This window comes from Anomalospiza imberbis, chromosome 19 (assembly GCF_031753505.1).
Source record: "Anomalospiza imberbis isolate Cuckoo-Finch-1a 21T00152 chromosome 19, ASM3175350v1, whole genome shotgun sequence".
NCBI lineage: Eukaryota > Metazoa > Chordata > Aves > Passeriformes > Viduidae > Anomalospiza > Anomalospiza imberbis.
The window spans coordinates 9,493,152-9,765,583 of NC_089699.1; the positions used below are offsets into that span (position 1 = coordinate 9,493,152).

Genomic DNA, 272,432 nt, shown 5'->3' on the forward strand with positions numbered 1-272,432 from the left:
GAAGTGGGTGCTGAGTATTTTCTGATATCATTTCACATTGAAAATGAGGGAGAGAGAGTTTATATAAAGATGTTTTTCCATTTTCTTATGACATTTCTATGTTATCCTCAAATCCTGGCAGAGGATGTTAGAACAACCACCAGATTAATGACACTTAAATAGATCTTGCTTTGTAGACAAAATCTGATTTTTTTTAAAGCACTGACTACTTAGAGCTATCAACAGATGCTGAGCAAATCTTTGTGTGACTTATCCTTGTTTCCTGAGGCCGCAGAAAGACTTTGTAAAAGAGGATGAAAACTGGGGATTTTAGCATTCCTCTGCTGTCACTCCCAGCCCTAAAACCAATACCTTTTTCTCACTGCAGACTGTGGTAAACTTGCATTGGAATGAAAAACCTCATTGCTAGGAAAACCATGAATGCTTTGGTTTGCGTTTCTTCGCCTGTCTTTTTATAACTTGTGCAGTTTCAATCAAACTTTTGCACAGACCAAGGGGTAATAAAAGTTTTCCTGGGAGAGGCTGAACGGGAGCCACCAAGCACAAGCCTATTCTCTGCATTAAATTCCTTTGTATGTAGAACTTTATTCTGTCAAAGTACTCAGTGTTTTCCACTACTGCATTCATGGAAAACAAATCTTTTGGACTTTATGTGTCATGGTTGGGGAGACAGAGACAACACAACATCGGAGTTCATGCAGCAGAGAGAGTTTTAATGGTGTGCACAGCTCTTATATAGGCTATTCAAAAGACTCTGCATTTGAGCCAGATTGCCTATGATTTGGTTCCTACCCAGCTCACTGGCCAATATCTACCTGCTTACATTCTTGTCAGGGATTGGCTGGCTCACAGTCCAGCTGTTTGCCTGTCATATTTGTGTAGAAATCAAGCACATCATCATTTAGTCCACATTATAAGGGTCATCTGCTTAAAGGTAGGTGGTCACCTGCTTAAAGGTAAAATTACCTGAACTAACACATTACCAAGACACCTCCTGACTTGGAAGGTGATGATCATGGGATAAGAACGGAAGGTAGGAGGGGGCTATTAAAGTTATACAAATCTAAAAATCCATTTTCTCAAACTCACAGATCAACCCATCACTCCCAACTATCCTGCTATGTCTCCCACAGGAGGGAACCTCCAACTGCTCCAGACAGGATTTTGGATGCTCCTTACCTTCCCATCAGCTCGTGTGTGGATCATCCCTCAGGATCCCCTCACACCTTCAAGAGGGTCCCTGTAGCCTTGGCAGGCTTACTACCCTCACCCCAAATATAACTTTACTTCAAAAACAGAAACAAAAAGGGAAATTGGCATGCCAGAGACATCCCATACTGAATTTGATGAAAATTGCGATAGCCAAGTTTATAATTGGAACAAAGCAAAGAGAGTCCTGGTCTCACTTTTCTTACCTTGGGTGGCTGCAGCTAAGGCTCTCGGTGAGCTGTCTCACCTGGAGTGTTGGCTTAGTAAGCAGGCAAACGACCTGCACTGCACTCAGTGACCTGCTTAGTGACACTGAGGCTAGCAGGCACACATTGCAAAACCAAGCCACCACAGACTTTTTACTGCTTGCCCGTGGACATGGCGGCCAAGACTTTGAAGGGATGTGCTGCCTTAACATCTCTTGACACTCAGAATCCATCCTCATACGCATCCAGAAGCTGAGGGAGCAAATAAAGGACTTAAAGGTGGAAAATATCCAGACTGGATCAATGAACTTTTTGGACAATGGGATTTGACAGGATGGGCTGCATCTTTTGTTAAAGGAATTTTTTTGGATTGTAATAATTGTTTTTATTGTTTTAGTCATGTTTCCCTGTCTAGTTAAGTGTATGCAGAAGTCCATTGGGGAGGTCCTCATAGTAAGAAAAAACAGGGGAGATGTATTATCCCATGAACTATCTCCCCCCCAGCCAATTCCCAAGGGCATTGCCTTGGAAAGACTTCATTCCTCCTGTGGGACAGACAAGACTCCCTCATGGACCTCTGCTCATATTTCGCAACCCCCCCTGGTTTCTCCTTTCCCTGTTTCCTCACTGGCTGGGTACCCCTGGTGGCTGCCCCCTCTCCCCTGGAGAACATTCCTCTTTGCCCTGCCCTTAGCTCCACCCTCCCCATCCCTTCCCGTTCTTAAGCTGTCCACAGCGTATGCTGGTCCTCTTTTCGTCTGGGTTTCCCTTTAGCATGTGCACTGAATAAACCTTGCTGGAACTAACCCTTGCAAAAGAGCCTTCTGCCTCTCTTTGCTGAATCATCAGCTGTGGTGAGTGGGGTGTGTGGATCTGATTGCATTGTCTGAATGCTAGTCCAAGTGGCTTTTCCACAGGAGATGCTTGTTGGGAACAGATAATGGGTAGCAGCACCCACCATCCAACTCTTGGTTTTACACCTCTTCTGTTGAAATACCTTGAAGATTTTGTACTGGGAGAACAGGTTTTATCTGAGATGGAGTTACCAATTATTCCATTAAACATGCAGGAAATTATTATCTTAAATGCTGTTACCTCTGTGCTGACTTTATTAAGGCTAGACAACAAGTTATTACAGGGATTGATAGACACACAGGTACAGTAATTGCTTAAGCCTCATTTCATTCATGAATTAGGCCAAAAATAGAATGGAAAAGGCTCTGACTGGTGAGACTTGCAGAGCTGGAGTTTTAATTTTCCACAACAAGGCCCATTAGAAACAAATTGTGTATATCAGTGACTGCCCTTCCTTCCAGGCATACTGGTAAAATGCAGGTTTCTAACCCTGTTATCTTTGTACTTCCTAACTCTAAATATACAGGATTTATGAGCACCAGAGGATGTAATGAACTGGGTCTGAGCTGTTTTGCTGTGCTTCTCATTAAGGGCAATGCATAGGCAGGGACATTGGAACTGCCCACAGATATTCAGACCTGCATTATGCCCCTTCCTTTGTGAAGAGCTTTCCTGTAGTAATATGATAAACCTCCAGAAGGGCAAAACATATAGCATTAATTGCTTTGGAGATCAGCATCTCCAGTCTGCTTCCTCTCTCTCTTTTCATTAAAAATGGTAATAGTCAACGACTGTGCTTATCAAATATTCATGCAAAAAAAGATCACTTTAGGGAAATGCAGATGTTGTGTGGTTTTAGAGCATTCTTCACTCCAACTTTACACATGAATGAAGGTAAAAAATATCTTGTGATTGCTTTGCATCTGTGCTTTCTTTTGGAATGAGTTGCCAAAGCCATGGAGTTCCATTTAAAATGAAGTTATTTGCTTAAAATTCTCATGTGGATGTGAATGAGGGGATTGGAATCAGCAGCATGCTTCTATACAGACCATTCGTTTTGCACTGGACAGGTAGTTCATGGTGTTCTAATTCACATTATTATGTAAATGCTGGAAATGACAGATGAAGTAGAATAATGCTTTGTTTTAAAGGAAGTTGGGAAAGTTTAGAAACCTTCTGATTTAAAGTTTCCATTTACGGTTTCTGTTTTACCAAAATCTGTTTATTTCTCAATGTTCTGAGGGGGTGGAGTGACAAGGAAGGGTTTTTGGTCATAATTTTGCTTCTGAACCAGCTATGATAAATATGCTGAAATATTTGCTGTTTTTTTTCTGAAATTTCCAGCAATCCTTACTATTGAGTGAGTTGGAAACACCATGAAGATATTCTATTATTCCTAGTTTGCTTGAAGCTAAAGGGGTGTAGATGTGCCTAAACAAGGCAAAAGAGATGGGAAATTCAAAAGCAGTGAAAACAATGTAGGGATTTCTTCTGTCCAGGATGGTCTTTGTTGTTTATGGTCTTCTATTGTGAGGAAATAGCTGGTTAAATTGGTAAAATAATGTAAGGGCTTTGATTTAAAAATAAATATTTGTCATAACTTTCAGCAATAAGATGGCCAGTAGTAGAAAAGCATCACATAGAAATTGTCAAATTGTGGTAGAGATATCCTAACTCCTATTAGACTCTCTATGTTCCCTCATTGCTCCAAACACAATGAGCATTTTTTTTCCTCTCCTAAAATTAAAATCTTACCTTATATTTCTTTACCCTTTTTTTAATCAATACCAACGTATGGAGACTGTGACAACTTGAGTTCCACATATTTTCTTCTTCCCTGATTCCCTGCATACTTTTATTTCTCTAAAATAAATGAGGAAAAACATCTGGCACCAAAGCAAAATGATACAAGAAAAACAGATCATTAAACATCACATTTGAAAATGTCCTTTAGAGGGAATAGAATAATAATTTATAAGTAGCAGAGGTATAGAAGATATAAAGCCTTTTGAGTCCTCCTTCCTGATCCTGGCTCTAATGCATGTTCCTTGTGTTCAAGCTTGTCAGTGTATTGTGAGTTGTCGTAGCAGGGAACACCAAGAAAAGAAATGGATTTTTTTTTCCTATTTTTCCTATTTTTCTTTTTTTCTTTCTTTTCTGCATGTCACAAAGCACACTGCATATTGCTTCAAGGACACAATATTGAAAAGGTTTTGGGCCTTACATTCTGCAGGACTTGTCCATAGTAGAAATTTGTAGGTTTTACTCAAATTTCCTTCCAGAGATTCATGTTGGTGCAAAGTTTTACTTGTGATGAGGAAATCATCTGAGGGAAATAAGTGACTTTGCAGGCACATCACCTCTCCCTGTCACCAAAACCACACTCCCTTGTGTTTACTGAACAAATAAATTGTAAGCACTCCAGATTAATACTGCCCACTAAGCATTTATAAACTCTGCTGCTGTGTGGCACATGAGTGAAATTGTGGCACAACAGCTTGGACTGGCTGAAGAATGAGGGAACAGGGCCAGGAGTGCCCAGCCTCTGTTTGCCTTTGAAAGGCAGCAACTTAAACCTCAAGTTGTTTTGGCTAGTAAGTTTGACATTTTGTTTTGGATTAATTTTTTAAAAGTGTTTTCTGTTGCTTCTCACATAATTCACCTGCATTCCAATAAGTCACGAGGATACTGGGCTGAACCTCTTTGGGTGTCTGTGGATCCAGTGTAGCCTACAAGGATCCTTCATGGGATTTTTGTCCCCTCATGGCAGAACCAAACCTGTTCTTTGCCATCCCCCCAAAAAATTAGGAGGAGGACAGGCCTGTAAGGATGATGTGACCCTATTTTACAACAAACCAAAGTGTTTATTTGAGGGGAGAGGTTCCCAGGGCTTTCCCTGGGGGTCTAGGTTTTGCTTTCCTGTCCTGACCCAGCTCCCCGCTTGCCTGTGCCTGGAAGCTGTGTGTCTATACCTGTATCTGGTTACACAGACACAAAGCTGAAGTGAATTTCTTTGTTCCTTGTGTAATATATGGGACAAAGGAACGTGTGGCTGTTGCCTGCCAACTGGTGAAGCTCAGGTGGAAACTGGGAAGGGGTTCTGTGTGTGTGGATATTGAAAGCCCCTCTTGCTGCTCCTGCTGCAAGCCACCTCCTTGGAGAGGTGTATCCCTCCCCCAGCCCTTAAAGCTGGGGCTCCTAAAACTGGAAATGAAAAACCTTTGTGTACATTCTGACCCTCTTTGTCCTGGAGAGTGCTCATTATTCCCATCTTCTAAAGAAACAAAACACTGCTTTCGTGTCCTCTTTCATGTAGAAACGTGGCTCTGTGGAGGGCAGCCCTGTTTCTCAGTGCCAGTGAAAGTATTTGGCATTACAGATTATACTGATGTTTTGCACCAGCCCCTGCAGCTGGGCTTACTAAAAATAGCCTTGGAGAGAATTCAGTGAGGAAAAAGTCAAACTGTATAGAAGGATTTTATTTATTTTTAAGGGCTAAACTAAAGTTAAACTTCAGCCTCTCTCCCTCACTAATGTGTATTACTGAGTGCTCTGTGTAAATGGTGTCAAGCCTCTGGGTGCTATCAGCTAATGATTCCTACCCAGCTGTGTGTCAGTCTCTTCCAACTAGGTGGGATGGTGTATTTACTGAAGTGGAGGAAAAAAATTCCCAAGACAATAGAGAAAAATTGCCATGAAAGGATCATCGCTGCATCCTTAGGAGTTGTAGAGTCAGACCTCTCCCTACCTGAGGTTTCCTTTGCTGTTTCCAAGCAGTCTCCTTATCCCTCTCCACTGTACTGGTGAGAGTTCTGCTCCTTTGTCCATCCCTGCGGTGTAATCAGCAGCAACATCACCTTGGAAAGCCCTGCTGCTGTGTGGTGTAGAGAGAACTTCAGTGGATTCTGTTTTTCTTAAACAGAAGCCACCTGGACGATGTGTAGGTAGAATCTAAGCTTCTCCCTGAAATTTTTCTAGCTACTGTTAGACAGCTTTTTGTTAGCTGTTGGTGATGGGATTCAGGGAGGTTCAGCATCTAATAAGTTATTCTATTTGGTAAATGGGAGATTTCAACAGGAGCTCTGTGTTCGGGTTGTGAGTACTCACAGCCTCCTCTAACACGTTGCATCCAAGACAAATTATTTGGAGGAGTATGATTCTTGCATTCCACAATACTTGTAATATTTTAAGTGTGATGACCCTACTGCTTTTGTTATGTGGGGGATCCACATTCCAATCATAATGCTGAATAAAACAAGCTGTGGAAACAGCCCATGCTCTTTAATTCCAAGGAAATGCCTCAGAATCAGACTGCAAACAACATGATTGTGTTTTTAGTGTTAAATCCTCTCTGGATCAATTGCATTGATTTCATTAAAACACAAGTCTGGCTGTTCAGTACAATATCTATTTAATTATGTTTTGTTGTTGCTCTATAGAGTTATATCGAATATTCAGACATTTCCTCAAAAGATATCGTTACTCCTCATCTTCTGTTTGATACAAATCACTGTAGTAGGTGAATTCTAATTACATGAAACATTCGGGATGATTACTTTACCTGAAGATGTCTCATGAGTGGCCAGTAACTCTTTTCTTTTTGTCCTTTGATGAAATAGCAATTTATTTATTGGGGTATCTGAGGGATTGATTTAGAATTAGCATGCAGACAAGAAAGAGCATATATTTCCCTCTTGACTTTTGAGGAGAATTGGTGTAAACAAGTAAGCTGGGGAGGTCTCTTAGAGTTTGTTGTACTCGTGGAATGCAAAGACAGGGTTGTGCATTGAGCAGAAGGAAGGTTCTATGCTCATTATGTGGGAAATGTAGGATAAAGCTCAGGTTTGGGCCATAATGAAGTTCTTACTCTTGATTACATTGGACAGATACAGAGGCCAACAGGGCTCTTGCTTTCAGTGGGAGCAGAATTTGACATATGAATTACATTTTCAGCTCTAAGGACCTAATTCTTCAAAGAGTTTAAAAGCTGAGGTGAGAGCAGGCATATTCATTACAAAGGTCTGGTTTTGTGGAGTCCATTAACACAGTTGGAAGGCAATGATAATGCTATTAAATGAGTAGGTTTGAAAGTGCTTGGGAAAATTGTCTTGTTAACAGGAACCAATGAGCTGTTGATCTGAAATTAGACCAGTGGGACTTATTATACTTTAGAGATACTTGGAGCTAGAGGCAGAAGGCTCAAGATTTCAAGCACAGAAAATACATATTTTTAAATTCCAGGTGAAATTGAGAAAGCATGATTACATGTTGTCTTTTAACAGATCTCGACTTGCAAAAGTCCCTAGTTCTGTAAGACCAAAATGAAAATAACAATCTTGACCTCAAAGATTTCGTAGCCAAACATAAAGGAGCTTTGGCACTGGGTGATGTTTGAAAGAGATTATTGCAGGAGTTTCCTGATTTTTTTTTGTCTGTCAATTTAACTGTTGAAGGGTTTGCAGAAATTACACCTCCATAAATGCTTTTTCCAGAGAAGATCTGCTCTTTGCTGGTGGAATATTCTGCAAGTTTGTTGCTTTAAAAAAATAAATTCAGAATTATGTGAGATCTAGAAGTTGTCATTAATATACTCCACATTAGGGCAAGTTAATGCTTTTGAATTGTGCAGAAATAATGGGGAAATGTACTGATTTTATATGTGTTTCATGAAGAGAGAATATAAAAAAATCTGATTTAGCTGATTTATATTTTTTTATGAATGGCATTTCATAAATGAGTAAATTTGGCCAAGGACAAATGGGGAAAAAAACAGAAAGTCAGCAAAATAAATTATCATTTTTGTAGGGCTAAGGATGTTCAGCACTGGTTTTCCCAACAAAAATAAACAATTTTCTTAATTACAGAAAATTTAATTTAATTTGCTGTTAAATGAAAAATTAAAATAAAAGGGACATGGATAATCTGCATGATTCTATTGATAGAGTATTGTTATGACACACCTGAATAATGAACATATGATGCCGTATGCTCCTAGCTAATTAATATTCTTATTGGCTTAATGAGATTTGATCTTAAATAGATAAGAACTCAACATAGTTTAACAAGATTTTAATAATTTAAATATCATTTATTTAGATTTAAATGATTAGGATAGGGAAGTTATAAACAGTGATGCTTCAGGCATGAAGTAGGCAATGCAAGGTTTAAGGATGGGTGAGTGTTTTACATTCAGCTCTGACCTGGCTGCTCATCTGAACCACAAAGGAAATTCTGGCCTCCCAAAACCTCTTGTGAGATCTTGGCACAACATTGCACCTACAGGGATGTTGGCAAAACGAACTATTTTTGGACTTGTGGGAAGGAATTGCTACCTGGAAGGAAATAGGACTATAATTTCTTCTCATGGAGCTGCCTTGTACCCTTCTGCTACAGGAATTATTCTGTGTTTTTCCTAAATCTCACCAGATAAAGCTGTAAATCTTCTCAGTGCAATTTCAGACTTTCATTTAATAACACATGCAGCAAATCTATAATTTAATTTATGTACCTGTGGAGGTTGTTAAGCAAGATAAACCCTCACATATTAAAATCATAATAGAATTTATGCAAATCCCATTTCCTGCCTGAAATAGTGGGGACTATTTGTCAAATCAGTTTTTCTTTCCTTAACACAAGCTCTGTGTTGCTACTGTTTTTCATTTTGTTGTTTTAAACCAAAGTAGGAATCAAAAATAATTTCAAACTAATTTGATGCCTAATTTTTCATGTAAAAAACCCTCACAAAGCAACAACACCAACCCCTATGGTATGAAAACAGCAATTCTCAAAGCAACAGCCTGAGCCTCTACCTGAATTTTCAAACTTTAAATCTGAATGGTGCACTCAGGTCAAGTTCTGGTTTAGGATGTTATGTCTTTATTATACTAATGGAAGAATAATGATGTTTTGGCTGGGGAAATGCTACATGGCCTTATCCCAGGCTTTGCATCCTTCCCCTTCTCTTTGCTTATGCACATTTTAAGGCTGGGTTATTTTCCCCTTTTTGGGGAGAAGGAGAACTCTTGCTCTGATGTTTTTTCCCTTGGTCTATTAGTAGGAATGACTTGCCAATTATCTTTTTTCCCCTACCAAAGTGAAAATTCCAACAGTGAGCCCAGTGGTGTAAGGTCTGTGTCATCATGCTGAGGTCCTTCTCTCAGGGTCCCAGATCCTGGTAGTTTCTGACACATGGGGTTAAATATTTGGTGAGAAAGGTCTTTTATTAACAAGGAATGCATGGAAGTGCTTTATTTTCTGTTTCCTTACTGTGCTCCTGTAGTTCTGCTTTGTGATTATCAGTCATGGCTTGTGTGAATGCAATTTCTTACATCTGACTTGTGAGCTGTGGTCTCCTTAACCATGGCTAATGTTAAATACTCACTCTTTTGTAGCATGATCTCTAAAATAATAGGATTTTTTTTGCTCTAGAGATTATCTAATTCATTCTTTTTTCTGTGGCCAGGATGTTGTGGGAGCTTGCTTTGGGTATTGCTTTACAGTTCTGCACTAAATTGGCATGTGTTTATCTTTCTTCCCCCCTGCATTTATAACCTTTCAGTCTTTAACAACTGTTCTGTTATATTTAGCAAACTTTGAAGGGCTCAGTTTCCTGTGAAGGTAGAAGAGTTAAGTTCATCTTTGCTGTATGTAAAGAAGTTTTTAACCGGGAAATGCCCTCTGGAGTGCTGCTCTGCCCACTTTGTTCTTGAAAAACCGTTACTGCTTAAGGGATTCTATAAACTTCTGATTTAATCCCTGGATTTTCACTGTAAGTGAGGGATGAACAAAACAAAAACTGAGTCAAGCTTTGGAGAAATTCAAACCTAGATTTTTTGTAGAAAATTCTGCTTTGTTCTGTGCCTAGTTCCTGCTGCTCTGCCCCAGGATTTATGCCCATGTGAAGAATTGGGTGGAATTGGAATGCCAACATTTTTGAGTGTTTCCATAAGCATTTCTGGTGCTCAGCCCACCTTATTGCTGAAATGTCAGTGATTTTTTTTTAATTTTAATCACATTTTAAAAGGTGATTCATTGTGAATGCTTTTATTGTATGTTGGGCTAGGAAGGACAGATAATGGAGTTTTGATAACTAAATATCAGAAAATAGAAGAGATCTCATTATTGCAGGAGCTGAAAAGTTAAGATATTTATTAAAGTTCTGACAATTGTGGCAGTCATCCTTGCCTGCAAATGTCAGTGCATTGTAAACTTCCATGGCTTCCTCCTTGGTTCTCAGACTCTTGTCTATCACTGCAATTATCACATAAATCAAAAGTCACTACATAAACTTTTTTTACTTCCCTGCTGCATCATTTTTAGTCTTTACATATGATGGAAGCTGTGGGGTTTTTTTCCTAGAATATCTGGCAGCTGCTTGCTATTAACAGAATTTTTTTTTGAAAGCACTGCCTTTGAATTCTGCACATTGCTCTGAATGCCCAGCCACAGCAGGGGAAGCCTTGCCTGTGTTTATTGCTCTTACTGCATCTGGATTTTAATGAAATATTGCAAACAGGACTGTACACAATCTTACATAACTGACCCAAAAAGGGAGATGCAAAAAGGGAAAAATAACCACAAAGGGAAGAAGTTATATGATGAAAGCTTAGAGAAGGGGGAAAAAGTTAAATGTAAGGAAAAGCAAGTTGCCTTTTGGTAAAAGGTTGGACATCATGGAATTGGAGATGTTTATCTTTGTGCATCCTGGGTACCCCAGTCTGTTTTAAAGACAAATCTATTGTGCACCATGTTCTGGTTGCATTTTTCTATTCCATATGCAAAATGCTGAACAATGAGATGCTAAAGTCAAAACATGCTGGGGCTTCCCCAGCAGCTTCCAGCTGTGGCCAAAGATAGGGCTCCAGGTTCTCCATCAAAGTGTGTTTCCACTGAACAGACTACGAGTGTGGATTTTAATTTCTTCTCCCCCCTCACTTTTAAACTGCCTTTTATGTCTGCACTGAATAATGCATCTAGAAATCTGAAATAAATGGGTTACAATAGTTGAGTTATTAAATTCCTGATGGTGCACAACAGAAGTCAATGGGGACTCACTATTTATATCTGTGAATGCAAGCTCCAACACTAAAAGAGGCTACTGCTGCTGAAACAATTCCACGTGTTGTATCTGTTTTTCAAAAGTACATCTATATGTATATAAATATATATATATACACACACACATATATAGAGTAGCAGACACTCAGCTGAGTCATTAATGGCTTTTCTGTTGCTTCATACAATCTGATGTGTTTGCACAAATAGCTCTCAGATTCAATTATTTTCCATTCTTTGTTTATGATTTCTAAGCTTTAAAACAAAAATAAACGTTCAGGACAGTAATTAACAAGTCATTAAGTTACTGTTTCATTTTAGTGTTTGTTTAGGATATGGAAGGTTTTATGCTTTTCATAAATTGGTTTCCCAGGAAATTAGCCCTTCAGTGCTATTCTGCCAAAATCCAGCTGGCAAGGATGTCTTGAATTGGCACTGTATCCTTCTGTTCAGAGCTCTAGCTATATTTGTATCCAGAAAGGAAATGATAATCAGGCTAGTTACAAATTACCTGAATAAAGGCTTGACAAATCCCATCCACTGCTCGGGTCTCTCAGGTACTCAGTGGTGTGGAGTTCCTTAGAGCAATTTCCTCCTTTGTCTTCATGTAAAGTTTGTTTTTGTCTGGGCGCAAGTAAATAATGAAGTGATTGGAATTTTTGTTTGTGTTTGCTTGTTTTTTTTAAAATTTCAAACTCATGTATCTTATAATCTCCCAAATTTAAATGTATGTATTAAGGCCTAATTTTCATGTAACAGTCAAAGTGATTAATGATTTGATTAGGTACACAACTTGATTAAGGAAAGATGTTTATTTTCATCATGAACATGAATTATAAAACCTTTCTCCAAAGACTGAAATGCCTTTTCCAGAAATAGGTAGACTGAATAGCATATCTGTTGTTGTTTTGCTGGCTTTCCCCTTTTATAGTAATTGAATTATTTTTTGGGCAATATTCTGGAAGTCAGTCTTTTCCTGTTAGCAGGAAATTCTATGACAATATCTCAAATTTCTCATTATTTAGGCATCCAACATCTTGTTCAGGGCTACATGGATGCTTCCCTTATTTTTCACAGTATGGCAGCCTCTTAACTTCTGATTTTATTGTTTTGAATTTTCCCTGTTTTTTTGGCTTTAAGTGTAATGTACCACAAAATAAATTTGTGGGCACAATAAGTAGCTACCAAAATGCAGATAACTAAAATAATAAGTATATTTTTTGTCTAAAATAAATAAAATAATTACTGTAGCTAACATAAATAATAAACTTCCATAGGAAATTATAATTTTGTCAACATCTTGTACTCTTTGAAATGTAATCTGCAGTTAATTGTCCTTGTCAACGTACCCAGCAACCAGAGTTGCTACTTTGTCATTCACCTGCAAAATAAAATCAAAAAAGATTGACAGCTTTTCACATCCAGTCAGTGCCAATTAACTTAAATCTTTGACTGACAACTACTTGGTCCAAACCACTCTTTTAGTACCAGTTCAGTTTGTACAAATAAAGAAAATTGTGGGTGAAAGCTTTGACTTACATATGACAAAATTAGGCAATTTATACATGCAGTGAAAAAGCCTGAACTGTGCTGGTGTTACAGGTGACAGACATTGATATGCCATGGTCAGGATGTGACTGTGGTGAAACACGGTTTGATTACAATACAGTGTGGCTGATAAGGCTGTAATTAGTGCCACCTGAATACTGACACAGTATTGGAGCTAGGCAGGAGCATTCTCCTCCAAGAGCGTGTCTGCCTAACTCCTTGTGCCAAACTTCACTAATCCGCTTCACTGGCTCCCCAGAGCATCGTTTTCCTGGGCACTGTAATTTCCAGCAGTAGAACTGCACATCTGAGGCTGCTGTGCTGGAGTTTTGTTGGTGTTTTCCATACAAAGCCCATTCCTCTCAGCCTGCTCACTCCTTTGTGAGCAGGAACATCCCGTGGGCAAGTGCCCTGGCCATTGCTGTCCCCAGTGTGTCTGTTCTCAGCCAAAAATGTAAACAGAGCCTTTGGCCACCAGCGAGTTCACGCTGGCCTTTAAAGGATTGGCCTCTCTGTGTTTGATGGGAGACTTCTCTGATTTTGAGAATAAAAGTTAGAATCCACCCTTGCTTCAGACAGAATGCCTTTCCCTTAGGTAAATGCCAGTTTGTATTTTCTGGCTGTGGGGAGAAATACATGAAGTGAATTAAAACCATCAGTTAGTGGTGGATTAAAACCAGCCAGTTACAAGAAAGTGGATTTTCATGCTGCCATCCACATCCTCACAGGTTCTTCTGTTCTTGCATAGGCAAATCTACAGCTGATAGAAATAACTTCTTAGGAGGCCACATTATTTATAATTTTTGCTTAATAATCAACTACTGACACCTATGACAACAGTGTGCAAAATCAAGTTAGTCAACTTTGTATTATTTAATCAGACATTTCTGTCTTTTTCCTTGAAATTCTAAACCAGAGCAGTAATATCAGTGACTTGAAAGATCTAGGTTTGCTTTATCAGAGTCTTCTTGCTACCCTTAAGGCCCAGCTTTACGTGCTCTTCTTTTAGTCTTTCTACAAACCTAAGCACATCCATGGTGTCTGTGTTCTTGATGAACTATCTGAAACTGTGAAATTTGGAGAATCTGTGAGTGCGGGGAAAATTAATTATCTGTAATAAATAATTCTGCTAAACTTTATGCCACTGTACTGCTGATTATTTATACCTAAAATACCTAGAAACAAACTGATGTTTTCTGAGGCTGAAGTGATTTCCAGGAAGTAGCATCACCTGACTTACCAGAAATGTGGATGTTATTGATGCACCATATGGGACAAAGATTTTCTCAAATGCTACCAAAATAAAGACTTAAATATGTCTTTCTTGTTTTATCCACTCTTAATAATGAAGTTTTTAATTCTTTGCTTTCTGTGTCCAGCTGAATGAACCGAAGTCAGATTTCCTATTTTGAGAGTATTGAGCAATCCTGCTTACACTCAGGCTCTTCTAAACCAACACACAACATATTTTTTTTTCCTGCCTGGATTATTTTTTATCTTCTGTAAGTTAAACAAATGTTAAGTGCTTTGAGAGGATGATTAAACAGACCATTTTAGTAAATGACTCTGACCTTGTCATTTACTTTTAAAATCTGGTTTTACACCCAGACTGTGTTCTTGTACCATTTCACTGAGGATGTTCTCAATTTTCAGGCTGTGCAGATGTTTGTTTTAAGATTTTCCAGCAGTTTGAAAGCTGTGTGTAAATTGCTGCCTGTGGAGGAAAAAGATAAAAAAAAATAAAAAGAGGCAACGAATACTTTTGGGAAAGTGGATCATTGCCACAGTTGCATATTGGAACAGCAGTGGCAATTGTGTGACTCTTTCCCACGATTATTTAAAATTTAATTTTCTTATTTTTATTCTTAAATCAGAATTGCAGCTGTAAAGGTGAGGAAGAGGAAACGTGCCCACTTTCTGCAAAGCTGTCCATATAGGTTTCTACACATTCTGCAAGCTGTCCATACTCTGAATGTAGAGGTGTTTTTCTTTATAAAGAGCTGCAATATAACTTTGAACTTTACTAATTGTATTTTGGCTTGAGGTAGAATGACACACTTCCAAAATACACCGTTTCCATAAATGCACAATAAGTGCATTTTTTGTAGGATATTTCCAATGTGATTTACCATCCCATATGTCATCTGTTAATGTGGCAGTGGCAGCATTTAGTGAGGAATAGCAACAGCGTAAAAGTTTTAGGCTTTCCAGAATTGCTCAGTGTTACATCTTCTTTTTGGTGTGTTTGTTTGTGTTTTGTTTTCGTTTTTATTTTCCTCTTGGACTTACCACAAAACATTAGATCATTTTTTGCTGAAGGGTTTGCTTGCTCCTGTGAGCCCTCATCACTCTTGGTGTTGATCCAGCATGTTGTATTTATTTTTCTCAGACTTGGAGAAGTACTTTCTGTGCTACCCAATAGATCAGTAGGATCTGATTGATGAAGGAGGAGCTGCCTATGAGATCCTAGTCCTAAAGGTTGTCTTTGGTGGTTTAAAGGGCACTTGAAACTTGGAACAAGTCTTAAATATGTGTTTTGGCACCTTATGTAAGAGCAAGATAAGAGCAAGCAGTGGTGCCTGGACAAGATTTACCATTATTAAACTTTGTCATTTATGCCTTTTATTTTCAGTCCATATTCACCCTCATCTTGCATCTCAAAATTTGGATTTCACAGTAAAATAGATTGTCATCATAACCAAAACCATATGATATAACTGTTCATTTTTTCTTTCCTTTTTGTCTGTACTTGCTACTACTGCTGTATGAAAATGTAAATCAGCTGGAGCTGGAATGGAAATAGCTCCCCTTCTCTACAGCCATTGCAATAATCAAAAAATAAAAGATATCTATAAAAAATTAATAATTTTTTTTGAACAGCACTGTAATGCACGTAGCCTAAAATATTTGAAATCGTGATGGGCTCTATGTGTAGCCAAAGCCATGAGGAAGACTTTAAAATAATGACAAAAGGAGCACTATATCTTCATAAAGATCTTTTTTTTTTAATTTATATATTTAAAATATGCTTTTTGACATAGGTTTTTCTCTTGTTGATGTAGTCTTTATTAGTCTGGCAGCCTATTTTACCTTAAAATATGTACTTTAGATTAATACTGAACAAGGAACAAGTGTAAAGATAATTAATTACCTGTTTGTGAGTGCCCACAGGCTGAGCAGGAGTTTGGTGGCTTACCACGTGCAGAGCAGGGCCTGCAGGCAGCAGGTGATTTCCCAAAGTATTTTTACCTTGTACCTGTGCAGAGCCAGGAAGGTTTGAGAGGCTCCACTGAGGAACAACGTCCAAAGCTGTGTACAATGCTCTCCTTATCTCCTGCTGCTGGAAGCACTGTCAGTGTGGAGTAAAGCTTACACTTACTAAGGAGCTTAAAGCAGAGGCTTTCTGGCTCTTCAGCAGTGCACAGCAATGCTGGTGTTGCTGCCACTTGCAAACAAAATGGCAAATGTCCTGGAAGTGAGTTTCATTTAGGTGCTGCAGGACTTATCCTTTGTCCTGTCTGCATTTTTATTAATTTGTAAAGCTGACTGGAATTTTAAAGAGAGGAGAAGTCCTCATTTGAAAGAACAAGTGTACGTTTTAATTCACCCTTTATTTTTTGGAAAGCATTAGTTGCAATTAAGGATGGTCCAACCAACTCAATTAAATCATCTGGCTGGAACTCCAGAGGTAATCACTACCAGTGTTCATTATTTTTCAAACTTCCTTCATAAATTTCTTAAAATAAAAATTACTTATTTATTTTTCTGAGGGGCTCTGATTTCTTCAGTGAGTAAACACAATGGGGAAGGCTTTTGAATAAATAGTTTAATATTTTAAACTCCATGGCTGCTTTTCATGCTACTTGCTGACCACTTCAGTCAAAATTAATTAAAATTTCTTCCTGAGCCTAGAAATCTAAGTGTTTTTTTTGTATCCAGTTTTTGGTAACATCTTGTTCTACAGCTAAATTATAACTTAAGTTCTTATTATAATTAGCTTCATCTGATTTTAAGAATGTTGAACCATTAGAAATGCTCCAATAGCTTAGAAGATTATGTAGTGTACAAGCCAGCTGGCAAACACTAAAAATGGAGTATCTGTTGTGATGGTCTTAGAAACACCAGAGTCCCTGTCTTGTATTTGGGTGCATTTTTAGGATTCTGATTCCTCCACAATAAAGTGCAAAAGCCATTTTAATTGAAACACTTTTTAAATTTGGAAATGTTTTTATTTTTCCATCTTAGCATTTTGAACATTTGAGATGTGGAAAACTTCAAGCAATTGGGCTGTATTCCCCGTGTGTGTTTGTTTGTTTTTTTCCTGAAGATACCTCTGTAAGTCCTACACATAACTGACTGGTGTGCTGTTGCCTATTCAGGTTTTTCCTGTTGGATGAACCCGGCAGAGCCAGTGTGAATGAGACTCACCTGAATTTGTGAATGAAGGATATTTTAAATCACAAAACCCAAGCCAAGCTGGGTAGCCCTATTCAGCTCCATTAAGACACTTGACAGGTAGATTTTGCTCAGTGGTTCCCAGTGTTCTGGTTTGTTCATTGCCCCGGATTCTTATCCACAAATTCCTCTGAAATCAAAACCATTGCTTGTCCTGAGTGCTCCCTCATTGTGAGAAGAGGTAAATTCTCAGTCCAACCCACTGCAAGAATAAAACTGTTGCTTATTTATGTGGGAGGGCTGGCAACATTGACTGTGTATTTATTTTATCCACTTGAATTCCTCTGTGACTCATATGTGTGAGTCTGATTATTTGTCAGTTGTGATCCAGGCAGGTCATGAGCTGGTTTTGTCTTACAGTCGTGCACAATCAATAATGGAGCAAGCAGCTCCTGATAAATAGGAAAAAATGTTGGCATCTTTCTGTTGGCAAATTGCTTGTGAACAGATGGTAGAACTTTCAGATTTAGTCAAAGTTTTTCCTATTCTGCCACCTGAAACAATCAGATCTGAAGCCAGTTGAGTAAGTGTAAATTAACCGACAACGTGTGGTGGAATAATTTATGCTCTTCAGTCTTGTAGATGACTTGAATGCATAAAATTCAACTTTTCAGTGAAGGAAGATTTTCAGAGAGTCCTCTAGCAGTGTGGCTGTTGTGTTGGTTAGTTCAACTTGTGGTTTTGTGAACTTTGGTTCCTAGTTACAGTCTGATCTAACTCCCACTGAATTAAAAAGTCATTATCTTTAATGAAAAATGCATTTTTTAATGTGTTCTCTAGTGTGTTTACTATCTCTGTGATGACACACCCCAAATCTCTGAGGTGGGTTTCACAGGCTGAGTGTAATGGAGGAGTAAAGCACCCTGTGCCCTGAAAGTCCTGTCATGAGCTGAGATCTATGGTTTTAGTGGCAAAATATTTATTGAAGTGAAATATACATCAAATATATATATATATATATATATATATATATATATATATACATACATAAATGGTTTATGAATAGGATGTAAACAACCAAGATATTCATGTAAAGTTAAATAAACATTTTTACCCTGGTTCTTCTGTAAATAATAACATTTCGACCCTATTCTTTATCAGTGTATTTTGAGGGTTTCATTTCAGACCTTCATTTCCTCTTGCACCGTCCAAAGAGTGCTCAGGGATACAAAGGATGCAGATGGAGATCCACTGCTACATGATATTTTGATGAGAATTGTTGCTGTTTTGATGAAGATTTTGAATGAGAAGAGAAACAGTTCAGGTTGAGAAGCAAACAAAACATTGGCAGGGGTGGTGTGTTGCATGACAGCATGTGAAGGTGTTATGTAGAAATTGGCATCAGGACCTGGGTTCTGCCTGAGCTCTTTCACTCACAGTTTTGTCCAAGACAATATCCAGAAAACCTCTTCAGTGAGATGATGTGGATGTGACAGCCTGGTCAGAAAGCAAGAAAACGGAATTCATTTTCTCACAATGGACTTGTGAGACTTTTTAGGGAGCTGTAGAGAAACTATGATAACTTGTTAGTATAAACAACCTGCAGGTGGTGTTTTCCTACTCTGTTTTTCTGTTCTTCTCAAGGACTGTTTGTGAGAAAAATGTTTTTGTTAATTAGCCAGTCAAGTAGAATGTGTCGAACCTAGTTATAAAAGAAGAGAACTTTCGTATTAAGTGCTGTTGTGTGAACCAGCCTGCTTGTGGATCCTTGCGGATTTGTGTCATTTCTTCTCAACAGTGACAAGATGATTTTAATTGCTAAGCATCTTTGTGTGTTTTTTGTGTGTGGGATTTTTGTTGTTGTTTTTGTTTTTTTTTAATTAGTCAACAGAGTAGGAAACTTCCAAGAAATATATTATTGTATAGTTAGGAGAGAAACTGAATTTAAAATCAACCAGATTTTTGTACATTTTTGCATTTACAGGGGGTTCTGTCCAGGATTGTTGTCTCCATTTCTGATTTACCATTGAGTATGGACTAATTGCAAAATAAATGTAGTCACTGAGGCAAAAGTAATGCATATGACAGGTGGATTTAGATGAGACCAGACTTAAAGCTACAGACTGCCTTGGTAAACTAAGACACTTCTAGTGCTGAGGAGAAAACCAATGTGGAGATGTCAAGGGAGAGTTACACAAAGCAACTAATGATGTGCATTTCCATTCTCTCCTGTTCTTCTGCGGACTTTAAAGAATCTCAGTCTTTTAAAATTCTAAGATACATTTCTGACTCTGCATGATAAATTTGTGATTATCTAATCCAATTTATATGGTAAGAGGGTAATTTCTTTATTCTTTGCATTACAATTTGTGTCCCTGACTTGGTAATTCCCCGTTGAGAACAGGTTCTTTTATAGGGTGTTTAAATCTGATTCTAATTTACCATAAAATCTGAAAGAATGAGGAAGCTTTTAAAATAATGCTTGATCACTTGCAACAACCACATGGATTGCTTTAAAGGGAATTGTAAACAAATGTTTTTCTGGAACACCATAATGTAATGAATATATGGTAATGAACTAATGAAAAATTGTAATTTATCAAGCCTTGATGACTGTTCTACGTGATATGCACTGTGCACAGGAAGGTTGTGAGAGAATGGTGAGTTGTGTGTTTGTAGTGGGTTGACCCTGGCTGGGTGCCAGGTGACCATTCAGTTGCTCTATGACTCCCTTTCCCTGACTGGGAGAGGGGAGAGAATAAGATGGAGCGTAACCAGCAGGGTGAGATAAGGCAGTTTTATTACAGTAAAAGAAAGAAGTAGAGATCTGTGTGCACAAAAGCTGAAGAGGAAAAAAGTCAGTCTACTTTCCATCAACAGTGATATTCAGACTCTTCCTGGGAAGCAGGGCTTCAGATGCATAACAGTTCCTCCAGAAGGCAAATATTGAAAACTCATGAGTGCCCCCTCTTCCTCCTCCGTCACTTAGCTTAAATATCTGAGCCAACGTCATATGGTATGGACTATCCTTTTGGCTAATTTGGGTTAGCTGGCTTGGTGGTATCCCCTCCCAGGATCTTGGCCACTCCCATCCCCTTTGGTGGGGGAAGGAATGTCAGAGGGACAGCACTGCTCAACAGTAGCCAAAACACCGGTCTGTTATCAACACCCATCGAGCTACCAATGCAAAGCACAGCACAGTAAGGGCTGTGAACTTTACTTTGGTCAGACCCAATACAGTGTTCTGCAACACCCAGGAATGGACCTGGGATCTGTTTTTACAAGGAAGGTTGAGAAATAGAATAGGGCATTGGGAGGCTGAGGAAATGGAAACATATCCTGACTGAGTGGATCATCTGAAGATGGGGACTGTGTTTTCGGAGAGAAAAAGAGACAGTAAGGAGGAATAATGTGAGGTGAACATGGGGCCTGTGTTGACAAGACAAAGTGTTTGGGGAGGGGAGGAGGTTGTAGAGGTGGTCTCATAGAATTGAAGCTGGGTGATTTGGGGATTTTGATTTGGTGTGTGGGATGTTATTGGGGGGAGTTGTGTGGGTTGTTTTGCTGGGTTTTTTTTGTTTTGTTTTGTTTTGTTTTTTTCTTGGTTGGGTTTTTTGTGTTTTGTTGTTGTTTTTTAATTAACAGTTCTTAGGGCAATTCAGAGCTCTGTGTTCAAGCCTTGCTTGGAATGTGACTCTCTCTCAAGTCACAAGTACAGCCAGAAGCCAGTGTGTTTCCAGACTGGTGTTTGGAGCCTCTGCTGCCCACACCAACACTGTTTCTCTCTCTAGCACTGCTCGTTTTCCTTACCAGGGCATATTATTTAAGCTATCAACTCTAAATTTCCCCTTCCCTTGCCTCTCTTCCCTTGTGCACTGGCAGATTGTACAAGATTTATGAACAGGTTCCATACAGTAAAATAAGGGATCTTCAGGGAATAAAGTGATAAGACTGCTCTTTCTATGAACTCTAAAGGTGATAAGCATGGTCATAACCAAGTACATGTATCCGGTATATCTTGTGTGCAGGGAGTTTCATTAACTCCTATTATGTGGGTTTTAAAAATAATTACATAAAATAAATTAAGCCACAAAGTGAAAATTGAGGAAATAACACTATTCAGTTCTTAACACAAATTCAGAATCCACACTGAAAACTGCAATCATTTCCTGAAACTCCTAATCTGACTCTTAAAAACCACAAGGGCTTTCAAAGTGGGCACCACTCTTCCTGCTGTGATTCTGACCTGTGGAGGAAGAAAGAGCCACCCTAGCATTTAACTTTTTGGGCAAGATTGTGCTTCCAAATTGAAATTGACTTATGCAGTTTAAGGTATTTGACTTCCAAAATCATTGCCTTGACCAGAGGAGCTGGAAAGGGCCAGGTCTGTCCTGTAGCTACAGTGATGCTTGATAAAAGAGTAGAATGAAAAACATTTAAGTGAGAAAAAAAAAAAGAAAAAAGAGTGCTTTGTAAACAGCTCTACATGGATTCCTTGATCATTGACACTGGACATGAATTCCTCCTTCCTCAAACTTTTTTGCTGTGGTAAAAAAACGGAAGTTTCTTGCACTACTAAAGCATTGCTTATGTATACTGACTTGAAATCTAATCTGTGTGTTTTTTTGTAAAACAACACAGAAAATTCTTACTGCACACAACAGAAAACTAGACTTTCAATTATACCTAAACACTTAAATTTCCCCGTGCATCAACATATTTTAACTTCCCTTGTTGTATAATCTACTTTATAAATTAATTACCTTATTAAAGTGTGTAGATTTATATGAGTTTTTGGCTTGTACCTGGTTTTGCTCACAAACAACAGTAAGCACACTGATTTACAAGTGCTGTTGATAACTTATCAAGTACAAATGCAGATGTGTTTTTGTGGGACTCGTTAGGATGGAAGCAAGGAAATAGTTCATTTGAATACATTGCTACAGTGCTATCAAATTCATGCCATGGCTGTGGGGTTTTTTTTGCTGCTTATATATCTTTTAAAATGTTTTCTTTATGTGGTGCATGTAACCTCTGGCTGTTTAGGATGAGCTAGAAAGGTATAAACATATGTTCTTAGATGATGATTACAGACAATACTTTGGCAATCAATTGTTTTGGGGCCAGATGGCCATCAAAAATCCCAGCAAACCATAATACTTACTGGTTTGCAAGATTTATTTTCTAGAAACTGAACAAACTGCATGTGTCCTTCTGGGATTCCTTACCTCAGATGCTTTTACAGAGGGTTTGGCCATAAACCATGGCAGGCAGGGCACTGAGGGGACAGGACACTGACCAGGCCACAGTGGGAAAGAGTAGAGTGATGGGAATTAGTAGTATGCTAACAGAACCATCCTATATTTGGTCAAGTTTCAAGTTCTTGTTTCCAGTTGGCTCCATGCCTAGTTCAAATAAGATCATATCCTGAGTTCATGTTGTGATTGGACTTGTGTCCCTATACCTGGCTGCATTTGCCTTGCCCCTGGCGTCTTTGGAATCTAGTCTCTGTACCTGCACCACGCTTGTTATTTTCATTATTAAAGTTTTTATTTTCCGGGCTAGTTCCATCATTCCCATTTGTCTTTATTAGCCAGCTCCTCCTGGGTAAGCCAAGCAGGGGGACCCCAGTGGGCTTCTAAGCCCATATGTGGCGCCCGAACAGGGACCTCACATTGAGGTATCCTCTTTGGTTCGGTTTGGCTGGGTCTTGGCAAACCGGTTGGACTTTCTCTCTGCTGTAGATAATTTGGGTCTGGCCTGACATCTACAAGCCACCTTCAGAGAATGACCTGTTGTCTCAGGATGCCTGCACAAAATGCAGAGTAAGCAGAGAGTGGACAGTTTTCCCCTGTTGCTTCTCCCCAGTGGAGGGCGCATCGCCTACTCCAATGCAAGTTTCACTCCTCTGCAGGATGAGGTTAAAACTGTCCACACCAGAGATGGACTTACACAGACGTTATAAAATATTTTTAGCATACCACGGGAAACAGGGTGGAAAACACGAATTAAAAATAGTTTTAAAATGGGTGTTTTGCAATTTCCCAGCTGCTGTGGCGGGGTCCACAGTACCAGCTGGCACCACCCCAGGCAGCACCGTGCAAGACTACACAGACCATAAAATCTTTACCACAGCATTTTGGGACTCGGTAGGAATTAAGCTTTATGACCTATCTACTAGAAGAGACCCTCTAGCACTCCGCATGTTGCCTGCCTTTTGACGCGATTTTTGAGACCTTGAAAGCCAAAGAAAAACGGTGCAGCTCTGAGTCCAAACCCACCCCACCACCCCTCGCCCTGCTGGCGTGGCAGGACTCCGGGGAGTCTGAGACTATCCTGCCACTGGCGACCCCTTCCCAAACCAAGACTGCTTTTAACCCTTCTTACCCTCTCCCACCTCGTCCTTTGCTCTGCCCCAGAGCTGAACTTGGGGTCAATATTGCCAGCGTGCTCAAAGGAAACATTGGTCTGCCCTGTAACTTTGCCACCCTGAGTTCAGCTTTTTTCCCACCCCTTGGGGTCCAAGACTGCAATGGCCAGGCTGTCTTGGACTATCTCCCCTCCCCCATCCCCCTGGCACTTCCATCACCCCTCCTCCTCTTCATGTACAAATTATGCTAAATCGCGTAGTAACGACTCTGCTAATGTGTATTCAATGTGAGACAGTGTGTCACTTCAAGTTTCTCCCCTCAGCCCTGCCCCTGTGGCCCCACGTCCTGTCACTCCTGCTCCGGACTACAACTCTCAGCATGCCTTGGGCCACTCCCCTCCTGGGAAAAATGGAAACATGCCCACTGCAGTCTGGAAGCGCCGATCCCCAAAATGACAGCACCCATGCTGGCCATGTGGGCAGAGGTACTGGGGGACAAGCTTTGCTTTCACAATAACAACACTGTGCTTGCAAATTGCCACCCCGCCTTGGCTGAAGACCTCATTTTTCCTAGATCCAGCAATTCTCCTAGATCCAGCAATTCTGTTGATCCATGGCAGAAGACCAAGACAAGTACGGTAATAAACAGGAGGGGGAAGATTGGCCCTACATGGAAACCTCTAGCCTACAGGAATATAAAGCGACTGAGTAAGGCTGCCAAAAACTATGGAAGGAATTCTTCTTTCTTTAACAATCTAATGCAAGCTACTTTCTCTGTTTATCCTTTAACCCCTCATGACTTAAAACACGTGATGAATGTGCTTCTGTCTCCACTTGAATTCACACTGTGGGAGAGGGGTGGAAGAGACTGTTAAACTTTTGTTTGTCTATGCTGAGGACCAAGCACGGTCAGTGTCAACACTACAACACCTAGCTGGAGAAGAGCCATATTCTCAGCCCAATGAGCAGGCTGCAAACCTCCCAAAGGCAGTGCTTGATGATATTAAAAACACAGCAAGGAAAGCACTAATTCAGGTGCCTGATAATAATACACCTGCGCTAGACTTTATAGATATAAAGTGAAGGCCTATCAAACCACACATAAAGCTAAAGTCTTGGCTTCCCTTTGCCAGAAGCATTCACAGACAATTTTTAATCATCATATGGATAGTGTACTTATTGCAGCTGGAAATAATCCATCTTTAGATGCAACTTTAAAAGCTACCGTGACAGCCATCCAACAGACAGGACTGACCATCGCAGAGGAAAAGATACAACAAATATCACCCAGGAAATATTTGGGACTTAAAAAATTCTCTCTCAGACTGTACAGCATCAACCATGACAGCTAAATGAAAAACCAGAAACACTCCATGATTTGCAAAGACTGTTACAAACCATTAATTGAGTTAAGCCTCTGCTAAAGATAATTAATGAAGATTCAGTCCTGTTGTTGGTTTTCTTACAGGCTTTTTAATTTGGTAACTAATTCTGCTTATTTTACAGGTACCATTGAGAAAGCTGAAAATTCATTCCTGGAAACAGTTACTAATGATCAGTTATACCCTTTGCTTAAAACTTCAATTTTTATTCTTTCTCAGAAACAGCATCCCTATTACTGTCATGCATGTACGTTCTCATACTTCTTTACTAGGATTCCTAACAAAAGGTAATAAACAAGCTAACACCCCCTACACTAACAGACACTGTCACTACATGCCCTGACTGCCAGAAATATACTTTGCCATCTATCAGGGCAGGAATAAATCCTAGAGGGCTTCACAGTTTACAAATCTGGCAAAGCAATGTTAATATATACATGTCTCAATAGACACTTTCTCAAAGCAGTCTTCACCTCTGCTCACATAGGTGAAGTGGCAAGAGATGTTATTAAACATTTTGTACATGCATTTTCAACTCTAGGCATCCCACAAGAAATAAAAACAGATAATGGGCCTGCCTATGTCTCCCACAGAATACAGCATTTTTTAAAATATGTGGGAGATCAAAAATACTGCAGGCATTCCTCACTCTCCCATGGGCCAATCAATTATTGAAAAAACACATGGATCTCTTAAACACCTACTAGAACAAAAGACCCCCAAGTACTAATTAAGGATCTTAAAACAAATTATAAGACCCTTTCCTCTGATAACTTGGGGGGAAGAGCATGCTTGCATCTCTACAGGAAAAAGACCTGGGTTCCAGCAAAGAACATCAAGCCATATCTGCAGCCTCTGCAAGATCAGGAAGGTCTACGGGAGGAACCCCAAAAAGAACCTGCAGAAAAGACACCTTGAGGCTTGCAAATAGCCATCCCTAACCTCTTGTTCAAAAACTAGAACTTACCGGGTTGGGCTTTATCTTTGCTCAGGGTTTACTGATTTTTGTAGTTGTTGTTATTGTATTTATGTGGTTAGCATACTTTGTAAGTTGTCTATTTAGAGTTTTTCAGAAATCTTTACTCAGTATTTTTCTAAAAGGCAGGGGGAATTGTGGGATCTCGTCCTGCTGGGATTCCTTGCTTCATATGCTTTTACAGAGGGTTTTGGCCATAAAACATGGCAGGCAGGGCACTGTGAGGAGGGGACACCTGACCTGGCCATGGTGGGAAAGAGTAGAGTCATGGGAATAAGTAGTATGCTAATAGAACCATCCTCAAGTTTTCTCCCAAGCCCTTCCTTATAAAGGGCATTTGAAAGATCCGGTCTGGATAATTCCATTGGCTGTAACTCTAGGCCCCTTCAGGTTCTGGCCAGTGAGATGCTTGCAGCCTTGGGAGAGGTGCAGGAGACAAAGACCACTCACCCCCAAGTTCATATGGCAACAGAGAGCATTTATTCCCAAGCCCTCCCTTATGAAGGGCATTTGAAAGACCCGGTCTGGATAACTCCATTGGCCCCTTCAGGTTCTGGCCAGTGAGATGCCTGCAGCCTTGGGAGGGGTGTGATTGAGTCAATCACGGTAACACGGTAGCAGTTTCCAGTTCTTGTTTCCCGTTGGCTCCATGTCCAGTTCAAATAAGGTCATATCCTGATTTCATGTTCACCTCGATATGGGGAGTTCTGCAGGAAGTTGTGGTGCCCTGCTTGGTGTTCTCATCTCATTTAAGGTATCCCGGGGGCTCTAGAACCTCACTCAGACTGAGTTTGTACTGCTGAAAGGAGCTTTATGTGGATATTAGGACACACAAGTTTCATTCATCTGTTCTGTGATTCTGGGTTCAATCACACTTGTGAGGTACAATCACTTGTCAGGTAGTTGTTTCTTAATAGGAAGATTTCCCCTCTCTGGTAGTCAATTAAGTAATATTGCACAGTATGATACAGGGAATATCTCCAAAAATTACTTCTTTTGAATACTAAATACATCTGTTTTCTGCTTAGGTTGCCCTGAATTTGATCCTTCTGGCCAGTATAAGTTCTGTAAGACCAGTGTGATGCAAAGTGATGGTGCACACGAAATCTCAATTTCTGAGAACACTTGCTCAGTGACTCATTTCTTCTCTCTCTATAAATATGGTCAAATGCCACGATGCACTGACGAGAGTGATGACCTGTGCATTGGGCATGTTAATTCGAGGGCGTGTTTTCTTAATCCCTTGCCATGCTGAACCCTGTTATGGTTACTATTGGCTCTTGCAAAATTCAGAATTGTTAACAAATAACATTCAGTTTTGACTGCAGTAGGAAAAATATTTATGCTTGTTGTTTACACAGCAGACAGTGTTTTAACAGGTACCAAAACAGCAGCCACCTTCTGCCTCTTCCAGGTCACTGCTCTTCTAAACATTGTGTGAAAGTACTGTTGTTTTTCCTAGAGTTTTAACTCCTCAAAAAAACCCCCTGCTGGGTACTTTCCCATTACATTCTCCTCTAAGTAACTGATATACACTTATCTTGTAGTTACAAAAAGGTAAAGACTTTATCTTCAATGGAAGCTTTGAGGGGCTGATCCTCCCTGTTTGAACTCAAAGAAATAAGGATGGAAAGTTTTTGTTATTGTGTGGGCTCCAAGCCCTTAAAGCCTGAAAGAAACATGAAAGAAATGTGATGTGTATAGCTGAGCACCTTTACCCTCCCCAGCATAAATCTTAGGGATTGTGAGCACTGATGCAGCTCTGGGTACCTCAGCATTCCCAGCAGGATGATTGATGTTTTAGCATCATCCAGATGTGTGCAGAGGGACATAAAGAAGCTATTGAAAGGGTGGCTTGGTCCTTTCAGCTTTACTGGGGATTTTCTGGCTTGTTTAAATGAGGTGATAAACCATGCTGAGCAAGTGATTTATAGCAGGTGGGAGTCCAGCAGGGTGAGTATATCTAGCACTTGAGGGAAGCAGAGGGCATGGATATAAATGTGTCAGAAATATAATAAAATGTTTTGTGTTGCTGCTGATAGATGTATAATTACAAATGTCACCAGCATCACATTCCTACAGGAGGGAACTATGAACATTTGGGAACTTCTTGCTTTATAGAAATTCCCCAGATTTTCTCTTCCCTCATGATCCTACTGTTTTTATTTGTAATTAACGGGAATAATAAAAGGTTTTCTCTACCACAAATGCAAAGTAAATGCATTCAAACCTCTATGTATTTTTTTTTCCATAAAATAGTAAAAAGGTGAAAAGACCAGAAATTTGAAATCAAGCTGTCAGCTGTGGTGAAGATGTAACTCACTGTCTGTTATTAGCACTGGGATTATTTGCCATGACTGTAACCTGAGCAGTGAATTTGGATATTAAACTTGAAAAATTCTCCTTGCTGAATGCAGATAAGAAGTGATCCTGCCCTTTTGAACCCTGAGTTAGACATAAAGATGACCAATGACCCCAGAGTAAGTTGTGCCTGGACGCCCAGTCTTTTGGCTCACAAATCCTCTTTTTCCAAGGTCTTTGTATGAGAACAGATTGTAAGAGATTAGAGATAGTGCTGAAGGCAATCTTGCCCCAGATGAGTTGCGGCTGTACTAATTACTAAAGAGTGGACGCAGTCTTGCCCTTGATAGGTCGCAGCTATGTCCGATAAGGGTGGGTGTTATAAAAGAGTGAGTTAGCCAGTTGAAGTTTGCTAGCTGTGCTATGAGGAGGAAGGGTTAGGTGGTTGTGTAAGGGACAGGAGGGAGTTGGCTGGTCATGCAGTTAGGAGAAGGAGTCAGTGTTGCATGCTGCTGCCCGAGAGAGAAGGTATGAAGCTTTTATTGTAAGATAATAAGGGATTGATGCTTGCGTTAGTCATGAGTCCAATGTCAGGTCTTTGCCTGAGCCACAGAACTACCAAAAAAAGTTTTTATTCATAGCATAGCAGAGACCACTACAATCAATATTCCAAGTGAAGAAAGATTTAGGCTTTTGGGAATGTTAGTGTGTCTGCCTTTGTCTTCACTCTCCATCATCTATGCTTAAAATAAATCAGCAGCCACCCAAATCTCCTATTTCCAATTTTTTTATTTTCTGTTCTTGATTTGGGTTTTCCAACATGATGGAATGAAAGATACTCATCTGGAGTTCTGGCAAATTAAAATGCAGCCTTTGTGTAACCTAAGTTCATCTATACCCAGGATCCATCAGACTTTTTAAAAAAATCTTTTTGTGGTGACAACAGATAAGAAGAAACACCAGGGAGGAGCCTTTTCATGAATCTGAATTGAGATCCTGGGAAATCAGCCAGAGCCACTTTGCCTCTGATATTCCAATATCTGCCTGAATCTTCTGTGATCTGACTTTGCCATTGCCCTTGAAATCAAGGTGTTTGATTACATACTGCAAATGTTTGGCCAAAATGTATGATTTACACTTTTTTTTTTTCATTTTGCTGGATGAGGCCTTCAGTAAAATTGTATCTGATCAGTATTTATGAAGATTTTTCAAAGAAGTATTATTTTTGCTATTCATAATTGCTGAAGCAGTGACTACTTTAGGGAATGCTGGAAAAATCTTTCAATAGTTGTTTAATCCAAAACAAGAATGCTGCACACACAACCTTGATATTTAAATTACAGTTTATGCTTGGCATGGTACCTTGCGTTCTGCATGAACAGTGATTGATTATATTTGAGATTATGGTTAATTTAAGGCCTGAATTTAGAGGATGTGTATATATGGTGTTTTAATGCCATACAGCAGAAAGATTTAAATTGAGGATTGAAAATTGAGCTGGTCATGTGATCCTATGCTGGAATTTCTCAGTGCTTTGAGGTAGAACAGGAATGTTGGTGCTTATCTAGTGTGGGCTTTTTTTCTCAAAAGTGTTGCCACATTTTTCTGTCTGACAGTGAGAGCAAGTGGGATAAAGAAGGTGGTTTTAGGTAGCAGTACATTGTTCATGATATTTATGTTTTACCTGCTGGCTTACCTCTTAGGACACATAGTTATTTTACTTCTTGAAGAGTGCTTCTAAAAGGGTGAAGAGGCGCCCTAAATTCCCCTCCTCCATTATCTTCCTGTCGAAGAGAAGAATTAGATCCCAGCAAACTGTTTTATTTTCTCCAGTAATCATTTGTAGCAATACTTAGAGCTTTCAAAATATGGTTTTAAGGTGTCAGTTTTGCTGCAGCCCCTTTTGATTCACTCTCAGCTGTATTTACTGGTTCCTTCAGAGCCCAAGAAATGCTGCCTTCCCTATTAATTGTGTTATTGAGTATTAACCTGTACACTTACTGGTATCTTAAGCATAACAGCACTATACCATACAGTCAGACTTACTCTATTAATAAAACCAGTCCCTCCTTAAAAAGATGATACATCTTTTTGGTTTTTTTTTTATTTCTAAGTCCTTTCAAAACCTCATTGCTAATCCAGACTGGACATTTGCCTTGTCGACTCATCTTTCGGCACACAGGGACAGTCTGTTCTTGTGCCCTCGAGATCTCTGCTTTGAAGCACACCCATCTCTCCTGGACTCCTTTGTTTTTGAGGGCTATTTCCCAAGGAACTCTATAAATAAGTCTCTTAAATAGGCCAAAGTCTGCCCTCTGGAAGTCCAATGTAGAGATCTTACTGATATTCCTCCTTATTTCACCAATTATTGAGAATTCTATAATTTCATGATCACTCTGCCCCAGGTGGCCTCCAACCTCCACATCACCCACCAGCCCATCTCTATTTGTGAACAACAGGTCTAACATAGTTCCTCCCCTGGTGGGCTCACCCACCAGTTGTGACAAAAAGTTATCCTCCACACACTCTAAAAACTTTCTAGACTGCTGTTTTTCTGCTGTATTGAGTTCCCAGCAGATACCTGGTAGGTTGAAGTCACCTAGAAGAACAAGGGCTGATGATCCTGAAACATTGTTCAGTTGCTGCAAGGATTGTCAGACATGGACTCTGCTTATGCCAGCAAAGCAAAACCAGTTTATTACACAGTTTACCAGTATTTATAGGTCACTATGTTCGTACAAAATTTTCCACTCTGACTCCTTTGTCCCAGTCCCCTTTAGAAACACAGTCTTCTGATTATTCTTCTTACACTAGTAATGTACTTTATTTCCTTCACCAGTCAAATCCTTGTTGCATCTTCCTTCGTCAAAGTGGTCAGCGTGACCAGACATGATGTCTTCACTTCTGTTCTTGCCTTGAGTTTATCTCTCCTTTGGCTTTCACTGTAGCAGGGCCAAAAGGTCTGCAGTGCTACCCAGTTCAGCTTCTGTAGCTGTCTGATCTCAGACAGTGATCCACAATAATTACAACTTTTTTTAACAGAGAGAGATGGAGACTGTTGAAGTCACTAGGAGGTGATGAATGTTCTTTAGAGTTGGCATTTTTTAGTGGTCACTGGAAATAAAGATCAATTTTCAAGAAGCACTTTTTAGTGGGCTTATTCTGCAGCTGAAAAGAGGCTATTTCATAGCAATATTTCATATTGCTTCATGTCTGAAAAGCTCTACCCATTCCTTTGTAAATAAATGGAAGGGAAGCAGGAAGATTTGATTATATGTGAAGGCTTATCCTACAGGCCTTTAATATTGCTAAACAATCTGCTTGATTAGACATCAGGATTATTAACAAATTGTGAGTGTTTAGTGGTCGTTTTGACAAGTTTGGTTTCAATTAAATACCTAATTTGTTACTGAATAATTGCTTTTATTCTTGAGGACTTGCCTGACCTCTTCTCACTGATTATCTTGCACTAACAGCTCCTTCTACCTGCATATCCTGTTGATGTAGGTTTTACAGCTCTGGTAGATTTGATATTTGGACTGTGGTTACATTTTGTAGTCATTCTTAGTCTAAAGAGTTGGTTTGAGGAAATGTCATTTAATGTAGGAATATAAAAAGGTAAAAGACTTTAGAAAGTGCAAAAAGGCCCCAGAAAGTAGACATAAAGCTGAGAAAGGCTGGAAAATTTCAAAACCTTTTCATGGGAAGCTAGGAAGTTAAGAACCAAGTGAATACATTTATATTTATTACAAGGAACAAGAAAGAACAATAACTTATTGATAGTTCAAGATGTGAAAAGTCCTAGATAAATGCTTTGCAAAGATAGAAAAAGTTTCAATCTTAAATAATGAATTATTGTGTATTGTTTGAGGTTCATAGAAGTCCTTTTGTTAATGTTAAACCCATGTGGGTCCTTATTGGTTAGAGTGTAATGACTTTACACCTTTTCTTTTATGCTATTGGTTCAAAGAATATGTAGAAAAAGGCTTTGCATGGGCTGCCGTCTTGTCTTTGATCTGTGTTTGCATGGATGTTGTTGTTCATCTGTGTCTCTTGCTTTTTGCTTGTATGATACAGACAGATAATAAATCTTAAGTCTGCAACCAGTCAGGGTCCCGTCCCATTTGTGAGACACGGACCGATCCGGCAGAATTTAAGTTTCTGTTTATTTACTGCTCTTTTTCTAGAAATTCACCCATAGTATTTTTCATTATAGTGACATCTATGATGGAGAGTACTAAAGTACTAGTGCTAAGATACAATATTTATAGTACATAAATATGATTTTGCTATGTCATGGAACTGCGTATAAACTTTTAAAATAAAATAATCCATTGATTTCTAGGTCCTGGACTGAAAGGCTGGATATTAGTTAAAAGACAATAGGCCATATAAAAATAATGTTTTGTTGGACAGGAACGACTAATTGTACTGTAAGAGAAATAAATTTAAATGCATTGTCTCCATGGGATTTATTTACACCTTAAAGGCTAAAGTATCCTTCTTATAATTTGAAAATCTTTAAATTAACTGAGGGAGAGAAAATAAATGCATAAAAGGTGACTTCTTGACAGTCTTGTCAATACATGCTTGGAACTGACAACAAGAGAAATTATGGTATCAGCCTAAAAAATGGAACTCCTCAGGGCTCTGAAAGCATGAAGATGATAACATCAGTATGCCAGAGCTATGATATATGAATCCACCAACCGTTATAGAACAATCAATGACTGCCACATATATGACACTTTGTATGTGTGTATAGAAATGCATAAATAAGTGTTACAATGCTCTGAGCTGCAGGGGAGAGAAGAACTATATATTTATTAACACTGTTTCTTGGACAAGGAGCACAAAGTTAGGTACAAGAGACTCTCACAGAGTTAAGAGAATTCTGCAGTCAATTTAAACTTGCATAGGTACTTTAAGTGCAAGGCCATAATATAATGAGCTTTTTACAAACATGTTCATCTTGTACTTGAGAATAGTGGGGAGAATTTTGGAAAGGTGCTTTAGTTTGATGGAATAAAGAAACACATTGGAATATACAAGGGGAAGAAAATCTTCTACTAAAGATATGAGTAAGTGTAATTCTGCTTGCAGTGCCCAGATAAACTACAAATATACTGGCTCAAGGGTATTTATGGGAGGATACAACACTGGTCTGGCTCAGGTTTTTTTTCAACAGTGGGCTGTTTTTGGGTTTGTGTTCTGTAGTATAGACATATTGTGGTGGCTGATGTGGGAATCTTCTCTTCCACCAAGTCTCTCACAGATTATGCAAAGTTTTCAGGTGCTTGGGTTTTTCTGTTGACTAAAGCATCTTGAAATAAATTTTGGTTGACTCACTAAAGGTGGAGAAATAAAAATGTTTCTCTCTGACCTCTGTTTGTTTTTGGTTTCTGCCTTTAGGATTGAAGCTCCTGCTCATCTGTTTTGCATTACAAAGCGTCAGAAAGCTGAGGAGATTCTTCCTTGTGTCCAGACAATATGGACTGGGGATACCATGCTGATTCATCAAGATTCAGCTCCCTGCAGGTAACATTGCTCCTTTCAGCAGTTTTGGCATTGAGATTAATGAGACTCTGAGGTCAAATCAGGACCCTCTTGCTGGGGATTCCACAGTGCTCTATTGAATGGTGATGATTAGGTTATCATGTCTTTGCTCTTTGAGCCTTTCTAAAATAAAGGCCTGGCCTATGATTTTCCTGTACACGGATGAGACCACAGATATCCCATGAAAATCTGAGGGAAGAGAGTGGCATCAGGTTTGAGGCACTGCCTGTAACCTAGTCACTGGGAGCACTGGCTAGTCCTGGCTTGACAGGCTTTTTATGTTTTATTCCTATACTCAGCAAGCTCTTTCATCATCTGCCTACCTATTGCCGCCGTGCCCACCAGGCTTTGTCTGACCAGCCGGCATGGTTGGCTGTGGGGGACACTCCCCTGTTCCTCGGGGAGGTTCAGGGAGTGGCTAGGACGGTCACCCGCCCTGGGACGGAGAAGTGGCGACGTTCCGCGGAGGCAAGAGGCTGACTCTGTGCTGGGCTTATAGTCCGAGTTTATTACAGAGCTCCGAGGAGCTCTGCACCTCAGGGGAACGACCAACAAACAGCCCCGATCAGGGCTGTGCAACACATTATAAAGGGGGGTGTAAACTGGGGGAAGGGATCACCATTAACCAATAGGGGATCTTGTGGGAGTGGAAGGTGGCTAGATGGGCAGACATAGGATCCAATGGGGAAAACTTAAGGGAAGGGCCCCTGGCCCTCGCCCAGTCACTCGACGCCCAATGTGGAAGATTCTGGATGAGTGGGATGGGGAGCCGGGTGATGGACAAAACACCAGGAAGGGGACAGGGGAATGGCTCAGCAGGTTTAGGGGGAGTGACATCAGGGGAAGAGGGGATAACTTAGGCTAAAACCATTCTTGGAAAATGGGGGGTAGAGGGATAAACCATTACAGAATTTAAAAACACAACACAACAATCTATGATACTTTATAAATGAATAAAAGCATTGTGCTGGCTTTGGCTCCAGTCTCAAGTATTAAATGAGGGAACTTGAGTGAAGATCTTGCCTGACTTGTCTCCCTTGTGTTAGCAGAGAAGGTGAGTGCAGAACATCTGTGTCCTTTTCCAGGTCTATGGATGTTTATAAGGGAAGGGACGTGGCAGTGCAATGCCCAGGGATCAGCTGGTGAGGTATCAGTGATACAGGATGTCTCCATGATGAAATTCTGTGTTATTTTTCATTTAACAAGAGTGACAGCAGTGCATGAGATGAGATGCGTCAATTTTAGCTTGTTTCTCAAGCATCTGTAGGCACACAGGAGGTTTGTGTGTGGTGTCTGGGACCTTGCTGTCAATTTCTGTCATTGCCATTTCCAGGTGGGCTGGGAGGGTTCTCACGGCCCATCTCTCATGCCCAAGTCTTGCATTTCTGTATGACCTTCCATTTTGAAGAAGCACAAAATGGTTTCTAATTAGAAGGGGTCTATTCCCAATAGAATCAGTGCAGATATTCCTGGGGTGCTGGGATGCATCTGGGAGAAAGGGGCACTTCATCGACTACAAGAAGAATCAAAATGCGAGGACATTGCTTAAGCAGCAATAGTCATTGCACAGCTGCTGACAGAAAATAATCTCAAAAGCAATTATGACAGTTTGTGTGAGAGAAGTCTTTCTCAGTCTTGTCCAGGTGAAGGATGCAATAAATAAAAAAAAAAATCAAAATATTGCTTAGGGCTTTGGGGAGGGATGCTACTATACAGAGTATGATATCTCTGTTTTAGAACTACATTATGCACATGCTGGACATGCTGGAGAGCATTGGTTAAGCAATTGTTCATGCTGAGGCACTCTAATGAGTGTGATGCTTCACGCTTTGCTTTCACCAGTAAGTATTGCTCTGTAATTTGTTTTTGTGTTTGCATATTGTGTGATCTCTGAAGTCACCATCAAAAATCGATCATTGATGAACTTGGGCCTTCAAGTGCATGCAAAATAAAAAAATCTGGCAATATTTGTCTCATGGCAACGGCTCTTCAGGACAGTGAAGGATGATGCAGGGGGCTCAAGAAGAGATTTCTTTGTTTCACAATACACAGGTGTGGTGGTTTTAAATAGCTTGATTTTTGGTGAGGAGGGAAAAAGCCAGCCATGGAAGTGATTTTTCTATGAGGAGCTGATAGCAGCCTCCTCTGTACCTGGCAAAACCAATCTGGCTTGCTCTGAGAACAGGCACACTGCTAAACCAATTAGAAAAGCTGGTAACGCCTCTATGATAACATATTTAAGAAAAAAAGAAACTGTGGGAAGGTCTCTTTGGAGTGGTGAGAGGGCTGCCGAGCCCCTTCCCAGGGAGCCCACCGGTCCTTTTCCTGGTGATGGTGCTGGACCATCCCGCCAGGGGCCATCCCGGTGGTATGAACAACCATGTGGCCGGGACCAGCACAGGGAGCAGCCCTGCGGCCGACGCTGGGGAGGCCCTGAGGCTGGTAGTGGCCAGGGCCAAGAGCAGCTGAAACTGGTGTGACCGGGGTGCTGCTGTGCGGCTGTGCCTATCTCGGCATGGCTCGCAATGGACTTTATTTGCTTGGCCTCTTTTAGCCAGCCATGCTGCGGGCAGAAGGACAAAAGTGGCAGCAACAGCTTTTTTTTTTCAGTGCCCTGCATAAAGAAAAGGCATGGAGTGGAGCCGGCAGCCAGCATGGCTTGTGTGGTGCTGGTGGAGACCAGGTGACCAACACAGGGAGAAGCATGAGGAGCGATTCCCTGATTGCGGAGCCTGGACAAGATCAACCTTTTAGCTCTGCAGAACTCTATAAAATCTGTTTTAATTGATAGAACTTGACAACAAACGAACCTATGAACACCAATTCTCTCCTGAGTCAGAGAAAAGGAAAAAGTGAAGACGTGTTTGGAGAACAACATGGCGACAGTAAGGTCGGTGCAAGGGAGGGAGGGGGAGGAGAAGGTGGTCTGGTCATCAGAGCTGAGATTCTTCTGCAAGCCGTGGTGAGGACTATAATACAACAAACTGTTTCCCTGTAATTCATTAGGTGCGGGGGAGGATGCAGCATTCACCCACAGCCCGTGAGAAGAGGGTGTTCATGCTGGAACATATGGATGCTGAGAAACTTGAACAAAGAGAGAGAACGCTTGCTTTCAGAGACAGAGGAAGAGGACCCTTTCCTTCATACTAGAACAGCTCATCCTTAAAAATTTCACCCCATAAACTAAATGGCCCACAAAAAAAACAAAGGTAGTTGTGGAAAAACTGTTGTTGCCTGTGAGAGGGACTCATGTTAAAGCAGGTTTTGGACTTGTGAAAATTAAAACCATGCTGAAAAGGTCCACAGAACTGTGTCTGTGGGAAGGACTCCATGACATAGCAAAAGAGACTCCTCTCCCTAAGGGAACTGAAGAAAGATTTTTAGCAGTGACAAACTGACTAAAAATTCCATGTTTTGTCTTCCTGCGCTGTTGGTGGGAAGGAAATAAGGGCTGGGGGAGGGGAAAAGTTCTCTAAAGTTTTTTTTTAGTTCTCATTATCCTCTTTTAATTCTGTTAATAAATTTTTCTTTATACCTTTTTAAGTTTTGAGCCTGTTTGCCTCTTAAAGTGTCTTTTCCTGATCCTTATATCACCCATGAATTTTTAATTGTTCTTTCCCCCTCCTCCACTCAACTATAGCGGAGGAAAATGAGTGAATGATTTTTCATAGATGCATGGCATTTGGTCAGTGTCAAACACACTACAACAGGACATTCATATTTCTGTGTTCCAGTCCCCCTCAGATAAATCACCTCCAACCTCTAAAAATTATGTAGAGATTGAAGATTTTTAAAAAGTATTATAAATTAGCCTGAATCATATAATTTATAGTGGTCTTCTTGTTAAGCATTGAATTTGTGTTCATTTTCTATTTGCTGTCAGACATTGTTAGTTCTGCCCTCTCCGTACTTTGCCAGTATTCAATGTTGATAGAAACATTTGTTGCTGTTTCACTTCAGTTATCCTGATCCACAAGATAAAAAAAAATGTTCCTACTGTTTTTATTTTACAGTTGTTTCATTTCACTATTTTCTCTTTTTTTTTTTTTTTTATTCCTTAACCTTACATATTTGCTTTTAAAGTAGCATTTTTCTTTTCTCATAATATTTTGTTTATCTTGCTGTTTGTGGAGTTTATGCAAGTCTGTTCTGAGCACTGATGAAACAGGCCTTGGGTATCATCTTTTTTTCTTTAATATGTATATTTTTTACACAGTCTGATCCTGCTCAGCAAGGTTTTCAGTGTGCTTATCTTTGTGTTCACTGTGGGGAGTGGGAAGATGCAGAGAAAAATATGCAAGGAGTGAAATGGGCTGGGAATGGAAAATAGCAATTTGAAGGGGAAGCTTGGCCTCAGAACTTGGCATTTGGGTGGAATGACATTTTTTTGAGCAGCCCCTGTACCAGCCACTGAAGTCCGCCATGGTTACACATCTAGAAAGGGTGGTGTGTCATTTTGAAGGTATCTGGAAAATTCATATAATTATCTAAATGCTAAATGTTGTTATCTAAACATCACTGGCTTTAGTTTGATAGCTCAGTTCACTCTGGTTGGGCAGACTTAACAATTCCTCATGGCATGCGAAGGGGGTGGGGTTTCTCTCTCCCTGTGCTTGGAGGGATCATTAAATAAACCCCAAACCACCAGTAATGGGAAATATTGCACAGTTGTGGCTGTGCCTGTGCTGCAAATCCATCCCAAACTTTATAAGGGCTTCCATTGCTGCAGCATCTGAATTGTTTATGGGGTGGTTCCTACATCAGCCCTTCCCTATTGGGCCAAGGCTTTTTTGTGGTTTTTTAGGTGTGAACGGAGACCTAAGAGGGGCAGGGGTTTGTCACAGATTCCAAGAGCAGCCTCTGGTGGAACAAATATCTCCCAGGCCCCCAGGCTCTGGGGAAATCCCAGAAAGCTGATTAGTACTTCCCTTGAATGACCATATTTCCTACTGCAGTGCTTGTCAGCTTCTCATTTTGCAAAATTCACATTGTACATAATAGTGCAAAGGTGGAATTTTTTTTTTTGCATGGGTTCTTTTTCCCCTCTGGATTTTTATTTTATCAATATTTATTTTTCTAAAATATTAATCATATTTGATCTTTCTGTTGCTTGTAAGTTACTTTAAAGTTAAGAGGAAAATTGTGAATATTTTCATGAGTGAATGTCTTGAATTAATGTTCTTATCATTAAAAAGGGTAACAGAGTTTTAGGTTAATGTATTTATCTGTGCATTAATGTAGCCTCAGCACTTATTTTGTCTGCCAGTGTTTCGAAGTAGCAATTAGAAAATATATTCAAAGTGAACTTGATTTCTAGTGACTGTGCATAATAAATGTGCTAAACATAATTACATATTTAAATGCATTAAACTGCAAGAATGATTTGGGATATTTCAGCAAAGCTCAGTGAAGTATGGGAACTATATGCAGTAATTGCTCTAGATTTAATTGTACCATTAAAGGCATGAGTGTTTATATTGTAACAATATAATCTGATTTAGGAAGAACTTGCAAAAAACATGGCAAGTAATTGCAAGTTTTCTATAACCAGTATTATTTGTGTAGCAGCACAAATAATTGTAGCTATTATTGTAGCAAGAGGAGAAATTCCAGTAAGATATAATTTATAAATATAAAGAACTTATTTTCTGGAGGCATAACATGCTTGAGATAGAATGTATTTGATTTTTAGATCTTCACATACACAAAACATCCTAGGGGGCTTTTCTTAAAATCAGGTAGAGGAAGATGGTTGCAGAAGAAAAACTATCGGACAAAAATGTTGCCAAATAATCTTTGTGTAAAACTGGTGCTTTCAAAAGGTAAAATTTAGATGAAAAAGTTTATTTCTTCAGCTACCCTGGCAAAGGGCCTAAATCATCATTTAGGAACACTTCTAAGATTTCTGTTTTGTTTTTTTTTTTTCCCCATGGATTGGGCTGGAATGACTGATGTCCAGAGATGACCCAATGCAGTGACACGGCAGAAGCTGCGAAGGTCAGTGCCTTCCCAGGAGCGTCTCCCTTAGGGAAAGGCAGATAGCTCAGGACGAGCACCAGACACTCATGGAAAATGCAGGTCGAGGGAATGAAGAGGCAGAAGGGGCTCTTCGTATGAGGTTCCAGTGGCAGTTTATTAACTAGCACACCAAAGGGGTTCAGGGACACAAGGACCAAGAACAAAGGAGGGTCCAGGGTTTTATATGGGATGAGGGAGGTGAAGCATCGGGTCTGAGGGCCAATGGAGAGAGGGATTAGGGGTGGTGCAAAGGCGGGGTCAGAGGGAAACAACCGACAGGGATACAGGGGAGGAGTTGCAGGGAATGGAAACCAATAGGGAAAGTGGGAACGGGGAACATTCTAGAACTGGGGAGGAGAACAGGGGTGATTTAACTGGGACCATTAACATAAAGAAACAAGGAACTGTGGGAGAGTGTCTCACTGTGTTGCCCTGTCTCAAAAGTGAGTATTCTCCCGAGGCATCCCAGTTTCTACGTCTCCCTCACTGACCTGAGATGCAACAACCCAAGGCAGCAGATGCAGTGAGGAAATGCTGGTTGGTGAGAGGCTCTTGTACATCTGGGTTGGGAGGTTATCACAGCAGAGAGATGGCTTTCAGCTCCAGGCCATGCAGGATACAGAGAACTCCAATGTTAGCCCTCAGAATTACAGATACTTGAAACCCAGGCAAAGGCTGCTTGAAGTATTTCAAAATGTCCTTTTCTGTGTACACAGTGCTTTCAATGTGCAAACAGTCTCAGAAAGTAGATTATGCCACTACTTGTTTTTCTAAAACAAGCTTCCATCACTTTTTTTAGATTGGATACAAGACTGGGAAGCAGAACAAACAGAAGACATAATTCTGAATTTCAGTACTATGCCACTGAGCCATCAAATAAGCGATGTGAGCTTTTTCTTGGTGTTCTTTCTTGTTTTATAACCTATTCAGGGTCATGGTATGAATAGAAAAGTAATTGGATTTGAGACACCATATGTTGTGGGATGCTTATGAGATCCCTAATGAATCATATAAGGGTACTACTTCCAAAAAAGTGTTGACATTAGCATTGTAATGATTGTTGACATGAAAACTTTCATTAAGAGAAACATCTTTAAGTCAGTGTCATCTGATTATTTTTTTCTTTCTCTCTTCCACCCATCATGATAAAAAGTCCACCCCTGAGACACAAAGGGCTTTGCTTACCTTGCCAGGCTTCAGCCTGTCACAATCACTCACTAGACTTTACTACCTTTTCACAACACTTCCTGATTCACCGTGACAAATCCTGCACTATAAAAACAACCAGATTGCATTGCTGTGTGTCTCTTGTTAGTCATTTCACGGTATTTATGGTGCTGCTTGTACTGTCGTCACATGGGTACCCGTTGGGTAATAATTGCCATTGACTCCATGATTCCAGAAGGCTGATCAATCACTTTATTATACTATACTTATTAAGAAACCCATTGCCCTCACAGACAGTCTGATACAGTTTTTTCTACTTGGTCCTTGATTCCAAATACCATCACCACTGGCCAATTAAGAAATCACCCTCTGGTAAACAAATCTCCATAACGCATTCCACATGTTCACAGCAATAGGAGTAGCAAGTGAAGATAAAAATTGTTTATCATTCTTTTCTCTGATCTTCTCACAGTCTTCCCCAGGACAATGCCTGGGAAAGTTGTGCCTGTTGCTCTCTTTGGCTGCCACATTGCACAGAATGTTATTCCTGTGCTCTGTTTTGTAAATCCACTACAGGTAAATTCTGTTAAAAGAAAAAATATTTTTAAGGCAGTAAAGTTTGGAGAAGTTTCTTTTTTTGTGTTTATCTCTTTCAGTGTTTTTGTCTGAAAGCATGAAGGTTATCTCAAATTTGTTCCCTTCTTGCTCGGCAGTGTAACTTTGAAGAATCCTCTATGTAAGGAACCTTAATATCATTTGTGTAGGACCTGTTCTTCTCCTAAGTGTCCCAAACAAGCAAATTTCCCATTAATTTGTGAAAATTTGTCATAAAAATGCAAATAAAGAACAAATAAAGGAAAAATAATTTGATACTATTATTCTCAGGCACTAACATCAAAGACGTAATAAAACATAAAAAAAATTCAGAGTGACCATGCAAACAAACATCACAAAGAAGCAGGCTGTTACAGTCTAACTATCCAACCTCATTCCTGCTTTGAGATACTTACTTTCTCATCCATTTCATGTGGATATTAAGATCACAGTCCTTTCCAAATCACAGTGCAGCATCAAGGCATTGTAAGTAAAGCACACACACTTTAGTTATTGCTAATTGCAGTTTCTCTAAACTTGAACCTGGCCCCAAGTTTCTTGTTTTCATTGTTGCTTGCAATAACAATGATCCATGAAAATGGAATGCTGGAGTCTGTACTTCAGTAGAAACACTTATATGTTGGAAACCACAATTATTACGTGTGTTTGACACTGTGACAATGGTAGGGGAGGCCAGGCTGGTTGGCTTGTCCCTAATCCCTGTTTGATTGGGGCAGCAGGACACACCAGGCATAATCATCTTCTGCATTTTTGCTCTCTGCTCTGGCTGCTACTGAAATTCCTGCGATGAAAACAAACTCAGAGGCAGGGCAGCACAAGGCTTTCCATGTGTTCTGGCACTCTGCCCCAACAGCAGCAGTCGGTGTAGTCACTGCTGCTTCCCTTGATGTGCGGGGTGGGAAGGTGGTGAATCCCAGCAGCAGATGGATGTGTGTCTGGGGGCTGGCACTCAGCCTGCTGGGGACTCTCTCCAGGCTGGAAGCCCTAGGCTCTGGGCTGTGCAGATGACCCTCCAGTGAAGTGTAGCTCACACAGAAGCACAGCCACCCTGACTGACACTGGCACAGGGGGCTAATGGCTTCCCATACAATGTTATCAATCCCTGCTTTGAGAACAGAGCTGGCAGTTTGTCCTTTTGCTGTTTGCATGTGCATAGGAACCCAGACAATGCTGTAACTGTTTTATGAGCCAACCTCATTTGTCTAGTTTAGAATTTCTTTCTTTTTTTTTTTTTTGAATAGGACTAATTGCTACTTACAGGCTGAGAGAATGGTGCTCTAAATGGCTGGTGGCAAAATACACCTCTTCCCTGCTGGGAATTCTTTTGCTGTGCATAGGAAGTGTCTGTGAATAGGACAATCTGAAAGACACACCAGTAGTTAAACTAAAGATCTGCCTGACCTGACAGAATGACATAGGGAGGAAGGTAGTGGGTGCATTCTGAGATGAAATCCAGCACTAGGGCTGTGCGTCCTCAGTGAAGCCCCTCATGGCACTGAAATCCTTGTGCATTGTGGTGAAAAAGGACAGCATTGAATGATAGGTCTTTAATAGAAATAAGCTGTTTATTAGAATACTAGGTGAATTTCACCTGCTTAAGTATTTTTGTTCATTTGTCTGTTTTTTTGTTTTATTTCATTTGCTGTATCAGCCTTCCAAATGGCAGAGCTGTGATATTTCAGTTGAGATCGTTTAGACTCCCCACAGAAACTTTACCTGGGATAACAACCATGTCCTCTGACATATTCCATGCTGACAGGAAAGTCTGACCCTGTCCTCAGCTGGCTATAAAATGCTTGTATCCCCAATCCTCTGTTCTGTTGATACTAGGTAATAAGTTTTACACCTTTAAGACTTGTTCCAAGAGCGAAGGGGGGAGAAGAGAAGTGTGGAATTTCTTATCAGAAACTACACTTACTCCTCCACATCCTACTCCTAGACTGTGCTGTCTGCAGAAAGAGAGACAATGGAACAGAGCTCTCCTTTGCTTTTAGTTAATTTTTAGCTAGCTGAGGCAGAGAAATTCCCTGGACTGTAGGCTTTCTTTTTTCTTTAGACCTGTTTAAACCTGCTCTGGACTAAACACCCAGAAGAGCACCAGAAGCTCACACCTGTGGCCCACTGGGTCTGGCCTAGGACGTGACATTTCCAGCACCAAAGGAAATGATAAAAGACTGAGTGAGCCGAGCTACAGCCCACAAAGAGAACTTTTCTGGTTTGTCACCTCTTTTACAACAGCAAGACATTTTATTGTTTAATATTGTTCATTTTTTGTTCTGGTAAATACTTTTCCTGTTAAATAAACAGTTTTTTCCACTTTTCTCCAAGGAGATCTTTTTCCCCAACCAGTTAGGAGAGGGGCCACTTAATGTTTTTTTTCTAAAGGAAACCCCTTTACAAGTTTTTCTCCAAAAATTACCCTAAACCAAGACAGTCCCCTACGAAGAAGTTCTCTCTGTAAGACAAGCAATATATAAGGAGTGGAAAGAGTCAATTTCTGAAAGCTGAAACCTGGAATTATTCCACAATTCTTCCTCCTTTGTATTTGGAATTATGCAGGGATTCATCAAGACTTTTAAAAGCCAAACTCCTGTTGGTCTGTAGCTTGGGCTACATGATTTAACATCTCAAGAGGTGATGCTTGCCTTTGATAGTTCACATGCTTCCAGGAGAGGCCACTGCTTGCAGGAGGGAAGAGTCTCAATGATTTAAGTGTCTAAGCTTCCCATCTGTGTGGGAGGAACATGGGGAGCAGTTGGGTGAAATGTTTGTCAATGGAGTTCAATTTTTGTATCTTTTCTGCAGCTCGAGGAACACACATATAAATAAATAAATGTTTAATGAGAGAGGCCTCTGGTACTGTGCAACTTTGGCATGGATGTCTGAAAATGCCATTATTACTCCTAGTGCTGCCAAATTTAAATTATGTCTGAAAGGAGGCAGCAAGCTGAAATCAGCTTGCTGCCATATTGCTGCAACATTAAGGAGAAAATTCAGGGCAGAGGGAAAAGATTGATCTTTTCCCCTTGTGATTCTCCCAAATTCTGTTTTCTGCCATTGTGCTTATGACTTTCTGTTTTGTCTTAACATTCCTTCATACGATTTTAATAGCATATTTGAATGTTAATATGATATTTCCTCATAATGTTGAAATATTCCCATCTCTTTATCATGTGGGGTTTACAATTGTTTTCTCATCCACCACATTAAATCTTGCACTTATCCAGGAGTCCTCCAGGGCAGCTTTGCAGGGATAAACTTCCAGGGAATCTCATAAAGCTTAGGTGGCACAGCAGGACAGCAAGTGAAGCAAGCATGAGGCATTTATGGTGATTTCTTTGCAGAATTCTTGAGGAAGGTTCACAGAATCCTTGAGATGGGTTCACAAAATCCTTGAGGAGGCAGATCCAAAATGGCCCTTGAGCAATTGGGAAGGACATTCTGACCCTGACTTGGCATCACCTTCCCTTGACCAAGTCCAAACATGGTCCTGGTGCATTTGGACATGTGCCATGGGTGCAAATACCTGAATGCTTCAGAAAGTGGGGTGTGAGGTGTTGGCTGTCTCCTTATGCTGGGAATATGCACCCAAGTGTGAATTTCATAGCCTTGACCTTCCTTCTGGGGCAACTACACTATTTTCTGCTGTAACTTTGCTCCCCTTGGATTTACTTTTGGCTCCAGCTCTTTCTACCCTAATGGAGTGGGAGCATCTGCCTAAAATCATAAACTGTGTCAATATTTTTGCTGTTTTGCTAATACTTCCAAACTTCCCCCCCCCCCCCATTCAAAACCTAAGCATTATTTTCCTGTCCTTAGAAGATTTATTATCCTGTTTTTCATTTTCTGTTCTGGGTATGTGTTTGACACATCTTTAGTTATTAGAATAAAGCCTGACACTGTAGGAAATAGAAAATGTTTGCCTGCATTACATTTCATATTATAAATGGTGCTTGTTCTTTGCCATACAGAGAGGCTCCTTGAATAATTTTAGTGTGTTGTTAAGAACTGTGCTGAGCCATTTGCCAGTAAATCAGCATCTTGTACAGTAAACTCTCCAGGCTTTGTCAGCCACTACATCTGGGGAATAAAATCTAATAAAAAAATCCAAACATGGAGCAGTTATAGCTTATCTCCCTGAAAAACCTAGTGTTTTGTGTTTAGGAACCAAATATCTGGGGTTTTTTGAGGTGCAGTTGTTGTAAAGCTTTGAGATGTAAAGTAAAATGTGCAAAACATCTGCTTTTTCTGCAAATCTGATATTTGCAATAAAATACATTGGGCATTTACAGTTTTCCTTTTAGTTCCTGACTTTTGGGGAAGGTTCACCGCATGAAAGCTGTAAAACTTTCAGCTTTGTGTGTCAGTCTGGGACAAGTCCTGAAAGGAATGTCTCCTCTAAAGAAGCCAAGATCAGGTACTTCCTCCCCCACCAGCGATACAAAAGGAATTTCTTGGAGGAAAGTGGAAAAAAGAAAACAACTTGTTTATTTAACACACAGAGTGCATGCAGGCATGGGAAAAAAAAATAATAATGTTAGATATTAAAACCTCGCTGCGAGGAAAGCTGGTGGATTTGAGAGCTCTGCTTGGCTTCTCTCGGGGTCCGGAGCCGGGATGAGGAGTCCCGGGGCCTCTCTGCCGGCTCCTGGCTTATCTTCCTTCTGTTACAGAAAAACTTGGACCAACAGCTGCTGGATATTTGTCCAAAAATATAGATTGATGCATTGTGGATTTTATGCTCTCAGTAACTTTATTCTGCACCCTAAGTGAAGCTTAAAAGACACCAAACAAGTAGGAGAAACAAGTTTATAAGTTGACTCAAAAATATTGAAGGCATGTGACTTCCATTGTTTTTCAGTTTTTATTAGCTAGGTAAACTTTGAGGTGGAAATTTTGCTTTTTTCAATTACAGTATTAATGTGCAGTGTAATACTTGCTGTGTGACATTTCTGTGGTTGTGTTGTGGATTTTTCTGTCACTGTATGGTGTTGGATGCCATTTGAAATGCTTCAAATGACGTAACTTGAGAATCACATATTTTATGGATATGCAAACAGGATCCTGGAGATTAAACACCTGGATGATCAAGTAACTTACACATGTGCTGAGAGGATCCTTGGCCGGGGTCACCAGTCCAAGACCCAGTGCAGACAGGGCACCCTTGTGTCAGCCCATCTCACCCGAGCCTTCCCTGCACCTTGCACTGAGCAATTGAACTGTTGACAGTTTTGGGTTCCTCACAGTTTCCCATCTCCATCCTGAGGGTCCCCTGAAGGCCAGTCCTGGCCTCTTCTCACTTTAGAAGCTGCAGTCTTTCCAAACCACAGACTCTCAACCTTCCTGTCCAGTGCTCCTTGCACTGGTCTCTTCAGGCACAGATAAAATAACACTTCTGTCACATTAAAGCTCCCTGGCTCTTCCCTCACACTTCTTGTAGTGCCTGTTCTTACATTTGGTGTGAACAATTCCTTGGTGCCACAGCATTTTTTGGCTTCATCTTGCTTTCTGTGAACTTAAATGTGGTTCAACGTGAGCATTAGGGAGATCATGAGGCTTGACCCCTCTCCAGAGGGCAAAAAAAACCAACCTGAAAAATCCCTCAGTATTCAAGAAGGTCAAACATGTGCTGTGTGAACTTGTTAAACACATTTATTGAGTTCTCGACAGTAACCAAACACAGTGAATGACCATTATAAATAAGAAAAAAGGCATTTGCTTTTACTTGGCCAGCTCCTGCTTTATCTGTAAAGAAAAAAATATCCCTTTCACCACCAATTTACAGGATTGAATGTTTGTCCCAATAATGGCTTCAGCAAGGAAAATGACAATTTTAAACTGAGATATGTTTCATCTGCTTTCTGCTTCTGAGCCCAGTTCCTGTTAATGATGGACTATAAAGTGGAGTCAAAGTTATACCACCTTAAGTGCATTCCCAATTATCATTAACTCACTTGAATGGGCTGCCAACAAAGAAATTAAGTAAAAAAAGAAAGAACAAAAAAAAAAGGAAAAAAAAAAAGAAAAACACAAATAATACATCCACAAGTAGTAGAGGCTTGTTGTTTCAGAAAGGAAAAAAAGAAATCAAAGCAACTTAACTAAATTAATTTGTTAAACACATTTATTGAGTTGTTAATAGTAACCAACACAACGTATGATCTGTTGTAAAACAAGAAACAGAAAATGGATATATTCTGATTTTGCCAAATCCTACTACAGATATGTGACAGAGGGAAATATTTCAATTTCCTTTATATTCTGCAGTGATATATTTACAATACTTATCTCTCAAAGTCTGTCCCTTTTTAAATTAAATTAACAGAAAGATCATACCTAGAAATGTTTCCATTACAGTAGTCTTGTTCTGTCTTGTCAGTATCCATTAATGATAGTGAAATAATGAGAGCTTTCCAAGGATTACTTGGCACACAGAACACAACTCCACTTTGATGCTGTACTGAGCCACCTTTTTCCTTTTTTCAGTTGAGGGAGAGAGGGGGAGAAGAGGAAGAATTTCATATGTACAAAGGCTGAAAAGTCTTTCCTTGTGACTCCAAATTAGTTCAGGAAAATTGTAATCACATTTACTGTAATACTTTTGTTTTGTTTTGTTTTTAAATGGCCACCAATCACATGAATCAATTTTGAGGAGTTTTCCAGCGTGGTAGCTCTTTTCCCACAGCACAGGGTGCACGTGAGCCCAGAGAGGGAGGTTGGGTGCATTGTAGATGATGTCAATTCCCAGAAGGAGCATTCCACTGAGGATTTGGGTTCTGCCTGCTCTGTCTCATTTGAGAAGCCATTCATTTACTGGAAGAGAAACAAACAAAAGCAATTATGCTTCAATAAATGCCAAATATGAAACTGGTTTAACACTGTCAATCAACTTGATTTAATACTGTATTAGGCACTTAGACAAAATGTCTTTAAAAAACCAGGAGGTTCAGTTTCCTCCTTTTTCTAGAAAAGAATTAAGTCTGAATGACTGTTTATTTGAAGTATTGCAACACAGTCATCTGTCTTGCTGCTGAAAATGTCCTTTCTTTTCCTTTAGTGCTACTCCTTCATAATGATATTACTGCTGTGAGAGCACTTTAACATCATTATTTCAGGCAACACAGTTGTGGGCCTGGGCTCAAAGATGCATGAGGCACATTAAATCTCAGTTGTGAGCCATAGCTGTAGCAGTGTAAGACTCTAGCTGCAGGTGACTGAGCTGCTTCATTGTTGATATCCACAGCTTGACATAACACTTAGCAATTTAGGTGTTTGTTATGGTGGTGCACCTTCAAAGTGAAATTAAGTCTTATCAATTACTAATTTTGTTTGAGATCAGTTGTCATCAAGACTAGCTCATCCCCCTTTGTGGGTGAACAAACCAGAGCAAAACGCACTTTGTAAGGTGAGAAGGCTTTAAAATGAGGCTAGAAAACCAAGGGCCTGTCCTATTTACTTTTAAAAAACATATTCGATGTCCCAGGCTGTTTTTTTGTCATGCTTTTCCTGCACATTTACTCATCTATTTCAAATGTGTGGCATTTGACTGACACAGTTATTCCTCCAGATCTGGAGTCTTATGTGTTTTTATTTGTGTGCCTTGTTATGCCCTTGGATTTCTCAAAGAAAGGAGCTCAGTGAAAGCATAGAAAGGGTTATTCTGGAGGTGGAATGTACCTCTATACTGTAGTTTCTGTGCTCTATTGTTTGGACAATCTTTTCCCTGTAAACTAAAGTTGATATTGGTTCGGATACATCGATTGTTGAGAGGCTGGACTGGTCTGAAATTGTCGCTCATGCTCAGAAATATCTGTGATGGCTGATTCTGGCTTAGCAGTCGCAAAGAATGCATCTATAAAGACAAAACAAGGGGGTTTTAGTACTGGTCTTTCCTGTAAGTAAACAACATGCAACACTATTAAATAGATTAGTTAATAAATGGAAGTAAAGCAGAATTTCAGTGAAACAGAATTTCAGTAAAACAGAATTTAAGTTAACTGACAATTTGTAGTCAGAGTTAACTTAAAACCATTCCTTGTGTGTTCCTCTGTTTCTGAGCCCCATTTTAAATGAGAGTAACCAGTTTTGTGGGGAGTGAATGAAAATAGTATTGAGGTGTCCTTGGGTGAGCCGGAAAGTAATGGAATCCACAGTGCTGGATGACAGCAGCTGGTACAGAGCAAATGAACTTGATGAATGACAAGAGCTAATTTCCTCAATTTTGTAGCTATCAGTGTAGCTTTCAGTTGAGAAGCCACAGTTTTGGCTGGTGTTATTCAAGAACCAGGTAGGGGCAGGCTGGATGGGAAGGAAAACTGACAGTGATGCTGCTGAAGTTGTGAAATTAATGATGTTAAAAAGTGAGAGCCTCTTTTTGCTGACAGGTCTGTCATGATACTGTCAATGCTGTGACTGTGAGTGTTTCTACAGCAGACTTCAGCCTTCTTCTGAGCTGGTTTCACAGCACAGAGGGAAATACTGAATCATCCTCTGCATCCAGTGCTGGCTGGCAGAAATGGCTGTTACGGTGACTATGCAACTCTTAATTGAGTCAAGTCAACCAAAATCAGAGAGGGGACAAGAAAGTTTCAAGTTATAAACCAGAAACCCTCAACATTTTGGCTTAAAGATCTAAAAACAAAATATTTTCCACATCAGTGTACAATTTAAGAGGTTTGTTTATGGCCTTTAATGGGGAAATCCAGTAGCTGGGTTTTATGTACTGGAAGTCTTTAACAGCTTCTAGGGAAAACTTGAGCTGGGCATTGCTTTTTCAGTATGAGTACACAATATAATTAGCAAGTATTCCACAAAATCAATTTTCAGCATTAATAATGGAGGATATAACTAAGTGTTAATGGAGGATGTGATTAACCATTAAAGCATGACAAGCAGCAAGTATCATGAGCTTATAACCCATAGGTATCAGCACAGACTAGAAATATTCTAATCCTTATTTTGCACATTAATGTTGGACCTAAGAATGTTGCTTGTAGGAAAATATTCAGGTCCTGTGTTTGAGAAGTTCACAATAGTGAGTGTTTTTGCCTCTCCCAGATCACCCTTTCAGAAAAAAAACAAAGTGCTTTCACTGCCTCCAGACTAAACTGGACAGAAGGAATATCACAAAAATAAAACATCTCAGGCTTTTAAAAGTAATCTTATTTACAATGTTAATGTGATTTTAAATTCCAAAGTGATATTTAGGGTTGTTTTCTTGTTCTTCATTTCTCAGGCCATATTTCTTCTGCTGCCTGCTTGGGGCAGGCAGATGGTGGTTCAAGTATTCCTAGGTGTCCCAGTATACAAGAGAGGAGGTTTTAGTTCAGCTCACAGCTCTGTAGGCAACTCACTGATGGAAACTCTGGAGAAGAGGCCAACTGATGTTAAATTTGCTGTTTTCTGATGCCAGGCTTTGGACTGTAAGCAAGTTGTACAGAAATTTAGTTTTTGAGATTTTTCCACTGGTGTGTTTCCTGAACAGCTTCCTTTTGGATGTGAAGGTGTGTTTTCTCTTACATAATTTCTCTTGCTTCAATACATCAATCTGATTTTTCCGAAGGTATGTGTGGTGTGTATCCTGTAATTTTATTCTATACCAGAAAGCATTGGCTGATTTTATTTCCAGAAGGCTCCAGATACTGTATCTCTGTCACATTAATGTGCTATTGACATGTGTTTATTCAGACCTAGGAATGGCCTCTGTTACCCCTAATAACCTCAGCTATGTTTGTACAACACTGATGTACTTGTTTTAGAGTCTCCAAGTAACTGTTCACAGCATCACAGAATGATGCAGTTGTGGAGAGACTGTGAAAACCATCTGGTTCAAATCCTCACTGAAAACTGGGCCCCCTAAAGTTTATATGTGTAGATACTGATGGAGCTCTTAACAGTTAGTATTTTTATTTTGACAAAAAACCTCTTCAATGCTTTTGCAAACTGTATAAATTGCATGCAGAGATCCCTACAGCACAAGAGTTGAATCTAATGTAAAGCTATAAATACTATGTTTAAAATAATACTTTGTACCTATCCTAGATTGAGTAATTTGTAAATTGCTTTACCTGCATCCTTGTTATGTAGACAGGTTTGTTCATTATTATCCAGCTTGCTGTTTCATAGCAGGGTGGAATTGTCATTGACCCATCATACGTAATGAAACTAGATGTCTCTGGATAAAGTTCCTCAATATTAAGCCCCTGTAGTAAGTATGCATCATCTGGAGAACAAAGGAGGAAAACAACTCAGGTAGAACAGCAGCATCACAAAACAAACAACAAGAAAACGCCAAACAAAACAAAACAAACAAGCGCCACCACCTTTTTCATGTCTCCTAATTCCAGAACATGATGACATGATGTTCAGTTCTACCGAAGAACGAAGTCTAACAGATGCACATTTCTGGATGCTCCAGCAGTTTAGACAAGAACAAGTAACACAAGTAATATCCCTGATCCTGCTGGGTGTATCTGCACTGAGATTCCCGTTCACACACTGGGAGCTGAGCACAGGCACTCACAGGGCAACTCTGAATCACATTTAGGCAGAAGCCTTTGGAGAATGCTGACTTTCCAACTTTTGGGGTCATTAACAATCTTTGCTTGACAAAGCCTCTGGAAGGCCAAGAGAGTTAAAACTTAATTGCCCTTCTGGCACAAGAGGAAGTTGCAGTTAATGCATGATAATAAAGCTGCTCCATGAAGCCTCCTGGCCTTTCATGTGCACAGTGGTGTGGGTGCAGTGCCAGCTTCCTCTTAGCTTTCTAGAGTTTAGAAAGCTAAACTCTAGGAGGAAGGCTTGCTGGGAAGCAGTCCCAGGATTCCTGCCTTTATTGTAAGGCTCCCTGGGAATTAATGAAGTGTATTCCTCTGCAACAGAATTTATTCTGTGGGTATGTACCTAAATATAATGATATATATCTTTCAAACTTCATCAGAGTTCCTCGGTGTTTTCTGCACTATCTGCAGTATTTCTCTTGGGTAATGCTGGCAGTACTTTTGGCAGTGCTGTCAAAGCTAAAACTCAGATTTTCCTGCCAAATCTTAGGCTGCAGGAGTTCATCCACTCAGGGATAAACATATTTTATTACTGATACACTGCTACTTGTGTGTATCTCAGAGGAAGCTGGGGTGGTTTTGATTTGTAACACTGTGAGATCTCTTTGAACCCTTTCACTTGTGTGTGGTGTCTCCAACTGGTTCATTTGCAGAGGGAACATAAAAATGCAGGCAAGGAAAAGCACACACTGAGGTGTGTTCCCTCTTCCAGTGCTCCACAAGAGCTGACCTTGATTTGTAGAGAAATCCAAATGATCAAGGAAGTGTATAGGAGCTAAAAAAGAAAGGCGTAATTTAACTTGAATTTAACATGTTGTAGCTGAAGGACATAATTTAGATGAGCAAAAGACTTGTCTTGTACAATCTAATGGAAAAATAAGGACTGCAGACTATTGTCTTGGGGAAGAGAAAATCAAAGAACACAGGCAGAGAAAATGTGAACTTGTTTTTTTATTTTAACACAGCAGAGTCAACATGGTACAGGGTTTTGGGGCAACAATATTGACAGCTACAGCATCAGTTAAAATGCCACAGTGAGAGTGTAATGTTTCTGCCTCATTGACCAGGGCCTTACTGTTATTTAATATTTTAAATGTGTTTGTTGATTTACAAAACAAAGTCTTGGCAGGTCCTCTCATGTTTGTTAGAAAAAGAGCCCTCTGCCCTGTCCTTGCAGCTTGAGCTGGGTGATTGCAGTGCTGGATGGCTGGCTGGATTCTCAGGCAGAAGGGGAAGTGCCATTAGTGCCTGGGAGGTGGCTGACTGTCCCCTGTTTTAAAATGCCCAGGTTTCACTGGCCCATGGTCCATGACAGCCTCTTCCTAAACCCAAATCTTCCAGAGGATGCAAACACAGTCAAAATGCAGTTATATTTGAACAAGTAGAGACGGCTGTATACACCTGTGTCCTGGTCATTAAATCATTATTTGCTGTGCACTGATTATTTTGCTAGAATTGCATCAGAAGAGAACTGATGGACTTTTTTCATGCCAGTGCCTTTTTTGATGAGTCATCACACACTTTTCTCTTTCCCACATGAACATCCTGTTCATTATTTATGAGCCATGGAGAGTGGTGTGTTTTAACACCAAGTGGCACAGAGTCAGGCAGAAGAGATCCCTAAGGACCAAATCTGCTTTCTCACAGCCATACTGGCTTCAGCTGGGCTAAAATTATTTCAACCAGGTAGAATTTGCCCTGAAATTTTTACTAGGAGATGGAAAACTAACTGAAGATTCATATAGATGAGGGATATTGATATGAAAAACTGGAGGAAAATATCACTTCAGGAAAAGTCAAAGATAGGGGTGAATGAAATAAGGGTTTGTCCAAGAAAACACAGTACTTATTAATGCCTATATATGAGCTGTATTCCCATGGGAAGTCAGATGATTCCACGAGAGAAGACTACACAGTAAGAATTTGGTTACCAACATTTTTCCCATGAACAGGTCTGTCCTTTCCCCACATCTTGGTAAGGGTTTCTTGTTCTGGAGGTGAAGCAGACCTGGTGGGTTGATATTAATACCAGACTGCAGCACTTCAAAGTCTTGCTTATATTTACTGCAAATACATTAAAAATGCTCAAAATCACCCTGTATGATCTCTTGCCACTAACAAGCTCCCTTTCATAAACCCATCCAGCCTTTCCTGGATCCTCTGCATCATTCCTACCTGTAGCCCACAATGTGTTTCTCTTGATCTGCTGATGCCTTATGGTGATTTCCAAACCCAGGAATTTTTCTCTCTACAAATTAGATCTCATTAGATTTCACATTCGTTTACATAAAGGCCTTGACTCGGACAATTTACCTAGCAAATGATGGAAATCCTTTTATCCCTAGGATTGTAATAGATGCGTGGGGCTGGCTTTCACAGGAAAATCTGTGTATGTTCTCTTTATTATAATGCTTTTTATAGGGAATACAGTGTTTACTGATTGGAGGAAGGTATATTTCATTTTAAAGTTTATATCATGATAATCCAGAAGAGGATCTAGGTTAGATTTACAAGGTAAGGAATGTAGAGATCCTCAGTTTCTGTGCTTACCAGACAAAGACCAAATTTTTATGTGGAATTTTGGGACTATAAAAAGTTGATTTTTTTCCCTGATGTTAATCAAACACTGGATGAAAGCTCATATAGCATAATTGTTTTGAAAGAAAACTAACTTATCCCCTCAAATGGCACACTTAATGAGGAATAATAAAGCAGTTTTCTTTTGAGATATCCACACAGCTTTCTGACTAAAGCCTGCTTGAAAACCCCTTGTATCAGCTTGCTCACAGTAGATTCTTTGGGCTGCAATAACAAAACAAAAGAACCATTTAAAATCTCCTTAAAAATTCCTTGGGGTCCGCTTTACTTCACTGTAGCCATTAATATCTAAGAGTAGAAATTTCCCTTTTAATGCTCTTGGCACGTGGAAATTTCATGCAGCAGGAGAGATAGCACTTAATTTTGTTGCTGGTCTTTAAAAAAAGACAAAAAAAACCCTTTTATTTATGTTATGAACCGTCCTGACTCTGAACCAGTGCTCCTTTTATCATTACCTCCACGCTCCTCTTGAGAACATAGGGCCTGGGCATTTTGTCAGCACCGTGCTAAGTATTGACTTCAGGAGTGGAGCCCTGAAGCAGAAGCTGCAGAACTCCAGCTTGCTACTAAAGGCACACTAGAAATCCTTGCAGTGTAAGAGGTAAATTTAGTTTTCAGCAATGATGCTATAATCCATAATGCAAGACAACTGCAAAATTACTTTCGATAACACTTTCATGTTCCCAATTTACACTAAAAATTCGCAGTCAATACTTGTTACTACAGTAAGTAACCCAATGCCCTGTGGAATATTATGTGCATTGTGTCTACCAGTGGTTTAATTTTAATGGATAAACTTAGTGAAAACCGTGGTTAAAAATTAAAGCAATTCTGTTAATCACTGCTTTTGCAGCCTGTGTTTTATGTGTTCACCTTCATGAGAAATTTCATTTCGTATACTCACATTAGGTGTGATTGGAATTGTGACAAAACAAGCAATGAGAGGTTGTGGGATGCTGACAGCTCCAGAGAGGAGGAGTTTCCACTGTAAATGCAGCATACAAAGGAAATCTTTGGTATTGGGAGGGTGGGCCCCATGGGAGAGCTCCTGGCTGGTCCCAGTCAGAAGCTGGGACTGTGGAATTTGTGGGTGAAAGAGCTGGAAAAAGCACACACAGCCTTAACAATAATTCCCTGTTTCCAGGATACTGCAGCAGCACTGGTAGGCAGGAAGCTCTTGCAGAACAGCCTTGCTGTGTTTTTGCAAGGAATCAGGACAGGCAGTTTAAAAATGGGACTGATCTGCTTCTTCCATGCAGAGAAGATGACATTTGATACTGACAGAACAATCTGGAAAAAACATTCTGAGGAGAGCCCTCTGTTGCCTTCCTTTCCATAGGTATTGTAGAGAACTGTTTCATTATCATACAAGCCTCTTATTTGGACTAAAGATGTAACAAGATTTGTTAACTCTTAGGTAAAAGCAGAGGAACCTCAGTGGCATGAAAGGCGTGTGCGCTGCAGGAGAGGACAAGGGACTATTTGTGTTATCTGTTTGCTGTGTACTTTCTGAAAGTTAAATTCTGATATTGTTGAACTTACAAATTTCATAGCAGCTTAGGATATTTGACAAAGGAAACGAGGTTTTCAGGAGAAGAAGTTTAATTTGTTATATATATTTTTCATTATTTTCTCTAAAATATCTTAAGCTTTGGTTTTCCACAAGGTCAATATACGAACATGGAATTACTAAGGATCATCAGTTAAAGGCTTTTCAAATGTGAATACAACAAATATACAAGCTATGTTAATGACCTCTTTCTATATCTGTTAAATGTAGCAGTAGTTGAATAGGAGTGTTGTAACTTTTCTTTCAAAAAGAAAACACTGTTGAATGCTAAATCCAGTAAATGGTGTAGCATCTTGACATAACCAGATCCAATCTAATCCAGGCTGCTCCACATGTCCCTTTTACTGCTAACAGTAGACAGGTTGTCCTGAGCATTCTGTGTGAATACAGTGAATATGTGTCAAATATAATTTTATTAATCTGTTGTTGCACCTTCAGATATAAAACAGACTTTGAAGTTCGAAATGCATTTGATAAAGGGATGACCTAATGAGCTTTTTCACATTCCTGAGTGTATCATGCAGAGTTCCTGGCAATGCAAACCTGGAATTTCTGCCCATAATGAGATGCTTTTTGTTTCAGGATCACTAAATGTGTTATTTGATACTGAAAGAACACAGCTGTTACCAGAGGAAATGAAAAGAAACTTACTCTTATACGTTATTCTTGTTATGGTGTCTCTGTTAAGCATACGATTTAGAAATGGATTTGATGATTCAGATACCTACAGAAGAGAAAATGCACAATGTCAAAATCTTCTCACAGACATTTCCTTGCCACAACTGCAGCTCTTCCATGTGTGCACACAGACACTTACTCTCTGATACTCCTCCAGCTGAGTTCTGCCTTTTTTTCATTGTTGTGGAAGAAGGAAATAATCACTTACTTGTTTTTCTAATGAAGCTTGATAGAAAGTTGGTAAATAAATAAAACACAAGGAACAGGGCGAGCAGAAATTAATGCCTGAATAAAAGCGTGAGCACAGGTTTCTTCTCCAACAGCTTTGATGAAATTTGCAGGTGGTTGATTTATTAGGCAGGTTTTTCACTAGTATTTTATTATTTTATTTATTGATAAATATAATTTCCTTGTAGCAGGCTATTTTAATTGCAAATTAAACCTCTCTTCCTCTGATTTATGTATGTGTAATATGTAACACCTCATGTTCAGGTGGAACTTTCCATGTGTCAGATTTTGCCCCCTTGTTGCCTCTTTCCTGCTGCCCAGCAGCCCTGAGCAGAGTCTGGTCCATCCTCTGACACCTCCCTGCAGGTACTTCTAAATATTGACAAGATTTCCTCTGTCTTCTCTTTAATTTTCCCTTTTTCATGAATGCAGGTCAGATTGTTGGGTCATAATGCAATACATTCTGGATTAAAAAAAAAAAAGTAGTCTAAATATCTTTCTTAAATATTAGACCCGTGTGAAAATTGCCCTTTTATATCTAATTATTCAGTATACTCTGTGAAATGCATACTTTATATGGGAGCTTAATGCTTTTTTAGGACCTTTATGAAATGGGATTAGAGTACTGAGGGGAACTAATCCATATCCCATACCTAAGGTGTGATGAGGTGAACTTCAGCATTACTCAGAAATACACACTTTTTTAGACTGATGAAACAGAGATACATAATGACAAAATATTAACAATATTAGGAGGGAAGAAATTTTTTTTTTCTATAAAATGAGAGAAAAGGTTTCTCCAATGTAATTAAAGAGGTTTGGGAAAACCATGAAGTCTGGAGTTCAGTGTTAGATCACTATAAATTATAGACAAAATATTCACATGTCTTTGTGGTTCTGTGAAATGCAAGATATTAGAAGTTCTACTTTTAACGTTCTTTCAGTTTTCATAGTTTTAAGATATTTAAAATAACACAGAAAAAACCAGATTTTTCTGGCTTTGACACATCAGCATGATATGCCCTCTTTCCCAGGGCCTCAACCTATTAGAAGTGATTTGAATCAATAACATTTCATGAAGAAACACTAAATCTGCAAAGCTAGTGACTTCTGCCATAGCCATTAAAGTGTTATGAGTGATATTTATGATGTAAGGGGTTTTTTCCCCACCTCCCTTACCCCTTTTAATTTTCTTTATATTGTAAAAGCTTTGGAGCAGAGATGACGTGCTCAGTTCAGAAAGAAGCTGTCTCTGGATTCCAGATCAGAGCCTCTGGGCATTGCTGTAGCATACTGAGGAGTCTAACACCTACATTTACAGTTCAGGGAAAAGTTTACTGTCTATATAGTAGGAATCTGTAGTACAGAATACTTACTTTCATAAATATGGAAACTACCACCAACCCATTAGGACTCTTTGCAGCTTCTGTGACATTTGTGTACAGCTCATGGTTATAGTGGATCAGCTGAACCTAAAAAAGGGTGAAGGGAAGGATTACAATTAACCAGTGGCAAATAACCCCATGCAGTGTTTGCAAATACTACCCACACTGCTTGGTCTGTATCAGGGTCCCATCTCTGCTTTGGGTACTTTGTAGCAGGGTATTTTTTCAGGCATTTGCAGCACATACAATTTTAATAATTTCTGTCACCATCTGGCTCCAACTGGTACAGCATCAGCATGTTTTCCTCTGAATTGCCAGCCACTGCATTCACCCACATCCAGTTACAGATTGCACTGCAGGGGCTGACATCACTTCCCTGTTCCAGCAGCACTTGCCGTGGGCACCACGTAATCTGTACTCTGCAGCCTGAAGCCTAGCACAGGGGAATCAGGGGTTGAAATATTCGAGGAAACATATGGGGTATGAGTTTGGAACTGTGGAAACCGCCACTTGCAGAATTCAAAATACTGATACTTATTTGCCCTAGATTCTGCAAACTTGGTTACAGAGGCTCCTATAGTTAAGTGCTTACTGTATTACTGCTAACCAGGTTCTCCTTAGCATCTGCAGCTTTCCTTCTGCTTTTTAGTTTTATGATTTGCTGGAACTTTTAAATTACAAAGGCACAGTTCCCTTCTCTCACTACCTATGTAAATGTCTTACCCAGAATCTTGCTATTTGATTTGTCTGGGATCACCAGACACTGTTACAATTTACATTGCAAACTTTTTTTAAAAATAAAGATGAACAAATTTAATGAACTCTGGTAAGTACTTCTGAACAGATGAAAGGCTAGTCAGCTTTATTTAGCCTTAAGATCTTTCTTAGTTTTCAGATGTCAGTTAGAAAAGGAAGGTTCTTGTTCTGGCATTGTCAGAATTTTAGCGGCCTGATGTTCACATTTAAAAATCAGGTCTGTCTTTCATGTGCTGATACTTCTAAAGTCTGTTCAGAGAAATTTCTGGACTTACATGCTGTGAACAAGATCCGTATTAACTTGGTTTATATCTGGTAATCTTCATAACTGTCCAAGACTAAGACTGCCAGTAAAGAAATTTCCTTATAATGTACTGTCCAGGTTTATAATGAGGGAAAAAAACAACCCCTAATCACTGAAGCAGGGTTTAATGCCTGTATTGGTGAAATTGTCTTTTGGATGAATGTGAGGTCTGGTTATTCAGTACTGAAATGCAATTGTGAGGATTTTTCTGCAGGAATGATGTCCCTACAGGATCTGCAGTGCACAATCAAGTTACACAGACTAAACCTCACTTTGCCACCCAAAGGCCTGAGTCCAGCAATCCATGTGCTGATCTGATTATAGCAGTATCCCAAGTTATGTGTAACCCACACCATTATTATCTCAGTCCAAGACAGGGTAAGAAATAAATGATGCATTCCAACAGTTCTATTTCCCACATTTCTGCTCTGACTGCAAAAGGTATCATTATTTTAAGTAAATCTTATATGCTTTATATAAAAGGCCCTCAACCATTGTCCTCTCACCACCCCCCAAATCCCTTTGTGATGCTGTTTTAGTGCTTGGACATAGATGTAAAAAGAGACAGTGGAAACTCTGAAAGAGAAAATTTGCATTGGTAAGATCAGAAGAGTTTTGGTGCATAGCTTTGCTATTTACAGCCAGCAGTTCAGAGACCAAAAAAATAAGGTGAGGGTCAAAAGTACTGCTATGATGTATTAATTTCAATTACTTTTGTACTGTCTCAGTTGGGAACTATCTAAAAAAAATGTCAAAGGAGCCAGTGGAGTCCTCTACCAAATTCTGACAGCCAGAAAGCAGGCCAAGTGAAGGTCTCATACAGCACACAGAGGTTATAATGCTCATTTGTCTTCACTTTGTGGTACTACTGAACTTTGATAACATCGTTGTTCTGGGGACCGTGCACCCACTGACATTTTTAGGCTTAGTCAAATATTTGTCTTTTTATGTACAACTCTTTATCTTGGCAGCCAAAGTAACTTGTGAATTATCAAGGAAATAAGTGATGAAATCTTCTTTAGACTAGGCCTCCTTCTGTAAAAAGTCCCAGAATAACAATGAATTACATAAACTCATTTTAAATAACAAACCAAAAAGCTGGGTGCAGGAATGGCTAAAAGCAAGGGATGAATTCTCTTTCCACCCATGGGAACCCTGAGTCAACATCAAACACTTGTTTTGACTGATGGCATTTACAGAAGTAAAACCCCTCAAGTATATACAGCCACATGCAGGATATTTATCCCAAACAAAGGTCTCAGTGCCTAATGAAGAAACACTCTTTTTTTTTTCTTCTCAAACCTGTCACTTTCTCTGTGCTGGAGTTGTATCCTGTTGTATCCTTCCTCCCTGCACCCAAATTAATTTTGAAGCTTTTTCCATGGTACCATGGTTACATTCATTAGGTGTAACTTTTTTTAGAAAAAGGTTGACCATCTAAGGAGGCATAATTTTCAAAGTTTCTCACATGGAACAGGCTAATTTAGAAATATTCAAATGAACAAGTGTCTTAAACACAGAATATAACTGGATAAAAAACTGTAATTCCCTATTAAATTTCCTCTGAGAATAATTTCTTTAAGTTGCCTGAAATACCTGTAAGCATTTGGTCTGTATAAAATATTACTGGAGTCTTCCATGAAGGTGAAGCCACAAAAGTAAAATTGCTCATTTATGAAAATCTCACTTTTCAAATGATGACACTGTATTAGAAGCACATCACAACAAGAGCAGACTTACAATGCTGAAAGCACCCTTTGAGTTTAGTTTAGGTTTCAGGGCTCAAAGGCAATACTGGATCTTGTTTTAACCATTGATTTTCTTAGGAAGATTCCCCCTTTAAGACTAATTTGCCACAGAACAAGTGATACCTCTTTGTTTTCCTCCAGCTACAGAAGATCTATTTTGCAGGAAAAAGAAGAGAATTAAGATTAATTACTCTCTGATGAAAAACCAGAACGTGGCCTTGTTCCATCACCCAAGAATGTGCACTGGACCAAGACCAGAATCAGAAGCAGAGCTTTTTAGGCTCTCAAGACTGTCCATGTTCTGCTGCAGCCAAAAATGGAGCAATAGGAAACTGAGGGAATTTAGAATACTGTGGTAGTTCACATAGATTTTCATACAGTCCTCTTGGGAATAATAGAATACCCTTTTTTCTCAGAATTATAAGCATTTTTGATTTGTAAATGACAAGGGAAGTAAAGCATGAAGTAAATGGCAGCAGGAAACAGCTCATCTGTAACCATAATATTTATATTATGCTGCACTACCTGAGAAACTGTTGGGGTACCTCATTGAGAGCAAGCAGAAAGTATGTTTCCAGCACAGCAGGGAACAAAAGCAAATTAAATTGTTCAAGAAGACAGGTCAAATGTTTGCTTTGATTCAGAGTTCCTGTAAGAAGTGTCTAAGATATCTTTAAGGGAAATAATTACGCATTTTTGTTTATCCAAAGTTTAATAAAAACAGCAAAAGAAATGTAGTTTCTGCACGGTGGGTGCCCAGAGAGGAAAATAATTTTACTGAGTTAAAAGCTATTAATAACAACAGTTAAAATATAATTTAACACTGTTAAAATATAATTGCTCTTACAGTTCTTGTAAAACCCTTTGGAAAGAGTAGCAATGCTGCATGACCCAGGAGTTATTTATGGCACTAATTTTGTAGGTATAAACAGGTATGAGATCAATGCAATTTGTGTGACTGACAAAACTGTTTTAAAAGTTGTCCTAAATTAAATTAAATGCACCTCCTGCTTTGTGGAAAGGCATAGCACCAGCTGGGAGAACACGGGCCAGCTCTGTGTTCCTATCTGTCTTGTTTTCCTGGACCAATCCCTGGCAGTGATGCAGGGGAATTTTCTTATCTTTGAAGAACAAACCCATCTTTTCATGTCCAGGGTACCCAACCATGAAATGTCAGTGTTTGACAAGGTGGTTTTACCCACACCCTGATTAATTAATCCACAGATTTACCTGTTATTCTTTATGTATAAGCCCACAGCAGTGCAGTGCTCTTGCTTTGTTAATAAATTGATAACATGAATTGTAGATGATCACCTATACTTCCAGTAGTTTACTTTGCATTTAGGAAACTACTGCAGTTTTAAGATTAAAATCTGTTAAAAAGATTAACTTTGGTGTATTAAACTAAGGAGAAATGCAAAAAAACAGTTGCTTGAAATAATTTTTTATCTCTAACTCTCTTTGATGTTCTCTTTATTAAAATGGAGGTTATTTAGGCTTTTAGGTTTGTGCTTTGTTTTCCATTTTTTACTGATTTTGACAGTTATTTTTTGATTTAAAAGAAATGTATATAAACAACTGGTTTAATAGACAGGCTTGTCATTCACATTTATAGCTATATGCCGTCAGTTTTCTCCTAGATAAATAAACAATATTAGAATTACTTTTTACTTTAAAGAATAAGACTAGAATGCATGGAAGGAACTCATTTTTCTTCTGCTTCTGAGCAGACAGCTGTGTAGAGAAATGCAATAATCGTGCAGTAAACTGGAAATGCCGTTGGGTTAACTACTCTTGGCTGCAAAATCTACTTTATTAGAAATAATGGCATGCTTGGAATTAGCACTGAAGCTACAAATGGTGCCTGTTTCATCATAGCAGTTGGTAACAAGAACTAACTTGCATTGAAGGGTGTTCAGCAGTGAGCCTTTGCCAGTGTTCCTTGGTAGCATGTTAACATGGGGTGTTATTTTCAGCATGTATTATGGCTCCTAAAAATGAATATACAATAAATATATAAAAGGCTCTGCCATAAATATATAAAAGGCTCTTCAACCTGCTATATATATATATATATATATATAAATAAATATAAAAATATATAAATAAATATAAATATAAATATAAATATATAAAATAAATATAAATATAAATATATAAATATATATAAATAAATATATAAAAGGCTCTTCAACCTGCTTTAGGGTTGAAGTAGTTTTCTCTAGTTATTTCTAGACGCCATTTGGGCTGCTGACCTGGTATCTTAGAGCCTGATGAGGCTCTAACAGAGCCTTATTTCTTGTTTATATGCAACTACTGCAGCTAAAAAATATTATTAAAAAATAACCTTAATGAAATGTAGACAATTAAGTCTTTCTCCTTAATATTTATATATACTCTGAATACTTTCTTAAGTCTAATTTATTTGCAAGTAGGAATCAAGACTAGTTTAGGTAATATTTAAAACTTGACATTTTTCTTATGCATCCCCAGGACTACAGTAAAAAGTACAAATTACTGTCTGAAGAGACCAGTGCTGTGCATATCTCAGAATTTGCTCTCAGGACTTTCACCTTTGTGCCAGCAACAAAAAAAAAATTAAGTAAATAGGCTGAAAATTTAAAAGTGAGTAGTGATGGATTCCTGACATCCAAATGCTGCTGGAACTGTTGCAAGTGTTACAACCATTTGTACTCTCTTCTGCACAGCAGAAAATTCAATGAAAGAAAAATCCAAATTGAGCCCCAGAGGTACAGAGGAGTTCCTTGGCTGCTGGTTGCTGAGTGACTTGGGGAGGGTTTTTGACAGGGGAGTCATTGCTGAGCCAACTGCTCCAAACATGGGTATTTTTGGCTGACCTGCCACTCAACCACTCTTGTCACTTATCGTTAGCAGATGAGCAAGAGCTGGATAAACATAAATAAATGACACTTCTCTGCAATTTGTTTTGTGTGAGGATCAAATTGAGGTTTGAGGCTCAAATGCTTAATGTTGATTATGTCTTGGCTGATGCAGAATTTCACTGCAAGCTGTAATTTGGCACCGACCCAATCCATCATTTACAAAAGTTGTATCTTAAGAGAGAATAAGGGTAATGTAGGGGAAAAAACACTATTAGATGAGTCTATCATCATTTCTGGATTCATGCAGGATTTTCTGAGTAAACACTGCATTTAAATTGTTTTCTCATTTTAAATACAACAGATGCTCAGACACCATGATGATGAACTCAGTATAAATGCTCCATTTGGTTGATTCAGTTACATAATGGTGCTCTGTATTTCTTCTAGAATTCTGTTTCTTTAGCAATGAGGCCAGAAAGCAGCAGAAAATGGTTCCTGCATGTCAGGAATGTGGGGAGGTGGTGATTGATGCTATTTCTGTTGTTCACTGCATTGCCCTGAAACATTGAATATAAAGGATGCCAGAGCAGGTCACTGACAGAGGAATTAGAAGTTCAAGCCTTCTCCAAAATCCACCAGACCTCTCAGTCCACCTTGCTAAAGAACCATCTGTAGCTCATTTCTGTTCAGGGCCTGGGCATGATGGGCAAGGGCATACAGAGACACATCACAGACTGATGAATAAAAGGCTGAGTAAAAAAAAGGTAAGAGAATCTGGTCTAGTGAAAATCTAGATCTTGCCCCTTTTGTCCTCATTTCATCATGTAGTAAGGAAAAACTAAGTTTAATGTTAACTAACAAGTAAAGGTTAGTGTTAGGGTTCCAAACCACAAGCAGAAATAAGGCAATTGTCCGTTTTACCTGCTCTCTTGAGCAAAGAAGTGCATTGTAAATTCAGAATGTTATATTTCTATTTGTGCCAGAAATTAAGCATGGGATTTTATATTCTTAAGATGCCAGAAATGTGTGTACATGAGGAAAGCACAGAATAAAACTGAGGATGTATTTTAAGAAGCGTTTGGTACTGTCCATTGGAGAAGATATAACAGTCAGGTGAAGGCTGGTCTCTTCTCCCAGGTAACAAGCAACAGGATGAGAGAAAATTACCTCAAGTTGTGCCAGAGGAGATTTACATTTGATTTTAGGAAAAATTTCTTCCCCGAAAGGGCTGTCAAGCCATGGAAGAGGCTGCTAAGGGCAGTGTTGGAGTTACCATCCCACAAGGATGTGTGGATGTGGCACTTGGAGACGAGATTTAGTGGTGGCCTTGGCAAGTTATAGGATAACAGTTGAACTTGTTTAAATTAAAAGGTCTTTTCCAAAAATTCTATGATTTCTTTTTCTTGTGGTCTTCTCTCAAGAGTCTCCTTCCACTTCAGTGACTGAGTTGTTCACCTATGACTTAAGAACTTGTGTTCAAGTCCTACTCTGCCTTTGAGCACATCCCTTTCCCATCTCAGCCCAGTTTGTAAACTCTACCATGGGAATAGATGCATTTTTCTCCAATATCAATATTGTGAGAGGCTCAGATGTAACATTGCTGGTATTGGGAAAGCATCTCAATAATGAATGTCATGTTATGGAGTTCAATCTGTGTCATTGATCCATGACAATGACAATTTGTGACACATCACCCATAAATGGCACAAAAAAAGATCAGAATCCAAATAGTTCTGGCAGAAGACTGTGGGATTTCCACTCCATTTCCAGCACCTAAAAATACGGTAACAGGAAAACTTTTAAAGCCTGATAAAAGAGGAACAAAAATTGAAATGGACATAATTGCTAGTTAAGTTACTGTCTGAAAGTAAGTTGAGAGTTCAAACAGAGAAGAGTTTCAGAAAGTCCAGCCTGATTCAAAATAGCCAAAAGCATTTCTGAAATTATGCTTTATTGAATTGTCAGAGGTCCTTTAGGATATTAATGCTGTGTTAGGTGAGACAATAAATTAGAGTAAAATTTTTAGAAATGATTCTGAGAAATCTAACACCTGTCAGAGGTGCAGAGTCAAAGATTCAGCGAAAGCTGGCACAGATCTGCCCTGCAGGCAGAAGATAAGTAGGTTTTTTTCATTTTTGTTTAAGACTATCCTGGAAGCTTGTTTTAAAGCTAAGGGAAGTACAAGTGCCTTTTGCTGTTCATATGAACTGCATAAGAGCCCAGTTTCATGTTTGTAATTTAATAGGCAAATTTGAAGTTGAGAAATAGCATGCAAGAGAAAAACCACAAGAGGACAGGGATTATCTAAGAATGTGAGATAGTACAGCTTAAGGCAGACAAATATAAAATGATCTTATTTCTGAATGAGTTAAATGGTGTTAAACTCAGTAGGGAAGTGACACTCTGGAGCCAGAACGAAGCCAGTAAGCCCTTTAGCTTCCTCTGAAGGCTTTGGTGAAAGAAGCAGTGTGTTGGCAAACACTGCTGAACAAATGCAGGGCATGGATATGATGGTGATGGAAGGGGCAGCAGTAAAGTCACATCTGCAGTTTTTATCAACTGACTTTCTACATCAGACAACAGAAGTCAAAGTTTTTTTTCCCTATTAGAAAACACAGTCTGTATTCGTTTGCAGGTTAGTTTATACAGCTGAAATGCTGGAAATGCTGGATGGAAATACCTGAAATGCCAAAGAGATATTTTGCCTTAATGAAAGAAGATCAGGGAACATGCCATGCTCTAACATGCCGAGTTCCTGAAGAAGCAATCTTCGGTTTGTTGGACTTTCTGCAATTATAAAAGATGACTTTGGGCAGTAATTCAAATAGAAGCCTTTGAAATTAGTTTTGTCCATGTAGTAAACTCTGTCTACTGTCAGAAAGGCTGATCTCAGTCGGGCTGTGAAAGCAGCTCTTTACTCTGGCCGGCAAAGGGCCTGGCCTTAAGAATGTTCCTGACTGCCATGCAAACAACACCCACTGTTCACTTCTGGCTGCCACCAGCTCCCACTGGGAGAGCTACAGACTCCTGAAATACCAACTGAGTGGAGAAGTTGTGGCTTCCATGGGAGAATAATGTCTGAGTGGGGTGTGAAAGGTACAACCTGCTTCCATCTCTTAATGGAACACCGTGTCCTTTATGACAACACCTCAAGGTGGAGAGCAGTCAGAGGTTGGGCTCAGGAGTCTTTTCCAGCTTGAGTAACTCTGTGGTCAGTAAGGAGGGCAGGCAGAGAGCAGTAGGGGTGCCTGCCCCTCTCCCACCCCAACAGCAGCCACCTCCCCCTGCCAGGACACCCTGGGGAGGATGAATGGTTCAAAGAGTGGATGACAGTCCTGCTGTCCCCAGTTTGGGTGCTCCCAGTGGTAGCTGGAGCCGCGCGGTGGTAAATATTCTTGTTCCCTTTGAATTGATGCCAATCCCATAAAATCATGCCAATGTTTGGCTGTGGACAGTGATGGAAATGTGTTGTTCTTTTTTAGGTGTACAAGAAATGATGGCTTTATACAAGCAATGTCTCCTGTGGGCTTTCTCTTAGTCTTTCCCCCATGCAATTACTATTCACCAATTCTCCCAGATGTACCTTCTCCAGTGCTGTGCCTGACACCTCTTCCTTTATTTAATTTCTTTGTTATGTATCATGTCATCTGGTATGGCTTTTGCACAGTGAATTTAAAAAAAAAAACTACACACCCTTTCTCTTAGTGCACAGATGAAATGGAGCTGAAAATTACTGGAGATAAAAATCCAGCTCTTTGAACTGTAATCCTAAGAATTCTTCAACAAAAGTAGATACCTAATTGAAGATAATGTTGACTCTCTCTATAACTTTATTACTTTGTCAATTTTACATCATTAAGCATGCATTTAATTTCATTATCCTGCAGTAAACAGTTGAGGTGAGATAGGCTGGTTTGTGATGTCTGTAGGCAAAGCTGTGTTTTACTTTAAATGCAGGTAGTGCTGTCTTTGGCTTTTGAGTTATGGAGCAACAGTGTAATTATCCTATTACCTTGCTAAAACATCTGATTATTTGTCAATGATGTGAAAACATGAGAACTTAAATGTGAGAAATTCAAATAGGAATGTAGCTGTTATTTTCTGTCTGTGACACTTTAACAGTATCAATTTGCCAGGCTGTTGTGAGGAAAGGATTCCATATGAAACTGTCAGTGGGGGACTGTGTATCACTAAAAGGATTCATAATAAAAGATTTATTTCTGATTTTAGTAAGCTTAATATATATGCAAAGTAAGTGTTTAGCTTTATAAATAATTTAAATATATATATGATTTAGTTTTACTGCATAACAAATTATGTGTTCCTTTTCTCTACTTTTGCAAAGCCCATTATCTCAAGTTTAAAGGGAGACACATAGAAAGAAGGCAGAGAAAAAAAATCTAGTTCTTCCTTCTTTAAAAAAATATTGTAGAATTGTGAGCCCAGTATAAGTTCAGAATTCTGTCTCCAGAGTTCCCTGATCTCCTCAAGAAGTCCCTGAATCCTATTAAAAATTGCTGGTTTCTCAGCAAACAGCATGAAGAGTTTTTCCTGGGAGAAAGGTTTTAATAATTAAAATTAGTCAATACTGAAGTGCAGAAGGTTATTTGATCTTGCTCAGAAACTGACACTTTCCAGAAGGGGAAAAAATGCAATCTGTCTAGTAAATCACTTTGTGCAGAACTGGGAGTCAAGTAGAAGAAATTTGCTGCAGAAGAAAAGAGGGCAACTCACCAGGGAAATAGGTTTGCTGAAAACAATTGTGAGTTTGAACATCAAGGTTGAGATTTTTAGGACATTTCCTGAAAAAACCCCTAAGACTCTCAAGATGAGATGTAAAAATGCACTTGTTAGTACTTCAGGGCATTACATCTCCCAACCACATTATAGAAAGTTGCTGTTGGCTCTGGTGCTACAGTCCAAATTTCGGTTTGTCTACCTTCCCCCTGTAATTCCAATTAAACTCAGCTGTTTTATCAAGTCAGTCTATATTTCTGCACAGAACCGAGGCTTCCCACCTTCATTTAATGGACTGAAATTTTGCTGCCATCACCCTGGTCAGCTCTGGACAGTGTCAGCAGATGACAAGATGAAATCAAAGCCATGTCCATGGCTGTCTGTGCCCAGCAGAGCTGAATTCCCTTTGAGACCTGTTTTCCAGCCTTTCTTTTGATACTGCCTTGGTGTTTTCCTTGTGCATCTTCAGACCCAAATATTCCCATTTTTATAAACACCAAACCTCTCCTCTGTCCTTTTCTGATCCGTTTCTTTCTGTCACTTAAAATCTATCATTCTTCCAACATTATCACTGCCATCCAGCTGTTCCATCCCCCATTGTGCATTTCTTAGAAAGACAGAATGGTCGTTAAATACACCCTAGTTTCCTGGTTTTTCTTGGGGTTCAGGGGTTAGTGAATACAAGTCTGAGACCAGGTCACTGCTTTTCCAAGCGGTTGTCACAGTGGGAAAGGGCAGTGATGCTGCTCCACCACCTGCATCACTCTGGGGATGTCACAGGTGGCTACTGCAAGTGCTCCTGGAAGCACAGAAGAATCAATTCAAGTGCTCTGGCAGGCTGCAGTCTCTCACCTTTTCTTTGTACAGCTAAACTGTGTCTTTGCATTCTGAATTTTAGATCTGTTGTAGCATAATTAGAATCAACAAATTTTAGAAACAAAAAAAAGTATACCAAATGTTGCATTAACTGTGCTACAGAAATATTTTACTTTATCATACAAGGAGGGCAGCATTAATGTACAACCTAAATGTACAGTGATGCTGCAATTCAGCAGAATTGATCTTGTGGCTGAGAAAAGCCCCAGACTTCTGAATTACTTTAATTTATTTGATTCACCTTGTTTGACCTCTCTCTGTGGCAGATCAGATAAGACAGCAAAGAGGGAGGTACAAAAAGACTGTCAGGGCAAGCAAACTAAGAAAGGCACAACCAGCTTTTCTGCTCCCACTTCCCAACTCTGGAGCATTAAACTTGTGCATTCTGTAATTTTTTAGCTAAGTTTATTCTGTGTTATTTGAAGCACCACACAATACATGCATTGTTTTGGAAAAAAAATAAATTAAAAAGAAAACAGAAGAACTGCCTTTAACTCAGAAGATAGCAGGGAGAACAGACACAAGCTTAATCTGCTCATACTCTGAGCAGGGAGTAGAAAGTACTATATTTATACTCTGGATAAATGATTTAATGTTCTTATTATATTTTCTGGAATACAGATTTTTTTTTCTAATTTTTAAGTAAGGAAGACTAGAACAGAACATCTTTTTTAGCATCTTTCATGTTTATATCATACTTTACAAGTGAAGTACTCAAAATTCAGTAAGTAATAGAGGAACACCTTGGAGATGGGCATCTGGCAACTGTCACAAATCCTGGAATTGGGAATCTCATGGGTGGGACAGGCACAGATTATTCTGCAGGCTGAGGTGACTGGAGTAGTTTGCTCACAGATCTGTGCAGTTTTATATGCTCATCATATTTACACTGCTATTGGCCGACTAAAGGCCTGGTAAATAAACAATTTAATAATAAAAGTAGATCTAATTGGACAAGGCAATTGCTACTACTTGAAAAGACCCACATAAAACCATACAGTCCCTGGGGCTGAGGTTGCATACAGGTCACTGTTGCAGTTAGATGAGAAAATGTTCTGCGAGTGATGCTGCGGAACAGCTCAATTGCCAGGGACTTCTGCAGCATCTGCTTATACCTTCGAGGAACTGTCTCTCTGACCATGCAGGTCTATCTGTGCTATGAAAACAAGCTCTAATCTCAGTCCAGACAAGACATCAGAGAAAAGAAAAGCAGGAATGAAGATGGTGATGCCATGGCAAAGGACTCTGCAGGCAGGGGAACCGGCAGCTGGGGTTCTGCCAGCTCCCCAGACTCCCATTTCTTTCTGGTTCCTCTACTGCTAATAACAAATGGGGAGACAAGTAAACTGCCAGCAGCAATAAAGGCAAAAAGAATTCAGTGCAACCTGTCTAAAGCAGCAGCAGCTCACTTTGCTTCAGAACAGGAGGATCAGGAGGAGTAGGAGGGGGAGTAGGAGGAGGAAAATTTTTCATGAATCAAAACACCAAAGACAGCTTCGTAATAAACATAAGAAAATATTTTCACCTAACCTACTATTAAATAGTGGATTATTCATTCAAACCACCTCAGCACTCACCTGGTTTTATCTCGTGTTTATATATGCATGCACACACACGTATGGTTTTTAGTTCTCACTATGCTGATCATTTGAGAAATTTGGCCCAAAAACCTGAAGACTGATGCACCACAGCAGGTCACAGATTTCAGGTTACAAAGGCTGTGCTGTTTTTTTCTCAAGTTGTTGGCAATAGTTTTACTGTCTGTAGCTGGAGGTGTTCACCCAGCCATATGTGGCTCTTTTACATACAGTGTCACTGCTGTAAATAAGATTTCCAAAATGAATTAAAATTACAAGGGAAGCATGCTGTTGTTATCATGGCACAGTTTGCTCATCAGAAACTGGTGCAGCTTCACTTATCCACAGAGAGATGGTGTAAGAAAGGTGTACAGATGAAATGTGTGCATGCTAAGGATAATTTTATTTGCTTCATTAATAGCAGTTTGATAAAGAGTTGTTCAGTTACAGGTCTCCTGATTAGAATCAAAGTGTGAAGACTGTCAAAATAATTAAATGGTTCAATAAATCTGAAGCTATACATCCAAAGAAAAATTACTATACATTTAGAGACTTTTTAAGAGGTATTCACCCCATCAGCATTCCATGAACTTCAAAGACACATCTTGTAAATTATTTTTCAATGCTTCATTGATTTTTAATATTGTCAAATGCTTATGGCCCTGCAATCCAGAAGTACTTTGAGAGCTACTTAGCTTGGCATATTTATTATGCTACAATCTTCTCTATCTGGCATCTTTTTTATCTATCTCTTTTTCTACATTTACAAGTTTGGAAATTTAAAAAGTAGATGGTGAGAGGCAGGTTCAGGTATGGATGATAAAAGGCTTTCTGGGTGGCACAGTATTGTATATGTATGATGGGAGGTTCATGACTGTTCTTCGATGCAGTTGGATGTTGCAGCTTGCACAGTGCACTGTCTTGGGGTGATGAATTTGTTCTGCCTGCTTTAAGGTGCCCATTATTATTCTGTTCCATTTAAATGGAGCAGAATAACAACGGACTAAATTTTGAGAAATCAGGTGGCCAAAATTTCTGTGTCTTCGCAAACACCATGAGCTCTCATGTCTACACCCTGCCATGCCTGTTGTCCTGACTGCAGTTGACTCATCCTCTATCATTTGTAAACTCAGCACAGTAATTACCCTGTGAGGTAATTGGTAGTTAATGGGGAAATGTGCTAATGGCTGTGAAGCCGAAAGCATTCCAAGGGCTGTCATTAGTGTCTGCTGTGTGCAGCCATCAGCAGTTCCAAATTTCCAAGGGAACCATGACATGACAGCTTCCAGCACTGGACATCTCTGAATTAGGATTTTGGTTCAGGCCCAGCTTGAAACAAAACAACGAACCAAAAGGAGACAGATGGTCCCTTCCAGGTTCTCATTGCACTTTTATTTTCCTCTTCATAAACATTAAAGGACAGATTTTCAGCTGATATAGGATGATATAGCTCAGTAATCCTGTTGGTTTTCTAGAATTCTCATTTTTTAATATTATTTTAAATGATGTACATCTTCAGAATTAATAATAGTCATTCACTTTTTGTTATAAGCTACTACTTTCACAGCACAAAATAAGGAATACTGTCTAGCAGTACACAGATAAAAATTGATCTACTCCAAGCTGCCCAAAGATTGTTTGGTGATCACAACCAAAATATTAATGAGTTTAAAAGATCATTTGAAAGATGGATGACATCAAAAAACTGATGTGATATTCTTTGTTAGGAAAGAAGCCTGTGTCTTAAAAATTCTCTTTTCACCTTAATCTTTTGGTCATTTCTACAGTATTGGCAATTTCTAGATACTTTATAATTTGGTAATACCTTGTGTATATAAAATAAAAAAAAACCAAAGTTCATGTAAAAGCTCACAGTGGAGTTTGCATTTTAAATTTAGATGGATTTAAGTATTTTGGATCCTAGAGATTGCATCCTGATTTTTCTTGTATTGTGACACCCATAGTTTTTGTGCTTCTGACAGTTACAGCAAACATACATCCCAAATTACATCTGTCATTGTCCCCATGGTTTCACTTATTTCCAGGGTTTTTTTTTTTGTATATGAAGATTAGTGGGAATAAACCCTGAATATGCTGCCTGACAGCTAAAAATTCTAGCAAAAGATTTCCAACTCTCTTTGAAGTATTTATCTTCAATAGTGACTATATCTAAAAAATAGTGAGGTATTTTCAAAGAGGCCATGGGAAAAAGGCTTTTGGAACTGTTTTGTTGTTGTTGTTGTTGTTGATGTTGTTGCTTTTGTTTTTTCAGGTTTTTTTTTTTTTTTTTTGCCCTGCCATTTTTCCTTTCATCATTTTCCTGGATTTCTGAAAGAAAATCCTATGAGAATAAAATAGACTGACATTCATTAGAATCTGGAAGAATAAGGGTAATTTATTTTTCTTTCTAATTAACTGCCCCAGGGAATGGCTCTACCAGTCAGGAGGAAGGACAGTTCCTCTATTGTGCCTTTTGTGACTTAGGAACCGTACATGGGGAGGCTCTAAGCTATAAATCAGTGAAAATCCTCTTAACTGAACACACCCTTGGGCTTCACACAGAATAAGGGTTTGCACTAATCATAAGCAGAACTAGTACGGATTTTTTTTGCTGAAACAGGGTTTCGCTGGAAAATGCTTATGTGTCAAAAGCAAAGTACCTTGTGGAGGGAACTTGATTTCAAAGAGATTTTTTTCTGAAAGACAAGCAGAAACTATCAGAAATCTCCCTGATTTCCTGCCAGTTTGTCTTGTGATTCATCCAAAAGCCTGCAAACCAGATGCCTTCAGGAACTGGCTGGTTTTCCTGTGATGTCCCTCCCCAAGGAAGAGCTGGCTGAGTGTGAATAAGATTGTTTGTGGGTACAGACAGACTCTCAAAGGGACAACCTGGGTACACAAGAGCATGGCGGTTTTAAGGCTCCCACAGAGTACTCTGCCTTACACTAGAATTCCTGGGGTTAGGCTGTGATTTGCAGCCTTGGGTGCACATGGAAATATTCCTGCCTGATGCCTCTTTCATGGCACTAATTGTGCCCTGTCCCAGATTGAGAAGCAAGATGTATTCTATTACCATCTGTGTAGAAGTTGTCTTCTGTTAAGTGAGCAGTTTTCCTTATCTCTTCCACAACCAATCCTCTCTCAGGGGAGACACCTGCTGATAATGGGCTATTGAATGTCCCTGTGTGACTGATAAGAACTGTAACATCCCATTGGGAGATGCTCCGCCCAGAGGGAGGAGCCAAGCATTCCTACCTGGATATAATCTTGAGTTTCTGGAACACCAGCACGGCTTTTCCTGCACTGGATTTCCTAGAAGAACAGCTTCCTCTTCCACTGCAGGAAGACCACGCCCTCTTCTACAGGATCACTGCTCTAACAGAACCACACCTGCCACTCCAGGAGGACTGCAGCCACAATTCCCAATTGGACTCCTGTCAACACCCTGTCCAACAGGGTGTCAGGTTGTATTCTGACTCTGTCAGTGTTTGGTTCACTGCATTGCTTACTTTATCTTTTTTTTTTCCTTTTTAAAATTTTCTTCCCTAATAAAGAGCTGTTATTCCTGCTCCCATATTTTTGCCTGAGAGCCCCCCTTAATTTATAACAATTTGGAGGGAAGGTGTTTACATTTTTCCATTTCAGGGGAGGCTCCTGCCTTCCTTAGCAGATACCTGTCTTTCCAAACCAAGACATGCCCAAATCAGGAAGGGTCACGGCTGGGTTGTACTGCTGAAATAACAGCAGCACCACCCCCCAAGGCTTGTCCATGAGCCATCTCACTGGAAATACCTCACTGCCTCCACTGCTCTGAAGGAAAAAAATTAACAAAATTTGACAAAATATAAAATAACTGAAGCAGTCTTGATGTACTAATTCGTGAATTGAGTAAAACTGGCTCCACAGCTCAGTGTCACAATACTCTTCAGAACAGCCCATGAGCTCCAAAACCACAATACTCAGAACTGGGATGGGAGCCCTGTCTGGCCCTTTGATTATTAGTTTTTGTCTTTGAAATACAGGCATGTCCTGCTAAGGGAGTGTGTGGTAAAGAGTGCTTCACATTCTGCCCATGGTGTATTGTTCTGCAAATGCTTTACACATTTTTAATGATGTTTTTATTATCAGCATATTTTTGTGATATTTTATTGATCCTTACCTGTTTTTTTTAATGTGAAGAGAGCAAGCAATGAACGCTAACCTGTCTTCTAAAGCACTTGACAGTGGTACTCTTAGTAGTACTAAGAATTCTTTTATCCTTTTCTGAATCAGAACTCCTTATTTCAGGCAAGTATGCTAATTTATCATTTAAGCCCATTACCATAAGCTTTTCTGTTCTCCCAGAAAATAAAATATAAAAAAGGGTAAAAGTTTGCTTCTTCTGGAGAATCTTAGCAGAACCCCAATTTGAAAGCCATGCTCCTCTAATGCATTATTTAATGAACTTTAGTGCAGTGCAAGTGCTGCACTGAGAGTTTGGTGGATTGGAGCAGGAAGAAGAAGTTGGGTCTGCACAACCTCACCAGGATACTTCAGTCTTCAGGGAGGCAAAAGAGCAGCAGGTAATGAGAACTGGGTGGCTGAGCTCCTGTAGCCATGGATGCTGTCAGATTGATTCTTCTGTCAGCATGGGACCATCCCCCCATGCTGTGCTGTGAACATGGACTTCAAAGCATCAGGCTGGGCTGGAAGTGCTGTATGGGACTGATAGCTCAGGCCTTGATCACTCTGTGCTTTGATTGTCAGAGGAAATGGAAAAGAAATTGCTGAAGTGGAGAAGAGCAAAGATTCATATAACCAAATACACCAAATATATATTGTTCACATTGAACATGCCTTGGAAAAGAAATTTTAAAAAATCTATTTTCTTTATTAATAAGAATTTTGCATTTGAGAGCATGTGACAGCTGTTTCTGGCCAGTCTTACACTCAAGATTAAGCAGATGAAGGCTGTGTTGCCAACTGGTTCTGTTATTAGCAGAGTAGTATAGTAGTGGCATGTTCATACTTAGAGATAAGAAAAAGTAAATAAAGTTTTAGATGATGGAAGGAGATGGACAGTAATGGATTTGCCTTTTCTAGCTAAAATCCAGAACTCTCTTTGGCTTTGATAGAACTTTCAGAGTAATAGTGCTTTTGTATATGGTGCTTTTCTAATGTGCCTATGGCAAATCGTCAGTGACACAATGTTTTCATGGCAGGTACATTAAAAACCCCAAACAAAGCACTGAAAAGTAGCTGAACATAATTAATTCCTACTGAATTTTAAACCATCAAATTTTGGCAGGTGTATGGTGTAACATCCACTTAGTTTATACAAAGACAAGAATGCAGACAGATAAATGTGAGGTATTAAAGATAAATGGAAAGAAAACTGATTTGGAATAAATGTGGCTTAACCTTGTCAATTTTAATTCTTCAGAGTGTTAGCACTGATGCCATTGTGGCTGCTACCACTTGCATGCTGTTTTAAAAGTAGCTATGCCTGAAAAACTGTTACAATTTTAATAATTTTAGAAAGACATCCTTCTGAAATTATAACAAAACTGAATTTTCCTTCCTTTTATTGTTTGTAAAACATCCCAATCCATTATCTATCACAATTCTGTCTAAAGAAAACAAAATTTAGCAGTATTTCCTTCTCAGTCTTTATGGAAATTACAGAGATGGCTAAAATGAAATACCTCAAATTTAAAGTATTTTCACTTTCTGGGAGGCAGTGCCTGCCAGGAAAGGTCTACAGTGATGGAGGAAAGTCAAGTCAGTATTCTAAATGAAAAATCTCACTCTGCCACTCCCAGCAATCCCTGAAAATGTAATAAAAAGGCAGATAGAATTTATATGATTTAGTTGGCTTTTTGCTAAGATATTAAAGTGTCATAAGAAACTGTTAAACATAAAGTAAGGGACAAAGACCTATCAAAAGAGTTGCTGAAGCTACAGAAATAATCTGAAGGTCAGGGAGCCGTGTATCAGGAAACAGGGATTATTCCCGGAGAGGACAGAAAAGTGGGAGCTGGAACACCTCCTGGCCTCATTCCGTCCTAGATGGATGTGGTGCTCCCAATCCCCATTTGTGTCCCAGACCACAGTGACTAGCACATCTATTTGGGATGAGGAAAACCTGCTGTGGCTGCCTTCTGTGCCTGTCCTGGCTACAGGATTGAGCCAGGAATTCCCATCTCCCACAAGAGGACTATGCCAGCAAGTTCAGACTGTTTGGAATTAGGGTCACATTTGCTGTCTGAAGCTCTTCCATTTTTACGGAGTAAAATAAAAATTACTAAAGATAAATTTCCAAATTGACTCCCCACTGTCTGAGTGCAAGCGCTGGGCTTGCTCTCAGAATTAGCTGGGTTTGATCCCACTTAAGCATTTACTGAGACAAACTTGTGTGGGGTGTGAGTGCTCAGCACCAAACAGGCTCAGGAGCTTCACTGGATCCTCAGTGTTGTGGTTCATCTGTCATTAACCCTGGACTTTCCTATTTCTTATCTGATACCCAGCATCCCTCATCCATCTCAGGGGTGCTATCAGTGAGGACAGATGACGGTAACAGGGATTTTTCAGTCCACACTTAGTACAGAAATGCCAAATCATATTTTTACCCCAGACCAGTCTCTATGAGGGTTTTGTCCAAGGTAAGGTTTACAGTAACTGCTTGCTGGTTTTTATTGTTTTGCTAAATTATAAAATGCCTTTCATTGCTTTTTATTTTCTTTTGTAGTTGCCCATAGTAGCTGCAAGGGCTTTTGTACAGGTTGTTAGTAGGATTGCTCCTTTCTTTGGAACACTACATTAAATATATTTGGGGAAAAAGTTAAAAATTACAAAAGGTGTAATGGAAAACAGATTACCAAGTGACATAAAACAAAACCCATTTCAAAATGCACATTGTTTTTTGCCTACAGAGGTAAATTGTTCTTTAATTAAAGAAGAGTCATCCTGTAGGCAAGTGAAGTCACCCCAAGCAAATGATAATAATTTAGAATGAGGTAAAGTGAATACTCCAAAAGTGACACTGGAGGTTTAGAGTGCTGAATGTTTTCATGTTCCAGTGGTTTAAAAAAGCAAATCCTACAGCTGCTACTCTAAGCAGAAAAACTCCACCTTATTGCTTTATGAAGCTGGATTTTAAAATTGAGGCACCAGAGGGATTTAGATTACAGACAGTGACAGACTGTGCTCTCAGTACATGGACAATCTCTTCCACTTCACCCTCCCCCCAAAAGGATAACAGTTGGTAACCAAAAAGTAAACATGTGCAAAAATGTATTTATTTCTAAAGGAATCTGCTTCACTTGGTATCTAAGAAATTCAATATTTATTATTCCATGCAGATATTTTGCTGTCTCACATGCTACATTAATGAACTGACATTGTCACAACAAAGCTTGGCATTTGTTTGGATGCTTCCTGCAATTCTACTAATGGATGGAGAGTTCATAAAATTCAGAAAAGTAGTTTCCAACAAAGGAAAGTTTTCTGGCAAGAAATGCCCACGTATGTGTAGATAACGAAATACAACCCCTCTAAAAATATGCCTGTAGAGTTTCTTGAAATTCAGTGTAAAGCAGACAGTGTCCATAGGGCTTGTATCCCAAAATCCTCAGAAAGCAAAAGACAAAAAGAAAAAAATGTGACCCCCAGAAATGGAGTTCCTTATATCAAGCACCTGGAATTTGCTATGTAGAATCCAGGAATAATCATGTGCTTTAGTAAAACATGAAGAAATCTAGGGAACGTAGATGTTTTCAGGCTTCAGTGAGCAAAGAGAGAAACATTTCTGGTTCTTGCTAGAATTGATTTGGAAGTGAATGTCCTGTTGCATGTCAGTGGAAATGACAAGGAGATCATCAGTGTAGTAGCAGCTGGTACCCAAGTTCAACAGCCTGACATTCAGTGCTTGAAGGGAAACTCCCTTAAATACGATACACAAAATTTTCAAATATTTAAAGATGCGTTCTAGAAATCAGCTAATGATCTACAGAAATCAGGTGCCTCTGTATTGTTTTGTTGCCTGAAATTAATGTATTCAATTATTCCAAAAAAAGCTTAGTGCAATTTTAGCATGATTAAATAATCAGAATGATGATGTACTAAAAGACTGCTGTAAAGGTTCTTCATTTGATGTGAACTATAACTATTCAACTCCAGTGACCATGAAAATACCTCAGTAATCTGAGGAAATGAAAGCCTAAAGCAAAGATCAAAATCCTACTTGGACACCTAAAATTCAGTCTGATATTTTAGAAGGGGTTAAACACTTGTTCTGAACATCATTCAATCTCCAAATTGTTTCTAATGATTGTCTGGGATTATAAAATTAAATTACTGCTCCTTTCTATTATATGTTATTGTCAGTCTTTCTGCTAAAATACATAAATATGTAATTCTGCCCCTGTGTCTTTTTCTTAGTTTCTATCCATGAAGAGCTATAGCTGCATCAGGTTCAATCCTGATTTCTGTTGAGGCAATAACTTAATTTCTGGGATTTATCCACCAAGAGAAACACCCTTTTACAACTTGCCACAAATAAAACCATTTGACTGTTCCTGTTTTGCCTGAACTATCATAAAAGGCCTGTAGTATGCACTACACTTAGGCCTGTAGTATGCACTGTAGCTTCTTCCCTTGAAAAAAAAAAATCAAGACTTATTTGTATTTCCACTGCTAATCAAGTTTTGGAAAGGCGAAAAAAATAACAGGAATGCTATTTATTATAGGAGAAGCTGATTATACATGAAATAGAATTCTTTATTACTGTTATAAAATTTGGTCATCATATAACTTGATTTGCGTAATTAAAGGTTTTTCCTAAGGGAGGGATAAACCAGTCTATTTCTAAAATCTAATTTTCCTTTGAAAATGGCAGTGTGGCTACAGTGCCACTAAATGTAAACCTGTGACTGCGAGAGTATCCTGGTGCTGCCTGGCAATGTGGCCATTCCTATAGAAATGAGTTGTAGTTGCTGTGTATTTTTTCTATTTATATATTTATGATTAATGACTTATAGTTGCTACACCTTCAACTGATTATAGAACTTCTCATGGCTATTGAGGTTTGGGATTTTTTATTTAACAAGTGTATTTTACCTGTGGCTTGAAGATGACTGTCTAGCCAAAAAATTACAGGAACATAAGTTAAAATTCAACTACTCCAACAAAGTTAAACATGAAAAGTTAAAGCTTTTGAAGGTCAGTAAGGATTAAGATGCATTTTTAGCACTTAGTGTCTTTTGATGTAAAATATACCACAAAAGTTTCAGTTCTGTTTCTGGAAAGTAATCTTTCTTGTGGGCTCCAACCGAGTAGTTCAGAAGGAGAGTCTTTCATGGTAAGAAACACCAGCTGCATTTTGTTATATTAACAAGCAGTAAAAACCCATTTAACTTAAAACATAAAATTGAATTTGGTTTAGAAAAACACAATAACTCCGTACAGGCCATTCACGTAAGGGTTGCACTTGATGATCCTTGTGGGTTCCTTCAATGCAGAATATTCTGTAAATAAGTCTTTTTGGACTTCAACCCTGCTTTTTATTGATATTGTATAAAATTTGGGGTGAAGCCATCTGCAATATTTTGTGAGGACAGAGGTGCATTCTTACAACTGAAGCACATATTCATGTCCCAGTGATTTTGAATTACTTATGTGAGCAGTCTCCCTATACTTTAGTGATGACAATACTACCACCTCTCCCTGATTTATATTCTGTTCCTATAGCAATTTAAGTCTTTATCTACCAACTTTCTCCTTTGAAGCTCAACATTAATCTGAAGGTTATAGAGATCTTACTAAGTCTCCCTTCCTTTACACATGTTCCCTCAGCTGATGCTTTTTCCAGAGGCTGATTTTTCAACATTAATAAGCATTGGAATACTGTAAACTTATCTTCTGGCTGAAGTACTTAAAAACTACCTGCTCCACTTCCAATAGAGGCTCCAAAATGTAATACCAGTGGCCTGTGACAACTGAAAAATCAGAATTTTGAACTTCCTTCTTTGAGCTGTTGGCAGCAATGCTGGGGTGTAGCAGGGGCTGCTCACAGCTGGCTCTGTGAGCATCTGGAGGAGTGGGTTTAGGAAGAAGCAGTGATTCCTGTCCTCCCTCCTCAATGGCATCACTGATTTAATCCTCCTCCCTGAGGAAGAGGAAGGAGGATGCCCTAATACAATCTGATTTCAAGCTTTTCTTTTATAAATGACACCACCATGATGTGTTTTGGGGAGGTTGTTTGGAACTTCACAGGCAAGTCTGGGGTGTACAGAAGGTCCCAGTAACAGAGCCACTGTTTGTGATTTAACAATTCAGAGTACTCTAATTCTGGTGCAGGCTGGATTAAACTATCCCAGCTGGTTGGCTGGTGCTCATAGGCTGTCTATCTTACAATCCTGCTTCTAAAAATATCCCAAGTTGGATTTACAACACTGATTTCCCTATAAGTAATCCTTTACTATCACTAGAAGTCCCCTACTCCCACAGAACAGGCCTGCAGTGAAAGAAATGGCAGTAGCAAGAGGAGAGTGGTGTTTCAGAACTTCCAGTTTCTCCCTTTTATCTTCATTTTCTTGTATTTTTGTGTTGGTTTTCTCAGCAGCTTTTAGCAGCAGTAAATCTCAGCTCCAAAGTGTGTGTACAGCAATACTTGTCCATTTATTCAGATCCAGTTCTTGCTTTCATTTTAATAATTCCGTAATTAATTAAATAATTGTTTGTTTATAATTGATCCATGGGTTTTTGGAAGGGTGGGCAAAGAAGACTTTTTTTTTTCATGTATTGTGGACTATGGTCTCTCGTTTGAAAGTGTCCAGCCACTGAGTTTGTGAAAAGTGCATAACCCCAAATAATTAAGCTCCTTGACTTTCTGCCTTGGCAGTGATAGGGCTGTCACAATGCATACCAGCCAAGTGATTTGAGGTCTCCTGCAGCACATTTTTCATTTTGATGCTTAGGAAAAAAAATTGACCATAAAAGTTTTTTATGACTTTGCCACATGGTAAAGTTTAAGGGTCCTATTTTTACCGTGAACCTTTTGGAAACTGTTACCTTTTTATTTTAACAAGGCAGACAATGCCTGAGCTACAGCACTCAGGCCAATTCTGCTGATTAAATGGAAAATGGGCTTTTTCATTAAATGACAGAGACTCTGAAGCATTAAAACCTGTTTTGCATAGAGGCATTAGGCAGCAGACACAAATGACTGGTGTCTTAGTTGGAGACTTTGTTTAAGCCAAGATTTTCTTTTAATCATTATAATACAGTAGGATGCTCCTGCAAAGAACAGGGAATTAAACTCACTCGAGTCTATATCACAGGGACAAGTAAATACTCCATTTATTTATTTAAGCATTCCAAAGCCTGCCTGCCTTTCCACGTTACCAGTGCCAAACCTATTGATAATCTGCTACACAGTTTAAAGCCCTTAAACTTGAACTATTTAAACATTAGTTCAATTATTCTGTTGACTAAAGTGATAATTGGGGGCTAAAAAGTAACCAGATGATTGCAGAAATCTCTTTTGACAGTCTTTAACACCTAGTTATAAGCTAAATCCTGGAAATCACCAGCCTCTCGGTATCATTCTGTCCACAGCACATTCTGAAGCAATCTGCTATTTCTAGCCTGTTTTTCATCCCATGTTATTACTCCAGTGCTCTCCAACTTGCTCTGAGTTCCTGCTCACTTGCAGAACTAGGCAATAAAGGTCCCTAAAATAAACTACTTCCTTAGTGTGGACATCAGGTAGGATTTCCAGATGTATAAAGAACACTGCAGGTGGTTCAAGGTGAATTGGGGCTGTTTAAAGGCTTCTGCTTTGTCTGGACTCGGATTTAATTTAGGCCTGAGTGAATCTGAGTCTTGCAGCGCTAGGAGGGAGAGGTGCTGTCCTGTCCCCTGCCCTCTCCCCAGTGCCCCATCTCTCTGCAGTGTCTTGATTCTAGTATGACTTGGAGACCTCAGTGAAAGTGAGGGGAGAGACATGGATGGGAATGGAGGAAAGGAGCAGCAGGAATAAATGTGGTTGGATCTACTGGAATAGATTAATGTGGTGGGTCTAGCGCTGGCAAACGCTATGCACCCACTAGAATATACTTACTTATTTTCTGCTACGAGACAGGATTAGGAGAAAAGCAAAGCAGGCTTAAACTTTAAAGGGTATAAAGAAAAACTTTATTAACAGAACTAAAAGAATAATAAGAATCAGAGTAAACCCTTCAAAACACTTTTTATCCTCCCCCCCCCTTCCCACTGACAACATGCAAAAACAATTCAGTCAGTTTATCACTTCTAGAATAGTCTTTCTTCAGTTCACTTAGGGAGAGAAGTCTCTCTTGTCATGCTATGGAGACTTCTTCACAAGAAAGCAGTTCTCTCGTGGCTTTTAATTTCCACAAATAGCAGCCACACGGAAATCTGCAATCATGAAGTCTCTCCCATCTTTTGCAGCCTTCCCACAGCTGCGTTTATGGGCCATGTCAACTTATGGGGTACTATTTTAAGGATGAGCTGTTCAAAAGCGAAGATCTCTCTATCTCTGAGATCATCTTCATCTCTGGGAACAGAGGTCTTCTTCTTTCCCTGGGGCAAAGGGTCTTCATCACTCTTATTTCTCTCTGTTCAAACTTCTCATGGGATCACAGCTACTTCAACACCTGCTTGCGTTAGCATAAATGCCTTTGCTCGTATCTACAGTTTGAATGCTTCATCACCCTATGCTTTTCAATGAGTTACAGGGAAAAAGAGCCTGATATACCAATTATACCTTCTCCATAGCCTTACAAGAGGATTTCAGCCCAGGACTGAGGCATCTCCTCAATCCCTCCCATCTGGGACTTGACTTCTTTACTGACCTTCATGTCTTATGTTGTTCTCTATGTATCTTCACTCTTTTCTTTCATTCGAGAGAAAGATTTGATGTTTGTAGGTTTCATCTGTGCACTAAAAAGGTGAGTATCTCACCCGGGCAACGGCTGGAGCAGTTAAGGTGGAGAATTTTAGGCTTCGTGGTGGGGGCTAGGCCGGGATAGCAGGGGCCCGGGCCAGAACAAGGGCGGCTGCCCTGGGTGGGGGGGCTAGGATCTCGGCAGCCAGGCTAGAACTCAGAGGCAGCACCCGTGGGCCCACGGCTCCCCCCTGCCCAGTGGTTTCTGGCGAAACTCAGCAGCAGCAGAATTTCAGCCGAACTGAGCGGGACCCGGCTCAGGCAGCACTATATCGGAGCAGGCCCTGTCGGGCCGGGGCCTGGCGGGCTCCCTGCGAAGGGACCCGGCCGCGCGGAGGGGACCGGCCTGGCCTGTCACCTGTGCTCAGCGCGGAAGAAAAAAAAATAAAAATTCCTGGGGTTTGTTCATTTTAAAATGTGAAGCTCACAGGGGCGTGTTTTATTCTTTAATTGGCTTATTAGCATGCCAATTCTCAGAGCCAGCCAGCAATTGGTTTTTTCGAGGCACGTAGGAAGCTCTTAAGAGCTTCTCTTAGAACATCAATTCAGTGCCTGGGCTCATTCCCTCCTCACTACGCAATTAAAGCAAAACCAGCACAATCGCTCTTCTTGGTAACGAGGGAATTGTTTCCCCAGTGAAACAGAGGTTTCTGGAAAACCCAGAGAGGGTTTGTACGACACAGCTGAAACCAGCAGTAACAGGGCCAGCCCTGGCAGCTCAGTCTGCAATTAGCAGTCACACGGTGCAGTCATGGCTCCTGAAGCCTAAGCCAGCAAATATTCATTGCTATTCTTACCTGCACCAGCTAAATTAGACTAATGAACCTAGGCAGTTATTTTTCTTTATCCCATCTCCACTGACAGCATTATCTAAGGCAAGAGTGAATAGCAATTAGCATCAAGCCTTGAAAGCACCTGTGACATCACAAAGACTCTCCCAGGAAGTCAGCTGGCTTGTTTCCAGCATTCCCCCTCTCACTGCTGAGAGATGTAGATGTTACATCCCCCAGCGCTGAGAGCTTGTGGGAGAGCCCTCATTTATACAGACAGCACTTGCATGGGTGGATGGACACTCAAAGAACTCAATCAGCTGCTGCCCTTCCCTGGAAATATGCAGTCATTCAGCACCACTGATTTGCATCTGGGCTTGTACTTTGGAATAGTGTGTTCTAGAAAAAAGACTTAACTGTATGGGTATAGGCTCAAATTAGTAATTAATGCTTGACCTTGCTGGAGTTCACCTGTCCACCTACCCAAAACAGATTTTGAAACCTTGAAAAACACACCTTCAAAGGACAGAATTCATCTCAGTATCTGAAAGGGAGTCCTTGAATCTCAACTCCTCTGCCTGCTGTTTGTCTGTGCTCTGTTGTCAAGGGAAATGCATCTCCACAGAGTGATTTGTCCTGTCCTGAGAGAGCCAGCTCTGGCTGTCAGGACTGATTAATCCTTTGAAGGTGCTGAGCTCTTTCTATTCACTGCAGGAGGATTCAGAGAAGACGAATCCTGCACACACTGCAGATCCAGCTGTGCCTGACTGACAGAAGTTTCCACTAAGCTCAGTTTTCTGCTTTTATTACGAAATGTTGAGGTCTCTGTTAAAAAACACCAAATATTAATAGTACTTCAGAACTCCAACTTTCAAAAAACTAGAAGAGCCTAGCTAATAACAATAAGTATTGCCAAACAATGCTTTACATTTTTACACTGTTATAGTCTAGGGTTGATGAATTAAAAACTTAAAATCTCTTTTAAAAGCATCTGAAATGGTGGTGCTACATCACAAGTGCCATGGTATGTTTCAACCAGATTTTTACTTTCATGCTCAGTCCCCCTTTTTTTTTTTTTTTAATATTGCTCTCATGTGTCTGAACAGCAAAGCAAAGACCTTGTTTAGTACAGCATCCTTTACTTTCAGCGCTTATAGGAGCAATGCATGAGGGGTTCACTTATAGAATTGAACAAAGGCAACCAAAATCAGTTGTGTAAGACATTAGTAATTTCACAAAAAAAGCTGCCACAGGCTATATGTAGCTTATAAAACAAAGCCAATGAATACTATCAATTATAACATCATCATGTGACAATGCTACAATTAATTTCTTACTCTTAAATAACTGCTGTTGCTCAGTGCCAAAGAAAATGCCACACATTAAGTGACTCATCACCAGTCTGTGATGCATAATACAGATGTTAATTTGATTATTCATCTCTGAGAAAATAAGTGCTTTATGATGAAAAAGCTGTTCTTTTTTGGTATTCTGAAAGAATGGTAACAGAGTGGCTTTAAAAATAATCCCTAAAGTAACACACAATTATTGTGGAAGCATTATTTTGAGTTTTAGGAGTTGGACACTGCATAGTTCACAGCCACGGCCAAGCTGGAGGAGGATGGGGTACTGCAAACCTCATGCATCTCTTTTATGAGAAAATATTCCTATATAAGGAAAATGGAAGGATCCCATTTTTTTGTCCCAGAAAGTCTGCAAACATTATTGTAAATCTTGAAAAAGGGCTCCATCTAAGCCACTAAAATATTTATCCAGCAAGAATAATGAGCCATTCTGGAATAGGTAACAGGATCAAGAAATTATGGTCTTTCTTGGGACAGGAAATACATGTTATAGACATGTATTTAACATAAAGCATTACTATTCTGTCAGGGACTATGTGTGCAGTTAACTTTATTTATTGAGGAGAATTCTGTGGAGTCATCTCCAGAATCAAGTGTCGCCTTGTTTCTGCATGAATCAAAGGTAGGATGGTACTCAATCTGAAGTGTTACACACCAGTGAGAAGCAAAAGTAGCACTTCTGTGGGAATTTGAAGCACTTCCAGCATTACTTTGTAGTTAATCTCATACTTGCCTTTACAAGAGACATAAAGGCCCCATCCAAAGAGACCTGATTACTTTGTAAGCAGCACAGATGAGGATAGAGGGTGTCTCTATATACAGTAAACACAGCAGTGTCATTTGGAGATATAAGTCACAAAATTTGCAGTGCTTAGTTAAAAAAGAAATAAAACAATTCCCTGATTTTCAGAATGGCTACAGGAGAACCATTTTTACAGATTAACTTGCAAATACCCTCAGGCAGAAATAAGAGGTGGGTAATTCCTAGTGGTATCACCCCCCACGGTGACATACCTCTCCAGAAAAGGCCTGGCCATTGAGGAGGTGCTCTGATCCCTGGCTGTCCTCGCTGCCAAAGTGTAACCGGATTTCCTCCAGGCGGTGACTGTAGGTCATTGGGCCCCCAGAGATGTTCACCAGGTGCTCCTTGTCTAACCGCAGGGACACGTGTCTCCCTGTGTTGTACATCGTCCCACTGACCTAAACAAAGTGGAGAGGAGGGAAAAAGAAAGGATTTTTTCAAAATAATCTGCAGATTTTACAAACTGATTGGTGGTTCTGCTTTTTACACGCCTTCACTCAAATACAGCAATGCATCTTGTGGTTGTGAGATGAAACAACCAACCTCAGGTCACACTTCAATTTCTGCTTTGAACCTTACACTATGTGTTCAAATATTTTGCTAAAACCCTATGTACACATTTTAGCCTTGGGCTGACGCGGTAAATAGGACTGTTGCATTTCTAATTAAGTAGGTTTTTAGAGTACTTTTCTTGCCAGGTCTGAATAATGGCTTCATTTGAAAATTTCTGCACAGGAAATGGGAACATTTCAGCTGACATAAGTTATTAAAGTACACTTGAACAAATCTGAAATTTAATTTCCCCCCCTTCTTTTAATATTTATAACAAAGTTACCGAAAAGTAAAGGTGCTGCATAAAGCTGAGATGCAATTTTTCATTAATAGGGAACTCTATGCCTCCTGGAGCTGCAGAAAAAAACTTTCACTGCCTTCCCATGTAAGTCTCTTTGTTTTGTTATAAATATTTGATGTGTACAATTGTCAGGTCTTTTAGCCAGAGAAGTACAGCATTAATTCCAATTTGATTATATATGTCTAGTTCCTACTACACATCAAATAGCTCCTTGAGATTCATCTTTATTTTTTAAAAGGCTGAATGTTGTGCTTCATTTGCAAACTGATTTACAGCTGCTGTAAGGAAAAGAAAATGATTGCAGAAATTTTTCATATGGAATATAATTCTGTCATGATTTCCACTGTCTTAGAAAAAGTTTCTAGATCAAGAAGTTCTTTAATTTAAGCCAATAGAAAGTCAAATACACCAGTTTGAATTAGATTTTTATTTATTTTAAAATATTCTTCAGGGATACAATTGTACACTTAAATAACATTCATTTAATTTAGGAAGCAGAAGTGTAGCAACAATATGCTTTGTTGCACTTCAATGTAAAATTAAAGATATGACTATTATGTATTATATCCTATACTACATCAGTATTATGGTAATTAACATTGCTGCAGTGCCATTTTATCTATAATACTAATTACTGAGTTTAAATGACTTATTTTCTTTCACAGTACGTTGTAAAAAGTTACACGGAACAGATTGTGCACTTGAACTAAATGGAGGAGATCAAACAGCTTTTGATTGTTGTGGTTCTTTACACTTTGATACAGATGTTCTACTTTTTTTTGGTGTTTATTCCAACTTAAAATAAGTAGTAATAATTTTTTTTATGAAAAGTCATAAAGACAGATATTCCTGTTTGCTGCAAATAAGCCACAATGATTTTATTTATAAATGCTCCTTACTTTTTCTACTCGCCTTTGCATGCATGATAATTAAATACCAAGTTTAGCTTAATAAGTCAAAGAAGGTTAGTTTATTGAACTCAGTTTCAGTACACTGCATATAAATGAAACAAAATTGCTAATCATAAATAACAAATGCAGTTTAAAAACAAACAGAAGAAAATGGATAAGGCCTCTTATTCACATTTGGAAGCTCGTGCTTCACTGAACCCTCAGTTAAATTCAGCAGCTATGCAAAAATATTCAGAATCCATTTTCTTACTTAAATTGGCATAAATATCAAATGAGGTTACCATTATTTTCTCTCTCCAAGTAAAACTGACCCAAATAACCCCCAGTGTGAATCGAATCACTTTCCACACAGCAGAGAGGGGAAATTATAAGAGACAAATTCATGAACAGGAGTAACATTTGTCTTTCTTATTTCCCACTTCATAAAAATGCATGGTACTGACTTTTTGGAACCAGAATTTTCCTGTCTAGCTGCAGATCAGGAATACCAGTAAAGCAGTGGAGCGTCTGAGGTACCTCATTTCTGACCTGGTGGGAAGGTGAACACTAGAAGTGAGACTGTTAAATTCTCCTGCATGGGCACAGACTGGGTACCAGGCAGAACAAAGTCCAAGATCTTCAGTATGAATAAGCACAAGGCCTTGCCCTTTCATGTGCCTTCTTAGGTTTAAAGGAAGCACTGGTTTTGTTGTTGTGTGTGTGCCCAGAGAAAGAGGAGCTGCAGAGACCACTCGAGATTCAGCACCAAACTGCACTTTCAGGACATGCCCATTTATGAAGTAGGGTCTTATATTTTCCATGTACTGAGATTACAGCTGAATGAAAAGGCTGAAATATTGAGGAACTTTTTTTTTTTTTTTTTTTTTTTTTTTTTTTTTTGTGAGGGGACACTGTGACTTGCCTAGGCTCTATAATTGACTGTGCTTGATTATGGAAAGGACCATCATATGTGAATTTCTTTCTTGCAGTTCAGGATATTGTCTGGTTTATATACAACCCCAAAATACCATCTTTACAGGTGTACATTTCAAGTATAACCATTTACAGTTAGGACACAGAAACACCTGAATGTGTTCACACTCTGTTTGCAAGCTCAATACCCACAATTGCCTTTTGCAGAGCAAATATTACATTTTTTCCCCCTATGTGCAGTTTTAACTGCTACTGCAGGAAAATGAGGTTCAGATCTTGTTCACTACTGATAAGAGAAGGATTCTCCATATTTATAGTACTGAGCCTTTAAAGTGATGGTGACTCATTTTAGAACTGCAAACTAAGTTGGTTTTGGGGAAAACAAACTTGCATGTGGCCTTACAAAAGGTTGCAGGTGTAGAAGTTAACAAGGAAGTATTTTCTGCATTCTATACATTACAAAATAAATGGTATGGAGAATGAGCACCTTATGGAAAAGATGTTGCCTTTTCCTGTCACAGTGAACAGTCTCTGCTACTCCAAAAAGCACAGTACTTAATTTTTATATGTGGACTGAATAAAATGTTAGAGGGTAGTTTAAAAGGCTCATTAAAAAGACCTGTTAAGGTCTATATAACTATTTCCTTAATTGGTCAGATGGATCTCAGGTGCTTCACCATGGTGGCCTTTGTGCTGCTTCTTGCTCTGCTTTGTTGTCTGCATTTTTGGCCTGAAAGTTAAACAAAGATGAAGACTCAGGAAACAAACCTGGGGAAGAAATAAGCACTAAATCTTGACCTCTTCTTTTTAAAAAATATCAATATTCACATTTATCTTATGGGCTAGAAATGAGGCTTCAATAGAGAAAACATATTGAATCATCCATAAAGCTGGTCTGAGAAAACAGAAAAGTCTAAAATCATACAAATTAATGATCAGGCCACAATCTCAGTTGACCTAATTTTCCTCACAGATTTAGAAACATTTCCAAACAGGTAATATTATCTGTAGCAAAATCCCCAGGTAGAAGAGAGCACTCTCATGTGCTTCAGTCTTAATTATGGAACACTTCAACTTTGGTAGGCTTTAATTAATTAATTAACATGTTCCTGATGCAGTTATTTTCTATTTAATCTCATTACTTTAAATTCTTGCTTCATAGAGCTTTGTGCACATAATTTTCCAGCAGCATTTTTCTTTATCTTGATGCAAGACATCCACATGGGCATAGGCTGCTGATATATTCCATACTTCATTTCTCAATAAGATCTGGATATCCTGTGGTAGCTTTTTATAACTTGGCCCTGTGACCACAAAAAAAGTCCAAATCCTACTTTTTGAAAGGTGGAACATAAGCAAAGTCAGTAAAAATGCACACCCAAGAAACACAATCTCTCTGCTGCACATTTATCTTGAAATGCTACAGTCTTTATGACCATTAAGAAAAAACCCACAATGATAAAAAACCCCAGCAAAATCCCAAAAACCAAACCAAAATCCACATAAAAAATAACCCAGAAACATTCTTTCCTCCCCACCCCTCACCCCCCCACCCCAAAATGGTGGTTTTTAACCCAGCCTCTGTGGAAACATTTTTGTTTTGTCCCAGCTAACTCTGTATTTTGTTCCCTTCATCTTTTCTTTCACAAATAGTACAGAACAAAATACTTTTCAGAACTTCCTTTGTAGCCTACATCTTTACATTACAGCCTCGGTTGAAAGAGCCTTCAAAACCCCCAGCAGAAGAAAAAAAAAAAACCCTGTTTCAGGGTGAAGCCATGCTAGAAATGCAGGGAATGCGAGAGGAAAGTGGATGGATGCTTTACCTTTCAATTCCATGCTACATCTGCAGTTCATTGTCACCTTCAAGGGGTGGCACAGACCCTCTTCTTCCTGGGGCCTTTACAAATAGTGAAATATTACCTTTTGGATTTATTTAAGTTAAAAGTGGGCTGAAGATTAGTTCCAATAACATTTTTAAACTTGTATCAGTACCTGCCATTGGAGCAGCACTGAATGTAAGGGAGGAGGAAAATCAATTGTGTATGGCTGCCTGCTCTGGTGTCCTTGGATCTTATCTGCAATATTAGATGTTCCTTTCTTTAGGATAAAAACAGATTCAGTCCAAAGAAGGCTTAGTGCCATCACCAAGGTCTGAGTTGTGTTTTGAAGGAGTTATAGTGCCCTGGTTTTATGTGCTGCAATAACCACTTTTTGATCATCTGCTGCCTGGCTTTTCCATCCTTTCCTCCTGGAGTGCCATGTTTCAGCAGAATAGGAAAGCAGCCTTGCAGACTCTAGGAGGGGTGGGAATCATGGACTTTCCTCCTCTGTGAGCAGCACCTGAACCACTTTTACATTACCTTTGGTTTCTGCTCCTCAGCAATAGCCACAGTGCCATGAAGATCCCAAGGAATCTGATTCCTGGCACTGGATTTATGCTCAGCTCCTCTCCCTGAGCAGCTCCATGGAGGGACAAGTGCTCCATTAAAAACTAAAGCATTAACACTAACATTAAATTGGTCACAGCATCCCCCATCTATGCATCTTAAGGTGAAAAAATGCAAAAATAAGTATGCAATTGGTTTTTTGTTTCACTGGGATATGTAAACATGTTTGCCAGGTTGGTTCATTTTCCTCCTGACAGTTAAGAAGAATTGTTCTATGGAAAATTTCACTCTCTGACTGATGACTAATGTTATCTGAACTTGAGTTTCTATGTGCAGTAATAAACTGAATCATTCTTCTGAGTCCTTCAAGTAAATTCCTTTCATTTAATGGGGTTATTTTCGTGGTTGTTCACAGTATCTTGACCATGTCCTGTGATATAAAGTTTTGTCCTCCCTGATTTAAATTGACTGGACTGTAGAAAGTACCCTCACCTCCCTTGTGCAAAGCAGAGGATGCTTTTGCTTCAGGGTTTGAAAGTAAAGTTTACACAGACTTCAGGTCTGTGATCTGAAATCTGACTTCAGGGGCAGTGCAGAAGCACTGCATGAAACTAGAATTTCCCAGGTAACCTGCCAGAGTAACCTGCTTTGCTCTCTGCAGCAGAATTATATTCCTTTATTTTCACAGCAATGGCTACTACATGAGAACAATCGCTCTCTTAATATTATGCTTACGATATTTGGTTAGTTTTAGTAGTTTTATGGTGTTGATTCCTCATGCTGCTGCTAGAGGGGGCCCAAGCTGGAAAATAAAATGGTTTTATAGAGTTGTTATTTAACAGTTCCTTAAAGAAGAAGTATTTTGAAGTCTTCTCTTAAAAAGAGAAAAAGAGGAGATTGCCATATTCAAATAGGAGACAGCTGTTTTATAGATTTTCCAAACTTCTGATATCTTTATCCTGGTCCCGAGTAATTTTCTGTGTGTATGGAGATACATGTACAAAATAACTTTCAAAATTGTATTTAAGCAATTATTTTCTACAGAATATGTGGTTTTATTTAGCTGCTTTCAATGAGTATTTGTACATTTGAAGAGTTATTTTATCCTACTACCTTTCCCCTGCCTTTATGCTTAATCACTGTATGCAACATTATGTAAAGAAATTGTAGAAATGCTTTATTTTTGAAAGTAATTTTAGGGGAAATTCCCTGTTTCTTGCAAGCTTTCCTTGCTGCCAGCAGAGAGGAGCATCCACCCATTTCACACAGCCTTTACCTGTATCCCACAGGGACGGCCACAGCCAGACAGAAAAGGAAAACTCATCTAGTTTATATGGCTGTAGTCCATGGCTTTAATTCAGGAGTGGTGGATTCAGAAGGGTTTGGGGGATTCAGGATCTGTAGGTTTCTTGGTCATCAGATAAAATATCCGGAGTGGCTTTTCTGACAAGAATTCAATGGACCTTATGTTGTGTTTATTAAAAAAAAAAAAAAAATGGAGAGAAGGGAAATAAAGATAAGAAAACACCACTTACTGGGAGGGAGCTGCAATCTAATTGCTGGGCTTTGAAGAACAACAAGCACCATCATCAATATTTGATTAAAAAAGGCCCATGTGAAAAATGTAAAATGTAAGAGAGAAGTGTAAAGATTAACATAATCTTTTCATCTTCTCAGTTGAAAACTTTTAAAAAGAAAATGATGTTAATAAGCCTAATTAACCCATTTACCAGCCTAATGTAATGTGTCATCTGCCGGTATACAGCATGACACACTTTTTTTCTGCTTTTAAAGTACCATTTTCAGTAGGAACTTTTCCCATTCACCCCTCTGCAGTTTTCCAGTTTACTTCCCATAAGTGACTGGTCCGTAAAAAATGTGGAGTTCACCTCATAAATTAAATATTTAGGCTTAGTGGCTAATGAGCACAATATGTCAAATTGCAGTGATCAAAATAATGTGCTTCAAAAATGTATACCCCATTCTGTAACAAAATATAATTTTAATAGAGGACCCGTAGGGTCATGGTTAGTCTTGAGATAATTATATGCCATAGGATGTGAAGGAATGAAATTGCTCCAAGGACACTGCTAACACCCCACACAGCGCATGTGCCACATGCTGCATTTAGGCATAATAAAGTGCTTCAATGTGATGCCTTGTGAAGGCTGACCTAGAACAGAGACTAGACAAAGGTAAAGAAGAAAGTAGGTATTTATTAGGAGGCCTCAATGGATCCACCTTGGGCAGCACAAGAACCCAGCCAGGGCTACACCCAACATGAACCAAAACGGTCACAAAAATGGACAACTGGTCTCAAGGTCTCACACTTTTATAAGTTCTGGTCCATTAGCATATTGTAGCTAATTGTCCAATTACAGCTCCAGCCCATGCCCATCCTTCTTGTTTTTCTCTCTTCAGTCCACTGTATTTTGTGCTTTTGGGCCTGAGATCTGGGCTGGTTGTCTTGGGTCCCCAGCTAGAGAAGCAATTGTTTGGTCTCCCTGCTCTGTGAAGAGAGCTTACTGTCCCCTTGTATGAAGCCCAGACCCACACACTAAAGCAGCACAGAGTCTGAAAAAAATAAAAGCTAAAACCTGAGGCGTCAATTGTGTTTCCACTATCCCATTAATACAATGATTTCTGCTTGTAAGTAACTATGGAGCCTATAGCAAATGCAGCCAAATTTATGGTGTCTTGCACTAATAATTGCTGGGCATGCTGATACCAGCTTTGCAGTGATATCATCCTCTCCTTAATACAAAGCATTCCACTGTGAGTAAAAAAGATATTTTGGGGCATTCTAAGCCAGACTTTCACTGACTGCCAAGCTCAGCTGTTAACAATCCTGTGTGTCCACTGACACTTTTTTAACCACTAATAGCAACCCTCATCCTGTGCTGTGACAGTCACAAGCATTACATGAAGGAGGAAAAAATTGCATTTGCATGCTCCTCTTAGTTTATTAACCTTAGTTTATAAATAGGCTAAGTCAAAAAGTTATTAAAGGAATATTTGGGTTTTGGAGAACTCCTTACCCTAATGTAGTCTTGCAGTCTATAAAGAGATTTTAGTTTGGTTTTGTTTGAAGAATTTGTATTAAAAGTTGTATTAAGGATAATTTTTGTCTCTGCCAAAGGGATGTCAAAAGACCTGCCTTTTCAAAATCTGAAGGCTTACATAAATATTAAAAGGTTGTAAATGGCAGAGAAGCCAACAAATTTGTGAGAAATACAGATCAATGAAAAATGGCTGTTTCGTTTTTTATGTGGGTTCAAAAGGTAAAACTGAGTGTGTTAAAAAACAGAGGCCTGAGTTCCTTTTTAGTGAGTTGCACTGAGATGCACTGACCTTTTCAGCTGCCTGATTTCAGAGCTCTTCTTTCAGAGAGATCTTGGCTTGAAAAGCTGAAGGTTTTCCAAAGGAATCCAGATCAGACAGAAATTTATAGGATGTATATTGAAATTAATGTGTTTAAATTTCCTTATATTTACCATCAAGCAAGACAGAATTTCACATTTGATGCTTAAATCTCATTTGATCAACTGTATATTAATAAATATGTTCCAATTTTCTAAGATCTTGATTTTGCTTCTACATTTTCTTCAGTACTTTCATTCCTAACACATCCTTCCCTGCTGAGAGGATGAGATATAGCCAGTTGACTGATTGAAATTCTCTTTTAAACTGTTTGTGCATCTCCTACTTTATCGTTTGTGCATAGTATTAGCAAAAAGGCTGTGCTAAATTAATTTGAGAATTATCTTTCAGGTTAAGTAATTAACACTGTAGTGTTGTGTAGGTTACTGATGTACTCACTGCTTTATTTACCTGCATCTATATATCTTTACATGTATGTATCTGTATACATACATCTACAAAAACATTTTATTTTTTACTAACTTTATTAACAGAAAGGAGGAGAAGAATGTCCTCTCTCACAGGCCAAGATTAATAAAAAACCTTTCTTATTGTTGTGCATGCAGAGCAGCAGATCTGAGTGCCTGAGAATCACAGCGCTTCCTGCGCAGGGTAAAGGATGTGTCCTCAAAGCTCATCTGTTTTACACCACAGTCAAAACACACCATTATTAAAGTTAATGATTCAATTTTACAAGAGCCTGAAAACACCATTTGTAGTAGTTATTTATTTTTCTAGCTCCTTTGCTACCAGGATGTTCGAATTTCTAGGCCTAGTAAGTTTTCATAAACTCTCTAAAATAAGAGAGTTTATGAAAACTCTCTTATTATGCTGCTGTCTTTTGTGATCCTGTGCCTACTCCAGCCATGACTCTCCATGAACTGATCCTAAGGAAAACTGCAGCGTCTGAGCTGTGGTGTAGCCAAAGAAGCATGGTGATGCTTTAATGAAATTATAACTGAGTGCACATGTAGAGTTTATAAACTCAGCTTTTTAGCCATGAAAGGGGCAAAAGTTTTATTAGCTTTTTTAGAAAGTTTTTGAGAATAATGTTATTCACAATATTCACTGCTTCTCAAATCAGTGCCAAGAAAAAAAAATTCATAATTATTGCAGTATAATTTCCCGAGCCCTGTATCTCTGGAGGTAAACTAGCATTTAGATAACTTGAAATTTGACCTCAAAAAAATCATTATGTGTCAAGGTAAATCCTTTGTGGCATGCAAAAATTGTGATTTATTCTGCCTAGTAGCATATTTCACTGGGATTTTTTTTTGAGCAGAAGAGAGCTGTTTTGTCCTGGCCTGCTTTTTCTGTTTCTTTAAAGAAGGTGAATAAATTAGCCTATCCAGCTCAAATTATTACTGTTTCAGTTAAACAGAGAATTGTTTTACTGCTCTCATTTTGTCTGCCTCAAAAGCATCTGTGTACTTTTTATGTTAAGAAAACAGCAGAACTGCAGAAGAGGTAGAAATAAAAGAAAAACGAACAACCAATTCCTGTCCTGAACCTATCTTTGCTTTTTCTGACACTTCCCTCTCTGCCAAAACTCTTCCACTTTCCCCCTGACAATGCACAATGCAAGGTGGATAGATGAGTAGGAAACTTGGGATACAACATAAATTTGAGCTCCAGATTCACTTAGGAGCACTCCTCTGCTTAACTTGGTTAAGAAATTTTGTGTTAATTCTTTCCTCTTTTGTTTTTATTTTTGGTTGGCTTGGGTTTTTTTGTTTAGTTGGTTGGTTTTTTCCCCATTCCCTGCCGTGTTTATGGATTCCATGGCTACGGGGGAAGAGCCAGTCCTTTGTTCCACATACCAATCTCCTGTAAAGCTCCATGTATGCAGCAGTTACATAAATCAGTATTTTTACAAGTAACCAAAACTAAGGCTCTGGATACCAAGAACCTTTGCCCTCTTAGATCATTCCCACATATGCCTTATTCCATGTAGAGTGAAAGACACTTTTCCATTAGCTCAAATCCTAAAGAAATTGTGAGAAACTATTCTGGAAAAGGCTATTAGAAAACCAATTTTAGTACTGTGACGATTTGCCACCAATTCCCCTCTGTTTTCTTCATTGCTTTGCTTACAAAGCACAGAGTTATCTGGCTCTGCAAAAGAATCCCTAAAAAAAAGAGGGAAGGAGTTATGGGATAAAGTTAGCTAGGAATCAGCATATGAAAATGCTTTTTCAATAGAGATACCATTTAGACTAGAGAAAATATCAGCTTTCCACACAGAAAAGTTAATTTTTAAGAAGTGTTTTATCACCTACATTCTAAGAGTTTCAGGAATGTTTCATCTGTTTAAACCTGTTGACAAGTTCATCTCTATTATCTTCCCAGGAAGACTCAATAGTCCATATTCAGCTATGGATCCACAATCCTATTTACCAGCAATTGCTTTTCCTCCTTTTTTTTTTTACCTTTTTTCCTTCTTTGTGGTCAGCTGGGGCTGGATGCTCTCAAATGACTGTGTACGAGGATCTTCCCCAGCTCTGGGTGTTTGCACAAGCATTTCTGTGCTCACAGTCCTATTTGGGATTAATTAAAGATGAGGAGTTGCGAGGTGCTGAACATCTTACTGACAGTGTAAAGACAGCCTTCCTCTCTTTATCCCTAATGAAGATGAGTTTTAGAGCTCCTTCTCACACTCAGGTTTGCTGTTCTTGCCTGCAGAAGAGGAAAATACTTTAAATGTGCTTATGTTCATACTAATTAGACAGTGCTTAGGCTGAACTGGAGCTTTCAGAAATTAACTCTTGCAGATCAAAATAAATATTGCTTACAAGAGTCCAGTGGAAATTTCAGCACACTTGGTATTTTTAATTGTTTTAAGTGCACAGATTCCGCTGCCCCTGAGCCACTGGGAACAGTGCCAGGTTGTTGGTATGTAATTGGTGACTTATATAGGCTAAAGTAAAGATAGGAAATGCTCCCAGCCCTTCACTTAGAGAAAAATGTCCACTCCCTGATGTAATTTAAAGATTTGTACATCTAATATGGCTTATGTCTTATTATTTTCATACCAACTATTACTAAAGCCTAGATGATGCCTAATAAACAAAACCTTTGATCATCTTTAAAATGACAAACCTATTGATGAATTTAATTTTCTCCAACAAGATATTGCTATATTGATTTTAGCACTCTGTTTTTAATAAACAGAGAGTGTCCAGAATTGCTTGCTATGACAGTCTTGAAAGTAGGGCATCAAAAGACTTGGCAAAGGGCTGAATTTATAAGGGAAGTTTTTGCTGGAGCTCTAATCCATTATCCCTCCATTGCTGACATTCACTTGCAATGAGAACCCTGGGCCAAAATGGCCAATACTTCGAGATAACATTCTGGCTCGCAGAGGAAAGGCAGTGAGAACCTCAGGGCTGGGCCAACACTGGAACATTAAAAAAGCCGCCTCTAATTGCAGAAATATTTTTCATCACTGTTGGAATTTACTTTTCTCTGAGTATATGAAATGTCTGCACATGTTCAGGAGTGTCAGGGTGCCTTCAGTCAGTCTGCCTTACACAGCCGAGTGGCTGTGGGTTTCTCTGGGCAGAAGGTTCATGTGATGATGGCACAGCTGTTAAAAACCAAACAAATAAAATGGAAACAACAGAAAATTACTGCACATCTCAGACTATAACAACATTCATGTAAAGGCCAACATCCTCAAATGTGCCAGCTAGAATATCAAAAAGAATTTTTCATTCCAAAGTTTCACCTCAGGAGTGAGTGTAGCTTGTGTATTAAAACTGTGGGTTTGTATATATATGGATCCACTCAGGGACTCAAAGCATCTATATAATTATCCAAGTACATAGGTGGCTATTGGCATGCCAAGGCAGAGATATGTATTCAGGGTATAATTCCAGCTCTTTTAAAAAAGTTTGTGGTTTTTGTTTGTTTGTTTACTGATTTCTTGTTTGTTTTTTTTTTTTTTTTGTTAGTTTAGTTCAGTTTTGTTGGTTTTGTTGGTTTTGGTTTTGTTTTAGTTTTGGGTGTTTGTTTTTTCCCCTGTTTATTTTTTTTTTTCTGGGTCATTGTCTGTTGTGTGTCTCTGTTCTTGGTGTTTGCAGAAGTGTGGAAACCCAGGACAAGGGAAATACTTCTCTCTCTGCCCATTAGGGGTTCTGACTCCCAGGGAAGCACTGACTTTGACCCTCATTCATGGAGAAAGCCTCCAAAGCCTCAAGATAAACTACAGACCACAAAAGTGTGAAACAGATCATAGAGAGCAGTATAGTATGTCACTTGGTAAGAAATTTAGGTTTTAGGATTTTTAGTATGTTGTAGATGGGAATAAGATGGAGGGTATAGGGTGTTGTCTCATGTTTCTTTTTCTTCCTTCTTCTTCCTCCTTCTTCATGGGTTTGGGTGGTATCTTGTAATTGGGTAGAAAAATCTGCATTGCGGACCTTTAGGGGTCAGTTATTGGGTTAGGAAGGGAAAATAAGTGTCACTTCTTAATTGGGCAACTTAGTTTTTGATTAGGCTTAAAAGGCCTTGTAGCATGAGATTGTTAGGCATTTTTGTGCTGTTTTCCTGCATGCAAAGTCTGCTGCAGACAGCATGCTGAAGTTTTGATAAGATAACAATAAACAGAAGCTGAAGACTGAAAATATCCTGTGCATCTCCTTTTCCTGACACAGAACTGCTCCAGGAGGGTCTCCTCCATCAGGGGAGCCCCCAGGGAGAGGCCCAATGTGGGGCCAACAAAGCCATACAGAAGAACTGAGTATTTTCTGTAAGCCTGAAACTCACCTAAATCCTGACAAAAGTGTGCAGCACAGGGATGTGTGTGTTCCACCCAGCAGGAAATGCTCGGTGAACATCCAACCTTTCACTTCCACAGTACAGTGCTACCCAGTATCCCAGCTACTTGAACACATTTTTCTCCCCACCAAGGTAGTGGGACAGATTATAAATTCTTATCTAAATATGGATGTGGCAGTACTGCAAGAGCATCTGAGGCAGGAACGATTTAAAACACATTGTCAGCACTGACCTACCTTCATTCCTGAATTTGAAGGGATGAACATTCAGTTCTTTACTATGGTTACAGCCTAGAACTCTCCTATTGGAAGTGTCAGAAGCAAGATCAGGTGATAGTTGTCCAGATAGTTGTTAAATTTGACTAACTCCTTATTAAAATAAACACTATCTCGATGGAAGATTCCTGCTTAGCCATAGGGAAGTTTAGAAGCTTCTCTAGAAAGCATGGGAAAAAACACAATTATGGTCCTTCTTTAGGATCCTGAAAATACTTTGCTTCAGAATTTGATAGGGACAGAATTCTCTAACATATGTTTCAAATGTCCCAAACTGGGAGACTTCAGATTCTGCTTCAGGATAAGGGTGGAGGAGGGTGCTTGGTGGCTACCTTTCTTACATCTCTATTTGTTAGGGTCATAGAAGAGGCCTCTCCACTTATTTTATGTATTCACGAAATAAATTAAAAGACATTTTATCAATTTCTAGCAAGGAAAAAAAAAAAAAAAGCCCTACCTCTTGATTATACAATATGTACTCAAAATACCTGCAGAATAATTTACTCTATTCCTAGAAACAAGGTATTCACTTGGTACCCTCCTGCCCCCTATCCCAGCACTGCTATTTGTAAGTCTAATTATGGAATAAATGCACAAATAAAACAGCCCCAGCTGTGGCAAAGAGATTGAACAAACCCTTGTGAAACACAGAACAGAGCATGGATTAAAATCCTGAATGACTTCACATACTTTTAATGAATATTTTAGCTGAAGATATCAGCCCACAGAGAATAATCCCGGGCATTCCATCAGGAGGCTGCAGTAAGAGCTAACCTACCGACATGCTGCTTCCAGCAATTCAGGGATCTAAAACTTAATCTACATCATCTAGAAAGCATGTGTGCAGAAAATGTGTAATGCCAGATCTTACTATAAAAAAGAAGATTAAGGCTGAAAAAGGATTAGAAATTAATTAAGGAGCTTCTTCATGTTTCCTGATATCCTTCTGATCTGTGACCAGCCTATCTTCAGGGTCTCTGCTACTGATGCAGTTGTTAGTTATAGTTCAAATCACAAACACTACAAAGGATTATTATTAAGCTTTAGGAAGAGCTGCAGCTTGGTGGTTTGGGTTTATTTTCCAGTTCCACACTTGCAGATCTGTTGCAGGGATCAGGGGGAGAGCTGCAGGCTAGAAGCTCAGCTCTCCAGACCCACACTACCAGGAGCAGCAGCTCTTTGGTGGTGGCAGAGGTGAGATGATGTCTCACTGTAGGGCTACAGCAGGGAGCTGATACAGCCCCTTCCAGAGGAGCAGCAGAGCCCTGACCCAGCCCCAGCCAGGGAAAGGGGACAACAAAACGATGGCGAGGTCCGAGTTCCTCTCCGATCCATCTCCTCTGTTCTCCAAGGTTAAGCAAAATAATCTGGGCTCAGTTTTGTGAGGGGGGATGGCTGTGGGCTGGTTTTGCAGATGATGGTATAGACAGACCACACAACTTCAAAATCAAGTTAGACACTGACGAGAAAAGTTACATCTTAAGAATTTCAATTCAAGCTTTGCAGTGGGCTCACTGAAAGTTTTAAACTGCATGTACTCCACTTATAGGTTAAGAGTATGCACCAGGGAAGAATTAATTCTGATTGATATTAATTAATTCTAGTAATATTAATCAATTTTTAATGACAATATTTACTATGCAGTTAGTTTCTTACTTATGACATGGCATATTTCTATTTTCTGGAACCTGATTATACTCTCAAGATTCAACCTTCACCCCAGCTGGACAAAATTATTATTATTTTGTTTGGAATTCCCAGCTTAATTTCTATAATATGGAATTAATGTGACTGTAAGAGATATTTCATAAACAGGGCCCTCAATCTTGTTTCACTGAAAATCAAATGTATTTTACCACCTTTGGGAATAAACAGCCATAAGCAGGTTCTGAAGTAGAGAGGGTATCATGTGCACTGACAGCATTTTTGAAAGCAAGTGACAAAAAAGAGCAATAAACAATTTTTAGAGAAAGATTAGACAGTTTGGTTTCAAATGAAAACTCTAGAAGTGAGCAGGGAGGAGTTGGCTTGTCAAGCAAAAAGATTTTTCCTGACTGTATGTATTCCAGCAGAAGCAAAAATTACCCCTGAAGCCCTCCTAAACTCATGATACTGATAAATCAGACAAAAAAGAAGCTCTGAATATTAAACAGTTCCTTCAAAAAATGTTAATCGTATCTGAAAATTGCTGCTAATACTATAAGATACAACATGATTCAACATGAATTCAGACAAAAATCAAAAATCAATTTTGACTTTGTACAAAATGTTATTATTACATGAGTAATTCCACAGAGGTATCATGCTCAGCCCTGTGGAATTGACTGCATTCCCTTTTCCAGGATAAATTCACAGGTGGAGCCTCTCCTTTCTTGCAAACATCTCAGGGGTTGTTTAAGTTTCCATTTTCAGCTGCAGGTTCCCACATTTCCGTATTGCAGAGCTGAAATTTTTTGCTATTTTAACTCTTGTGGTGCAGTGCTTTGGGGGGATAAAGGAGGACACTTTTTTGAATCAATATTGACACATCCCTCAGACCCCAAAGCCCTCTGTCCCCTTTTCCCTGTGCTTGGCTTCCTGTCACCAAGATGTGCAGGACGTCTCCAGCTCAACCTTGGTGCTGAAACCTTTGTGTTTCCATCAGGTGCTGGTATCAAACCAGCTCTGCTTCCACTTAAACACATTCCAGGGAAACAAAATGAGATCAACAGTGAGCCTGTCCCCGCTGCCTGATGTTCCCAGCCAGAAAACCTGGAGCTGCTGCTGGCAGAGACAGCCCTGGAGCCACAAAGGACGTGATCCCACTGCTAGGTAATTGGCTAAATCTGTTTAGCTGGAGAGCTAAATCTAGAACGTTCTTTTAAAATTGTCTTTGCTGAAACCTGTGCAGCTGTGGGTTCACATTGTCCCTGATGTGCAAGGGAGCTGCTTCCAAACTACTGTCAAAGGGTGTTATTTTTGCCAAGAGCCCCAGTGTCTGAGGTCTTTGCAATCCCTGCAATATGGTGTATTGATAATTAGGGAATTGCCTCTTAATTGTTCTAAAGCAAAATCCTATTTACAGCAAAATCTGTCACTTCACAGAATCTACAGACTTCTAAAGAGAAAAACTTTTGCTTACTGCTAAAGAATATAGTAGGAAGTGTAACTTCAGGGAATATTTAACAATACCTGCAAAATACAGAATTCAAATCTGTGCCATATTTAAATTAATATGATTTTTTTATTATTATGAGAAATACAGCTAGCACCTGTTCCTCTCTTCTAACATTAAATTAGTAACTATTCTGTGGCATGTGTGTGTAAATATTTATTTATCATTAGCTTCATGAGTCTCTTTCTTTTTTTGACCACTACAGCTATTCAGCTCATCTAAGTATTCTAGCAATTATGTAAAGATGCTGTTTGAGAACCCTGAATTGTAAATTTTCTCCATATGTGGTACATCCAACCTCCTCACATATACATACAGATGACTGCACCAAAGTATGTTACATTTCATGCAGTAAACCAGTTTCTAAGCATTACCATATAAACATCAGGTGAGATGTAACACAGCCTAAACAGACCCCATTAAAAAAATATATATCAAATAACTTCTGTCAAGTGGAATGGACTCAAGGAAGCCTCTTGCTGTTGTGGAGAGTTTGAGGGGTGTCCCCGGGGTGTCCCCTAGGCTGTGAGTTCGCTGGTGGCAGCAAGGCAGGCAAGGAGGCTCCCCATGGCTTCTGAGGGTGCTCATTAGATGAGGGTTTATTGGGGTCCTACCCCCGGGAGCAGCATGGTTTCTAGGGCAAGGAGGGGGAAAGTGGAGGGGGAGAGAGGGGCTGAGAGCCGAGTTGGCTGAGAAAAAGAGCCTGGTCTCCCTGGCACACTTAAAAGGGAGATTCCAAGTGGGTGCAGAGTAAGATTTGGGCCGGTGGGATTACTGACACGATACCTCAGGGGAGGGTCACAGGCTTGGGATAAACTGTACATCTTCAAGGGGTGAGACAGAGCATACCATCTAACTAAAATGTAACACCACATCTTGACGTGTGTTTGTATGGAGCCTGGTGCTCTTTTTATTGATGCAGGACAGGAACTGAGAAGCCATGTTTATTATCATGCTGGAAATCAGGCTTGTACACTGAGGCAGTGATAAAAAACAACAGAATTCCTGTTTCTACTCCAGATATTAGTAGGAAAACTTCCCCATAAAAGAGGGCTTAACTTTAAAATAAAAATCTGAGAAAGGGTGTGAATAACCCCTTGAATTTAAAGCACAACTTCCATAACTATAATTGGTAAAGTGAGAGAAAAGCATTCAACCCTAAGCATAGATCTCTTCCCAAAAGCCAGCCAAGCTCAGCACAGCTGAATTAAATATCCATGAGAAGAAAGCAATAAAAAGAATGAAGGGAAAAGCAGTTATAAACTAAAAATATAGGATATATTTGAAGTGGAATATACGGAAACAAAATTATGCTTTGAAAGCATTCAATGAAAAAGCATGAGAAAGTATTCCAGTAAATCGGAAGGAAAGTAAGATCCTGATTAAGTAATGTTAATTAATAATAATGGGTATGTCTCTTCAGGAGGAAAACAACCTACAGTTAAAAAATGAAGTTCAATTAGTAATTACTATCTAGTGTTTCGAAGTATCATGCTGCCTTGGAAATGCAGAATCATAAATTCTGATTCCTGACACTGTGAGGTAAATACACAGAAAAATTATGTGGACTCAGCCAGCTGTAACTGGAAGCAGAATTTGGCTGTAATCTATGACTGGGAATTCCCACTGAGTTGATTATGCTATTTCAAGCTCAATCAATGATGTGCTAAAAGCAGAGCCCCTACAAAAATGTCAGTGCAAACAAAAGGGAAGATTAGGATGATTTCCCCAGCGCTGATGGAGTTCCTGGTGCTCCAGATGCTCCTCAGCTAAACAGCTAAAGGCTTTTCCCTGCTACCTATGAAGGCATTTCTGAAGAACCAATATTTTGCTGCAAACATCATTAAATTGGCCAGGATCACAGGCATTTTGAAGGCACTTTCCAGGGTGGTCTTTCACCCAGGCAAGTCATAATTTTCTACCTCTTTGTTATAAATGGCAAAACACCTAAGGGTAATAACAGGATTTGGACTAATGTCTCCAGAAGGTATGCAAACTGCATGCCAGGTCTCTGTGCTGCTGCCTGCTGCCTGCTGGAAGAGCTTCCCCAAACTCAAGAGGAAAGCAAATGAAATAACAGGAGATTGAAGCTGAGCCCATCTCTGTATTATAAACTCCAGAACATTGCCCAGACATCCCCAAAGATTGCTTCTGAAAACTGTCCAGCCACAGCAACATCTCCATAGGAGGGTTATTTTAAATGATTACATGTTGTTTTCCAGTTTATATTTTATCCTCAACACAAAGTTTAAATGCAAAGCCAGGTACTAACTTAACCAACCCAGATAAAATGTCAGCAATAGAATTCTGATGGCCAAAAAAGAGAAATCAGAATACTTCCAAAATGATTCTGCTCTCTTTCTCTGCCTCTGAAACTCCTCACTAGTGATAGGAAACCTTTTCCTAACTACAGGACCTTGGGTGAGATGACACTCTTCCAAATACCAGAAGTTTTGTGTTGCTGGATGAGGATGTTGCTGTGAGAAGTGTGTTTTTCAGGTGCCTTTGAAATCCCCTGCACACCCCTCCACATCCCCCTCCATGCTGCTGCCCACACACACAGTGATGTCAGGTTTTTCCACCTCTGCTCTCACATTATGTGGTCCCCCAGATATGAACTGAATCTCAGTGAGTGGGGATGAGGAATTTGCTCTGAAAGCATGCCTGGGAGCTGAACTGACATTCTGAAGTAGATGCACATTTTCAGAACTCCAGATGATTTTATAGGACTAGGTTGTGAACACGTGCATGTTTTTGCTGGAAATATTGACTTGCTGCTTTTAGCCATTAGAAAGTCTAACCAGTGCAATCATGGCAGCTGCAGGTGATTATACAGTTACCAATGGCTTATTAATTCTCCTCAAAATCAATGAGTGATCTCCTGGAAATAGATTTAAAAAGCTGGGGAGGTGCATGAACAGCCCGGGGAATCATACAGAAGCCATCTGATATTTTTTGAAAATCTAATTAATTTGACCCCAACAAGACCACAACAGCAGGGATGTCAGAGAAGGAACACTAATTTACCTTCCTTCCTATTGATGTCTAGAATGTAAATGGAAGAGATAGGTATTTTTAGTCCATCTTAAAAAAAACAGTTTATAAGTAAATCTTTATTGGTGCTCGGGGAGAAGAATCTAAACAACATTTTAATACCTTGTTTTCCTGCACACTCTGTTCACATGTTCAGCAGTAAGTAGATTACTAATAGCAGTAAAGATGGGCTGGTCTTTGCTGTTGCATTTTAACAGGCTGTGCTGAATTTTACACAAACCTGTCAATACAGCACACACCGTCACCATTCTGGAGCTCCTCAGAGACATAAATCAGCAAGACATCCCCTCATCATTTACTGCAGCAGTAATATTTTGCCTGGTATTAACTAAATTATGCTCCTGTTTATGCCTTGTTGGTTTTGCTTTCAGACCATTTCAGGCTCGTTGTTGTTGCTGCTCCTGGTTCTGCTCTCAGTAGTAGAGCAGCAGCATTAATTTAAACTGTGGTGTTCTGGCCTTCTCCATGTCTGAGGACATGCAGAAAGGCTGGAAGTTCAAAGGAAGGAATCCCAGCCTCCAAACAAATACAAAATCTGTATTGATGTTCTTCAGGAATTTTACAGCTGCAAAGAAGATGGGATAGTAAAACATAACATAAAAAATGGCTTCATTTTGCCTGATGCATGTTTTTAAAGACTTGAACCAGAAATATGTTGTAATTTTGATGTCTTTGTGAAGACAATGACAAAATGGGACCTGATCTAGTAAGAAGTGAGAAATTACTTGACTCAACTGCCAGGTTGGCTTTCAGACAAAGCCTTTAATGTTGTGAGGAATGCACTGTTTCTGAAACACCATGTAATGATGCAGGTAATTAATTGAAAATATATTTTGCAGAAACTAGGAAAATTACTTCCGATCTTACCTGAATCATGGTAAAACAACAATTAAATAGTAAGATTTCACCAGGTTTTACCTGTGTCTCTTTTGGGTTGTCCATATCTAGTAACATAGCAGATGAGCACTTTATCTTTGAACAAAATGAGCTTTCCAGCTCAATGTTACAGTACCCTTGGCTGTGCTCTAGCCCTCATTCCAGAAGAGAAATCTGGGTTTGGTGTTTTGAAAGTCACCTTCTCTCCATTGCATTAATCTGCCCAAGTTGGACAGCTGCAGTTAAACTGACTCCCACAACTGATCACACACACACACACACACAAACACAGAGTCTCTCTCTCTCTCTCCCTCACACTACTCTAGCTTATTTCTAATAGGTTTTCCTTTACATTTGAATCTGTGTTTTAATTTTGGTTCACTCTCTCTCAAAAGCAGAAGCCTACAGTCTCTCTAGTCCTAATTTCTGTTCCATTTGTCTCTAAACTGCAGGGTAGATATTCATTGTTACAATAAAGTGAAGCACTTAAGGAAAAATTCCTATCAAAAGTCTTGTTTTGCAGAAGTAAAAGTTAATACACAATTTTGAGAGAAACACTGCAGTTGTGTGCAAATAATGCAACTATTTATCATTGTTGGGCACTTTTGACTGGATGATTCAAAATTCACTTCATTGCTTCAAGACATTTACAAGAAGATAAAAGATTTGATAAAAGATAATCCCATACCTTATAAATAATGACTTCTCTGGTGTCACCATAAAGTATCTTATAATAATGAAGCCAAGCGAATAATTCACACTATTTTCTCTTGGTTTGAAAAATGGGATTATTTTTTAGGAGCGAAAGGAACACTAAATTTCAGTCCCAAATGAGCAGCACTGCAGAAAGCCTCCAACCCTTATGCAGACACCTACATGAGTAAGGGAAATAAGAGCCAAGCCTAGTGAATGTTGCCATTCTCTGCTTGCACACGTTATGCCAATCCAGTATCACCATAACATTCTCTGGCAGGGTGTGCTCCACCAGTTTAATCATTTTTAAAGTCTGCTCAAGCCATTTTCAAATACCTCTGAAGTTCTGTTGTAATTATTATTCCAATGACAACTGAAGTATTACAGCAGCAATCAACTGGAACTAGTTTGCTCCCACATTCTAAACTTGTGCTTTGTTTTTCCATAGATAGTTTCTTTCTTCAGAGAAGTGCTGAGTGCCTTAAGTTCTTCAATAAATTTGTAGATTTTTTATTGCATTTAGTAGCAAATACATTTATTGTAAAATACACTGTGGGTGCAACTAAATAAAGGCAGAGGTTGAATCTCTGCTACTTCCTTGTCAGCAAGGATGACACGGTGTCTGGAAAGCTCAGAGGTTAACACTCTAATAAAATTCAACTCAATCCCAGTGATTTGGTCTGATGCATTGTCTACTAGATTTGGGTAACTCTATCCAGAAATAGCCTATTTGTTGGAATAATAAGTATTCCTATCAGTGTACTTGTGAATTGTTACATACAGACATGAAACCGCATGTGAAAGACAAACTAGGGCCTAGGAAGGAAAATTCCAGCCTATTTTAATAATATTTTCAGGATTAAAACCAAATAGGGAAAAGTAGCCTATTAATAGTAAAGTGATTGCCTACAAAATTAAAACTCAAATCCAGGTATTAGAACATTTATTATTCTTTTAACTCCTTCCAATAGCATAGGGATTAGTTTTCCCCAACTGAAACAATTAAAAAATGAAATTAGAAAAAACCTCTCAGATTCTAAACTTGCACAACATCTATTCCATCATGACAGAAAACCCCTTGACACTTTATGCAATAGACAGGAAAGAAGATTATGGCTGTGGTAGTTCATTGTGGTGGCACAAAAGCTGGTCGTGGTCACCAAACATGCCAGCTGAATTTTGACACATACAAGTGGCTTTTCCAGTAGAGAAGGGTTTTCAATGCCAAATGGGACCTTAGGAATATAATACCTCCTTGGCTTTGGAATATTTCTGCTGTAATCTGGATGAAGCTGCAGGGTGCAGGTGCAAGAAGGCCACAGCAGCCGTGGGGGGATAACAGGCTCCTCTACTTTCTCACTAGCACAGAAAACTGGATTTTCTTCTTAATATTTAGCAGTTTTCTGTGTGGCTGCAGATATATAACTGCTTCCCTCCTCTTGTCTGAGGGCTGCTTATCTTTGTGTCACACATGGACTGCAGGAGGGATGGGGACAGTCGGGATTTTGCTGGTGCCACCAGGACACTCCTGTGAATCCACGGCAGCTGAGCCCAAGCCAGGAACCTCCAGCTCCAGCCAGGCTGTTTAATGATCAGCAAGTAATGCTGCACACCAGGAGCTCTCCAGTTTTAATGCTGCATCCATGGCACTGTCAGTTAGCAGTATTTGGGTTAATAGGAGCATGAGTTGACCATTGACTTCTCACAGATTTGGATGCAAACCCTTTCCTCAGGGACTGTCGACAGCTCAGTGCACAATTTCATCAAATCTCCCCTTTCTAACAGCTTGGTTTGGCTTGCAAATTGTATCCAAGTTGAGGGTTTTTTGCTGGAAAAGAAGCCTCGTTTCCTTGGCATTAGGCAAGGCAAGTTTTCAAGTTTCCTTTGGAAATTAAAGGTGGAAGGGGTTTGCTTGAGATGAATTCTCTAGGTCTGGACTCAGTTACAGAATCATTTCCAGGAGAAACAGCCTCCTTCCCCCAAATCAACTCTCTTCAGCAGGAAAACTCTTCCATACAAACAGCAGCTTGGCAACTGCCAGGAGTGATATCCTGGTTCTGCTGAAGAAAAAGAGACTTCTATCATGGATTTCAGTGCAGCCAAATTTTCCTTCCAGGTCATTTGAATCCCTGTCTCTCAGCTGGTTGCCCAGGTTTCAAAGCAACACAGAATGGGTTCTGGCAGTCGGATGCTGCTGGAATGCTGGATTCCGCACGCCTGCCTGCTGCATTTCCTCAGCCAGAGCTGGTCTGAGGCAGCAGCAGCTGCAGGCTGCCAGTGCAGAGACATTTCCTGAGTAGGAAAGGGATTTTTCAGGTTTATGTGCATTGCCTATCTGCAGTTATGGCTGCTGGAGACACAGCACAGCTCAGTGTGCTGATGATCAACCCATCTGTGGGATTTTCAAGGAAATACCATGTTCTGGTATTTAACTGACAGTAAAGGTAAACACAACTGCTCACTGCTCTGCCTAATGACTGTGGCATAAAAGAATGTCCTCATGGTAGGAGATTCTAGCAGGCTTCATGTTGACTAATTCTATAATCAGTCTGTGACTTTTCATTCATTTTTTCAGCAAGAGAACTGGTCAGTGTTAGGCCAAAAAAGTCAACAAGTCTTTTGTTGCTTTCAGTTCTTCACGGTCTTAGAACTTCTAACCAGCTCTATGGGTAACAAATGGAGTTTTTCAGGGAAGCCTGAGGAAATTAGAATAATTAGGATGTTATTGAACTTCAGGAGGGATTTGATGCCCAATTTTTTAAAGATCTACCTAAATCTATCTTCACATAAAAATTTTTCTGAGTTAGAATTCATAAGAAACACAGGCATCTCTTTTATCCTAAAAAATATAATTTTATAATATTCTTGAATCATCAATATACAAAGCATCAGGAATGACCTGATCACTTCACTGAATGTTCTCCAAACCACAGAGAATATTTTCAACATAATTGTTTCTTCTGCAGTATTTTCTCCTTTTGGACTTCACATCTAATTCACAAACATTTCTTTCATACTGATATATTATCCTTGTTCACCTGAGAAAAACCCTATCCTGACTTGTGTGCAGTTTCTAACACTAGTCACTTACAGATGTTCATTAGTTTTCCTTCCTTTGCCATCTTTCTTGGCATTAAAAATACTGTCCATTGTTCTGCAGCAAAAAAGTACATTTAGGATATTGATACACACATGGATACATGTTCACTGTGTGATTGTCCCATATGGAATACCATGAGGAATAAAAATATTTACAGACAGCCCTAACCCCTAGAAGAGATTTAAGGAAATGTGTGTGTGTGATCCAGTTACTACTGCAGGAGTCTGGAATGACTGTGTATTTTGAACTTGTATGGATTTTTTTTTGCTACCTTTCAAGTTCAGAAGCTGTTTCACAGTGTAAAGTCTTTAAATTTACGACAGGGTTTGTATTTTTTTTAAACTGTCAGAAAACAGGAGTTGGAACGATCTCATGTTTCCATGTTAGGAAGTTTATAAAAATATTTTTTTTTCTTTATGTTCCACTTTGTTTGATGAGTTCTTGTGGATTGTCTTGACAAATCAGATTTTCTGCTACAGAGCCTGCAACAGAGCTTGCAAAAACCCATTTATTGTAGAAAGAATTTAATATTTAATGTAGTTGGATTCAGCCCTGCACTGGGCCTTTCCCTTCTTACTCACTCTTTGCTTCCAGGTTCTCTTTACAGCTGTTCAAAACTGAATGAATAAGCATAAATAAAATAGAAAAGCACCTTTTCCAAATGTGAAGTAATTGTTACAGCCTGGTATCAGTTGCAGAGCCTTGCAATGCATTAGGATTTCTGCCTGCTGCTGGATTTGGAGGGTTGGGATGAGTTTAGACCTGGGAGTGAGAGGTGACTGAACAGTGCAGCACCAGGAGAATTTTGTGCTCATTTAGCCATCCCTGACTCCAGTCCTGGGCATCCAGGGCAATAAGCTGCTTGACTGCCATCAAATTTCAATTAGGGAATGGTCCCCAGCAGCACCAGGGACTTCTGACCCTTGCTCAAGCCTAAATTGTCAGGCTGAAAGGCAATGAATGGTCAGCTGTGCCTGGGCTGCTGTGGCAGCTCTGGGCACCTCTCTGCATCCTCAAGTGCACTTCAATATTCTCATTCCCATGGACCTGTGGAGATGCAGAATGAGCTGCCTTTATTTACTGGGTCCCTGGAGGAATTTCGGAATGAGCTGCATTAAGAAGTTGCTGATGCCTCGTGGGAAATCTCTGAAACACATTTTGTTTGGAATCGATTCTTTATGTGCCCCATAGCATATTTTCTCTGTCTCTTTTCTTTTGCAATAGAATCTTTATGAGATAAGTTGTTGCCTTTTTGGGGGCAAGACTTCCATTACTGTCTCATCTCAGACTGAATTTCCATGTTTAAGTGTATGCTGTTTGAAGCAGCAATTAATGCAAACTCTATTCCCCAGAAAGAAGAGGTTGGGATTTTTTTCTCAGGAAGGATGAACAAAAAATAAGGGAGAAGTATTTGCTCAAAAATTCTGTTAACTTGCCTGATGAGGGTGTAAGAGGGATATAAAAGAATGAGGAGAGGTCTTTTCCCCTCCTTCTATCCTAGCTGGTAATGTTTAGGCACATATTTTGTTTCTTCTCAGGATGACCTGAGAGGGTTTCAAACCAAGGCCATGTTCTGCAGAATTAAGTATGACAGAAGAATTGTCATCACTTATTTTTTCTTTTCTTTTTTTTTTTCTTTTTTTTGCAACACAGATAACATAGTGCACAGTAAGTGCATTGGACATTATGGGACTCCACCATCTCCCATTTCACTTCTGTCATCTCAGTTTTTCAGCAAAACAGTATTTTAGTAAGAATGAGCCAAGAATGTTGGCCAGGATCCAGGAGAATACCTGAATCTATGATTCCATGAATTATTCTGCTTTCATGTGACTACAAACTCTGCAGGTATGGTTAGACAAGCTCTGTCTGCAATTACCCATGAGTAAGTGTATTTTCCATAGATTATACTTTGAATTACTACCAGAAAATATTAGTCCTCTTCAGAGTAATGTGTGAGAGGAATCAGGTGGAATCACAGCAGCATTTATTTGTTGTCTGAACATGGGGCTGGGGCAGTGGTTTGACAGCCACAGGCCTAGCCAGCTCTCCACAAGGGCTGGTTAGGAAAATTAAATCACTGATGTAATTAAATTACAGAATCAGTAAAATACAGTTAAATCTGGACTAAATCCTTACCACTTTACTTGCATTTCAGAGGTGAAATTCTGTTGGTCTCTTCCAACCCAAGCCATTCTATAATTCTATGATAATGACAACAGAGTGACATAGAGAACTGCAATTTCTTATCTTTTGGTTAACAGTGACCACTGCAGTTGCTACTGCATGTATTTCAGAAAAATGAAATTTTAATGCTGAAGGGAAGTCTTCACTTGCAAAAAATACACAAAAGAATAATGGTAATTTTTTAATGTTTTAGGATTAGATCCAGTCCTAAATACAGCTGGATAATATCAGTGATTTGCATAGAATTAAAGGCGAAAGATCTCCTCCTCCTCTGATGGTTATTAGAGCAAATCCCAGGTGGGAGCAGGAGTAACAGCATTTGTCTCTTTGCAACTGAGAAGTCTAATAAAGAACTGCTTTATCCTGCCTTTGTAGAGAGTTTCATGAAGCTGAACTGAAATCTCAAGTAGCTTTATGTTTGTTCAAAAATACTACACAATGTTTAAAGGTGCTTCACCAGGACTAAGCTGCTTCTGTTGCCTCATACTGTGCAATAGCTCCCACTGGAGCTACTACTAAAATAATTTTCTACAATAAATAAATAAAGAAATGCATAAAAGACATTAAAACATGTGAAGCTAAACAGTTTGTTATTGTTGGAGAATTAGCTGTATATGTGATTGCACAGGATTGCCTGTTAAGGATTTATTCCTTCATTTTGAGGATGCTCAGTACCCTAAATGTTAGTTTGTGTTTAATAACAAATTCCTAAAGCCACTGGGGGACCCATTTGCAGAGATACTGCAGTGATTTTCTTCTCATTCTGGTTTTATAAGGATGCTGTTCAAATAGAGTGAAGTATAGCAGAGCCAAATTCAGAAAACTCTTATTTTCCAAAAGTTACATAAAATCCCTTTTTAGCCACTGCTTTCAGTTTTCACTGAGCACTTCTGCTAAAAATACTTACTGTTTTCAAACCATTACACTGCAAAAGTGTAAATGACAATTTTGAATAATTCATTTGCAATTAAATCCATCTTTTAATTCCATTAAAAAAAAACAACAAGGTTAAGAGGCTCCAGTGACCAGAAATATTCAGTTTATTTACACATATATGTCAGAGCCTTTCCAGAACATGGCAAATGCAAGGACCTCATCCCCTATGAGCAACACCCAGGAATTAAAACAGGCACTCCAGTGCTACTGAGAACATATCCTAATTGAATATATTGAGAACTTTTCACTAATAGGCAGATTGTAGGAACAGAAATAGGGATGCAAAATTAGTGTAGCATTAAAAAAAAAAAAAAAGACTGTCAGAGAAAATTTCACCTTTGGTTTCAGAGCACAGAGGTGGATGAGGAGGGTGAGGGAAGAGTGGCAGCAGGAGTGGCTCCTCTCTCTGAAGTACCAGAGACCAGGGAGAACTCCCTTGGCATAAAGAGCAGGTGCTTCACACTCATTATTTTATTTTAATATCATTATTTTTAAGCAATATTTGCCCTCCTACCATGTGGCATTGCCTTCTCTTTATTGCTACTAGTGCAGATTTTTGCACAGAACCGAAGTTGGAAATTTGCAGAAATGTTTTAATGACTCTGAAACAATGGGACTTTCTCAAAACTCCCAGGGGTTTTTGCTGCTGGGGCTGCACCATGTTCCAAACGTGGCCAGGTTTTACTGCTCCTGTGCTGTCTCCAAAGCACATCAGCCTGTTGTTGTCAGGCACGTCCCCTAGAATCCTAATTTTCTGCTGGCTCCCAACTGCCTGTACAGTGCAACAGATTCCAGACCAGTGCACTTAACCCAGAAAAATGACATCAGCAATTATTTCAATCCTTTGGATGTGATTATTTTTGGGTTTTTTTGGCATGATTGAGTTAGTTGCTATTTTAGAAAAATATAATGGTAACATAATTTTTGAGGTTATACAAAACTATGCACAGTGAGAAGCCAGAAACAGGAGGCCAGAAAAAAAAATCTTAAATTACTATCTCATTTTAGAGTCCTGAATATTAGCTTCATTCAGAAGCAGCAAGGCAAGACACAAGTGGCTTATATTTTTCTAATAAGTGTTTTGGAGCAGGGCTTCACAGAATAATAGTTTACAAATTTTCACTGATTATTTGTGATAAATGGTAAATGTTTTTTATCTCAGCAGGAAACTCACTCTTAACACTTAGTGTAGCACAATGTAAAATAATATTAAAGTTCTCTAGCATTAACTTATCTTGATTATTTTAATGGTTTGATATTTTTATTGGTATGCTGGATCACAAAAAATGGAGTATAATTTAATTTTTTACCTTCATATGTGCAGAAAACACTGGAGGCATTCAAATGATGAAAGAAGTGTTATGCTAATCTCACAAAAAGGATGCAAAAATGATTTATGTTACTTTCGTCTCCTATTTGCAGTTCATTAAGTTACTGTCTTCTTGTAATGACCAAGTGAAAATTAAAGTACTTCAGAGAAGAACTTAGTGTTCAAGCATCGTTAGAGGAAGAGAAATGGGTTCTTTGATAAACTTGACTGCAGAAATCTATAGAGCACAACTTAATCAGACTGCACATTGATCTCTAATGCTAGAAGGCAGACTTATGATTGAACAAATCTTTTAAATGCATATTTTTCCTTTAAAAAGCAAGATATGATGCATGAGAATGATTTATTTTTAATATACTTCCAGTTTATAATGTAATATGATACCCTGGACTTGCTTTTTTTACTCACTGGAAACTGAAATCTAGAATAAAATAGGTACCTCTGAGGTTATCTATCTCCTTTTACTCTCTGTAGGATCTGTGACTCTGGGAAATGGGATATTGTTTCTAACTAATGAACTCCCAATTCGCTCAAAAAAAGCATCATTTACATTCCTTTGAAACATGAAACATGAGTTACAATTAGGTAATGGCAGATGGTAAAAATATCTTCAACCTATTTGCTGTCCTTTCTCCAAGAAGCGTTTTTTAACAACTTAATGAGATGACAGTTTGAATCCCAATCACATATTTGAAATGCCTCTGATTTTGAAAGGTTACTGCAAGGCTGTAATTCATAAAATCTAATTCATAGTATCTGATCCTGTGGAAAGAGTAGTAAGAACTTGCAGGCAACACTACAGTGCAGTGGAGTAGTGATTCTGCTCCAACAACTTCTACTAGTGTTCAAGAGAAAAAAAGCCTAAATCTAAATTTCAAAAGGAATACAGAAGGTTAGAATGGAAATCTAAAAGGGTAAAAGGAGGTTTTTCCCCTTTTCCTATTGAAATAACAAAGATTAATACCCCTTGTCTACCTAACACTTTCTGTGCTAATAGGTCATTACTTATGTCTCATAATTAAGTTTTAATACACTTTCATTCCAGAGCGATCCCATAGTACCATCCCTTTCTAAAAAGTGGAATTCTAGGGCTGTATTCCACAACTTCCACTTGTTTGTTCCAATTACAAAAATATGATGTGCTAAAATAGCAGTAGCAAATTTTAACATGTTTCCTTTTCTTTTGGAGTTTGGGAGTCAACACTCTTGGAAAATCTTGGCACTACTGCAGTTCACGTTTTTTTGGTTTTATTGGCTGCAAGTGCAGACATGGAAATTGGAGCCAAAAGCATCCTCCCCAAATGTCACTGTAAAAGAGCTGTACCAGGACAGGATGGAGCTTTCTGAGCCTCCAGGAGTTTGCTCTAGTTCCATGTCATGCATGAGGAAAAACCCTCCAGCACTTCGAGCTATTTCTGAAGTATATTCTCCCTTTTCCCCCATGAAACTGTTATTGCTGGTCAAATAAACTCACAGGGAATTAAAAAACTACTAAAATTACCAGCTTCTTTTTCAGTTTCAGCTGCTCCTGTTTCCCTACTTTATCTGCTGCTGAACTTGCCTGTTCAACAGAGCAATCCCTTCTCAGCGTAAACCAATACTGCCTCAGCAGCAAAGCTGCTGGGTATTAAATACAGGATGATGGAGATAATTTTTAATCAGGTTAAAGCTTTAATTACTATAAATTAGATTTTATTTTTCTAAGCAAGCAAAGGGAATTATTTGGGCTATTTAAAACAGGAACTCTTTAAACAGTCCAAGTAATTTAGAAAACAGATATGCATTTTCAGCTTTGTTCTGATGTGACAGTAGCTTTATGGCTTGAAGAGCATTTTTCTGTGAAAACAAGTCTCACAAATGCCATAAAACTGAATTTAATGCTCATTGATACCAAGCCTCCTAAATTCAAAAAGAACCCCTAAGATTAAGCATGAAAACAAAAAAAAAACAACAAAAAAAAAAAAAACCAAAAAAAAAAACCACAAAAAAAAAAACCAAAAAAAAAAAAGAAGAAGTAACCTACTCATAGGGAAAATTCAGTACATAAACCAGTAATTCCTGCCTGGGAACCCCTGTTCTATCTTTTCATAAGATTAAGCCCTGTAAGCAGTGCATTATCCTCATGTCCAACAATTAAGATTCCCTTGACTGGATCTCTGCACCCCTACACCGTTTTTAATCATACCTGAGTTCAGAAAATGCACTTCCCAGGACGAATTTTTGTGTCAACCAAGCCACATTTAATGAGAAAAATGGAATCATCTCAACAGCTGCAATTTCTGACAACATGAAAACACTTTGCAAAAGGCACTGCTGATCTGCCAGTGAAACATTTTACCCAGAAATATCCTACACTTAAATCTTTTTTGTCCAAATTAGATGTTGAAAAGAGATTTTTTTCCCCTCAAAATGCTTATCCAAAGCTTGCCTAGATGTAAGACTAATAAAGCCTGCCCCTTAATTTCAAGATAAGGGCCACATAATGGACATGAAAAACAAATGTGTGATGGGTTTGTGTGACAGGAGGCATGACAAACACCTTGTCACAGCTTCATACAGAAATCACATGGAAAGGTTTCACATATGGATAATGGGAAATCTTTGATCTTTGGCAAGCAAGACTTTGTCTTCCTGCTAAGTAACCCTAAGTCTCAGTTTTATGCCCTCTGTTTTGTTTTATAAATGGAAGTAAAGGCAACACTCTGAAGGTATAGAAAATGAGATACTCCAGCAGCTTTCTTAATTGCTCAAGACTGTTCTGGACTTAAATTTATTTGGCACAGTGCACTGTTAACTGAACCTTTGGAATACAAACAGGATGGGAGCAGAGAGGACTTTAACTCTCTAATATCATTCAAAACAAACCTGGAAAACAAAGTGAAAGGATGGAGACAAAGTGATTTATAAACTGAGAAATGACTCTTCAGGTGTTTAATCTTTGCCTGGATTCAATTAATCAGTAGCGTTGCCTTTGTTGCCCATCTTGTTTCCTCCACCCCCACCCCCTTTGGTTTTGGGGAGTCAGTAAAAAGATTCTATGAAAAGCCCTCCATTTACAGTAAGTCTGTGGATGTGAAAACTTCAGGAAACTTCTCCTACTTTCTGTATAAACCTCCTGACAGGCAGAAATGCTCACAAGAGACCCTGCAGTGGAGTAATTTTCGGAGCTCTGCTATTGAGAGATTGCAGGGATGCTCTCGACCTCAGGTGGACGTTGGTGCTGTTGTGGGTAACTGGACTTGAGTTAGCTGAAATCACACAGTTACTGAGGGGATTGCAGGAAGCTAATATTGAGGAGGCCCAGTGAGAAACTCTAGCAAGCTGAACAGTTTTTGGTTTTACTTTCACAGTGATGCATCAAGGAATATCTGGGGTATTACGTATCTGGGCGAAAAAGGATGTGTAATCAATAGACAGACTGTAAGAGTATATCATGATCCTCTTGTATGTTTAAATATTAAACCCTTCACTATCTTTAGAGTAGGAACTCTCTGCCTTACAAGCCCTGTCTGTGATCCTGGGATTCCATTTCACTTCTGAGAGTGACAATGACAAAGCTTTTTTCTGTCCTTCCCTCCTTCCATGCTCGTGGTGTGTATAAAACCCTCTGTTACATTTCTGACTAATGTTTTCTTAACAGATTTTCTGAATGTTACTCATGATCAACTGAACTTGAAAGAATACAATATTTCTATTGTGTAATAGAAGAGGATATTTTTATAGGTTTTTATATATTAGGTAATCAGCTTCACAGATGATCAAAGATTAACTTTAAATGGATGCTGCTAAGAAAGATCTTCAGTCTTAAATCAGCTTTTCTGATTTAAACCTTTCTCTTTAATCCTCAGCTTCAAGTAATTTTATCAATAGATACAATCGGAAAATCTTCTAAACTTCAGAAGTGTAATATAATCAGATGACCCTCATTGCTATCTTTTCTTTTCTTGAGATAACCATAAGAGAGAATACTTTGTTTTCTTATGAGCTGCACTGTACATCAGCAACAATATAAAATTATTAATAAACAAAATCTGGATCTTTTAAAAAACAAACTGAATCAACCTATGGCCTTTTTCTCAGTGACATAATATTTCAGAGACATTTCTGTGTTGGGATTTAAGGCCAGGCTGTACAGTTCCAGGAGCACCTCCCAGCTCATGTGTGCAGGACTCGTTAGGGCTGCAGTGACCATGTCCTGCACTGTGCTCAATGCACCTGGACTGGAATGGGAGGTAGCCAAGATAACCAGTTCCACCAGTTACCTCATCTACAGCATAAATACTTATGCAGTAGCATAAATACTTATGCAGTGGCATAAATAGCACGCAAATGAAGGCTAGAAGATTTTTTTCTGAGATGGTTTGTGTCGTCTACTTTTTTCTGAGTAATCTTATTTTTGCTATTTAATACCTAATTATCTTGCTTTAAACTAATAGTCTTCTGTACCATTACACTTAGGGGAGACCAAATGGTACCTACAGTGTACAATTTGCTCACCTATCATTTTTGATCAAATTGCTTCTGGAAATGCCCATCTATCTTCATGGATGCAGCCTCAGTGAAATTCAACAATTCCAATCACAGGAGCTGAATCCCACTTAGGAATCAGATTATTAACTCAGCTGCATTGGTATAAATCTGGAGTACTCTGAGTTGTGTTACTCAGTTTATGCTGATTCACCCAGGCCAATCCCAACCTCAGCACGCTTCAATCACCTCCAAATACCCAGCTTAGTAAGGAAACTTTAAAAGCAGATTTGGTATGAAAACATTCCCTAAGATCCTTGCTAATTGGTGCAGTATCATATCCAAAACAATGAATAATAAATGCGATAATGGCAAAATGCTATCACTACTGCAAAAAAGTCCACATAAAATGAGAAAAACTGATCATAGGAAGTGTAGTGAAAGGAAAGAAAATAACCAGGATTTGGAAAATATTTTATGCCAATTTTAATTACTTTTAGCCTGACAGCAAGTCAAAGGTAAACAGTTTTCAAATTAAAATGTCATCTTTAAACCTCAGTATCCTTGTTTATCAGATTGGGAGATCTGGTTTTACTGGTATTTAAATTGGGTTTGCAGAGATATTACTCCACTATTTCCAATGCAGTTACTCCTGATTTTTAGAGTCCAAGAGAAAATACAATCCTACACTCTTTGTTTTGACAGTGTGCATATTTTTCCATGCAATTTAAATAATCAAATCCCTTTTTCTGCTTATTCATCGGTCACATCTTATGAAGTTGGTAAATACTTCACAACTCCAGTAAACAGCAGAAGAGCCATTTGGAAGAAAAACTACACATAATCATTAAAAAGACAGAGGATAAAAAAACTACCAGAGCTGCAGGGCAGCAGTAACATTATAGACAAACTCTACATTTGTATTCAGTAATAAAAATAAAACCAAATAAAAACTGTCACACCCTGTGCTATGGAGGCTCAACTTGCAAAATCAAACTGCAAAGAAATAAATAGAGATGGTTATAAACTGCTCTAGAAAAGGACACAGAGCCCACTTACACATTTTAGGTTAAAACATTTAAGATGGATGTTACAAGCCCCGAGTTCCTAGGAAAAACATATGAAGTGGGGCTGAGAGAAATTTCTGACTGAAAAATAAATGCCCTTTGTTGTGTGTATCAGACACTGACAGGTACCAATTGATGAAGACTTCATTTAGTGAGAGAGCAACTAAATATTTCAGCTGAATATTTTTAACCTCATGAAATAACAAACTTAAGGAGCATCACTGCCAAGGAAAGTAGAGGAACGGGGCTTCCTCTCAAGGCCATGGTGCCTTGTGTACATGAAGAAAACAAGATCAGCTTGCAAGAGTTCATCAGGATGTTCCTCACAGAACACTTTGCCCTGCTCAGTTTTGAGACTCTTAAGTACTAAGAGGATCAACTGTATCACATGGGAGATTCCTTCACAGCTTCACAGCCTACTAGCTCTCACTGTTGGAAACTTTTTTCCTGATTTCAGCCTCAATTTTCTATTTATTTCTTCCCATAATTCTAGGTATATTGTTCTTATGGCTCAGCAGTGTAATCCAGGATCAAAGTCTTAGTCTTGCCTTTTACTATTTTACTGCCTTCTTATAATTTACAGCCTGCAAAACTCTCTAAGGAGATACTCAAGTGACCAACTGGAGAAGAAGAAGCATTTCCATGCCTTGGCACTGTTACCTGAGGGCAGAGAAGCTGTGATACATTACTCCTCTGAGTAGGATGTAGTGCCAGGCACAGGATTTGCCATCCTGCCTCTATAACCCTGCCCATGAGTAGCAAGACTTTTTTTTTTTTTGGTTATTATACAGATCTAGGGCTAAATTGGACTCTAGTTCCCCATATCTGAGCATGTTAGGAACAAAAACACTTAGCAGCAGTACCTGGAGCTATTGGGATGGATCAGAGCAGACACATAACATTTCATTTGACTTAAACTTGAATCAGCATCTGAAACAATCTCAGCTGCTCAGAAAGTTTTAAATTTCCCCTCATAACTTTCAGTGTGGCAATTTTTCTTTATCTTGTCCCACCCATCCAGTGTCAACTGATGAAATCACAGAAATAATAAAGGTGCCATGGTAGCTGCTTTCATTTATTCCTTGCTTATTGTTTGAATCCCATCTCGATAGTGCAGAGTATGTTGGATTACAAGGAAATACAAACAAAAGCAGAACGGTAACAATTATTCATTCTGCTGGTAAAGTATAGAAATCAGGGATTAAAGCCAAAGACCTGTAAGGATTCTTGTGCAGAACTTGTATGTTTTTCTGAAGTTTGTATTATCACACGAGCTGGTGACTAAGCAAGTCTACACCATGTCACATTGGCCTCACTGACCCTCTGCATGCTGTTTTTATCCTTTCCATCAACAACAAAGTCTTCCTTAATAGAAACCCAGATTAATTATTAATGCTATGTGAGTAAATAAAAATGGAAACCTGGGTTCCTTTTTCCAGACCTAACATTTTTAGCCTAACACTAAACCTCTGGTACTCTAGCACTTTTATTTGTTAAAGTTTAATATGGTTCCAGTGCATATTTCAAGCATTCTGTATTCAGCCATATTTAAAAAGCAAATAAGATAATGAAGTTAAAAATAGTCCCATAAAAATCCAGTTCTTTTAAACAAAGAGCAAAGAAAATGTCAGTGAAGATGAGCTACACTTTTTGTTTATTAAAGCTAGATTTGATTTTAACCTGTTAAGATTTTGGCCTGTTTGACCTGGACAGTTTGGTTTGGGGCCAGTTTCTAACTGAAAGAGAAGAACCTACAGATTTATCCAGACAACACATTATCACTCAACTTTTCCAAAGCTCCAAACCTGTGTGCTCCATCAGCAGTTTATTTCTCACTGAATCTTCCCAGCACTGCAAAACTCACCTGCCAGCTCTGAGGATGCCAGCCTCAAGCAGGGCTCTCTCCCTGCCTTGCTCCTGCTCTGTATCCCTTTCCCTCTCCCATTCCCCCCACTATAAAATGCCAGCAGGTATCCACACTCTTCAGGGCAATAAAAACAGCATTATTGCTTTGATGCTGGTATTTTATTGCTCTGTGGAACAGGTGCAGCCTGGAAACAATGGAGCTGTATCCTGGGAAGCTGTGGTGCTTGCTCCTCCTCTGCTGTATTATCTGCATTAATGTGCTCCGAGGATGCAGGAGGAGACAAAAGGAGTAGGCAGAGCTGATGCTTCTATTTTAACCCTCCTAAGAAGGTAGATTGCCCCAGTTTAGGAATTTCTGAGCATCTCAAAAGGTCCCCCTATCAAAAACCCAAATCATCCATAAAGCTTCGGATTCAAAACAGATGGAACGACAGGCCCTGTGTTCCTTATTTGAAAGAGGGAATGGGAAAAATTTGGCAAAACCAGTTTTGGACAGCTTTTTCTCACATATTTCCCTATTTTAGCCTCAACTCCAAAGGACATAATGTGACCCTTAGATTTTATTCAGGCTTCCTAGGGTAAGTTTGTATTGTTTCCAAGTGAGAACCCTCCCAGACTATCAAACTAAAACTTTTGGGTGCTTTACTTTGTCCAAGAGAAACTATGGGAATCAAATTAGGCCAAGCAGCAGCCTTAGGGAGCCTGACTGCAGGGGGGTTTTTGAAACCAGCCAAGATACTGCTGTTAGCTCTGTAAATCTCCATTATACAACCTCTGAACCCTGTTTTAATATTTGATGATGTGTTTGTGGCCTCCACAAAGCAGCTGCTCACTATTTGTGTTTCTCCTGTGCCTGGGGACTGCTAACATGGATTGGGCATCGCAGCTATTAACCCAGGTGCTATGAAATATATAAAGCTATTTCCCAAAGAGAATTACTCCCATCATCTTTTATTTTTTTAACAACTGTTAAAATTCTTCCTGTAGCTATCTGCCATCTCAGCTCACTCTGGAAATGCATTTCTCAAGCTGATGCTTCAGAGAGCTTTAAAGGATGCCAGCAGCCTGCAGAGGAGCACAAAGAAAGTGAACAGAGATCACAAGATTGAAGATGTTACTTTTTCTTCTAATAGTATAAATCTGGAGTAATCTTAATATCCATTGTGCATGCACTGGTGTATACATGATGCCAGCCCCTAATGCTTTGCTTTGCTCCCTTCTCCTTGAACATGCTGGGCAGCAACACTGCAAAAACCAACACCATGGCTAAATTCAACTTTTTTATTTAAATTTGTTTTACACTGTGTGCATATATAAAGAAGCTATACCTATATAAATGCATAGGAAAGCATCCCAATATAAATGTATACTGAAAAATAACCTTGATAAAAACAGGCTGGCTTTCTGAGGAACCACTGATGAAAAAATACATATAAATGATGCAATGGCTAAAATACATGACTGAGTATATGTTGCTTTTCAAACCAGTAATTAGAAATGAAGCCTTTGTAAACACCTGCTTGGCTGTTTGAAGAGCATTTCATCAAGAGTCTGATGAAACAAATTCAGATGAAACTGGAAGGGCTACACAGGTAACACACAGCCAGTTCTAGTGAGAAAGGACTGTTTCCACAGGAGGCTAGTGGATGAACCACTGTTGACATTTTTATGTTCAGAATTCCAATTAATTTTGCTCTTTATGGATGAAATACTTGTTTTTAAAATGGATAAAAGTAAGAATATTCAGCTGCTGCCAAAATGTCATGAGCATGGCAAACCCCAGAGGGACAGGCCTATGGCTTCAGCTCATCGGCATTTCATCATTCTAAAACTTTCCACAACTCCCTGTAAAGTTTTACACTGCCAAACTTATATAGTGGTGGCTTTTATTTTCCCTATTCAGCTCTGAAAAGTTCCCAGTAATCTCAATTTCTACTCTTTCTTTCCCTTTGGTCTCTTTTTTTTTTTAAATCTGCCATCATCACGTACTGTGGCAGCTGTGTAGTGTGTAAACTCATGGCTTTATTTCTGATTTTTACACAGGACTGTCAAGACAAATCTGCTCAGGAGCGCACTGATTTGCCACTGGTATCTCAGGGCATGCCCTTGGCTTTGGAGTCATTACAGTGAGAAAAGATTCCTTTTTCCCTCATAAGTATGAGAAAGTTTCTTGGCTTGGTTGGATTATAAGGGGCTGATCATGCAGGTGAAAAGGGATCCTTTATCAGGAAAATTTTTAGAGTCTAGTGTGAGGGGCTCACCTGCTATGGAGAGAGGTCTGAGGAGGCACTTGAGAACACAATAAGAAATGCACCTTAAATGACCACCTGTGCAGGTGGGGAGTGTGTTATTAATACAGAACATTCTCACCTGTGAGACCTGGTGAGCCCCTGGTGGACACAGCATCCCCTTTGCCCAGGGAACTGGATGTGAGATTCACAAGGGGGTTTCACTCGCCAAGTTATTTACTTGTACCTGTGGTGCTCTGCTCTGGCAGTGGGAAATGGTATTGTCTTTAGGTGGTTGAGCATGGTCACAGAGACAGAAGTTGTCTTCCAGCTGCCAGAAGGTCTGGATATAAGGGGAAGGCTCTTACTGGTGGAGTGTTGGTCCTGGGTCTCTAAGCTTCACTGAAAATAGGTGAAATGAAGGAAAAAATGGACAATTATCTCACAGATGGTTTTCCCATTGAGCTTCTCCTGATGTTTCTTCGCACAGCAGATGCAGCCTGAATGAAACCTGAATGCTGGGTAAGGGGTGGGTAATAGCTCTGTTTTCCCAAATCTATTACTGCTCTTCCTTAATTTCCCCTCTGTTTTTCATATGACCTTCTTTATATTGTTCTACTTTTGAGGCCAGAGTTCTAAAAGCTGAATTGCTGATTGAGGCCTATTTTGCCTTTTCCAGATCTGCATTGTGTCTTTAACCTTGCTCCAAGACAAAGACAGGCAGAAACAACCCCTGCAGTGAGTGCTCAAAGTGCAGCTGGCACAGGGGCAGGAGGAAGCTGGGATTTCACCCTGACAGGTTTCTGCCAAGGCTGCAGCAGGACACTTGATACAGAAGTTTTATACTGGACTACTCTGCTAGTCAAGCTTCTTCCTTGAGAAGCAATTCCAAGTGCTCAGTGAAGTTCTACACACAGCCAGCAGAACATTTTCATGGGCAGTTCTGTCAGCATGTCTGGCCACCTAAAATAACTTTTTCCACAGTTATCTGAAAACCCATACTATCTTTCCTTTCCTGTTTGTCTGCATTTCCTTGAACTACATCTGTTCTCCAGATTTCTTCAAGCCTTCTAATTTGAAATATAAACATGAGGAGTGTGAAATATAAACACTGCCTTGACATTCTGCCCTCTCTTTGATGGTCCCGCCTTCTCTAGTGTGGAATATGTCTCTTCTTAAACAACATATTATTGCTGACAGAGCTTTCACCATACTTAATACAGAAAAACTGCAAATCTGTCCTGTTCAAGCTCATAACATCAGTGTGGCTATTTTTACATGGGCTAAAAATGGGATGGTGGGGATTGTGCATCAAGTTCACCAATTTTAGACTGGAATATTAGGAAAAAGTATAAAATGGGCAGAATGTGCTGCTTTAGAAATGCCTGTATTTCTAAGATGACAGGTTTGCAAGTGCCTCTCTGATCAGCAAATCAGTCAGTTGTCTACCAAAGAGAAGCTTGAGCATAAAACAATGCATTCAGTGATAGGATGAACAGAGAAGTGGAACAGGATCTTATGGGAATACTTTAAAAACACAGATTTCTGGCATTCCAGACAGCTGTGAGAAAATAGGTTTGGTTTGTGAATGTTCAACAAAGCTGAAGTCTGTCAGCTCAGTAATGTGACATGTTTAACCCAAACACTCCTAAACATTTGTATGGGGGATTTTTTAGCACTGTATTAATTCAATGAACAATGTAAACTTGTGGTGTCAGAGTGAAACTGTAGTTATAGATCCACGGATTTACATCAGTACATGTTTATATTTAAGGGATTTCAAATAGGCTTAACTCATATTATGGGTTGGTTTATTTTTTTCTGAATTAGTAATGTACAACCTATATTTTAACAGTTCTTACCTGAATTTCAGAGATGTGAAATGGTTCCAACTCACTATGAACATGCAGTACAGTCAGCACACTCCTCATTTCTTAATGGAGTACTGGGCAGAAATATCCTACAATATCTTTGGAAACATTTACATTCTCTTGACAGCACAACTTAATCCTGTTAACAAGAGGCTAGTGGCACAAAAGGCACAGTCTGTGGAAACTTAGTGTTTCACAAGTCACAAAAGATGTTTAGTTGGTGTCAAATTATGTGTGGATATGTTACAGGAACATTTCAGTTCTACTAATCTGTAATGCTAAAGCACAACACTTTATTCATAGATAACGGTAAGATATTTCTGGGTCATGTCCTGGTGTTTCATTATTCATTTGAAAAATGCATTGAAATAAATGCAATAATCTGTATAAGGAAGGAAAAAAAGTGGTTTCAGCCCTATATAAACCATTATCACCATTATTACTTCTGCAAATCAAAATATGCTAGAGTTAATGGAGTTTATATTAATGCTGGGCCCACCCTTTCAAAATCTACCCAGAGGACTAATTCTCCAAAGAGATATTACCAGTGGTGCCACATGTGTGTGGGAACCACAGGCAAAGTAGAACGGAATATGAATATATTTTTCAGAAATTTCAAGAGCACACAGACGTTGCTGCCCTGACCATCAAAAGCTGCTCATTCTTTTCATTTCCTAGTAAACAAATTGCCATTTTCACAAGTGCTGACATTTCAGCAACATGCATTGTTCTGAAATCATAGGTGTTTAGAAGAATATTTATCAGTCATTTCCCAAATCCAAGGCCCAATCCCACAATCCCAGGAAGGGTTGTGGGATGAGTCACACATGTAAATTCAAAGCAGCTCCATTGTCCAACTAATTACTTTTCACAGCATGAACCAAGTACATTTTGACAGGTACAAACATCCACCTCACCCAGGTGGTAGTGGAAGATGAGGCCCATCAGAGAAATGCTGTCTCACAGGTAACAAAGGGTAACTCCATTCCAAAGGAATATATCTCTCCTGATGGAATAATAATTTCCTTGCAAAACTTACAGAAGTCAGTCCTAATGCAGAACTGTAAGAAACAGTTTCTGCCATTTACCCTCTGCAGGATGTAAATTAACTTGAAATCCTCTTCAAGTGTTTGGGCTGTGAAAGGAAGAAAGGGGGGAAGATGAAACAAAAGAGAGGAGCAGCCTTGATTCTGGCAGTGAAACATAGACACTGTTCCAATTAAGCTCTACACTCTGAATTTCTGTACCGGTCCATGAAGCTGCTCTGTGCTTCACAGGAATGTTTGTGACAGACTGGGAGCCACACAGGCACCTCCCCATCCTCAGCACTGAGAACCTGTCATGAATACACACACAGCACAAATAAAATGAGTGTTCATCCTATAAAGGATGATAACCCCATCCATCTTGTGCTCCTGCTGTGGGATGCCTGGTTTTGTGCATGCTTCTTAGCTCCTGCTCCACCTGTGTGCAGGTTCCATCCTTCCTCACCCATTCCAGCAGGTATGATCCTACAGCTACATCCCAGCTCCAGCCCCAGCTCCAGTCCAGCTGCCTCCTCGTCCCCTGCCACACCAGCACTTGGAATACTTTGAGGATGACAACTGTTCTTCTAAGGTGGAGCTGACATTTATCCATCGGGAGACTTCCATGGAGAAGCTGCAAAGCCATCTTGGTAGATTTCAAAATCTACCCTGTAAGTACTTAACACTTTATCATCATCATCATCTGCTTGTAAAATAGGCAAGTACTGTCATTTGCACCTTCCATAACTCAGCCTAAAACCCTGAAGTGCCTTTAGATACCAACTGGGCACCTCTGGAAAAGCTGAAATGAGCCTGGGACAGAAAATTCCCTCTGAGGTAGAGCTGAGCTCCACGTCTCTGGCTGCAAAACTCTTCAAAGTTTATACTCTCAGGCTGGGGTAAGTACCAAATAAACACTTTGACACCTTCCATGCTTGTTCCCTCTATCTTGCAAATATGGTGTAGGAAAACCTGGGTCAAATTACATGCAAAATGCACTTTTCCAAATTACACACCAGATAAACAAGGGAAACTCCCACTTGCATCAAAAGCAGTTATGTTCACCTAAGCAAAGCTGTAATTTGGCTCCTCTGTTCCCAGATATTAATTTCTTAAGTAGCATCTTTCTAGAGAAAAATATTGGTTTGGAAAGCTGACAAAATAATAAAAATGCAAGGGGAGCTCACAGACAATATCCAACATATTTGAAAATATTAATTTCTCTCTAGTTCACAATCAGGCAGCTTATTTACATAAAAAGTGTAAACCAAGCAATGGACAAATGCAGGTTAAACAAAACAAAAAAAGATAAATAAAAAAACCGCAGAATAAAACCCAATTTAAACCCAATTTAAACCATACAGAAAACTGCTAACCATTTGAAAATCATATAAAGTAGAACTGCATGATGAATCACCACAAAATTCCCATTTAGAAGAATGGACTTTTCCCCTATCTTCCCATGGTACTCTGACTTTTTACCTCTGAAAGTGCTTTAATGAATTCTATAAACTATTTCCTTGGCAGAAAACTCTGTGAATGGATCACCAATGCTACAAAAAAGGGAAAAGACAATTTCAACATGTTCAAAATACCAGAATGAGCACACTTGCAGCTGCTCAGGTAGAATACACAGAGACAGAGGGGAACTGCTGGTTCCACAGCACTCTGGTGCTGTGCATGGGACCAGTCTGTCCCACAGGAGGACAGAGCAGCCTTGGTGACACTGTGACACATTTCTGAGACATTCCTTGAACCAGGAGCTCTTTGGGATATTGTGCCTTACAATTAACACAGAGGAGCAGTAATGAACTGACCGACGTGCAGTGAATGGAAATTAAAAACCAACAAACCCAAGTGCTACACTGACCAAAACTGGTTGTTTTAAAGGGATTTATTCTAGGATGCAGGTTTTCAAGAGAGTGGGAAATATCCAGGGGACAAAGGCTTGCTTTTCATTGATGACCTTGAATGTTACTGCTGGTTACCCGTGGCAGCAGCCAGAGAACAGCTGGGTTTCACTAGAGGAAAAATGCAAGGGAGAGCAAGGGCCAATGCTGCCAGCGAGTTTAATCACCCACTTCCATGTTCGTATTAGCAAGTGGTTTCTGGGCTGCTGGACGTTTTCAGTGTTAAATCCATGGGGATGGTAACGCCCTGTGCTGTTGCTGTTCCCTGTGCAGGGCTGAGTGAGTGGTTTTTTTAGGAACAGCAAGCTCTGGCAGCCTCTGCCCTGGACAGGGCAGTTGCCCCACTCCTTGTCCTAACCCTTGTTGCCTTCTCCTCTCCAGAAGGCTGCTAAGACCACCATGCCATGGATCTGCCTTCCCTCAGCACCACTGTCTGATATTAACCATCAGAATAGAGTAAAACATCCTGGATTTCAGGGAAATAGCCAGGAATATTTATCAGGAAACCCAGGCAGTGATTGATACCTGTTTTGGTAAGCAGGTACTGTGCTTTCCCTTCTTGCCCTCAAGAAATAATTAAATTAATGATCCCATTTCCTGACAAACCCAGAAATTCTATTAATTTTACTGATAAATCCTAATACAGTGATCAGTGCCAAGAATTTATTTTGGTGTTTGATGTGTGGTGAAGCTAATGTAATTTAAAATTGTAACATTGTAAGATATGTAGTGACATAGGATTGATTTATAATCACAATTTAAATTAATCACATGCTCAATCACCTGGAAAGATTAGTTATGGCCAGTCAAAAAGAAAGGGATGAGACTGAAAACAGGGGTGTGGGTTGGAGGTAGCTGAGCTTCCCCATACTGGCTGTCACTGCTAATCCAGCCAGGAGCACACACTGGAATGCCTTTAAATCACTGTGCTTGTTGGGTGAAGACATTTTTCTTGGATATGAACATCTAAAGAAGGCGTTCAACCAATCTGTAAAAAAATCTACTCAATAAAAATCACCCATTCTCCACAGCTACCAGCTCACAAGAATCTTGGTGATCTGCAATCTTTAAATCAATCAGCTTTAAGGAAAGCTGGAATTGTTTCTCCTAAACAAATCAGTCATGTGATTAAAAGGAAACAGGTGTAAGATGCAAGAGTCAGGGAAGAGATTGTACTTTGGGGTTTTGTTTGATCTGAAAAGCCATCCATCTCATCTGTTGCATTCATTCTCCTTTAGGAAACTTTAATCTGCACAGATGGTGAAACCCAGTAAATCTCTGCTACCAGCTGCAGAGTGGAATTTTTAATGAAATGGGAGTTTAAAGGTTTTCACAGAAAGCACTAGAATCACTCCTGTTATTTCCTGTGATGCCCAAATTACTTTGACTGTTATTTGACAATCCTATGTTGTAAATACAACCTCTGTGTGGGTTCAGTCACTGCCCAAGCACCATTTCAAAATGGTCTTTGTTTGCCAAAGCCAAACACTGAAAGCTTTCCAGGAAAGAGAAATAGGTTATAACCTGTTAATTGGACACTTTATTTTACCTTTCTCTGAGATTTAAAACAGTCTTGCCATGTTTGTAAACCGAAGTGAAGCCAAAGGATGAAACATAAAATAGGATTTGTAAAGAAAGGTGACACTTGAAAGCCCCACAATCACCATAATGTAAAGATTTTGGCTGAAGAACGTACACCAGCACTTACATTTTTGGATAAAAAAATCAAAACAAAACACAGAAACAAGCCAAAAAAGGAAACCTGAACTAGAAGAAGAATTAAAAAGTAACAATTTGGAGCAGAGTTCCTTGCCAATACTAAGTCAACCTACAATAAAGTATGTGAATTAACAGTTTTAAAATCATAAAACCAGAGAGATATAAATTTTACCTTGAAATTTAGGTTAATAATGTGATTTTTTTATTAGCTGATCATACCTTGGAGAATAGCAGTAATTTCTATTAGAGAATTCCTCCAGTACTTCTTTTTATAGGACATTAGAATTACAGTGCAATTAATCAGATTCACTGAGCAGGACTTTGCCCACATGTGCAGGACAGGTGTTTCTCTTCCTAATGAAACATGATGGATTTGCCTTTCTGATGTTTTGTGCTCTGCAACTCTGCCATTAAACAAATTTTGCTTCAAGGGTTGCAGGACCATGACCTACTATAGGAATATATTTAAGACAGAATTTTGCATTTATATTGGAATCCTAAAGTGTATGTATGGGAGCAACCACAAACGTAAATTTAGTGTCAATTTAGTGAAGGTTCTGAATGAGCCATAATCCCAATCAGAAACACATTCACAACTGTGAAAGCAGTAGGAAGTTTACTGCCAGAAGGACCAAATCCTCTGATAATCCCCAGGTTAAACAAAACTCTCTTCATTGGCTTTTCCTGCATTGTGAGGCAGGAACATGGAAAACAGAAAACAAAACAGATAAAGGGAAAGAAATCTTAAAGTATACCCAAACTTACTTTGCTATTTACTATTTTCTCTAAAAATATTTTAAACTCTTTTTTTTTTTTTTTAGAGAATTGACATCTAGGCCCCATTTACAATTAATTATAAGGGCTTCTTGCTAACCAGTACAGTAGAATTCTAAATTGTTTCAAATTGAGGAAGGATAATGCAGAATGCCTGTCTGTGGGAGCAGAGTTTCAGGCTCTGCTTCTGCTTCACCATCACAGTTACCTCAGATATTGCAGGTAAACCAAGGTTTTGGGAATAAAAACTTATCTTGCCTTCCTGTGTCACAAAATGAGCAAATTCAAACAGTGGTGAGAGTCTGTATTGTTCATGTGACTTCAGTGGGGATAAAACCTGGCAGTCCAGAAAGAAAAAAAAAAGGACCAGGAGGTGCTTTGGAAATTAGACTAATTCAGGTCAAAATTCTGAAGTCTTTGCTGCATTAGAATGAAAACAATTGTATTTTACAGCACTACAAATATGATAAGTGAGTAAGTAAGGATTTTACCCCTGGGGACTGGAGACCTGTGTTTTACCTGCTTTTGTCTCCTGGTTAATCTGGTCAGAACCAAAAGGCCAGAAGTTCATAAAACAACCCAAGGGCAAGGTAAGTAGTTTTGAAAAGAATCAAGTAAATCATTTGTGTTATGTGTGTGCAGCCTCCATGGCAAAGGTGCCATCAAAGTGTTGAGTCAAATCAACTCAATCAGTTAAAGTACTATAAAATATGAATGCAGAGGGAATAGATGAGATCTTGATGTGAATAATAAAATAGCCTATAAAGTACCTGAAATAAATCAATCTTCCTTTCATGTAGCAAATACAAATGCAGTATATTTCATATTAACTCTGGACGACAAGAAAGTCTATTCAGATGAAGATACAATATTAGAAGTATATTTAATCTAGTGGAGGACAACACTGCCCTAAGTGATCATTTACTTCACAGAAGTTTAATAGTCAGAGTTTTAAAACTAATTCAGTTCTTGAAATGCAAATAAACACTTGAAGTGATTTTTGAAAGGCAAAGATATAGTCTGGCACTAGGTTCTGTTGATGAAATGGAATTCAGAACATTTGTAAATCTTCATTAGGTATGGAACTATGTTGAAAATAGAGTCCCAGGAGTCTTGCAAAGTTTCCCCTGCAAATTCTGTAACGGGAATGGCTTTATGTTTCAGATTTAAAAAAAAAAACCCAAAAAAAACCCAACCAAACAAACAAAAAACCCACCAAAAAACAACAACAACCAAAAAAAAAAGAGAAAAAGAGGAATAGCTTTGTTTCTCTTTAATTAGTCTTTACTGTGACATTTACCTCTATGGGGCAGAAAACAACAGAATTTATGTTTTTAATTGTAATGAGCAACAAACATTTTGATGGAAAGTACAATAGGGGGAAAAAACCCACCAAATCTATTTCAACGCAAGAACTCCCACTAAAAGCATCTGGCTTTACTGAATGCTCATCAGGAAAACATTCTTTTAGTTATATATAATCTACAGGTGAAATTAATGAATGAAAAATGTAACATATCTGGCAAAAAAAATCTATTTAAAAAACAGTCTTGCTTAACTCAAAATTATTGAAAACTTAGAAGAATAAACATCCTATTTTATTCCTACAATCTGTTCTCTGTATTATTCTGACTATATCTGAAGGTACAAATAAATATCAAAAGCTACCTAAGGATGTTGTTTACTTCATATTCATTGCAGAGCCCAAAAAGAGAAGAGTAAATGGAGAACAAAGTCTGATGTTTAACCTTTATGAGAAACAGTCCAAATCACTCTCTGAGAGCTTCTTTCCCAGCCTGAAATAGGAACAGCTCATATCCCTTTTAGAGAAAAATGAGGTTCCTAAAATATGTTTTCTATCATTAGCTTTAACTCCCATTCTGAATGTGACAGCTGACATCCTTGGCATGTTTTCAAGTGATACCTGAGGATTTTCTACCTTCCCAGGAAGCAGTCAGTTGTACTCTTCCTCTTTCAGGCTGAGACATCTCCTCTGCATTCCCTGGAAAGGCACAGCACAATCCAGGATGAGCAGAGCAGTTACCCTGGATGTATCCCAGCAACTGCAGATGCAGCATCTTTTTCTTGGGTGTGTTTTTCCTTATCACACCCATGCCTGCTCTGGTTTGCCTTCCCAAGGAGTCAGCACAAGCCCTGCCCATATCTACAGGCAGTTCTTGCATTTTCCCACAGAGCTGCTGTGCCAGGAATGTCCTGGTTGCTTCTCCATGAGGGTATGGAATGCCCCTCTCCCCACTGAGCCATGATTTTAGTGGTTCAGGATTTGCCCTAGATAACCTTAACAGGGCACAATGGATAAAGACATTCAAGGATAAATTTGCGTTTCAGTAATACTAGTGCAAATCCAGAATTATGCTGGATTTGTGTTTATCTGAGACAAGAATGTAATGTACACAGGGTTTTTATAATGCTGCTATGATGTTCTTCCACATATAAATGAGTAAATACCAGTTTCCTGAAAACATTGCTCTTGTAGAAATTATTAAAGGACAAGATGAAAGAAAAAAAAAACCTCAGCCAACTCCTAACTAGAATTACCAACCAGATTTTTTTCTGATCACTTTATCTATTAATTCTGTTTCAGAGCATACAGGTTCAGTCTCAGCTGGTTACCAAACTTAGATCATTCCTTTCAGATTTTGCTTTCAAAGAAGATACTGCCTCAAGGTCTAATTTATAAATGAGAAGGACTGCGCTTTAATTCTCAGCAGTAAACAGCAAAAATGTTGTCTATGTGAACCACTGCAAAATATTAAATATTCTTTCATTAGACTGTAAGTTTTCTTCCATTGACATCGATCAGAATACAGCTGGAGAGCAGGACTGAGAGCACTGCTCAACTCGTGACTGAAGCAGATGTGCTAAGCCTAGTAGGCTGCAAGCCCTTGCAAGTCAAGGCAGAACCCTGAAGGAGGAAGCAAGAGATAACGGTGTGTGTGGTATGTTTTAATTTCTCATGTTTTTGAGAAATCATGCAGGACTGTAAGTGCCTGTGCGAGTCTGTGCAAAGCTATGATTAAGCAATGTTACTAGTAGACATTAATGTTGTGGTTAGTGCTAATTTTAGCTATAGCTGAAAATGTATATATACTGAGCTTTGCAATCAATAAATCAGCTTAATGCATGCAAACTGTGGAGTGCTCATCTCTATCAATTGCCATCAGACATCCATAGAAAATGACAGTCTTCTGTGTGGGTTGTTGGCCTATGACACAGTTATCTGCCATGCAGTTTGTGTCACCAGTTAACTGAAGTCTGACTCACACAAATAGTCATAGTGGTATCTACTATAATAGCTGAGAGTAAATTGGGGCTGGAAAATAATAAATGTGGCTTCATTCACTGCATTTGATAGGAAGACCCACAAAAATCTCCACAAATTTATAAAAATTCACTCGATTGGAATAAAAAGTCTCATCCTGTTTTAAAGAAAATACTCTTGAAGATCACAAAGTTTGGTAAATTATAATTGCTAAAAAAGGCTGTTTGGTTTTAGATAGCTCATCATTACCAAAGCAGTGCTATTTGTGGAACAGAGATCCCCTGGTACTATAAATGTTGTGACTCATAATACTTGTCCCCTAACCTCTGCCTTGAAGTGGCTGAATGTTCTAGCATCAGACATTCTTGTTAGGAAAACTCTGTGAAATGCTGGGGAAAGTGGAGGTGAGGACACCACTGAATAGAAAAAAACCTTAACAAAACAAAATAAAAAACAAACCAATAAATTAAATGATGAAACGGACAATGGAAGTAGTAGCAATAAGGGAAAAATAAGCTGGGAATAAAGGGGGATTCTTGTGGGGTTGGAGAGGCGTAAAGGACTGCCATCAAGAACCTCCACAGTGATTTGAAAAAAGACATTTTGCTGTTTTTATCCCAAGCAATTACTCAGGAACCATCTCCTGTTAAACCATATGTGAGACAAAGAAAGCCACCCAAAGCATTAAAAATGAGAAGCAAAGATCTATTTGGTGGACAAAACCTCCCAGTGTTTGCAAGACAAGGCAGAAGCTTTTATTTAATGTTGTGGCTTGTTAAACAGAGCTGCCATGTTGCTGTACTTACAATAAACAGCTTGTGGGGTTTTCCAATGCCTCAGCTTTGCTTCAGTGTGTTTAACCACCTGCAAAAGCTGTTTATTGCCTTGTATACTTCCCTCATCATGACCATTATCCTTTAAGTATGAGTCTAAGCAGGGCAGGCTACAAGGCACCATCAAAGCTGTGTGCAAGCATAGATGAAATAAATCCATGTGAGGACTACAGACCATGGAAGTAGAACGATAAGATATAATAATGCAGTGCAATGATTTCACAAGCACTCTGCTGATTGTTTAAAATGCACCCTTGCTTACTGAGAGCCAATCTACAACCCCATCTGAAACTGCCACAGGAAGATGTATGCATTCCAAGAAAATTATTAGAGATCGTGACAGACAAAGCCAGAAAGGCTCATAAAGAGCATTTGTGTGTATTTTACTTCAAAAGGCTTTAGCTAAGGTTCTTTAAAACAGCTCCAAACATAAAAGAGCAGAATACTGAGAAAGTATTTCAATGAGAAAATGTGGTATTACAGAGAGCACTTCCTTTGGCAATAGAGAAGCACTACCTGCACTTGCAAGGAACCTTTTCTAAACAGATACCAAGACCAGGAGAAGATAATCAAGGCTTTATAGGATAAAAGAGTAGTTTACCTTCCTGCAACAGGCAGAGATAGAAAGATAGGGCATTCAATGCAAATCTTTAAAGTTATTTTCCAAGTATTTTTACTTTGGTCAATACATCACAATATCAAGATATGCAGGAGCTGGGTTTGAGAAGAGACACTTGGAGTCCAGCATAACATCAAACAAAGCAGCGACAGACACATCTCACTACTGCACAAAAACTCCAGTCTCACTAGAATTCCTGACTTTTGTGTAACCCAAAGATGGAGAAGAAAGGCTTACTGGAAAATAGAAAAATAAAGCTGACATAAATAATGTATTGAATGCAAAGGCATAGGGCCAAATACCCTGCCTTGTCTTTAATGTCCTGAAATATTTCTGCATATAAGGCATTTTACAGCTATTGACAAGAAGTTTGACAATTCTCATTCAGTAGAAATTATGAATTTACTACTCCTCTGTAGGGTTTGTTTTCTTTTTCTAATATCTTCCTTTTATTTAGAACTTTGTTAAGTGGCTTTTCCATGCCTGGAAAATTTTAGTGACTATCTTACTTTTCCATCAGGCTAATTTATTAAATCATGGTATTTAACTCAGTAATAATTTTTTAACTTCCAGTGATTTCTCAAGACAACACTCACCATGTTCTACTGCAGAAACATAGACATGATAATTAAAATTATATTAAAATAATTATAGATTCACTACATTATGCTGGTTTTTATGCATTAAACTATTTTCTGTTTCAAATATGTCTGGCAAAAATCAGGAGTTTTTTAATCCTTAGCAATATTTATGCTACTTAACATTTTGTTGCAAGGAGGCGTCCACCAAGGAAGGCGGAAACCTCCCTTGGAATGAAAAATGTGACCCCCTTCCCTTTGAATTATTATGACTTTGAAATTAAGGGGCTTTCAGGCAAAGATATGGGAAAAGGAATAACAGTGTAGATGTAGGTGTAGATGTATAACAAAGCAAACAAACAACAGCAGCGGCAGCAACACGGAACAGAGCCACAAACGCAGGGACAGCCCTCTCTTGGCTGCAGGCCCCTTCCCCTGGTGCAGTTGTGCTCACAGCTGGCAGGGCTGCTGGTGGCCCCGCTCCGGGCAGGGCAGCTGCGGTCATTCCCCCGCGGCCGCCCGTGGGTGACGGTGTGCAGGCCAGCGGGAGAGACAGAAAACAAACCTTTACAAACCCACGGGTGTAGCCAGTCCCCGTGCCCCTCCGGACGGTGAAATGGACTGTAGCAAGAACCTCGGAGCGGTGGCTGAACTGGCAGAGGTGGGCACACTGGGGTAGCAAACAAATAACGAAACCCTGCAGCCTTGGCGGAAAGCTGCGAGGTGTCCAGGTGTTGGGTTAAAATGCAGCAAGAATCTCTGAAGCAGCAGCAGAGAACTGCGAGCCGGGAAGGGAATGGCTCCCCATGGCTAGCTCACTGGCGATGGCCGATCCCGGTTTGGACCGATCCCGGGACCGGGGGCAGGCCCAGCGGGGGACGCATGTTCCCGATGCAGCACGCACTGGCTCTGGGTTCCCAACTGCTGTGGTGTGGTTTTGGCTTTAAGTTTCCGTTTGCCCATTATTCTCTTCCCTAACTTCCTCCCTCCCAATCCCTACCCCTTTTTCCAGAGTGTTCCTTGTCTTTACCTGCATGGAACGATGTGGTGATTTAAAATCAAATACTGCCAGCTGAACCAGTAAGAGTCAAAGACATAATGCTTGTAATACGTGACTGTGTTGCAAAAAGTTGCAAAAATAATTAAATAATCTTGATAAAGAAAAAGTTATATCAAGAATATTTCACTGTGCTTCTAAGATGATCAGCTGAATTAGTACAATAAAAATTATGATCTTTAAAGCAAGAAATATTGCAGATGCTAAATTACTGATTTAAATATGAAGTCAGTAAGGGTTTCCATAAATTCCAATCCATTATGAAAAATATATTTCTAGTGAATGCTTTACCCATTCATCTCATCAAAGTCACTGAAAATTTTTCTTGCACCTTTAATTTATGATGCATTTACTCTGAGTCTGAACTGCTTTATATTCAAGAAACAAGGGGGAAAATTAATTTCATTAAACTGCAAGCACCTAAAAGCTAGTTTTTTCTTACCAAGAAAAGCAGGTATTTCCTCAGGCTATTTGTAGACACCTGTTAAGCAGGTGAATATGAGTTAATGTTTCCGGAGAGAAATCAGGATTAAAGCAGCCAGGTTCTGTTCAACAGACAGACTCAAGGCAGTGCTGGCTGACAGAGCTTTCTGTCAGTTTTGCATAAAGCAATCCATGGTTTCATCCCGCTCAGCCTCTCACGGATTTTGTGTTGAAAAGGAAAGAAAGAGGGTGTCCCTGGCACACAGTCTGTGTTCAGACAATTCTCACTGACTGAGTAGTTCTTGTGGAAGTGCCCAATCAATGCACACACAATCAAGATGCTGGATTTTTAGTTAATGAAAAGCCCTAAGCAGCCACAATCCTTTGCCTGCTCAAAGACTGTGTCCTGAAGTCACCAAACATCTCAGTCACAACTCAATTTTATTTAACTAACTGGGACTGCAATGTAGCCACAAGACTCAACCTATGTATTACAACTAAGTAATAATTTTCAGTCACAACTGGCCTCCTTTAGATAGAAAAGTTTCTCCTGCACTTTTAAATCCATGTGCAGGAAGTGCTGAAAAGGAACCAGTGAGTGCTCAGCCAGTTGACTTTCTGGGTAGGTACAACTGCCTTACCTTGGAGGAGTACTGGTAGTATCATATTTGTTCCTAAATCTTGCTAGAGAATGAATTAAATTTACAACTTAACCAAGCATGAAATTATGTTTTCAATAATAATTCAATAAAAGTCACACGTGCTGGGAACAATTGCATATCTCATTGAAGAATCCAGTATCACCAAAGGTGTCCATTTGAGTCATTAAATAAAGTGTGATTGCCCATCTACAGTGCATCAGGACAGAAAGCTGATAGCCCAGTCAGCTTCAATGAGCCAAAAGAGGATGCAGGTGTGAGAAATAGCTGCTCACTTTTCATAAATTTAGAAACGTTTATTAAACCTTATCAAAAATACAACAGAAGACTGAATAGAGAAATATTACAGCGCTGGGAGCAAAGGATTTTTCCCACCATGTGCTCACCCACACAATGGAGGTTTTGCCTTTTAACCCTTTTGCCCCTCCCAAAGTTCTGTCCATTGACCCCTTCTTTGCTGTCCAGTGGTGGAGTTCACTTCCTCAAATCCTGACTGGAGGTCAGATGTCACCACAGTGACAAGCTGACCCTCCCAAATGTCCCAACCCTGGCTGTCCCTTGATAACAACACAAGGGGGTAAAACATAACTACAAATCTATAAAACTTTTCCTAACCTATATACATGATATTTGTCAATCATCGCATTACTCATCTGTCACACAGGTCGCAAAGCTTATTGATTGGGCTTAAAATACCACAAAAGCCAAAGAAATGGAAAATTTCTTTTTTGCAAAAAGTTGGAAAATGCATGTCTTTAATGCTTTGTGGACTCTTGCTATTATGGCAGATCTTAAGATGAGAACTGTCCTTCTCATTCTGGAATTGCTGTTCCAATTCCCTTCTTGTTTGCAGCCAATTTCTGTCTGTTCTAACTGGGAGCTGGTTCTCCCGCTCTCTACAGCAACATCATTCTTTTTCATAGCATTGATGTGCAGAACTCCCCTCTCTATCTGTCTTCTCATGCTATTAAAAAATGATTGCAGACACCCTAACAGTAATATTTATAAAGTTTGTTGTAATAATTTGACATACTCAATATTTCATCCAGCACCAGCTGGTTTATTCTCCCATTACATCCACCAGATGCTGTAATATTGTTCACAATTTCTATGTGAAGTGTTCAGTCAAAGGCTGCTGCACATTCCCACACCAGCACAGCTCTCTGTCTCCAGCAATCACCTTCACAGGAGTATCAAACCTTCTGAAGATAACAGATGGCATCTCCCAGTGGCAGGAAGAAAAGTTCAAGTTTTTCACTCCTCCCAGTAGTTCTTCTTTTTAGGAATCTCTTCAGTTCACTGCACATCCCTTTGCTCGTGACTAGTTATGCAGGGCACAGTGAGGCATTAAAAAAAGGACCAACATTACTAGACAAAGGATTTTAGATGTTGAAGTAATATGTAGTTTTATAGCCAAAGGGCTTTCAGAAAAAGACAAGTCTAAGGGGAGGAGATGAGCAAAATCCATTAGTCAAAATAATACATAATACTTTAAATTACAAAATCAGCGCAGAACTAGCTGAGAAAAGATCCTGTAAAATATTATTAACAGCATCATCAGACATCTGGGAATGAAACAGGTTTTCACCCAAATAATGATGGAAATGCAAGTGAAACACTCCCTGACTTGTGATGATTTCTGGGTTCTGACCTAGTACCTTTCTGGAGGGTTAGCTTTTTCCTTTTGCTTCTTTCTCTCATGGAATTTTAGTCCCATCTGTTGCTAACAGACAGCAATGACCAGTACTTAAGAGAGACAAAAGATGCAGGCAAGGAGGAGGGGGAGGAGAGCTGCTGGCTGCACGATCACAGCAGAGGGGCATTGTCTTGGGAAGGGCAGAGACACTGCGAGATTTTGGCTGGGAGATGAGGGGCTGGGCTCAGCTCCTCTCGCTCTCAGCCCTGGAGGAGGAGCTGCTGCATGCTGCAGGGAGAACTCACTGCCAGGGCCAAGGCCAGCCTGGTAGCGCTCCTTACTTACTGTGGGCGAGCCTCTGCTCGTGACAGCAGCCACTGCACTGGGACGGTGCTGGAAAGGACCCTCCTCATCTGCTCGAGTGCCTCAGGGCAGAGACCTGGCTCTCCGACGCCCTGTGCCTTTCCGCGTCTCCTGGCTGCGAGCGGCGGCTGCCGCCCAGCCCTGCTGCTGTGTGCTGCAGCCTCAGGCTTTTCCGCCACACTAACCCAGCGCCCCGCGCCCGCCAGGCATCGTGCCTTCTGCTGGGCCTGCGGAGTGTCCTGTTGCACTCTGCTTGCCACCCTGGGGATCGTGCCTGCCTCTGCAGTCCCAGCTGCTGGTCCAAGGTTCCTGCTGCAGCCAGCTTTTCACGTGAGGGAGACGCGACTGCGGCCGCGGGGAATGACCGCAGCTGCCCTGCCCGGAGCGGGGCCACCAGCAGCCCTGCCAGCTGTGAGCACAACTGCACCAGGGGAAGGGGCCTGCAGCCAAGAGAGGGCTGTCCCTGCGTTTGTGGCTCTGTTCCGTGTTGCTGCCGCTGCTGTTGTTTGTTTGCTTTGTGATACATATACATGTACATGTACATCTACATCTACACATATACTATACACATCCATTACACATACATATACACATTACACATACATATATACATATACATATACATCCCTTACATATACACATACACATACACATTACACATACATATATACATTACACATACACCTACATATACATATATACATTACACATACATATATACATTGCACATACACATACATATACACATACACATTACACATACACATTACACATACATATATACATTACACATATACATACACATTACACATACATATATACATTACACATACACCCACATATACATATATACATTACACATACACATACACATACACATTACACATACATATATACATTACACATACACCTACATATACATATATACATTACACATACATGTATACATTGCACATACACATACACATTACACATACATATACATATACATACATTACATATACACATACACATTACACACACACATATATATACATTACACATACATACACATATATACATTACACATACATATACATACATTACACATATACACACACATACATTTACATACTGTTACTTCTTTTCCCGTATCTTTGCCTGAAGGCACCATAATTTTGGAGTTACAATAATTTGGAGAGAAGGGGGTCACCTGTTTATTCCCAGGGAGGTTTCTGCCTTCCTTGGCAGACACCTATCTTTAAAACCAAGACAACCTTGTAGAGGTTTTCATTAGCACAGCCTTCAATGAGCAAACATATTTTGGAGTTTGTGAGGAGGATATTCCTAAATATGTTTCTGATATTATATTTTTGACTTATTTGTAGGGGATGAGAGGCAGCCATACACACAATGATGACCGTCACTGAGAATAAAGGATTGGTCCTTTCATGAGGATATTATCCATTCACTTGCAGAGGTGAGCATTCATCATGAAAATAGTTTCAGACTTCTCTCTGCTAAATAATTTTTCCACTTTCCTTGCTCTGTTTTGGGAGAGTAGGAAAAGGAGCTGATGTAGTTGGACACATATAAACATCTTGGTGATATTTGCAGTGATATTCTAAGGGGAACTGAGCAAACCTTCAACTTCAAACAGCATTTGAAGAACATGTCATTGGAAAAATACCAGCCCATACAAATATCCTACTGTTTGGGCAGAAGTTTCCCCCAGGCCATAGACATGAATGCAGAGATGGCCACTGTGGCTGGCTGAGCTCCGCAGCAGCTCTGCAGTGCCAGCTCAGACACCCTGTTTTCATAACTTAACTGATTCCTCTGCTGGTTCTCTGAGCTGGCTTTGGTACTTCTGAGCAGATTCCCTTGTGTCCCTTTGGCCTGTGAGCCTTGACCAACGAGCTGGGGAGGATTTTGGCTGTGCCCTTGCTCAGGCTACGTCCCATAGTCCTTACAGTGTCCTTGCACTGCAGTTTGAATGGCTCTCAGAAGGCTTTGTGCTGCTTTACCTCCCTGACTGACATTTATCACAACTGAAAGGAAATAGCAGATCAACAAGCAAATGCTGCAGGATCTTCTAAAGCAAGAAGGAAAACTCCTTAGGGTGAGAGACTCCATAAGATTTTTATCCAAGCAATGTTACATTTTTACTAATTTATTAACTTCTTTTTGCTTATGAGAATGAGTCCTCAGTGCGCCCTGAAAGATATTGAAAATTATGCATTTCTGTTTGAGAAAACAGCAGCCAAACACTGTTGTAGTGATGTGATAGGTGGCAATGTGCAGGATATGCAATTTCTTCCTTTAATATACATCTACCTGTGAAATTCCCTGTTTATCACTTAATTCCTTAGCTCCTGTCTTCACAGACACTGCTTTTAGTAAGTGCCTATGATTAAATATACTGCAAATAGTCCACTATAATAGTAACTGTTTTGGGAAGAGTTTCCTATTTTCCCCACATTAACTCCATTATCTCCTGGCCAGTTTCATCCAGCTTTGACAAAGAAGAAATCTCAGTATTTTGTGAAAACTGGCTGGAAGAAAAGAGCAAACTTAGTACTGAGGACCAGGCAGGTAAAACTCCATAATACAGATTAGTATAGAGCTCCTGTCAGCAGCAGTCAACTGGGCAGTCAGCAGGAGCATCCACAAAAAACTTGGAAATAGCCACAGCATCTTCTGCCTTTGTCTTTTAATGAAGGGATCTGTGGAGTAGTGGAGAAGTGATAATGAGAGACAGAGGCTAAAATGAAAGAAGATAAAATGAGATTCTGTAGAAATCCATGCTACATTATTTCTTCTGCTTATGGAACACTTTGTGTTAACAGAAGACTTGTCACAAAAAGGCCTCTCAAAAATCAAACAAGATACAAAAAATCACATTAATCACATGATGCTAGTTCAAAGACTTGGGAGATTAGGTTGAGGCAAATGGATAAGTAGATGCCACAAAACTTTGCATGGTAAGAGGAATATTCTGTCCAAAACTGGCATACATCCTGTGCTTCCAAACAATATTCTTCTGTAAATATACATCTATAAAAGAAATGTGGTGTAAACTGTGAAAAATCTGGATGAAACATCCATCTGGTCATGGGTAGCCTGTGGTTTACTTTTACTGAGAAGGTTTCTAATAGACAAGATGAAGTGCCAAAGTTTTAAATCTGGAGTTGAGATTTAGAGGCATGGATTTCCTGTTGTGGCTTATGAATCCAAGGATCTCCAATATCACTGCTTTCTGTCCATGCCAAATCTATCTTGGCAGGGGGGTTCTGAGGGTAGGATTTCTGTTCTCTAGCATTCAATATGTCCCTGGGCAACATCAAACCAGGAGGGCTCTTTAACAGCGTTTCGGTGCTTCTGATTGAGCAATACCCAGTAAACAGCCCCATATCTGTCCAACAGTGATTTACATCCCAATCCATCTTCATGCTACAAAAACCACAGCAGCTCTGTGGTTTTTCAGTACCATCTCTTCTTTGAGGAAGAGATCACAAATGTATATCTGCATCATTTCAGTCACTCAAAAGTAGCTATTAATGTCCATCACATAAATAATATGCTTTACCAAAGTAAACAGACAAATACAGTTATTTGGAAGGGCTGTGACAATATCGTAAGTACATTTGTATGATTAAAAATAATTCACATTTTAATCCCTTTTTTTTTTTTTAACTGAGCTTCTTTGCTCAGTACATTTGAACACTGTTTTTGGTAGAGGTCTTAACTAGTCCCGTATGATACAGGACTAGAGGAAATACATAGATAAAGCTAAACTCTTAGTGAAGGCAAAGGAACTTCTTCAATGGAGCTTCTAAGTGCCACATCAGCACAGCTGTGCTGCCATTGGCATAGCCCTGGAAGATGCTGTGATTTAAAGTCATATCTGTGATAGGTTTCTCTCCACTCTTTGCAGAGTAGCAGGAAAAGGGGGACTGCAGAAATGTGAGTGCACAGGTTTAATGCCATCAGTAGCAAATTACAGTGTTGATATGTTGCCTCCAGCTGCTAGCTGGGACACAGAAGAAAGGATAAAGGAATAAAGGTTAAAGCCATTCCTTTTTTTCTTTTTAATAATTTCCTTTTAAACATCTTCAGAGAGCAAGGAGATTTGTTCTTATTAGCCCTTGTCCACTCTTCTCCTTCCCCTTCCTCCCCATCCCAGTGTATATCCCACATGTATCTCTGTGGCAGCATGACATATTGCTGTGTTCTGTGAAACATCCTCTCCTGCTGAACAGCCTGCCTGACACAGGTGGCACCGAGTTTTACAATGAATAAGAATGCAGTACATGCTCTTCTTCTATGCAAGCTTACAAAAGAAAATATTTATTTTCATCATCTTCTTCACATTTTCCAGTTCAAACTGCCCAATGATTTTTGGCAGTCAAGTCAAACTTTATTTTCTTATTTTCCCAGCTTAAAAGCTAAAATGTCCATTGTCAGACCTACCCTGGTAGTTTGGGTCTGGTGTTGTTCAGGGATACAAGCAATGACTTGATAAAAAATACCTTGCTGGAGGTAAAAGTGCTCAGTTCTAATTGATTCTGTTGGAAATTACATAACACAGACAAAGAGTTACTGATTCAAACACTTACTAAGTGACAGAGCTACCACACACCAACAGCACCACTATGAGCTCTGAGTCTCTGTCACTTTCTGTACAGGAACAACACATACCAAATAAAAAAGGGTACATGCAAAAGGATTATTTAATCTTTCCCGTTTTCCATTAAGCCCCTGTAATACACACTGTCCCTTATAGTAAGAACAATTTTGTACCCCAAATTTATGTACATTTTCCTCCTCTGCTGCAGAATCACCTACTGATGTTTTCTCTCAGCCTGCTGGATGACACACAGCTTAAATGCTCCCACTCCTCCACCCTCTAGATCCCATGCTGATCCACAGACTTGTTTTTGATTATTAAATAGAGTTAATTGATGACAATTTTTCAGTTTTTCCCCTTAAGCTCCTTTCTAGCATCTAATCCTAAAATACACAGTTTAATTCTTCCACCTATAAGCAAACTGTGCCTGCTTCAGTTTTCAACCATCACAGATTAATACTTCTGGGATGAGAAACATTGAACTTGCACTTCTCTCCAGCATCAAACACTACTCAGAATTGGGAATGGCAGCAGTGTCATTTATCTCACAGCAGAACTGACATATGTCTTTCACACAGTACCCACTCCAGCTGCAAGGCAGAAATACCTGCTGAATATCTTGATTTCTTGATGATTTCTTGATTTAACCATTTTGGATGAAAGTGAGGAAAAGTTTTTTGAAAATAACCTTTTCCCTTCACTTCCTTAATGGCTAGGTTCAATTTGTCAGGAGCTGAGGCCTTGACAGGTCCCACTTCATAGCTGCCACCAGCAGAGCTCTTTGGAAAGCTGGATCAGCACCTTGCTGCCACAAACAGCCTCAGCCAAAGTGTGGCACCTGCCCAGATGGGCAGCAGACACCTTACACACATTATGAAGTCCCCACTCATGTCCTAATCCACACTTACAGAATTCCAGAGCCATTTCAGACACGGGATGGCAGCCACTAGTAGCCACAGTAGCAATGTAGCTACTTAAATGCTGAATGTCACCTTCCTAAAGGATGGACTGACCAAAACAGGTAACTAACATTTGCTTTCTGGGAAGAAAAAGAAATCTCTGATATACAGAAATTGAAGCCTTTTGCCATTAAACTACAAACACAGACTTGTAAATGCTGAGGTCAGGATTTACCAGGAGGAGAGGGACATGGATTCTTATTAATTCTGTTTAGCATGGCAAGGCTTTTGGCTCATGAACTAGTGGCAGCTGAACAACAACCTTGGACATGCCTGCACTTTCCCCAGATATCCTGACCTTGGTAATATTATTCAAATTCTATGTACAAAATGACATGGAACATCCCCATCCATTAGAGTGGGCTCTCAGTTAACAGTATTTCATTGATGTTGTGCCAAAAATACACACTTTAAATAACATATTATTATATATTTTTACATTTCAATATGTCATACATTTATTAATGTTTGTAACAAGGAAAAAAAAAGCAAAGAATCATCATTTGAATGAAATTATATTTCATTTAAAGCATATGGTGTGAGAAGACTTGCACACTTTTACTATAACAGCAGGATCAGTGTGAGAGAAAAAAAATCTTCAGCCTTTTTCATACTGGTGACTATAACCCCAAGTAGAGAATAATGTACACAGACAAGATATATGCTACTTCTACTTCTGCAAGGCTTGAAATAAATATCTAGATTTATAAATAGACCTGAGTGCAGGATGAAATAAATCCAAATAAGATACTGTCAATGCAGCACATAGGGTCTACTAGAAAATAGGGAAAGGGCATTAAGAACAATGTGGGCAAATTTGAAAATCCTTTTCATATCATTCTATATCAAACTGTAGCTGGAGGCCAGCTGCTGCTCCAGTCTTTTTTTTTCTAAGTCTCATCATTAGGGACTGAAAACTGGAGAGCAACTTATTGAAATAAACATGAGGAGGGAGGAAGGATGGGCAAGGCCTTTGGCCGGGATCTGTTAGCCCAGCTTCAACAACATCTTTAACCTTCTAATGGATCTGCTGCCCAGTGTCCAGAAAAGCAGATCCTGCTGATGCGTCTGCTTACATCCAGTGAATGCATTTCCATGGACAGCACGCCCACCTTTGAAAGGACACCATGGTCTGCTTTGAATCACTGCACAACTGCAGCTGAGAGACAGTAACATGATTTGAAAGGTACTCCTGCCAAACTGAGATCATACCCCAAGCTCAGCAGCAGAGTACAGTGCTGTTCGTGGAGTGAATCATTCTCCAGGCCTAGGATCTTCCAGGAAATTTCCCATGGCAGACAAGTGAGCTTGTTTTATGGCACCAGACAAAATTAAATGTCAAGCAGAGTAATGAAGAAGCTGCAGAAGTATATTCTTGTGCCTGTTCAGGACTCATTTCATGGGTGATCTGTGTCAGAGACAACCAGAAACTGAGAATACACCAAAATGCCCATCTGAGACCTCAAATATTCCAAACTGATGCAATCTCATGGACAACTGAAGCAGTAAGGAAAGAAAGGTCCCGATATAGAGTAAGATGCAGACCCTGAACTTGTTTTCCCCTGTGCACAATCTACTAACAGCAAAGTCTGCAGTCTACCTCTGAAAAAAACCAGCATTTTTTTCTTATTCTAAATTCCATGATGAGGGTGAATAAACAAGTTACTTTAACCTGCTGGTTCCACTGCAAGTTCACTCACTAAGACATCCCAGAACATGCAGAACTGCAGAAGCATTAGAAATGGTAAACAATTATTTAAGCAGCAATACTACATTTCATTTTTTATTCATTAAAGTTTTTGATGTTTGCGTCAGACTTTTGACTTTCCAAAGCTACTCCACATCAAAAATCATTATTAAGACCTCTAAAAGTTTATCACAAGTCAGTTTACAGATGACATTGATGTCTTACTGCTATCCATTCCTCCTGGACCATTTCTAACATTTCATTTTTTTATATTCCTGCAGTGCTGAAATATGGTTCATACCAGTATCTGTCCTTTTAGTAATCACCAAAGCAAAGCTTGGCAGTTGTCATATATTGCACTCTTGAGAAAAATGCTAGTAATACTCTGAATTGATTGAACAGCATGGAATCAGAACTAACTGGCAGAGAAGCCATTTAACTGATTTCAATCCATAAATCTCTTCTCCTACCCTGTTTTAGTTTAGAAGCTGCTGAATGTAGCCATTATCTTGTGATGCATAGAATGAACCAATTATTTATAAGGATATTAAATTAAATAATACATTATTGTATTCATTAATGCCCCATATGAGCAGGCAGATGTGTGGATCTTGCTGATTAACTTCCATTTATGTACACTGAGCTATACAATAACAGTCCTTGGCCAGCAGACATCAATTCCTTTTATTTCCCCAGGGGTCAACATCAGGTATATTGTCCTGGCTTGCCTTAAAAATAAAGTGGTTTTAAACAGAACTTTACCTGCTTTAGGTAACAATTTCAGACCTTGAGTGTGACCTAAAATGACTCATAAGACATAAGGCCACTGATGTGGCAAGGTTTAATTACTTGTCAGGGATGCACTTGCTGTCTAAAGAAAATGCTGCTGCTCAACAAGGTTTTAGGAGAAAAAACAAAAAAAAAAAAGTATGCCAAGAACTGTAGCTGAGTCTTAAAGAATTCTAGAAATGAGGCTTTTGAAATTAAGTCCACAGAGAACCGGGAGACCAAAGTCAGATGGGCTACAGAATGTCAAGGGACAAAAACTGCAGGACCAAAGGCTGAGCTCTTGTAGAGGTGAACTGAGGAAGGATTCCCAGCAAAGGACCAGGTCAGTGGGAAGTTCGGCGGTTTGTTCATCCACCACAATCACCCATGACAGGCTGGAAACCCCTGCTTTGAAGACTGAAACCCAAGGTGCTTACTGCCTAAATGTAAGATATTCTATTGTGCTGAATGCTTTGGTGTTTAAGTGAATCCAAGGAAAAAGGGTGCCATTCTTTGTGACATGGAGGAGTGTAATTTGCAAATCAGTAAGTGTTGGCATTGTTTATCAGAAAGGGCTGTTTATCTAAAATGGGCTGTTTGCTAAATTCATTAAAATTCATTAAAATGGATAACTAAGAGACAAAGCTGGGCCTGAGAGAGAACTGGAACCCGGGGAATTTCCTCAAAAGCAGCAATTCTTCTTCTGCATGTAAACTCATTAAATATTTTGTGCTGAGGTTCTGGATCTTGAAATCCAAGTATCTGAATCAATGACACTCAAGACTTCAGGACCTGCAAAGTGTTCTCAGGAAATGGAGAATCACACATACAGAATAAGAGCACAACTCAGAATAACATCTGATGGTGCTTGAATTGTAAATGTGTGACCTGATACTGCCCTGAAATCGTTGGACAGCACAAAAAGCAATACATCACTGCTCCCTGCAACCTTATTGCAAAAAACTGGATCAAAGAGGTATAAATATTTGGCAAATAGCACTGCCATCCCTTTTACTCCTGAATGGAATGGGAAGAATTTTCTTCTCAGCCTCAGACCAGAAGTAACCATTAAGTTGCCTGCTGTGTGAAAAGCCACACACTGGGCTTTTCTCCCCTTGCAGGAAAACAGTGATGTTGTCCTTCATACTCTCCTATCAGATCATTTCTTTTCTTAAGGAGAAAGAAAAATACTGCTTTATTTCCAAGCAGTCGAAAAAATAGTAGGAAAGTTTCAATCTGGTTTACTAAAAGGCTTTCACTACTAACACTGAAATAAAATAATCTAAAGGAACTAGAAAGAGATGTGCTTAAATAGAAACTTCAGACACAAATTCTGTAGTGGAATGGAACAGTTTTCGTCTGACAAGATGAGAAGGGAGAACTAAACAGGTAACTGGTTTACAGAAATTAAGCAATGCTCCCCACTAAAAATAAAGCCCAGGGAAAAGGAGTGGCAAGGAGTGAAAGGGGTAAGAGGAGGTATTAAGTCAGTGATCATAGATTGGTCTTGGATTCTGTTCCTATGGGTGAGTCACTTCTGTTCCTCATAAGTTAATTTCCAAAGTGAAGCACACGAAGTAGGTATGTTGCTTTCAAAATTAAATAAATTTTTTTAAACTCGGATAAAACGGAACTTCTAAATGAATAGCAAAAAAAATTGTTAAGAATTTGAAGTTATTGTTCCAAGAACAACTGAACTGAGTATTTCCTTCCATCTTGCTCTCTCTTAGAGCTAGAGTGTCCTCCCAGCCCCTTTTCCAAAAGAGGTTTATAATTGTGACTGCGTGCAAGTAGCTGTCTCTTGTTCACTGTGCATGTAAGCTACATTATTATAACTTTGATTTGAAACCACATCAAATCTCTTTTTTATTTATTCATTATTTTTCTTACGATCAGTTCCATAAAACCCTTTCATATACAGCATAATCACAGTTAAGTCTTGTCCAAGAAATTCCCTGGCTACCACAGCAATTGGTTCTGAGTGCTGAGAGCTGAAGTGCTTCAGCCCATATGAAACACACCTCTATTTTTAACATACAAAAATCATTACTAAGGAAGTGAACACAAATACACTACCTGCCAAATCAAATCCTCAGTGAAGCCTTAACTATGAACAAAGAATTTTTATTAAGGCATCAAAATTACAATCTTTTTTCTCAGAGGAGAATTTTGATTTAACCATTTTGGAGTCTCTCTAAGACAAATCACATCAAGAACAAATCCTGTTCTTGTAACATGATAGTGAAATAGAGATTTTTGGAGTTCACTTGAGTTAACAAAATGAATTAAACATTTAAATCTTAGCTTGTAGAATTATGTGTTGAATTTTAACATTTTACTTAAGAAACCTCTGCCATGGTACAAAGGGCATAGGAAAATGCAAATTTCTGAAGCTTCTTGCATAAAGAACAATACCAGAAAGGACCGAAGATGCAAAGAACCCAGATAAAGAGGCTCCTCTGTCTCCAAGCCTATTGGACGTACTCAGATAAGCACCAAAGGACTGAAAGCGCAGGCAAAGGAGAAAAGTTCAGAAGTTCAACCATGAGGAAGACCACGATCTTCAGCCCCAGAGACCACCAGAGACCCCCCTGGTGACCACCACAGCAAACCACGCATGCCCAGAAGGGCGGGGACTATTTAGCATGAGAGGCGGGGCCAGGGGTTGAATATGCATGGAAAAGTTGTGTAACGTGTTGCATATGGAACACCTTTGGGAGTAAAGGTGTGGGTCACACCAAGGCTCAGGGCACAAGATTTTGGAGAGCTATCTCACTTGTGCCGGGCGCCGACATACATACTTACTTCATAACTACACCAGGCTGTGGAGTCTCTTTATTCATCCCGCGTATCGCTACAATGGAAGGTCAGCAGCAGCAGTATTTGCAAGCATGGGAAGAACCTCATCATTGATACAGCATCTCCCAGTCTGTCAGTGCCTCCAAATTTTATCAATAATCAGACATTCACTTCACTCCGAGCTGGTACAAAAACCCAGCTGTATTCTTAGAACTGCTGAAGACACTGAATATTCTGAACCTCCTGCATTGACTCACTGACAACTTCTACATTCTTGAATTTCATGTTTTGTCATTCTGTAATTTATAAATAACATGAAATGTGTAAGCCTTTATGTACATAGCAGAATCATTAAAACTCTGAGTTTTTGATTTTTAGCTTTTGTTTTTTTTTTAAATAAAAACTAAAAACCTCCAAACATTTCCATTTAAAAAGCAAAATGTAAATATTACCCTGAAATCTGGGCCAGAGTTTGAAGAATTACTGTCCTCCAGTAATAACAACACCACTATCTCAGCATTTCTGTGACAAAGCCCACATCAATTCTGATGTATTTGCACATGTGCTACCAGAACCTCCATGGGAAGTACAGAGCAAATTGCTAGAATGTCACACTGTTTCCAGTGGACATCTCATTTGTCATGACAACAAGGGAAGATAAATAATTTTCAAATAACCTTTTGCTGGAGTCTCTGCTTGCTCTGATAATGTAATTCACATGGCCTTTTCACCTGCATTGGTTTGTAACACAGTTTAGGTAAGAGACAACTGCCTGCATGGAACAAGCAATACATACTTTAAAATAGCCTTTCAGGCACCCCAGCATAAGAAAAGCAACACAAAACCATTATAAACTAATGACTATTGCCAAGAGTGCTAAAAGGTTCAAGATGCTTTATGTATACAATAATTTCAGAATTGAAATATCAATCCTTCAGCTGGATAAACATAATTGTTTAGTTCAGTGATTTGACAACTGTCTTTAAAACATGCTACATTGTTATTCTGCCTTGGAACTGACAGATAAAAGTAAATGCTTTAGAAAAATAAAATATAGCAATTTTTTTTTTTTAATCTACTAACTCCATTTATTTTATACACCAGAACAGAGACCACCTACCTTTCTTCCCCCTGTGTTTAGGCGAAGAGGAGTTAGGAAGGGATCAAAAATCATATGGCTGGTTTCAATATTGACAGGTGACTGTCTTTTCCCAACAGAGCAAAGATTCCAAGCTGAGTTCACCAAACCCCAAAAGGAGGGCACTGCAAAATAAAAGAAAGTGCAAGTTTAATGGAAGTTTGGAAAGACTGGAGCAGTACATGCCAGGCAGATGGCCAGGTAATTAAACTTGTCTGATTGTCTGCACATTGAGGATCTCATCTCGACGGTGGCAGCTACTCCCCTTCCCTTCTTTTCTCTCCATTCTTTATTTCCCTTTTTCTGTCCTCTCTATCACATTTGCTGCTGGTACCTAAATAAAGGTGCATTTGTTGTGATTAAACTGATGGTCCCCTGCCGTTTGCCTTTTTGCACTTTTGGGATCGGTTAACGAACCATCACAACACCCCGCACAAGCGGATTGTGACAGATGGGAACAAAGGTGCACTGTGTATGACATCTGAATTGCCTGACTGCAATAAAAAATCATGCTGGACTCAAAGGTCTGGGTCCTGGAAGGGCTGTGGACAAGTATCCAGTATGAAATGACTGGAGGCAAGGACTCTGCTTTAGCAGCAACTACAGAAGCAACACTTTTTGCATCCAAAAAATGCGTAGATTTGGTGCTTGGGGTCATGGTTTAGTTGTGGGTCTGGGGTGTTGGGTTAAGGGTTCTGTGACCTCAGAGGTCTTTTCTAACCTTAGTGATTCGATGATTGTGTAATAGGTATCCCACTATAATGAATTCACATCTCTTTAGGAATGAAAAGCCTTGTGTAGTTGATTTTTGCGTAACCCAGTGAAGAACTAGATATAAAAGAAGACTCTTATTTGAATTTCTACCAGAATTAAGGTGTTCTGGGTTGTTTTGAGCCTTTGTTTAAACAGTGGACAGAAGCCAGAAAACTTGATATGCAGGAAATAAACAGGATAGCTGGAAGTAAGGGAGCATTTTCAAAAAATGCTGTCTAAATAAGAAAAATGGAAAAGGTGATAAATTCTGACCAGTTAAATAAAAAACTAAAATAAGACATGGCAGAAGAAGATATCAAAGAACAATTTCCAAAGGTCTTAAAAGCCATCAATAACTTTATTAAGAGTATGAGAAGCAAGGACACTGGCTGTGTTGGACGAGCTGGTGATGAGGTTGTAAGAGCAGTACAGGAAACATTAAGTGTCAGTAAAGCTATATGAGTTCTTTTCCTTACTGCTTACAAAATGGTGTAAAGGGATATTCCCACACAGGAGCTTTTTTTATGAGGAATGTATCTGAGAAACTGTCTCAGAATCAAGCATCAGAAAAGTGACTATTAGTATAAACAGATAAAATGAACAAATTAATTCATGTCAGACAGAACTCTAGGATGAATACCACAGTGATGTGACCTGCAAAAATCCTTGCTTAAAATCTGCACCAGGCTTGGAGAGACAAAAAGTGGCAAATGCGATCCAATTTTTATGGTGTTTATTTTTATAGATGCTTGTTTTTCCCCAAGGTATCTGCTACTGATCCCTGTCAATGTCAGAGGTGGAGTCTAGGCAGGACAGTCAGGTTATTTCTGGTTTACTGCACCAAGCCTGTAAATTCCTCTTTGAAGTTTGCTCAACTTCCAAGAGCACAGATTCTCTGAATTTAAGTTTCTCCAGAATTCATGAAATTAAATGAAAGGTGTCAACTTACCGATGCAGCACATCTTTGTTTATATTTTTAAGCCTTAGCACTGGCCCTGGCAATAGCATAAAAGACCATAAAAGATTGTATTTGTGCAGTGATTATTCTTGCCCTGTGTAATTACTGGTACCTCAGATAAAATCTCAAGCTACTTTATTGAGGCTGGGAATTGGAACCATAGAGAGAACCAGTAATCTATGTACATCAATAAAGCAGTCCATTAATTATTTCCACCTTCTCAGCTTGAAGAAAATTACCATACCAATTCCTCTGGATAACCACATGACCTGCTCTGCCACTACATAAAAGCCAAAGGTAAAGTCATAAAGGCTTTGAGAGATAAATCAGGGACACTGAAGAAATGACAGAGTAGAGAATGGCATTCATCTCAGTAATTGGTCACAGAAATCTCCAGACTGCAGTAATATTAGACAGTATCACAATGGCTTCAAATCTGAGAACTGAAAGTGTTCTGATTTCTTTTTAAGCATCAAAGCACTGACAGCTGAAATATATCCTCCAGATTAAGACAGCATTGCCATTATTCAAGAGATAGTAAAAAAATTAAAAATTTTCAGCAATAAATCTTGAAACATACAAAAAAATTGAAATTTTGAAGAACTCCAGCAGCATCATATTATATACTGCTAATTCCATACTCATAATTCCATACTGGTCTGTTCAAATGTCATCTTCCCTCTGTATGAAGGATTCTCAATTACAAGAAAAGTTCAACCACTGCACTCATTGAATGAGAGATAACAGAAAACAGGAAAGGGAAAATGAGGATTTGAGATTCTGGAATGATACTGCTTTTAAAAAGTGGCTATTTTCTGCTATGACTTTAATAAAGACATCATGCAATACCCTCTCCAATTTACCTTTTAAATTATAGCTGCTTATTTATGCCTAATTAAACATTTTCTTAAATTAAGAGTTTAATTACAGTAGAAAAAGTATTTAGCGATCAAATTTAGTGACCTCTGGCCCTGCAAAACTTTTGCTTATTTTTATCTACAAATTTGGGATACAAGTCTAAAACACAGTAGAACACTCCTTTCATTATAGTGATTAAACCAGACTAATTCACTTCTATAAATTATGCTAAGCTTGGGGTAAAAAGTAGTTATACAACAGTATGTAATTACATTTTTCTCTGCCACCCTCTGGTGAGTTCACACATACTAGAGCTATACAATCAAACACTAATGCTTCTGAAAAATATAGGTCAGCTGCTTGTAGAGGTATTTACAGATGCTTCTCACATTGACTTTTCTCTTTTTATTATTCATGTGGCAGGAGTAGGAAGGGGAACCTAGAGGGAGAGGTATATCCAGGTCCAAAACTAAGCAAGTAACAATCTTCTAGGGTCAGGGTTTCTAAAGTTCTGAAAAGAGAATGCGTTTCCCTTGCATTCTAGTCAAAATGATACTATAGTTTTGGGGTAAATGGGTTTTTCCATCTAATGTGAGTGAAGGTCCTGCTGGTGAAAGATTTAGCACAACTATGGCAAAAAAAAATGGAAATGAAAACACATTACAGAACAGTTTTGTTTAAAGGTTAAAAAGCAGCTGGATGTTTAGTGGAGCTGGCATAGATTGCTCATAAAAGTGTCAGTCTTGGGTAAGGGAAATCCTTCTTGGCAAATGAACTAAAAATGAGAAAGGGGAGGAAGGCAGCATCTCTCCTTCTTTTCCATCCTCAGTCCCTGTGGGCTGGGTCTGTGCCCTGCCTGCCTTTGAGTGGGACACTGGGCTCCCTTCCCCTGCCTGCCATGGCCAGGCTGTGGGTACGGCTAATGAGCTGCCATGGATTACTGCCACTCAGCTGGTAATTTCTAACCAGGTCTGGGCAGTCCCTCAGCCATCAATCACTGACAGGGTCCAACAGATTTCCCTCGAACCAGGCACAGACACAACTGAGAGCATTTGCCTGGCACTCATTGTAATTTGGGGGGTGGAAAAAGGGGAGAGTTTGGCCTGGGGTTGAAGCATAGAATGAAAGGGAAAAAGTTGAAATAAAAAAAAAAAAAAAAAAAAAAAAAAAAAAAAAAAAAAAAAAAGCTGTGATGGTCGCTCTGGACTTGAAATGGGACTTTGCATTAAAATGCAGGAAACTCAGATTCTGAGCTATCCTGTGATCTCTACTCTTTCCTCTTCATGTTCTTCATCTTTGGGATTTTTTTGTGGCTCATGCTGTAGAACTGGGGGCTATGGCTGTGCTGTTAAAATGAGTGACTGTTCTGAGACAGGATGAGTGAGATGTAAGACTTTAAAGAAGATCCAGAAGAAAGGTGAAGAAAACCTCAAATAAATGAAATTGAATAGAAAAAGTTGTTCAGAGAAAATTAATTTGAAACTTATTGTTTTAAGGGAAAAGACTGCTTATCCAGCAGACACCTTGAGCTCTATTCTGTAGATTCAGCTTTATTTTAATGTCTTTGGTTTACTATCGATCCTTCTGCTGAAAAATATAAATTAAAGTAGGAACATAAAAAAATAACAAAAGACAGCATATTTATTCTATAAAAGGTGCTTTTTCTAGGTATTCCAGTGCCTCACAGTACTAAATAAACATAACTCTCAGGTATTAAGTTGGAATTTAACTATTTATTGCCAAATCCAGTGCATGCCTGGTGGTGCATCCTTTATTAGAATAGGTTTAGTAAGCATCTCACTTGGAACTGCAGGGCATTAGGGGATTCAGCTTGGAGAAGGCAGGTGTAAGGAGCACTCAGGAGGGGTTAACAAGTCCCATTCTCCAAGGCATTTTTGTGTGTGATAGCAACCCCCTGAGAATTACTTGTAGCTCTGCACTATTTTGGTTTCCCACAAGACTTCTGCAGTTAATGACAGCAGGGAGGCAGAAATGTCCAGCCTCTGCTGACTTGCAAAGACAAGTGAGAAGCCAGCACAGAGTTCAGCACTGAGTGCTGCAGTTTGTATCTGTAATGACAGTTCAAGACAGGAACAGTGATGTCCTCTGCTCTGGTGTTTTCTGGAGTAATCACATTTCTCTGACCCCATCCCACAGGGCTCTGGCTCTGCCTGGGGATGCTGCTTCTGCAGTGAGATTATCAAAACTCTGTAACTTTGATTATTCTTGGAAAGGCCAGGAGTGAGCACAGCTGACTTGATGCAATTACTCATAGGCTGGAAAAAAATGTTGTCTGGGCAATCCTGATCTCTTAGAAGTCTGATCCGGTGCTGCCAAGCCAAAACTCTAAACATAGTCATAACTAGAAAATATTTTGGAATGGAAAGAAACCTTGGCTTCCCCTCAGCGACTACATCAAATTGTTCAGGTTATTGCTGGGCAGTGATTGATCGTTCACTGAATGATCCACTTTCCTTTTTGTGGTGAAAACTTTCATAGTCTAATATTTCTTCTGGGGCAGAATCCAGTCCCTGTTTCCCTGACCACCTGTTGTGCACACAGCATGTGGCACCCAGCCCCTGCAGGCAGGCTGCTGAGCACAGCAGCCAGCAAAATCCTTATCCAGGAAAACTTCCACGTTCGTGGAGAATCCAGATCTCTTGTACCCAGAGATTAATTTGAAATACTTTTCTGCATTTCTCTGTGTGCAACAGGCAGAAGCACTTTGTGGTCCCTCTCACTCTGGATGAACCTGTTCTTATGGAGTCCCAGTAACTAAGGAGCCTCTAGGGAAGTCTCACTTCTGTTCTCTCTTCCTCTTGAGCAACGTTTGCATCTTGCAGGTCTCTGAAGCATCTGACAAACTCTTTGCACAGGAATTACTCTCTGTGATGTAATGGGATAGCTGAGTGCAAGGGTATTTCTTGTTTCATGCCACATGGTCTGATTTCTGTATTCTGAACTAATACACTCAGTAGGACATAGAACTGTTTCTTACCCAAGAAGTTCCTGCATCATCAATCAGCTGAATGTCATATGGTCACTGCTATGATGAGTGTAAGGCTGATCATTATTTACCTAATTTTCAGAAAGACTGAAATGTATTGCCTGAATTCTCTGAAATCTGGTAAAAATAAGGGAAGATAGGAAAGGATGCTCTTTTTCTTGAAAAAATGGGCCACTTGCATAATTTAAAAAGTCTGTCAGTGTGGTGACTAGTCCAGAAAAATAATTCATAAACAACATAAATATTGAAAATCTTCTTAAAGAGAAAGAAACTGCACTGCTATCTGCAACCTAGAGAACAAATGAAATTAATTACCTTCACCAAACAGCTAAAATGTGATACATGGATGGGAAGACATCTCACATTGCATGTAAACCTACTCTTCATGTTCCAAACCTGCTCGTTAGAGCTGTTCAGGTGGGTTTATCCATGACCCTCTTTGCTTTTCTAGAAAATGCAAGGCAAATACTACATGCTTACTCATGTCTTACTCACGCTATTTAAGTAAGTTTTCTGCTTTTAATCCTTTATGAACTTGCCAACATTAAAAAATCCTCCACCATTGGATTAATTGCCATTTGTATACACTGCTGATTTTTTGTTGACAAGGTCACATTTCAAACCTTTAGGTCCATTAATGCATTCAGTTTCAAACTGTGCTGTGAATCTGAACTTCCAAACAAACTTTCTGATCTTGCTGAGGCTGCTTTTGGACAGAGATACAGCAAATGCTGAGTTCTGCTGTCAGTGAGGAAACATTCTGAAAATATATTTGTTTTCACAAGGCTGTGAAGATTCTTATATACTCACCAAAATGTGTATTAAATGATAGCTGCAAGTTTTCATTTACTTTGAAATTTCTGTCTTGGCAGTTGAACACAAAGGAATGTTCTGCAGCTATCCCACTGGACAGGAGAAATGGCAAGGTTCTCAAGCTGGTTTTGTCCGAAAACCAACCAACCAAACCCTTCCAAAATCTCTCCAACCCCCCAAAAACTAGAATGGGGATGGGGAAGGAAGCAAATAAATACTTAAGGCATTGTTTGGGAGTGGAGAAAGGGAGGAGAGGTGCAGGCAGGGCAGTGTGAGGTGAGGAGGATGTGACTGACCCACTGTCATCCCACAGCCTTTGGAAAAAATGATCACCTACAAATTTCAGCAGCAAGATTCAGACTGTAGAGCTGAAACTCATGTTGAACATAGCACAGATTACAGATTTTGCGCTCTACTCTGACATCCTTTTTCTGTCTAAATTTAAAACTCACTCTGCAAAAAACAGGTAAAAATGTACATGTCTCTATCTACCTTTAGTTCTATTACAAGAACTAGATCTTGAGTGCCAACAAATTGTAGTAGGTAAGATCAGGATGTCAATGATTTTCTATTTTTCATGCTTGAATTTAAGAAAAGGCCTTTTCAAGTTCTCTTATTAAGTAAGAAGTGCCGAGTTAAACCATTCCAAAGTATTGCCTTAACTATTCCACCAAAAATTACTCAAGAGAGGGCAGATCATGTGCTCTTAAAGTATTTGTGCGTTGTGCCAGGGCTCTGAAATGGGCAGAACCTGCCTTGTGCTTCCCATGAGTGCAGGGTCTGCAGTCTCCTTGGTATGGCCCATGGGGTGGATGGGGGAGAACAGGCCAGGGGTGACACAAAGGAGCCAGAGCCGGACAATGGTGGGGGCTGTGCCCTAAAGCAGGGCAGAGAGCAGACCCCTGGGGCAGGCTGCTCAGGGGATGGCTTGAACACAGCTCCAAGAGGCTGTACATGTGAGCCAAAGGGCCAGAACAGCACAACTCACAGCAGCAACCGAGGCACAAGATCAACTCTGCTCTGAGTGCAGCAGCAGGAATAGATGCAGAACGGGAAAGGAGTGGATGCTCCCTCTTGGATGGAAGACAGAGTCTGGGACTGTGCTGCTGTGTCAGTGCACGAAAACACCCTGACACAGGAGTAACTGAGCTGTGGATGTCAGGTGTGTGCTCAAGGTTAGCTCAAACAGCACTGCAAGCAGAACCCTTTATTATTTCCAACTAGCAACTCCACAAACTCTGACTGAAAAGCTGTTTAGCACAGCAGTGATCTTTTCAGAGCCCTCCTTATCCAGCTGTTTCCCCAACCTGTGGCTGTCTGCACGGCTCAGTGTCAATCACCTGGCATCACAAAAAATGTTGCTCATCTGGCCAGTGCTGGCAGGGGGCCTGAGTTTGTAAGGCAACAACCATGTGAAATTATCTTTCTGTGGCTTGCATGGACTTACCTCAGCTTGTAAAAGTGCCAGTACCCAGCACACTGTTTATATGAGAAATGCAGCAGTGCATGAGCACCTTCTGAGTTGCAAGGTAACCAAACATCCTGCAGCAGTGCAATGGGACACTGGTCAGAGGGGCAATGCCAGGATGCAGAATCCTAAAGTCTCTCGGAAGCACAAAGAGAAGAATCTACTCTCCAGTGTGTCACAGAAGGCCAGTAGCTCTGGAACACTCCTGACAGCCCATTCCTGCCAGAGACTGTAACAGCTCAGATGGAATGAGCATCAATTGCTTCCAAGGGAGATGTGTAAAAGATAATGGATGTTGCCTTTTTGGCTGCCAAAATTCAATATAAGATAGTGCCTTGGAGGCTTAATTACTTGTGATCTTCACCCAGAAATACATCTTATTTTGTGGATACAGAATTTGATGGTTTTTCCAGCAGTAGAGGAATCGAATCACACCTGCCTTATGAAAAGATGTTTAGGAAGAAAAGTGTTAAATGGTTACATCGAGATTGATTAGAAAATTTGTAATTATGCACATGGAAAAGACTGCAAAGGTTTTGGACCCAAGGTTCTAAATCAAATCTGAAATTTATTATAAATATCAAATACACCAGGTAATAAAAAAAAAAATTGCCCAGAGGCAAAATCTGTAGCTTCATAACCACTGAAAATATAAATTTCAATTCACCTCTGTGTCACAGGCTAATATTTTTAGAAATCAATGCACAGAATAATTCTGAAAACAGAACTAACTGAGCTAGTTCATGGTAATTCCTCTGACTTTGGAATTACCGACTCTTAACTGTTCCTACATGATATTTTATTAAGAAAAAAAATTCTTCTCACTTATGTTTCCACTTGATTTTTTAGGTGTAATTTGAATTAGCTGAATAAACCTGTAATTTCTCTGCACCTGTCAAAGGGCTGTTCAGAACAAACTGGTCCCATAACTGACCAGTACCTTCCATTAGTGCACCAGTCTGGTTTTAACACAAGCAAAAAATAAAGCACAAATTTTAAACACAAATTGTATTAGCTGACCTGAATACATTTAGTGTTAGTTGACATGATTTCAGTTTGTCCTCTCAGTGAGAAAGAGAACACAGACTCTTATTCATGGCTACAATGTTTATTTTTCCATAAGAGCCTGGTGTGTTTCAGGTATCTGGCAATGTGATTTATTTTTGTTATTTATACATTTCTAGTAGAAGTAATATCCAGAAGGCTTAGAAAGTACAGATTAGCTCTATTTAGCATTCTTACTTCTGTTTAAACTTCTAACACAAGGCTACCAAAGTCAGTATCATAAATCCCATTAAAATTGCCATATACAAATTCATTACAGGTGTTTACTATTAAGAGCTTTTTTCAGTATGACCTGTCCAAAGAAAAGTGAACATCAGTCTTGCAAATAAAATTGTATTTTTCTGGTTTATTTAGCCAAGTTTCAGGACTGCCCCAGGCAGAGAGGAAATGGAATGAATTTTTGAGATTTTTGGGAATAAGAGAACTTCTTCTTTTAAAAAAAGGTCTCCATCTTGATCTGTGACAATACATAACATAACTTTTTTCATCTGAGCTTTAAGAAAGGTATTTTAAGGAGTTCCTACCCTGCTTTTCAAACAGCTGTAGAAATGTTGCTGAACTGAGTGGCACACATGGAAATAGAATCCCTCTTGGCCTGAAGTCATCTTAGCAGAAGAGCAGCAGGAGTTTAGCAACTATAAACTACATGTAGTGACTATGCTTGCTCCACTCTGCTTTTCTTCTTTAACAGAAAAGAATGAACATGTTATGAGGAAAATGGAATGCACGTATTTCAGAATAGCAGAAAGTTGAATGTGACTCACAAAACCTTAGCAAAGCAAATACTCTCATGGCTGGTATTAGCTGCATTATTTTCCTGGAGTCTGGACTGTACTACCCAAAGTTTCCTTGACTATTTAACTTTTGTGCAAGAGGAACAGGGCAAAGTCTGTGTCTCTCAGGCAGGCAATTGTCATTGGAGGCTTTACCTCCATCAATAGTGATGCCTTTTCTTTGTTCTGCACTATTTGCTGTTGTCAGCTGAAGTAACAGATATATCTATTATGCTGCCAAAGGAAACCAGCAGAGCAATAGAATGACAATTCCTGGACCACTTACAACCAGCCTACTACAAGAGGAGTATCAATTTAGTTTCTGTAGCATTAACTGTGGCCAATTTAATAGAAATAAAATGGTCTTTATACATAGTTTCTCAAGATTTGGCCCAGTGATTTGCTCATCAGTCTTATGATGTGAAATAATACCTTTTGCTCTTATTTGCGTGTGAGTTATTTCAGAAACTTTGCAAGGCCTGGTGTTCTTGTTACACCACTGATTTACTACCATTGTGCTTTTTAGTAATAATCACTCCTTTGAAACCTTCAGCATCACCACATCATAAATTTGATAATCTTAACAGTTTTAGAAGGGAAGAATACAATTTTAGTGCTTACAGTTAAGTGCTTCCCTTAACCACAGATACATTCTGAATACACAGCACTTGACAAAAGACACTAAATAAGCTATCCACATCTAATTTCAAATTTATGCCTGATATCTCTTACAATCCCTGAAATTTCCCCTTTAACTTCCACATGTTTTATGCATGTTCTGTTTTTGCAGTGTAGCATATAATAAAATCAAAATGGGCACAACCTTTTAAACACAGGGGATAATTTCAGGGGTTTGAGGAAGAATCTCTGTTTTTGTTCACACAATTGACTTGGCTCGTTTTCACTTTCTCTTCCTTCAAAAAATGCACTTCAAATCTGCGAGAAATAAAACCCCATAAACTGTAACCTCTGGGAAATTTCTTCTCTGATACCATCTGAAGCTGCTTCTGCCGGTGGAAGGATTTCTGCAATGCATTTTGAATCAAAAGTTTTTATGAAAAGTTGTCTGGATAGAGCAGTTCAGATGGACTAATGCTGCAGTCCCCAGCACTCATCACAGACCTGCCTGGGCATCTCCACAAATGCCAGTGATTAGGAAGCCTCCAGTTCTAGAGATTTCTTCGAAAAAGTAGGAAGCACAGTTTTTGCAGCCTAGCAAGGTTTCTTTAAAGGCCTCTGTTTCCCTGCGGTAACACTTATAACTCCTTAAAAGTCTGAAAATACTCCGTAACTCATTAAGCAGATGAGCCTAATTTTCTGCACTCAGATCAATTTCCAAGGCAACTTCTGCTCTCCTTAGTGTGAGGCTGCATTGGGCTCACAATCAAAGCTGGTGTTAATAGTATTAAAAATCCTGCATATTTTGTTGGACTCAGTCTTCTCCTGAGAATTACTCCTGATGTGGACAGTGTGAGGTAACTCGTGTGACAGATTCCCTTCTACCTACCTGCTCAGGAGTTGCACTTTCTGCTAAAAACATGGTTGGACCCTCTCCAAGCAGGAGAAGGGGCTTCTCCTCAAATCTTTTGTAGGAAGTTTATTTTCACCCTCAGGTAGAATCACCTGGATGGTAAATCCTAGACCCAGGGATCCCTGAAAACCTACTTGGGTACTACAAACCCTGTGGACATCCAATCAAAAAGAAAATCACCTAATGAGGACACCCAAACGTAGGAGAAGGTAATTGCCATGGCCCACCAGATCCCTGTTACAAAGTGCTTTTAGGTAACAGTTAAGGTTTAGGATGATTACTGCAACTTGCTAGCATGAACAACAAACCCCCTTAATTTGAGATATGCAGCATATTCTTATTTGGTTTGTTTTTAAACTGAGTATTCTGAATTTAATTTCTTTTTGTAGTCTAAGGTGCAAGAAAATTTGATTGTAGCAAACCATCTATTAGATGAGTTTTGGTGCATCACCTTGATGTCAGATGAGTGCAAACAGCTTGTCTCATTCTATCTGTTCTCATATTTCCATACTCATCTCTTTCCTAACTCAGCTGTGCGAAGCAGTATCTGATAGGATGCTCCATGGTTCACATTTAATAACTCATAAGTTAAAAATCCCTCACAATATAGAAGTGTGAAAACTCAGAAATACATTTAGCTTCTTAATCTGCACTCACACATCCCCGTATTTTATCATGAATGAGGTTTAATTAAATGCATGGAAACTCCTGAGTTTATCAGAAGTTTTCTAATTCTTCCTTATTTTTTCTAGTTCTTGTTGTCCCCTGTACATTTGCATTTCTAAATGGTACAGAAATTTTATAAAATTTTGCATTAGAAGATGAATTCCTGAAATTGGCAGTGCATGTTCTGGCCACTGACTGTGTGGCAGTGAGCACAATAAAATTAAGTTAAGTTTCTTTCCAGTTTTAAATAAGATGTCACCCATATTTTTGACTTAGACTCAACCTTAAATAAGATGTAAGGTTAAGGCAGCTTCCCTGAAATTCTGCTGTGAGATAAAAGCACCTTAGAGCCAAACACCTACCACAGCTTTTAAGAAAGGAAAATATGCCAAGCTTCACAAGCCTATTTCTAATTAACCATTTTACTATTTGCCTTGACTTTTCCAGAATGAAAAGAAATTGTAATTTCTAGTTCTTCTGTTTTTATTCCTGAATCTGGGCATCTCTGATCATCCCCTCTAAGATGCTGACAGAATCCATAATTTTCATCAGCCTGTTCTTCACTGTACACATCCTGAAAAATTAACACCAACGCTGGCTTGTCCTTTTAACACTAACATGCAAACCTGTTACTTCTTCACATTAAGCTATATTTGCTCTTTTCAAAATACCTTCAAGCTGACTACTAAATCTCCGGTCCTTGACTTCATAGGCAGTATAAAATTTTAAATGGTAATTGAGTCATCTTTTGGTGGACTGAAAGGGAGAGCAGAGTATGATGTTGCCAACAGCGTGCTGTTTGCTCAGCAGTAAAGTTTATGGAGTACTGCTTTATTCAGACAAATCATTAGGTTCAGTACAGGTGGTATCTGGACGACACAGAGTCATGATGTACAGAAAATCCATACCCATTATCTGGCACCATCTTCTTGCTGTGAGAGATGTGAATTTACAGCTGCCTTTGGAGCTCTGGCCGTCAGTGACATTCAGCATGGAGCCTGTGTCACTCCCTGTGTGCAGGGCAGAAAGCTCACAAGCAGAAAAGGTTGTCAGGAAGATTTGGTTTTGTTTTTTTTTTTCTTTTTTTACTATTAAAACATCTGACTTTATTTTTTTTTTTGACAATTACTAGCAGGACTACAGATGGGGGAATGAGACACTTTTCTAATGTCCCCTCACTGCAAGCACCACATTTTCTTTTGCTACAGTGAATTGCATGAGCTCCTTATTCCATTGTTTTTAAACTGAGTCTGTCCAAATAATTAATCAGGCAATAGTGCTATATTTGCTGCCAGGTTTTTATCTCACTGACAAACGCAGCCACTGCACACAAAAATCCTGGTGCAGCCCATTCATAACCATCTCTACTGTTTCCATTTTGCAACACTCCTTGTGCCAGCACTTTCACATCATGGGTTGTCTGCTGATTTTCTGGATCAATTTTTTTATTTTCAATGTCACCAGAAGTGTCTGAAACTTAGAAACTAATTTAGAAAGTGGTTCTCCTTCTTCTGTTAAAAGGCCAAAAGCCTAAGTGCCTCTTTAGTAGTCTAAACCAGATTTTGGGTAGATACTGTACTTCTCCCTTTGGATGATCTTTATATCTTCTATTTTAAATAGAACTCAAAAGGATAAAGTAGGATTTCAAATTTATCAGCAGATTCAAACTATTTCTCCAGTGCTGACATAGCTCATTTTATGCTCCTTTAAGAGAGAAACTTTTACTACCTGCAAGGCATTTGCACAGAGCTGAACCCCTGAAAATCTTTGACTGTTCTACAGGTTCTGATTAGGACACAGGGTCAGGAAATACTTGGTGTCAACTTAGCACTTCATTTGCTGCTGCTAATGCTCCTATCAAAACATGGTAAAGGACAAATATTAACTGCAAGGAACAGGTTCTGAACTGGTGAGAGCTCTGGTTAAATTAATGGAGTTATGCTGACTTTATTAAGAGTTGAGGGTTTGATTCTCCACTGTTTTCTGTTTTAAAAATATAACCACCTTAGCCTTAACCACTAATATTTTTTGGATGAGTAGCTAAATCCTCAGATGGCACTACTTGCTGAACATAGAGCATAAATAGCATTCCTCTTTATGTAGTTCTTGACTGACCCAGTTTCTCTGTTCTTCTGAGAAATTCTGGCTGCTGTCTCTTCCTTTCATGTATTGTGCTGCATTCTCTAGTCCTCACTTGTCCTCAAGAGACTTGATGCCAAGTACAGGGCTACAGGTCCCAAAAGAATGATACCACTTCCAATTCAGCCTCTATTGGTTTCACCTCGTGGATTGAGGGACTGGATGGTTATGAAACCTTTGATTTCCTTGGATTTTACATACTCTGGGTGACAGGAATAGCATCAAAAAGACAATCTATTCAGGTGGAATACAGTCAAGTGTGACTTGCACACGCCTTTCTGTCCCCCCAAAACAGGTTTCTGAATGTTCTACAATTCTAAATTACTTTCCAACAAATTTTCCCTCAAATTCATGTTGTGGACTCCTGAACTCAGGCTCTTGGCTGTAACCAAAAGCTGCAACTGACATCTTCATTTCTCTCCTGGTAAGATGAAAAAAAAAATAAAATAAAACAACATGCTCTTCTGCCTTTTCTCTGTAATGTCATTTATCTTTCTGTGATTCTTATGACAGCTTGTAATGCTTCCAGAACTTTCAAAGCACTTTTCAAATCTCCTTCTGGATGCTAGGGTCTGGCCTCAATTCACCCAGCTGTAAAGTAGCCAAGGGCTTTGCAGAGCAGCAGAGATTTATTTCAGAAGAGTTAAAGGTGGAATAAGCAGTGTCAGACTGCCTCCCTTCCCCTTCAGCAGTTTTTAAGATTGGGCTTAGCTCTTCCAAAGCCTCCTGGGTGAGGTTGGCCACAGGTAGGACAGGATGGGATATAATGCCAAAGCACTATTCGCTCAGCTTCTACTGAGGAAGGTTGATCAGCTTCTGAGAATCAAGTCCCTCAATGGCAGAAAGAAAACAACTTTGGAAACCTTCACTGTCCTTTCTCTCTTCCCGGACACACAGAAAGCACAAGGAATACGAGCCACAGCAAGTGGCACAATCATGGGAACTGAGGGTGAGATCTGTGTTTTACACACACAAAAACACAGACCTCAGTAGAAATGTTCTTTAGAACCAAGACAGAAATTAATTTAGTACTGATCCTTTTCAGACTAGTAGAAATTCTGCTGTGGCAATCCATGTATCTGATTAAAGTAATTATTTAAAAAAATGAGGGGGTTGAAAACACATGGATACACCATTTATAGTTATTGCTCAGTAACTTGGTTGATACTAAAGATGTCATCAAGGAAGGGATAAGAAATTAAACTTGTTCTACCACTGGGCCCTAATTAAACTGTTTAGTGCAGAGATCAGCATAAATAAGGAATTAGCAAACAATGCTGTGAGTAGAGGATGATTTGTAATAGCAGCACATTGATGCACTGGGCTCAGATACTATAATTTGACTGGCAGCACTTTATTAAGTTTTGGCAGCATTTAAGCAGACTGGGAGTGCTGTGATGAAGCTCAAGCACATTAATCCAAGCTCCAGCTCTTGTTAATACTGATGAGTGAAGGCAGTTAATTGAATTATGTATGAAGTACTGATGATTAAATATTTCACTCCTTGCTATAGAATTAACTCTGCTTTATTAACAGCCACTGTTGTCTCTAATAGTGAATGTCACAGGGACCTCTTCTCAGCCATTTACTTTCATTTTTCTAACCATCTGCTCAGGTTGCTTATCTATGTACACATCTATTCCTGCTTGTACTGGCCTTTGAAAGAAGCATTTTTGCTTCTCACAAATGGTTGTGTGATAGTATAAAAGTTCTATTTCCTTACAGAACAAGTTTCAGTGAAACTCTTAAATTAATTTTTCTCACTGACAATAGAATAGGATTCTTCAGATTACATAGCCACAGACTTTTGAATGATACTGTCTCCAGAATGAAATGCAGCATTAATGGGCAATTTTCATTTTGCTTTGATGATGATTTCTACTTCCAGTTTTTACAACATTTAAAAAAATTGTACATAAAACCTCTGCTAACTTTGAGCTTTTTGAATTTAGGGTGCCAACCCTCAAATAAACACCTCGTTGTTACCAGAGCTAGCTATCAAGCCCCAGGATTAACTGACAGGGGCTTCTCCCAGTCAGATCTCTGAATCTGCAAGCATTTCACTGGCCAGATCCCGAGAGGGCATGGAGTTCAGACCAATGAGAATGTCCAGACCGGGTCTTTCAAAAGTCTTTATAAAGGGTAGCCTGGCAAAATAAAGCTCTCTGTGGCACACAAACTTCAGGGGTGAGTTGTGTCTCTGTCTCCTTGCCCCTCACCCACCCCGCATGTGACCTAACACCTTGTTTGACCTTAGACCTTGGAAAAGGCTTCAAAAATTGAGTGACAGCACAGAAACAGCATGGGTGTGGTTTGGATAGTAATGTGTGATCTCATAGCGTGAAAAAACTTAGATTTGGGATTTTTGTATATAGTGATATATGGGAGCCAAGATGGAGAATTTTGGGTGTGGGTTAGTTGTCTTTTTTTTACCTTCTTCTTCCTTCTTCTTCACAAATCTGGGTGGTTTTCTCTAACTGGGTGAAAGATATCCACATTGTGGGTTTCAATGGTCATAACTGGGTTACAAGCATAAATAATATAGATGTCAACTGTTTACTGGATAATTAGGACTTAAATAGCCTTGAACAGACACCATTTTAGGTCACTTTCTCAACCTGTTAGAGAGAGCTCACATCTTGTGAGCTTGTAATAGATAAGGATAACGAACTTCAGAGTGAGACTTCAAAAACAACGTCTCCCGAGTTTTATTCGCCCTGTCCTTGGAGCAACAAAGAGCCTGGCATTCCAACACAGCTGGAATTTTGAACTGCCTATGAAAATATTGATTTGGGAGTCACAGGCTGTGGAACGGATGAGGAGGAGGCTGAGAGCCATCTGTGGAGGAAGCTCTGCTTGTTTCTCAGGGGTTCCAGAGATCATGGCGTGCTGCTGAGGGTGCCAGCAGGCCTGCTGCCACAAGGCTTCTCTGTGCCACCAAACAGTCTCTGGGAAGCCTGCCCACAGAATCATAGCACATATTCCAAACAAGAATCGCTTGGTATTTCTTCACTATAAAAGCTGATGAGTGGCAGATTTTCTTTCAAGAGCTCAGAATTCCAGGGCTCCTCCTGACTGGTTGTGGTGGGGGCATGGCTGTGTGACTCTCAGGAGAGTCACTGCAGCAGAACTGGAAGTGTTTACTTATGACTTTTGTCTTCACTCCCATCTTTTTGGCTTGCCCATGACCTGTTCCAGAGACCATGGCTGAAGAATACCTGATTTAAATAATTTTCCATATTCTTGAATCACTTCTGTTCCTTGAGAACATGTGATGGTTTCTCATGTTACCTTTCTGTTCTCTCAGTTAAACAGAATTTTATCTAGTAAAGAGAAATGGAATCCTCTTCTTGAAGCAAGAACTAACCTTGAGGTTCCCTATTGTTTGTTTACAATCACATTTAACACTCTGAATGGCAATACTGTCCAGAGCTGAGGAATTAAAACCTCAGACATGGAGGATGTTGGTTATTGCTTTAAGACTGACGTGCTTTGGGATGCTTTATAACAAGGAAATCTTACTTCATTTTATTCAGTTAATTATAATCAGTTTAAAAATGGAGATTAGAACAGGAGCTACATACCAGTCTTACATAATTACACATAATGTGTACCTACAAACACATTTTGTAATTCTTCCTGATCAAATTTTAACTTTTTACCTCATTACTATCATTTTGGTTGTGGCAGAATTCAGAAGCAATTCCACACACCCAGATTATTCTCTACACCCTTTATACTGGGGCAAATCTGAGGTAAAAATGCTGAGAAGAGGGTCAGTCCTGGAGACACTAAATTTAGAACAAGAAATACCTACAGAACATGGTGAACTCAGTAGGTGATTCATTTCCTGTTGAAGATGATTCCTAAAAGCTCAAGTATCTCCAGAAGGTCACTCCCACCTTCAGAAAATATACACAACAACTTATTTTTAGAATTATGTAGAAATGCCTTGCCCACACAGTAAATTGGACATATGTTCTTGGATTCAGCTGCCAGTTTTGTTGAAGAATTCTGGTCTGTTTTTAATAAACAGAATTTTGCATTTATTTTGGTCAACGCAAAAACCAATTCTGGATAAAACCACTGCTCATGGACCTTGCAATGAGAGCTAAGTCTAAGTCTAAGCTGACACTCTTATGCTTGGTTGTGGGCTGCTGTTCCTCCTTGAAGTACATTCCTAACTTTAGACACTGCAACTAGAAAGGATGCTGGATTGAGCACGTGCTAAGTGGCATTGCTAAATCAGAGTGAAAGTGGTAACTCCTCTGCTGCTATCCTTTGTTCAATATGGAAATGTTGTTCCTCTATTCCAAACATCCTCTTCCTTTGCTGATTGGCCCCAGTAGCTTCCTGTGTCTGCACAGAACACTGCACATTCACCAGGCCATAAATAGGGGAATGAAATACCCAAACTCCTGTGATCTTTTATCAAATTCATTACCTGCATAGATTCCATACTAGAAATGTGCACAAAATTTCTCGTGTGTAAAACTGGGACGTATTTTTTGTAGGTGAAAGTATAATCAGGCTGGTCTGAGGGTTCAGTGATTGATGTTGTATTTGAAATTTAAAATAAGCCCAAATCCCCAATTCAGCTATCACTGAAAACATTGGTTTGCATAAAATACTCTACATTATTTGCAAATGACAGGGTACAAGCTATATAAAATAATCACAAGAATATTCTGAAGGTGTATGAAGAAACTAGAGCTGAGCATTGTGTACAGTGTAGTACCCGGGGCGGTGAAATTACAAAAAAAAAGAGAGCAGAGTAAAAATTCTTGAGGAACAATAGGAAATGGGGTAAAAAGGTCAGAGAGACATTGGAAACTACCAAGCTGATCCACCTTCTGCATCTACAAATAAGACAATGCGCTTTTCCCAATATTAGCTGGCTGATATTAATTTGTAATTAGATCTTATATCCTGATTTCCTGTGGCTTTTTTCTAGAAAACTCATTTTTAAAAGCCCAAATCCTATCAGTGACATGTTCACAAAAATTATTCAGTGTTAAAAACCATTACAAATGCAAAAATAAAGGGACAGACAAGGGAAAAGACAATGCTGGGAAAAGAAGGTTTTGCATCCCAATAGTTGTTTCAATTCTTAAAAGCAATTAATAAAAATCCAACCTGAAATTATTTGTGCATCTTCATGCAAAGACCTTGGCATTCAAGGAGCACTTTATCCATCTTCACACATCATAAAATTCCACTAATTAAGTTCTCTCTTGTAAAATGATTCATATTTGCTGTTCTTCAACCACTAGATTAATTTTTACCACACGTATATTGTTTCCTGGTATTACAGAAGGCATGCTGTAGATAAATGTTTTGTATGTCAAACATTTGAATCTTAAATGTGAAAAATCTCTATAGTCGTAGGTATATATACAAATATAAATGTGTCTGTATGAAGCTCAACTGGAGAGCCATATGGGAAGATGGTTTTTAAAAAGATGCTTGAAAAACCCAAAACTCCAATATGAGCATGAAGAGAACAATGACAATAAGGTGTTAGAGGCTGGTGAAATATAATATTGTGATCTCCTTCTCTGGCTGTTGATGTTTTGGTTTGTACTACACAACAGCTAGGTCTGTTTGGAGGTTTTGGTTGCAAATATAGGAAGCAGAATTTGACCATTTATTAGTGCAATGCCTAAAGATGCAGGGATTTCTGCTTGCTCTTTGGAGCAGGTGGTTTTATGGAGCTCTGCTGGCGGCTGAATATCTCTGTTGAAGCAGTGGGGTTTAAGGGATGAAATATCCAGCTGAGCTCATGAAAATGCTAAAGGTTTCATCATTTCTGTTAAGCTTCTAGTGAATTCAGACTCTGACAATGAACAAATCTCGGCATTAGCTCAGACAGCCAGTGAGGAGATGTAAATATAGTTGGGATTATGTCCATCCATAATGTGAAATTCTCTATGTATCTGCAATTCTGTCCATTCATAGTATGAAATTCTCTCTGCATTTAAGTTACTTTCTTGTGAAGTATTGGCAGGGACGGAATGGAAAATCAAGTGGTTCTTGACAAGATTACCCACAGCTATACATAGGTGAGGCACAGTATCATCTTGACTTCTCTTAAAATATGTCACAAAGTGAAGATGCAAGTTAGGGAGTGGAAAGACACACCAAATTTAGTGTCTCTGAATAAGGACACTTGAATCTGGTTCTATTTGTTAAACTCCTGCTTTAAAAGAAAAGCACTTTCCTAAAATATCAATTTCCTGCATATTTAACACTACAGTATGGAGGACTCCTGTGAAGTTCAAGACAGTTTTAGAAGTCCCATCAGTAGGAGCTTTGGCATAATCATAGAAGAGCATGTTCTGGGCGGGAATGCCCAGTGCACTGTTTTTGACTGCATATTCTGGCTATAAAAGCAAATATGTCAAGCCACAGAGCGTGACATTTGGAGGGAAAGTGGAGCTTTGTTTTACTGACACAAGACAGAAAGGTTCACTGCCTCTCTCTGCCCAGGCATGGTAAAAGGCAGAGTTGCTGACAACTCTTTAGTGTATAAAAATGTATGGAATTCAAGGAAGAACCCAGTGCACCCTCTACCCAGTCCCACAGGGGTGATGTCTGCAGACAGGTCATGGTACATGATTTAGTGCCCTGTTCCTCTCAGAGGCAGTTTAATGCAGTTTAGGAAAACTGTAGATGTGTGATTGTTAAGCAAAACCACATCTTTAAAATACTTGTGAAAACATTTTCTTACTAAAGCCAGCTGACATTTTTCCAAGAGCTTTGTATTTAAAAGCCTGCAACCTCAGAATCCCCTCTCCTCCAATTAGGATCAGCATGCTCCACAAAATCCTCAATGTAAATATGTCTGCCCAGCAACACTATTATGTACTGAATAGCTGAAGGTGTCTTAATGTACATTATGCATGAAAACCAATGCAAAATGTTGCAGAACAAGGTCAAGAAGGAAACTGAAAATTAAATGCCAGTATCTCAGTAACAGCTTCCTGAAGGGCACATTAGAAACAGTTTACCAGAAATCTTTCTAGAAGGAGGCAAGAAACAAGAACATCTTTCACTTGAATCAGTTTCTGCTGCCTATAGTTCTTTGAAGTCATTTAAGTTTCTCTGGATTTCTATTTGTGGCAGGGTTTAGGAGGTGGGGGGTTAACTGATTCTTCAGTTTTTTTACCCCAATTTCAACCCCTGAGAGAACAGAGGATACTCTTCCAGGCACTGAAGTTCTTTGGAACTTTACAGACAGAATTATGAGGGTCTTCAGGCACTAAACGATACAGTAGGTGCCTCCTCGGACCTTCTTACCTAAGCTAGTTAGATGCCAAACTCTCAGAGCCTTCTGGGAGAAGCTGTGTATCTCAGATATTTACCTTCTTTTCCTTGGCCAGTTATTTGCATTTTAAAGCACTTGAATAAAGTTTGCAGATCTGGCATCATTCTTAACAAGCCACTGGAACTTCGATTGCTACTGTGGAGGCCCATGAGCCTACCAGGGAAGGATCAAAGGCCATGCCCTGGAAGGGTAGACCACAGGCTTCAAGTATTCTCCACAAGTTAAGGTGAGGAAAAAGGCTTCCCCCATGGTGCTCTGTGGCACCATGTTAATTGATCCCAGTTCTGCCTTCCCTATTGGCCAGTTGACTTTACTGACCCCTTTTACCACGTTTGTACCCCAGTTCTAGAAAGTTCTCTGTTCCCTGTTTCCCCACTGGTTCTTGTATCCCCACCTATCCACCCAGGCATTCCCTACTGGTTCTTGCCCTTTGCCCTGCCTATGTCCCGCCCCTGTGCCCTCAGATCACTGGTCCCCGACGCTGTGCCGCGCCACCTCCCTTTCCCTACACCTAAACCTGGACCATCTTTTATTCCCTGTCTTCTATTCCTGGACTCCTTTGGCGTCTGGCTTCACTAAAGCCTGTTGGAATTCCATATAGAAGACCCTTCAGCTTTCTGTTCGTCGAGCTATCCATGGTGTGTGTAGACAGTGTGACTGTTTATATGCCTGCCTGAATTCCTTCCAGTGGAGGTGCTTTTGGGAAGGTAGCGGCAATTCACCATCTACTCATGCTGCTACACTAAACCAGTTCTGAAAGTGAAAACTGGCAGAAAAAAAAAATTCCTGTATTTCAATCCGCACTTTCTAAATTAAAATGTATTGTCTGTGAAACCAAGAAAGTTTCTGTTTCTTCTGTATTTCATAATATTCACATTCTCGAGCTCCTTCCTGTCTTTACATTTACAATCTAATGGTGTTTTAGGCAGAGTTTTAATGCAAAAACTACGCAAATGAAAAGTGTTTATTATGAGAAATCGATACCAATAACAATAAATATTCATGACTTGATGTAACAAGCTGGAAGAGTTTCTGAGTCATCTTCTACAGCGATTACTTCCTTAAGCAAGTATCTGAAACTGCCCAGATGTAATTTATTAATGTGTTAATTGAGAGAAGGCTGTGAACAGAGTAGTTACAGAATCAGCAACAAAGGACAAATAATGGTAAGGCAGACAAAACTGTGAAGAGATAGGAGAAGAGCTTCATGTCTTTTAATTCAATGAAATTTTTGCCACTTGAATTAGTACTTTTCCTCTGGCCTTTCTAGAATTCCAGAGTGGTTTCCCTGAGAGGTGTAGGAATTGAGTCATATCTCTACAGTGTAGTGACTGGAAAAAACACAGACCCTGTTTTAAGTCAACAGAATCACTTTATTAAGCACATACCAGTATTTCTATGTTTCTTCAGTGTACAAGTTTAGGATCAAACTATGCAGCCACGGTGATTAGGAGACTAACCAATCACACAAAGAAATGGCAGAGCAGATGTTTCTTGCTCTTTTATCTTGGACATTCTCACACATACCACATAGCCTCCACAGTCCAGTGTTCTGGGCTGCTTAATTGAAGCATTCTCACATAGGTTTTTATGGCTGCAGATGATCTTTGGTATGCACCTTCTCATGGGAAAAAGGTGCTTATAAAGGTCAAGAGGAGCAGCTGCTTCAACACACAACTCTTATGTCACAGCTCAACAAATATGTAATTTTCATCTTTCTTCCCCTCTTGGTTACTCTTTTTTTACTAAACCAGGCACAGGAGTTGCATGAAGAATCATGTAAAATAAGTTGGGAAAAAGTATTTAAAATTCTATCTAAATATGAATTTTCTGTGGACAATGTTCTTAACTGGGAAAGTAAATCCAGGTCTTTGGCAGTGAGAATGATATGACCATTGTCCCGAGACAGTTAAATGGCAGGACTTCCATCGGTTTCACCAGGCTCTGGGTGAGGCACTACCTTCTCCCTACGGCACTCTCTAAAACCAAACCAACACAAGTCCTGGCACAAAGCAGTGAGCCCATAAACATAAAATTACAATGAGCAATAAAACCTTGAGAGACTAGTTTCACTATTAGTTTAATTTATACTCCTGTTAACCAATTTTAAATGCACATTAAAATATTAAGTAATTCTGAAGATGTCAGTGTGTGGATAATAGAGCCTGCCAAGGTCATGCAATATAAATGTTTCAGCCACAGCCTATTAGACTTTAGTAATTTGTTCTTTATTTTAAGAAAGTCTAATCTGAAGGAAGAAAAGCCATTTGAAGATGCTCAATTGCAGGACAGGAAGAGCAAAATGGAATCTGAACTCCCTCCTGGGAAATGCCCAGACATGCACTCGTGAAAGGGAATTCTGTTGCCATGACCTACGTAACCCAGTTTGGAAATACGGAAGAGTTGACTCCATAATCTGAGATGTTCTCTCCTATGTCATATGCTATATTATGAGTCATACAGAACAGCTAAATCCCGCAGTTCTAAATTGGGACTAAAGCTGGGAATTAGCTGTCACTCCCAGCTGCATCCTGATATGGCTTTAACTGCACCTGACTGAGATTTGGAGGAGCAGCTCCTCTCACAGCTGAGCATCCTGTTCATCCTGTACCTGTTACTGCTGTGGTAACACCAGCATTATCCCAGTGCACAAGTTTAATCCTCCCATTCAGCCCCTCTCCTTCATGAGAAGCAAAGGATGCAGTATTAAAACGTGATTTCCTCAAAAAGCACATTATTAATGGAATTGCAGTGTAAACACTCTAGGACAAAAGAGATGGAGGCTCACTGCACAGCTGTGGAAATAAATAATTTCACTGCAGTTAAAAAACTTGGAAAGAGATGGTTTTAAATAAAACCATTGTAAAGGGAATATAATCTTGTAAATATTGATTTTTAATTTCTTTTAAAGAATCAGCTTCTGATGGCCTTTATTCAAGGGCTGTAGCATTTGTCTCAACAAGCAAATCCCACTGTTTCCAGTATGACCTATTTTCAGACAGAAGTAATAACCTAGGATTTTTCAACTGGCAGCAGCTCTTGCTTTTGTAGCTACTACTTCAGCCAGACTTGTATATCCTAATTATTCTAGTGTAGGAACCACATGATGCCTGGATTTCAGAGATTCAACTAAACCCAGCTTGACCAATTTCATAAGCAAGGAGGAAAAATCTGATCTCTTCATCTATCGATTGAAATGTCATTGTTTTACTGCAAGTGCTTTCAGCCTTTGGGTTTCATTTTTAACTGGAACAAGTTGCTGTGGAATTGGGAGGTTCCTTGGCCTGGACATATCCACCCTCCTTCCTACTTTGCCTCTGAAGTTATAGTATGAGGTAGTGCCAAAATGTCACTGCAGATAATAATTTGTAACATTCCTCAGCTCTATTAATGCAGTGGCAGCTCTGGTAATGCCTGTGCAAGAGGTGCCAGGCCCTTAGTGCCCATCCTGCTGCTTCTCTGCTGGGGCAGCTGCACTGCTCCATGTCAGTTAGCCAAAGCACAGGGCTGATTCAAAGGATCTGCAGGAACATTTTTTTCTTCTTTAATCAACAGCACAATGATGCCAGGCAGACCAGCCTGATGGCAAAGGCATTTCTAAACTGGCTGCATGATTCTCTCCCAGCCTCCAACTGCTGTCTTGAACTCAGCTTATCCATTTTTCCATTTATTCTGCATCTCATTTAATATTTGTAAAATGACCTCTCTGAATAAAGACCTTCATTCTTCACCAAAACCCTCATGACAAATTCAAGATTAAAGACACAGGAAGAATAAATTAGAGGTCACAAAAGGGTCCTAAAGAACCACCTCTGTGTTGGGGTAGAACGTCTGCTACGTGTTCTGGTGTCAAGTGAAGAACTTCCAGTGTGACCTGGTTATTTTGTGCTCCATCCCTGAGTATTTTTATCAGTCATACAGGCTCTGAAAGGCTGCAGGCCAGGCTGTTGTCTACAAGCACTTGTGAATTACAGACAGCCATTTGCACTGCTGTAGTTAACGACCTGTCAGATTTCCCATTATAATGTTATGCTGTTATTTTCAGGGTTTATGTCCTGGCTCTAAAGTTGGCAACTGCTTGGTCTGGAAACACTGATGCATTTTTTTTTGTTACGTTTATAAATATAAAATGAACAAGTGCCCTAATACAAAATCAGTCTCTATTCAGAAAGGTAAAAGGTGACAATTTTAAGTAATATTTTCAGTGCTAGAAAAAAAAAATCAGTAAGATTCGGGGAGGTTCCTTTTTTGGGCAGAGTCATTAACCATAATAATGCAATTTACAGCTTGCAGGGGCAGCAGTTTTCCAGAAATGCATTAAGTAGGTGACTGTATTTTGTGTTGAGTTCTGAGAGGATAAATCTTTCACTGACCACAAATAGTATGTGCCCAGATATGCAGTGATGGGGTGATGGTATAGAGTATCTGTATTTTAATCTGTGTAAGTAACAGCATGGAAAACTTATCCAAATAATAATTCCACATCCTCCTTGGCAGGCAGATGTAAATGGTGAGCATGGATTTTGCTCCTGAGTATGTGCAATGTATTCATGGTTCAGTGAATTCAAAAGCGACCTTTTTAGAGAGGCGTTATGACAGGAGGAAATTTTCACTAAGTACAAATGAGCGGTTTCAGACTATCAAGTCTCCAGCAATTCTGTATTTGAGGAGTCTGAGGAATCCTACACATACACATACATGGACTTTCAAAAATAAAGTCAGCAGGTTACTGAAGAAATGCTATTATCAAATAACCCTGTGAATCCATATTTACAAGTAAAATCATAGCTGTCTATTAGGAAAGTACTTACATACCATAGGATGTATCCACCTTTAGGTAAAAGTCTTATTTCCTTTTCTTTTTGATTTCTTAATTAGGAAGGGGACAGGATTTGACAGAGAGGTTTTTTGTTAGTACCAGTGAAGCTTCAGTGACAATAACCAACAGGCAGTTACTCTGTGTAACCATGCACAGAGCAGTGGTGTGATTTTACTTCTCGAGAGTTTATTTTAACCACAGATGAGGGTGTAGCTGTAGTGACCTTATTTTCCTCTGTATGATGTAGCAAATTCTACACTAAATTGCACTAATGAGATGTACAAATTAAAAGCTGCACACTGTGTTTATATAAAGTCCTCACTGGTGTTGGGTCCATCACCAGTGTTATCGGAATCATCTTCCTGAAGTCACTGTAATATCCTGATGTGAACAGTCTCCGTGAAAGAGAAGCTGAATTCCTACCTGACAGTCACAACTGTAACTGTAGTACTCTTGAAATTCTTCATCGAGGTATTTTACAAGAGTAATTTTTGTAAGTGGGATAATGACAGGAGTAGCAGTGGGGCAACCTCTTAATGCCACTCATTATCCCTGTTTCCATGTTATATTACAATCCCTTCCAATTCTATCTCATCCCACACAGATTTATGGGATGAGCAAGCAAACATAAGCTGGAGCATTGTAACCCTTCTCTGATTAAGTCCAATTACATTCCACTGGGGAAGAACATTTTTAGCACAGAAAAATACTATTCCTTATTATTCTCAGTGACTTCTTTCTCCAAAGGACACTAACTTCTTTTACACTATACCATGAAGAATCTATAAAGAGGGTTTTTATGTAGGAAGTGATGATTGCTACTGTTTTGTACAAAAACACATGCACACCCACAAGAAAACTACTACGACACGGTAATTAACAGCCAGAGCTCCAAGTCCCCTCCTTACATAAGGAACTGTGGCAGATGTCTACTCATTTTCAGCTTGAATTATTAGCTTAAAAAAGTCCTTGAGCATCTGAGCAGCAATTAATTCTTCTATCAGATTTCTTTGTGCTTCAATTCTACTCCTCTAAGTCATGGTTACCACTAAAACGTCCAGTGCCAAAGGATGTCAAGAACTCCTTAGATACCCTGTGAAGATTAGCCTGTCAAGCTATAGGGTAAGATAAAACTTTTTGAATATATCAGTACATACATCCAGCACTGAACAGGAGTCTTGCTTCTGGCCCTTAGAACTTTCCTGAATAATCCTTCCAAGTAAGTAGTTATGAGCTTTCAGTTATTAATGACTTAGTCACAGACCACTGTTCCAACTGCTTTTATACTCAGCTTGTCAAGAATATCACAGAATGCTTTGGGTTGGAAATGACCTTAAAGATCATCCAGTTACACCCCCTAAACCCTTTCCTGTATACACCAGTGTTTGTCCTTGGGATTCCTTCCCTTGCTTTTAGGTCACAGTGAAGAACCTAAAAAAAGAAAGGTTCCTAATACTAGTCTTACCCTTTTTATCCCAAACCCCAATTTTTGATGGTCCAGCTAAGGTAGTGCACAGGGATGATCCTTCTTTTCTTAAGCAAAAGCTTAAGAAGATGTGCTCATCATGTAACGATGAACCCTTGTAAGATCACACAGGTGGCTTGCTAGCTTTCCACCTCAAGGTTTTGGAGAGATTGTAAACACACAGTGTGTAGGACAGCACATGTTTTGGATACTACTCTCTGAATATATGCCCAAATGGCTTTAACCTCTTGAACTTCTTCCCAGCTAGAAGCCATCACCCATGCAGGTTTTGGTAGCTACAGTTGTACAAAAAATTCCTGGTACTTAATTGTTCTTTGTGCTTATAACCCATATTTAGTGTCACTGTAAGGTAAACAGCATCCGCTTCAGGACAGCGGGAAAGAGGATTTTCAACTTCATCAGAAAGTATCTGGAGTACTCCTACACCAGAAATGTTATGTAACCTAGCAGCAAGTGTGAGGGACAATAATTGACACAGATCTGCAAGTCATTGCCTACAAGGTTCTCCTTATTTGCACTTTCCTGAAGCGGAAGAGGGACACCGCTCATGTCCTGGCAAGGGAACCTGCGGATGCAGCAGGACAGGCCCTGGACAGCTGGTGGCACAGCAAGGTCCAACCTGGCACTTCATGTGTTGGTTATAACAAGGGAAAGCTTGACCTTTGCAGTGCCTAGTGGGACTAGGAACAGGCAAGAAGACAATTTGAATCATTTGGTCACGTCAGGATAAAGCAAAGGCCAGGATACATCTGCTACATGCAATTTTCCTTTTGTGGATACCAATCTGAGGACGAAACGCCACAGCTAAGAAAGATAATCAGGCTGTTAAAAGAAAAGGGATCTGAGACCACATTAGCGAAGAACCGTGTTTCAGTCATAAGTTTGTGAAGGTTTAAAATTTTAGGTTTTCAGAGCGCTTTACTGCTGTTAGTTCACTTTGCTGGCCCCATAAAACTTTTTTTTTGTTTAATGGAAGGACTGAATTAGAGGGAAAACAGCATTTAGAGATCTGTTTGCAAAATGGCTGCAGTTACAGGCCATATGTAAAACAGTGACTTTATTGAAAAGGCCCTTTTAGAGAGGACTGCATAGATGGGTGTTCAGAGGAGTGGGAAGGACCTCAACACAGCAATTTTTGAGTTTCATGGCAGTGACAAAAGCACCTGTAAAGGGTGATCCCTGGTCCCAAGCTCCTTGGTCAAGTGAGAACAGGGGCTGTGGGAACCAAATCATGGTGCCATCAGGTGTTGTAACTGGGAAACAGTCCATATTGTATTATATATGTTGCATAATATTTAACTCCCACATAAAAATGTTTTTAAAATCTAGTATCCTTTCTAGCTACATGATTTGTAAAGAGTCAGATTTTGCAGAATTAACAAAAGAAGTGAGAAACCAGGAAAATATCTGCTATGAAACATATCTCCTTCAAGCTAGCTTTTACTGACAACCAAAGCTGACATATTACATATACTAACCAAAGTTCAAATCAGTAAATGAATGATTTCCAGTATCTGTGTTCTAGCACCCTGAATAAATGAACTGTTCCAAAATATTGCTTTCTAAAAGAAAAACTGCTATTATTGTTCCAATAAATAATTATATATGGCTGGTTAATTTCTCAGAGGCAGCAGCAGACTGCATGATTTTGAAGGGTGTGTGCAGACTGTTTAAAGTACTGCTGTAGCTCAGACAGCACCACTGTTTTTACTGATAAGCAAAATGCACCAGATGGTGAGTGATATTGCAGCCTCCTGAAGTTCCAAAATAAGACCAGGAGAGATGTTATACTTAGAAAATTGAGCAGTGCAGGAGTAGTAATCAGCAGGTTTGGTTTTTGCTGTTCAGGCAGCCACACTAAGTGATCACCATCTCAGTGTATGACACCGACCCCTCTGTGACTGCAGGGTGGCACAAACTGAGAACTGACAGTTTAACAAGTGTGTGGGTTTGAAGTTTTTCATTGCTCAGTTTCAAGCCATGGACAAACAGTTCATGATTCTTACAGTGACCTGCCCATGAAAGATTATTTTTGAACATGTACATAAAGACATTTCTAATTTCAAAAAAAGCTCAAAGCTGTAATAAAATAAATTTTAAGCCCAGACAGGAGAAACTAGGGACGCTAGAACTGCCTTTGTGGGCCATAACAAAAGCACATGGGGACAGCGAGAAGTGTAAAATGAGGTTTTGGCACTCATGCTCAAGCTTGTAATTGTTTCAGACTTCTTCTCCCTTGTAAATCATTATGAAATTCATGCATTTCCTCCTTGCAGGCAGTTTCTCAGTGCTTCACAACCAGTGCCCATGTTTTGAGCCAGTACAGAGTTGCCAGCTGGTTAAGGTTAGGGCATAATCCCACCAACAGGATTCTTGCAAAATGCAGGAACAGCATCAGAGAACTCCAGCAGTCTTTTCCCTTTTAGTGTAAAACAAGTTGTGAAGGAACCATGAACAAAGGATTTCTCATCTCAGAACCTCAGGGAAAAAGGTGGGCTTTGACTGGTGATCTGTGGCCAATAATTAATCCTAGTGGATAGAGACCTTTATCTGGAATTAGAGCTCATTTACAGCTTTTATTACAAGGAAGCAGAACATAATTTGCTCCCTCAACAATGTTCACTCATTATTGGATGGATTTCCTCCTGTTAGCTGAGGTTGGCACTAGCACCCTGTAAAGTAACTTTAGATTTGGTATAATTCAGCAGGGGGGCCCAAAGACAATGTCTTTCCTGGGAACGAAACATGCTTGTACTATCACATAGTCCAGAGTTTCCACAACAGGATGGAGGTTTGCCAAATGCACTCTGTGATCACAAATTAGATTTAACAACCTTTATATTTTATGCTTATCAAAGCCCACTTTCATAATGGTATGAAAAAACAGGACCAGTATGAAAAGAATCAATACAATCACAAAGATTATCAAAGGTTATACACATCTATTTGAAGAAACAACAAGGTTACCAATGAATTTGGAATATGAGTGTCTTGGTCACCTGGAAATTGCTTGCATCACTTCAGTGATACCACATATTCATAGTCACAGCCAAAGAAAAGACATGAAAAAGGTTATTTAAAGGTGTTTTAACCCATCAAGAACTACTTTGATATTCCACACTGGAAAAAGTCGATGTAGTAAGCATTTGTAATAATATAAATTATTTTATTATTATGCAAATCACCATGCATAAAGGAAAGTATTCCTTCTTCATTCTTGAACATTCCCTGAAGTTTAATTTAGAACCTAATTTGCATTCAATTAACATTTTGAAGTTCTACTTACTTTCTACTTTGTTTGCCTACATGATTTAAATAATAAGAGCAATTCTTTGCTTGTAGAACAGGTGAGAGATGGAGAGTGGTTTCTGCTTCAGTAGCAGATACACAAATCCAGCCTTGATGAACATTCCCTCCTGCACTTGAGAACTCTGCAACTCTCTTTCAAGGCTAGGCACCAAGACAGACCTGAGCCACAGTTCCTGGGCTGAGAGAACCTGCCAGCTCTCAATGCTCCCTTCTCTTGGAGCACTGAAAAGAAGCGAATTTGGGAAAGACACTGCGAGCGATCTTGTACCTCATCTCTGCCTACATCTTTCCCTTCTGTGAGATATACATCACTGACTGTTGTTCAGTGGCTTATAGCAGGAAAACACCTGTGTCCAGATGAACATTAGAAAGGGATTTAAATTATTTTTTTCTAAAATCTATCCCAGAATATGGGGAGTCTGGATTTGGGTAACAATGAAATATGGCTTGATTTTATGAACTGCTCAATGGCAAATCTGCATAAGATCCAGTGTGTTTTTAGGACTTGGCTTAAATGCTTCCAAAACAGACTAAGCAGAAAAACTTATGAATGGCACATTCTATCCCAGGCATATTGTGATACACTCCTAACTGCATTCTTACACAGCTCTCCATGGAAGAAGTAAGAGTTCAAAGAGAGACAGTGACTTTACTTTGAAGTAGGTGAAAAGTATTTACCCAGCTAAAGCCGTGATAGACAAACTCCAGCAACTCCTCCTGGAGTGTTTTACAATTATATTGCCCCTAATTAATCATCTCTGCATTTGTGGCTGCTCCCTCAAGCAGCTGGATTCATGTCAGTCGTATCAGCTGAGATGCCAGTTCTGAACTGCAGTGACAGGCTGTTGGACAGACACTCCTTTCTAGTATCTTTGGGGGTGTTCACTTCCAGCCCTGGGTCAGAATGAACAGCTGTGGGAAGAAAACATCCTGGCAGATGGCTGTAGCTGTTTGCTGTGTGCACATCAGCAACTCCAGCAATAGTTCCTCAGTCTGCCTGGCAGCTCTCACCTCTCAGGTGCTAATTAGCCTCTCACGTGAGATCTGATAAGGGACTGCCACCAACACAGATAAACTTAATATGCACCAACAGATCCTTTGTGATGTGTTAGTCTGAGAGCACAGCCATAAATGCAGCCTTGAAATACTTTAAATACGGTTTTCAAAGGCTTCCAAATCTACAAGAAAAAATAAGTTGTTTGTACTGTAAAGTCTCATGGGAATTTTCTCTTCTGCTGAGGCTGACATGTTGCAGAGTTGAATTTGAAAGAAACGTTGCTTCAGTACTGTTCATTACGACTTTCTGGACCAGTTCTTGAGAATGTGTGCTGGGTTAGTCAGATATTCAACACCTTGGTAATTCAGGTTTCCCTCAGAAAGGAGGAGTCCCTCTACATCACTCCAAAAGGTCTTCCTACCCAGAAGTTCCTGAGTCATCACTGTTTCCTCATTCATCCTCCAAGGATGTTCCTAAGCCTAAATGTCTCACAGGATTAAGACTAGAACACCACAAGCATGAACTGAGCACAGGTTTCTTTACATTCTGACAATTATATTATTTTTCTCAGTAACTTTAAATTTAGGCCTGTTTAGCAAATATTTTTTTCATTCTTTTTCTGCTGGGCATCTACCCGAGTTATGCAACTCAGGAAGGCTGAAATCAGGTGATTATATTCTCCAGGTTTCTTCCCCTGCTGTCCCTATGAGGAACTAAACATGCACAACACACTGGAGTGTCTCTGACAGCCCAAACCAATCTCAAGTACATCTGAAAAGCTAGTTTATACTACATCAATATGTAATTAAGCTCCAGGCCTGTAGATTTTCACAACCATTTCAGTGCCAGAAATGTGTGGGCTGAAATATTTCATCTCATTTGCACTAGATTTCTTAACAAGACAATCAGCATTCTGGGAATTTCAGATGACTGTCAGGCTGTAACAGTTCTCACAACAGTGAAAGTAGCTGATGATAGGTCAAATCTACAGATCCTAAGGAATAGCTCACAACAGCCAATATATTCTACTATTATGAGAAAATAAGGATCACGTAGCAGTTTTCTTGATGCATTCATGATAAAACTTGAAGCACTAGTTTACCTTGTAAGATATAGCTAATATACATAAATTAATGCATATTAATCTCAATCACACTGAAAAGATACTGCACAGAATCCTTTTAGCTGCCTCTTGATTATTTATCATTTACTAAATCTCAATGAAACCCAGTTATTTAGTTTTTTTCACTCATACTTTGTTTACTAAACAAAAATCAGTGACAATTGCATGTAGTGGGTTCCTGTCCTCATCTACTCTAAAATCTAATCTAAAATTGTAGAAATGCTATTACCTAGAAGTGCTGCGACAGATAAATGATTTCATTCAGTTAGCAGTAATACTTTTCAGTCCCTTTCCCTTTTCTACACACAGAACTACACATTCACAAAGCAGCATCATGTTGGTTTTACTGAGAGAAACCAGGAATGTCATTAAAGTGAATTCTTCACTGAAAAACAGCCATGGTCTTTGGATGATGGATTAACAGAAACCTTTCTGTGCTTCACAATAATGTGATGCTAAGTACTTGTCAACTAAAAATCTTTGCAATGAAAACAAATCAACCCAAAATATCTTCCCCAAATCCAACTATATTAATTCCGGTGAAAAAAAAAAAATTAAGGAAGTCTAAAATTTTAAAATTACACTTACCAGGAACAAAGCTTCCCTGGACCACCTCCTTATAAGCCCACCAGCCTTCATGGATTTTTGGTGAATTCTGTTGAGCTAGAAAGAAATAATCAAAGAAACTATAAAATTAGGGCCAAACATAGGACTTAATCAGCTAAATTTTAGGAACTTTAAACAGGGTACTATCCTCTACAGAAGAGTCACACAAATTCCTAGGTGATCTTTATTCAATTTATAGAATATGCTGTGCATATATATCTTGGAGAACTTTGTCCCTCTTCGTCACACAGTAAAATATACTCTGCTTTGGAAGACTTGATCATGAAACTTAACAACTCTGGTAGAAAATGAGGATTTATAGCACTACCATTGGCTTCTGTACCACCTATAAAATCAATATGGGATAAAGATGCAGAGAAAAAGAGTGCTCAGTAGTCAATACCTGAGTCCAAGTTGTCTGACTGAACAGCAGTTTCTGCCCTTCCTTTCCTGAGTTTTACAATGATCTCTCACTTTGCGTGCAAAGAAGTGGCAGAGTGAACCACAGCCAATAATATCTGTGTCTGTCACTGCTTCACATCATCCCACGAGCTTTGAGTTCCAAAACCAGGCCAGAAAGGCACAACCCACAGCTTCCCCAACACTGCTCAGGTTCCAGTGCTGAAGCAGGAATTTGGTTTTTTCCATCTTCTCTGTCTGTGTTGGTAGATTTTCACAATCAGAATGGGACTGCTGGGATAAGTTCCTTGAGATTTTATTGCAGCATCAGCCTCATTACATGGTTGAGACAATAGAAAGACGGCAATAGCTCACATCTTGACAGCTGCAGCCAAAGATTTATTTGTTACAGAGCATTTAAAAAACTTTCTAGCCAATAGCATATTGCTAAAGCTTACAGACAATTGTTCTAGCCAATCACTAAAAGGACATGTACACCTGCTTCACACAATGCTTGCTTGTATGCTCTCTATTAACAATACACAGTACTTCATTATTAAACTTAAAACCTTCTACTATCTTGCTAAGCATATTTTTCTACAGTCTTAAGGTCTATCTTAGCCAAGCCTAAAACTCAAGCTATTGTTTAATGTCCTTGCTTACTTTTTCTACTTTCACACTTTGCAGCTGCAGCTATTTCCAAGTTTTCTGTTCTTTCTAAGGCCTGCTTTTACAGCTTTCTGGAAATCTTTTTACCTTTACTATATCCCACATTTCCCCCTCTTGGTACAACCACAAAGAAACTCTCTTAACTTTGTTGCTTATTAACTACCTTGCATTACATCTACAATATGTATTTATTTTTGCTTGTTTCAGGCACCTCTCTTATTTGCTTATTTGCTATTTTACACCTCAGCAATTTTTAATGCTATAAAAGATCTAGTCTATTCAAAGGATATAAGTCAAATTTGACAGTAGTTACTATTTATGGTTCTAGTAAGTCTCATCCGTTCCAAGGTCTTAATTCAAAGCCTTCATATGTGTCTATACTTGTATCCATTGTCTCTGTAAGATCTTAAGAACTTTCTGTGATTTTATTTCCTACATCTCTCTCTTGTGTGATAAAAACTTCGTTGATAATTTTGTCCATCATTTGTTGCACACACCCAAGTATATAAGGTGCTATTAATAGTACCACCATGAAAACTACTAACATACACAAACCTATTTTACAAAGTTCCCTTAACTAAGATGCAAAGCTCCATCATTTGAACAAATGAACTAACCATGATTCACCATGTTCTTTCATTTGAGCTGTTAGATCTTTCAGCTTTTGTATGCTTTTGTGGATGGATTCAGAATGGTCAGACAGATTCATACAACACAATCCTTCAAATTCCTCCCAACCATGTCCATGTGCCAGTAAAAGAAAACCAATTGCTGCTCTGTTTTGAAGGGTTGCATGTCTAACACTGCTGACATCTGTCAGCATATCACTGATTGCAATGGATGTGGCATTGGTTTCCTTACTCAGCCAACAGCTAACTCGATCTGTTTCAATACCATGGCAGAAGCAAGTTGGGGAAGAAGTAAACCTGCTGAAACTCTTTTCACAGCTTTCCAGGGCCTACAATCACTGTTACAATTTTCCTCATATTGATGGACTAATCTTTTTCCTCTCTGATTTTTCTTAATGACTGTCTTAGCACTAGGCGCTAGTACAGTAAGTTGTCCAATACCGCACGGACCACCTTCAAGGTGTGAGGGGATATCTTTTTAAGCCCTTTCTCCACAAATGAACCCATATCCTTTTGGTAATTGTCGTGGATATTGGTCAACCCTGGAAAGTCCACTCCAACTATCTGAGTAATTACACCAAAAACTCGAGTTTCTGTAAGCAGAATAATTGGGAGTGATATTGTATTTCAGAGGATCATTCTCTCGCCAATTGCTATCTGAAAACATAAAAGAGAAATCCATTGTTAAGGAACCAAGAATCTCCAATTCTTGGGGTTCAGAAGGTGCTTTATGAAGTTCTTTGGTCCAAATGTACCAATCAGCTACAGGACTGCTCCCATTGGCAACCTCACCTGATTTAATATTAAGTTGCTTTTTGGTCGAGGGATCATAACATATAGGTATCGGCCAATCTTTTACTGGTACACTGAATAGACAGGTTGAAAAAGGCTTTTCTGGGTTTGAATTGGACAGGCATATGGTGTCCGAGCCTGCTGCCTTGGCTAACGTCACCTAAACATTTGTTTTTGGTAGTTCCACAGGCAAATCTGCACTGCAAGAAGTAAGCAAAGCTAGCTAGCACCAGCATAACACTTGATTTCACTCCATACTTTTTGTGAGCTTTTTTTTGGCAAAAGATTTTCTCATATATTTCAACTCACAAATTCTGGAGCACCCATGCCTGTTCCCCCTCTTCAGCCACCCAGGTAACTTGGCAAAAACTTGCTTGTGACTGGTGTCTCTGACATGCAGCTCTTTAACAGTGTGAGAGCATTGGGAGCGCAGTGCAGAAACACAAGTGCAGAAACACAAGAATTCTTTGATCAACATTCTGGAGGTTGTAGCAATAAAAAGCCTAAGCTTTGTATGAGGTTTGCCCCTGATAAGACTTGTTGCCTAAATGATTTCTCAAAAGTCCTGAAAAGCCAAGAGCAGAAAGGTCTTGATTGGTCACGCTTGCTGCTCTTTGTCATCACTTCTCTTTGTCTTTCAATTGGAATTTGAGCAAATTTTGTGGTCAAAATGTAAAGTCACTATTAATTGGAAATATTTTCAAATGGCACACAGACACACAGCAAGACAAACATTCAGCTGATCTCCGTAAGAGAGAAGAGCTGATATACCAATTTGTTCTGCCTTCACCTGTGGTTTGCTTGTTATGTTCCTATTTAGAGCAACTCTTCCTGAGCTGCAGAAAGCTCAGTTACCTTGTGCATCATTTGACTTAGATTTTGGGGTTGTCTTCTTTTTAAGGCACTTTCAAATCTCTTTCACTAGGGCCAATCTTTTTTTTTACATAAATTTGCAGTTACAGAAGATGCTGGATTTAGCAGCTTTTTTCTGCAGTTTCAATTTTAAATCACATATTATTTATGAAAAACAACTACCCTGGGAAAAGTTCCAGCAGTGTAATAAAAATTGTTGCTGTCATTAAAAATTATGAAGAGGATGTGAAATTCAGGGTAAAAGGGATACAAGATAAAGACCATTACATACTGTTCTATCAGGTTACAGAACAGTATTTATGATTTAATTGACTGTATATTGCAGAAACAATAGTAAAACTTATGTTAATTAAATGTACTTTAATGAAATGTAATGACAGAAGGACCAATATACTGCCTTACCAAAATCCAGCCATGCCAGTGGGATGGGGTACATGTGGATGCAGATTTCTCCTTGCAGGACTGATATTGTTCCATTAACTGACTAGTGATGTGTTACACTGAAGGGACTGTTCCACAGTGCACCCTTTACAGTCTGCAGATGAAATTGTCCTCATATTTTAGTTTTTATAACATTGCCTGGAGAACTCCAACTGTGTATGGCTTAGTTGTGCTAGACCGCACTGTACAACCATTTGGAAAATGGCAAATCCCAACTCACAACCAGAATATATGAGCAGAAAATTGTTCCTATCCAGTCTGAACTGCAATTTTTTTTTTAATCTCAACACTTGCTTTCATGTCCTCAGCAGGAGAAGTTCTTAAAGATTTCAAAATGGCAGTAGGAGAGGATACTAAGGAGTCCCAACAAAGTAGAGCCATAATTCTTCTACTTAGAATTTCCCAGGAAATTACACTGCATTAAAATGCTTCTTGTAGTCATACACACAGCTCAAAGTGGTTCAGCCAGGAAGAGGCAGATGCATTTTAGAAGTAGCTGAAAAAATCATATATATAGAGAGAGAGAAAGAGAGAGAGATAAAAGCAAGCTAAGAATTCGGGTAGGATGGGTATTTTCAAATGCAGCTGTGTAATATCATGTATACAATTGAAAAATATATTGCTTTTTCCCACTCTGGGGCAATCTGAATGATACATGCCAGGTCCTGAAGAGAAGTATAATCCATTATTTGAAGTTTATATTAAACCAAAATTGAAATATGCTGGCTCTGCAGTTCTACTTCAGTGGGTTACCCCAATATTTACAATAGCTAATTCCAAAAGGAATACCAGGAAAAAAATATTTTGATGACATTTCTTCACATCCGCTTCATTAGAATGGAACAGGCTGCATGAAATGAGCACAAAAACTAGATTATCAAAGCTCTGTACTAAATAATTGGATGCCAGTGCAGTTGCCTTCAGCTATCAGAGAAGAGCATGACCTGGCATCACTCCGCACATTCCTCAGGTATCAGATCCTTATCTCTTCAATTCACATGAAAATGAAACACAGAAAATACAATACCAAACTAAGATGTTGTGCCCTAGCTGTATCTACGGTAGAGCAAGAGCAATGCTAGCAGCACTGCTAGCATTGAGAACTGAGTCCACTGAGGAAACCAAGAGGCAAGGCAGGTGAGGTTGAGAGGGGGCAATTAGGTGACACTCTCCAGTGCTCTGCTCTTTCCTGAACCCTGAAACCACAACGTTTTACAGCAGTCCAGGCAAAACATCCTGCAAAGTAATGCAGAGAGTGACTGAACACAGATTTCCACTCTGCAGTGCATGTGAAATCCAGCTTGGTGCCAAAGACTTACTTGGATGGAGCCTACAGGGACTTTACTTAAAAAGGGAAAAGATTTGTAAAGCTCTCATTTCTCTGAATGCCGAAGGAAGAGGTCTGGTAAGGCCAGGGAGAAAGTCTGTCTTCCAGAAACTTCTACACCATCACTCCAATCTGTCTTATGCAAGTGGGCAAGAGGACTTACAAAAGGAGGAAAAAGCTGTTCCTTATTTTTGAAACATCATCAGACCCATACCTGGATTAGCAATGGTACAAGGGAATATAAATTTAGAATGAACAGCCATATGGGCAATCCTTGCTGAGAATCCTATCTGGGACACTCACACCTGATGCACATACAACACAGGCTATCTGCAATTGGTATATTAATGCCCATCTGACAGAATGGCTCTGTGCCTGAGTAAATAGGTTCAACCTTATGGCTCAAGGGCTTGTTGCCAAGGAAATGGCTTCTTCCTATGTGCCATCTCGTGACACATGAAAATAGCAAAATTCTCTCAGCATCCTTCTGATTTCAGTTAAACTACTGTACCTCTTCCTGCAATTCTCCCACCCAAGGACCATATAAAGAGACATGTGATCTCTCTATGCGGCCTCTGACACTGCTGTGGTCCTACCAGAACACTGCAGCTCCTCCATGGCAGCTCCTTGTTTGTAGGGGGAGACAAAAGGTCTAGAAAGCAATCCTGTATTCCTGAAGAGGGTTAAATATTCTAAAAAACTAAAAAACCCCATAACTTCCACTTGTGGTACCTCCAAGGCTCCTGCTTTTACCACTAAAACCCAGAATGTGACTTTTGCTTCCTAGAAACGTTGGTTTTGCAAGGCATGAAAATAAACAAGCCGCTCTGAACAGACACTGCAGGTTACCTGCAAAAGGAGCTCTGCAATAACCATTTTTAGCAGCAGCATTGTATTCTGCCATTAACAGGAACAGTCCAAAATGACAAAGTTGTCCAAGTGCTCGAGGATACTGAATGACCTCCATTTGTGCAGTGTTCCCTCCTCTAGCACTGCAATCTCTGGTATCTGAGATTAGTAGCTCTGCTGATACAACACCCATTATGTCAGATCTCTTTCAATAAAGCTGTTGCAGAGGAGACAGGATATTTATTTGGTGCTCATATGACATGTGTTGGTTTCATTCTGTCAGATTACTGTAGGTATGTCTCATTGTGGAGCATAAAATTACAGGCTAAATTCTGCAAGTTGTTGTGCATTCTGATTTCCCAATGGCTTCCATGCACAGGGAAACAGCATTGTAGAGGGTCATAAAAATGCACAGTAAATGCAAACAGCAAAGGTGCCAATGCCCCATAAAGTCAGCAGTTAACTCTCTCTAGCTTAGAGTCTAAAGAGAGTAGCCTCATGTTTCAAAAAAGAAAAGCTATTACTGGGTGAGTAAATGTATTTTAAAATGATCAGATAGCATTGTATTGGATACCAGGTACCACAATGCAGATGCTGGAATACCTGCACAGCATTTGCCAAGAAGTCTTTATCTTACTGGAATGCTGACGTTGACATAATGTAAAACGCTGCAGCGAATACAGAACGCTCCTCAGTAAATATGCTTATTTGCAAGATATAAAAAATCCATTCTACAATTACTTATTTATGTTCTATACTTACATGAATCATAGAAAGGCTTTTATCTGATGGCACCGTTTATGTCATTCACATCTGAGACCGAGCCAAGAGTAGAACCCTGCCAGATGAGAATCCTCCATTCACTTTACTGCCATTTTACACAGATGAAAAATGCAAAGCAGGGGAGAATCAGGCTTGCAGCAGTTAAGAAAAGATCTTTCTTCACCTGGATTTTATTGATCTGAGCTCTTCTGATTGCTGTATCAATTATTCTGCAGGTTTATCTCATCTTACATCATAGAAGTCTTGCTTATGATAACCTGACTGGTACTGCCCTGGCAGTAAATATATGACAACATTTTTATCATTGTTACCCCTTCTGCATAGTTATGAGATTAAAAATAAAACCAGCTGCAACTACGAGCCATTCGTTTCACAATAAACTTAGTGTAACACATTAAGTCATTGCTAATACTTTGACAGGAAACTCACAGAAAAATGGCAGAGGGTCTGCTACAAGAAAAATAAATCCTCAAATCTCTGATTACAATGGTGAACACTGCAAGTGAAAGATATATTTACATGTTATTAGATGCTGGTGTGATCTTCACTTAGAAGCCTTATCCTGGTTCTCTCCAAGCCAGCACAAACCTATTGCTTTAGCCATTTAATGCTACTCGATTTTCCATCAGAGTTCCACAGCTCACTCTGAGCAGCTGCATCACGCTCAAGGTGTCTTAAGTCAGTCACTGACGAATAATCCAAGACAGCTGTGCCTAATGGCAGAGATTAAAATTAGAGGAATTTCCCTACAGTGTTTCAGATCATGAGTCCTAGCAGAAATGTAGACCTGCAGAAAACAGGACAGGGCAGTTTAAAAAAAAAAAATATAAAAGCTGTATGAAAAATTTTAATTGTTTTTGCTGAACTCCATTTCCACAATCTTATGCAACACCTGCTTTGTAATTATTTTAAGTAGTTCTGATTACTGAATTTTACATGGATATTTTGTGCACTGTTAAACCCAAGGGTAGGTTACCTAAAATTTGGAGGGAAGATACACTTACTCAATCTAAAATGTAACTTTCAACACCTTCAGTCATACAAGTACCAGCCTTTGGCCCAATCCAACAAACGCCTCTTAAAGCAAATAGGATACACACATACAAAGTGGACCTAGCAGTAGGGGAACTAAGCAGATGCAATAAGCTGAAGATTCAGCCCTCTGTAATTAATATTTAGTTTGTTTAAAACAAGTCTGTACATAATTGCAGCTGTATTTAAGATGTTTTTATGCAGCCTTTTTATATTAAAAGACCCTAACAACAGACATTTCAGGCAATAAATAAAGCATCATTTATAGAAGAGTAGCTACAGGACAAGAAAGGTCAGCCTGCTTATGAATCTCACAGCCTATACTGTGAGCATCAGCATACGCTGAGGGAGGAAAAACAAAACAAAGGATTATAAAGGCATCAATAAATAAAATGCTTTCATCAGCTAGGCCAGATTTTTTTTCTTTTTTCCTTTTTTTTCTGGATAACATTTTCCTCAGAAAACATGCAAATGCTCTTTCATTAAGTTAATACTTTCCAATTCCATAAATCCTTCTTCCTCCATCCCCATGTGTAAAAGCTCTCACTGCTGCTGTGAATTCCAAGCAGTATTCAACACAAGAAAAGCGGATGTGACCTGATTTTATCACATCTGAGGGCAAAAATAACGTACTACCACTGGAACTCTGCTCTGGCATAGAGACTTGACTATTCTGTCTGTTTTCTATTTATTGTGATTTTGTTTTCTTTTAAGATTCCAATTATAAACCTTGGCCAAAGGGTTAGATTTCACACAGGCAGGCTGATACGGATGCAGGGAGCAGTGACAATGTGCTGTTATACTGTAACTAAGCAAACTGTTGCACCTACTGGTCCCCTGTAGCTGGTTTTTGAGGAGGGTAGAAATAAAATTACTTAACAACTTCTTCTGACCTCTGAATATTATCAAATATGTTGAAATAAGCTTATCTGTAAGCAGGAATAATTCCCAATAATGTTTATGAAGAACACCCAACTGGACATTAAACTCTCCACCACTAACTCAATTTGTAGAGTATCAAACATCCCTATAAAGCTGCTTTCCTTTTAATGTGACTAAAACACATGTCCAGGAGTTAGACCACACAATGTAAAAGATGGTGTGTGCCCTCTCCAAGAACTTTATGGAGTACTAAGGAAGCATTACACAATGTTATTTGCTTCAAATTTTCAAATAATACATGTTTTGTGTTTTGTTCTTTGGCAAAATTTCACTTTTGAAACAATTGAGAGACAGGGAACTTCTGTATTGCTGTCTGGGAAGTTGAACAGCTCTGAGTGAAAGAACACTAAAGCTTTTACCTAGAAATTACTACCAACTAGGGATGCAAGTCTCTGCTTCCTCAGGTCCCACTCATATCTATGGGGTTTATACTACTTTTGAAGGAGGTACTGCTTTATTCCTTCTCTGGCACAAGAGTCAAAATTTCTCCAGAGCTGAAGTACTGTAAGAAATAAAAGCAATTAAAGTATTGTATTTAAAAAAAAATACAGCTGTATAGCAGCAACTGGAACATAATATTGATTGCAAGGAGTGGGGGATTCAGCATCTTTCACCTCAGTCACTGATGGCACACTCAGGGCTTCAGGGGACCCAAACCACATTAATACAATTTGGCTGTCTCGGTGTTTCCCCGAGTCTCTGATGGGAGCATCAGCACACCCAGCAGCCTATTCTGTGTTGTGTTAATTCCTCTCCCTTGAGTTGTTTAATTTTGTCTAGATATGAAGTCTGAATAGCTCTATAAAATAATGCAATAACAAGCAGCAAGGTATCTTGTGATACCACAGCAGCTCATACTTTCCATCACACTGCACACCCTCCATTCCCACCAATTATCAATTTCAGCATGGTCTGGGGACACTCAGCAACTTCAAAGAAATGGCCTCAATATCCTTGAGGCTTTAAAGTTCAATGCATTATTAATGCTAAATTAATAGGGCTTCCTCTAAAAGGAAACCACTAAGTTCCTTCCTGAGCAGCATATACAAGTATCCATGTCTCATTGGGTTTGTGCCCCCAGCTGCTCTCTGCACTCTCTAAACACAAAGTTACTCATCAGGAGTAGCCCAAACAATTGGAGACTGTCCTGTTAGCTGCCACGGGCACTTTTTTTTCCTGTTTTCCCAAATCTCTCACTTCAGGAAAGTGAAATTACTTCTTAGTCAGTCTTCCCATGAAAGGGTTGTGTCCAGAATTTAAGCATTCATCATTGCTTAGGCAGATTCAAGGGGTAAAATTCAAAGTCTTCCAATTAACCTCAAAAATAATGGTATGGCATCAGTATCAGGTGCTTGATCCTAGAAAATACACATAGCCTCGAATCCCATGGAATTCTACAGCACGTGGAAACTAGCAGTGCATAACGCGATATGGAAACATTTCAAAGAGATTCATATTACACAGAGAATTCAAAATGCTTAAGCAATACTATTATGACCATTTCCCATGGTTTTGACAAGGGACGTAACTGAAAAAGGGGAAAAGGTGCCATCAATTAATTTCAGCAGAACTAGGAGTGGCAGTTTGTGGGTCTTGTATAAACTTTACTCAACTTGAGTCAACACAAACTGATGCCCATGCCTGACACAGGCAGAGTCCTTTTCTCCTGGCTGACACCCAAGCAAAAGCAATGTGACAAACAACACCATCTTTCAAAAGCTAATGGCAAAGGCGAGGCAAAATTATTTTGATTATATTGACCTGATTCAGAGTCTCAGATTTTCAGTCTGGGGCTGATAGGGCACTAATCCAGATCATCTCACAGCTCACTGGACAACCTAAATCCTCTGCACTTAAACTTGATGTCCTCGAGTTTTCTGAGATCACCAAGTCAAAAAAAAACCTTTTCCTGACCATATGAGAGGGACCAATCTGATTTTTATTTATGCCTCAACATATGCTATACATGAGGTGAAGAATCCCTGTCAGGGGCTGTACATGTGCTGTTAGCCCTGTCCCTGGGGAGGCTTTGCCTGGCAGCCAGTCCAGGGAGAGGAAGCTTCCACAATGGGGCTGAGTGACCGCTGCCACTGGCCTGTGGGCAAAAAAATGCCCGGATGCCCGGGAAAAAATGGCTATGGGAGGAGACTTGGCAAATGAAACCAGTTAACTGCGACACAAGCAGGGAACCAGTTTCTTCGTGTTCCTTGGAGGGAGCGGGGTCTCGCCTGGAGAGTTAGCTTGGCCCTCCTCCCACCCCCGCCTTGTCTCTGTGATCCTGCTTCTTCCCTGGCTGTCTTCCCTGTCCACACGTCGTGCCCTCTTCCGGCGCTTTTGTGAGGCAGCTCCTTGCAGCCCTGGTGCTCCGTCACTTCCCCAATGGAGCGGACACTGCCTGCACCCAGCCGTGGCCGCCACCGCGTTTCCCACATTGCCCACCGCGGGTACAGCTGCAGTGCCAGCCATGGCCTGGTGCTTCAATGTTCCCTCACAGAGCTCCAGTGCCATCATGGCCTGGTGCTCCGCTGTGCCCTCACAGAGCTCCAGTGCCATCATGGCCTGGTGCTCCGCTGTTCCCTCACAGAGCCCCAGTGCCATCATGGCCTGGTGCTCCGCTGTTCCCTCACACAGCCCCAGTGCCATCATGGCCTGGTGCTCCGCTGTTCCCTCACAGAGTCCCAGTGCCATCATGGCCTGGTGCTCCGCTGTTCCCTGACAGAGCAGGCACAGCCCCAGTGCCATCATGGCCTGGTGCTCCGCTGTTCCCTCACAGAGCAGGCACAGCCCCAGTGCCATCATGGCCTGGTGCTCCGCTGTTCCCTGACAGAGCCCCAGTGCCATCATGGCCTGGTGCTCCGCTGTTCCCTCACAGAGTCCCAGTGCCATCATGGCCTGGTGCTCCGCTGTTCCCTGACAGAGCAGGCACAGCCCCAGTGCCATCATGGCCTGGTGCTCCGCTGTTCCCTGACAGAGCAGGCACAGCCCCAGTGCCATCATGGCCTGGTGCTCCGCTGTTCCCTGACAGAGCCCCAGTGCCATCATGGCCTGGTGCTCCACTGTGCCCTCACAGAGCCCCAGTGCCATCATGGCCTGGTGCTCCGCTGTTCCCTGACAGAGCAGGCACAGCCCCAGTGCCATCATGGCCTGGTGCTCCGCTGTTCCCTCACAGAGCCCCAGTGCCATCATGGCCTGGTGCTCCGCTGTTCCCTGACAGAGCAGCCTCTGCCTGCACCCGGCCGTGGCCGCCGGCCCGCGAGCCTGGGGCCTGCAGCTGCTCCAGGAGTGCGCCCGTGGCCACGGCAGCAGCCTGTTCTCCGCCGATGGAAGGGACACGCAGCCCGCTGCTGTTTGGAAATTGCACCCAGCCCGCCACGGGAGCCACGCAGACTCACCGCAGCTTCCGGCACGCACGCTCCCGTCTGCAGAGCTGGTGCTGACAGAGCGCCAGGGCTCTTGCGGAAAACTGTCCCTGTCTTCTGTTTCTCTTTCTGTCTCTCGTTTTCTCTCTCTGCTCTCTTTTCTTGTCCCCTTTGCTAGGAAAACTTACCCTTCTTTATCAATAAACAGTTCTCAGATATAGTACTGCCGTGTTTGTGCTTAATTTTCGTCTGAGAAATCTATCAAAAAGAATCCTCCCCAACTCCTCTTTTACAGTGGGACAGTACACCATATAATAACATCTTTTCTAGCATCAAGACGGAATCTAGTGTTAAGACGATAAGCCAGGCTATGGATCCACTGAGGCAGTGGCATTATGATAGAAAATTGAACCATCACAGTGTGGCTTTATTGCAATTGCTCCTCACCATCACCACTGCAGTTTATACAAGCCAAGTGTAGCGGACTCTTGGAATAGCAATGAACTTAGGAAATTCCTTTTAAACTGTCCCAAAAGGTTAGCATCATCAGGTTTGTTTCTGTGTGCTACCAAATAATGATATGTCATAGGTTATAAAAGAAATCCAAGGTCCACATTAACAATATAGGGATTTTATGTTTTCTTCACTCACATTCCTGGGAAAACTGTGAAAAATAAGTGTTTATCGCTGCAGGCAAGAAAAAAGATTAATGAAGGATATCTGCTTCTGAGATGGTTGGGGGAAGTTAGAGCAACGAGTCTTAATAGTCCTCAAAAAGCCAGTAGCTAATCCAGCCCTGCATCATCCACAGCTATGTTACATTGTCAAGTGCCATTATGCTTCCCCACCACATCATTAATGAACCCAAAATCATTTAATAAAATGAAGAGTAAGCCCAGAATCCCATTTGTATTAAACTGGCCCCAAGACAAACTTGAACACTGTGTGTCACCAGCAGTAACTTACTTTGCTTAATTTAAATTTACAACACAACACGAAGGTTAGGAAAGTAGAGAAGAAAATTAAGCAACCTTATCAACACCTCAATCCACTCACCAACCTGTGCCCCAAATGAAGAGTAACCTTGATGGATAAAATGGAGCACACTTTTTACCTCTACCTGTTTACCCTACACAACCAATAAAGTTAAGATGAGAAGTTATCCAAACCCAGAAGAAAGGGAAGAGCAGCTTTTTTCAGACTTCTAAAACGAGAGATGGGAAATCATTATGGAAGAACTGAACCTGCACTGGAGGAACTGAGGAGCAGGAGGAAAAGACATTCTAGTCAGAACAGCTGCCAGGATAAGGCAAGACAGATAAGAAAATAACATGTTTTGTTCATCATAGTTGCCAGCCATGTTGTGTGTCAACATTCTAATTCATTAATTACTGCTTAGGTATTACAGTGATGGCACCCATAGCAATTACCTAAACATACAGCTTCTGTAGTCCTATATTAGGGACTATTTTCAAAAGACATTCCTAAAAATTGTACCAGCTTGGAAGCACTGTTTGTTTATCCTGCTTGTCAGATAAAGATGTGAAAGAACTTCTAAAAAATACTTTCTTTTTTACTTGGTCATGTTCCCAACCTTGCCAAGAGAAAAATCACTCTCCATAACTCCCCCTCAATGATTTCTGCTTTCCTGCAGTTCTGTGGACTATTCCCCAGAGAGTATTTCTACCATCCATCTAGTTGTGTTTATCCACTAATCTTGGAAGAAATAATTTCTTTCCCACTCATTGGGCTGATTCCTGAGGATTGGGCTGATTCCTGAGGCAGCAGTGCTACTCTGGCACTTGGATGCAGCTATTCTGTTATCCTATCCCAACCAACAATATTCCTGACTAATAATAGTGTACCTTGGGTTCCTTCTGAACCCAACTGCATTTCTTGGCTTCTTGGTCCTTGCAAGGGTGTCCCCTATTCATCCTTCTCAACCACTTAAGCCATGAGTCAAAAGCAGTAATTTGGATTTGCTTCTTTTCTCTCTTCATTTTAGTTCTCAATTTAAGATGGAAGATATTTCATGCTGGCTGTGATGAACCTGCCTGCTTCATTTTTCTGGTCTGGAATTTTAATCACTTTCTAAATTACTGATGCATAAATCCCAGGAAGATAAAAAAGCCCACCTTCATTTAAGTACCTGTTGTTCATGGGTTTGTCTACCAGTATTTTGAGAGATGAGACTTTGGATACAGATAAAAGAAAAAAATTTAGAAGCCACCAAATGTAGGAATTTTAAAAATGAATCTATTTCAAAAGAACTGTAAGGAGAAATATGCCACCGCAGAGATTTCATCAGGGGTTTCCAAGCTTTCCCTCTTTTCATCGGTGTGGTCCTTTTTCTTGCAAGTCAAAATCCACTAAAATTTCAGGCAATCTTTTATTCTTCCAGTAGCAAGAGGAAAGAATTTTTTTTTGTGAGGGAAAACCCAAGAACTGGAAATAGAAGCCACAGATTTTAAATGTATGTGTTTCCTTTCTTATGAGTGTGGTGTATCTAAAGCAGAGACACCTAGTAGTTTTCAATGTCCTTTGAAAACCAGAGAGCTTTACACCTCTTGTTCAAGTTTCTGACACCTGCCCATCAATAATACTCCCTGGCTGCTTCATTTAATTTATAAAAATACTAAACAGTTGTCCATCTATTAATAGAAATAGATTTTAACCTTAAAAACCACAACCACAATGCAACAGTACAAAACAATATAACAGCAGTAATTCCTAGAGCAGTATACCAGCTTTCAAAATACCAGAAATAGAGGGAAATATCCTTGAATTGAGGCCAATTCAGAGTAGCTTTGTTTCTTTCAGTTAAGATTCTTACTGTACTCCTGATCAGAGAATGCTTCGATGAACAAAGCAGGATAATAACCCTGGCAAATTCATGGCTGTGCAGCTGCCTGCAGGATACACTACAAACCCTGGAGACACAGCCAGCCCATACCTCAGTATCCATAAAAAAATGCCTGCTGAGTCTCCCTCATATGCTGAACACTGTGGATGGGAACGCAGAACAATGAGATATGCATATCTACAGGTCTACTTCCTAAACACAGTGTCTCCTGTACTTGCCTCCTTCTCCATTTTTCAGCCTTTCCCACTCAAGCCTTGGATTTACAGATGAATAAAAGGTTGGAGGTACAAATTAAAAAGCGAAAGAAAGGGTAGAAGGGCATGCAGAAGTCAGTAATGATGCTGACGAGAGAAGTCTGACTCCTGTTACTTCCAGTCCTTTGATCTTCTAACTAGAATATGCTGAATTTTATGCATAGTACCTCAGCCAGCCTCAGAAATCCTCAAGTCCACTTGAAATAACCTCCTGAATGCTAGGCAAACTACTCAGGATTAACAGTTTCTAAAAAAGTATTTGGAATACTGAAATTAATCTATAATAAACAAAATATGGCCTGTGTCAACACAAAATAAGGAAGTTTGACATTAAAACAGATATTAAAATTGTCAGGAGACACTGAACTAATTCATTTTGGTTCTGTCCTTGGCATAAATTCCTGCTGAGCTGTTCATGAAACTCTACAGTGACCACCAGTGAAACCCAGTGAGGGCTGATGAATCCTGCACACAAGAGAAGTCCACCATCCCTGGCTGGATGACCATACAATTATGCAACAAACATTACTATTGATTCTGTAAATTTCATTTTGAGACCAGTTAGGCAGATTCTTAGGGTCAAACCTGAATGACAGAACTGGCAAGGATCTCACACTAGGGTCATTTGCCCAGTTTTCAACTTCATCCCAGGCCAGTTTCACTGCAAGTGGCATGAAGCAAAGCCAGTTTTTCCTCAGCTGCACAGGAAACTCGGCACAGTACCAGAAGATGCCAACTGACTTTACACTGCTCAGAGTCATCCCCACCCTTGCACACATGATTGGAGTTGATCCAGCCACGTACCTAAAAGGAATCGTGTGTTTTCTTAAACCCTTCTGGTGCTGTGTATGTGGCATCTGTTTGTTTTCTCCCCAACACAATTTTGTGCAGCAATACGTTGATATGACTGCTTTTTTTTTCTTTTTTTTTAGCCCCCCCCCAGGAAGTTGTAGTGGTCATAGGGTAGAGCCAGTGTAAAATACAGGTCACTTGGGAGACCCCATTACTGTACTGGAGGACAAAGTTTAACCAAGGCTGCAGCTACTTCAAACTATTCTGTCAGGCTTTTGGCCAAATCCCTTCTGTGCCTGTCTCCAGCTCCCAAAGTTAGATCATGTCCTCTTTCCCTGGATCTCCAATTCATGTGTTTTTATGGTCTTCTTATTGGCACAGCATAAGGAACTTGAGTCTATAACTCTCAGTAATGCCAGCAACCAGTGTAACTCCCAGAGTTTTCTTGTCCAAGTGATGATTAATCAGATTTAACAAGACTGATGCAGCACTCTGCCGAACATGACACTTTGATAAATGCTGCTCTCACAGCAGCTTACACCAGGGGCATTCCAAAGCACTCAGACTGATAGAAATTCTCCTGATGATTTCAAATATGCACTGAGTACCAGTACAGAACAAACACAAGGTTTTTTGTGACCCATCTGCATCAGAATCTTTCTTTCTGAGGAGGGATTTCTTTAACTGTGATTTTCTCAACCCTCAGCTGGGTTGAAGAAGATCTGAAGAATGTGGCACTGGATTTGTGCTTCTGCTGCCCAGCTCTGCTGGTTGGATGCAAGGCTATGCCAGGAGCACATTCACACAATGGTGATGATATTTACTCTAGCTCATTCTTTTCTGTCCTTAGAAAGCAAGCCTGAGTGAATGGGAGATGTCAGGACAGTGCACAAAGCAAACTCCGATAGTAATGAAATAAGTAGTACTTGTTTACTCCTAAAGATCCAGGAGACTACCCCAAAATAATAAACTTTGGGTTCAGGCTTTCTTAAAAGATGCTTTTCTTCAATGGAAATCTGGTAATGCTCAATATTTATCCTAGCAGTTGTAAGGCAATATTTATTCTTACAGTCTTAGTAGGGATAACAGTAGATTGGATTTGAGTGGAAAGGAGATCTACACCCTTCCCTCTCCCCTATCCCAGAAACAGCTCACAGTAAAAGAACAATTTTTCTCCTTTGGGCGGTATTTAATTCAATTGCTCAACTTTCTGGTGTATTTGGCATAAGTAAAATGACACTGACTGGCATTTAGCAAACCCTACCTTTACCATATAAGCATGTCAATATATTCTTTCCTTTAATTCCTTAAGTAGCTATTTTACATCAAAGAGTAAAAGGAGAAAAAAAAAAAAAAAAGAAAAAGGTTTTGTGGACCATCAGACTACATTACTGAGTATTAAAACAAACTCCCAAAGATTAGACATTCCATTTTGGAAATTAAATTGATAATCTAAAAGTGGTCACTAATCACTTCATCAGACATATTCAAAGAATTTTCAATACACAATTATAGACATGTCACACATCAGAGGCTAAGCACACATTAAAATGTTAGGCATTCCCCATCCTGTTGCTATTAAACACAGCAGGAATCCACAGATAACTGCTGGAATTTGAGTAAATGTCAAGGTGTTCTGGAAGGTCAGCAAATTTCAACTGTCTCAAAAAGCACAACAATTTAAAAATCCTACCACTGCCCATCTCAAGTGCCAGTCTTTCTGCTCACCCCTGAACAACTTTTCATTTACCTCAGGTATAAAAAAAGTGACAAGAAATGCTAAAGACAGACTAAAGAAGAAAAAGAAATTAACCCTAGACTCCAAAAGCCTGCTTAAATAATAGCACCATTTTCTGTCCATCTGCATTCGGCAATATTCTTGAATTTAGCGTGGCATCATCTGCACTGTTACTGTGTTGAAATATGGTAAGACAGTAATAAATTACAAGAGGGACATAAAATGGCCTATTTCCTTAGGTTAACTGTCATCCTAAATAGGCATTTTGTATCATTCATTGTATATTCATCATCATCCTTCTCCCTAGCACTGTTTCTCAATGAAGTCAGAGTCTTGTGGGGACACCCAGAGGGGCTCAATCAATTCATGTGAAGTCAGTCAATAGAAACTAGTACAGTACTAGCAGGGTTAGTGTCAAAACTCCAAACACAATTTCAACCATAAATCAGCATAAATGAGGTCAGAATCCACTTAAAATGTTAACAGAGACATCTGTATTGAGTTTATATAAAGCAATAAAAACTGGTGTAATTTACCCTATTTTGAGAACCAACTAGCTCCAAGCTGCCCTGCCTCACATAAATCTGCATTAAGAATAATACAAGGTTTGGACCTGTGAGCCTCCAGACCCTCAAGGCAGCTTTTTCATTACTTAATAGTTTGTCTAGGCAATTATCTCTGTGAAATGCAGTGCAAAGCATGACCATTCTGATTTGACAGCGAACTGTGAGTCGGCCATCTCTGACCTACCCAGAGAGGTTTGTACACCCGGAGCAGCAGCATCTTTTTCTATATCTTTTTCTATATGAGCAGTAGAAAATACTTTGAGATATTAGACTAAAAGGTATTGTAAAAGTAGAAAGTACTGCTTTAATAGCTTACATTTCTCCAGGCTTTGAAGTAAGAACCACAGTCATTCCTAATGGATGAGAACAGAACATCCTAATGGATGCTTTACTTAACTTCTACACATGCTGCTATCCTTTTACAAATGGCTAATATAGAAATTTGTTAATACTTTTCCATGCATTGGTAGAGCTGGATGGTCTGTGATCCTCAATACACAAATTAATTAGCACTTTAGGGGCTGGATGAAGCCCCTAAGTTACATATGGTCCACAGTCACATTAACAGTACCCTACAGTAACATGACGAAAATGAGATGAATTTTAGTGTTTGCTCTTTCCTCTCAAAAAGGTATCAAAAAGACCTGTCTGGACTTGACAAAGGAAAAGGTTTCCAACCTTCATTCTAAACCACAGTGAACAAGAAGACTGCTCTCCTTACAAGGCTGTGGTATCTGCTGAGCAGGACACAAAAGCTGTCTTGTTAAGGGTCTGATCTTCTTTCTCCTCTACTGCATCTGGTCAAATCCACAACGACTTCAACAGAACATGATCTGAACCCAGATCTGCACCCAACAATTATGGAAGAACCTAATGGTTCCTAGGTCAGATGATCTGTCAGAACTTCAGCTGAGGGTCGTAGTTGGAAGTAGAAAACCTGGGTAAAAGGAGGGGACTGGCTTTGTTTCATGCTTTCCTTAAGATGGCTGTTTGAGGTTTTTTCCCTCACCCTGTCACTCAGACTGAGCTTAGAGAGAAAGGGCTGCTGCTGAGACCCTCAGTGCAGAAGAAAACCCTCAGAGGCTCATTAACTGAAGCCAGCCAGCAGGGCCATGAAAGGCCACGTCAGCCAGACTTCCTGGCACTTCAAGGTACAAGTATAATGGATTTTTAGCACATGATTCAAACTCCCAAAATGTTTCAGTTTCATTCCCTGAATAAAAGAGGTGGCTTCTGAAGAGGTGGTGTCCCTTTTATTCAAATGTGCAAATGAAAGCCAGAGTAAGAGAAAGATTCTCTACCTTTTAGTAGACAATTGACAGCCCCAATGAACATTTTTACAGGATTTAGACTTGTAGGTCATTTGATACGCATAAAATATTTCTCCCATTGAGACAGGAGAAATATCTCCTGTTTCAGCTGTAAATTCTCAGCACTTCTCCAAATCAGGCCTTGGAGGAAACTAGGAACACACAATTAGTGACCACCATCAAAAAATCTAGTTAAAGTGTGTTGCAAAGCAACACAAATCCTGCCAGAGACAGTGATAAAATTCTATTCTCTAGATAAGCCTTAAATTCCTTTGTGACTATCTTTTTCTCTTCCTGCAATCCGTTGCTTTATTCACTGCATCCCACCAACCTCCGCATTAAAACAAAAATGTGCTCAGTTAGTGTCTTTACCCACACAACCTTCGCAATGGAATTTCTAAAGTGTTAAGATAACTTTAGTTGTGAAGATATACGAATTCCTCACTTGCTTCTCCTCTCATTTTTAAAGAAAACTTAAAAAAAAACCCCAACTCTTTACCAAATAGCCTGATTTAGTACCTACCAAGGTGATTACAAAATGAGGTCCTTCCAGTCTTTGTCCTCACCTCATTACTTTTTCAAATTAATTTTCTCCCCTTTTTCTGCTTCTGCCATTTCATAGCTTCTCATTTGGGTACAATCTCCTCCACAGCAGATGTCTGCTCATCTGCCCACCCCAGCACCATTGTCTTCACCCAGCCATTCCCAGTTATAGCAGATCCCAAAATCTAGCCTAAAGCCCTTCATTTGATAAGACGTAGGCTTTGGAACTTATTTTGAGCTTACTGAAGAAATCTGTTTCCCTCAGATGCCAACTCCACTTTTATCACACTCATATATGCAAATCTATGCATATGTGTGATGTGGTGTGCATCTGTGGGCATGATATTTGCAACCATAATAATGTGAATCTGATTTATATGAAAGAAAAACAGCAGATGAGATCAAGCAACCTGGGAAAAACCCAGGAGATGAGACACGAGTGCTTCCTTTAAGAGTAGGTTACTGAAGAGCTCCTGGGAGTAGGAGAGGGGATATGCCTGGGGAAGTGAGTGCCTAGGCCAGCATTTATAGCAATGAAAGGACACTTGAGGAGCATGGACAGAACCAGAGACACAGGTGTTGATCTGAGCACCTGCTTTTCCAGCTTTTTTTTCTTCAAAGCTGCTCCATCTGCAGTTATCCCACTCCCTGGATTCAGGTGGAAGCAAGTTTGGGACCTGCACTAGTAAGTAGCAAAATGTTGGATAAAAGAACACAAATAGGCAGCAAAGAGAGATCCTTTATTTTAAGCCTTCCTGCCATAACCAGTAGAGATTTAGGAATCTCCTGAGCCGGAGGTTCTGTTGCATTAACCTAGGAATAACAGAATAATAATCCTCACTGCTCTCACCTCTAGGAAGAGACAGTCTCTAGCTAGGACAACTCAGGTGTATATTTAGAAAGATCAGTGGAGCTATGCTGACTTACTGTGCAGAATGTCATTTAGGCTGTAGTAGCATCCAAAAGCTCCAATTAGGAGGAGAGTTCCATCCTGTCAGGCACCAGATGAATACCCACAGTCAGGCATGCCCTGTTCCAGGGAGACAGGCCAGGCTGCCTTCATACACTTCTAATTGGGCTCTCCTTGAAACTCATCCTGATTCTGCAACATTTGCAGATTGCAGCTGTTTGTTTACTTCACTGGACTGGAACATGAGAATTACTATAGGGCATCCCTTGTGGAATGCAGGCCTTGCCAGTAGACTAAAGGACGGAACCCAGGCCTAATGGTAAGTTATAAAACATGCCTTCGTCCTCCAGGCTCCAAATATTTGACAGGATCATCAATTTCTGTCTACCATAAAAAAAAACCTGATCTCAGCCCTGCAGGCTCAATAAACAGGACATTCATGATTCAGACACCTTGAACTGCCTATGGGAAGTTTATAACTCCATCCAGATCTTGACATTCTGACCTTCCTCTTCTTTTGGGAAGGAAACCATGGAAAGAGAATAAAAAGAAGTGATGACGTACATCCATCTACCTAATTTTTTGTTCTGCATCTGAAATGAACTGAAATCAGCCCTTTCCAAAGCAGCCTTTTCTAATGATTTTTTCATTGGGATATTAACATGTTATTTTAAACTCCTTGTCAAATTGTCTTCAACAATGCAGAAATTCTGAGCACCTAAATATGACATGAAGTCCATAATGCCACTAATAACTAAACAACTCTATGTGAGGGATCATTAAACATAGACATCTTTAAAAAAAAAACCTGTTTTGAGGCTGATAAAAGAACAAAAGCAAAGTCAAGGTCCCAAGTTCAAATAAATCCTACCCTGTAGATAACAAGAAGAAGATTCTCTTGGGGACAGTGGGAACTAAAACCAACTGTTGCCTTTCTTCATGAACAGGGGTGTTAGGTAAGGCGCAAGGGAAAGGAGGCCACATGAAACACTTGTAATATTTCAGCCTCACCAAAGTTGCACCTGGGAAGACTTTTACTGGCAAGCATCTGACTCTGTCAGCTCTTTGTTACATAGCGGATTTTATTCCGCAGCTGAAGACCTTCAAAATAACAAAACCATGCAAAGCAAAAGCAGATTGACTTTTTGGCAGGAAGTCAACGTGCAAATACTAATGAAATAATCTCAGTAAGCAGTCAGACTCTTCAAAGGTCAACAGCAACACAGCGGAGAACTTCAGCATTTAAGTTATTAACAATTCTGTCTTCAAGGATTCTGGCAGCTTCTGTGCTCTAAATTAAGGGTTTTAAAAAAATAATCAAGATTTGATGACTGAACAGTCAGGGTCTCTACATGTCTACTTCTGTGACTCTTCAAACAAAGAGATTGTCTTGTTCCTATGGGAGCTACCAATCAAATTCCTAACTATTTAGGACCAGAACCAAAAGCAATTAGGAAAGTGGACTGTCATCAATGCTTTTTCTCATTTGTTTCTGGTGAAGTACAATATGGAACACCCAATCTCAGTGCTATCTTCCATTACCTGCATTCTCCCTATTAATCTGTATCTTGTTCTTTTATCTATTTCTCCACTCTTCAACCTTCACAACCAAATACTCTTCATTTCTCAGTAAGGGATATCCCACACTGATCTCCCCGTGTCCTTCTTCTGTCCTAACTCAGAACTGAGGATTGGGTTGCAAGCAATGACAGATAACAGTGAGGAGAAAATTGCGCACAGGAATGAAAGTCAATGATCTCAAACTGCCCAAGCTTTGAAATACCTTAGGTGAAAGTCACTTGCTGCCCCACAGTCCAATTTTGGTAGAGTGAAAGTTAGTGGTGACAACTTCCGTGGTTTTATTGGGATCAGAAGCAAGATTCCTGGAAGAATTAAGCACAGCTAAATATTAAGCACAGCTTAAATATTCCAGTTACTCAGTGAAGCACCTTCAATTCTCATTTTTACTACTTGAAATTATGAAGCACTGATACATTTCCTACACTGCACCTTTAGGAAACAGGATCAATCCTGCTGTGCTACTGACAAAAACATCATCACTGGCATGTCAATAATTAATATCAATTAATTCTGTATTAATCCTGCTTAGGGACACAATTTCTATTAACTGTATATGAAGGAACACTTTATTCCACTCTTCACTATCCCACTCTTCATTTTATCGACGCTGGGGACTTAAAAAAATCTCTTATTTTCTTGTTGCTACTTTAGATGGCTCCTTCATATTGCAAATCTCCCTGAGTATATTGTAAATTGCCAGGAAAAAATGTGCATGTAAGGTAGACAATCCTCTTGTCTATGCTCAGAAATTGTACTGGAGAGATTTAGATTGGTTTAATTGGATTCACTTCAGCATCTTCCAAATAAACAAACTAAATTAATACAAACCAGGCTAACTTCATCCTAGGACTGTCTATACAGTATTTTGTAGGGCTTTATTGAAAGTGGTATTTAATTTAAAATACCTTTTTGTTCAGCCTTTGCTTTCAGAACATTAGAAAACAGAAAATCATAAACAACAAATGCAGAATTCTATGATAGATTGCTTGATTTTTACTCCTTGCTGTGCGTAGTTCAAACACAGAAGGGCTGCTTTTGTTCTGTAAAAATGGCAGGAGTAGATTTCATTTCCACTTATTGCAGTACTACATTTGGGCTTCCTTATCCCTTACATGGGTCAGCTATGAAATGAATGGGAACTTAATCCTAATTCTCCATGAACCATGGAATCAACAATAAGTTAACCTTTCTGATCCAGCACTTTACTAAAGAAAATAAAAGCTTCAGAGGAACAAGAAGGGAGCACCAAGTTTCTGGTTATATTGATGTGTTTGGGATTGCCAGTCAGACTCCATTAGTTCCAAATAAGAGCAATCAAGAAGACAAAATGAGAATTCTTATCTGCTAGTTGGGTGTCTGCATCTCTCCCCATCAATTTAGAAACATATTGAAAGTGAATTCCACACTGGCATGAAGCCCTTTTGACTCACACAGTAGAGTGAGCCTCTTTGGCAAAGACACATCCAGGGTCAGACAGCCTCAATGGAACATCTCTGTATTCCATCTCCTCAAAGTGTCACAACCGGGGACAGAACAGCAAGAAGAGCTCAGCATTACAGAGAAAGTGACCTCAAGGCAACAGAAAAGCAGCTCAAGTGACATGGAAATGGAGGTGGGCCACTAAAGGCTACAGATATATAGGTTTTATGTCCAGCATGAAGTCATTTAGGTAAAAGGGAAGACCTGTTGACTATGACACTACCAAAGGACAAACACTGCAAGTATGGAAGAAACACAGACATTTTACTCAATCTGTGAGAATTTGCTTTTGTTCTTTTATCAGCCTCAAAACAGGGTTTTTAAAAAAGATGTCTATGATGAGTTTAATGATCCCTTTTATGGCATGGTTTAGTTAGAAGTGGCAGTATGGATCATATCACATTTAGGGGCTCAACATTTCTGCATTGTTGAAGACAATTAGACAAGGTGTTTAAAATAACATTAATATCCCAATGAAAAAAGAACTAGAAAAGGCTATTTCAGAAAGGGTTGATTTGAGAGCAGATTCACTACTAGTGGCCACTGGGAAAATGTACATTCATTTCAGATGCAGAAGGAAAAATGAGGGAGATGGATTTACATACCTGGCTAAGTTAGACTCATTTCACCAATGTATTTATAGTCTATAGCAACAGCTCAAAATCCACTGATAGTGAAAACTGCATAGGAATAGCACAGTAAGTTCAAGGCTTCTAAGCAATCACTACAGTAACATAATCCATTTCCCAACATCTTTGCAGTCCTTGGAGAGATGTAGATGCAGATTTAATGAGCAATGCCTACCATCTGTTAATACTGCCTCTAAGAGCAACTGAGAAAAAAGTCCAGGAATACCAAAAGTGCACGAGATGGCAGAAGCTTTAGAAAAATGGACCATCAATCATCAATCAGGTTTTCTATGTATGACTGCTATAAAAACAAATTCCTAAAAATGAGCAGACTATATTTTTATTTTGCAAGAGTTACAATATTTAAGTCAGTCTTGAACCTGGATTTAACCAGGCAATAAACATTCAAGTTAACAGAGCTAGTGAGCATATCAGGTTCACCAAAATGCCTGGAAAAATATCACATCTCAGGACCTGAGCCTGCAGGATCCAAGCTCTGCGCTCATTCCTTTGTTAATGAACTAGAACAGCTTTTTTGAGTTATGCTGATTTATATAAAGTATTGCCTATTAAATAAGAAACACAGTATTTTATCATAGCTGATAGGACAAAAACTTCATTTTCTTCAACCAGTCATATAGATTTCTGTCTTTTATTATTAATTTCTTCTTCATCAAGAAAGCTTGTCAGAAATTCATTTAAGTGCTTTGGGTTTACTTCCACAGTCCCAGTTTTATTTGAACACAATACTGAATCTGGAGGGAAAGACATAACTGGAGGTCCATAGTTTGCATGATGAGGTATCTTTGGCCTGTTTATCCTACAAAGCTTTGTGACAAGAACAAATGTAAAAGCGCCTTGCAGTCCTCAATCAAGACATACTATTAACTGAGATAACCAGAAGGCAAAAGAATAAGCCAAGTCACCAGGGTTCAGAAACAAAGATGGTTGCATGAGATAAAGGGTTTATTTTAATCCCAGGAATTCCCTGGCAGAGTCTAAGTTAATTATAATGTTAAAGGCACATTATCTTGCTATATGCTAGTATAAAGACGTAGAATACATTCGTAGAAATTTAATAATCATCAAATTTTATTACGTATTGACCCTTTGAATCAGAAATGCATTATTTTTCAGTGATTTTAATAGGTTATTAATTTATGCAAGTTACAAAGAGAGATTACACTACTTCCATTTTTCAAGCACATTATTTCAAGTACAGTTAAAATGCAAAACTATACTTTCTTCTGTTTCATAACTTCTGCAGAGACAACAAATTAACAAATTAAAAAAATCCCTGCTTGTTTCATCACAGAAAGACAGGAATCAAAACCACATTCAGAGCAAGATATAATTAGGTGATAATTCAACCATGTTTCCTATTAAGGAGACAGTCACACTGAACTTCATTTAAACACTAAACGATGTTGTTTAGAGATAGACTGCCATTATTTATTCAATCAAAACAAAAATAAAACACCTCATCTGTATGTCATACAGACATTGTGTACACCCACACCACTCTGGCAGGCACCAGGTACTCAGCTCCTTTCATCAAAGAAATAATTACTGAAAGACTGTATTTTGCATTCTTCTAGAACTCAAAATCAAATTCTTCTTTCTTTAGTTTTACTTTTAGCATGGGGCATGGCACCAAAGTGCAAACACATGAAAGCCAAAAAAAAATTCCAATTCACAGTTTTTCCATATAGAGGTGGAAACAGAGCCCAAAACACACACACAAGGCACTCCATCCTTCTCCTTGCCCCATGTAAAGACATTCCTACAGATTAAATGCCCTCCAAACTCTCCCAGCCACAACTAGAGTCTGGTTTCTTCCACAGCCTATTCCCTCTGCCCTAACTTTTGTCTCACCTATACTGTACTGATGAAGACCTATTAAAACTCTTATTTACAGACCCCTGCTGAAACCCCAAACCACTGCTCTGTAGTGTCCAAAATTACCTCATGTCTCAGTACACAGATGAATTGTTTCATTATTTTCTTCCTCTGTGTTTTTGAGGTTTTTTAATTTGTACATTGTTTTTTACCTGGAGATTTTATACCTGCACAGAAATTAAGTACTGAAAATAAGTCCACACATTCTGTCTCGCTGTGCTAGATCTCTGCAAGAAGCTCTGGGCCCTGGCACTCCAAATACTCTGCTAGTTTAGAAAAACGTAATTCTGCAAAAGCTTGAACAGCCATTTTGACTTTGGCCACATCCTCAAATGTCAGTAAAAACCACCTGGGGTGACAACCACCCCTGTTAATGGCAGACAGACTGAAGGGACATAGGGGCTGTTTTAACAGTTAGGGAGAGTTGTACCACATTTAACTCTGCACAACACACATTTGTTGTTGAGTTGTACCACATTTAACTCTGTACAGCATTTAATTTCTGTACTTTTTAGTTTAGCTTCTACTAATGCCAGCTCATATCTAAACAATGTAATGCTTTCTTCATCCACATTTATTAGAAATGGTACACACCTTTAGTGCGCTATAGAATAGGGGAAATAAAAAAGCATAAAGTTCACTTCCATTCAAGAATTGCCAAGATCACTCTCAAAGAGCAATAAATAAGATACTGCTAACACCAAATATGAAGAAAGACAGTTAAAACCGTTACAAATCCATATCTCTCAGTTACTTAACAATCTGTAGGTTCAGTCAATTTAAAAGATCTAGGAACAGGGGTTTAGTGGATTAGTAACAGCAGACCATTAATCTCTGCAGCCTCAATTTTAATCCAGCAATAACCAAAGTGATTGAAAATCATTCTGACACGTGACTAGTAAAGCTCCTGAGCATGGTCCTCTCCCATACCTTAATCCCCACTGCAGAGGTCATGGCACCTTTCTAAAGGGACCATTTACCAAGGGACCTCTGCTTAATGTTTAACTAAACTCTAGGCCAACATTTATGGCTGAGTAATTCCCCTGCACACTACCTCCCTGAATTAACAGCTGATTTTAAAGATTTTATTTTGCATTTCATTTCAGCCTGCTTGCTTTCTTTCCTGGAAAAATGTCCAAAACAAAGTTGTCAAAAACAAATACTCATTTTCTCCTTAAGATTTTAAACAAACATGTAGGAATTGATGACTGTCATCCTAGGCAAATGCCAGGAGATTATTTCTGTACAGTTTATATAATATCAGTAAATTACATCCAAAAAACTGGAGTTTTAAAAATAATGCATTAGTATTACATCATATACTCTGGTTTTAAATATAAGAATGCTTTACTTCAAAGATATTAACTTCTGGAGTATTCAGTGACTAGAATAAATTCTTAAATGACCAGTAATGTGATGATATTAAGCGATCCAGACACATTTCATCTTTTAGTCCTCCACAGCAGCTATCAGCATATCAGTAAAGAAGCCATTGCAAGAGACACATTGCAAAAAGGACTTGAATTCAGCTGTTGCTTCCTGTGGCCTGAAATCTGAGCCACAGGTTCCTTTACAGGAGCATTAAAAAGAAGTTGCTGACTACCTTGTAATCAGAAACACTCTTTTATTACTGCAAAGTAAATTAAATATTTAAAAACATAAAAACACAGCAGACACAGAAGGTCCCAGTTACACAGAGCAGGGAACTAAAAAAGGAAGAGTTCTGAGAGCTACGTGCTGCTGTTTTTGAATCATTAAGTAGCACCAAAGTAGGACAAGCACTGGAGGAGAGAAAGGATAAAGTCTGCAAGCTCTGTGCCCTTTGGTAGATATAATCCAAATACATAAATATGATGCAAATGTATTGCAGAGACCCGGCTGTTTTTATAAATAGTACAAAACTTTTTTGTGTGTGGCAGAAATTGATTCATAGTACTATAAATGAGCCTTACCTCATTTACAACATGAGGAATTTTTCTGCTGACACAGACTGAATATGCCACCAGCAGTGGAGAGGACGTGTTTGCCTTGCTTGGTCCCACACAGAGGAACAGATCCTCAAATATTTTGCATTTCCCCCCCAAACAATTTTCTCTCAGCCTGACTAAACTCTGCTTATCCAATCTAAACTCTGCCAGTTGCTTCCACAGAACTAGCACAAAGTGTCCCAAATATCTCTGTAGGTACCACCTGGTCCAAAGTTGAGTCCCCATTCCATTGAATGTCCTCTTTATAGCAGGACTTGAGGTCAAATCAAGAGAAAATTAAAATATGTGCTGGGAAGAAAGTGGAACAGAAACTCACATATAAAAAACACTGCATATTACAATTCATCTCTTGTCATTTCAGTTTTAAGTCTTCTGGTTGTGTTTACTATTGTGGAAGATGGTGTTGGTTTCTTTCAGGGCATCCATACAGTGAGAATTAACAAAATACAATCAAGTTTATATGAATTCTGATTGTACCGTTTCTCTTGCTGTGTTCATCACCCTAGAAAAGCCTGCACCTTTGCTTTACCACATAAAGAACTGAGATTATTTTACCCAGATAAAAATCTATTTTCTATACAACTGCATAATTTAAAGAGAGATTATGAAAACTTTTGCTCATCTTAGCTGGGCTTTTCCTAAGATTTTATATTATTCATGTATTATACCACTGCTACTCCTTGCTTCAGCAAAGCACTTCATCACATCCTTAATCGTAGTTGTTTTATACAATTACATGTTAAGACTCAGATTCAGCAGAACACTTAAACACGTCTTTAAGTTTTGCCTTTTGCTGAATCTGGCTGTTATCTATCAAAATAAAACGTAAAGAGGATGACTGAGTTTTTATCTTTTATACTTATGCTACCTAATAAAATAAATAATATTATTTATTACTGTATTTTCCATCCTGTTTCACAGTGAGTTAAATACCTGTGACTCTAGAGCAAAGACACAATTAGAGACTGGCAAAGATGAATTGTTAACAACTTGGAGAGAGTGCTAAGGGGGACTACTGAAGATAAAAATTATTCATCTGCAGGTAACTTGAAATTCCAGTTGGAATTACTGCCACACAGTACCCTCAGAATTGTCTGGGCAAGTAAGAGGAGACTGTGGAGTCCTTACAGATTGCTTTGTTTTCTAGTAGGTACAAAAACCAGTACGACAATAAGATAATGCTTATAAATATGAATGCGAACCAAAAAATACCCCGAAACGCCACAAATGTTGAATTCAGGTGATTACAATGCGAAATAAAAAATGGGAGGAGTTCAGACATGATGGGCAAAATGCCCTGGGGTGAGGTTTCACCCTCAAGACAAATTCATGTATGTGTTCACAGCATATCCAAGAATTCCAGCAGTAGAGAAAGGAACCTGTTGGGCTGCTGAGAGCAAATTTCAGAGAGAAAATTTAGGACTAAAATCTATGGTGCCCTTTACTGTGTGTTGTCACCTACACCCACACTGAGGGGATGTGAAACACGAGGCAGCAAAGTGCTGCACTTGGAGGAACCCACTCGTTACTCACAGCCCAAACAGAACCAAAAAAAAGGCCAACTGAGTGAATCTTAGTAATTTAAACAGAATTTAAATAGCACACATTTATGGAGGAACCATGTCTGGATCTGAATTTTTCCTTAATATCATGCTAAGTCCTGGAAACCAATTAAATTCTAATTGATTTAATTATTATGCATACTGTAACTGTTATCTCACAATAACTTCACTGCATGTATGATGAGGAGAAAAAACACCTTGTAGTAGAACGGCAAAGAGAGAAGGAGGATCCAGGTCATGAGGGGACATACCAGGGCCCCTCTGTGACCCTGCACTCACTGAGGGGATCCAGCCCCACACCCTGACCAAAAACACAGGCTAAAGGCCATCCTTGTGTTACAAGGCAGAAAAGAGAGTGAAAATGGACTGCAACTACTCAAAGTCTTGCTGACTGAGTTTCCATGTGACATTTTACCTCAGCTTCTCCATCTGTGAAAGTGTGGCCAACACCGTGTATTCCCTGCAAACTGCCCCAAGTTCTGACACCAAAATTCTTTTTTTTTTTTCTTTTTTTTTTTTGTTTTAATTGCAATGTAATGCAGAGCTCTTTCATTCATGCCTTTCATTCTGAGAAAAATCAAGACAAGCAGCCCCATTCAGAGACCTCTCCTGTCAGTCAGTGTTTACACATGCCCCAGCAGTAGGATTAAAACCTGCATGGGGTCACTTAAACTCCTTCCCTTTCCAGCAGTGGGGACAATCAGGGGGTCACTCAAACACCTTCCCTTCCCTTCCAAAACTGCCGCTTCCCACGCGGGAAATAGCAGGCCTCAACTACAAGTCGTGTGGCATTCCACTGATGTAGAAACAAACAGCTCGTTCTGCATAAAGTTTCACTCGCAGAACACTACTGAAGTACTGTGATCCTTTATTACCAGCAGGCATTCATTTTCAGCACCATCTTTTTCCTGAAGTTTCTTTTCTCTGCCATGATGGCAAATGCAAGTTAATGCTCTTCTTAGCAGACCAAGAATGTCACATTGCCAAAAAAACTTCAACTGTGGCAGCAGGAACCCTTCCTGACCGACTCCCTCAGCTACCCAAACACCATCCTATTGGGAATGGAAGGGTTTGCCGGAGGACATAGTCACTTCAAACACTTGCTTTCCATGATCACACGTGCAAAAGATCCTTCTCTGGCACTCATAACTTTTTCTTTTAGCATTAATAATCCATAGGAGTCCTGCTGGCAAAGCAAAAAAATCCTCTTAGGATTATTCCTGAAGCAGAACAGGGCTGTATAGTAGTTAACAGCAGGAAGGAACTTAAATTGGAAACAACCCACAAAAATGACAAGAGGATGATTTTTCAGAAACCACATTTCCCTCTAAATTCATCTACACGAATGCTATTTCCAAAACATTGAGATGTCAACATATTTAGAGGGGAAAAAAAAGGATAACGTTGCTTAGCTGCCTCCTCCACGCATGTGCTTAGAAGCCCCTTTGGTCGAGTCAGTGCACGATTCTTTCCATTCCATACTTAAAGCTTAACCAAGTTAAGGACTAATGATAAAGGGAGGGAAAAAGACTGTATGCTTATTTCAGTATTTTTCTAAAAAAGTGCATCCTAATTAGTTATTTGTGGCTTACAGCTGCTGTGCTATTTTTCTGGCAACAATATCAGAAAAGTTAAAAAGTTTATTGCTATTTTTACTACAGAAATAAAAACACTACAGATTCATGAATTCAAAACAGAAATGTTTTCATGTAGAAACACACATCTGACAATGAAAGTATTTATTTACTTTAGTTCTGACCACTGATTTCAGAATGCAATGTATGTGGAAACTGATCACATTCCATTTTCCAAGATGAGTAAAAGTAAATTAAATATTTTAGGGCTGTGATCCTGAAGGGCTTTACCTGGCAGTCTACAGGAGCACAGACACCTGCCATCTAAAGCTTTTCCCATTGTTTACAGTTCAATTTTTGTAATTTTTAAGGCCCAAGTCCCAGTAACACCAAAGCCCTTTATAACATTTTTGGGAGTTATAAGGACTTTTAGGGTGGATGCAAATCTAGGTTACTTTTACCTCAACTGTCACCTGCTAAGCACTACATGACAAATTTTGCACTTGTGAATACCCATGTGCATGAATGAGGCACTACATCATCAGAAAGGCACTACACAGGATATAGGTCTACCATGTTTCAGCCCTCTATTTTCATGACAATAATAACTTGCTATTTTATCTACAAGAAATTCCATTAAAAGACCCTTGGCAGCTTTTTAACTATCAATGGTTAAAACCAGCAATAAAATACTCTACTACTTTGAATTCAACTGTAAATAGGTTTGGCTGTAAAGCCACCCCTCTCTCAAATGCCAGATTATTATCCTTTGAAAAAAAAAATATCTTCCATTTAAAAATAATGTTTCAATTCATTTACCACAGTGCAATTTTTTTTTGCTAACTGTACTTTCTGATTGCATTACAATGGAAACGCAGTCCCATTGTACAGTGTTGCCTCTAAACAAGTCAATTACAATTTGATCCCCACTTCCTATTCCTCCCAACAGAGTGTGCAGTAAAGATAAAAGCAAGACAGGAGCAAAATAACACTTATCACAGTATTTCAGTATTGTCCATAACTGACTGTCATCTAGTTTCGTCTGCTGCTTGAGCTGGTAATGAGATAATGATGGAACAGTTTTACACAGTTCTCTATTAACAGCCCAGATGGGCCAATCATCCTCTTCAGTCTTTGCCGTGTTAAGTTTAGCCATAAACAGTCAGCAACTATGAAAACAGCAACTTCCTCCTCAGCTGAATTACCACCTTTCAACCAAGAAAGAAAGTGATACTTTGACCAATAGCAACAGAGATAAAAACAATCTTTTAGAGAAAGCAGGAATTCCTTGTTCATTCACATGCAAGGAATATTCAAAATGCAAATGCAAACCCATTTCAATCCTTGCTATATTTAAAATCTAGCTGCTGTAGAATTAAAAACTCAGAACTTTCCAAAAATGTCAAGGGCAGAATTTCTTGATAGCCTCAGTTGCGTTTTAAAGAGCACCCTTAAATTGAGAGTGTTTAATTTGAGTGGGCTTTGATTCCTTATTTTATTAATTTTGTCTTGGAGGCTTGGTATCTAGTTCAACTGGATTACAGTGAGGCAAAACAACAATGTGAAGAGGTTTGAAAACTGGGTATCTACATCACTGAGATTTGGAAAAGAATAGCAGCAATAACCAGTTTCTTTCCACCAGTTTATTGGATGGAAAATAGCTCAGCATAATATGTGCAAAAATTATTCATAAACATTCCCTTCTACTACCTTAACATAAGCTAAAAATATGTGTGTTGTTCCAGCACTTTAGTGCCTATCTGGTCACGCTCTAGTTGTAAAACTAACAATGAAAATAAATAAAATTATAAAAAAAACAAGATATGCACCAAAAAAAAGGTAAAAGCAGACATTTACAGAAGACTACAAAGGCTATTTCCATAGAATTTTCAAGCAGAAACATCTTTAGACCTTTTAAGAAGGTGGGGGGAAAAAAAAATCACTAAAGTGAGAAAGCATTCCAGAGCTGAGGAACTGAGAGTCTCCGGATCAAACTATGGTCCCTCCATTCTGTGAATGTGAGCAGACAGACTGAATCTAAAGCTATTTCTGTGCCACTATTTGAGGATAATTAATACAGTTTCAACATTTTTGTCCTAACATAATGAACCATTCACTGTTCTAATGTTGGACATTACAGCTTTGATATTCTTCTCGTCTACAAGAGTACTTTCTGTTTGAATTATCTCAGACTGTGTGATACTAAGAGAAGAAGAGTTATCAGACCTTACAGACCATGATTCAGCAGGTAATTCCAGCCCTGGCATAATTTAGAGTGCCTATAGGGCACCTCTGTGTTATGCTAGGTAATAAGAGCTCAGAGACTCAGGAAGCTGCAAGACAGAAAATCGAGCGTGAATGTACTCCAAATCCACCTCTAGTCCTCAGTGCCAGGAGATGCCATATCAGATGCTCAACACGTAGGGAAAGTCCTGGACAGATGAGGGGGTTTTTACACCATCTCAGTTGTTCACCATACATGATTTATGGCACTTGTGTGCTGCCAAATAGGCCACAGAAGTTGCATCATAAAAGGGATTTGGCCCCATGTGCCTTGACAACATGGCAAAGGATGAAAATACTTCCAAATAACAAGACAGCTTTCATCCATATTAGCTCCCAGAAGCCAAACCAATAAGAGATAGTAAATCAATTCACAGGAAGGCACAAATATGTTGACCATGCAGGTTTTAGAAATAATTTTCTTGATGTATTAACAGAAAATGTACATGGAAACCTTCTTAATCAATACTCAAAACAACTTCATCTTCTTATTTAAACCAAGAATCCTGCAAAGTTTTGAAAACAACTTCCTAGCTTTTTCTTTCTTGAAATCAATTGGTAATATTTAAATTCACAGAAAACCTTCCTTATGGTTCATACAAATGACTATGTAAGCAAAGGTGACAGCCACCTGAGAACACTGATGCAAATTCATATTCGGTGGTATATTACTCAGGAAGGAAATTCTGGACATCATACAGCAACTACTGTCTTCTTTGTATTTCCCATTTGCATCTGCACAAAAAAGCAGTTCCAAGTAGCAAAAGCCTTAATCCAGTATGGCAAGAAAATAAAAATATTCAGTTCCCAAAGTCCACAGATAAATTATTTCCCATACATATGGAAGAGCCAGTAATTAAAAAAAAAACAAAAAACCAAAACAAATTCTAAATCTCAGTATCATTTCTTCCAAAACAATCAATCTCTCATACACACAAGTAAATGACTCATAAAAAATTTTAAGTATAAAATATTTTGAAAATATATATACACCTCTTTTTAATAGATTAAATTACTTTCCATATACTAAGTCTCCAAGAAATTCATGAATGTAAAAGACACCAAAAAGTCAACTGTATACCATCATCATTACTTATTTTAAATAAGAAACACAGCACAAGTGCTACATTCAGCATAATTTATACTTAAATATTATATAAATACACGGCAAAAGACATAACACTGAACCTGTGTTTAATGTGTTTATTAATAATGATTAAAGAACTTAACAGTGTTTAATTCAGTGAATGACATTATCCTTTTGAAGAGCAGCCCCTAATAAGCCCTAATCCAAATAACCACTGGAATTAGCAGGAGGAAGATCACAGGTTTAAATAGACACCGAATCAAGCATTTGCTAATGTTCAGGAAAGATCCATGTACAGCAGACCTGTCTTGAGTCTTCACTGCTAAAACAGCTGAATGAATAAGAAAGAAAAAAAAAAAGAAAATACTGCCACACTCCTTAATTCACATTCCAGTAATTTGCAGCACTAGTGCTCAACTAGTGGGTTTTTAAAGTAACATGTTGAATGAATGACCAGTGCTGAAGTGCTAAAATACATCTGCAATCCTGCGCTGAGGCAATCCCTTAACAGGCTTCATGACATCTCCTACTTGCACTGTTATCCAGACATTCCAGCTAGATAATTTGCTACAAAACCCAGTGTAAAAAGGATAGCAGAGGCAACATACAGAGCATTAGTGCCAGTCAGATATCTACAGATCTTAATCCTTTTTACTAAGACGACAGATAGTGAGGATTCCTGAAAAAAAACCAAAAACCCCCAGGAAAAAGAAAAAAAGAAAACAAGGCTGAAGCATGCATACATCCTCTGTGTGGTCAAAATTATCTGAAACCACAGCTTTAACCATGCAGCAGAAGCATTTTAGCATTTACTTATTCCCTTCAAAAAAAAAAAAAAAAGAATAAAAAAGAGAAAAAGCAAGCAGACATGGTGCGAGTGTGCACAGTATCAGGTGTAAGAGCTAGAGGGAGATGGAGAGCGATGGGAGCCCCTGCAGGACTGATCCCACTGGTTCAGAAGCCTGGGCTCCCCTGTCTGAAGAGGAAAGGAGGGCAGGAGCTCAGGGAACGCTGACAGCTAAATGCATGGCATAAGGAGCTGCACAGAATGGGACAGCTTCTTTCTGTCTCAGGATATTACTGTCACAATGGCCAAGAGAGCGATGAGCTGCGGTTTGCTGTTCTCACTGTGGCACTTTAAAAAGTACCTGATTTGAGGGGCACATTACACTGGGCTAAATAGCTAAGTGTGGGATTTCAGTGACAAGAGGCAGCAGGTTTTGCTGTTCTAAAGAGCGAGAGAGAGATTTTTTCTGATGGTACCAGCGGGTAGGAGTGGAAGGTCAGCCCGGGGTGCTGGCAGTGTCACCCGGGTGCCTGGTGGCAGATGGTGCCAGTCTGTAGGGATAAAAGGAAGGCTGACGCACACCGTGGGCTGACAGCGATGCTATTTGCTCGGGAATAAAGGAGCTTTGGGGTAGGTGCAGGCAGGACAAATTAACAGGGATGCTGAGCCCCCAAGGTTCCTGTGTGCCCAGCCCAGGGGCTGGAAGGGTGGATAAACTGGGAGGTGCTGCAGGAAGTGCAGTGCGGCTCACAGCTGCCAGGGGGTATGCTGCAGGTGCTACTGCCTGGGGGCTGTGGCTGGGACACAGCCCAGGCCCATCTCCACATGGTCCCAGGAGAGCTTTGGAGCTGCCTCTCCCTGCAGACCTCCAGGCTGAACACTGAGATGGCCACCAGGACCCTGGATCTCCCTCCAGCAGTGCCATGCTTGTGCTGCTTGTGTTCCCATTCTGGACTTATGCAATGGCTGGAGGGCAGAGGCAGCCTGTGGGAGGTGGAGCAGTGGGAGATGCAGGCAGCCTGCACCCCCATGGGGCTCCCTGAAGTGTCCCAAACTAGTAGACTGGCCACCTCACCGCTCCTGCCTCCCGCAATGTAATTATTCCAGTATGACCAACATGACAAATTAACAAGGGAGCTAGGGCTTTTGCGGTCAAAGAGAGTGTTTTCCCCAATAATAAACTGTTCAAATCCTTTATGCTAGACCTAGCCATGCCTATTCATTAATTGGACAAGCTCTGGTGACAACTGAAATGACCTGACTTTCTACATATTGAAGGGAGAGCGATCTTTGCAAGCTTAAAATAAAGCTGTAAACCCCAGCCAGCACAGAGCTCCCTGAATGGGGCTTTTTTTTTTTAAAGAAAAAAAATAATTTTCAGAGCACAGACACAATAAAGCTCATTTTAAAAGCAGAGACACTTGACTGTTATCCCTCCCTTTGCAGACACTGAACTGTGGCACCAGATCATGACAACTCCATCAACAAACCACAAACCCTTCAGGATCTGCACATCAGCCAAGTTTAAGAACTTCAAGAGATATTAAATTCTGGGATCACGGCAATGTCGCAAATAATTATCACAATCAGGTACACTGGGAATTATAAGCATCTCCTTTACCATGACACCGTATTGTCTATTGCAACCAATGAATGATAATTAAGACACACGTATTGGAATTAAGGGGGAGAGGGAAGTGATGAAAGTCAATTTCTGTCACAACCCACTCACAGTACATCATTCATGGATTTTTCAGCTATAGGTTTGATCTGTTTAACTGTTCCTCTTGCCCCTTAATAAGGGGACACCTGGGAACCCTGTACGGTATCTCCCCCGCTCCCTCGCCCTTTCTGTGCTTGCTGCATACCTGAAATGCAGACGATGAAATTCGCTTGCAGAAGAAAAAGCACCTCCCAAACAATTTCCATCCTCCGATTCTCATGCCAAGTGCATCCCTCGGCGAAAAAAAATAACAAAGATCAATACCGCAGTTTGAACGATCCCAGCAAATTTCCTTTCGGACTTGCAGACTGTATTCCCCAGATGTGCTGACAACACATGTCCGAGCTCTCTCTCCGCACGGCTGAAGTGAGATCCCTTCCCTTCCTTCGCCCTCCAAAAAAGACCACGAAGCCAACTGCCAACACCGGGCTCTTCCTCCTCGAGCGAGAAAAAATTCCACCAGATTTCCCAACACGACATAGACAACAAACCCAACCGATCCGATATCCGAAGAGTCTCTATTCCAGGGGCGGCCAGGCGCAAATTAACCCCAAAACTCTTTGCACGTCTCAGCGGGGCAGTGCCGGCATGCCGGGCAAGGAGGCGGCGGAGGGAGGGGGATTCCCCTCCTGTTGCTGCTGCTACAGAATGAGCGGAAAGAGATTAATACCCGCTGCAAGCCCCGCCATCCCCGCCGCGCTCGGAGCGCGCAGCCCCGGCTCCCCGGCCCCGCCGCAATCCCGGCGCGCCGTGGCGGCTCCGCCACGCGACTGCAGGGGTCGGGCTTGCCCCGCGCACCGAGCGCCCTGCCCGGGGATGCACCCCCGCAGCCCCCCGCGAGTGAGAACGGGGCTGTGAGGCAGCGGAGGAGGGGTGGGGGTGTGCGTGTCCCCCAGGGCGAACGGCACGAGTACGGAGTCCGCATCAAGTGCGGCTTGGGCGCACCGCCCGGCGGCTTGGCTGAGGACGCCAGTATTTTAAACTTATTTAAACAAGAAGGAAAAGAGATTCAGACCCGAACTTCTGTCGGGTTGGTGGCGGAAGAGCACCGGGAGGCTCCAACCGAGAGTTAGCGAAGTGCCCGCGCTGCAGTGCGTATCTGATGGCATTCCCCGGGTACAACAGTTCTGCATCGCTTCCCCTCCCGCCCCCGGACAAAAAAAAAACCAAAAAACCAAAAAAAACCAAAAAAAAAAACCCCAAAAAAACCAAACCAAAACAAAAAAAGCAGCGCCAGTTTTGGGGCAATCCCTCACTTACCCCCAGTTATCCTCCTGGCTTTTATCTCTCCCAGCTCACCAGACGTGCCGCTCCAGCCTACAGTCCCAAAAACAAATCGAGGTCAAGCTGCGAGCCGCCGGCTGCCACCGCGTACCTCCACCTCAGCTGTCGGGAAGTACCATAGCTGCTCGGAGCTCGCCCTGCTCCCCGTACCCGGGCTGCAGCCGGTGCTGCGGGGGCCGCGGGCGGCAGCTGCGGGCACGGCGGGGCTGGGGCGGCGGCGCGCACGGGCGCGGGCGGGGGGCGCGCTCCGCCGCGGAGGCGGTGCCTGCGCGGGCGGCGGCGGCGTGGCCGCTCTGCGCCGGGACCCGGCCGGCCGGAGTCGGGGGGGGACGGGGAGGCACGCCCGGCCGGCTCGCCGGGCTGTGTTCTGCATTCCGGAGGATGTTGCTCACTTGTGTTTAAATGTGCGGCCAATTTGGTTTTGCTGTCCCCCGCTACCACAGGCAAAAAAAAAAAAAAAAAAAAAAAAAAGAGAGGCGCACCTGGCGCGGGGAGGGCCTGGTTCCCTGGCTGCGCATGTGGGAGCTGGGCACAGCACGGCAGCGCTGGCAGAGGCAGGGGCCGTGGGCTGGGGTGGTGCGCGGGGCTGGGCTGCCCCGGGCCGCGGCGCCCGGCGACATGGCTCGGGCTGTCGTGGAAGAAGGGAGGGGACAGGGACCCAGGGCAGGTGTGAGAAGGTGCAACCGCTTCGACTGCGGATGCCTTCGATGATCACGGCAAGGCAGAGGGAAGGGGGAGGGAGAAAGATGCTTTGGATATCAAACTGATCTCCCAGCTCTTGGCAGGTGTGCGGAGGTCATATTACAAACCCTCCAGCGGGGGATGCATGCAGAATAGGTTGAAAAGGGATTGGTTTTGTAAACCGTTCTAAAACCTGGGCATACCTGGGGCAAACAAGGGCATACTTGTAAAATGCACCTTTGTGTGGATTCTAGCGAAAGGAAGATGTCTGGATCTCTGAATGGGGAAGGAAACCATCTTGAAGAGAAGAAACTACAGGGCTATGTTATTTCCATAGTCTCTGAGAAATGTGTGGAACTCCCAGGTTTCAAATATACCCGATGGCATTTAATTCTGGCAGATCAAGAAATCCTTGAGTGCTTCAGAGCAAATGGATGGGACAAAATCATCACTGTTTTGAAAGGAAGAATTAGACTGTAGGCACTTAATAGTCAGCGTGATGCTTGTGTTCATTTTGCTGGATCCCAGGGTAGTGCAAGTGCTCTTTGCACTGCAGCAGTCTCTGCTGATGTTTACTCCATTGCTTCTTCTGGTTTACAGAGACTCAGGATTCTATCAAATTAATTGTTATTATCTGCCCAGTGAGAGCAGTGAGGCTGGACATGAAGCATTGCCGTTCAAGGCTTAGGGACAAGAATTCCCATATGTATTGATGGACTTTTGTTAAACAGTGGGGCTGTGCAGCAGGAGGGAATCCTCTCCCTGACAGGTCTGCAGAATGCTGAGTATCATTTTAATACTTAAGCTTTAAGTATTCTATGCAATTCTTTTCTTTAGGCCTTATTAAAATCCAGATTAATATCTCCTGTTCTGGGGTTTTAGAAGGTATGAGTGGCATGATCTATTTCTAGTCTAGATGTATGTAAGCACACCTAGGAAATGCTCAGTAAAGATTTCCATTGATGTTTACTAAACTCCTTTATTCAAACAGATTAATGTTTTCCATGGATTTGCCTGTGAATTCTCTTTTGGGTTTTCTCAAATAATTTTTTACAATAACATCCCAATCTAGAACAAAATAAACCCCCACAGAGACCTTGTCTTTTATATTTACACAGTCACCCTTGTTCCCAAACTAGTCTCCTTGAAATTATGGCATTACCTGTGTGGAAATAAATGTCTCAAGCAAGTGAGATGACCTCTCACTTGTAAAAGGGTGTGTTGACCACTAGGTCAGCAAAGAACTGAATTGGTGATGAGAGAATGCCAAATCCTAAGGGCAAGCTCATGTTTAATTCCTACTCATGATCAGTTGGACTTCAGTATGAGTTTAATGGCAGAAAAAAAATAGGTAGTTGATGTTGGCTCCTAGCAGATAGCCAAAATTCCCAAATATATTAATTTTTGTGCATGTTTTTAGTAAGCTTATCATCCTCATGCAAACCTTATAATTATTTCAGTGGCCTGTGATAAATAAGTAGTTCATGACTCAGACTGAAAAATCTGTGAGGGATCAAAGACAACTTGGAAGCTTCCTTCACCTGGAAAACACGGTCATGAACTTGGAAACTTGAGGGTTTTTTAAATCTAGATAAATAATAATGAATTGATTCTGCTGTCATTTCCTTGCTGTGATGTGATTTGACTGGCAATGGCCTTCATGTTTGCTTTTGAAGTCATTATGCCCATATTGGCTCCCGCAGCTCCCCAGGAAAACTTAGTTCAATAAAGTTGAATAGATGCCAATATGGGCCTGTTCCAAAGCCCACTGAAATAAATTGGAATATTTCTGCAGACTGAGATGATGTTTGGATCAGGCTTTCACTGCAGAAGTTGGCACAGTCTGTTTGATCCCAAGGGAAGTGGTTTAATAGGGTGTATTTGAGTAGGATGTATTTGAGACAGGAGCAGAACATCACTCTGCTGTGCACATTGCAGGGTCATTCCAAACAGATGAAAATTCTGGCTGCAGCACCCATTTTTTTTTATTTTAGGTGTTTCCATTCAAAACTCCTGTAACTCACTAGAATGAAGTGGGTTTATATTTACTGCCCTTATTTGAATTCCATTCTTATTTATACAATTGGCTAAACTTCTTAATCTTGGCAACCTTTAAGCTGTACTGGAGTCATCAGACAGACTACTCATGTCTGGAAGTTAAAATGACTGCAAAGTGCATTCAAACAGGTCTCTGAAGCATGTTTGTGTAGTTCAGTTGTGAAGATTTTACTATCTCAGATTTTTGGCTGGGACTTCTGGCAGCTTAGAAGCATTCAATATATTAGTTACAAGCTGGACACCCAAGTTTCTTCAGGCCAGATTTACACAGAAGCACCTTTTTAGCTCTGTAAACAGAGTTTAAAAGGTACTTACTAACTCCATATGCTGAAAGGTTTTTTATACCAACATCACACAGGTTCATACCTGCTCAGAGAAGCCAGCACTTGGTTCATTTGACTCAAAATTAGCTTGGATCAGGAAAGATCAATTGTAGAAATTGTTCTGAACTGGGGAGCTTCTGGGCGAAATAGGTTGAACTGTGGCTTCCCCTGTGTCCTGGAAGATGTTGCTTCCATTCCTCACTCCTGCCCTGCTGAAGGTTCCCCCAGTCAGGTAAAGGAGTTTTCCTGTGCATTCCCTGGCTCAATGCTGTTAAAATAAGTCCCATCAGCAAGGGCCTTCTATTGAAGTTGGCTAAAGAGTCTGGCGTGTTTCCAGCAATTAAGCTGGCAGAGCTGGAGCAGTTCCCACTCTTTCGTGATTTCCCCCGTCCCAGGGGGATGATGGAAGAACTTGTGAGTTTTTTGTCTGTGTCTGAGCTCAGCCCTCTTAGTCACATGTCTCATTTTAAGCTTTTAGGTAGCCCCACTCAAATTACAAAGATGCTTAAATAACTTCTTGGTTCAGAGGTTAAGAAGGTTACCATTGAAAAGCCACTGGTAAATTGCTGAGAATGTGGCTATACTCAGTGGGAATGTTGCCACATCATTTCTAGTGCTCCTGTTCCACATTTTGTTACTGCCATGATTGTATTTGTTGATGTCTTCAGTGCTTATAAATAATGCTGATCTCACTAGGAAAACTGATAAAAAATTTAACATATCATTATAAAAATACAGCCCCCTAAGAACCCATCTGTTCAATGAGCATTAAAGTAATTCTTTTCTTGTATTGATAGTCGTTATCAAAACTGAGCTGTTGTTTCCATTTTGCTGGTAGAGATAATGATGCAATTTATTTGAAATTAAAAAACCCCCAACAGAGGAAGAAGGTAGATGACTGACACTTAACTATGAGGTCAATCAATGTGTTTTTCCTTTGAGTCAGTCTATTCATTATCATAAGGACTTATTTTCAGTCCAACTCCTCTTTTTCATGTCTGAACGCTAGCAAACAGTGCTAAGACATCCAGTATTTGTAAAATAACATTCTTAAAATTAAAAAAGCCATATGTAAAAAGCCGTGATTTAATTTTTCTGTGAGAAGTCAGTCACAGAAGTGTTTAAAATGTCATGCAATCCTGCAGTTCCTCAACATACCCCAGTAGGCTTCCTGGGATTCTTTTCAGTTTAGCACCCACAGATTGGGGTTTTCTGAGTAGGCACATAGAGTGGGAAAACTGATTTTTTTTTTGCTAGTGTCAAAGTCACCAGATGAAATTGACTTCAGGCAGTACAGTGATTACAATCCTTGTGGTATTCATATTTCATATCATATTTTATATTTCCCACATCTGGGGAGTAGATTAGGAAAGTTGCCTGTTCAAAATAATTAAAAAGATGAAAAAACCAGGGTTTGGGGATTGAGTTGTTTTTTGTACTAACTGACTGCAGTATAGTCCAAGAGAGGTGGATGATGAGAAGGGACATGCTTGCAATCCAGCTTTTGGCTGACTCGCGTCAGAGATTATGGGCAGATGGAAGTTTTGCCAAACTCCCAGTGTTCTAGCAGGGTCATTAAGGCAAACAGGGCTATTTGGCCTCTACTGGTGCCTCTTCTATTGCCCTTTCTTTTATCAAGTCACAGGTGGCTGGTTTCCCACACTGCTTGTAACTGCACCTTGCCCCAGAATCGGTGCAAGACCATTTCTGCCACATTCAGGCAGCTTCTGTTGGTGTGAGGGAGACTATTTCTACAACCACCTGCAGTAACTACAAAGCAGAGAAGAGAACTTTTTGCTTTCTGTTTCTCTGCCTTCCTCCTTATCTCTTGCAAGCTTGAATTAATTAAAAGATCAAAAGCAATATGCATTTTCTGATACTGAGAATCCTTTGTCATCTCACTATAAAAGTAAAGAACACACGTCTTGAAACATTTTCTGAAATGGATCTCGCTGGTTCCACATTACACACTTTGACAGCCAATTGTCACCTGGTGCCTGTTTAACATAATTTCTTAGAAATGGTGATTGCAATATCATAGTGATATTCTGGATGTGTGAGTCAAGGTAGCTATGCTGGAAATTTTAAGTAGATGTTGCTTTTGAGGTGGGTTGAGTTGAATACTTATGTTCCACCAGAACATGAGGTAAGAGGTATTTTGCCACTTTTCCCATTGTGCTACGATTTGTCACCAGGACGTTTGTCAGGAAAAAGGTAAACTCTGAGCACACATTGATTCCTGTGTGACTGCCCAGGGTGAGGTGCAAGAACTCATTAGAAGTTGTTCCCTCCTGAGCTTTGTTCTAGAACCTAAAGGAGGAACATTTAGGAAAAAAAAATCACATTCCTTGGCTTCTCTCTGTGTGGAAGGTTTGGTTTGTGCACTTGTGGAAAATGAGGCACAATCCTGTTGAAATTGTTGCCTGTTTCTAGTTGCTATTTTTCTGTATTAATGCATTTTGATTTTCTGGCAAATACATTGTCTTTTTCTGCAGTTATGAATAGCAATTAAGAAGGAAGAGAAGCATGCTTACTAGCTAGCATCCTTCTTGTCTCTCTAGATTTTTTAAAATTTTGTAGTCAAGGTTTTCTTTAAACAGATTTATGTTCTGCAAGAAAATACCTTACATCTCCAGTATCTTTTTTTAAAGAAAAATCAGTTAATATGAGGGCTGTGAAACCAGAGATTAACATGCTCAACATTAAATGTTGTTCCATGCAACTTCTCACACGTTGCAAACATCCGTAAAGCAGCAAATATAGGCCTGAGCTTCTCCCCATGTCGCCCTGATTTCTTAAAGCCTTCTGAATTTACATTCTTGTAGAGAACTTTCTCACACATCTTTCTGTAAACAACCTATTGTTTTGCATTCTTTCATAGAGGCGGAGAAATTTGATAGACTGGTAGTTTGTCCAGTGTCGTTGGAGAGGTGGCACGTTCACCTTCCCATCCACTGGCACCTTTTGAGAACTATAAATGATTGGAGTCAGAAAAAAATAAATTAGTCTCTTCATGGTGACCAAAGCTGTGGTGCGTCGTTTTTCCTTGTGTCCTCTGGTGACGTCCCCATTAAAGTGGGTGGGAGATTCACCCTTTGATTTTTGGCACATTTCCTTTGAAATTAAGCCTTAATTTGGCTGGATCACTTTATCACAGAAGTAATTGAGCAAATGAAATTATTAATGTGCTTAAAAGAGACCAGGCACTCAGGTTTTGGGGTTTTTTAAAGTCTTTGAGAGGCACAGTGTCTCATACAGCACAACTGCAGTTTATAGTCAATAACTGAATAGCTGCAGCTGGAATGCCACTTCCTCAGCTCCTGTGTGAACTGAACTTTTGTGTTCACTTGCAGAAGAAAACATTTCTCTCCTAACTCCTTCCTCTAAATCTTCCAGGTTCTGGGATGAATTTCTTGTGGTGATGCCTGCTTCTAAATCGGCTTCGTCTCCCTCACTTTTCCTCTGTAAAGTGCTGCTACTCCTCACAGAGATGTAAAAATACAGCAGATAATGCTCGCTGTAAGCTCTGGTGATAAATACCATGTGAGTCCTAAGAAAGGCTGTTATTTGAAGGAAGTCCATGATGACTGATCTGCAGGTGCTACCGGTGAATTTATGGGATGTGTGAAAACTTATGCTTTGTATTTTTCTAAAAGGAGAGTGGAGGAATTGACATCTATCACAATTCAAAAGGATGAGAACAAGCCCACAAAAAGAAAAGAAGACTCTTCTGACTTTTAGAAATCTTCATAAACATCATTTAATGTCATTTTCAAATACCTTGAAGGGATCATAAAACTTTGCTCTTCTCTGATCATTGTACCACTTAGAAGTGGAAAGGTATGAACAGCCATAACCCTGGCACATTTTAACAATACTCAGGACCAAGGGGGATTGTAAGATGGAAGCTTTGATAACAAAAACATAAAGATGTCATTGTCAACTATCTCAAAATATACATGCTTGTTGTAAATGTCACATAAGCCCACAGCCAAGTGATGAATCAGAATTTCCTGTGTTGTCAAAGTGCTTCTTTTGATGAACACTTTTAACTCCTTCATGAACAAGTAATTTCATGCCCCTCAGTTTGCTTTCTGTCCTTGTACCTTTAATCACTGAAACAAAAAAAAACAAACTCATTTAACATTAATAAGCTGGATATACAGGGTAGAATTTCAGTTATAATCTGCATCAAGGAAAAAAAATACTTGGAAAATTATGTTTGGAACTAACATGCATAACATTGTAAATGATTTTATTAGCAATAGTATGATTTTTTTTCCTCTTCATTAAAATAATAGAAGTGGTAAACTAAACTAAGTGTTGGAGACCTATGGACTAACTTGGCCCCAATAGAAGTCTTCATTCAGTGAAATACTTTAGCATTTGATTAAGATCAAGCATTTGATTGTGTCTTGGACCAGCTTAGAACACTTTGCTGAGAGGAAAAGAGATGAAAATTACATGATTGAGAACACCAGATATTGCAAGACAGACTTTGAGCCCTTAGGCCCTGCCCCTGTGGTCACCTGTGGTGACAGGACACCACAAGTCGTGACTGCAGTCAGGCAGTCTTTGAGGAGCTGGAGGTCCCAGAGATTGAGATGCCTGAGGGTTTCTGTCTTCTGGCACTGCCAATCCCTGCCACACATGGCCCCTCACTGTGGGACAGGGAGAACCTACTGCCTGGTTTTATGTACATGAGGTAAATCCCATGGGCTAGAGCGGAGAGAGGCAGTACTTTGGAGTTTTTTTGATTATCTATCCCCACTGTCTGTGAACTTTGTTATTACTTCTTCATGTCAGTCATCTCTTATACAGTCACCTTTACCAAAACCAATCTGCTCTTCTTGTGTGGTTTGCTCACGTAAATTTGCATGGGTTTTTCTGCAGAGATATTGGACTTTTATTTGGGGTTAGAGATGTTTGTACTATTTAAGTGCTCTGCTATTAAATAGAATCATAATAATCATTTTTCAGTTGAGCTGCAGGTGCAGAATACAGAAACCATCTTTTGCCAACATTTACTAAGTTCATTAGGCATTCATCACTTATTAAAATCTGTAATCCCAGTAAATAAAAGACAATTTTTAAATTATAGGCTGGTGGGTATCCCAGCTCGACTATTAAAAACCTGTTTGACAAGTTGCAAGTCATTAATAATTAGTATTACAAATGCTATTATGTCTTTGATTGGGAAGAAATGGACTGAGGCTAGGATTACATTATTCAATTAGATTTAATTCCATTTGGTATGTGTTTTACTTCATGTGAAGTTCAGCCTGTAAAAGGATCATGGTAGCAACCATCCAAAATGTTAATTTTTGTACAGAGCAAATAGGACACATAATAACTTCATCATCTAGTGCAGCTCTGTTGACTGACAGTGTAAGTGCTACTAGACTCACTATGGTTAATTAGATTTCTTTATGCACTGTACAGTAGCATTACAGACAATCATTTATAAATTAGTTTATTAAAATTTCTATATTCATATAGTGAAAGCACATTAAACTCTCTCTTTTGCCTCTTCTGTACAAAAATGTAAAATGTCACTAGGAAAAAGTAAAATGAAGTAAATTCCTAAATCACAGCAGTCTGTGAGTTAGCAAATCAAGTCAAAAGAACTCAGGTATAAGTAGCCTGCTAACTGGTGAAAAGGTTACTAAAGGCCTTGTATTTTCTAGGATTTTATATTCTGCCAGCTAACTGGAATTACATACATTCCCAATTTATAAACATTAGTCATATCTATCTGAGCATCTAGAAGTTCAATATTTCGTTCCCAATTTGTTGTATTTTCCACCACATTTCATTCAATCTCTTAACACTGCAATAAATCCATCTTTGCATTTATTTCCCAGTCTTTATCATCTGTTTCTCCCATGTTCCTCACTAGTAATTCCTTGGTATTATGGTCTTGTGTGGATTTCTTCCTCTCCATCTAAAACACTACTTGCCACCATGAAGAAAAGAGCTTCGTAATGTGTGGCAGTATTGCTCTGTGAAACACCAAAGAGAATATATTCTGTATTTCTGGCATGTTACACAGAAATCATCCATTTTAGAACCTCCACCACTGGACAAGTCACTTCATCAATATCAATGTCAATGCAAAAGTAAAGGTCAAGATAGGAGGGATATCTTTAAGATGTCAGGCAGAGAGTTCTCCTTGAAAATTCTGCCTGCGGCTGCTGTTCTGTCTGAGCTGAACAGCTCAGACACATAAAACAAACAGGAATTGACCAACAAGTTTAAGTTACACCCATTTGTTGTTTTCCCCTGTGCAAGGCATTCTTACATAGACTCACTGGTTACTTTCCCCCTGAGATCCAGGAGCAAGTGGAGGGCTTCATAATTTATGGATGTAGTTGGGAATTACTCTGAAATTACAGTATTGTGGGGAAGGCTCTGTAACAATTTAACTGAGCTGTAGTGACAGCAATTGGTAAAGAAGGGGACTGGAAGACCGGGGCAAGGAGGCAGGTCTTGTTATCCCAGCCATGTGTATTAATAGTGCTCCAGTAAGTGAAGCATTTCTATATTTAGTCTGTTTGGGGACAAAAAGAAAAAGGCAGTAGAGGATTTAGTAACCAAAATAGCAACCATTTTCAGTGTGATTCATGCATCCAAATCCTCTGGTTCTTGTTCAACACTCCTGTGGTTTTTTTGTCCCACCTATTAAACGTGTCATGCATGGTCCAGCAAACAGTGAAGCCATCCTTTTAGGCAGCCTTCTGCAAGGGAGCTGATAACATATTTTTGTTGCTAAATTAGTTATAAAGAGTCGAAACATGTACTGAATCTTTTGGTCTGAGTCCTGTCTTGTGCTGGTTGATCATGTCCATGGTAGTACAGCACAGGAGAGCACCAGAGCCTGGACTAGGAACATCTTCAGGATGAGAAACTTCCTAAGTGCAACAGGAAATTCTGGAATTAACATGATAATTCCTTACAAATTCCTATCAGTTCTTGTTAGTTTAAAAAGGAATGACTGGGAGCTCAAACCTGGTGAAATGTCTACAGCCAAGGCCATTGCTCCTGATTTTTCTGCACTGAGAAACAGTCTTGATGTGAGAATATGAAATGTGCATGGAAGAGTGTATTTTTTCTGTCTGCCTAAGATATACTTGTAAAATGTATGTACTGTGTATAGAACTTATGTTTGCTTTAACAGAGATAAATCTGGATTTTTTTTATTCTTCTTCTTTTTTTTGCTAGCTCCTCACCACTTTGCCTCATAGATGTCCTTTCAGAGATGGTGTAGTATTAGATGTACCTATGAAGTCATAGAGCATTTACATACTTAAATGTAATTGAGACCTAAGGCAAATCAGAATAAGGATCTACTATGTAAAACTGATTTCTGAGATGTTCTGGGAGCACAGATCTGAATTTTTACTCAAAAAGTGCAATATATATACACATATATATATACGTGTATGTATGCAGGAAATCATTTCCCAGGATGCAGTTAGCAAGATTTGGAAAAGGGAACCCATAGTGGACCAGACCACAGGAAAAAGATTTTTATCTCTTCATATAGTATGAGGTTAACCTTCCTACTGCTTTTTACCCTGAAATCACTTCTAAACAGTGGCCTAAGCAATAAATTTCCATTCAAGTTTTAATTTTAAGCTGAAATACTCATTTTATTTGTGAGGCTGCTTTCAAAAAATCAAATATTGCACAGGGACAACTGGAACAACTGGTGTGGAACTGCCTGCACAGAGAAGATGCAGAAGGGCAGCCCCACTACAGTATTTTCTGGTATGATAATTAATTACCTTTTTCTTTAGCAGAATTGTCAAATATGAGCCTTTAGATGCTGCAGGAAGCAAAGCTTTCATATGCATTCTATTTGCATCACAGAAAAAGATTTCAATGAATATGCCTTGTAGAATACAAGTCCTTCATTCCTGAATCTGTTTCCTACAGACATTTAAATCACAGATGGTACTAATGGGCTTCTAGCACAAGACTTATTATTCTTTAGGAAAATAAAACTGAAAAGAGCTCTGTTCTCTCTCTCTCTCTTTTTTTTTTTTTTTTTTTTTTTCTCACCCAGAAAATAACTCAGCTTTGCAGAACTAACCTGGCTCTTGGTGCCAGGGCATTTTCGTTCTGCTTGTCTGAGGCAGTTCTTTCACCTGTGCTTTATTTCTTCTGCCTGCATCCAAGTCCCGTGGGGTAATGGGTTCAGAAGTAAAAAGTCCAGCATAGCTGAACCCCAAATCATTTGACACTGTAAGAAATACAGCTTCCACTGCTGAAATCAGAAATCCTGTGGCTTTGATCTGTTTTTCCCTGACAAACACTTGGTGAATGCTCTGTCTTCTGGCAGTGTTAGGTCTTACTGATGGAGTTTTCCTGTGGAAACAGAGCTAAGCTGTGTTTGTGTGAGCTCCTTCACCTCCAGAGGGGTGGATGATATTGACTGGGGTTCACTGAGGTGTGTGATAATTAGGGTACACTCCAGTTTGTGAATCACCTGTTCACCACCTGGGTGGAGCATGCTGGCCTCCAAGTAGGGGAAATTTGTTCCTTCCTGGAGATGCTTACCCTCATATTGACCTCTGTTTCAGGTCAGGAGTTCTCCCTTGTGCCATCACTTCAATCTTCAGGTCATGTCATGCAGAGGGCCTCACTCAGGAGCAGTTCAGACTCCTGAAACCTCACTGTGTGCATGGATCCATGGGCTGCCATGACCCAAGGCTAATGCAGAGCACCTGCTCTTCTCAGCTCTCTCTTGATCCTTTCTCCAAGATGCTTTGCCCTCACATTTTATTTTTAAAGCAGTTTATGCTGCCAACTCAGATTTTTCAAGTAGGGCCCTTCCTCACCTTTGAGTTCACTACAGTCAGGTTTCTTTCCTCAACACAGTTGTTGATAAAAGGTCCCTTTCTGTCTACATCATCGCCAAGACCATTATAATATTTTATAAACCATGAAGTAAAGTGATTACACAACACTTAACACTGATCTTCATTATGAACTAGACCTAGCACAGAGGTGGTGTAAATTAAAAACTCGATGGTCAGAGTACTTTCAAGCTCCCTCCACACTTCTGTCAAATTTAGGAACACTTCACTGGGTTTGTGAGCTTCCCCCAAAGAGACTGGAAAGCAGGATTAGACACAGCAACACAGTGGGATTATGTGGTGAGAAGAGATTATTAAAAGGGAGAAAATAACTTTTTTTCCTTTAGTTTGCTAGCTACTAAAGCTGGGGAAAACAAGAGCAAAGAATATTACCAGAAAGGAGAATTAAATCAGCTCAAAACTTTGAGATGTTACAAGAGCTGAGTTAAGAAATGTCCACCATGCTGCGAATGTGGAGCTGCTGTTGGTGAATAAAGTACTGAGAGCAGACCTGAAGTCAGAGCAGAACTGCAAATAGATCTGAAAGAATGAAAACGGCCCAAGTTCAAAACACATGGGCTTTCATTCCCCTGTCACTCAGGATGTGACTTACGAGCTTACTCTTCACCTTTAGTGTTCTGATATTTTATTAAACATGCAGTACTCCAGGAAGGCTGACTATAGTATCAAGCAATACCATGCAAAAGCACGAGAGGACTGATATATATAGACAGAATTGAAGATAAAACACAACCATATTAAAGTCACTGTATTAAAAAATAAGTAGGCCTGATTTACTTCTGCATCAGAGGTTCTTTACGCCACTTTGTTGGAATAATGGGGCCATGAAGTGTGCATATCTGTAATTACTCCTGCTGCAGAGGTCCTCTGAGCTGACAGACTGGTGTAAATGGAGCATTGTATAAATGAGAATTGAGTTCAGTGTGGTGTAGATTGCATGTTCCTCTGAATTTCCAGTACGTTCTAAAATTTTAAGTAGGGAAAGTGGCAGGGATATCTCCCTCCCTCTGTGGGAAATACACGTGTTTCAGAGTCAACATTTTGTGTATAGGGGAATTTCACAGGACTTCACTGTATACCTTTCCCCTTCCCACGGGTGTGGTCATCCACAGAAGAGTGTTGCAAATGCTGCCAAGTTGTTCTGTTAAAATTTTGTACCACTTTTGTCAGCTATGACTGCAAGAGAGAGTCAGACTGTGCTGTCTTACCTGGTGTAGAACAATTCAGGGGAATGTCCCAAGATGCTGGAGGGAGCTGAGCAAAGAAAGGACAAACACAGCCCCCAAAAATATGTTAACCCTTCTTGCCTGGCATAGGGTCTATGACTGCCATTCCAAGTGATTAATCCAACAATTGTACTGAGCCCAAAGGAGGTTTAATGAGAGGCTCCCTCTGCCATTCCTTTCTAGACTGCAAGGCTGGCATTCTGGGGCAATTCTTAGGTATCAGAAGACATGAAATACCATGTGGAATGTGTTCTCTACTTACATAATAAATAGCTAGCTGAGAAACATCCTTTTAAAATTGTGAGATTTCTCTAGGGGAAGGATGAGGTCAGATGAGCTGGGGCTGTAATGTAAGTTTCTAAGAAGAAAATTGAAAAGCAGGTGAGGGAAACTGCCTTTCAAGATTCTCCTTTATTATTTCCCTTTCTTCCCGGAATTTCATATCAGGACAAGACCCACACAATACTTCAACAGTCTTGCAAGTCTGCTACAGTGTAAAATGTACTGCTCTGCTCAGGTGAATTGTACCCAGGGTATCTGTATAGGTTAATGAAATCTAATCCTCCACTCTTGATAAAATCCACTTAGCAGTGACCAGATGCTTCCTTTGGAATCCCAGCTCTGCTGCATTTCCCCTTCACTCCAATCTGTCAGTCAAGAAGGTTTCTCAGGGAAGGTTTCCTGTTTATCCTGTTGACTTTTGCAGCCCTGCTGCTTTTGGATCACTTTGAAAAAGAATTACTGCAAAATGCAATAAAAAGGATTATCTCTGGGACCTGATTGTCTATGTGTTTTGGATTGCTTTATTCTGGGAGCAGGCTCCCTAGAGTGTATTTGATAATTTTAAACAGGATTACCAACTATATATGATGTTGTTGGGAAATATTTCCTGGCTTGCTGAAGCTCTTATACCAGTATTATCTTTTCAGTCTAAATATGTGAATGTCTGCCCTGGAGTTTTTAACTGCAAATTTCACTAGGTAAATTATTGTGATAACAACATATGGGGGTATTTGGGAAGACTTCTGGCCAAATGCAAACTTAAATGAGAAGAAATAACTAGCTGTGATTGGTGTTTATGGAATTTTAGGTTGTGAAATGACTGTGGAGCCAAGATGCACCCACCAAAATGCTGGTGCTGAAAACACTTGATCCTGATATTAAGTTCTTTGCTGAATTACAGCCTGTGGCTAAAGAAATTTCAAATCGAAACTTCACCTTGACTGCCAGATATAAATTGGTAAGTTACATAGAGAAACCTTTATTATTATGTTTTCATTCAAAAAATGTTGTGAAATTAGTCAAGAGTAATAAAAGTGCCATAACTGGAAGGCCTAGAAGATAATCTTTGATTAGAAATGTCCTCCAAGGCATAGCTTTTGGTATAAGTCAAATTTTAAAAATGGAGGCTTTGTGTTACTGAGAAATGTGTGTTTTTAACAAGAAAAGTAGAGCTGAGTCACATCCTGCAAAGCAGTCTGAGATATGTGCAGTCCAACTCTGTAGCAGCCCTGGCTGGTTAGAAATGCATCACACAATTGTGCTGCCTCAAAAGGCAGCGCTCATCTGCAAACCAGAGACAGTGGGAACACGAGTGGATGCTTCAGAGTACTTCAGTGAGGAGGAAAGGGAAAAAAAAAAAGGATAAAGAAAATCCAGTCCCTGTTTCCCTTTCTTCTGGAAAAATAGTGATGCTGTGATCCCTGACCTTTTATTAACAAGCCAGTCCCTTGCAGAGGACAGTGATTCATTGCAGGGCACCTTATCTGCATTTGAGCAGGCTCACCCCCAAGGCATTCCTTTGTCATCTGCTGGAACTACTGATGGCAATAGATTCACTGCACCAGTTATGAAGTGCTACTTTATCCTATCTGCAATATAAAAGACCCTTTAATGAGATTTAGAAAATTATGGATAAAGTCTAGTTTGACTTTTGTAATAAAGCATACATTGACATCTCTAACTAATGTTCATTGTTGCAGTGTAAGCCTATAGAGAAGAAAGGGTGCATTATTTGAATTATGAATTGATGGAAGGCATATGATCCTGTATTTAAAGGTAATACAAAGGCAGAAATTTTCCATAGGAGTAAAAAAAGAATAAAAATGTCTTTCTTGATCTTGTCAATTGCCAATCAAATTGAGGAAAAAATCCTGCTTTAAATCAAACGTTGGACAGTCAATGAGAGGTAAGAAATATTCTTTATATGGAGTGGGTAAATGGTTCCACTCTGATTACTCTTTCAGACAAAGTTTGTTGTGCCTTTACTATGATTTTTGAGTTGTCTCAATGGGAAGTAATCAAGCAGCTAAGAGACCATAGTTTAAAAAACTTTCTCAGGAAATGCTCAGTATCAATATAGAATCCTTTCAGATATAACAAAAATAAATTATATATTGTGTCTGAGTGGTTACAGTTTGAAGGGGAACTTTTAATCTCGTAAATATAAGGTTGCTTTCTTTTATTTTTATGACATCTGGAATTGCTTGAGTTCTGGATGACTTTCATTCCTACACACACCTGTGTATATTGCTTCAGAATCAAGTGTTGGATAGAAACACAAATGCCTGGTGACCCTGTGTGTGGCTAATAGCTTTGGTATTTCCCAATCCTGATTTACAAATGATCAGGATGTATGTAAATTATGTAAATACCTTTGCTGTTTGCTCCTTAGTTCAGGCTATTTTTCTTTTGTTCCTCATCACAGCTGGTTAATTGTCACTATCCAATCTGGATGGTTCTCTTTAAACTCTCCACACATAATTAGGGTTTCTAGCACAGTCATATTAAATATTTTATCAGACATAAGGCATACATGCATTTTTTTAGTGCTGGTGACCTGAGATGCATTATCAAAAACTACATCTGAACTGAAGGATCTGGGAATAACTAATAATATAAAGGTCCAGCCACACATCTCCACTCTCCTACTTGGTTTCTATTCCGTGAACCTGTTTTTTCAGGGGAAAACCAAAACACACAAATAGAGCAAGAGCTGGGACTTAGTCCAGTTTTCCAGTTTGGCTGTGGGAAGACTGTTCTCACTGTGAAGTGTGTCTCTTTTGTCATTAAGATGTGTTGACTAGAGAATGGGTATGACACATTATCAGCCAGAATGATAATCCAGCAGCATCCCTATTTTTCCATATTGTCCTCCCCACACTTCTACTTCCTGTGGTTTCTTAACATGGATGCTCAAATTCCAGGGGTCTTGGTAATGAGTAAAAATCAGTAAAAACCATTTTGTGATCATTATACCTCAGATCCATTACCTGTCCCAGTAATCCAGCCACAAGGTCAGTTTGTAGATTTTTCCTTTCACCAAAACTATGAAGGCTTGAAATGCAACTACCCTAACCTCATATTTCTTATTCTAATCCCCTTACTGCTTGTCCAAGAATATCCTCTTGGAGATCCCATTTTCAACACCTGCAATTTATTTTCTGTTTATTTTGCCATGTTACTTAGACTAATGTAGCATTTGTGGACTTGACAAGGTGAATTTTTATTGTCTTCTGCACCTGTAAGGCTTTTCAGGATTTCATTTTGATGATTCACATATTTTCATAATACAGCACCAAATTCTTAAATTTACTAGGCAAATTTATGTGATGCAAGTGGAATCACACAGTGCAAAGTCTGTTTAAAGTAATCTGAGAAGTGTTCTGGGGAATCCTCCAGATTAAGAGAAAATCTCTGCCATCAGAAAGCTGCTGGAAGTAGCTGTTTGCAGCCACCCTTTCCCCTGTTTCTAAAAAGGTGAGGAGAGGGGTTAAGTCTGGAGGAACTCTGGAGGGGACAAGGCACGAGGCCATGGGATAGTGCTAATGGAGAATATTCCCACTTTGCTACCAGCAACAGGCAAAATTTATTCTTTCTGCAGTATTGAGGATGTGGGAGGTGAAGTTTACTCTGTGTTACCACTCTTCTCCAGCTCCAAATGTTTACCCTGTTTACTTTTCTCCTGTTCTCATTTATAATACATTCCTTTTTAGGGTTGAGTCTGTGTTTTGATTTAGTGAGCTCCTTGGGCACCTTCTGCTCTTGCAAGTAATCCTTATTCATAAAGAGCTCAGTTACAGGCAATAGGGCCTTAAATCTAATTTTTTGGCTTTTCTGCTTGTATTTATGAAGAACTGTTCTTGTGAATGAAGCATTAGCTTGTGGTAAACAATGGTAAATGATGCCAACAGCTACAGTGTGGTTACAGCTATAGCAGTCAAAAGACCTGAAAACTCATCTCTGTCAGGCACTGTCACTTTTCTAATATGGAAAACTGAGTAATTCCATGATATTTGGAAACATTTCTCCTCTTAGCAGATGATGAATTCTCAAAGTGATGCTTAATTAGTCTTGTTACTTTTTAATGAACTAAGGAAAGATATTATGGAACTGCTAAAGGAGGATAAATCTGTGCATCAAAAACTCGTAGTAGCTGGGAAGCAGATAAAACAAAATCCCACTGCTTTACCTTTGTGCAACAAAATGCTTTAATCCCATTTGAACTGTACACACAATATTGATACAGCGCTATTTGGGTAACAGGAGGCAGTGCAGCTAAGAGAGAATGAGACTGGAAGACCATAAGAAATACACATATTCCTTATTTTTGCTTGAAAAATATTGATGAAAATTGATGATTTTGGTAACTTTTGATGTGACATAATAACAGAAGCATATTGTCATGAAACTGTAGCTACTTTCTTTCAATGGATGGATAGATAGATAGATATCCAATAATTAATGTTTTCTGCCTCTCCTACTAGTAAGATGAGAGGGTTGCCCTGGGTAATTACTGGCTGCCTTCTCTCCATTTCTGGCCTTGTGGAGTCCGCCAAGTTCAGGTGACAAGCAATGGAAGAATGGAACAAGCTATGTCATTATATTAACAATATAGATCATGAAGCTGTCTAGGGGAGAAAAAATATAATATACAGGTGTTTTTTTTTTCCCTCTTTTGCTGTTGATTGTTCTCCCATTTCCAAGAAACTGACATGTGAACAAAGCCCTCAAATCTGCCATGTCCCTGTAACATCCAGTGACCATTCACTGCTCTGCGCCCATTATTTCGACATTTAAGAAAGGTGCCTAAATAGCAAGATGGGGTGATGGAAGATTAATACAGTCCAGAATTCTTAGTTTTTGAAGGATTACTGAGTGGTGCAACACCTCAGCACACTTCATCCCCTCTGGCCTTCCCCTCTTCCCATGCACAGTTCTGGGCCAAGTCAGGTGCTCACTTCGATGCAAAAAAGGGAAGGTACAGCACTGTTGGACACCTGTTGAGCCCTTGAGCTGTGCTCCTCACTTCAGGCAGCACAACAGAGAAATAAAGGGTCTTCTCTTCAGAAGGATTTTAAAGATATTCACAGGCTGCACATGAGCACTTACAAGGCTTTGGAATTGAAGATGAGCAGCATCACTTCAGCAGCATCTTTGAAAGTCATGAATGGGTGTCTAACTCTGGTACAGCCATGCTCTGTGACCTTGGGCAAGGCACTTAACACCTATGTTTCTCTATTCCCTGCTGTGTAAAATATTGCTGATGCTTATCTAGATTAAAGAAGAGGAGTAAGGCAAGGTCCATTAATTATTGTTGGAGGGTGTTCTGAGATCCAGGCCAATAAATGTGTACGATACAATGTTTTGCCCTTCTCTTCTAGAACACATTCATTTGAGGAAGGTAAAACATTATATCTTCTACTTTTATGTGAAAGGAAAAAAAAAAAGTAAAATACAACTTGAGAGCCTCATTTTAATTGGCTTTGTTGTTATTTTTAGTGTGTGGTTTTTTTTTTTCCTGTACCGTACCCAAGACTAAATTCACAGAGGTGTTTATAAAACAGGAAAAGATGCAGACAGATACTTTATACAATTTGCATAAATATCTGGGAATCTGCTCCCTGTGGAGTCAGGCATCTCATGTGCTTGGGAGGCTTCATCAGTCCCTGGGGAATGCCCACCTACATCCTTATGAGTTCAATTTTCCCTTGCAGTCTAAGCTGCAACTTCAGTATTTTCAATACTTAAGACACAAAGTAACCTTTTTAAAATCAATGTGAAGTCATTTTACAGCATGCCCCTCATTATCATGAAAGATTTTTGAAATAGTTTCCAATATTAAGTATTAGCATGAGTCTTTATTAAAATGTTGCCCTCTTTTTTCTCTTTTTTTTTTTTTTTTTTTTTTGAATTGAGTTCTATTGAAGCAAAAGACACTGATTGGCTCCTCAGATGTAGATTCTCCCAGGGCTATGAGAGCTCCTGGATCCCACAGACAGCTGTAGAAACTATTATTCCTGATGGAAGGGATTTGCTTCACTGCAGCTGGTCTGAGTATGACTGGAAGAAATTTGGAAGCCCTGACATGGTAAAGGAAAGGTTGGGTGATACTGCACTGCCACTTCACCTGGAATATGCTATTAGAAGTTTTCCACTGAGATGTGTGTTCAAACAATTCCTGCCTCTGTGAATGTTACTCAGGGCAAGTACAAATCCTATAGGAGAGGCCCAGTTCCATAGGCGTAAAACTAGAGCTGTTTTTCTGGGTACTTTCTGGACTTATTATAAGCTCTGGAACCATTCTTCTCACTATGCATTCCTCAACTGATGTTTTCTCCTGGGAACAGGAATTTTTGGCTGTTTCATGAGGCACAAGGAAATAGCCCTTCAGTTCATCATTGTTTCATTACTAGCGTGAAAACCACTTCAAGAATGAGTCAGAATAGCCCAATCTTTGTATTCGAGAAGAAAATAAAACTATTTACTCTTCAAGAAATTGGTAGGCACTTCTTTTGTGTGTGCTGGAAGGAAATTTAGATTCTTTGGATATTTTAAATTCTAACTAATAGTTTGACAAATTTTTTTTTGCATTTGGAAAAGAGATAAAATTGCTCAGGGTTCAATTTTTGTCTGCTCAGCAACATCTAAGTTAAAAATACAGGCTCATGTCACAGCCTCTGGAATGTAAAACTCTCCTTTCAAAACTGGCCCAGGAGAGTGGACCCATTGGTCCTGTGTGGCCTTCTGCCATGGGGCAAACAAGGCACTTTTTAATAGAATGGATGGTTTTGACAAAAGTTGATGCCTCAGGCATGTCTAAGTAGCTTGGCAGCTACTGGGCAGGTATGGTATTTCCCCATAAGGGCACACTCAGGGAAAAGATATTGGAAATCTGCTTAAGGCTATGATTATGTTCAGGTGGGTCCTGAGTGCCACAGGACATCATGGAGAAGGCAGAAACTGTGAGTTGAGAGATGTTTGGGTCCATATTTATATTTTTAATCTCTTTTCAAAACTTTCTTTAGCAAATATATGATATTTTCATTTCAGTTACTGGCTCTTGTCCTGGCATGGATTTCTACTGCTGGGTTTGAACTGCTTATGGGGAAACCAGAAAGAGTAAGCTAATTAATTGCTGACGAATGCAAGCTATTATGCAAGATGTTCTCACTGGGAGAGGAGAGATCTTCTTAGCACTTTAATATTACAGATATTTTAAAACCTCCTGTACAGGTGACTATGCTAATATCTGTCTTAGTGGCTGCAGTGTCCCCTTAAATGTGACTTCCTCTGTAAATGTGTGGTTTTTTACACTTCTGTACTAGTTTGAAAGCAAACCAGTATGAGATTCCAGGTCAGAATTACAATTCTCACAAAAGTGTAAAAATCTGACTATCATTTAATAGGAAAATTAAAATAGAGGCAATAGTACAGAAAAACTGGCTTAAACTGACAGAGTCAGGATACGACCTGACACCCTGTTGGTCAGGGTGGTAGTAGCAGTCTGATTGAATGGTGGCTGCAGTCCTTGTTGGAATGATAGATGTGGCTCTGTCAAAGCAGTGATCCTGTAGAAGGGTCTGGTCCTTCTCCAGTGGTGATTGTCAAGCTCTTGTGTTCTGGGAATCCAGTGGTAGGTGCTGCTCTGATGTTCCAAACTCAGATTGTATCCAGGTAGGAATTCTTGGTTCCTCCCCCGGGCGGAGCATCTCACAGTGGCGTGATGTAATTCTATAAGTCATGTGGTGAGAGTTGATGGCCCATTAACAGAAGATAGCCCCTGGAGGGAGTTACCAGGGATGAGTCATGGAAGAGATAAAGAACTTATCTTAACAGCTTGCATAGATGGTAACAGAATACATACTTTTAGTTGTATCTTACTTTGTAACCTAAGACAACTATAAATGGTGAGCTAACCTTGAGAATGTGTGATTCAGATGGAGAACTGAGAATGTTTGCATCCAGCTGCATGTTGTCCTATGGTGGATTCTGCAGGAAAGCCCTTGCTGGTCGTTGTGGTGCCTTTGCTAAGTGTGGAACTCACCATGGTGCTCCCTGCTTGTTCTCCACAGCTTCTTCTGTTGAAAATAAATATTGTAAAATGCAGGCAAACCCAATGGGAAGAAATGATGATGTCCAACATCAGTTCAGAAGGCTGAATGATTTCTTTATAATAACTATGCTATAATTCATTTATATACTATATAAAGGAAGATACTAAAACTACATACATACTTTTCTAACTACCATATCTAACTAACAACTTGTGACCCTGTTCTGGAGAGTCCAGACACAGGTGGATCTGATTGGCCATCAGGCTCAAACAATCTTCACCAGAACCCAATCAAGTAATCACCCCAGGTAAACAATTCTCCAAGCACATTCCACATGAGAAAAACAAAGAGCAGAAATAGAAATTGTTTTCTCTTTCTTTCTCTCTGTGCACCCCTATGAAAAATCCTGAGAGAGGGAGAAATGTGCTGCCACAAATAAAAGTAAAATAATCTCAGGGAGGGGATAGAGAAGTTCCACTTTGGCAGTCACTGAATATGTGCATTTTCTCCCATAACATTCACACTTGATTTTTTCCCTTTGCGAACTGTCTGGATGATTGTTATAATCCTGAATACTTAGTAACAAATTAGATGCTTTTTTCCAGTGGCTGCTCTGAGCAGCAGCTGTCTCACTTGGATAATAGGGTTTTTTTGTTTTTGGTTTCTTTTTTTTTTTTTTTTTTTTTTTTTTTTTAATACAGTTGGAAGAAAATTAAATAAACCAAGGGAAAAAAAATCAATCATTCTGCCAGTAATGGAAGGGATGTGCATCTAGCATAGTTGTTGTCAATATGCACAGTGAATCATCCTATATATAACCAAAATTAGGTGAATTTTCTTCTGTTCTTACTCAGAGGTGTAGTTTCAGGTTCCCATCAACTTCACCTAGAAAACAGTTTCATTTTCCTTAGAAATTTAAAATTTAAATGTTCTGTGATAGAGCTCCCCAAAACAGGTCCTGCTCAATTTGTTTAACTGGCTGCAGATGTTTACATACTTGGTCTAAAAGAGATTATTTTGTTGGAGTTTATTTCCAAATTGGTGCTACTCCAAATAGTATTAAAAGATGAGGGTCATGTCTTACACTTATTTAAAACAAAACACTTGGGTCTTATTTTTTTTTTTTTAATTATTTTTTCTTTAAGTTTATGGTTTTATATTTGCAGTTCATTCCTTGCCTAGGATATAGTCAAGATTCTTTGGAAAAGTGCTAGAGAGGGTCTTTCTGAAGGAAAAAAAAAACTACCAGAAAATGTCCACCTTCACTGTTATTCCCTTCACTTTCACAGCCAAGGAACTGAGTTCCTTCAGCGTTTTTAATTTGCTCCTCCTGGGGCTGACTCAGGGGGATAAACAGGGAGGTCACAAGGGTTTTCAGCTGAACTGATGCTGTGGTACCTGCAGGAGATGTTTGATGTGTAAACACAGTGGGTCAACACAATTGAACTTCGAGATTCCAAAACCTTGCAAAGAGATGGGAAAAATAATAAAAATACCATGGCAAATACCAATGAGGAAAAGGAGTGCTTTAAAATAGACAGGAATCCAAGAGGGGCTTAATAATTGCATGAGGTATATTAAGTTGTGGTGTTGCTTTTCCTTTCTAAGAGGTGTCCTGCCTTCTAGGATTAGCCTGGAAAAAATGCACTGCATTGAGCCACTTGCACTGACAAACAAATGGCTTAGATGGGCTGCTGTAAATAGTCTTACAAAGTTTTTACTTTGAGCAGTGAATTTCACATACCTTAAAGAAATAATATTTGAGATCTTTAGCTTGAATGATACTTATTTCTTCTTGAATCTTCAGCATTGCTGCTTTCATTCATCTATCTGAGGACCATTCCTGGCAATCTCTTTCTTCCTTTTCCAGCTCATTTTATTTAAAATTTATCTTAAAACCTGTTGAAGTGTCAGCTTCTGTAACAAATCCTAGAGGCACATCACTTTGACAGAATCTCTTGCCTACACAATGATGTGGAGTAAGGACATTTTCTTTGTTCTTAGTTTCTTTTCATCTGAGGCAAAAAATCCCCATAACACCCAACACAAAACCCTGAGGTTAACAAGAGATCTTGAAAGAGAAGTGTGAAATCTTTCTCTTTCTCTGGTTTGTTAGTTTTCCTCTACCATGCTGAGGATAAGCTAATCAAGAACCTGAGCCAACAAGACCAATATGATGAGTGTCCACCAAGTCATTAGGAATAGAAAGGATTTGTTTTTTCAATCCCGTTTCTCTGTGGTTTACTTCTAGTTTAATAGTACAGATTTTAAGGAAGCTCTTTGTGAGAACAGAAGTGACTTTTTGTCTTCTTATTTTTTTTCCTCCTTTTTCCTTTTTCCTTTTAGACTGCCACCTTTAAATTACACTTAGAGGCTTCTGATCTCTGCAATGTACACTACAGTGGCTTGTGACACTGCTTTCTGTTGTGATATTGTAGTCATTTAACACATGAGAGTCCCTCCAGCCAGCTGGTGCAAAGTCTTCTTCAGCTTACAGTATTTGGGAACTGGAGGTCTTGACTCTAAATGCAGGGATGATTCCAGCATGCAGAAAGCAATTACCAGCCCTGGAACCTGTCCAGAGCAGCAAGGCTGACAATGCTCCCTTTTGCAGTCCTGCCCTGGCAATGCTAATAACCCAAAGCTACTTGTTAATATATCTGCTGGGAGACGTGCATTCTAATAAGCACTTCACAGTCATATTCTTCTCAGTTTTCATTTGAATATGTATGAATACATATAACATCAGCCAGAGCAGGTTGAACAGTGAATTTGCAAATAGACATGCAGTATGGAGACTTACAGAATGCTTGCCTCAGTAAAATTGTAGCAGGCAAATTATGAGTGCTGTAGTCTATAATCTGCACTATTATCATAATTGCTATCTGCATTATCTTTTTGGATGGCGATGAAAATATTTTATATAACAAAATTAAATACCGGTGTTTGTTGTACTATGTTTAGTACTTTGATACATTTTAAGTATGCTGTAAAGAATAACTCAAGTGGAATTTAGATCAGTGATTGCTTGTAAAATGTCTGAGATGAAATGTCGGAAGATTGAGTGTAAAGATACTTTGTGAAGTCAGACCTTGAAACAAAATACAAGGTCATTAAAGAGCACTGCTAATTGAATAATAAGATTATTATTACAATCTTTTGAAAAACTGTTGTAAAATAGCTCTCTTTGTTCTCTGGGTATTTTCTGTGATTAAATGATTTATGGCTAATTATCCTCTAAGAATCTCCTGCTCTAAACCATCTCCTTGTCTTAATGCTGCCGTGGATTTCCACCCTGGGGCACTTGGCAGTAGTCAAAAGGGGTGTCTCTCAGCTTTCTGCTCATGAAGACCTCTGTGCCTTCAGATTCACAGCAGACACTTGATGATCACAGTTTTGGGCTCCCAAATGAAGTGTGGTGGGAGAAGCAGCCATACATGTGGGATTTGCAGCTGCTGACAGGCAGGACCTGCTGCATTTAATTGCCTGTTTTTAGAAAGCTTCTGTTGCAGTTATATTTTTGTCCTTTGTAATATCTGAACCGAATGTTAATGCATTGATAACACCTCAGAATAAATATCTAGGGTTGGGGCTTTTCTGTATGGATAGACTCAGCATCTTCTAGTGGTGTGCTTTCCCTGAAATTTTCACCAGGTGGGCTTGCAGCACAGGGGTTATTGGTGGGTGTGGAAGACTGAAACAGGACTAAAAAAATGGTGGTAAAAGATCCTGGAAACTTTCACTGGATCTAGAACACCTGGGGATGAGTTCGGTCTTCTGCTTCTGCAAGGTTCTTGTGTTCATTTGCTATCAACTGCAAAAATAATTGAGACGTCAAGTATTTAATCAGCCATTATTATTACATCAAGTTCTCATGCCCTGAGCTTTCTCTGACACCACAAATGTCACTGTCATGGGTTTTACTCATTCATTTCATGCTGTTCAGATAGAGGATATGGGAGAGAAATATCTCACCCTCCATGTAACCATTCAATAAAGATAAGAAAAAGTGAGATAAATCCACGAAAATAGATGCTGGTGTTGAGATATTGTAGAAGAGCAGCACAAACTCTTCTTTGTTCACAGCAGCTCTTCTACTTCAATCCCAACAGTAAAATTCAGAGTAGAGGGTTTTTTGTGGAGTATTAAATATATCTTTTACCCTAAATTCAGACTGGAAAATATCCAAGCGTACAAGAAATCTGTTTATATTTTATGGACCAACTTGATATGCTGTCATGCTGTCAGGGCTGACTAAACTCATACATCAAGGTCATGAAGCAACCCAGAAGCATCTCGTGCCTGATTATGTCACCTGTGTCACCTACAGAGCCAGCTATCCCAATCTCACTGAAATTGTGAATGAGTTTCTGGTTAGAGCCATGAATTGGTGATGGCAAGGGAGATATTGGTCCAAACACACCCTGGCAGCTGAATGTTTCTGGTTTTGTCTCTGTGGAAAAAGGACAAAGTCTTGGGGGCCAAAAGTACAAGTGATGTTATGAGAAACAGAGAAAGGCCACCCTGCTGTTATGGTCAGAGTAATCCCTTTTCTTCCCTGTGCTGTGGCCACTTAATAAGTGCTGCCCAGTGCTTGGAGCTTTTAGGACTGAGAGGTTTGTGCATCTCTGTCATTACACTCTGTTCTGCCAGTATTTGCTGGTGTGTGGTAATAAACATCTTTGTAAGCAAACAAAAAGCATGTTCTGCTTTGATTCACAGGCTATTAGATCTCATGTGAAAGGAATAATTTGCCATGTGGCACAGACCTGCCCAGCTGCAGTCAGTCACCTTTATCCAAATGAAAAACCTTCTTACAAACATCTGCCTTAAGTGGGAGAGATTTCTTGCAAGCGTATGTTGAGTGCTTAAGTCTTGGGCACTGTGACTAGTGAATCATATTAATTGAAACATGGAGGTAAATTAATTTAAAGATCTGGATGACTTAAATGATTCAAACGTGAATATAGGGGTTTAATTCATCTGTAGTTTGTTAGCCTATACTTATATGTGAACTTTTTTGTCAGGCTAAACGAGCCTTCCTTCCCTGAGGTGTTCATTCCTCCTTGCAGGGGGCTGTGTGATTTAATTTAGGGGGTCTTGGAGAAGTGGGCAGGGCAGCTGCTGCTCCAGCTGTTGTAATCAGACTGATGGTGAACATCTCACTGTGGCCTCATTATCTTTGGATCACCATTTTACAGAGTCATCATGAAATGGGTGATCTAATTCCCATTCGTTGCCCTTTTTGTTTTTAAGGGATCACTACAAATGTAGCAGGATGCACTTGGAATGCTTTACACACATTTTTGTTTTGTGTCCTTTTTCCTCAGGCTTCTTAAGCAAAATGAATTGTTGAATGTATTTACATGCTGTTGTGCTGCAAATTATGTATTCTGAGATTTTTTTTTTTGTCTGCACACAACTAGTTGGGTGTAGATGCTCATTCTATTAAGTGGCAAGATTCCAATACATTATTTTCTGCTTTTTTGTTTTTTAAAAAAGTGTCATTCTCCCCAAGGAATTACAAACTAAGATGAGGCAGATTGAGGGCAAGCATGTGGTTACAAACAACTTCTGAATAATTTAATTTAAGATGCTCAGTAATGACTTTGAAAACTTTGCAAGTAAAACAAACTTTCTGAGTAATGCAAAATCCTTCAGATAACAATCCCCTGTGTGTGCATCTTCATTTTGTTTTGTTTCTTTACATTTTTTATTTTGTCTCTTGCAAGAAAAGTCTAAAATTATTCTGATATTTAATTCAGGCAGAAAATGTCTAAAAAGTCAATGTATTTCAGTTTCTCAAACTTAGTTAATTTTCTTAATTAAATCTCAGCCCTTGCGCAGTGATCTCTCTTTCTGAGAGGACAGTGGCCTTTGGAAAGAAAACCCGAGAACATGAGATGAGCCCTAGCACAATAATCTTTTTTTTTTTTTTGTCCCATTCAACTCTGAAAGACTTTGGCAAGAGTGCCTTATGCCACAGTAGCTGAAGGGTCTCAGATTAAATGCCTTTTCTGCCTGATTTGGACTTTTAATGAGCCATTCATAACCAAAATATGTCTGTGCCTCCAGTAGAGCTGTTTCATCTTGGATTATCTAATTAAAACCATCAAGTACAGAGCGAGTTGCTGGGTCAGAGGAATATGCAGTGTTGATCTTGCCCATTACAGGTTGCTGATCTACCGTGTTAGACTAGGACATTGCTTATCTTCTGTGGAAGAACTGGCTTAAATAAACCTTATCTTGCAGTCTTTGTCCAGGGGTAGTCACAGGGCTCTGGACACTGTGACAGCAATGACCATGTGGCTGTTCCACAGCTCTGCCCCAAGGTCTGAGGTTGGAAGATGTAACAGATCCTTTGACTTCCCTGCCCTGGGAATAATGCGGTTCTCTGGATCTCATTTTATACCACTTCAGCACAGTGTCCCTGGGTGCTGCTGGGTTGATGGTTGGATTAGATGATCTTGAAGGTCTCTTCCAACCTTGACAATTCTGTGATTTTGTTCCTAAACTGGCCAATCTTTGGCTAAAGTCTTCCTGCAAAGAAGGAGGTGGCTCTACTGGTTCCAGGTGTAGCTCTCACAGTATGGAGGGTGATGAGATATTCTGGTTTTTAGTATTGACTTCCCAGTCCTAAAGCAGGGAACATTTTTTTCCTCTCAGCACATCTTGCTCCTTTCCTGGATGTGGCAGTGGAGTAAAAGCAATATATAATAATTCCTTTCATTGCTTCAAAGAACCAGACATGATCACAGCAGAATGAAAATATGAATGCTAAAACAGAGGCAAAGGGTGAAATATATTAAGCAGATGACATTATGGCAACATAATGAAGAAACTGAAAGGCGCAAAATGAGATCTTACATTTTCTTTAAGTTTAGTAAACCCATTCTTTTCAGCTTTATGGATGTGATGAACATCAATAAGATTGATTTAAAAAGGCTGTAGAATGTTAAAATTATACCATGGTGCTCCCAGCTTCAGTATTATTCATGCTTACAATGGGCCATTACCGACACACCGTTCTTTACTGAGGAAAATAATAAATTAATTGCTTTCTTCTGTACGTTTTTACCTTGCCTAAAGCTTGTCAACAGCTTCTCTGTAAAGATTGCTGCAATTGCCATTTGCATAGTAAAGTCTGCTTCTTCAGCTTGGGAGAGACTTTGCGACAAGCCTGGTTTGCTCTGAACAATTGGCTCTGCTCACTCACAGTGAGTGCTCACTCACCTGGTGCTGTTTGCTGGGATTTATGAACAAGGGGCAGAGCTCTTGGAGGTGGCTTTGGAGGGACAAGGGCAGTGGATCAGTTGTGTTTCAGCTGAAGTTTCTAGCAGCCTTGCTGTTACCACCATAACCAAACCCCAAACTGGAGCCTGTGGCTGCCATAGGTCATGTGCCACTTTGATGTTTTGAAGGATATGTGATTATTTAAAGCCTTAAATTCCCATTTATGACGTGCAAAAATCTTCCACAGTGAATGATTTCCCCTTGACTCAACTGTATACCAAGAAAAGGAAACTCTGATTTACTACAAACACATTTGTTCATCCAGGAGACAAGGAGAAGGACTAGGTGTGGTATAAGGTTTATTTGAAGTGAAGCAGAGAAGGAATGGTCAGGCTGTGCTTGTGTTTATTTAACTGAACAGATGGTTTGTACTTCTGGGAGGGGAATGTTCACGTGGGGGAAATGTAAGTGGATTAAAAAAAGAAATTTAATCTTTCACCAGTTTCTCCATAGAGCTGACAAGGTTTGGGTAATTAAACTGTTTACCTCTATTTTGTGTGCCTGGTGTTACAGCTGGATGCTGTCACCGTCACTTTCCCGCTCTGTACAATTTACTGCATTAGCAAGTTGCTGAGCCTTCCCCTGCATGCAAATACATCATCCTTGGAGTGGAGAAAGGGGTTTGCACTCAGGGTACATCTGCTTTAGGGTTCCACTGAGGGGGGAGGATAATTTTGATTAATATCTTTATTTTTAAATTATTTTATCTGAATTGTTCTTTTTCTGCGAAGGAATATTTGTGCAACTGCAGTTCTGTGGGGAAGCCAGCCAAGCTGTTTTATTTTTTTTTTTAAATCTGCTCATGCTACTCAGAGTCTCTTACTAGTAAAGATAGTTTATAAACAAGAGGACCATATGTGGCATTTTCATCATGTAAATGCTCTGTGATTTCCTAAGGCTGATTTGGGAAATATCCTTCCTCGATAGGAGGCTGTGTGGGCTCCTTTCAGTGCTTTTTTATTTCCTCATAGGCAAGCCAGCCAGACACCTGCTGGCAGGAGCAGTAGCAGAAGTAACCAGGCAGGACTTTACCATGTTCCTTTCAATTTGCTTGACTATTTCCTTAATATTTTTCACTTCATACCACTTGCTCTTTCTTCAGGCCTAAGTTCCACTTAGTCTTTTATTGTTTTTTATTTTGGTTTTTTTTCACATTCCTCTACCTAATCATTACTAACTCCTCCCATACCTGAGAAAAAGACCTGATGTTTGTTTGAATCAGTTCATGCATTGTATTTTTCCTTCCTTGCCAGATGTTTTCAGGGCAGAACTACTTCTCTACCCCATACGTACAGCACAATGGCATCTAAATGTAACTCTAATAAGCTTCATTAACAATATTTATTTCTATTGTTGACTTCACCCCATATACATGGAGTGGTCAGTTTGGCTTGAAAAATCACTGGAAAAATTAACCCTTATTGCTCTGAAAACTTATACATGAATTTCAAGATGTGATCTTTCCAAAGGAGTCTGCTGCTTCCAGAGACGAAAAGCCCTTTTGAAAATATTAGTCTTAGAGATGAACGCAGATTCTCCTTTCCTTTTTCTCCAGTAGAAACAGAAGCACTATCTTAGCATGGCCTTTGAAACTTTGGCTTTTCTGATGGTGTTTTTATGGCTTTCACAGAAGTTTTACATAGGAGCAGATATTAAATCCACCCTGCCACACTCACTTGCTTTCATCTTCTGATGCTTTGTGGGAAATAATGCCAAATATTGCCAGTGAAATTAAACTTTCAGAAGGAGGCATAAAGAAATGAGATTTCTTAGCACTGAAAACAGACTTGGGAGTATCTTGGGAATTTCCACTCATCTTCATGAGTGGAAAACCATCTAGAAAGTGAGCAAGGGTGATGCAAGATGACTAATGCAATTAGTGGTGCTAGGCATAATAAGAAATGTCTTGAAGAGCCGTGACTATTTACTGTGTGATAACTTCCTTGAATGATCCCAGAGGAACAGAGATGAGATGCTGTACCAGCATTTGCTCCAGGCTGAAGAAAGAGAGGGTAAAAAAGCACAGAGAGTTTATGCAAAACCTGAAAACCAAACCCAAAGAACCTGTTGAGTCCGTAGTGCATGTTGTGGGCACAGGCAAAGCCGAGCCACGCAAATCCCTTTTTATCTCAGTGGGATGAAGTACTTGGTAGGTGACTTTCCAGGGATCCCCTGTAGGCTCTGGATGCTGTTCCCAGCAGGATTCCTGATGGGATTTCACCTTTGAGAAAAGCCCAGTCAGCAGCTCATCGGAGCCCTACAAATGGTATCCTTTTTTTTTTTTTTTTTTAGCATTAAATGTATACTACATAATATGAGAAATTTGAGTTCTTTTCTGTTAAAAGCTCACATGCTTTTTTCATGCAGAGGCAGACTTGATTTCAATGTTTGTTTACCAAACTAAAAGTATTTTTTTGTGTGTTTCTACTTAACTGTTTCTACACTAATTTTCTCTATTTAAGGTCTAACTGAAAACAATTCAATTATCCATTTCAACAGATTTGCAGTGGAAGAAAAAAAAACAAAACTCATGTGGAGTAAATGGTAAATTTCTAAAAAATTAAATATACTTTAAAATTGCTCTTGATGAAACAAAAGCAAAACCTACCAAACATAGTGTCTTGAAGCTTGAAGTTGAAGCTGTTCTTACTGTTAAGTTAAAAAAAAATAATGACTTACAGAAGTTGTGAGAAGATCTGTCTTTTCAACAAGATCCAGTCTTAAGCCACAAGTGATTTAACACGGGCTGATTTCATTCCTTGTATTTCAGGGGGAGAAGTCAATGATGGATGTAGCTCTTAAACAGCACTACGTGGTAGCATTGTACAGAAGACACTAATTAAGTAAAATGGTTCTAGTAGAACTTGTGCAGGCATGTGAAAAGGAGTAATTCTGGGGTAACCCAAGTCTTTATGAATACTTAATTTGATTTATTGCATGTACAAAACACATCAGCACTCTGAAAAAGACCATACCTAAAAAGCAGATGAGCAAACAGCAACGGTATACAAATGTACTTACAGATGCTGTGGGCCACTTTCCACTCACCTGAAAGAAAGGAAATACGAGCAAACAATTATGTATTTTTCCTGCCATTGTGGCTCTGATACTAATTTGTTTCTGCCTCAGGAAAAGCTTTTATTCCTTCCTAGGCACAGTAACACTTTTCATCCAAGCTTCTATAGCTTATCTTCAGGACAGTAATCCTGTTGCAGCAGGTTTGGGTTTGGCTTTTTTAATATATTGGAGCAGGTATTTCGCCTTTGCATTGATGAGGACATAGTCAAGGATCTGTTCAACAGGTGATCTGGGCAAAACCTCAAAAGTTCAATCATTCTACCTCCCTTAACAGAGATGATCAAAGCAGTGCATGGGGAACATGGGGAGAAGGGAGTGCACCAGGCTGAGGAAGAAATAAATGTGTAGATAGAAGCACCAGAAAATTTCCTTTTCTTCATTCATGCAGAGGGCAGGGCAGAAGGGGGTTGGAAATCTGTTGTTTGTAATCTCTCTGCTGTGTGAAGTTCTGACCAGTCACACTGACATTGTCCTGGAACGAGGGCCTGGTCTCTCTTATGCCACATAAATCTGAAACCTTCTGTACTGGGGTAAAAAAGGGAAGGAGAATCCTGGCTTTTGGGTCTGGCTTGTAAACAGTGCTGGTGTCACAGGGGAATATAATCCCCTCAACTGACCCCATTTCCAGTTGCCTCAGTGGGGGCTGCTATGCCTTGGTCCTGTTGGACAGAGCAGTAAATAAGCTCTGTTCCATGATGGGGACAGGGGAAAAGCTGAGCCACTGACACTCCATGGTCATTCCCATTCCCACCTCCTCCTGGGTTTTATGGACCAAGGAGACCCCTGTGATCATCTTGCCTGACCTCCTGACTAATACAGGCCATAAATTTTATGTAGGAATTTTTGGCATCAGTCTATAAATTCCAACTTTCATAGTTTCTGCAAGACCTACTGCCAACTGCAGTACCTTACAGATGAAGGATAAATCTCTTATTTGCAAGGCAGTTCTCAAAAAACCTTTCAAAAACAAACTACATGTGAATTTTTTGCTGGAAAAACCAACCCGACCCCCAAAAAACTCCCAAATCCAATCAAATATTTTATTGTTGCTCCATTTATTTTGAGTCTTTTAGTTCTGGTAACACCTAAGCTTTGTTGATTCCCCTTTGTGATGGACAACTCTAGAAACTGTTTGGCAAATATTGCAGAACCGTGGCATTTCTAGTTTTCAGCAGTCTTACTTTCTCACTAGTGTGTTTTTGGTGTTCTTTGTTTCAGATTACACTGATTCTGCACATCCGAAGTGGTTTTGTATCTGCTTTGTAGGTGGCAGCTATTTAATTCAAGAAGAGAGTGACTTCATCTGACAGCTCTGGAATTGTACAGCTCAGCCAGTTACTATTTATTTCTAATAACAGCAAACTGTTGGGTTTTTTTAAAATTATTTTTTGTAATAACACTGTTATATAGGCATTAAGAAGTCCTGCTTTCTGTAATAGGTTTGCAGTTTAAATTACATGTAACTTATTCTTACCTTATTTTGAAAAATACTACCTTCTTTCCTTTACTCTGAACTCTATTCTAATGCATAAATCTCACCTTTCTCTTATTAAGTACCGGAGTGTTTCAGATGTTTCATACACTGACCTCCCCAAAAAAATATCCCCTATAGATCCAGTGTGCTCTCCACCATTGAAATGGGAACCATATTTTATGGAACTTTGAAACATTCTCTTTAATTCCTTTGTATAAATTATGATCCATTAATATTTCACCATGAGGAAAACAGATGTGCCTATCTTTAAAGAGGGAATGCAGGCTGGAACTAGAATGAATAATAAAAAGCTTTTCTGTCTAATGAACATCTGATCTTTTAGAAAAATATTTCTGAGGCAGGAGTGTAAAGTTCAAGCCTTGGAATGGTTTGTGAACTGAATATAAAAAAGTATGGACTAAGTTAATCCAGGCACTTCACTGAGTTATTGTCCTACGTTTAGAACAAAACCTAAAAACATCAAAACATTCTGTAATTTTGAAGTCTGTGTGAAGAAATTGGTTACAAAATATGACTTTTCAGCAACTTAATAGTTTTCTATTTGCTTTTTTTTTCTGCCAGAAGAGAAAGTCCATCTGCATGACAAGAAAATAAATTTTAAAAATGGCCTGTTTCCACAAAAATTATTAGCAAATCACTATTTATTAAAAATTATTTTAAAATAATGAGCAATTCTAGGGGAGATGTTTTAGAAAATAACTCAGACAAGACCACTGAAGCATTCTTAACTAAGAATGTACTGTCTGGCCTCTCTGTTGGCAATCAGAAAGAGCTGCTTGTGTACCTTAACCTTGGACATTTTTGTTCTGTTTTGATATTGCCTGCTACAATCCATGTGTAGTTCTTCCTCTAACCAAACAACTTAGGTAGTCAGCCACTTAAATACTGTAAAATACCAGATGATACCTTTACAGTATCAATGTAACACTGCATGGGGCATTGTTTCAGACAGAAAGAACTTCTCTTGAAAAGTGAGCATGGCTAGAGGAGTTTTGGATGCTTTTTTTCCTGTATGGTGCTCAATTTAGCATAGGAATCAGCTCATCAAACTGCTGAGTAAGGCAGGGGCTTATGAGCTCTCCTCATTCTTTTCTTCCTTCATCCTCTGGTAGAGAAGCAGAACAGAATTTCTGGGTTTCCCAGGAGTGTTGCAGCTGATGCCAATGCAACAAGTCTTGTTATTAGGGCTAATGCTCCTTGTGTTCTCCCTCTGCCGCTCTCACACGCACAGAGATCACAACAACCTGACATGAAATGCTTAGAACATCCACTCTCTGCTATGCAATTATTGATTTTTACTATGCATTTCAGTCATGCTTCAATATTTTACTGACAAGGAGGTAATGTGAGTCTGAAAATCTTGAAGGCTATAAATTTTATATTGATTGACATTATAACATTGGAATTTAGAAATACCTGGCATGAATAAAATGTAAAACGGGATGATTATGTGTGATTAAATAGTTTACTTTTATATTGTATATTAGTCATGCCATCATCCAATTAAAAGGATAATGGAAACAATAGTGATTTTAAATTTTTAAACCAGTGTGGGCTGCAATAAGGGGATTATGGAGCTTTATGAAGTAGTTTGCATAATGTAATGCTCAAGAATAGAATCTGAGTCAAAGCTGAGCTGCCCATGATAAATTAGGCAACTTTTACTTTCTCCTTGACATAAATCCAGACTATAAGTTTTGCCTGTGAAATTTAATGGAATTGTCTCCGAGTTAGGAAGAGAGTTGCAGAACAAGGTTGCAATTTGTGCTCTTTTTTCAAGAATTCTTTTCAGACCTGACTTTGTCATGTGAGTACTGAGGCCAGGATGGCTGGCTGTCGGTTTTGTGCTCTGCTAGACCAGACTTTACTTTTTCTTCAACAGAAACTGATTTAAATAATTGTTGCTGCTTCATGCCAGTAGCTGCCATTATATTTTATCCACTGAAGCCTGCTCTATTCATTCTCTTGCTTATTACCATTAGTGAGCCTTGTTCACCTAATTAACCCAATGATCCTCTTCATTTAATCTGATTAACTGCAAATGGGTAAGAGTATAGTAACATGGCCTCTGATACCATTGGTAGAGATCAAAGGTATTGAATGAGGCTTGTTTGCCTTTGTGGTTCAGGAGCACAAGGCACAGAAGTTTGAAGCACTGTGGGAAAGGTATTTCATTCCCCCCATCTCATTTAAAACTAGTCATGGTTAATTCAGCATCTTCAATTTAGTTCTGTTCTTCCCCAAAAAACCAGAGTATTTCAGATACTTGGTTGTTATTGGAAACATTTTTATAGTGAGGCTTGTGTGAAAGTCTCAGCCCTTGCATTAATCTTGTCAAAGGCAAAATGTTTTGTATGTTGCATAAAATAGCTGCACATTTGTTGTTTTTAATAATGTTTTCACTTTCAGGACTCCTTTGAAGAAATAATTTTATAATCCAACATTTTATGCATTCTTATTATTCTGTAATTCTTCATGAGTTGGTTTGAATTGACTGACAGTTTTAATCTGAAAATCCCTGATCTTCCTATTTTGTCACAGGGATCATGAGTGAAATTGAACAGTAAGAAATAGATTTATACTGTTAATGACCCAAACTAAAAGATCCCAGTGCTCAGTCATGTCACAAGAGAGAAACAAGGCTCTTCTTTTTTTAACAAGAAACCCTTTAATGCAACAAGAGATTTATAACTTAGCTGCTCTAAATTCCTCTCTTGGAGTTTCAGTAGTTTAATGCAAAGATAGTCACTCTAGGGCTACCTGGCTGTAGGAATGTCTGAATTAAAATGGTTTCCTGAAATTGCAAAGGAGACATTTGCAAAGCAGTCCTAATGATATGTAAAAGTAATTGAAATGTGAAGCTATTTTTCCTGATTTCCTATAGCATTTGACAGCCCCTTTCCTCCCTCATTATTATGTGTGAATATAAGGAAGAAGAGATTGGGGTACAGTCTGTGTGAATTTTGTCTGAAGCTGAGGCTGCACAGGCAGCATGAAATACCAGTACTATGAAAAAGATAAAAGCTGCCTCAGCTTATCTGTACTAAGAGGTACTAAATTGCAATTTTCCCAGGAAGCTCTGTTGGATGACTGGGGATGTTTTACAGACCCCTGTCTTGCAGGGCAGAGGTACCACCTGCCCTGAACATCCCACGGCTCACCAGGAGTTGGTTGCTGTAGTTTGGCAGTGGCAAAGGACAAGGACATGAGGATCAGTGTCCCATGTGGTTTGTCCACAGCTTGGACTGAAAACTTTTAAGTAGCCACAATGCTTTCAAGCATGTACGTGAACGATTCCCTGTTATGGGGGAGAAATTTAAGGTGTCTCAGTGTGACCTGCAATGGCTGTGTAAAGCAGAGAGAGTTAATTGCATTCAAAAAAATAAAAGCATTGCCTGGAGAAGTTAAGAGCCATGTAAGAGGAAGAAATTTGCAGAAGAAGGTATGCACAAAGTTGTTGCACAAAGAACTCGAGTCATCCTTCCTGGTGTTGTTGAAGGGGGTTGTTTCTGAGCCTTTCATTTACTTTGTCTCCCTCAGCAAACCTGGGAATTCTTTATATTTAAGGACTTATCTTCTACTTTATTATTTCTATTTTTTTTAATAAAATGTGGCTTTAGAGACTGTGGACTTTGACTGTCTTTTGGTCTATCTACTTAAAGGGAAGACTGATGGGGATAACAGTCCACTCCAGAGTTGTATCTGAATTACACCATCAGTCAGCCCTGGAAATGAGCCTTTTGGTATTGTAGTGGAAGAGAAACAGATACATGAACTGATGTTCCAATATTGATTATTTTTGAAAATACTTTTGTTTAAAAAGGCTGCTTTAGAGGAGAAACAAAACTTTGGTTTCCCAGAATGTCATTGCCTGGGAGTTTCTTTGTTCAGGTAGTGGGTGTATTTTTGAGGGATGATCATCCTTTATTACTGCAGTGATTTGCACTCCTCTGTGTCTTAGCCAAGCACAGGCTACAGTTTTGTGCTTTCCTGTGCTTAATCTATATCCACTTGGCAGCGCTTTGTGAGTGAAGAATCAGGGCTACTAGGCAGTTCTGAGTTGACCTGATTCTTCATGCACTTGCAAAAAATTACAAATTACCCAGGGCACCACCGATTTCTTCAAATTGGTGCTTTCACTGTCATGCCAACTTCTGGTGACTTCAAAGCAAGTAGGACCTGGCCACTGGTACTCACGCCTTGCACTGAAAGCTGTATGTGGCAGAGTCTCCACTCCATTCTCTGCTGTCCCCACAGCTGCTGGAGCAGTGGCCACCTGCAACTGGCCGCTGGCTAGCTGCTCTTCATGCCATAAACCCCACAGCAGGGCAGCAGGTGGTGTGTAAGCTGTGGGAGCGTTGAGCAGGGTGGGATCTGAGAAACAATCCTGTTGGAGGCACAGCAAATGACTTCCCACAGTGAAACATTTGGGTAATCCATTGCCATCTGGCTTTATTTTGCGAACCCACTCAATTGGCCAACACATTCAAAATATCACTGCAACTTCTTTCTCTCAGAGAGAGTCTTGAAAAAAGAAAAAAATAAGCTGATAAAATTACCTATACTTTTTTTCCCCGCTCCTGTTTAAATTGTACAGGATTTCTTTATATTCATGTTATCATTAGGTTTCATAAAATAGCCTTTTCTTGGACTGAAAAATGTCCTTCTGTGGGAAATGCAGACACAGGGTACCTTTTACAAATGATGTGATTTTATTAGATGCTCAAATAAACTTTGATAATGAGCTGGCCCAGCCAAGTAGACTGAGAGGCAATGACTCAGGGCTGTCATACCCATATTTATCAGGGTATGGGTGGTCTAACACTTAGAGATGGAGATACTGGTGCTTTAACACAGCTCTCCAGTTTTTCCCTTGCCTTCCAGATGCAATAGATGCTCCTGTCTACATTTGCATGATTGGAATGCCTATTGCCCAAATTTGTGTGGGTTTTGTGGGGCAAATCCAGAATGGATGGCAATGGGAAGTCAAATGACTTGAAAATACAGCTGTCTGGTATTAATTTTTGGATCATCTGACAATCTTTTGTCACAGAAGGTATTTCTGAGGAATTAACAAGGGCAAGGATTATATAGGAATATGCTTTTGGAGAATTTATCATCCTTAAAGTTTTTTGAAAGATGTGTAACTTAAACTCCAGCCAGTATTTCAGACCCACATGTCACTGTCTTAGAATGCAGGACATATTCACTTAGATAAAACCAGCTAGACTATAAAAAACAAAATCAAAACCAACAATAAACCTACACCACAAATACACACCCTCTGAGCCAAGACTCCAAATCTCAGCCCTGGTGCAGTCTAATACTGTTCAAATATGCAATGAAATGCTATTTTGTGCATCTCATTCTTAGATAGCTGGGAAAATTAATGCCCTATCCCGAGGCGTCTTTGTTAATGACCCTCAGCTATGCAGGGATGAAAGGTTTTGTAAGTCAGTTTGTTCCCCACAGCTGAAATTCTTTGTGGAGCTACAGCCTTTTAAGCAGGGTTCTTTAAAATTTAAATTCATAAATGTATCGAACATGGGCATTCTTTTTCATACCTCCCTCTTTGCATTGAGATGTGATCATATTAGAGTGGATGTTTACTGTGGAGAGGCTCCTTTTCAGAGTGATGTTTATGGAGTCTTAATTGCTCTGATGAGTGTGCTCTGCAGATTAGGCTACTCCCCATAGATAAAAAGATTACAAGGGCATGCATTGATAGAACAAGGGAGAATGTCTTCTAACTCACAGAGGGTAGATTTATTATTAGCTCTTAGGAGGAAATTTTTACTATGAGGATGGTGAGGCAGTGGCACAAGCTGACCACTGAAATTCTGGATTCCCCATCCCTGGAAGTGTTCCAGGCCAGGTTGGACAGGTCTCTGAGCAACCTGCTACAGTGGAAGGTGTTTCTGCCCATGGCAGGGGATTGGAACTGCATGAGCTTTAAGGTCCCTTCCAATCCAAACCCTTCCATGAAAATTATAAAGCAGGCTTAAACAAAGGATAATGATTTTTCCAGCTGTTTATGGTTCAGTAAATGTCCTCCTCATTCCCCTACTTTGTAGCCATCATTGATCCATAGGCAAACTCTGCCTGTCTCTAACCAATATTTCTGAGAAGGCATTGACTGTACTGAGCACATCCTGAGCTCCTTTGCTTTTCCATACAGAGCCCTTGTGTTGCTCTGGCTTCAGAACTGCTGTTCCATTTTCTCTCTGGCTGCTTCCATCCTTTCAATTTTATGGCATTCAACAATCCCAGTCCAGGTCTAAGAATGGTTGATTTGCTGGGTTTTCAATGAATTATAATCAAAATTAGGCATCTAAAGGCAACTATGCTCCATTTGATTAGAGAGGTGAACATCCTAGGGATCTCTGACAATGTCTTGATGTAGATATCTTATTATCTCCAGCTACATAAACTCAATCTTGTGAACTCTTACAGATAAATATGCTTCAGACCTTATCCTGTGCCCTGTATCCACTGATCAGTGTGATCACTGACACAGGAAAACCCATTTGAAAGCAAGCTTGAATATAGGCCAGAGGAAACTAAATGTAAGCATGAGAAAATTTATAGATCCTGGAGCCAAAGAGAACATTCAGATTGGCTACTCTGCTCTCCTGTAAACTGAGTAATTCATGTTTATTTTGACCACATCTTATTTTCCCAGGAAAAATGACAGCTCTCTGTGTCCTTTGCATCATCTGTAACTTTTTACCTCTTCAGCTGCTGTTAGGTGCAAGTTTCTGGACCGTTTTGCTCTAGGCTGCAGTGCTGTTGTAGCCTGTATGTAACCCTGGGACACACTGGCACATCTCATTCTAACTGAGCAATGTCCCACCTACAGGAAATATCTGGTGATGGGGATTTCAGGGCATTTCTAGTCAACTTGGACTAAATGAGCTCATATTAATGAGAAATACTGCTACAAATTTCGGAGGTGAGAAGTTATCTTCTATTTAATTTACAATCCTTAGCCACAGTGTGAAGATGGATTTAATTCTGAACCGGATCATGATTGTTCTTGACACCTTTTTAATTGCAATAGTTCCTATTGGAAGGAACAGTGGTCATTTTAAATGTTAAGTGCTCTGCTTATTGCACAGGAACACAGCTCAATTGAACTTGAGTATTGTGGGATGCTTTCTAAAGCACTGTAGGAAAAATTAATTCATTTCTGACTATCAAAGTTGTGCTTTTGAACACCTTTCTTTGATCAATCTACAATATATTTGCTTTCTTTGTGTGGGACCATACTAGTGTGAGGATGGCACTTCTGTTATTAATGGAGCTGTTGATCACCTGATTGTTAGGATTCAATCCAAATGACAAAATATTACAACTGGGCTTAATAAGGGTATTTTTAATATATTTAATTGATAGTCTTCTTAATTGCTTATTTAAACTTAATTTGCTTGCATGAGAACTGTATGATACACTGCAGACTTCGCAGTTCTGGAAAATACTATATACTGATTTACTAACTGAAGTTAGAGACTCAAACATGTACTTTAATAAGGCCAGTTGTTCTTGCATGTTAACAAAATGAACATAATTGGCAAACCAATCAACAGTAATCACTGGAAATACCTCTGCCATTCATACGGGTGGCATTAAAGATCTCTTTGGAACAGAGCTCATGTCAAGAACTTATTAATTCAGAAGTCAATGTAGAATTAAAGCAAAATGCCACTGGAGTAAATTTGTGCATATCTGTATTCAAGCTACAATACAGTATTTTCATAGAGGACACTTAACTGACTGACTTGAACGCTCCTTGGTTTAAGGTTTTTGGTAGAATAATGAGAGGAATGAGAGATGGGACAAGGGGAGTTGGGTCTAAAAGATTGTCTGATTATTGCAATATTGTGCTGTAGGACTGTAAATGAGAGCTGGCCAATGACTGGGAAAAAGAGCCTCTAACACTGTCCTAGGCACACACTTGAGGAGGAGATGAATTTGTTCCTGCAGCTCTGTCTGCCCCCATGCCACCTTCACCCTGGGTTGCTCATTATCTCTATGCCAATTAGCTGTGAGGGCTTGATGAACATTGTCAAGCTCCACCCACCTGCAACAGAACACAACCCCTGTTTAGCTATTTCTGTTTTTCTTTATTTGCTGAAAACCAAATAATGCAGTTCTTTAACTTTGTGTCCTCCCGACAGCTTTAAAATTATATACATTCACACATCCATCATATATATATATCTATATATCTATATGTGTGTTGTTTCAGGCTGCTGGCAGACTCGAGTTGTAATCAGTTTAGATTTTGACAAGAATATGCAGATGCTAGATATTCCATGAAGTTTTTACTGAATTACAGTTTCTGGAAAACCAGCAACTTAGACCATTTCTTAGACTGCTGATTTCTAGTTCTCATAATGCTTGATCTATTTACTCCTGAAGAGCAGAAGAGCCTGACAGCAGGCTTTGGGACACCTGTAACGCAACCTGTATTTTGTTCTGAATGTGCTCCTGCACTGTTTCCTGCCTCAGCTCTTGGGAGTTTGTGCTTTTGATTAAAATGACAACTATTTATTTATTTAAAACTTAATCACATCTGCATTCAGGGATCTGTGAAAAGGTGGTTTTGACATTTTTCACACATCAATGTTTAATTAAAAGTCACTTGAAAACAAATAAATAATTGGGAATGACATTTTACAGGAGTTTTTACCTGAGGTCTGTAATTCCTGATGAGCAGGACTTGAAGGCAGGCATTATAAAGCTGCTGTGTGGGATAGGGATGAAATACTATCCCACTCCATGGGTCTTAGAGACCTGTAAGAATAAGACATGGCAGAGACTCACAGAATGATCCATATTATAAACAAGAACTCTGGACTGTAAAATAGAAACTTAAAAATTGATGGGAAATGCTAAACTTTGGACAGTAAAATATAAGCTAAAAAGGGATGGGTATTGCTTAAGTATTTTGAATAGATGTCACTTTCAAAGCAAACCTTTACACACCCCAGTGCTCTGCACAATCAATAGCAGAAGTGAATATGCAAAGCTGCCAGGAAAATGACGGTGAAATCTATAGCAGCTGTGAGCTGACAGTGTCAGAAGTGTGCCCTTTTCTGGCAGCTCTAAGTGGACATCTCTGTGCAGTTTTGGGGTGATTGTAATCCTAGAGTAGGTTCTACGTGATGTGTGACATAATTAAGGTGTTATTTGATGAAAAGGAAGGTTGTCTGTCGATGTCATATGCATAGATATCATAATCTATCAAACTATAACTGGAAGAGAAATAAAACCTTAACTATATAAGGCATCTTCAATTATTTCTAATAGATTTTTTTTTCAGGCTAATGAATTTGAGACAATAAAGTGGGCTTGATTTTTAAAATCTTTTAATACAGGTAGACTTCCTGTGAAGTTGCAAAGAGATGCAAGAACAGCACAAACCCTCGCAGCTGACTGTCCTTCAGCACAGGCTAAAGGAGAGGCTGCCATGTGGCAGTGGCATTGTTTTTCAAGTAATGTGTCTGGATAAAGCATAAATTGTGACACCTCTGAAGCAAGAAAAGACAGTTTTGCTAATGACAGTTCATTAAGATTGGCAAGATGCCTATAGCATGTTTTCATTTTTGCTGTATTCTTGCCTTTTGCCCAAAGGATTGACTGTGAGGCAAATTTGGCTGTTGCTAATAAGCACTTAATAAAATAATCATGGCAGAATTACCTCAGCATTGACATGTACCACAGCCCACGGCATGTTCTGTGGAGTTTCTGATAATGGCCTTTCAGACTGATGAATTGATAAATTGTGATGTGGAATAAGGAACTCTTATTTGAGTCTAGTTTACACAGCAGGATCAAAACGGGAGTCTGTTACTGCACCTGAGGACAAGTCCCTGCGTGATTTTTAAATGACTGCAAAAATGTTGACTTGAGTGGAGCAAAATCAGGCAATTCCCATCAATGTCAAGACCAAGTGAAGATGGATAGCTATGAATCCTGACTATGTCCATGGGTCAGAAAAATCCTGACTATTTCCATGAAACCGAGGTGGAGAGATGCTCAGCGGATTGCTAAAATAAAAATCTGGCAAATCAGAGACTTGATCCTAGTTATTTTTGACAATTAAAAGGATAAAAATAGAATACTTTTCTCTCCCCAAGGACAAAATGTTCAGTTGCAGAGCAGGTGTCCAATAACTAACTCATGGCCAGAGCAAAGCAAAGACTGGCCCGTTGCTGATAGATTTACTCTGACTTGGGGCTGCATTCTGGTATAGATATACCTGAGCTCTGCTTGCCACAACACGTGTTCTTCTAGAGGTCTCCATTTCCTTGCCACCAAAAATTTAGGAATGCATTGGCTCAGTCCCTGAAGTAAGAGAAAACAGACAACAAACTTTATTGCAAAGCTAATAGATCTTGTTTTAGGTGAGGGATCCCTCATGTGGGAATTCTGTCAGATATAACTCTGATCTTACCTAAATTAACAGAGAATCTCATAAAGAATCTACTGCCCTCTTCAGCTGAGTGTGTCAAGGGATAAGTAATTTGTCATCAAATGTGCTCAGAATCTTTCAGAATTTGATCTGCATTTATTAAAATCTGTGATACAATGTTTAATAAAGAAACAGTAAAATGTGCCCTTCAGCAATGTCCTGGGTTGACTGTATGATGCTTGTATCCCCAGTCGTCTGTTCTGTTTATGATGAATAATAAGTTTTGCACCTTTAAGATTTGTTCCAGGAGTGAAGGTGGGGAGAAGCAGCACGGAGCTTGTTTCCAGAAACGGCACTCACTCCTCCACATTCCTGCACCTGGACTGTGTTGTCTGCGGACGGACAGACAGCGGGACAGAGCTCTGCTTTTTAGTTAGTTTTAGCTAGCTGAGGCGAAGAAGCTCCCTGGACTGTGGCTTTTCCTTTTCTTTGGACCTGCTCAAACCTGCTCTGGACTGAGCACAAGAAGAGTTCCGGCAGCTCACACCCGTGGCCCAACTGTCCGGGCCTGGGCTGCGACATTTCCAGCGCCGGAGGGACTGATCAGAGACTGACTGAGCTAAGCTGCAACCTATGGAGGGGACTTTCTGAGCTTGTCCCTCTTTTGGAGCAGCAAGAAGTTTTATTGTTTAATATTGTTTAGGTTTTCTTGTTTAGTAAACAGTTTTTTCCACTTTTCTCCAAGGAGGTATTTTTTTCCTGAAGCGGTTGTGGGGAGGGGCGGATTGAATCTGCTTTCTAGAGGAACCCCTTTGGGGCTTCTCTCCCAAATTTGCCCTGAACCAGGACAAGCTTCAGGAATTTACAGTGTCATAGCCTTGGGGGTTTTCTGTTTTTTTCTGGCTCCATTACTCTTGAAAAGAGTTACAGGTTTCTGATTTAACCCGCTGTGCAACAAATATGACAATTAAAAGTGTTTTTCTGCTGATTAACGGCTGTGGATCCCTGCATGACTCTGCATTTTATTCTGTTCTCTCTGGAAGTCCATATTTTGATATGATACGTAAAATCTAGGGAACATCTCAACACAGCTGGGTGAGGGAACTTATTTATCTGGTTCTGTTGTCTATTGTCATGCAGAAAGTATTTTCTCTTCTTTAGGTGGCTGCAAAATTACTTTCTAAAAATTCCTGGGAAGTTTCAATTAAGCCCATATTTACTGGAACTTTCCCATTCCACTGCCAATGGTTCTGCAGAATATTTTATTTCGAGGTTTTGGGAGTCCTTCATCTACATTTATTGGTTCCAACGATGAATAAAAATAATTTTAATATTTTTATGTAGAACGTATATGTATACTAAATCACTTCCTTGATGAAAAACAGTTTCAAATTCAC

At 39.6% G+C, this 272,432-nt stretch overlaps 1 protein-coding gene and 2 long non-coding RNA genes across 3 annotated transcripts; 2 read left to right on the forward strand and 1 right to left on the reverse strand.

The window, feature by feature from the left end:
• Window positions 1-31,782: 31,782 nt before the first annotated feature.
• LOC137485334 (uncharacterized) lies at window positions 31,783-32,756 on the forward strand. The gene is made up of 2 exons (XR_011005284.1): window positions 31,783-31,898; window positions 32,455-32,756. It is a non-coding gene; the product is annotated as an uncharacterized lncRNA (long non-coding RNA).
• A 15,366-nt stretch (window positions 32,757-48,122) lies between these two features.
• Window positions 48,123-226,707, reverse strand: CA10 (carbonic anhydrase 10). The gene is made up of 9 exons (XM_068209647.1): window positions 226,108-226,707; window positions 188,282-188,356; window positions 154,584-154,726; window positions 87,606-87,791; window positions 58,662-58,757; window positions 57,031-57,103; window positions 51,720-51,874; window positions 49,330-49,504; window positions 48,123-48,465 (listed from the first exon to the last, which is right to left on the reverse strand). The coding sequence occupies exons 1-9, from the start codon at window positions 226,166-226,168 to the stop codon at window positions 48,443-48,445; spliced, it is 987 nt and encodes a 328-aa protein (XP_068065748.1). The 5' UTR covers window positions 226,169-226,707; the 3' UTR covers window positions 48,123-48,442.
• Window positions 124,025-127,763, forward strand: LOC137485236 (uncharacterized). The gene is made up of 2 exons (XR_011005230.1): window positions 124,025-126,420; window positions 126,571-127,763. It is a non-coding gene; the product is annotated as an uncharacterized lncRNA (long non-coding RNA).
• Window positions 226,708-272,432: the final 45,725 nt, after the last annotated feature.

What these genes read in the sequence shown, in the direction of transcription:
- CA10 (XM_068209647.1), bottom strand. Translation starts at nt 226,168, where the DNA reads ATGGAAATTGTTTGGGAGGTGCTTTTTCTTCTGCAAGCGAATTTCATC. An exon ending in TAAACACAGGGGGAAGAAAG is followed by an intron (nt 87,792 to 154,583) that starts GTAGGTGGTCTC and finishes CACTTTGTTTAG; the next exon opens with GTCAGTGGGACGATGTACAA. An exon ending in GCCAGGCCTTTTCTGGAGAG is followed by an intron (nt 58,758 to 87,605) that starts GTATGTCACCGT and finishes ACCCTTTTTTAG; the next exon opens with GTTCAGCTGATCCACTATAA.